At 42.7% G+C, this 288358-nt stretch overlaps 2 protein-coding genes across 2 annotated transcripts; both read right to left on the bottom strand.

Moving 5' to 3' along the window:
• Nucleotides 1–64919: 64919 nt before the first annotated feature.
• Nucleotides 64920–66915, bottom strand: NOG (noggin). The gene has a single exon (XM_022552602.2). The coding sequence runs from the start codon at nucleotides 66269–66271 to the stop codon at nucleotides 65573–65575; it is 699 nt and encodes a 232-aa protein (XP_022408310.1). The 5' UTR covers nucleotides 66272–66915; the 3' UTR covers nucleotides 64920–65572.
• A 70854-nt stretch (nucleotides 66916–137769) lies between these two features.
• On the bottom strand, nucleotides 137770–276374 carry ANKFN1 (ankyrin repeat and fibronectin type III domain containing 1). Its single transcript, XM_022552625.3, has 17 exons — nucleotides 276174–276374; nucleotides 273186–273396; nucleotides 259934–260128; nucleotides 258061–258174; nucleotides 207995–208092; nucleotides 204866–204956; nucleotides 199361–199468; nucleotides 192101–192200; nucleotides 191677–191809; nucleotides 191083–191199; nucleotides 182768–182983; nucleotides 173804–173970; nucleotides 171033–171183; nucleotides 169297–169465; nucleotides 159540–159706; nucleotides 152258–152471; nucleotides 137770–138576 (listed from the first exon to the last, which is right to left on the bottom strand). Exons 1-17 carry the CDS (start codon nucleotides 276357–276359, stop codon nucleotides 137780–137782), a joined length of 3234 nt encoding a protein of 1077 aa, XP_022408333.3. The 5' UTR covers nucleotides 276360–276374; the 3' UTR covers nucleotides 137770–137779.
• Nucleotides 276375–288358: the final 11984 nt, after the last annotated feature.

The raw sequence follows: 288358 nt of genomic DNA, 5'->3' as shown, positions 1-288358 counted from the left end.
GCACAACGCCCCAGTCGGGTCAGCCCTGAAGCATATTCTGAAATTAGGCCGAGGACTCACTTGATTTCACACCCGTGGGAACAACCCCCCGCCCCCCGCCCCATTGTATTTAGTGTTCCGGTGACACGTGGTGGGAATCGCAGGATACGAGGGACCTTGGCGTGGGCTCCTCGGGCCAGTGACTGACCTTCCCCATGCCCTGACTTTTCTCATCTGTAAAACGAGACTGCACATTCTCCCTCAGGGCTAGTCTGTGTAGAAAGCTCAGCCACATGCCTGGTGCATAGGAAGGTCTTTATTATGGGGACCCTCCAAGGATGACATAAAACGTAAGAGGGGGCAGTGCCTGACACAGTGCATGGCATCCTGCCTCTCCGCCCATCCTCTGTAGCAGCCCTCTTTCTGCCCAGTCCCCCCTCACACCCCCAGCCTCACATGCCGCACGCCTGGCCTTATGTTGCCTGCAGGTGGAATGCTGCCGCTCAGGGTCTGAGCCTGCCTGGGAAGGTACACTTTCGTAGGACACTATGGAGGCTAAATGGCCTGGCCTTCTAAGGCAGGAATGACGAATCCCTGATCACATAGGTGGGGAGCAGGGCTTCCAGCACACTCAGATCCTACCCCAGATCCACAAAACGTTCAACTGATAGACCAGTGAGTCTCAACTGGAGGTGATTTTGCCTCTCTCTCCCCTCCTCCCCTCCAGAGACATCTGGCAATGTCTGAAGATGTTTCGTTTTTGGTTGTCACAAACGGAAGGGTGCTACTAACATCTAGTGGGTAGAGGTCAGGCATGTGCTGAACATCCCACAGTGCACAGGGTTCCCCCTGCAACAAAGAATTATCTGGACCCAGATGTCAGTGGTGGCGAGGGTAAGAAACGCTGAGATAGACAAGAAGAGGGCACTCACCCGTAGATGTAGAAACTGCTGGAAGCCATTACAGGGCAACACGGGGCATGAGGAAAGACTGAGCATAAAGCAGGGGCATTTCTACTGGGAAAGGGCTGGGGGTGGCCAGGGGAGGCACTGAAGCAAAGGAGATACCGGAGTGAGTCTTGAGTTTTATAGGCTCTCCAGGCAGAGAAGGCGTGGGGTGTGGCCTGGAGGGACACCACTTCCACCTGGGCCAATAGCATCGGTTCCTGGGGAAGAGCTTCTTGTTAATGGCAATGATTGCCCCAAACACCCAGGCTGCTGATCAGGGCAGAAGCTTTGTTTGGCCGGGCGACTGTCTTCCCTGGATGGCATCGCTTTGGAAACTGGGGCCTTGTGGGTACAGCCGGAGTTAACTGATCATTGTTTGCTGTGGTTGTGACTCTGCCTGTGTGTGCCCCCTGTTGTTTTTTAAAATCCACTAGAGGGCATATCAATGCTAAGATCTTCTGGCAGGTTGGACAAATGACATGTGTGAACTTAGCCTGCTAAGGCTCCCGGCCCTGGGTGGCGAGGGGGACAAGGGGTCGGTGACGGAAAATGGGGTTATTGATTCCTGCCCCTCCTTATGCCCCCCCTCCCCTTGCCAAGTGATGACAGGAAGGTGATTTGTGAATTCATGGAGACAGCCAGCCGAGATTCTCCCAGTGATGACAGGCACTGTTCAGGAAGTTAAGCTGGGAGAAGGACAGACGGGAAGGCAGGGCCAGATTCCAGGGAAGGAATCCGACAATGGTTTGACCTTCTGGGAAGGGAGCCTCTTCCCTTCCCCACCCCCACCTCCCCAAGAACCAGCTTGCCACTGGGGCCTGGCCTGGTGCAGTTGGGTGGTCTTTACCCCGTGGACCCGGCAAAGCAGAGTGGCTGCTGAGCCTGCAGAGGTCTCCAGAAGCTCTAAGTGCAGGAGCCAAAGCACTTCTGAAAGCCATCACTGGGCATGGCTGGACCACCCCCGCCCCTTTTGTGTGCATACCAGCCTGCAGAGCCTGGGCAGAAAGGTGTGACTGACCCAGAAGCAGGCTAGGATGAGGGTGAACAGAATTATGTCGTGTTATCGTCTACCTGGGTGTTGTCTGGGTCGGGGCGAGTGGTGCGGGGAGCTGGGAGGGTGGGAGGCGGTGGGGAAAGGGTGGGGCAGTGAGTACCTGCCTTCAGGAGGGAATCATGGGGGTTCTGGGGCTTGGACAAGAGAAACCAACACCCCTCTGAAGGCAATAGATCTGGGCTGAGTCTGGAACAAAACTTGCTATTTTTAGTTTGGGTGATGGTCAGGCAGGGTATTTGAGGGACCCTTTGCCCTCGGGATCTGTCTTCAAAAGTAGTAGCCTCCTTCATCTTTATCCTACTGACACCATTCAGAGGGATCTAAACATTGGACCATATATTTGTCTATAAAGAGACCTGGGCCCAAAACCCAGCTCAGCCACTGGCTTGCTCTGTGACCTTGGGCAAGCCACTTAACCTCTCTGAGCTTCAGCATTCTCATCAATGTATCTCAAAGAACTATTGTGCAGATTAACTGACATAATGCATGAAAGTGCCCATCCCAGGACATAGTTCAAAGTAAGTGCCCAGTAAGGTTCATTCTTCCTATTAGCAATCTGGATTCTACACAGGGGTCACTTGGTCACCAGGAAAAAGGTAAGAGACAAAACCAGGCTCAAGGATGAGAGCAGAAGCAGCAACCAGCAAGATTGTCTTGGTGCCTAATAATAGCACTAGTACCAGTACTAGTACAGGTGGTGGTAGATGTTTATTGAAAACCCACCATTTTACATATTTTATTTCTTTTAATCCTTGACAGCTCACAAATGATAAAACTGAGTCTGAGAGAGGTTCAGCAAATTTCCCAAAGTCACACAGGCAAGGATTTTTACAGGGTATGTGTGTGTGTGTGTCTCCCAGATCTGCTTAAAATGACAAGTGACTACTGCTCCCGGTGTGCTGTACGAAACATAAATGAAGCCTGAGGAAAATCAGTAATACTGCTCTTGTCTTTATTTGAAATTTTGACATTCTGTTCATCATGGGTTTTTTCATTAATTTTGATTTTTTAAAATATTGCAGTCCATCCTGCTTATCTGACTGCGGCATGTTTGGGTGGCCCTGAGTTGGGGGCTCCACTCTCCCTCCAGGTCCCGTGGCACCGCTGTTTCACTTCAACACCTCTGGGCAGCAGGACTCTCAGAAATGCAGGGTAGAGCTGAGACCACTGTTCACTAAAAGAAACAAAAAGCTTCTCTGTCAATTTTGAAAGAGGTCTTTCCGGGTGGTCAGGGCCTACAGGCTAATGTGCACGATGGTGAAAGCTGCTGGCCGGTGTGGAGGTCCATTCCTGTCTGCAATCAGGCAATTGCATGTGGTGACCTCATAATCAGTAAATATGCATGTTTATCAGCTTAAGATGCTTCTATCTATAAGTCACCCACACTCATTATCAGGAAAAAAAGTGAAGAAATGAGAGACACTTATGTACTACTGGTGCAAATATATGTGGGTGTGACTACTTTGGAAAGCAATTTGGCAGTGTCTGTTAAAACTAAAGATATGCGTGCCCTTCGACCCAGTTAGTCCCCTCCCAGGTACCCATCCTAGAGAAAGGCTGGCCTGTGTGCACAGAGGCCGTTCAAGCATGTTCACTACAGCTGCAGAACACCCCATATGATGATATAAATTATGCTGTCTTCATACTACAGGAGAATTATGTAGCAGTGAAAAGGCATTAAGTTGGCCAAACGTGTTGAAAAATATCGAAAGTCAAAAATGAAAAGTTAAAAAAGAAAAAAGTCAAAAATCAAAAAAAGAAAAGGAAAATGACTTGAAAAAATGAACCCCCCAAAAGAAACAAACAAACAAAACCAACCAAAACCGGGGCAGAACAATACCTGCTATTTGGCTCATTCATGTGTTAAGACCAAGAATAGACCACAAACCCAAAGCAAAACTGTATTCCTTTACAAGTATGTAAATGCATAGAGTAGCCTGGAAGTATGATTCAGTGTGGTCACTCTGGGTAGGTAGAATACAATCAATGGGAAAAGGTTACAAGGGACTTTCCCTTTGACTCTGGTTTGGTTTTATAACAGGAAGGTAATAGTCATCTATTATATCTTTTTTAAATAATAATTTTTATTATTATTATTTTTTTTTCTGCGGTACGCAGGCCTCTCACTGCTGTGGCCTCTTCTGCTGCGGAGCAACAGGCTCCGGACGCACAGGCTCAGCGGCCATGGCTTATGGGCCCAGCCGCTCCGCGGCATGTGGGATCTTCCCAGACTGGGGCATGAACCCATGCCCCCTGCATCGGCAGGTGGACTCTTAACCACTGCGCATCCAGGGAAGCCCTAAGAAATAAATATTTTTTAGAGCAGTTTTAGGTTTACAACAAAACTGAGAGGAAGGTATAGAGATTTGCCATATACCCTCTGCCCACACACAAGCATAGCCTTCCCTCTGATCCCCCCACAATCAACATCACTCGTCAGAGTGGTACATTTTTCACCAAGGATGAATGTACACTGATACAACGTAATCACCAAAAGTCCATAGTTTATCTTAGTGTTTACTGTTGACTGTTGTACATTCTATGCTTTTGGACAAATGTATAATGACATCTGTTCAAACCCATCATCGTAATGTCATACAGAGTATGTTCACTGCCCTAAAAATCCTTTTTGCTCTATGTATTCATCTTTCTCCCCAACACCCCACCCCTGGGAACCACTGATCTTTTTACTGTCTCCATATTTTTACCTTTTCCAGAATGTCATATAGTTGGAATCATACAGTACGTAGTGTTTTCAGGTTGGCTTCTTTCAGTTAGTAATACGCATTTAAGTTTCTTCCATGTTTTTTCATGGGTTGACAGTTCATCTCTTTTTAGCGCTGAATAATATTCCTTTGTCTGGATGGGCCACAGCTTATTTAGCCATTGTTTTTTAAAGGAAGAAACAGTATAATTTATTTTCTTGGAAGTCCTTTCTGGATGTGACAGAGCAGATGGGATGGAGGGTACACTCTTTCTATTGTACAAAAACTCGGGCAGTCTGTGGTCAAACTGGCCACTGGGAGAGTCCGAGGGAGGCCATGGATTCTCTTTCCCTGTCTCCAGGAGCAGTAAGTCTGTTCTCTCAGGAAGAAGAGGATTGGTCTCTTCTGAGATCTGTAGATTGCAAATGACTCTGATGAGCAGCCTCTAAGCCTGTTACTAACTTCTCCCAGGTTGGAGCCACTCTAAACCTCTGATTTTCCCACTATACCATGTTGCCACCCTCTGCTGTTATTTAGAATTTTAGGCAAGAAAGCTCAGTTGTGGTAACAAACAAAGCCCCCAACCTCAGTGGCTTAATACTACCAAGATTTCTCTCCCATCCCCCCAACTTCCCAATGCGAGTCAAGTGAATCTTCAGGGTACTTCTCTCATGGCTGGTGACTCAGGGTCCAGGAGGTTCCTATCATGCCATTGTATAACTTCCGTGATCACTGAAGCCTAGAAAGAGCAAGCTGGAGGGCCACACCGGGACTTATATCACCAGGTTTGGAAATGGCATACATCATTTCCTGTCACATCCCATTGGTCAGAACTAGTCATGTGGCTTGAATCTAACTGCAAGGGAATCTGGGAAATGGGGGAGAGAAAACGGTTGTTTAGTAAGATTTTAATGTCTCTGTCGCAAAGGGAGAAAATGAAAAATATGAAATTAGAAAAAAATCAACGTTATCTCCGTAAAAGTAGCCAACATAGGAGGCTGTTCCGTTGCTCATGGACTCCTTGAAGGCAGGGATCCTCTTGTAAATCTTCACCTGCATTCCAGTCCTGTTGATTAAAAAAATGACAGGTATTTCCAGAGAGCCTTTACTTAATGTTAGCCAAATTGAGCTACTACGTTTACTCAAAACCTTTTTTGCAACATTTCTCTGGAAATTTCCCTCTCAGTCAACTTACAAATTACACAAGGAAATCAATTGCAGTTTTTCTTTTATCTTTGGCCCCTGTACCTCCATGTTAGATTTTTGAAAAGACTTCAAAGTAAGACAAACTGGCAATATTGGTCAAGACAAACTGAGCAAAGGCACCAATACTGCGAATGCAGAATGGGACGTCACTATAGATGACAGACATCCAAAAGATAATAAGAAAACACTCCCACGTCTCAATACACTCCCCCAAAGCCTCACCTGTTTTGTCTGTTTGTTCTAACCCAAAAAGCCATTACCCAGCTTGAGTGGTCATCTCATTCCCTACCAGACTGACCTGTAGCTATGCTTTTAAAAAATTAATTATATTGTCAAAAGAAGATATCATAGAGTTTAAAAGGGACATATAGCAGACTCTGAAGGCAGTCCCCAAGGAAGTATGGGACTTGATTATTTGATGTGTCATTGGAACATGGCCTCCTTAGGGTCCAAGTTTGAAAGATGACTGCTTTTGGAGGCTTAAGGATTCATAGGCTTGCTTAAAAAGTTACTGCTTCCTTTTAATCTTTGATTATACCTTGAACAGACTTGGGTTTAGCCCACTCCACTCCCTACCCTGATGACATGAATTTTTTGAAGCTGGATAGAGTTGAAGAGGGACTTAAATCCAAGAAGAGATGATTCTGAAGAAACGGTTTAGAAGTATCACTGTTCCAAAGGACAGTTCCAAAGATTTTACTTGCAGTAAAACCTGGGCCCTGATGAATACATGTGCCATTTTCCTTTAGAAGATGTCTTTCTTATGGAAACAGCCCATCAGGTCCTCCTGCCCCACTCTGGTTCAGGCCCTCTTACCTTAACAGTTTCATGACTGTGACACCCCCCTCGCTGCTGTCCTGTGTGTCCACTCCATCTTCAGACACCCCTACCAGATGAGTATTCCTCAAACTCCTCTCTGATCGTGTCACTCTTGGAGGAAAAAACCTTCAGGGGCTTTCTACTGTCTAACGATTCAAGTTCAAACGCCTCAGCTTAGCTTTCAAACCTGCTAAAATGGCCCCACCCTACCCAGCCAGTTTTATTTCCTTCTGCTTCCTGACACACACCCTTTTCTCCAGGCATGCCTGTCTCCTCCACATCCCATAAACATGCCATCCTTGTTTTGTTGTCTCTGTGCATTAGTCCATGTCACTCCTCAAGCATGGAATGCAGCCTCGGGTCCACGTCATAGGAATACTTGACTGGGTTCCTGGGGTGTCACTTCAAGTGTGTGTGTATATGTGTGAAAAGCAAATCCCACTTCCAGCGCTGGATGTTAAAGCTTCAGAAGTTTCTCTTGATTTGTGATGGTCTTTGATTGGCTGTGGGCCCAGTCTTTCGTTTTATATTTTTGTGCCTCTTAGTTGCTGCCAATCTATAAACCAGCACTTAAATCCATCAAGGAAGTTCCTTTAATAAAAGCATCATCTTTGATAGAAAGTGAGGAAGTGCTCTTGTATTTTAAAAATTTGTTGTTAAGCCTTGGATTATTGCCAACTGAGTTTTCTTAGAATGAGGCCTACTTGTATGTGTCAAACAGCTCCTTTCCAATTTGGGATTCCAGAGTGGTATATACCAAAGCCACCTTTAGGGCTTTATGTCACCACATCCTCAGAGATTTTCTCTTCTCGCTTAACCCCTATTGTGCTTCAGCCAACCCCTGTATACCTGGCATCCATCAGGGAGCTGACCAGATGAACTTACTAGGGTGTTTTGTTTTATCTTGACGAGAAAGGCTTATGTGACTGAACATTTTGGGACCGACAACTAGCCCTTGGACTAAGTCTTCTTGGCTATTGATTAAAAAAAGGTCATCTTGTCCTCCTAAAATGTTTTATTGGATGTGGAGAAAGAGGAGAGCAGTCTGGTGGAAGAGGATGTCCTAACTTGATGTGTGGACCATTCTCAGGACCAGTTCAGGGAGAGCTAGTGATACTCAGGCTTTTGGCTTGGTTCCCTCAGGGCAAGTTCCAGAATCTTCTGGGGATGGGAGCTGTAAGAAGAGGGAAGAAAATAAGAATGGCTCACTCTTCATGGAAGCAGTGGTTCAAAATAGCTCTGTCTTGTGACTTGGCATAAAATGTAATTGGGCTAAAAAGATACAGCCCCCAGACTTCCAGTCAGGTCCAGCATGAGTCTTCCCAGCTGAGGTCATAGACGTCTTGGGGAAGAGTCAGCTATCCCACTGTGCCCATTTTGCATTTCTGACTGAGAGAATCCGTGGGTAAAAGAAAATGATTAGATTTTTTATACCAGTCAGCTTGGGCAGATTTGTTATACAGCAGTGGTAACCGCAACAGAGAGCTACTTCTCTGAGGTGATCAGATAAGATTTGGTGGTTGCGGGTGGGGGGAAGGAGTGAGCTCTCTAGGGAATGAGACTGGCAGTTACAATGATATCAGAATTCTCTGAGCCCCAAATCATCCAGGCCCTACCTGTATGACCTGGAAACCTGGAGTTCAAGTGGGAATAGAAGAAAACGAGGGCAATTTGTGAGACCCCTCCGACCTCACTTGTTGGCCCACAGTGGGGCTTTGGATGAGGCTGCAGTTTCAACCATCTCCTTCATGGGTGAGAGCCAGGGAGAGTTTTCTGGCTTCATCACCCCAGTACCTTCTAGGCTAGAGACCTTATAACTACTGATTGTATCTATTATATTCAGGGTAGAGTTGAAGAGGTTTGCAGGCCTCTTTCCTTATTGCCAGCACAGCCAAGGGACTAAAACCTCCCTAAATATGCAAAACTTTGGCTGACACTTGTGATTCTCTCTGTGAAATTTGAAGTAGCTGATGCAGTGAGAGAAAAGAAATAGCTTCAGCTCACTCACGTGCCACTGATTTGAACACCACCAGCGATGCCTCTTTTTTTTTTTTTTTTTTTTTTTTGCGGTACTCGGGCCTCTTGCTGCTGTGGCCTCTCCCGTTGCGGAGCACAGGCTCCGGATGCGCAGGCTCAGCGGCCATGGCTCACGGGCCCAGTCGCTCCGCGGCATGTGGGATCTTCTCGAACCGGGTCACGAACCCGTGTCCCCTGCATCGGCAGGCGGACTCTCAACCACTGCGCCACCAGGGAAGCCCGTCATGCCTCATTTAGGCTGGGCACTTGCCTGTCGGGGAAGGGCTGGGGGTTCTGCAGGGTTAGGCCGGGTGTGGGGTGCAGTAAAAGCCAGTGCTCTTGGACTCCACTGACCTCTCAACTCTCCTCCTCAGTCAGCTCCGAATACATGACTTAGAGTGAAGCTGGGTGAGTGTCATGAGTGAGTGTCATCTTACCCCAAGTAAGATGTCACTGCTCTTGGAAGGCTAGGAAAAAGTGTTCCCGTTTTCAAGGGGCAGCTCAGGTACTGCTTCTCCCAGGTAGACTCTCCCGAGTCCTCCCCCCTCCCACCGGCCCCCTCTCCTCTTGCCTGCATTGCCTGTCTCACCTAGTGGACTGTGAACTCCTCAGGATGCTTTCTTTAATCTTTAGATCTCTGAGGCATACTTGGTTCTGAGCACGTCCGACTGAAGAAATGTTTGCTGAAAAAAAAAAGGATAAAGAAACATTGTCACAATGTGATGTATATCTTTCAAAAATATTCTCCTTATGTATCTTTTTTCTTTTTTGGGGGTAATTGCAATGATAGTAAACATACAATTTTGTATTGTGTCTTTTTTTTTTTCTTACCATAATTTCAGATGCATTTTCCCTGCTGTAACATAAATTCAAATCTTAGTAATAATAATAACTCCATTTATTGAGTATTCTGCTATGTGCCAGACGTGGTGTCAGGGGCTCTACACACAGTTTTTCATGTAATCTTCCCAATTTGCAAGGTGGTTGTTGTTTGCTCCATTTTAGAGATTCAGAAACTGAGGCTCAGAGAGCTTAAGCAGCTTGTCAAGAATTACCAGCTAATGGAGACTAGACTGATCCCTCTGATTTCAGTATTCATATTCTTGCTACTTTACCATGCCACTTTCCATCATTTTAAGTGACCTCACAATACTTACTCTTTTGTGTGGATAAATCATAATTTGCTTAACCATTTCCCTATTTTTTGTCATTTAGGACATTGATTAATTTTAGATATTATAAACAATTAATTTTAGATATTATAAACAATGAGGCAATGAACATCATTGTGCCAAAAGACTTCCCCCATTTTTGGATTATCACCTTGGAATAGAGTCCCAGAAGTGGAATTACTGGGTTAAAGGGTAGGACTGTGTTTATGGCTTTTGATACTTATTGCCAGATTGCTTTCCCAGAGGACTGTCCTATGCGTAACAGGTTCACTTTATAGGTATGCCCAGGGGAGTTACCGCGCTCCTCCAGGATGTCAGGATGCCCTCTAACCACTAGAGGGTGTGAAAGGATATTGCTTAAGTGACAGGAGCCTAGCCCCCCTCTAGGAAATCCCCAAATTTCCTTGAGGAGCTTTCAGAGTTGCATGGGAGGAAGGCGGGTGGGGGGATGCTTAATTATTTAGAAGCTCAGTGTTGTAACGAACTGACTTGCTTAGATTTGCATTGAAAGCGAGATGGTTGATGATCTGTACTCTGGGGGAGACAGCAGTAAACAGTGCCTCAGAGGCCTTGGGTTTGAGGTTGGCCATGCCACCTCTTGCTTGGAAACCTTGGGTGACTGACCCTCCCTTGTATATCTCTGTCTTTGAACTTGGAGCCTCAAATCTCAGCATCAATTAGACTGGCAGCAGCTCTGAGCTCCTCCAGTGGAGACCATGTGACATGTCCATCTTTGTAACATCCACAGTAGCCAACACTTAATAAGAGCACAGAAAATGGTGGCTGAACTGATAGAGGAAAAGAGGCCAGAGATCAAGAGTGGACATGGGGAGGAAGGCATGGAGTATGGCACTGGTTTCCAGTCCCCACAGATGGTTTACCGAAGGAGGGGTGTTGGCCGCTTAACTCCAAGATGTTGAAGATGGAAGGCTACTTAGAGATCATCTTGTCCACAAACATGGCCCAGACAGTTATGATGATGACAAGGTCCTCACCTCTTTCCCTTAGCCAACACTTACTAAGCACTTATAGTGTGCCAGGCTCTGTGCTAGGCATTGAGGATGGAAAAATAACTGTCTAGAGTGCTTGCGTTCAAAAAGTTTATATTGATACTTTGTACAGGGATATGAGACACCTGTATTTAACACTAAGCAAAACATGAGCCCTCTGCTCAGTGAAACTAAGAAAGGCACATTGAGAGAAAAAGGCTGGACTCAGATGTCCCTAGAGAAGCACTTTTTCAAACATGTCCCTTGGAGCATTCAGTTAGACATTTAATAGATGTTAACTAAAGAATGGTTTGGTAGTTGTATCAGTCAGTTATTACTGCACTAATGCTGAGTAACAAATCACCCCCAAACACAGTCACTAATAATAATATTGATTATGATTTATTTTGATTTTTAATTTTGCTCAGAGGCCTGTGGGGTAGCTGGTGGTGCCTCTGTTCCGTGAGTCTCTTATTCTTCAGGGATCAGGCAGCTATCAAGGGCATGGTTTTCTCATGATGATGGAAGAGCAAGAGGGCAGGCTTACCTGCATAAGCGTATTTCAAACCTTTTCCTCTATCATGTCCATTAACATCCCGTTGGCCAGACCAAGTCACATGGCCAAGATCAATGTAACTGAAGCAGAGAAATAAATATATTCTACCACTAGTGGCAGGAATTGCAAAGTCACAACAGAGCGTGGATACAGTGAAGAACTGGGAGCAATAATGCAATCTACCACAGCGGTCATATGAATTCAGGAAACGCTGGTGAAGCTGGTTTCTTCATTGCATGACTTCTCAGAGCCTTTATAGATGATTCAATTTAAAGCCTTCACTTGAAAAGAAGGAAACTTAAGCCCAGAGAGGAACGTAACTTGACCTGGATTTGCAAACGCTTAGTAGCAGCCCTGTAGTGAGACCCTGGACTTTATGACCGTTAGGCTAGGGCTCTTTCCCTAACCCCACCCTGCTAATGTGCCTTGGCTACACTGGGCTAAGCGGGCCAGAGGAAGCTGGTGAACGTGGGAGAGCTAAGCAGCTGCACATAAAGGAGGCTGAAGTGGTCCTCAAAGGACCCTGAGACTCGATCCTGAGCGCGGCAAGGAAGCCACAGTCAGACCTAGTCTTGAGGAAAACTCGAGTGGACAAAATTAAGAGCGTGTACTGTGGAGTCGAGCTATCTGTCTAGGTAACCTTGGTCAAGTTATTTAATAGCCTCTGTATGCCTCAGTTTCCTCATTTGTAAAACAGGGAAGGTAGATATGCCCACCTCGATAGGGTGGTTGAGCTAATACTTGTAAAGCGCTTAGAACAGGAGCGGGAATGTAGTAAGCGCTCAGTATAGGTTAGCTGTTATTATTATTTATTATGATTATCATTAATATGAGTTTTACATAGCCTATCTCCTCTACCATGAGTTTCCTTATTTCTGGGTTTTCCCACCCCACCAGTCTTCTTTCCAATACCCCATTCTTTTTTTTTTTTAATTGAAGTATAGTTGATTTACAATATTGCATTAGTTTCAGGTGTACAGCACAGTGGTTCAGATATGTGTATCTGATTCTCTTCTTCAGATTCTCGTCCATTATAAATTATTACAAAATACTGAGTATAGTTTCCTGTGCTATATAGTAAGTCCTTGTTGGTCATCTATTTTATATATAAAATATATATAATATATATTTATATATAATATATATACTATATATATTTTATGTATAGTAGTGTGCCTATGTTAATCCCAACCTCCTAATTTATCCCTCCCGCCACCCCCTTTCCCCTTTGGTAACCATAATTTTGTTTTCTCCCAATACCCCTTTCTTGGCATTAGTTGGTTAACAACTAGTCTCCACTAAGCTGCATCAGGATAACAACTATTATTTAATGTTAAAAAGGGGGGACTCCTTGGGGCTTCCCTGGTGGCGCAGAGGTTGAGAGTCCGCCTGCCGATGCAGGGGACACGGGTTTGTGCCCCGGTCCGGGAAGATCCCACGTGTCGCGGAGCGGCTGGGCCCGTGAGCCATGGCCGCTGAGCCTGCGTGTCCGGAGCCTGTACCCCGCAACGGGAGAGGCCACAGCAGTGAGAGGCCCGCGTACCGCAAAAAAAAAAAAAAAGTGGGGGGGGGGACCCTGGAACAGTTCAAGGTCCAAAGGAGTGGCAGGGAGTGGAGCTAGATTTTAGAAATGGGAGTCTTTTCTGATGCCGTATCAAATCTCACTCCCTGGTTGACCTATCTTGTCTCTTCAGATATATGGGTGGAAATGCGTTGAGTTTGACTAGGGTGAGTAATGCACCAAAATCTGTGGCTCTTAATCCTGGGTACAGATTAGATGCACCAAGGAAGATTAAAGCAACAGCAACAACAAAAACCCTGGTTCTTGACCCCACCCTGGACCAATTAAATCTAAATCTCTGGGGCGAGGCCTGGGTACTGGTATGATTTAAAAGCTCCCAGGGCGATTCTGACATACAGCGAGATTTGACAGCCACTGCCCTAAGGCATTGGATGGGCCCACTGAGACTTTGGAGTCAGATACAAGTGAACTTGCATCCTAGCCCTGCAATTCATTAGCTGTACGACATGGAGCAAGAAGCTTTATCTTTCTGAACTTCAGATTCCTTCTGCATTAAATGGGAATACTAATTGCTGTCTTGCAGAGATTCTATAAGAAGTCAGTGGAAACCCATGTGAGGCACCTCATGTAGCCGGCATATAGAATGGACTCACTGAGTACCTGTTAATCAGATGAATGACAGTCAGCGAGAGCAGTGCTGGAGAGCAGGGTGGGTGACATCTGATCCCAGGCCGGCCGTCTGCCTTCCCGGCTGTTTGTGGTGGCCGCCTTCTATGCTCTCAGGCCTCCATGAGAAGGACTGAGTGAGACCCGAGGGGAGGCTTGCTCCAGGGTTACTATGTCTATTGACTGATCAAAAACACCAGGTCTGGGGAAGAGCAAGGGGTGAAACCCAGCCTTTCTTCTGATCGCCTGAGACTTGTGCCCACAGGGCAGGGCCAGCCTAGGGGAGCCAACTTTTCTAATCAGTCGTGCCAGAGGGGGCGTCTTATCCTAAGTCACACAACCATGTTGTACAGGCTAGCTGTGGCCTTGCCGGCTCCCTCTGTGTCTGGGGACAACACTGCCAGGAGGAGTTCATGTTGGCTGCTCTGCCAACTTGCCATTCGAGCCCTGACAACAGCCGCCAATAGCTCATCTGGGCGGAAGGCGGGGATGCGGTAAGCAAGGATGGGGTAGCTATTTTGAGCAAAGGTGTCGGGCGCTGTCTACATGGTGGTCTAGTGGTTTCCTCCAGGTGGCAAGAGGCCTGCTTTCTGGCTGGGTTCAGGCTTAGCATGTGATAGCACTCATACTTTTGTTTATTAATAACAAGATATCTGATGAAGCTACTGGGTTTCTTCGGTCTCATAGCTTTCCATTCAAAGGTACATGGCTGGGAACAGAACATCAGGACAGACACTTTGAATCATGGTTATCTCAGCAGTTAAGAAACCTTTTAAAAAAACTCCTGCTACCTGCGACGCGTTCTCACTCCATCTCCCGCTTAGCGCCATCAGTCTAGAAGATTTTGTGGGTTTGACTCTTTGTAGTTTGTATTATGGAAACAATAGGTCCCCTGAATGTGTTCGGAGACACTGACATGTCCCGCTGGGGGTGTAGCTCAGACGAGACTCCTGGCATGACTCATGAAATCCTCCAGACCCGTGGGAGATAGACTTTGTCATGCCCCTTCCTCAGACAAAGGAGCCGAGGTGAGTAACATCTAGAGGAGGCAGCATCTAGATTCTAGCCCAGATTTTCTGAATTCAGTCCGTGGTCTTTCCATGTTTATAGGGAAAAAAGGGAATCAGTGTTAACAAATTAGTATAAAAATATAACAAACAGAATTTGAATTTTCAAAGTGCAGTTTCCCATCAGGAGGAGGTGAAAATTAAGATTTGCAAGCAGAAAGTCAAAATATATTTCTTAGCCAGGGTGACAATTTTATATGGGACTGAAATAGATACCTACCTTACTAAGTTGTCTAACAAGAGAAAGGTGTGAAAATGCTCTGTAAATCAAAGGGAAAGGCAAGTGGTTGTTATTTAGATCAGAGATACTTAAACTGGGGCTCACAGACCCTTGGGAAACCCATGCATGAGTAATTCACCACGTGAACTGCCTATATTTGCAACCAAAATTTTGTGTGTATGTACATACCTGATTTTCTCTAGCGAGAAAATGCATAGCTTTCATCAGCTTCTTAAAGAAGTGTGTGACTCAAAAAATGATTCAAAACCACTACTGTAGCCCAACCCTTTATGTCATTTGCCAGTAAGAAGAACAAAGTAATAATTTCAGGATCTGAAGTGCCCCCTACACCCTCTGCAAGTATCTTTCCATATCAAGGGAACCCAGGGAAGAGGTAAAAGAAAGTTTTCCAGGGGAAGGAAGATTAAGTAAAGATGATGCCCTCTCCCCGGTGGCCATAGGCCTTGGGATTCACCCTGGGGTTCACATATCCAGCTAGAGAGAGAGATGCATGAAGGCATCACTGCTCGAGTAGATGGCAGAAACACCATCCCCTTCAAAGTGATGAAGTGAGATTGCTCAGACAAATGCTTTCAAAGTCTTGAACCTGCGAGTTTTGCTCCGAGTTCAGGAAATAACAGGATATAAATCTGCCTGAATCATCTCAGCTCACGCAAATTCAGTGCCAGGCCACAGTGGTTCTGGCAACATCTTGTTCCTTTTGTGTAATGACTTTTGATGCTATGGATTTAGATGGATTAGGCCATTTAGGGGAAAGATGGGAATATTAATATACAAAATTGTTAAATGTCAAATAAAATCCCTTAATAATGTGTGTGTTTAAGATGGGTATGCAGGGACTTTGAAAACTCTTCTAGCACTAGCTCAAACATTTAAGAAATCCATTTTGCAAGTCCAAACAAATAACCCTCCACCAATTATGCTGTACCTGTGTGAGTCTGGTGGGTGATTCTGCACAGTCTCGGCTGGGAGTGAAGGCCTATTCTCTTACTGTTGTCAGTAGTACTGGCACAATTAATACTTCATCCAACTGGCTGAATGCTTAAATCCCACAGATAAGCGTATGGCTTGCAACCACGAATTGGTTTTCATATTTCCTGCAAATTAATTACCTAAGGGGTTGATTTTACTTGTTTTAAAGGCCAACGTTTGTGTAGATGATCTGGACAGTTCCTACCCTGAAGGCCGCTACATTGTGGTCTTGCCAATGATAGCCTGGGATTTGAAATCATTTGGGGGTGGGGGGAGGCAATAGACAGGTGTCACCTAAAAAATTGAAAGTTGTAATGAGAATGTAATAATTTATATCATATTATAATATTATATATTCTAACCAGTGTAGGCTGAAAACATGGCCATTCTTTCATTTATTGATTCAAAAATAATATGCTATCCTAAAGCTGGACAGGCATGTATATAGATCATCTGTGATTCAGTGTAGACCCTGGTAACTCCTCTGACAGAGACAGTAATGAAAATCTAGGGGACACAGAGGAGAAAATACAGTGTCTTATGGGGACAGTGGGAGGGAGTAGTCAGGGAAGGCATCTTGGAGGTGATAACATTTAAACTGGGCTGTGTTTGAGGTATAAAGTTTAAAAGTGACTTAATTCCAATCCTATAGTAGATGTTGGCTAAGTGTAATAATCTCATTATAAAAACCACAGAACTACGTCAGAAACCGTTTAGAAAACAGAAGAAGAAGTACCACTCACAGTTCCATGCCACCAATATAAATTTTGTTGGCATTTTGCTGCATTTCTTGCCAGCCTTTTTCCTTGGGTACAGTTTCTCCATAGCAGTTGTTGTTATAGTTGATATCGTATGTTATCGTAGTAAGCATACACACATTGTTAAAAAATGAATCATTAATTAGAAGCCTTTTTCCATGTTATCACAAGAATGGGCAGATTTAAACTAGGTGGAGATGGGGGAATAAGCATTCCTAGGGAAGGAGAGAGTAAAAGTTCCAGTAGTGGGAGGTGGCATGTTGTCAGGGAGTATCCATTGTGGCTGCACCTTAGATTTTTATGCAGGACCTGGAATGTTATCCTAAGGAGCTGGAGGTTTATCACGCTGGCGATGGAGAGAATTGCAGGTTCTGGGTGAGACAGTGACATAATTAGAGTTTGACCCCCTCTCTAGTGCTGGCTTTGGAAATTCTGGGATTCCCTGCGGCACTTGAGAATTTGGAGGTTTCTTGTGGAGATGAGTAAATAATTCATCCATCATTATATAGAACAAAATCATTAACTAGTACCTGAATGGAAATGTTAATGCATTTTAAAATACTGCTTGGTTTTAGCTGCAAGAGGACAGCCTGTCCATCATGAGACTTTATTTTAGAAGCTTCACACCTAATCATTTGATCTCAATGACCTGTCAGAACCTAACCCCTGCTTCTCCTTGCCAAGCTTGATCGTCCAGTTCATAGACGGCAAATAAGCTCCAACTTACCTGACATCTCCAGTAATTGGCTGCAATGTCCTAGGAACTGTGTTGAGAAGGACTGAGGGCACGTCTGGACATAGTAGGAAAGAGGCCAGCTGTGTGGGAGCAAGAAGCATTAGCGTGTATGTCATATATTTGCCAACCTTATTCTCCCTCAAATGTTCACTTAAGATGTCTTCTGTTTAATTTTAGTATGGCCCAAATTGATATAGTGCAGCCAAACAATTGGGGTCCAAAGAAAGAAGCAGATGGAAGAAAATTCCTATTAGTCAACGTCTCCATAAAGTAAAGGACTTGATCCATCAATCTATATCCATCCATCCATCCATCCATCCATCCATCCACTTATTCAAATCTTGATTCTGCATCTACAATGGGCCAGACAGTGTGCTAAGTTCTGGGGACAGAGAAGTGATTCTTGTCTCCAGAATTCAAAATCTAGTCAGGAAGCAACTGAAGAGATGGTAATTATAATACAGTATGTACCAAGCTAGGCAGAAGACTGAACACAGTGCCATGGCACAGAAGCAAAACCTACTGACCCCAACTGGGGCAGGAGAGGTGGTGGGGGCAGAGGTGGGCTGTGATTTTCTCATTAAACTCAGACCTCCATGAGGACAGGGGCCATGCATCTTAGTCATCATTGCATCCCCAGTACCTAACATAGTGCCTGGTACATAGTAGGTGTTCAGTAGATTTTTGTTAATGAATGAGGTATCCAAGGAGTAGAAGGAACCTCCAAAGGTCATCTGGTCCATCCACCTGCCTCTGGGCTGAGGCACCACCGAAATCATCCCAAGTGCTATTTCGGGCGTGGTTATTCTTAGCTGGCCTCTCTGACAACTGGAAAGAGTCAGAGAAGCAGCCTCTCCTCTGAGGCTTTAGTGCTACAGGCCTCATTCAGGAGGAGCTCTGTTTGGTGGAAACAAGAGCTGGGAAGAGAGAGAGGCAAGTGGGTCCCAAGCCTGAAGCTTGGCTGGAGGGAACTAAGGTGGGCAGTCTCCTCTTCCTGGGTCATCAGGAGGAGAAACTGAGAAGGTGGTCTTCAGGAGAGGCTTGGAGAGTTGGGAATTGAGGCTCCGGAAGGACTGGGGCATTGTTGGGGTCTTAGCCTGGGGACCTACCAAGGGGGAGGAGGAATTTTCATGGTCCTCCTTGGATTTCCCCCACTAGAAGCCTCTGTTAGGGCAGAGGTCTCTTGAAATGTGCAGACCCTCCTGTTTCCACGGGTTGACTCAGGCCCTACAAGCCCTGCCCCCACCTCTGCCAAAACCTTTGGTGAAAGAGGAGTTTGAGGCTGCAGCTCTTAAGGAGATCTTTTCTTCCAGGACCTGTTTTTTCCAGGGTATTTCACAGTGGCCGGGGAGTGTTGGGGCCTAACACAGTCAGGCTGTACCAGGAGCCAGAGCCCACAGTATTCTAATCTCATGGGGAGATAGGAAGAAATGATTAGTGCGCACTGAATAGCCCTGCTGTGAGCATTCTGAGCTGGACTGGTCCTGGGGCAAAATCAAGGGCAAGTTCTAATCTCATTTTCAGGTAGGGGAAGGGTAGAGAAGTGACATTCTGGGGCAGACTCTTGAAAAACAGGCGTAAACAGGGAACAATGGTACCATTCCTTTCTGACCTACTCGACCTGGTGCTTGATACAAAATGAGTGTGTGTGTGTTTGGCATGTATGTGTGTGAGTGTGTGTGTGTGAGAGAGAGAGAGAGACTAAGTATAACCTTGTGAACCCTCTTAGGAGGCTAATGCTTGCTCCCAAATCCCCCCTGCATAGGGATGGATTTGCCCCTTTTTTTCTTCTAAAAACCTGTGTTTTCTAAATGCAGTACAAAAAGTGGTTCAGTGGAGCCACCTCTGAGCTTCAGGGCCCCTTGATGGCTACCCAACTCCCACCCCTGTTCCCCTCTGTCCCACCCCCTGCCACCCAAAGGTCTTTAACTAAAAATAAAAGTTACAGAACAAGGCTGGGGAGACATCTTCTGACCCTGGGAGAGTAGGAGACAAAGGGCTGAAGGCTCATGGCCCGGGAGGGTGCAAGCGCAGAGACATTGTGCATTGGATCCGGCAAACATTACTGTACCTGACCATGTGCCTAGAATTGTGCCAGGACCTGTAGACACTACAGAGGGGGACGAGATGCTGTCTCTGCCCAGGAGGGTCTTCCAACACTGCTCACTTCACGTCTCTCTGCAGAAGGTCTTGCTTTAAAGACAAATCGGACACACCTGCTTGAATGATGATGTGAGCTAATATTCAGTACTTTCTTTATTGTGAGCCTGACAGCGTACACATGGTCAAAACCTCCCAGGTTGGCATCTCTGAAGATCTAACTGCTTCTCATCAAGCCCGCCCTTATCCGAGCTCCTCACAGAGGATGCCTGAACTTCCTGTGTCTGTCCCTTCTTTGCTCTTGAAACACACTGGATGTGTCCTGGCTTTGTCACTCACTGTCTCTGTGATGGTGGGAAAATCACTCTTTGGGCTCAGGTCCCCTCTTGGTACTAGGTTGAACCATATGAAACTGCTGGGGTTTCTTTAGGTGAAAAACGACTTAAAATAAGATGAAGGGGCTGATGTGAAAGTCCCTTCGATCGCTAACATTTTAGACTCCTTAGATTAAGCCCATTTTTTCCCTGACTCCATCCTCCACAAGCTGAGTTCACTACTACTCATCACTTAAACATCAGTGTGCCTGGCCTGGCTGCACAGCCGGCCCCTTAAGATGCACTTAACTGTCACAGAAGCTTTAAGGCAAGTCCCCCTCTGCGTTTTGTTTTCTGGATCCAAAGCTCTTTCACATTCCTCCTTTGTTGGATTACTTTTCGTCCTTCAGTGCCAGCTCCATGTCACCTGCTTTCAGGTACTTCTTCAGCTCTCTCAGTCAAACATAGTTTCTCCTTCCTTCAGGCTCCAAGAGCCTGTCTCATATTTTTTGTAACATTTTCTCTTCCTCAAAATGTAAACACGCTCATTGTAGAATATTTGGAGCTGGAAAAGATACAAAGAGGGAAATAAAAATCATGTGCCATCTGCCAACATCTAGTGTCAGCGTTTGATATGTTTCCCCCCAGTGTCCTTTTTATGTCTCTACTAAATTTATCTTTTTTCTAAACTGCCATAGCCCTTTATAGTAGGTAGTAGGTTGTATTTTTAAATAGACTTTACTTTTTGGAGCACTTTAAGGTTCACAGCAAAATTGAACAAAAGGTACAGAGGTTTTCTATATACCCCACACGTGCACAGCCTCCCCCATTCTCAACACCCTCACCAGAGTGTGGCGTACTTTGCACAACCGATGAACCCGCGCTGACCCACCATCATCATCCAGAGTCCACAGCTTGCCTTAAGGTTCACTCTTGGTGTGCGTTCCATGGGTTTGGTTGAAATGTGTAGTGACATGTGTCCGTCACTACATCTCATACAGAGTAGTTTCACTGCCCTAAAAATTCTCTGTTCCACCTGTTCTTCCCTTCCTCTTTCATAACCCTTGGCAACCACTGATCTTTTAAATGTCTCCGTAGTTTTGCCTTTTCAGAATGTCACAGTGCTGGAATCGTACAGTATATACCCTTCGCAGACTGGCTTCTTTCACTTAGTGATGTGCATTTACATTTCATCGATGTCTTTTCACGGCAGTAGATTACACGTTTGGCCCTAATTCCTTATCCCCTCCTGTATGTGTATCCTTTGTCCTGTGACTTTACAGTTTCTCCCACTAATGGGGGTGGAGTGTATCCCCTCCACCCCACCTTAACTTTGAGTTTGGCCATGTGACTTGCCTTGGCCAGTGGATTTTTATTGTTTGTTTACTCTATGATAATAACTTTATTATAATATTTATTTATGTTATTTTAAAAAATATATTTATTTATTTATTTTTGGCTGCACTGGGTCTTCATTGCTGCGCGCGGGCTTTCTCTAGTTGCGGTGGGCGGGGGCTACTCTTCGTTGTGGTGCACAGGCTTCTCATTGAGATGGCTTCTCTTTGTTGGGGAGCACGGGCTCTAGGTGCACGGACTTCAGTAGCTGTGGCACACGGGCTCAGTAGCTGTGGTTTACAGGCTCTAGAGTGCAGGCTCAGTAGTTGTGGCGCATGGGCTGAGTTGCTCCACGGCATGTGGGATCTTCCCGAAGCAGGGCTTGAACCCGTGTCCCCTGCATTGGCAGGCAGATTCTTAACCCCTGCACCACCAGGGAAGTCCTATAATCCTTATTTAGATGACTTATAATGATCCGCTTTACTAGCTGACTCACAGAGAGTATCTAGAGGGCGTTGAATGGATCTTATTCATCATCTCTTTTCCCTTAGAATCATTGTCACAGAGCAGCTGTTCAATAGGACGTCAGATAACCACATTTGTTATCCATGTGGATATAATAAATGATCCCTAAACTTAATGTTCAGAGCAACACACATTCATTATCTCACAGTTTCTGTGGAGCAAGCATCTGGGCGTGGCCTAGCTGAGTCTTCCGGCCCAGAACCTCTGATGCTGGGGCTACAGCTGGGGCTACTATCAACTCAAGGCTCGACAGGGGAAGGGTCTCCTTCCAGTCTCACTCAGGAGGCTGCTGGCAGGATTCAGTTCCTCCCAGGCTGTTGCACTGAGGGCCTCAGTTCCTCACTGGCTGATAGCCAGAGGCTGCCCTTCTCCATAAGGCAGTTTATAATATGGCAGCTGGCCTCCGTAAGAGCAAAGCAAGCAAAAGAGCTGAAGAGGGCTCACAGGATGGAAGCCAGGATCTTTTGTAACCTAATCTTAGAAGGGATATCCAGATCCTACCTGCTGAAGGAAGTTACTAGGTCCAGCCCACATTCAAGAGGAGGAAAGTATGAAATACTACTCAGCCATAAAAAAGAATGAAAGAATGCCATTTGTAGCAACAAGGATGGACCTAGAGATTATCATATTAAGTGAAGTGAGTCAGAAAGAGAAAGACAAATACCATGTGAAATCACTTATATGTGGAATCTAAAATATGACACAAATGAACCTATCTACAAAACAGAAACAGACTCACAGACACAGAGAACAGACTTGTGGTTGCCAAGAGGCAGGGGGGGTGGGGAAGGGAAGGATCTGGAGTTTGGGATTAACATATGCAAACTATTATATATAGGATGGATCAACAACAAGGTCTGGCTGTAGAGCACAGGGAACTATATCCAATATCCTGTGATAAACATATATCTATGTGTAACTGAATCACTTTGCTGTAAAGTAGGAATTAATACAACATCGTAAATCAATTATATTTGAATGAAATTAATTTTTAAAAAAGAGAAGGAAATTAGCCTAGGGAATGAGTTCTAGGAGGCAGGGACCCTTGGGAACCATCTTAGATGCTGCCTACTGCACTCTCAGAGGACAGAATCAGGGTTTACGTAACTCTGGAGAGCCCCGACACACACCTTATCATTTAATTATTTGACAGTGATAAGGAGAAATGGGAGCAGAATCAACCATCCGGATCATTCACATACTAGATACCTGGACTACGAAGAGATGACATACACAAAACAGCAAATTCTACAACACAGTGAATGAGGTCACGGGTTCTTCAAAGGGTTTCTGTGTATGTATAATTTTGTGTTTATGTACATTGGGGGCGTGGAGTAAAATGTATAGCTTTCAGCAGATCCTCTTAGGGTTCCCTGAACTCTAAAGAGTGACTACCCTCAAGAGCTGAAGTAAAGGATGGGTGAAGCTGGGTGGGGCGATGTCAAGACTAAGAGCTAGGCTGACAGCTCACTGGCATGTTGCTCTCATGTGATTCGGTTTTGTGTCAAAGGGACTTCATGCCCTGCCTGACCCAGAATGGTCAGTTCATCTCTGAAGGACAGGAGGTATTGGTTGGAATATTCCAACAAAGAAACATGTGATGTGTCAAGGAGCCTAAGTGAATTAGGAAATATGAGAAAAGAAGTTGCATTTGCCTGTATCCTTAAGGCGGGAGCAGGGGATGGGGCCCAGGGGCTCAGGGTTGAAATTAAGCAGGCAATGCTACAGGTGGCCCCTGGATAAATGCTCAGTCTCTTCAGCATGCCGGTGCTGTGGAGAGAGCTTTGGGTCAACTTAGGCAGACTGAGATTGCGATCCTGACTGGCCCCTTCCTAGCTAGAGGAGAGGTGACGTTGCATAATATTTAACTCACAGAGCTGATGAGAGATAATTTGCTTGTTTAAACCTCTACTTTGTTCACAGGGGATTCAAGGCAGCACTTGGAAAATAAAAAGGCATAAACACGAAAGCATCTACCACAGAGCCTAGCATTTCACCCACCCTCCCACCATTTACTCACCTGCCCATCCGTTAACCCATCCACAAGTCCAGCTGTTCACCACCCTTCTATCCATCCACCTATCCACCCTCCATCAGTTCATCCATCCATCCACCATTCACCCACCCATCTACACATCCAGCCACCTACGTATATAATCATACATCCAGCTACCCGCTGTCCGTCCCTCTACCAATCTATCCATCCATCCATAGTATGAATTGAGCACCTACAGTTTATCAGGCACTGTACTGGTTGGCTTGGTTGCCTTAGGCTCTGGGGGAACAAGACAGCTGTGGTCGCTATTCTCATAAAGCTTGCAATCAATCAAAAACAAAATAAACGTTTTTCCTTTTTCTTTTTCTCCTTCCCTCCCATCTGTCCTCTTCATCCCATTTTCTCTTCCTACCTCCTTTTCTTCTTCAGGTTCTGTTTGGGGGAAGAACTGACTCCATCATGAGTTTGGGAGACAGACTGGGACAAAGTTGTGGTGCGCCCAGTCTCCTATAGAGAGACCTTTGGCCGTGAGGAAGAGTGCAGTGGTCAGTTGCCCCAGTAAACCCTGTGTGATGAAAATTAACTGCTTGTTTGAACCACTGTGAGAGGATAAAAGGGTCCCTGAAATCCAGCACCAAGTCTCTCTATGCATCACTCCTGTGGGATTGGCCCGACCCATAGGTGGGGCAGGTAAACGCCCTCCCCATCTATTCTTTGATGCCTGGAAGGCCACCAAGTGAAGTGTGTTTCTTGAGCTTAAGGCTTTGATCCTGTGAAAATGAAAATCTCTGTGGGAAGGTCACAGTTTAAACTGGTGCTGGTTATTTACACTTGGTTGTGAATGAGTATCACTTCTTTTTTCATTGGAATTAAATCAACAGGTATTCATGAAGTCTGCCTGAGATCAGATTGGGGGTGGTAGACTGTCAGTGTGATGGCATATTTGGAGAGAGGCCTGGGTGAGGAACGAGGAGACACTGGTGATGATTCTTGCTGGGCCACGTTTGGGCTACTGAGACTTCCACTCCTCTGAGTGGGTACAGAAAGGGGGCCTTGAGGGCTGGCTTTATGGGCACGTGACCTGAGCGGATGCACAGGGCCCTATGCTTGGTTTAATGCTCTCCTGTGTCTGTCTTACGAAAAATAATTTTTGAACGTGGGGCCTAATATTTTCAGCTTGCACTGTGAGGGCAAACTAGAGAGTCGGTCTTGGTGGGGACGTGGGACCCAGGGAAGGAGACCCAAGGTCAAACACTGCTCAATGCAGAAGCCAGCCTCCAGCTGCCACTGCTCCCTCCTTCCCTGTCCGGCTCAGGACTTGCCTCCCTGAGAAAGGCATTTCTAAATATGCCCACCTGCCCGCATCACTCAACTCCTCCCCTAAAAGTCTGCAGACAACAGGCTCTGCTTGGCCAATCATTCGCTTGCTGATGGGCTCAGGGAGGAGTTGGCTGGATTCAAGTGCATGTACCCATTTCCCTGCCAGCACCTCGAGGCACCTCTCCCTTGCAACCTATGTCCCTGGCGTGGTGACTTTGGTCCTGAGTTAGAGTTCCGACCTCTCCTCTTACAATCCGTTTTCCTATGTCATAGGGCGGCAGGGTGCCCATCTCCCTCCCGCCTCCCTGGGTGGCAGTGAGGGCGGAGGGAGGGAGATGCGGGCTGGGAGGTACTGGGCACACAGTAGGCACCAACGAAATGGAAGGGTCTTCTGGACTCTCAGAGCCTCCTTCCTCACCCATAAAGAGGAGAAATCACCCCCATCTCTCTTTCGGGGGCCAGGCGCAAGGGCATCTCGACACATTATCAGCTAAAAATACCCGGACCCCCAGCAGCGCTCGCCCCTGGCCGCTCGGGAGCCACGCCCCGCCCGGCGGGAGTCGGTCTGCAGAGCAGCATCTCTGGGGCGATTGTGCCTTGCGAGTTTCTAGCGCCGTTGAGCCCTTTGAGGTTTGAGTTACATTTTCACTTGGCAGAGTCTAATTCTCTGATTCAAAGAGAAAAGCTGTCAGAGAGAGCAAGGGGGATGGGGGAGAGGATTGTGTTAAAAAAAGAAAAACAAAAAAACACAAAAAAACAAGGCTCCCACGGCTTCTCGGACTTGGAATGGAAGGGTTCTGTGGAGACCCGGGGCGGGGGGTGGGGGTGGGGTGGGGGTGGGATGCATGCAAATCAGAACCACATGCACAAGGCGTTCCTCCCGGCACACGTGGCTCCGGAATGAAGGCGCCAAGCCCTTAACATGCTGTCTTAGGACCGGCCAGGCTTGGGCTGGGGAGGAAGACGTGGAGCTTGCACCTGTGTCCTCTCGTCCTATCGTGGGTGAAAGGGGAGAAGATGGGAGCAGTGGCTAGTTCTATGGCTCTACTCTTGGACTCTGGAAGGTCTTGAGACCTTGAGACCTCCTGGATCAGTAGGCCACGGGAAGCTTTTTAGAGGTAGGGGAACATCTGGCAGCGCCAGGCAGTGGAAAGAGCACAAGCCTTAAATGTTAAAACTTTAAGCTTTAAACTTTAAAGTCAGGATGACTCTGGTTAGCTTCCTAGTTAAGTCCCTCACTAGCTGTGTGACTTTGGGTAAGTTACTTAAGCTCTCTGTGCCTGGAATTTCCTCATCCCAAATATTAAGGCCGTGACCCCTATCCCAACAGGCTTTGTGAAGATGCAACCAAATTTTGCATTTTCATTATTAATTTAATGTCTGATTGATTAGGTCCCATATGCTTCTTTTCTTTCCAGAAAGGATATGAGACAGCTCCCTAAAAGAGATGCAGTACATTAAAGAAATCACGACACAAAGAAATAAGAGTTGAACAGAAATATGAAGCTAGGGCAATGTTAGTCCACAAACCTGCACGGCATGGAGTCTTGCACAATTATTAAAATCGGTTACTAAATTTGTCTCTGAGCTTCTGCTTGGCCAAAGTAAAGCAGAAAACATCCTTTATAAGATTCGTGTTGTGTATTTTAAAAAAATGGTTTCTCAGGAGAGCAGCTTTCCTTGGCACTGAGGCCACAGTCATTTTTCCCAGGGGTCCTTAAAGGGGTCAGAGCTCGGGAATAAATGGGCAGTGGTTCTTTGTTGCATTGACTGTGCACAGAAGGCATGGGGGAGGAGTCCTGGTGCACAGTAGGCGCGCTTTCCAAGGGGCTGCACACGGTGTTTGGGGGAGATTGTCTCCTTGCAGGAGGACTGGGGATCTAGTGTCACTTTTTCTCCACTTCCTGTTACTGGTGGCTTGATTTCACCTCCTGCAACCCTGCCTCTCCCCTCTCCTTGCCAGGCTAAAGCCTTTGTGGGGACACCTCTCAGTTCCTCTTAGCTGGAGACGATGTAGACCTATTGGGCTGCTCTCAGGAAGCCCGAACTCTCCTCCTGGAACTCTGTATGCTTGGCTCAGTGACATCCAGCTCTCTGGGTTCTGTCCCAGGGAGGAAACGTGTGGGCACTGTCTAAGAACTCAAGCATCGCTCCCTCCTGCTTTCCTCTCTTTGTCTTTCCTTCCTGGGCGAATGAAAGGCAGAGTGAATGAAAGTTCCCCTTCTGATGGGAAAACTCACTCTGGCCCTGTAATGAGCTAGAATAATTGATTTGTGGATGAAAACCGAGGTTGTGGAATTGATGCTCAGTGTCAAAACAGTCCGGATCACTTCGGTACCAATTCATTGTCACTGGAAGGGAGCTGTTAGGCGGGCGTCTGGTGAGAAAGGGGCAAACTTGAGTGGAAACATGAAAAGATTTGATTGTGCTGAGTCTCCCCCGCATGGCGCTACCACGTTGGGATCTGGTTTCTGTGCTCCAGATCGAAGGTCCTGGCTAGTGTTTGCTTTCTTCCCTTTCTCGTGAGGGTAGAGACAACTTGGCAGTTGCCCCGTGGCAGCTACTGTTTGAATGTGGATACTAATTTAATCTGGAGTTCTGTTACTCTTTAAACAGTTAGGGGTTTGGCTGAGGTCTTTGTGTTCTTAGGATGCGATAGACAGTGAAAAATGGAATTGGAATGTTTTTTAACTCGTTTCAGAATGGAAAAGGATTCTCAGCCTCCTTCCCTCCAAATCTCCCTTCCCCCCCAATTCCCTGCTTCCATTTCTTTATCCTCTGACTAAAGCTTCTGATGAGAACGAAGAGCTATGGGGTGGAGGAGAGAGAATATATACTTTAGAATCAGATAGATCCACGGAGGGATGTTCAAATCCTGGCTCCTTCCCTGTGGGCCGTGCACATTCGGGTGGGAGCTTAAGAGCTCCATCTCCTTATCTGTGAAATGGGGCTATGGACACCTGCTCTTTAGAGCTGATATAAAGATTAACTGAGATACAGTGGGGTATGTAGAGCAGCCGCAAGAATACTATTATTATTTTATGAAAATGCCACTGACCTAAAGTAATATACTCCCAAAGCATTCGTGCAGAATTCTGAGTGGGTGTATTTCTTGTATGATGAATCTAGTTATTCCTTGGGTCTTTCGATCTTGAGGAGTTTGTTGCTAAGTAGAGAGGCAAAGGGGTTGGGCTGTGTCCTGTTGTCCAGAGAAAAGGCACAGAGAAGCCGAGGGCTGGAGAGGTTCTGTGGACCAAGGACCGCCATTTAATTCTTGCGTTTTATCCCTCCAACAACTCGAGGAGGTAGGGGGCATATTTTCCTTTGAAAGATGAGGAAACAAACTCATATTCTCTGAGCCGCTTGTCATAGGTCACACGGTGACACAGAGAGCGCAGTTCTAGTCTCACCGCCTCCAAATTTCCAGTTCTTTTGACTTGACTAAGATGCTGCCTCTGATGTTGACGGGAGGCGGGGGCCTCCACATCTCCACTAGGAGGCCCTTCCTTGGGACTCTCATTGTTTCATTGTTGGCTTATTTCCCAGATATTTATTAGGCATCTACTCTGTGCCGAACACCGTAGGGAGTAAGAAGGCAGAGACCCCATCCTCAGGAAGCTGACACTTCATCTAGAGAGACAGACAGATACGTAAACAATTTTTCAAAAAGAAGAATGAGGAGAGATTTGGGAAGGAGTATTGGGTGCTTCTCTTAGCTGTAATTGCACTGCCAAGCCCATGCATGGGACCATGCACATAGTAGGTGTGCATTAAATGTCATCTGAGTGAATACAATCTCTCTCCCCCATCGTCATTCCCCAAACACTCACTCTTGGCCTCCCTGGATTTAAGACACCATGTGTTCAGTGCATAGTCAGCCCTCGGATTGACAGTCCAGGAGCCTTGCTCCATAACAGAAGCCTTAGCTGTGGGAAGCAGAGAGGGTGGTTCACCCAAGAGAACAACAAGAACAACCAGGGCTACTAGCGGTTGAGATGACTCGGGACGCAGACAGATCTGCACATTCATTTCCTCCTCACGACTACTGACGATGTGGGTATTCTTACCGTGCCAATCTACAGATGAGGAAACCGAGGCACAGCGAGGTTGCCATCTACAACTCCTGGCACACAAGGGGGAAGGGAAGACTGACCTTAGGCCTGGCCCCAGGGAGGACCTGGTGATGCACGAACGCCTGCCTGTGGGCCCCCAGGTATCTGGGGTGGAGGGAGCTCTCATCAGCTTCAGGAAGGAGGGGAGGAGCAGGGAATTGCCCAGCATTCCCCAGGCTGGACCTGACACACCCCTCCTTCCATCTGCCTCAGGCCTGCCCACCCTTCCCACGTCACTCTGGCAGGTGAAGGTCTCAGAGTGTGACTGCTGAGACAAAGCAGGCTCCGAGGAGCCTCCCTGACTGAACCCACACTTCCTGAGCCCAAGGAGCATCCTGAGAATTGCCGGCAAGTTAACGGCCTCAGAGTGGTATGGCTATTCATTCTGCCAGGGAGAGATGTCTTCCTCTGTGTTTTCTCTGTTTCCTCTCCTAGTGATTCTTACACTCACCCATTCTTCTCTTCCTCTTTTGATTCCTCTGACTTTTCTATCTCCTTTTTCTTCTCTCCCTCCTTCACACGCTATTCCTCCTCCTTTACACACCCTCTGTTCTTTTTGCCTCCTTCTTCTCTTCTCATGGGTTTCAAGAGTTCTCTTTTATACACACACGTATACAAAACACATCCATGTAGGTGTATTATGTGATGTGTAAGATTACTTAACTGTGTATTATCTATGTGTGCATATAACACACATACGTATATAAAACCATTGTATTTGCGCTGCTGAATATGTCCTTCTGCTAAGAATGTAGGAGATTCATAAGGTCTGGGGTCAAAGTCTGGCCAGGGTCCCATTGGGAGGTTCAAGGATAGGCAGTAGAATGGGTGGGAAAATTACAACTCCACAGAAGCACAGGCTTTGAGTGTTAGAGATCACCTGGGCTAGTGTCTTCTTTCTGATGCTAAGTTGCTGTGTGACCCTGGAGAAATTACCTGCTTTCTCTGTTTCTTCTTCTTATGGAAGAAATACTATACAGAAGTGCAGTGATGCTCAAATAAGAGATGAGTGGCAGGAGAAATATAAATGGGTCATCATTGCCATTACAGGCTTTTATTCACCCACCCCGCCCCCGCTCCCACCCCACTTCTTGTTTGAGTTGTGTGTGAGGAGGTAGAGAGAGAAGAGAAGAAAAGGGGAGGGGAAGCTTCCTCTTCATAGAAAAGGAGAGTGGTTTTTCCATAATTCCGGTTGGATTGCTCACCCTCAATCTAAGGGAATACTTCTTAATTTTCTGTTTACTCATGCCCAGCTGAACGTTTGTCTAACTTTAGTAATTTGTATAATTTTTGAAAAACCTATTTTTCTTTTTTCTATGTATAATGTTATTTTGCAATATCCAGTATGCTTTCTCAAACTCCCCCTCCTTGAAATGTGGATGAGCCCCGGCCTTGGAAGGGTAGAGAATTTGTCCCAAATGGTTGTGTGACCTTGGATCAGCTGTTTACTTTTTCGGAGCCTCAATTTCCCTTCTGAGGGATGAGGGCCGACGACGCCTGCTTGGCACCTATAAGGCCTGTGGTGAGGAGATGACGTCCGCAGAATCAGCATCCTTCATCCCGACCCATGGGGCTCAAGTCAGGCCTGCAGCACAAGGCAGCAGTCCCCATGGTGGGAACAGTTTCTCTCTGGGGACTGTCTTCTGGAGATTTAGTGTCATATTTTTTCTCACCCTCAGGAAGCTGGCCAAACTCCAGGGTCGCCTATCATGAGCCGTCCTGTTTGCTTGCAGTTTGCAGAGCTGAGAGGGTAAAGGACAGGCTTTGACTATTCAATCAGTTGGGTGAGGGTGGGGAGCTGCTTTAGGCCAGAGATGTGGGCTTTTTCCTCCTTTAGGAATCAGGGATTCCTTACAGGATTCAGTGGAAGTGTGTGTTGGGGTGAGGGGGAATGTAATCCTTTTTGGGGTGACATATAGTGCCGGCCAGTTCTTGGTAGATGTCCTCCCATTTGATGTTCAGTCATGCTGTGTGGAGGCATGATTATCCCCATCTCACAGATGGGGCCACTGAGGCTCGGAGAGGGTACATAATTGTTCCTAGTCATGTGCCTAGCAGGATTTGCACCTATATCTGCGGCCTCTGAAGAACAGTGGGAATATGGGATGGAGGGAGGGATGTTTCCAGGATGTGACGGGACACATTTCTGAGGGTCTAAGGTTTCTTATCCCTGATTACCCATTTCCTTGAGCGGAATGAATTTGAGGAGCTGGCAACAACAGCAGCCTGACTCCTGCTTGCGTGCGTCCAGCATCCTGTGTGACCTGCTGTAGAGGGACTCAGCCGCTCCGGAGGGGGGTCTTCTCTCCCCAAGCTATGGATGACCATCCCTCCTAAGAATCACAGGTTTGGAGAAGTGGATTTTGTTCCTGCTGGTCTTCTCCCCCAACTTTCATGGGCCTTTATTCCTTGTTCTGGGACGTCCAGCATGATGGCCATAGGGTAGAGAGAATGAATACAAGAGGAGGGAGTGAAAAAGTGTGAACTTATAGAGGCTGACACATCTAGGCTTACATCTTGTTCTGCCACCTCCCATCTATGTGGCTTCAGGCAAAACATGGCACATCTTTGAGCCTCAGTTTACCCATCTGTAAAATGGGGATGACAAATCTCCTATGCGGTAAGATGAACCGAGGTGGGGGATGGAGGAAGAGCCCAGGATGGAGTGAGGCACAGAGGAGGAACTCAGAAGATGCCGGGTTTTTTTTTTTTTTTTGTGGGACAGAAGATGTATGCCCTAGGGACCCTTTAGTAAAGCAAAGTCCCACGCTTCCCTGCCCCCAGCTGTTCAGAGTAAATAGCAAGAGACATACATTTCATAAGCATGAAACTTCACTTGGAGAAAGAAAAAACAAGGAAGGGAGAAAGAAAGGAAGAAAGATAGATCTGTGGACAGTCATCAGCAGAGCGATGCTCGGAGCCATTCTCACCAAATGGCTTCTTGATGAAGAGATTAAGCCTCAGTTATAGATCACACCCAGAGGTGGCCAGAATGTTTCTCTGTCACCCCAGACTCCTCACTGTGCCCGAAGAGCGGTGGGACCCAGTTTTGATGAGGGGACTGGGTCCCTGGCCTTCCTGGTTGCTCTTCCTGGTTGCCCTTTTCCTAGGACAGGAAGAGCCGCCCGGCTGGGGCTCCCTGCCCGCTGTCTGCCGTCAAGGGACAGAGCCCACTGAGCATTCCAGAGCCGAAGAAACAGAAACTCTCCAGGTTCACAGCTGTGGAGAAACACTTACCCAGTTTGTTTTTAATCAAACTCCCCATGCTGACACTGGGTCTCCATTCAACCATTTAAAAAGTTCCACTAGCAAATAAACACTTAGCCAAATATTTGCCCTTATGTGTTTTCAGTAGTAAATACCAGCTATATTGCTCATCTCCATATAACACCCTGGCTGGGCCCGCCCCTGGTTGCTCTGGAGCCGAGTGTCCTCTCCAAGGATGGGTGGGAACCCCTTCCTGACCTCCCACCGCGGAGCCTGACAAAAGGCCCCTCTTACCCCAAAGGCCAAACCCGCTTAAGACCTCCACGTGGGATTTGTATTGACATGTACCTTAGCCCCAGGATGCAGAAATGCATTCTTGTTTCCCTCTCTTTTCCTTGGACGCTCAGCAGCCAGCCTGCGATCGCCAGCACATCTCTGAGGATCGGGTCAGGGTTTGCTGCCGCCTCTCACCCAGTCCTCTGACCCGAACGGACAGTGGGGGAGAGTTTAGGACCTGGGGGTGCAGAATGAGAATGAGAGTGAGGGGGCTTCAGCTTTCACAGGGACAGCAGGGTATTTGGGCACTCAAGTTACACAAAACACAATTCCATACAGACGCACACACATACACACAAACACACACCTTCCCACTCAGCAACCATGGCATGGGTTAGCATTCCTTGGTTGCTAGCAACAGATTCCTCTACTTGGAGGAAGTAAGGGGAACTTATAAGAGAAAAGGTTGAAAACCCAGGTTTGGAAAAGACAGTGCTCTCACTGGAAAGAATGTTCTACCATTTTCAGTCCCAGACACTGCTTATGAATCATGTTCCAGGGAGGAACCAGAGGAGGACAGGACACCTTCATTAACAGTCCCTCAAGGCTCAGTTGCATTGGTTTTCAACTTTTTTCACACCCCAACACACACGAAAAGTATTTGCAAGACATAATGGGGTGAAAGGATGAGGCTTCTCTAGGCTGTAAGTCACTGCTGGACACTGCTCATTTCCCGAACGGGCCTGGGGCCTCAACAACTCAGCAAGCTTGTGCCCATTCATAGCAAGTGTTGGGAAGCTCAGCTGTTTCCAAGAGGGAGAGGTAACTCCTCAAAATACAATCAGGATGCTGTCAACAATAGCACATGGCACAGAGACGGAGTACCATCTAACCGCCAACGTGCACTAAGGCTTCCATCATCGTCCGCGAAACGATTGGAGCTGCTCTCCTGCCTTGGCTGCTACCTCCGCTCCTCTCCATCTCATTCCGGCCACAGTATATTGACTTCCCACCTAATTCCCCTCTCAGTAAAGGGATAGCAAGCAAATGCATTTATATCTCTGCTCACACATCACAGATCTCTCCTTCAAAAGACCCAAAGCCTGCAGAGCCCAGGCTATGGGCCATTGGTTTTTTTCATTGGCACCTAGAACAGTACTCTACACACAAGTCATCTGCAAAACAGACCCCAGACTTAGCTGAACCCTATGCTCCAGACAAACCACTCCCATGGCCCCAGACACACTCTTCTGTTTACAGGTCTGCTTGGGTGCCCTTCTTCCTTTAGGATCTCTGCTAACGGAGACTCTTGATGTATACTTATAAAATAAATGATGAGAGAGGTCAGGTGGACTCTCCCCAAATAATAATCAGGTTGAAGCATCAGATAATCCAAAGGTGTTCATGGTATTCTTCGTTTTTCAAAGCTTGGCATCTGGATTCTCTTATGAAAATCCAGTCTTGATCCAGAGTGCCATATCCTTGGGCTGGAAAAACTATAATGCTGAGGGTTTCTGCCAATTGATAGCCCATGAGAAATAAAAGAAGACCTGCTCTGAGACGACCACGCACATCAATGAAGAAATGGGATTTGATTTACAAGACCTTTTGATGAAGTCTCAGGAAGTCTCAAGAAAAGAGAAAACTAACTTCTGAGGAGAGCTTACCTGTGCTAGGTAATTGCACTTGTTATCATTTCATTGCATCTTTTCATCTTTTCAGCAGACCTTTGAGGTAGATATTATAATTCCCACTATGCAGATGAAAATACTGAGGAGTGATTTAGAAATATACCTGGGTTTGTTTTTTAAATGACTGCTCTGAGGCAGAGCTGGGGCTCAAACTCAGGTGTTTTATGTTTCTGTTTTACCTCTGCAGCTCTTTGCCTGCCCTTTCTCTAGGATCAGTGATTTTTTTGAGCTATGATTTTTGATGCTAACTGGCACCAAAATTACGACATGCCACCAGACTTCTTGCAACACGGGAAAAAGACACTCCTATTTGGTTAAGCTGCTGTTACACGTGGCTGTGGTGATCCAATCCAATATTAGTGAAAATAGTGAATATATAATTATATAAATGCATATTTGCACTTAATAAAGGTAGCTATTATTAGGATAATATACAGATATACATTTTAAAAAACACTCAGTGTATGAAAATATGTATTTATTTATTTAAAATTTATTTATTTATTTTTGCTGTGTTGGGTCTTCTTTTATGTGCGTGGGCTTTCTCTAGTTGCGGCAAGCGGGGGCCACTCCTCATCACGGTGCGCGGGCCTCTCACTATTGCGGCTTCTCTTGTTGCGGAGCACAGGCTCCAGATGCGCAGGCTCAGTAACTGTGGCTCACGGGGCCAGTTGCTCTGCGGCATGTGGGATCTTCCCAGACCAGGGCTTGAACTCGTGTCCCCTGCATTGGCAGGCAGACTCTCAACCACTGCGCCACCAGGGAAGCCCCTGAAAATCTATATTTATTAATGGGATACATTGCTCGAAGATTTTTTAAAGGAAATTCTGCTTTGCTAATAACTCAATAATTCATGTGTTTCTATAGAAAAAAGAACTGGACACTACAAAAGGGTATAAAGTAGAAAATGAAGACTTCTTTCTGCCATCCCCTCAATACTTCTCTCCAAAGGTAACCTGTGTATGAGCCAAAAACTTTTTTCTACACAGACAGGTTGGGACTAGGGTGAGGCAAGGAAGTGCCTAGGGTGCAAAATGTAAGGCAGTGCTCACTTGCAGGTTTGTGCAGGTGCAGCGTGGATATGTCCACGAGCCTGGGGGTGGGAGGGGTGCCTCCTTACATTTTGCTCCCTATACACTTTGCTTGAATCCCCTCTCGTCCTGGCCCTGCTATGCACTGCATATGTTTATGTGGGTCTTTATATGGTTATTTAAAGAAAACTGGGACTTCCCTGGTGGTCCAGTGGTTGACTCCACACTTCCATTGCAGGGGGCACGGGTTCGATCCCTGGTTGGGGAAGATCCCCATGCTGTGTGGTGTGACCAAAAAACAAAAAAAAAGTGAAAAAAAACCACAAACAAAACTGAAATAAACTATTTTATTGTGGCTTTTTTTTTTTAACTCAACAGTGAATTAGGATCCATTTGTGTCCATTCCTATAAATTTAGTTCAAAGTTTTAACAGTTGTGTAGTGTTCTGTACTATGAATGAACCATAGTTGAGCCATTGCCCTACTGATGAACATTTACATTTTAATTTTGCTATCATGATGCGTCTTAGTCAATTTGGGCTCCTGTAACATAATACCATAGACTAGGGGCTTAAACAAAAATTTGCTTCCTCAGTTCTGGCGGCTGGGAAGTCCAAGATCAAGGTGCTGGCAGGTTTGGTTCTTGGTGAGGGCTGTCTTCCTGGTGGTAGACAGCCGTCTCCCTGGGTGCTCACATGGCTTTTCTCAGTGTGTGCTCATGGAGAGAGCAAACCCCTCTTGTCTCTTCCTTCTTTTATCAGGGCACTAATCCCATCACGAGAGCCCCACCCTCATGACCTCATATAAAACCTAATCACCTGCCGAAGGTCCTACCTTCAAATGCTGACACACTGGGGGTTTGGGTTTCAACAAATGAATTTAAGGGGACACAAACACAAACATTCAGTCCATAACAGAGCAGATGCTATGAAATAGATAACCTAGGGCATAGGTACTTGCAAGTATTTCTGGGTCATAGATTCCTAGAAGTAGAAATGCTGGGTAAAGGGGTATTTTACATTTTTGAAAGCTGTAACCAAAGCTCCCTTTGAAAGTTTGGCACCAGTTCATATTCCCATCAACAGTACAGAAGGATACAATGGTAGACAGTTCACATTAGAATTATCTGTGGGATTTTAAAAAATAGCCGGCTTTCTTGGTATTTACGATTTCTCCAATTAGATTCATGTGCCATTTTCCAGCAGTCAGTTGACTGACTAGATCCAGACGGGCTGGCTGAAGCGTGTGTGCTGCCTTCTGGGCCAGTCCTTTGCCTTGCTGCTGGGGAATTCCACTGGCAGTGGTCGCTCTAGCTTTTCCTACAGGCCTGAGGTGGGTCTGGGCTGGCAATGGGGAGCCAGGCACTCTGAAAGGCTTTCCCACGGGTCAGTATTTCATCCTTGCTCTCGAATCTCTCCAGAGATCAGTGCAGGATCATGCAAGTGCTGTGGGGCGTCAGGAGGTGACAGCTGTAGGGGGCGACTTCTTGGATACACAGGAGCTTGTGGAATCTTGATCTTTATATGTTGGAGACAAATAACTTGATGTGGAATAGTGCTCAGCCACCTTGGCAAAGAGGCAGAGTGCTGGACCTCATGACCCTTTGAGATTTTTGAAATCCTCCTCCCTGCAATTCTGGATGTCAATTCCTGTCCATCCACCTTCTAGATCAGGAGTTGGCACACTTGGCCTATGGCTCACATCTGGCCTGCAACCTCCTTTTGTAATAAAATTTATTGGACCACAGCCATGCTCATTTGCAGATTGTCTATGGCTGCTTTTGCAACTGTAGTAGTTGTGACAGATTGCATGGCCCACAAAATCTGAAATATTTATTATCTGGCCTTTTATAGACAAAGCATACCAACTTCTGCTCTAAATGTCTTTTGCATTTGTCCCCTCTTCTTCCTTATTAGTTCATCTCATCCTGCCTGGACGGCTACAGTAGCCACCAAGCTGGTCACCACTGGTGTGAGCTTTCTGAGGTGCAGATATAAGGGTGGCAGGTCTGCAAATGCTTCCATTTCTCCTGGTTGCCGGCGGTGTGAGTGGCTTGCCCCTTAAAGCCCTCTGATTCTGCAGGCTGTGTGCAGCCATCTCTCCACTTCACGTATTTGTGTGCCCCACGAATACTCCATAGTCAGTTACTTCATCTGGAACACGGAGCTAATAGCACCTTCCTGGTGTTTCAGTCCCTATGAACTACTGAGCTTCCCAGACATGCCGCTCACTGTCTCACCCTTTACCCTTGACCCACGCTGGTCCCTTTGCCCAGGGGTCCCTCCCCGTATCCCTGGTGAACTGCCATTTCTTCACTGATGCATTTTCAACTCTCTCATTAGCAAAGACCTTTACCCCTTCCTCTTTATTCCCAGTAAACTGCTCCAGGGCTGTCTCCCTCCACTGGAACACTTACCTGGCGTTATTGGTGATTACATGCATCTTTCCCTGTCTCTCTCACTGATCTGTGAACTCCAGCGTGCAAGGTTCCATCCTCCTCTGCCTCTAACAGGGCCTGGGCTGCACAGGTACTAAAGAAATGTTTGTTGAATGAATAAACATTAATATTGTTTGAGCCCTTGCTGTGTATCCATAGTATCTCAGAATCTTCACAGCGACCTTGTGGCATAGACAGTGTTATAGCCCCACTTTACGGACACGGCAACTAAGGGCATAGAGAAGCCACATGCCTGGTCTCAGAGCTCGCCAGGATCTAAACTAGGCAGCTAAGCTCCAGAGCGCATGCTCTAACTCCCGTGCTAATAGTGAGCAAGTGAATGAATGAATGAATTTGGTGAGATTCTGTGAACTGAAGGCAGAAAAGGTAAATGTTTTCTGAACTTATGAAACCCACTGGTAGGGTTTACAAAAGAAAAACACAAAGATTCCAGGAGACCTGGCAGGGATGGAGACTATGAAGGGATCAATAACCCACAGAGTTCAGGGAGAGTTTAATTTGAGTGAAAAATCAGACCATCCTGTGAATTCCTGGCAGTACTTGAAGAAGCTGAGGGGCCACAGGTAAACTAACAAGGCCTGTCCCTCTGCATGTAGGGAAAAGGGGAAAAAAGGCACCTACTGCAACATTTACGGCATGCCGTGCTTAACACTATGTCATCAAGTTTCATGTATGCTAGCTCACAGAACGAAAATTGCCCCCTGCCCACAAAAACTTTCTGACTCCATACATTTTCATTGACTAGCTATTATGTGCCAAGTCCTTGAAGTAGATGCCAAGGAAACAAAAATGAATGGAACTCTAGGGGTCTCCAGCCTAGCAGGGGAGACGGATGAATGTATAATTCTAGCAACGTGCTCAGTGCTATCAGAGAGATACAGCCAGGAATACAGAGGGGACATAACTCAGCCTGGAGACATGGAGGAAGACTTCTGGAGAGCAGTGACTGAACTGGGCTCTGAAGGATGAATAGAAGTGGACAAGGCAGGGAAGTGCTTCCAGACAGAAGGCAAGTCAGTGCCAAGGCGCAGAGACAAGAATGTCAGGGACTCTCTCTCTCATGTGAGCATACGACAAGGAGGTGGTCATCTGTAAGCCAGGGAGACAGCTCTCACCAGAGCCTGACAGTGCTGGCAGCCTGATCTGACACCCCCAGCCTCTCAAATTATGACATGGAAATTTCTGTTGTTTATTTCACCCAGTCTATGGTATTTATTGTAACAGCCTGGGCTAAGACAATAATTAAAAATAATAATAGCTAAAAAAAAAAAAAGGAATGTCAGGAACCTACCAACAATTTGCTGGGGAGGAATGGCAAGTGAGGTCGATCAGGGAGGGTCTCAAGAGGCATGCCGTGGAGACTGGCTTTCTCCTGTGAGGTGATGGAAATACAGCAAAAGGGTTTTTAAGCAGATGGTATTTTTAAAAAAATGAGATGGTGTTTGCACGACGGCATTGTGGAAGAAACAAAGCGAGGCACGGCTGGAGGCCGGGAAACTAGCGAGGAGGCTGTTACCTGGTCCAGGTGGGAGGTCATGCAGGTCTGAGCTAAGGACACAGGCAGGGGAGTTGAAAAGAGAACCAGAAAGCCAGGAAGTCTTGGCCTTGAAATGTTAAAATATGCACTAACCACCTATTTTTTGAAAAGCTTGGTTATTAAGATCTTCATCTGAGGAGGCTGCACACACACAGTACTGGTAGAGTGGCCCGTATCTGGGGGGTGCACACGCATATGCACACATATACACACACACTGCAGATAAATAGTGGGATAAAAGCATCCAACAAAAGGAACAAATACACATAACGACTACTAGTCTAGTCTAAAATAAGTGGGTGTGTTGTGTAGGATGGAAGTAGGCAGGGAAGGTAAGAGTTAAGGTATGGCTCTGGGAGGGGTGAGATGAATTAGTTATCTAATGCCGGGTAACAAATTACCCTCATAGTTAGTAGCTTAAAGCAGCAAGTATTTTTTTTAATTGAGGTATAGTTGATTTACAAGGTTTCAAGTATACAGCAAAGTGATTCAGTTTTGTGTATGTATGTGTATATATATATATATATATATATATATATATATTCTTTTTCAGATTCTTTTCCGTCATAAGAAAAGATATTGAATCTAGTTCACTGTGCTATACCGTTGGTCCTGTATATCTATTTTATATATGGTAGTGTTTTCTGTTAATCCCAAATTCCCAGTTTATCCCCTGCCCCCCCTTCCCCCTTTGGTAACCATGTTTGTTTTCTATGTCAAAGGAGCAAGTGTTTATTATCTCACAGTTTCCATGGGTCAGAATTTGGGAGTGGTTTGGCCGGGTGGTTTTAGCTCTGGATCGCTCCTGAGGTTGCAGCCGGGATGCGTGGGGCTTGAGTGGGGCTGGACCATCTGATTCTGAGATGTTGAACTCATCTGGCTTTTGGCAGAAGGCCCCAGCTCCTCACCACAAGAACCTCTCCGTAGGGTGGCTTGAGTGCCTTCATGACATGCAACTTGCTTCCCCCACGGGGAGTGAGCCAATAGAGCAACGTGGAAGCAGCAGTGTCTACCATGACTTTGCCCAGCCGTTGTTCCCACAGTGCCCTAGCGGTTATGCAGCTCTGCCCTACTCATGTGGGAGGGGGTTCTACAGGGTTGTGGGTGCAGGCGGGCAGGGTCATTGGGAGCCATCTTGGAGGCACAGATGGGCCTGGGGCTAACTGGGGGCAGAGTAAGTGTGGTGCGCAGGAAAGGGAGCAAGGCTTGGAGACAGAAGCTGATTGATGAATGGTCATCCTGCCTATATTCTGCCATGAGCCTTGTCTATGAGATGAGGCTCCACAGTCCAAATGCTGGTGGACAGTAGTGAAGGTCATTTGAGAGAAGGCTTATAAAATGCTTTTTGGTACCCACAGAGCACTATAGTAAGGTGCTGTGTAAAGTGACTGCACAAACGGAAGAAATCCTTCTGGATGGGAAGTTTAGACTTGATGAATCTAGGGGCACCTCACTGAAGACACTTCATCCTTTATTTCTGTGGCTGCAGAAATCCAATGAATACCATTTCTTTATCTGCTACTTCTACACTCCAGGAGAGGCACAGTCATAATTTCATTTCATTTTCTCAGTGATGCTGACAAGTGGGATCCATAAGCCACACTTTACAAGAAAGGAAAATGAGGCTCAGTGAGGTTAGAAAACTTGCCCGAAATCGAGGGAGCTGGGGATGCAAGCTCAGGCCTGCCTGACCCCGATGGGTGATAGTGAGGCAGATGAGAGATGGGCTCAGCAGGACCTGGGCTGCATCCCTGCTGTCCATATCTGGGACCTGGGACGTCGTCACGGTTGGGCTTTTGCAGGTTGGTGACAAGGGGAGGGGGAATGGGGAACAGCAGGGCCTCTCCTAGCTTACACATCCCCCCCAAACTCTTGGTCCTGAGCTGCTGAAGGGTCTTTGTGTGTGTGTGTGTGTGTGTGTGTGTGTGTGTGTGTGTGACCAGCCCGGCAGCTGCTGCCATCCCCAAGCTGGGGATTAGGGTGACGAGGCCCACAGGGCCCTCCGGAGCTGGCTGCAGGCCAGAGCCACACGGGGCTGGGGCTCCTGGGAGTTGGGCTCCTAGGCCGTTCTGAGAAAAGTATTTGCAGCGAGGCCGCTCCAGGTGCGAGGCCGGGCCATCAGTCCCCCACTCTTTGGAGCAGTGAGTTTATAAAGCAGCAATTAAATAAGAGCTCTGTAAGTGCTTCTGGGAACTGCCCTGAATGCATTTTCCAAACGTAAACAACAGGAGCTCCACTTGGCGCAGGGCACATGCAGAGCGGAGGGGCAGCCCTGCCGGCCAGAAGGGAGCCCTGTTTAGCCGGCGAGCCAGGCTCCGCGCCCCTGGCGTGCGCTCTGTGTAGGTGGCAAATCCAGTTGTCTTGCCTGCTTGGGTGGCATGGCAGCCTGCCTGGACAGGTCGCGGTGAGGGGATGGTGGCTGCGACTAGCTCCTCGCTGGGGAAGGCAGGAGATCACTGACTGTCCCAGAGATAGTGATAATGAGAGAGCAGAGTTAACAGCAGTGATGGCGTCTACCTACTGAGCACCTACTGTTTGCCAAGAGCCCACAAATTCATATTATTGGGAGGTTAGGCGACTTGTTAAAGGTGATGGCCTGTAAGGTGGAGGGGCCCAAATGACGGTCTTCAGCATCTCACATTTACCAGGCCTCGTGGTATGCCAGGTGCTGTTCTAAGAAGCAGATACTCTCATTACCCTGTTTTATGGGAGAGAAACTGAGGCAAGGAGAAGTGCTGAGACCCAGGCGGGCTGGCTCCAGAGCCCCTGCTCTGAACCCCTCACTGTGCTGCTTCAGAGCACTGGACCTGAACCCTGGTACCAGGTGCCCCTCCGTCTTCTCAGTTCAGGTTTGATTACTGTCAACGGTCTTTCCCAGCCCAAGGCATGACCCGCTCGGTCTGGTTCAGAGAATAGTGTCTGGCAACATCCTCCCCACCTGTTCCCCCGCCCCCGCAGTGGGCTATCCTGTGCTTCCTCCCAGCCCCCGTTGCTGGCGCCCCCAGCAGTATCCAGACGCCATGGGCCATGCTCGCTCTCTTCTAGCAACTTCATGCCTCCGCTCGTGCTGGCCCATCTTCCCGGGTGTTCTTTCCCCACTTGTCCATCTCACAAATACTGAGGTATGTTAAGTCACCAATGATGGGTCACTCACTCTTAGGAGTATTTCCTGAACATCCGCCCTCGCCCCCCCACCCCCCGCCACCATCCGGCTGAACGGGATGCCCTTCTCCGTGAATACCTCCGTAAGAATGCACGTCAAACTCATTCTTGTTGCTTTTCTAGCCTGTGTAGATATTGCTGAGTGGGTAGGTGGAGCCATTTTCCACAAAGGGTGGATACTCACTCACATCATGTCTGATCCTGGATTCCTGAAGGCTCCATCCTTGACTATTCCCATCCCATCAGAGCAGTGGGCTAGCAAGATGACTGATTTGAATGAGAACTGACTTCGGCTCTGCCATCAACTTGCTGTGTGACCTTAGCCAAGTCACTCCACTTGTCCAGGCTTCAGTATTCTCATCGGTAAAGTAGGAGCGACTATATCTTCCTGGCAGGGTTCTTTGGAGGGCTAAATAGAATACAGAAAGCAAAGGCGCCCAGCATGTGATGAGTGCTTAATAAATATTAGTTTCCCTCCCCTTTCCCCTTATCTGCAGAGACTGGGGATAATCGGGGTGGTACCATCGCAGCCCTTTGTAATGTTCATCTCTGCGGGTTTATGATTTTTCCTTCACTCCACCAAGCTGGGGGTCCCTGCTTTCTGCAGAAGACCCTGACCACAGTGGGGCTCCTTTCCCTGCTTCTCCCGGGGTGATGGAGCCCACTCCACCACCAACTTGTTGTCATGTCACAACTAAATGTAGCATTTCTTGAATGCTGTCTTCTCAGCACTCCCTCACCAGAGGATCCCATCATAAAAACCCCGTCAAGAATCTGGCCCCTGTTCATTCCTGAGCTGGGAGTCAGTGATTTCCCTGTCTCAGACTCTATCGAAGTTGCCAGTGATTAAGAAACTCATATATTTTCACACTCATTAAAAGAAACATGATGTTCACTTTTCCAAGAAAAGCCATCCTTGTTTGTAGACCCTGTAATATATTGGGAACGCCTCTTAATTGGCTTCTAGGACTCGGTGTCAGAAGTCAGACCCAAGTTTGTTTATTGACACAAGGAAAAAAATAAAACGTCGTATAATTAGTTGAGTGACTGACTCTAAATTCAGTAACTCCCATCGGTATGTGGCCTTGTCAGGGTTTAAGATTCCATTTTGGGTTATGAAAGAGGCCGGGTCCCAGGTAGTCCGGACGCGGGCCGCCCTGCATCATAGCTATTGTACAAATGGGCTCAGTGTGCTGTTTGTGTTAAGATGGAAAACTTTTACATGTTTGATTTTTATGCAAGTCAATTAACTTGTTTTTTATAACTGTAAGGGCTTGCTTTGCAAATAAGATTACTTACCACTATAAATTACAGGAACATAGGGGCCTATTCAGACAAAATGTTACACACCCCTAACCCGTGCACCAGGCTGCATGCAGGCCTTCTGCAGGGGGGCACAGCCAGCCGAGGCAAAGGGGGAGGTGCAGGAGGAGGGAGGGGTTATTTTGGTGCATTCTAAGGGGCCCTTCCAAGAGGGATGCAGGGGGAGTGGGAGGGCCGGGGGTGGGGACTAAGGAGTGAGCCAGAATACCCTTCTCTGTGCTGCTCCCGAAGCCCCAACTCTCCCAGGTTGCGCAGAGCTGGCCAAGGCCTTCCCTTACATGGCAACGGAGGAATCTCGTCGGAGGAGGGTGGTTTTTTTTTTTTGTTTTTTTTTTTTAATGTTTGCTTCTTGGTGACAGCACGTCCCCCTGAAGTTTGAAGTTTGGGGCAGGGCTAAGGCTGGGCTTTATCCTCACTGTCGTCTTGTCACCCTTCCTGCAACGACGGCCCCATGCCTCTCCCGGCACTCAGTGGGCAATCCCCTCCCACGAAAGAAATGGAGGGGCGAGGGCAGGGCAGAGGGAGGGGGGAGAGGAGCAGGCATTCCTGCAGGCTCAGCAGCGGTGAGGCGTGTGGAGGGGTCCAGGCAGGCGTGAGAACCAGGAGAGTCTTGTCTTCTGTGCGTGCGCCGTGGAAGGCACCGTGGTTCCCCACGTGAGGTGTTCCGGGAAGTGAGGTCGGACTCCTGGCTCTTAGATTCCTTGGTGAGCTTGGATGGGCTTCTTCCTGTTCTGGGTCTCAGGTGTTTTCTCACGTGTGACAGGGAAGCAGAAACCCCTGCTTGGCATACCTCCTAGCGGGGTGGTGGCACAGGTGATTCTAAACACAGGGCATTGTGCCCCCCAGCCCCGTGGACATTTGGCAACCCCTAGAGGCATTTTGATTACTACAGCCACGGGGTGGGTACTGGCATCTAGGGGTTAGAGGTCAGGAGTGCTGCCAGGTATCCTACAAGGCACAGGGCGGCTCCCACAACAAAGAACTGTGTGACCTAAAATGTTGAGAGTGTCGAGTTTGGAAAATTCTTGTGGAATTGCCCTGCTTCTCTGAGGCATGTGAGGGAAAAGGAGATCCTTTGGGGGGTGGTCCACCTTTGGGACAAGATTTGATTTACTGAGGAATCAATAGAGTATCTGGTCCCTCAGGAATACAGGGACAGGCCTTTGACAGAAACAACAACAAGATAATTTTCCAGGCACGAACAGGAGGTTGCAGTGGATTCAGTGCATGGGAATGCAAGTCACACTATGAGACCTCACAGCAATCTAAGGATGTAGCTAGGGAAATAACAATAGTGATAATAATCCTAAAGAGAATTAGGACGATCATATTCCTATTCTGCTGAGAAAGAAACTAGGGCTTAAAAATATGAAGTCACGGGGCTTCCCTGGTGGTGCAGTGGTTGAGAGTCCGCCTGCCAATGCAGGGGACGCGGGTTCGAGCCCCGGTCTGGGAGGATCCCGCATGCCGCGGAGCAACTGGGCCCGTGAGCCACAACTACTGAGCCTGCGCGTCTGGAACCTATGCTCTGCAGCAAGAGAGGCCGCGACAGTGAGAGGCCCACGCACCGCGATGAAGAGTGGCCCCCGCTCGCCGCAACTAGAGAAAGCCCTCACACAGAAACGAAGACCCAACACAGCCAAAATAAATAAATTAATTAATAACCTCCTACTCCCAACATCTTAGAAAAAAAAAGGTATATCTTAAAAAAAATATATATATATATATATATATATATATATATATATATATATGAAGTCACTTGTCTAAAATCACACAGCTAAACCTCCAAGTGCTGGACCCCTCTCACATACTTGGGGAAGGAATCAGGATGCATATGATATTCTCATGAAACAAAGTCAAATGTCATTGTCAAATGTCACTGTTGGGCTTGACTTCACTGCATTTACAAATACTTCCCAAAGGGAGGCCTTCCTTCTTTTTTTTTATTTTTTATTTTTATTTTTTTTGAGGCCTTCCTTCTTAACTGCACTCTCTTCCATACACCTTGAGTACTTTGTAGCCACTCTTTTTGGGTCATAGGTCATGGCCTCCATGTCTGTCACCTCTATTGAACTGGGGTCTCTTTGAGTGTAGGGACCATATCTTAATCATCTTGACAGGTCTCTTTGAGCTGCAGTTTCCTCTTCCAGAAAATAGGAACAATGGTTTCCACCTCACCAGGTAGACCTCCATTAAATGTTTGTGGAACACCTGGATGAAATAAGAATGCTGACTTCCTTTCAGGCCCAGTCTCCGCGCCCCACCCCTTCACCCTTCCTCCTCACTTGCTTGATGTCACCTTTGGGTGCCAAGTGTCAGAGAAAGCAAAAGATTTGTGGAGCGTGTGAAAAGCATCATTGCACTCTGAGGGTTTTATCTTATTTTTGAAAGGGTGGCTTATAGGAACTCAGTGGTATCAAGAGGGATTGGCCTTTGAGAATCCAATTTTCATGACAAATAGGAACCATAGTGGTAAGATTTCAACCTGCAAATAAATTTCTGCTCTGGCTCTTTGAATCACCCAAGAATCAAATGTCCCTAAAGAGATGAAAATTTAGGCAGCCGCTTGGCTAACCCACAGAACTGTGAGCGCCCGATATTTGCAGATGGCAAGACTCACACGTGGCCCAGTGTGCTCCCCCCCTGTGCCACTCACGATGCATGTCCACAGGATGGAAGCCTCGGGAAACTCACAGGACCTCTAGGCCTTTACTCTGTTCAAGTCAGAGTCTGATATCATTATGCAATTATGTCTAGTCTAGATGCTGTGTGGTTAGAACATATGATAAGAGCTTTGTTCTCCAAATCATTAGTGGTTTTGGGGACACACCACTCATTCCTTCATTCATTCTAGAAATGTTTTTAGGGTCTTCCGTACAAACAGCTGTGTGCTCATGGGCAAACTAACCTCTGTGAGCCTCAGTTTTCTCTTCTGTATAATAGGAATGATAAAACTCACGTCATAGGGTTAAATGCCCAGTTTCAGGCATATGGTAGCTACTCAGGAAATGATATTATTATTAGATTCTAGAAAGATGTGAATTTCACAGTATCAGTTAAGGCATAAAAGATATTTACATAAATTTATTCAGTGACGTACAAACAAGTGTTAACTGATGGCCCAGTGCATGTTGAGGACTCTAAATACAGCCCCTGCATCATCTTGGAAGGCTCCATAGAGGAGGTGAGACATAAGTCTCAAGTAGAGAACAGCCAAGATCTTAGAGCTTAGAATTAAGATTTAGTCAGTAAGGTGGTCAGTAAGTAAAGGTCGCTTTGCCTCCAGCCTGGTACAGTACAGTTACTGTTATTTTCTCTTTTTTTTTTTTTTTGTGGTACGTGGGCCTCTCACTGTTGTGGCCTCTCCCGTTGTGGAGCACAGGCTCCGGATGCGCAGGCCCAGCGGCCACGGCTCACGGACCCAGCCGCTCCGTGGCATGTGGGATCTTCCCGGACTGGGGCACGAACCCGTGTCCCCTGCATCGGCAGGCGGACTCTCAACCACTGCGCCACCAGGGAAGCCCTATTTTCTCATTTTTGAGTTGAAGAAACTAGAAGTAAATGAGCTGAAGAGTCGTATGCCCAAGAGTTAGATACTATCAATAAGTTCTTTTCACAAATGAGGAAACTGAGGCCTAGAGAAGATAACTCTCCCCCAGCGACGCATCATTAATCAGTGGTAGACCTCAAATGGGACTGCAGGTAGCCTGGCTCCAGAGACTAGGATTGTAAACTCTGGACTCAGTGGGATCAGAGGCTCAACTAGGTTTGGAGTCAGACCAACCTGGATTCTAATCTCTGCTCCAGTGCATACTATCTTGTGAACCTGGGAAAGGCACTTAACCTCCTGGGCTCTGGTTTCCTTATCTGGGAACTGGAAATGATGATGATATCCACCCTGTAGGACACTCATAGAATGATAAATACATATGCAAAGAGTTTTGCATAGTTCCTTAGACAGAGTAAATTATACCTCAGATTGTCATAGACTCTTAACGTTCACAAGAACTTTTGCAAACATGACTGCATGGAATTTGCTCAGATGCCCAATGAAGTATACAGGGGAGAGATTTTTATCTCCCTTCCGTGGATGAGAAGGTGAGCCTGAGAGGGAGAGAAGGTTAAAGGGAACTGTTTTAAATCCTCCCATTTATTTAACAAATAACAGCTAAGCAGCTCTTATATTCCAGCATCTCATTATCTTGAGGGGTATAAAGGATTGGCCCCATTTTTCTGGAGGAGGAACTGAGACTCAAAGAAACTATATAACTTACACATGGCTATAGAACCAATCATAAGCAGTACTGAGATTTAAACCAAGGTTTCGCGTGGACCCCAGGCACGCCCGTGGTAGAGTGATTTGCTGCTGGGTCACAAGGCAGAAAAGGGACAGCCAAGGAAGGCTCTCACCCTGGTCTTCCAGCTCCAGGTCTCCTCATTCACCTCAGTGTGTGGATTAGGGCTTCAAATAAGTTGGATTCCAAATTCTAAGCAAGCATTGGCTTATGCAAAAGGTTAAAAAGCCAGAACCCCAGAGACAGGAAGTATCACCTTCCTTGATTAAACATAGGAAATCTGCCCATTATGGATAAGATTTGCTGTCTACAGGAAACCTTCCCAGACATAAACTGATCCTATCTTCCAGCCAAAGTGATTTGGAGATGGCTTAACTAAAGAGATTTAAGAAGTAGACCCACCTCCAAGGTAATCAATGAAAGGGGATAACTGACTTTGGGAAGTGCAGTCTACCATGAAAGTCTGTGAGAATGATGGGTGTGGCTCTGTGCAACCAGAAGGTCTATATGGGCTCTGGAAAAGAGAGCGTGACCAGGAGCCAGAGGTATGGGGCAAGTCCGGGTTTCTCCGCTATCAGTTGAATCACTCAACTTCTGTGTGTAAGATGGGAATAACAATTTTGTTTTTTTTGCCAACACAGGATTATTTGAGACTCTAAAGACATAACGAATGATGAGACTGCATTGTGTAATATCTCTGACATTCTCTTCTTAGGGAAGAGTCATGGAGAACAGTAGAAAGAACTGGGGAGTAAAGGCATTTCTCTGTATCAGCAGCACAGCCCAGAGGAGAGAGGCACAACTTGGTCCTTCGAAAAGAGTAGTGGGTTCTGCTTGTGATGCGTTTCACCAGGTCCTGCCTTATAAACATGATGACGATGATATAGCACTTGGCTATCTATGACACACTTCCACGCATGGTTATTATTTTCAACTCCCTGAGTTGACCATGCTTACTTTCTGGCCTTTGTACGATGTTGTTACTGCTGCCTGGAATATCTCTCCCCTCTCTTTGCCAGACTAACTACTTATCCTTCAACATCAGTTCAGGTATCTAGTTCTCAGGGAAATAGTTCCTGACCCACTCTACTCTCAACTTGAGTGAAGAGCCTTTCTGAGTTTTCTGATCCCATCACTCATGTTGTAATTGCCTGTAATTTATCTGTATCTTCCCATCCTCATTCCATGACAGCTGGCGTTGACTCTTATTCATCTTTGGACTTCCAGAGCTGCTAGAACAAGGCTAGGCACATGGATAGTGCTGATGGATATTGCAGTATGAATGGATGAATGAATGAATGAATTTGACTTTTATGACAATTGCATCAGGAAGGTAGATAGGGCTGGAAGACACTGGACAGATGGCCCAACCCAGCTCTCCACCTCAGATGTAGGAACCAAAAAGCCCAAATTAAATACGAGTCCTGGAGGCACTCTGCCTATTAGTGGCAGAGCCACATTAGACACAGCCCTTTGACTGGTTCAAAACTGTTCTTTCTGTTTGTTCTGAGTCTGGTCTCCAAGCAACCTCAGGATGATGTTAGATATTAGGCACCTTGTTCTTGGGCTGGGAACACTCCAGACAGTAGTCAAGGTTATGTCATGGAAAGGACACTGAGGTTATCCTTGACTCCTCCCCTCTCCCCTTGACTCTCCATAGCCAATCGATCACCAAGACCTGTCAATTTTACCTCCCAAGAAGTTCTTGCATCAACTCTCTCCTCTCCATCCCTAATCTTTCTATGACAAAAGACTACTCAATCTCAAGCCCAGACATTGCCAAGTTTTACTAATTGAGCTCTTCTTCTGATCTACCCTCTACATGATAGACAGAACTCTTCAGTGGCTTCCAGTGAACGCTTCCATGATTTCACATGAGAGTCCCCTTCACATGAACCCTTCAATGGCTCCCAGTGGCCTTGGAGAGAGTCCAAATTCCTGAATGTGGACTCCAAGGCCCTCCACTGCATGGCCCCTGACTTCCACCAGAGTTTTAACTGCCCCATCATTCCCAGGCACACTCTATGTGAACTGTACTGTATAGAGTTCACCCCGAACTGTATAGAGTTCCCAGTTCATACCAAGCTATTTCAGATCCCCATGCCTGTGGTCATGTCATTCTCCCTGCCGGGAATGCCTCTTCTCTTTTTGCTTGATTCACTCATACTCATCCTTTGACTTGTTGAAACTCCTGTGCTGGACCAAGAGCTCAAACAGCAACATTTGCCCACCTCAAAGTCAGAAACCAGTCCTGCTGCATCTCTATAGCTCTAGCACCTGGCTTAGCAGGTACGTAGCAAAAGTATGTTGAATTAGACCGTACTAAGATTTAAGATAGAAGTTTTAATCCTATCCTCTTATTAGCTATGTGGTCTTGAGCATATCATTTCCCCTCTTTGGACCTCAGTAGATATATATTATGTAACTACCATGTGTAGACCTGATAAAAAGTTTAATTTCCTCCACTGTGTAATAGATCTAATCTTTAAGATCCCTTCAAATTCTAAATGATATGGTTGCCACATCATTTCCACAGGCATAATATTACCCCACTGTAATGCGAGATAGTATCTAAATGGTGGCTTGGGGTCAGGATCAGCTGTAGCATGATGGCCAAGAAATCAGACGAAGAGGTTGTAAATAACTGATTGGTGTTTTCTTAGAGACTCAGTTTCCTAGTCTGAAAAAATGGTGGTGATAAAAGGCCTACCTTGGGTTGATGGGAGGATGGAGTGAGATGCAGGGTAACTGTAGAGAATGGCTCTTAGTGACCTGTCTCACGTGATAGGGTATTGCACGAGCTGCGAGGTTCAGCATCTGATTGCTGGTACGCATTGCAATGTATGCATTCTGCGATTCCAGACTTACAAGGACTGGGCTCAAATTTTCCGTCCGGGGAACTCACCAGCCAGAAAGGCTGGAAAAATAGCTAGCTGCCCTTAGTCATAACATACCACAGGGGCTGAAGACCCCAATTAGCCTCTCCAGTGCCCATGCCTGGGGAAGGCTTGTCTGGCCCAGCCAGGGGCTTGGGTTCTTTCACTCTCTCCATCCTAGACAGGGGGTTGCTTTATTTGTTTGTTTTTAAAGTGGAGGTTCTCTAACCTCTTCCCCTTTGCCTCCTCCCTTGGGAAACTGTCCCATTGACTTTTGGGTGAGGCTAGCCCAGCCCTCCGAATGAGGGATCAAGAATGATCTTTTTTTTTTTTTTTTTTTTTTTTTTTTTTGCGGTACGCGGGCCTCTTACTGTTGTGGCCTCTCCCGTTGCGGAGCACAGGCTCCGGACGCGCAGGCTCGGCGGCCATGGCTCACGGGCCCAGCCGCTCCACGGCATGTGGGATCTTCCCAGACCGGGGCACGAACCCGTGTCCCCTGCATCGGCAGGCGGACTCTCAACCACTGCGCCACCAGGGAAGCCCCTCAAGAATGATCTTGATCAGTCTTGATCAGCGAGACAAGGGGATGGGAGAAACAGCAACTATGCCACCTCCTCATTGCTGCTGGGGTGTGTTGTCATGGATACCAAATGCAAGGAAGCAAAAGAAGCAGAAGAAAAACAAAAGCCACAGTATGTGTGTATGTATATGTCTGTGTGTGTGCATGTGAATGCTTGCACACTCCTGCAGGAGAGCTAGAGAAAAAGGGAAGGTGGTCATTTTCGAGGAGGTCTGACATTTTAACGACTGGGCTGAAATGGTCCAAGGTGGATTAACATTTCCATTCACTATATGAGGTGACCCCTACATGATGCTACATGGTCAGCACGGGCCCCAGAATCTTGGTTCCTGTCTTTCTTCTTCTCGTTCCTTGCCATTTGCCTCAATGCTATAGAATGCTCTTCTGAAGTGCCCACATATGGCAGGCCTGGTGCTAGGCTCCTACATTTCTTACTTGCTTTCCTCCTTGCTATAGCCCTGCAGGGTAGATTTTGCTACTCCTATTGTAGAGATGGGGGGAGTTAAGGAGGTTAACGGTGTAGGCTGTGAAGTCAGGACGTCTGAGTGAATCCCAGGTCTGCCTTTCCCTCGCTGTGTAGCCTTCCACTGCTGCTGTGGGTCCCAGTACTCTCGTCTGTAAGCAGTAGTACCAGCTCCTCACTTAGGGATGAGGATGCTTACTGCAGGGCGTGGCAAGTGCCCAATAAATGACCGCTGCTGGCACCGAGTTTTCTCAAGGACAAGCAGTGGGGAAGGAAAGAGTTTTCAATTCATTGTGACTGCACAGCACCTACCATGAATGGAGCAATAACATTACCACGGTTTAGCTCCTGTCGGGGTCGGAGAAGGACTGACAGGATTAGAGCTATGTTCTCCGAGCCGGTTGCCAATCCTGATCTCTCTCACTCTAAAACTTGACCTCTACCTGCTCATCACATTCACCTGACTCAGATGCTGGGCTGATTTTCCCAGCCTGGGGAGGGTTGTGCCTTTGGAAACATTCAGAGGAGTGGCAGTGGCTGGTCTCTGAGAGCCAGGCTGTACCTGGCAGGGAGGAAGGGGCTCATCCTGGAAACATCCCGGGCACTGTCCCTTCAGCACCTCCATCCCTCTCACACAGCTCCCAGGGCTTTGGAGACTTGAGGAGTGTCTCTCTGACATTGTGGGCTAATAGGTCTAGCTATTAACTAAATGCTTCATTCAGGAACACAGAAAAAAGATAATCACATTGAGTGTTTTTGAAAAATCTTGGGAGGATGGTAATCTGGCATATCATGGGTATCACTAGGTTCTAGTCCCAGCTCCAGAGCTAACCAGCTTGGTTACTTTGGGCAAGTCTCTGCACCTCTCTGGGCCTTGGTTTCCCAACCTCTAATGTGAGAGGGCTGGAACAATGACAGTCACTTTGCTCTAATGTCCCTTCTGCACTGGTCTTCTATGGCTCTGGACTCAATTTGCTCCTGGTTTAAATAGGCTGCAGTTCCTCACTGTTCCATCTTTTGTCAAGCCTGCTCCTCACAAGACAGCAGCATTGACACAAGAGTATCCCTACCTGGTGTTCACAGGCCTTTCCAGTGAGACACCAGTGATCTCTGGGTTATCTCTCCCTGCTTTCCTTCTCTGGGTGGGGACAGGCTGAGTGCTGTTTGGAGAAGCACACATTAATAACAGCAACTTGTGTTTGCTCAGGGTTTTAGAGCTTACAAAGGCATTAATATTATCAGTCACACAGCTGGGATGGGGTAAACAGCTTAGGTTCAACTTCAAAGTCTCTACTTTTTTTTTTTTTTCAAAGTCTCTACTTTTAACAACCCCACATTACTTATGTCTTCAAAAGATCTCCTTAAGTTGGAGTTGGAATTAACTGATGTTCATTAAACAAACCAACACATTCTGTTTGGATTTGATTTAAAAAGAAAAAACTGGAACCCCTTCTCATATCCAGTTACTCAGTTACTCATTCACCATATGTTTATCAAATGGTTAGTATGTGTCAAGCACTATTTTGGATAACATAGTTGGAAATTAGAGTCAAATACAGCAGCTGCCCTCAAAGGGCTTCGAAATCCGGAGGTAGCCACATATGGGTTCATCCCAACTTATAAGCGCTGGACTAATGTGGGGAGATGCAGTATGCAAGATTGGAAAGAGCATGGGTTTTGGAGTTTGAATCCTAGTTTTGAGTCATGGTTTTGCCACTAACTAATTAAGAGTCCGTGGGGAAATCACCAAATGTCTCTGAACCTATCAGTAGTGATATATCACTTAGGATCTCTGTTGGCGTTTAAATGATATAATGCACATAAAGTACCTAGGACAGTGTCTGTCACACATGGGCAGTTAATACCTATTTATGATTATTATTAATCGTTAGCACTGTGGGAGGGCAAAGTATGGTTTGACAATTCCACCCTGGCCAAGGACTGAGGAGGTACCATGTGGGCTGCGCCCTGAAGTATGAGTAGGTCTTTCCTAGGTGGAATCCTCTTTGCGGTGATGGGACAAGGGTGGGGCGGGACCGTTTCAGGTAGAGCAGATGGTGTAAGAAAAGTGTCAAAGGGCTGACAAGTTCAGGCAGCCATGAACAAGTTGGTGTGGCTGGCTGTTGGGGTTAGGGTAGAACAGAAAATGGAAGATTATAGTGGAAGGGAAATTGGGGTTGTAGACTGTAAAGGACCTTGGGAGCCATGCTAAGGAAGTTAGCCATGGTTCTATGGCTAAAGGGGAGACCCTGAAAGTTTGGAGTGTGTGCTAGGGAAATGGCAATGCAAGTGGCAATGCTGAAGATGGGACAAGGCTGGAGGTGGAGAAATTGACTATTAGGGTATTCAAAGGCAAAGACAAGAGATGACAAGGGCCTGAGCGATATATAACTCATGGTGAGGATGAAGATGAGAGGATGGGCAGAGAGGTAGCTCAAGAGGTGCTGGCGGATACTCTGTTAGCGAGGAGAGGATGCTCACAAGAGGTAGACCAGAGTTTTTCGTGTTGTTTTGACCATATACTTGGGTGAACGGTGGGGCCATTACTCAGGAATGAGAAAACTGAAAACTGATTAGAAGGTTTAGGAATAATGTTAGGATTCAGCTTTGAACCTGTATTTGATGTGGTGAAGTCCGGAAGGCAGTTGGCTCTGCAGGTATGGAGCTTAGGAGAGAAGTCTGGCCCAGGGCAGAGATCCGGGTGTTGGCCTTCCAGGTGTGGTAGCTCCCACTGTGGGAAGCCCAGGGTTTCCCCTCAGACAGTTCTATGCAGGGAGAAGAGGAGAGTTGACCAGAACTCTGGGGTGCATCAATCTCCAAGGGTCCAGCCAGAAAGAGGAATCACACTGAACATGTCCCCAGGAGTCCCAGTGGGTGGGAGCCGCAGCACAGGGCCTACCTATGGTGCTTGCTTTCTAAGGGAAGAAGGAAGACGCAGCAGAGCCCAGGCCCTTGGGCAACCAGCCTTGGAATGTGGTCTTTGGGGAAGCTGTCCAACCTTGGGGTGAGAGGCACTTGGGTCCACGGCTTAGTTCCCAGCAGCCCCGCACTCACGTCAGCATTTCTCCATTTGTCTTGGTCTCTAACCTGAGGTTTGACCTTGACCAGGTCACTTCACCTCTCTGGGCCTCAGCTTCCTCATTTCCGTGGTGGTGGTCACAGGTAGACAGACGCTCTTTAAGCTGATAGTACATGCTGACCCTTCTGGGGGCCTCGGCCCTACCTGGGTATGATTTTCTCTGTCCCTGAAATGAGGTAAGAGTGACATCAGTCAAAACTGTTTCTGGGAGCAAGTCACTTCTGGGTGACTCCTGCCAATAACTAGAAATGAGGAATTTCTAGAATTAAAACAAAGTAGGGCTAATTTACCTGGGCTGAATTCCTCTCTCTGTTCATGTGAAACAAATTCCCTGGTTTCCCAACTTCCCTTCATCCTGATTTAACCTTTCCTCTCAGCTTTGCCTTTGGTCACTGGTTTTCCTCCTCATTTACTCTTTGGCTTATAATTTATAAACAATAACAGTAAAAGCAACTGGCCCTAAATATACAGCCTTTTCATCAGTGGACAAAAAGAAGAATCCATTGGATTCTTTCTCCCCCAGGTGTGGACCTTGCAGAAATGAAGACCTGGGCAAGTAGCTTGTCACTGGCTCTGGGTGGTAGGGCATTCAGCTTTTGTCCTTACTCGGAGGGGCACTGCACAGGCCCTGGAATTGGGGAGAGGGAAGGAAACCACCATTAGCTGGGCTCCTACACCCCACATGGAGCTACACGTATGGAACACACTAGAACACCCTAACAACCTGGTAAGGTACATGTCATTATACCCATTTTAGACATGTGGAAACTAAATCTCAGGGAGGTCAAGCTAATAGCCATAGACCAAGATTCAAACCCAGGCTGGTCTCACTCCCAAGTCCAAGATTCCCTCTCCACCCCCACATCAAACTCCTTTCTCTGGTAGAAAGGTTTTTGCTTCCAGGGCACGTTATTGTACAGCTAAAAATTCTGGCTGTGCCCCCCTGTGTCCTTTGAAAGTGATGATGGATGTGAAAGTGGTTTTAAACTGTAAAGCATTAGGTCTGAGTTAGTCATTGTCTAATTTTATTATTCCCTGGGCAGGGAAAGATCAAGTTTTAACTGTCCAGCAGATAAGGTAATCTCTCCCATTTTTAAGGATTTCAGATATGGGGAAAGGTGACTCTTCCACCCACGCCTGAAGAGTCTTAGAATTTTCTCTATGGAATCACTCAATACTGTCTAGCTCCTGTTGGGAAAGCCGTTTTGGGGGGGTGGATTCCCTTTTACTGGGAGCATCCTTGATTTGCTAAGAGTTTATCTGGCAACTTAGCTATCCTTCCCCACATACTCCAGTGAGCAGGGACCTTGGACATCAGTAGCCTGGGAGTCGCCATAATCCCCAGAACTGATAGCATCATCTGAACAGCCCTGGCTCTCTGCTCTGTATCACACACTGGGACACATTCTTAAATTTTCCTTGGATCACTATTTAACTGGAGCTGAACTTTGAACTCCTAGTATCCTCAGAGTCCCAGATAGAACCAGGCTAATATCAGGAAGGTTATCAATTAATGTTTCTCAATTTATTCAGTGTGGTCATTCATCCTTATATATATATATAGATCCATATATATATATATATATATATATATATATATATATATATATATAGAGAGAGAGAGAGAGAGAGAGAGAGAGAGAGAGAGAGTCTGTATGGGCCCCAAACTGCACCAGTGCCCAGGAATACCATGGCGAGCAAAATGGCGGGAGGTGACAGTCTATTGGAAGAGACAGAGCATGCAAATAACTGCAGATTATAAATACTAATACAAGTTGTGACATATCCTATGAAGAAAAAGTCCTGAGAGCTGAGAGAGCATGGATAGAGGGACCTGACCTGCTTTCCGTAGGGATGGGATCTAAAGGACAGGGTGGCATTTAGGGGTCCTGGTGGCAGAGAAGGCATACCAGACTGAAGGTTTAGCATGTGCAAAGGTCCTGAAGCAGCAGCGAGCTCAGTGTGTGAGTGAACACACATGAGAGACTGGGTGGCTGGAACACAGAGGCAGGGGGAGAGGGCCCTCAGTCGGGTAAGGATTCTGGCCTTTATCCTCAGAGTGATGGGAAGCCATTGAGAAGTTTTAAGCAGGGGAGTGACAAGACCACATGTGTGTCTTAAGGTCACTTGGGCAACAGCGTGGAGAATGGATTGGAGCTGGGGCGAGCATAGAATCAGGGAGACTGGCTGGGATTATGAACTCAGAGAGCACTAAACCCCTCTGCTTCTCCCAGCAGCCCAGCAGAGAGCTGAGTGCTGTTTGGATCTTGGCTCCACCACCAGCTCGCTGTGCAATGTAGGGCGAATCACTTAAGCTTCCTGTTTTCCCCACATTTCCACATCTGTAAAATGGGGGAAGAACTATTTCCCTCGCTTGACTAATTTTTTTTTCCTTAATTGAATAAACTGAACACCAGTCGGGAATTCTTTACAACCTGGGCTGGGAAGAGGTTGCCAAGACCAGTCGCTGCAGGGCCTGTTTGACTTGGCAGCTGCAGACCACCTTATCTGCCTTACCCTTATTCCACAGACCTACTGCACAGTCTGCAGATGTGTGGTTGGTTTCCCAGTCCCAACTAGGGGGAAAGAGCAGCACCTGGATGTCCCGTTACTGATGGCACCAGCTACTCCTGCCACCATCAGGAACGAGCTCCGTGAGCATCTGTCCTTTCCCCAACTTCTGTGTGCTTCAGCCTTCCTATCAGTAAAACAAGCCTATGCACATTGATCCTTCCAGGCAATATTTGTGAAGCGCTGCTACCGGTCAGGGACTAGGCTCTGGGGACATTCAGAGAGACCTATTTCCTGCCCTTGGGGGCGTTCACGTCTCATTGCACATAAAATTATGGACATGAAAGTGCTTTTAAAATTCTAACACTGTTTATACTTAGAACAACTCTAAAGGGAGGGTTGAACTGGAAATATGGAGATTTTGCTTCTGGTGCTAGTTCTATTCCAAAGCAACTGGACCTGAAACAAGTCCATTGACCTTGAGTTGACAAGCCTGAGTTTCTTCAGTCAAATGAAGGAGTGAAATTTAAGGCCATCCCACTTTATATGTTGTAATTCTATCTATCCTTGAAATCTGAATCCCCTTCCCAAATTCTGTAGCTGATTTCCTTTAGGACTTCCTTTTTTTTCTTATTTCAAAGATTCAAAACTTGCTTCTGACTTTCAGTCTCCTCCTTCTATTGAATCCAGGAGCCTCAAATGCATAACGCCTACGGTGGTTCTGGCAGGGAGTATAATGAGTGAAGCATGCCGTAGGGAAAGGTGAGGACTGTGGCAAAGGAGAGGGGGCTTGTGCAATTTAAAGGGGAGAGCTTCTTCTCAGCTCCAACAAATTATTCTTTTATACAAAGAGGCAGGCTGGATCAAAGTTCCATTTTCCTTTAGAACAGCTCAGTTTTGTCCTTTTCTCTCCCTTCCCCCCTGATCACACTGTCCTCCAAAGATAGACAGTAGCAGTCTCTTATGTGGTCTTCCAGCCTGCAGTTTTACCTTTCTAATCTTCTTTTACACAAACCTAAGCCAGAAGGATCTTCCCACTTCATCCCTTGCTCAGGAACCTGCAATGGCTCCCTGTGGACCCCAAGTCAGTTCACTGCACTTTACCTAGGATTTACTGAACACTTACCAGGACAGGCATTGTACTGGATGCTGTGGAGACTAGAAGCATGAGTTACAATAAACAATTCTGTCACTTAAAAATCTCATGGACTGGGACAGGATTTAACGTTTGTGTTACTGACCTTAGAATCTGATGAAAACGACAGACTTTCCTCCCAGAAAAAAAAACATACGCATATACGTAACTGCAAATTATAAATACGAACTACAGACTGTGACACATCCTATGAAGAAAAAGTCCTGAGAGCCAAGAGAACATGGATAGAGGGACCTGACCTGCTTTCCAACCTGGACACCCATCTTCTAAGCACCACAAGTTAAGAACCCCCTTCCTCAAGAAAGTGCAGCGCTGAGGGCTAAGTGTGATGGAGAGAAGGGGGATGATTCATTCCAGCCAAGGAAGCCCTAATGGAGGAGACATGATGCCCCTTTGAAATCACACAGTCCTGGATTTGAGCTTCCACTCACCAGATGTGTGTCCTTGGGCCAGTTATTTAACCTCTCTGAGCCTCGATTTCCTCATCGGTATAATGGCAATAACGCTCCTCATTGCTCAATGAAGATGAATTAATCAACGTGAAACACCGGCTGGTAGCATCACTCAAGGAGTGCCAGCACCTTCTTTGCCCCTTGGCCTCTCCCAGGTTTGCCTGTGCTCCTTTCTTCATATCACTGTCAAATGCAAATACGTTTGGCTCTATCAGGCCACTTCTGTCTGCTGGGAAAAATCCTACTGCTCCCAAGCCGTGCTTGTTTATCCCCGCCCTCTTTCTTTTGCCCTGTCTCTACCATTCATTCACTTATTCATTCACTCACTCATCTTGATTATAGACTGAAATATTCTCCAGGCTTCTCAGATTCCTCTCTCTTCTGGACAAGCCTAGAACCTCCCTGTGTGTGTGTAGGGGAGGGGTGGGGGTAGGAGGAAGCTCTTCCACCTTAGATTCCTCTTCTGTGCATGGCCCCTTGCAGGCCTGAAACATCAGGGGTCTTTCTGACATCTCTCTCAGTCCCCACATCCAATCAGTCACCAAGTTCTCCTCAAGCTTCTGGCAAATGAGCTTTGTGTTAATTGGCATTGATATTTCTCAGGTTCAACTCTTATTGATTCTTTCTGGACCTCCCCAATTTCCTCCTTAATGAATTTCCCAGGAGCCGTTATCCCATTTCCAATCCATCCTGGACGCTGGCACCAAACTTAAATTGAAAATGACTGTACTGGGCTTCCCTGGTGGCGCAGTGGTTGAGAGTCTGCCTGCCGATGCAGGGGGCACGGGTTCGTGCCCCGGTCCGGGAGGATCCCACATGCCGCGGAGCGGCTGGGCCCGTGAGCCATGGCCGCTGAGCCTGCGCGTCCGGAGCCTGTGCTCTGCAACGGGAGAGGCCACAGCAGTGAGAGGCCCGCGTACCGCAAAAAAAAAAAAGAAAAAAAAAATGACCGTACTTTTTGATTTTTGTGTCTGGGGCATACAACACAGAGCCTAGCCTATAGAAGGTGATTGTGGTAGATTAAAGATGGCCCCTGATTCTCTGCTGTTGCTACCATTGAGGGGTGATGTCTAATTCCCTTCCCCTTGAGCCTGGGCTGGTCTTAGACACTTGCTTAACCAACAGACTACAGCAGCAACAAGGTCATGGGACTTCTGAGGCAATTTCATACGAAGTCTTGCAGCTTCCATCTCAATCTCTTGGAATGCCTTCTCTTAGAGTCATGGGCTGCCATGTAGGAAGTCCAACTATTCCGAAGCCACCAGGCTGTGAGAAGACCCAAGCCACATGGAGAAGCCACTTGTAGGAACCCTAGTCAACAGGTCAGCAGAGCTCCCAGCTGACAGCGAGGGGCTAGAAGCCATTTTGGGAGTGGATCTCCAGCACTCAGCTAACCCCATGAGTATCAGAGATGAACTGCCCGTCTGCGCCTTTCCCAGATTCCTGACCCACAGAATCATGAGCAAAATAAAATGGCTATTTGAAGATTGTTAGTTTTGGTGTAGCTTGTTGCATACCAGTAATAACCAGAACAGTGCTCAAAACCTTTCTGTTGAATGAATAAATAATTCCTTTGCAGTAGTGCACTAATGGTGTCCCTGCCCTATTCGAGAGCTCTTCATGGCTCCCTATTGTCTGAGCAATAACGTTTTGTGCCCTTAGTTGGCGTTCAAGGTCCTCCAGAATTCGTCTTCAGCCTGCTTTTCAGACCTTATTGCCCACTCTCACTTGGTGTGGATCCATCCTATACTAAAGTTTGTTCGAGCTGTGTCCCAAACACGCAGATACTTTTCCAACATCATGTCTTTGCTTATATAGACTGCTTTCTCCTCCTAAATGCCCTTTCCTTCCATAAACCCACCTCAGTAGGTCCACAGTCAATTTGTCCTTAGAGATGTGAGTCAGATGCCTCCTCTGGCTTCCCAGGCCAGCAGGGAGCCCTCCTCTTTCTGGCCCAGGTTTGTCTGCTGGTTTGTTTAACTCCTCTTTCAGCACTCACCCTGTTCTTCATTCCTTACCTCCTCTATTGCATTGTAAGCTCCTTGTGTTTGGGGAGGGGGTGAGGGAGAGAGGTCCTGGCACATAACAGGGTGCACAAAAATGTTCAGTGTGGCTTCCCAGGCATGAATCCCTACAGAGCTTGAGTTGAGACTGGACAGCACGTAATGTGGCACGTGGTGTCTCCCAAGCCGGGTGTACGTGTGGTTGAAGGGAGGAAGGGTATTTAGAAGAAACATAGGCTTTAGCATAAGCTCAGATTTTGAGCCATAACCATGCCGCTTACTGTGTGGCTTTGGGTGAAATGCTTAAACTCTCTGAGCTCCAGTTTCCTTATTTGGGAACTAGAGACTTTGGATGAGAATGTGTATAAACGTTCTCAGCGCTCGGCACATTGCAAGCCATTAATAATTGCTTGCTGAATAGATGCAACAGAATGGTTGATCAGCTTCCTGATGACCAGTTACAATTATGTCAATTTGGGAGAGAACTTTCCTTCAACCCCCCCCAATAAATAAATATTGAAAAAACAAACAAACAAAGAAAAAGAGAACAGTGAAGAGGCACAATGGAGACCAGTGTAATTTTCAGCAAGTTCCCACTGGGGTCTCAGTCTTCTCATCCGTAAATTGAGCGCTGGTCATTGGAATCTAAGCTCCCCTCCAGCTCTGACATTCCAAGAGCATTAAAGAAAAAGGATGAATCACCCCTTCAAAATACCAGTATGGGCTGGGCCCTCCCCCGGTCGTCCCCATCCAGCACAGCCAAGAGCTCTTAATACACAGCCAGCTTCCTCTTGCAGCTGCCACCAAACTTCAACCCCCTTTCCCAGGAGTCTCAGAAGCAAGACTGATAATGGACCCCTGGCCTTCTCCATCTCCACAGGGAACCAGATCCCATTCCCAGACTCTGGGGGCCAGAGGGTCCTCCCCTAAGGGGGCTGGCTTTCTGTGGACATTTGGCCTCAGTATGCTTGTGCATCAAGTGTCAGGATGCTGGAAGGGCAGAAGGAAGGAAAAAAGGGAAGAGCTGAAAAGAGAGGGTTGATGAGTGAATTCCTGCAGTCAGGGCAGGAGGGCTGGGGTGCTGGGAAACCTTGCCTTTCTCTTCCAGGATTTTGAAAAAGTTGATGTGTCTGTATCAGTAACGGTTATAAATCTCCATTCGGGGGACGCGTGGTCCCTCAGCAGCTGCGTAAGTTCATAGACTCAGGCTGTCAAAGCCTCAGAAGACACCAAGGTCAATTTTCCTCCTTACAGGAGATAGGCACTAGGTGACCGCAGAGGACAGTTTTCGTGCCTCTCTGCCCGGAGCTCTCTACTCCTTTCCGCGTTGATGCTATTATTAGTATTATCAACATTAATAATAAGGGAGACGCAACCGGCTGTGCATTAGTCACAATGTTCCAGGAGCCAGCACCTCCTTCGCTCTCTTGTGGGACTGGCTGGGTCCTGCTGGGTCTTCCCTCCGTGTCCGGAACGGCCCTTTGAGGCTGTCTGTCCGGTGGTCTGTCTATTGCCGGTCACGTCTGCAGCCCGGGTCCTCCTAGCTCCCGCGGGCTCCCGCTCTGAAAGCCGAGAAGCTCGCCGGCTGCGAGCGGGTTTTCCAAGTGGGCAGGGGTGGGGAGGAGGGGCGGGCGGGCGGGCGGGCCAGCGGGCGGAGGGAGGAGGGGGCGTCGCGGAGGGGAAGACCTCGCATTGTAATCCAGTGACACTGCCAACATGGGGGTGGGGGGCGCTGGCCTCGGCGCGCTCTCCGAGTTTTGGCTGCCCGCCCAGCTGGGAATAACTCTCTTCGCATAATTCGCGTGTTTACCAGGCATGAAAATTCTTGCTTTCGGCTCCCCCCACCCCCCGTAAGCCCCCTCCCCTTCCCCTCGCCCCACCACCTCCGCCCCTCGCAAGTGAAACTCTGTCTAAAAAAATATTGGCCCGCGGCACAGAAAGTTTTGCATAAATTCATAAGTGATGAATGGCTGATTTTAACGTTATTTGGGTATTTGTCAGAACTTAACAAATATACATGGGGACGGCGGTTCATAAACTTAAACATCTCAATATCCCCTTTCTTCTGGAAATAAATTACGTTTGTTTGCCCGGCTTGGAGTCTTAAGGTAGCCGACATTAGGAATATTTTAAAAGCCATCATCCATCGAGCATGTCTCCCAGGCGCCAGGAAGATTAAATGAAAGAATCATAAGATGGAGGTCTTTAACTTTTAATCCTTTTACAATGAAGCCTCAGATAGTCGCGGGGGCAGGGTGCCCTCTCTGGGGGGAATAATGCCGTTATTCCTCGGCTCTCAGTTAATGAATACCCTAACGTCTGTCCCACGGCTGACGGAGGCAGCGCCGGGGAGGGGGCTCCGGCTCCCGAGCCAGGCTATTGAAATGAGGAGCCACCGAGGCTGCGTCGGGAGGGAAGAAAGCGCCCGGCTGGAGGGACAGGGCGGGCGGGGCCGGGGGCATTGAGACTGCGCCGGGGACCCAGCGCAGGTTTGAAATAATTAGCATAGATTCCCCGGGACTCCGGACTGGGGGTGGGAGGGGTGGGAGGGGGGGAGGGACGCCGGGAGGGAGGCGCGGGGAGGTGGCAGGGGGGTGGGGAGGGAGCAAAGGAGAGCGACTTTGGAGTCCAAGATAAATAAAAGGAGCGCTGAGCAGTGTCAGGAAGCCGGCCCACGTGGAGCTGCGCGGACGGGCGCCACCGCGGACTGAGGCGGAGGGACGCACGCGAGTCAAGAGCTGGCCCCGAGAAGTTGGCTTTTTAAGGGGTGGGGTGGTGGTGAGGTCTTGCACATCCCTTTAAGGGGTAACACGTCTGTTGCTCCTATGTAACCCAAAGCTCAAAGATGCAGATTCTAATTTCTCCTCCCTCCCCCACCCCCAAGTGGAGTAAGTGTCTAGAGAGGGGGGGGGCACACCCGGTTCCCAACTGCAGATCCCAGTGGTGGCATTTTTCACCCAAATTCGGACTCCTCTGAAATCCTGACCCTCTGAGCCCTCCTTAGGTCCCAGGGGAGGAGGGAGGTGAGTGTCAAATCTCCCAGCTATCACCAGCAATTCTGGCTGAGGGCCTGGGATTTCGGGGGCAGGATCCCTGAGGTTGCGTTGATTCCAATGGATCGCCTCAGCTAGCACCACCACAGCTTCCGGGAGTGCAAAGGGTTAACGCGGGCTGGATATTGAGGTGGGGGGGGTGCGAGGCGAGAGGGGTGTCGGGATCTGGGTGGGCGCGCTCTGATCTCCCCCCCCATTCCTCGGGGGTCAAGTTTCAGCGGCACTCCGCCCCCAGGGTAGGTGTGAAAGACACGTGTCCCCATTGTGAAGGGCCTGTCAGGCAGGACAAAGCAGCCGCCCACCCTCCCCCCCGCCCCTCGGCCCAGCCTGGGGTCAGCTCCAGGGGGCCGGCTGGGTGTCGAGGTCACGATGGGCCCGAGCTTTGGTGACATAGGGAGAAAAAGCTGGGAGACTGGGCGGAGGCCACGTGATGCTCAAGTGAGGAGTTTGAGAATAGCTCCCCCCCCACCCCCTGCCCCAAGAAAAACTGAGCGGTCACTTCCATCACACCAGAAGACGGGATGAGCCCCTTCTCCCAACAGTCATAGTAAGCACAGCGGCACCCCAACCCGCCCCTCCCACCCCTCACCCCCCCATCAATCACCAACACAGAGAATCGCAGTGTCGAGCGCAGTCGATTTTAGTGGTTTTCTTTAATCCTGCTCTGCACTTCTTTCTCATTTACTACACGGGATATTATAAAGAATAAATAGCAGATACTCTTAATTTACAATGATTAGTCATTCCATTTGTTCTCTATATTTACAATAACTGTAAAATAACATTGAACTCTATAGCTTCTTCGAGGTCCAAGGAAAACCAAAACACTTTCCGAAGAATGGAAAATAGCTTTTTAAAAGTCCTTCTACAAAAGTTCTCCCCTCTCTTTGTACTTTAAGAAAAAATAACATTTCCCCCCTGCTTCGCCACGCGAAGGGCACTGGAATATAAATAGCAGGTTAACATTATTAGCAACAACCAGAATAAGTCTCTCTTTCCTCTGTTCTTTTTTTTTCCTTTTGCTTAAAAAATTTTTAAAAATACAGTAGAAGCCGGTAACTTTTAACGTATAATACTGACCTTTTAATAAGTAAATTAAAACTGGGACCGTATATACATACACATATACATTCCTACACAGTTAAACAGTGCATTACATGAACCAGAAAGCTAGGTCTCTGTAGCCGGAAAAAAAAAAAAAAGTTCATTGAATCCCCTCGCGAGAGGGTGGTGGAACTGGTTGGAGACGGTGCGGGGGGCGTCGGTGGGGATCGATCAAGTGTCCGGGTGCGGGCAGGGGGCCCTGAGTTCTAGCATGAGCACTTGCACTCGGAAATGATGGGGTACTGGATGGGAATCCAGCCGCAGCGCTGGGCCCCGCGCCGCTGACAGCGCCACCGCAGCACCGTGAGGTGCACGGACTTGGACGGCTTGCACACCATGCCCTCTGGCACGGAGCACGAGCGCTTGCTGAAGCAGCTGCCCACCTTCACGTAGCGCGGCCAAAAGCGGCTGCCCAGGTCGTTCCAGGCGTACAGCACCGGGCAAAAGGTCTGCGACCACAGCCACATCTGTAACTTCCTCCGCAGCTTCTTGCTCAGGCGCTGCTTCTTGCCCGGGGCCAAGCCCTCGGAGAACTCCAGCCCTTTGATCTCGCTCGGCATGGCCCCCGACGGCCGCTGCCGCAGCAGCTGGTCCAGCTCCGCCAGGTCCTCGGCGCCCCCGGCCGCCACCCCGCCCCCGCCGGGCCGGTCCTCGGGGGGAGAGGTGGCCATGAAGCCCGGGTCGTAGTGGCCCCCGAGCAGCGAGCGCAGCAGCGTCTCGTTCAGATCCTTCTCTTTGGGGTCAAAGATAGGGTCCGGGTGTTCGATGAGGTCCACCAGGGGCAGGTTGTCGCTGGGAGCCGGGCGGATGTGGAGATAGTGCTGGCCGCCGGCCGGTGCCGCCCGCAGCCCCAGGACCACCACCAGGGCGTAGAGGGTGACCCCCAGGCTGGGGCAGCGCTCCATGCCTCCGGCGCGCGCCCGGGGCTGCTGCTTCGTCCCGCGTCCCCGGAGGAGAGCACGCCGAACCCGCGGCGCCGCCGCGCTCCCCCGTCTCTCCGGAGGCGGCTCACCCGAGGCTGGGCAGGCGCAGGGCCGGCAGCATGAGTCGCCGGCAGAGCCCTTCGCACGGCGCCGGCTCCCACCGGGGCGGAAAAAACGCACACAAGTTGGCCGCAACTCCTCTCCCAGGTCTACTCGGGAAGGCGGCCGCGGCGGGGCATCCGAAATTACTCCAGGGCAACCGCGGGCGCTGGGGGCGCCGGCTGCTCGCTGCCTTCCCGGGCTGGCGGCGGCGCAGGGCGCGTGGACTGGTCGCTCTCCCCGCCTCCTCCTCTAGCTGCTCGTCGTCCGGCCGCTCTGTGCAGCGCCGCGGGCCGAGCCGGTCCTAGGGGCACTTCCCTCCGCCTGCTCGGGGCTCCGCGGCCGTCTCTGCCCGGCGGACTCCAGCGGCGGCGGCGGCGGCGGCGTCCGCGCACGTTGGCACCGGTTTGTCTGTCTCGCAGGGTCCAAGCCTTTAAATTTCCTGCACTTTCAGCTCCATCACCATGGAAACCACTGACTCTCTCGGCGTTGCCCCCTCCCCCTTCTTCCCCCCAAACAACAACCCCACCCCCCACTTCTCCACCCCCGAGGAGCCGGAGCCGCACAGGCTCCGGGGGAAGCCGCTTGCACTCGCTGCGGAGGCGGCGGCGGCGGCTTCGGCAGCGCCCGGGCTGTGCCCCGCCGGACCCAGATGCCCCGGGAAGCCGACAGTCCGGCTGCCCGCCGGAGCTCACAGGCGGCGGCGGCGGCGGCGGCGGCGGCAGCGGCGGTGGCGGCGGTGGCGCTTGGCAGGTCTCCGCGCAATTTTCTCTCTCCCCCACCACCCACCCCCCTTCTCCTCCTCCTGCAAAATGCACCGCCCCCCTCCTTTCTCCTGGGGCTCTAGGCGCCCCGCCAGGGCCAGTCCTGGGGAAAGCTCGCGGCGGCGCTGGAGCCGGGCTGGAGGGTGCAGGGCCAGTTTTGGGGGGTGCTCGAGGTGGGGCTGGGAGGATTCTCACTAGCTGGGTACTCTGCACCGGTAAGGGAGCTGCGGGGAGGTGCTGGAGGCTCGTTTCTTGGTGCAGTTCGGTGCAAGGAATTTCTCCATGTGCATGAAGCTTTTTCCCCGGGCGCGTCTCGCCTTCCTCTCTCCCAGGCTCGGTCTAAGTCCCCTGCCCCTCCCCCCAGCGCGCGCGCACACACAGACACACACAGACAGACACACACACACACCACACACACACACACACACACACACACTGCGCCGGAGGAGTCCGGGAGCCGCAGCGTTGCGCAGCGTGATGTAATTCCTAGGAAGCTGTTACCCGGGCCCACAAGGGGGGTCCGCTCCTCACCCTCCTCCTCCTCCTCCTAGGCCGGGTCTTGCACCCTGAGTGGCCGAGCTGCAGGGGCGCGTCCGGCTTGCCTGCGGCTCCCCTAGCCGGCCTGGCTCCGCGCAGCTGCCGCTCGGCTCCCTGGGGGCGGCGCGCCCTCTGCTGGCCTGCAGCAAGCCCTGCACCCTGCGCTGGCGGGGTGGCCCTGCGAGGTGGGTTTGTCTGCTGTCCAGTCTGTCCAGCTCAGTTTCTGCTCTTGTGTCCGTGTCACTGTGTATGTGTGTGTTCGTTCTTGTGTGCGTGTGGGTGCGTGCGCGCTGACGGGTCTGTTCTGGCTCTTCAAAGATGAACTGGCAGTAGGGGACCTGAGACCTGGCTGGGGTCCGTCAAGATAAAACTACGTTAACCTCGGACAAGTCACTTTTGTAGCACCACACACCTTACTTTCTGCATTAGTGACATAACTACATTACTCCTCCAGTTCTACCTTTCTGTGATTCTAAATAAACCTTCATGATGCTTTCTCTTCCAGAAGCAGTTTGTTCTTGATGGTAGATGGATATTGAAATGACACTTAAGGTTAATTTTCCTTTGGATGAAGAGCTGAATCCAAGCTTCAAAACTCAAACTCAGTTTCCTCTGTGGTGGATGTGATTGGAGTCTGGAAAATGCTGGAGAAGAGAGACTTGGTGTGGATGACTCAAGCATTCACAGCGTTCCACAGAGTGGAGTTAGGAGGTCTCGTTGTGACAGCCTAAATCACTCTAGTTTCTTTCCCCAAAGATCTGGTTTTTCCTTTCAACCTGTGCTCTCCCACCCCACCCCCACCCAACACACACAGAAATTTATCATCTGTCTAAGGAAGCAAACACACTTTGTTTCATGGCACAGTCTTTCTGCAAAACGCCAGCAATTGAGAGGGATGGCCAGTTTCAGCTGAAAACCTTTTCTTAAACTTTCGAGTCTAGACAATATCTAGAATTAGACAATTAAGGTAATACCTACAAGAAAATCTTGCTTTAATGAATATGGGAGATAAGAACAACCAATTGGTTGTTTGAATTGCACTGATTCTGAAATAATGTGGGCCTAGAACCCAGCACACAGTAGGCTCTTAAACAGTACTCCTTTCTTTTTGATATGCTTTAGGGGGCTTGGCGCTGGTTTATTTTCTTAGGAAGATTAAATGTTCCAGAGCAGTTCTGCCACTGCTGTGAATTAACTAAGAGAATAATTTTTCAGTAAAGAGTTCAAAAGGCTAAATTCTAGCCCACCTCTCCTGAGATGGTGGGTTCCACTTAGTGACATTCTCTTGTGCTGTTTTCTATTCCATCAATCTCCTCTCCTTTCCTTCAAATCACCTATTTTTGTTTGAAAACCAGATCCTTCAATCCTTTATTTAGGCGGGGTAGAATGAAAATAAACCATGTTAGACAATAGATTGGGTGACCTGTTTATAGAGTGTCCGCTGGGTGAACACCATGGGAGGGGGGAAATGCAAAGGAGAAAGAAGTCCCAATCGATTGCTACCATCCAAGACATTGCAGTTCAGTTAAAGTGTATATGGCAAATGTATGAAGAAAACATTAAAAGGGTGTGTAAAAAAAATCTATAAATTCCCCTAATAGCATGGACCAGTGTTTCACAACCATTTGAAAACCCATGCCCGCTTTTGGTAAATATTACAACTGCATGCTATCCTTTGAATGTTTGAAATTTTATAATACATTATGGTGACCCAAAAAAGTCAAAACCAGTATAATATAAGCTATACTCTGTTCAAACCACACTTACCCTTCTTCACTGTGGGGTTCTGAAATGCCCCTCTTGGGGAGCCTGCAGTCAGTCCCCCACTCCCTGCCACACTAGGGTAGCTCATACACTTAGGTACTGTGTGAATCTGTGGGAATGCTGTTTATCAGAGACTAAGCAGTACTAATACCTTAATGGTAGAACTGAGATTTAGCTGGGCTTGATGAAGAAAAAGGATATATTTATCTGAGTAGGGAGAGGAGGATATTTGAGTCTGCATAAAGAGGGGAAGCACACCATATCAGAGAACAGCCAAAAGATCTGGGGTGTGGGAAATGGGGGAGTAAATGTCATAAACAGGGAAGCTCAACACAAAGACAACCTTTGGACCAGGTGGATCTTGGTTGGAATTCTGGTCTTGCCACTCACCAGGTGGGCTACCCTCTCAACATAGGCATCTTAACTCCAAACTTTCATTTCCTCACTTGTAAAACGGGGATAACACACCCCCCTCAGAACTGTGTTATGCACAGGAGATAAAGGATGCTGTGCTTAGCACGGCACCCAGGGCAGAGTATATAGTGGGCAATAGACTTTCAACACATGTTAGTTCTTCCAGGAACTCCAACACCCTCAATTGGCCCACCATCTTTGATTTGAGCCAGAGGGGCTTGAAGGGGTTGCGATGCCTGTTGGAATCACCTCCAACACCTTTGGGCCTGCTTTCTGTCCGCTCGGCATGTGTAATTGAGCTATTCTCCGTAGCTGCTGGCGTTCAGGAGTTTAGGGGAGGGGGACTGAAATTTCTTGGGGGACTCAACAGGCAACCCATTTCAATGCTTCTGCCACTCTATTGATGAGGGAGCTTGACAAGTGGGACAAAGAGGGTGTATTTATTCAAAAGGAAGCTGCGGGGTGGGAGATGGGCCGAAGGAGGGATGGTTATCAGCTCAGCTCTCTGATCAGGTCCTCCCAGGGGCTGGGGTGAGATGGGGAGCAGTTGGATGTTAGTGGGGATTGGCCAGGGGCTCGGGCCTTGGCAGACTACGTGGGAAGAGTCTAGTGAACGAAGTGGCTCTAGGTCCATTCTTGGTTATCTGCATCCCAGGATTCCGTCCCCGCAAGGTACTCTGTCAAGGGAAACTGAAGCAGTTTTTTTTTTTTTTTGCGGTACGCGGGCCTCTCACTGTTGTGGCTTCTCCCGTTGCGGAGCACAGGCTCTGGACGCGCAGGCTCAGCGGCCACGGCTCACGGGCCCAGCCGCTCCGCGACATGTGGGATCTTCCCGGACCGGGGCACGAACCCGCGTCCCCTGCATCGGCAGGCGGACTCTCAACCACTGCGCCACCAGGGAAGCCCTGAAGCAGTCTTTTGAACCATGGCCTCGGCAACTCCAGGTGAAAGCAAGAGGACCTTATGCATCCTGAGGGCACTTATGCATCTTTTCTTATTTTCAGCTGATTCTCAGAACAATTCAACAATCTTGTTTTTTTGGCCCTGGAAGCATAGACCTGAGGCAGCTGTGGGTGACGTGCAAAGGACATGGGGCTTGACTTTGGAAAACCCGAAACCTAGCAGCTGTGTGACCTCGGGTGAGTCACTTTACCTCTCTGGGGCCCCGTGACACAGAGAGCTCAAGGGAGCACGAGGCACCACAAAGGAGAAGACACGACAGTGGCCATCTTTTAGGCCCCGGATCACCCCAGGCACATGAAAATTGTGTCACCCTCTGATTCTGACTGTCTCTTGGGTCCCATAAATGTCAAATTTGATGGACTTCCTCTCAATGAGACCCAAAATGGCATTTTTGGACTTGACCCAACTTAGCAAAGTGAGGAAAAGTCAGCCACAAGGCTTGTCACTTTCCTCTCCTGACTGTGGAAGGAATGGGAGAGCGGAGGCTTCTAGGGCAGGAGGGTGGTGGGCTCTCCATAGCCTGCAGGAGGCTGTGGGAAACCTGGCCGGTTCAGGACTCACAGCCAGGGTGGAGGCCAGTGCAGTTTCACCATAGGGTCTAAGTTTTTGAGTGTGATTTTTTTGGTGATGCGATTCCAGTTACAACAGTGAAGTTCTAACCAGCATAGGAAGCGGGGATAGAAGGGGAGAAAGGGGAGAATGGGAGGGAGATGACTCTAAATCGTGGGGCTGGGGTGGGGAAATGGGTAAATAAATGGGAAATACATTTCCAGGGATAGAGACAAAGCTAAAGGCCAAAGGAGGCAAGCGCTTTGCTCCAGCCCTGACAGCCCCTTCCCTTCCCCAGTCTGGTTCCCTCTCCGCCCGCTGCCCCCGCCCCGCCCGGCCGGCTCCACGCTGGGGAAGGGGAGCGACTCTGGAGCCCGGTGGCTCATTCATCTCCTGATAAACTGTTTATCTGAGTTTTAACGAGGGCGCCTCTCTTCCAGCCCTGGAGACAGAAGCCTCCTCATGTTTAGCCTGCCCTGGTGTGGGGGGCCTGGGGGTGGGTGGAGGCAACGCTGGCGGGCCCATCTTCTGCCCTTGCGTCGTTGCCAGCACGCGCTGCCTCGGCCTCGGCCTTCAGCTCTCCTGGCTTGACGTTGCCTTTCCTGGTCTGGGGTCTGGGTCTCTCTGGACTCGAGGTTCTCATCTGGAAAGGAAATCTTTTTATCATTTCTCTCCATTCACTCATGTGCGCGAGCACACACACACACACACCCACCCCCACACATACACACATACTCCCTCTCTAAACACATACATACATAAATACATACATTTAGAAATCAAGGGACTTCCCTGGGGGTCCAGTGGAAGACTCCCCTTTCCAATGCAGGGGGTGCGGGTTCAATCCCTGGTCGGGGAGCTAAGATCCCAGTACCTCGTGGCCAAAAAACCAAAACATAAAGCAGAAGCAGTATTGTAACAAATTCAGTAGAGACTTTAAAGAAAAGGTCCACATCAAAAAATCTTAAAAAAAAAAAAAAGTAAAAATCAAACCCAGCTTGGTTCTGCATTGTGGACTTTTACCATTTGTGACCCAATATTTCAAAAGGAAAGTGAATGGAATGCTACTGCTACAGCATGGGTAACGCAGGAAAGGATTCTCCAAAGTGATGGAGGGGCGGTTCTGTGAAAAGGCAGCTGTCATCAATAAGAGAAACAAGCTCTAATTGTTCTAGGACTTGCTTCCCACTTGCCACCATTCACCCTTATGGATTCACATGGGTGCACACTTTATAGACACTGATGCATCTCCCGATGAGCATACCTCCCCTACCACAACACATACAGGAATGGGGCATACAAACAGACCAGGGTGCACTCCCATGCACACCCCCGCCTTTGCCACCCAGGCCGGAAGGGCTCCTGGAGACAGTCCCCCTTAGCCACCTACAATGAGGAATTTACACACAGCCTCCCCCCCGCCCCATCAAACACACAAGCACCCATCTCAACTTAGGCTCACATTTCCCCCACATCCTCTTGTCCTGCTGCCTCAGATAGATGTTTATTGAGATAATATGGTCTAGCCTCCCTTATCCCCTCGAAGACTCAAGATAACAAGGAGACAGGAACTCAATGGAGTGAAAAATAAAGTGAAAACCTCCCCTATTTGAGTTGGGTGGGGTGTTCGCAGGCTCTGGCTACTGAATCCACCTAATACAACAGTCTCACATCTCTGAATTTTTTCCTAGCCCCTAACTCTGTCCCCTCACCAACCAAGTATTGGTGCAGACTTGGAATGAGTCTCCATGACCACCTACTGTCATCCATCGGTCTTATTCCTCCACCTATTCACCAGGCATGTACCCTGATTCCAGACACTCTCAAAGACTATTGGGGGTGGGAAAAGAAAAATAAACCCAAGATTACAAGTCAGGACGTCAACTGCCACGATAAAGCACAGAAATGTTGGGATGGGATGGAGGATCCAAAAAAACTCCTTAGGAAATTCAATGTCCAATGACAAATGGGAGGTCACAGTCTAGTGAGGAGGGGACAGTGGCTGGATGATACTTGGGGCAGTGGGGGGAGGGGAACACCATCCGAATGCTGTGACAAGTTGGCAATGCTAAGTGCTGGGGCTTGAGGACTAAAGGCTGGAAGACAAGGGGTTTATATAGTGAGCCATCAAGGGTCTTAAGCAGTTTCAAATCCAATTTGAATTTATACTTGAGTTTAGAAATATATGAAAGAAACTTTGGAAACCATATCAATATGATGAGTATAGGTCCTAAATATTTTAAGACAGCCCCTATTAAAAAACAAAACCAAAACTTTATTCTGATCGAAGTCGAGGCTGTTCAGCCCTAGAACCCTGGCTTTTAATCTCTATGCAGGGATTATTTTATGTGTAGGGGAAAATCCCTAAAAATATGCTTATAAATCATTCATTGTAATGATTACCTATAAAGAATTGGATAAGTTGGTGGGGTGAGGAGGGGAGAGAACCTTACTTTACGTTATTTGTATGTAAATCTGTTTAAAAAGAGAGAGAGCTGTCATAAAACATTTTTGTGTTAAGGAAAAGTCAATGAAAGATTAAAATCAGTGAATTTAGTGGCAACAACTTGCCCCAAAGTAACTATCAGGCATGAGTAAAGCTGGAAATGGCATTTAAAGTTCTACGTGTTGAAAAGAGTTTTGAAGCCAGCACCAGGCTGCCGGGCAGGGCTGACTCGTATTATTGGATGATCTTTGTTTCAGGTTTAGTTAAATGGTTCAGCGCTCATGTGCAATGGTGAGACGAGGGGGAAGCCCATTCGAGGAGCTTTTGTGTGCAGGGGTGAGTGTTTGTACGCATGCATGTAAGTATGTGATAGGCACTGTTTCATGACACTTTAATCTCCCGTCACGGGCGTCTACAGAGAAATCAGATTGCTTTCAAAATAAAGTGATATCCACGTCAAAACCTACCACCGGGCTGAAAAACAAAACAAAACTAAAATGCACCAAAGCCCAATCTCACGCTTGATCTAAACCCTACAGTCTGGAAAGTCTGGAATGAGTTTGGGGCGGGGGCTGGGTACTGGAAGTAAGTCACCTTAGTTGAGGGTTTGGAGGACAGGGTCCCCAAGTGACTAAATAAGAGGCTTTCTCTCCCAGTTGCCAGTCTTAGAAACAGGGCTATAAGTTTAACATGTGCCAGGAATTTACCATCTGCCTTACAAACATTTTCTTATCTACATCTTACAAGAGCTTCTGGAGTAGGGGCAATTAAATCCCCATTTTATAGATAGGGAAATTGAGGCCCAGAGAGGTGAGGGAGCTGCCGAAGGCCATATTCTTTGACTCCAGGATTATCTAAGGAGGTAGGGAGAGGATTCTTAGCTCAGAGCTGCAGGCCCAATGGGGCATCCGAAGGCATCCATCTTTGTTGGTCTGTTACTGGTCCCTTGGTCCGATCCATATCTGACTTACTTCAGAGGTCGTTGATACCAGCAGGCTAGGGAGATTTACTTTGGCCAGTGACTTTTGACAACCTGGTCAAGTTGGAGCGAGGGCTCATTTCATCCTCCCCTCCCCCACCCCACCCACAGTCCCACCCTCCATAATGGAGCATGACTGTAGTAAAACAAGGCTTTTGATCAAGCTTCCTCACATCACTTTCAAGACAAACAATGTCTCTGAAGCCCCCAACTGCTTTTATTTTTCTTATATCTAAGGTTTCACCTTAGGGTCTTTACCCAGCTTCATTGAAAAATGACCTCAATTAAGAAAAGAAAATCATGGCATTTCATTATTGTAATTCACAAAACATACCTATAGAATTGAAAGAGAGGCTTCAAAGTTATAAAAACAACCTTCGTAATTTTCTAAAAGGGGTTCCTACCTTCCCTCTAACCCATCAGGTGTCTCCCACATACCACAACGATTTTCCAATCTTTTCTTCGACATAATTAATTAAGAACATAAGCAAACATATTAATTAAAATACAAATAAAAGTAAATAAGACAGTGGCTAGTCTTTCACCAGCGTGGTTGGCGGATATACTCATGTTTCAACACAAGACTTTTCAAAGGTACGATTCATTATGTATAGGATTTTTAGAAAAAATTAGTTTTATAAATTATTTATAAACATATAAATTAAAAAAAAATTTTCCCATCCATGGTAGAGGGATGGATAAGGTTAGAGCCGAGTCCAATGTTTGGGCCCCTGGGTCTCCTCCCTACAAAATGATTCCAGTACACTACAGTTTCAGACAAGCATTTCTTTCCTCACACAAAGGCTTAACCATGTTAACTAGTTAATGTAAAGCTTGATTAAACTCGCAAAGATAATCCCTAAAATGCTGGGAGAAGGGCCCTTGAAGTGCCTGGAGGTGGCAGGGAGGGGGTGGGCTGGTAATGAGGCAAGGTTGTGGTTCAAACCTCATTTTCACTTTGCTGTGTTTCAAAAGTGAATTACTGCAGCGGTTCAGCAAAATACATTGAGACAAATGCAAAGCTGCCTTCCTCACATCCTGGAGGATTTGAGTCACCACAGATGAGCCTTTAAATGTAATAAGAGGCATCGTAATTATCATGCCACGGGGGTAAGAAAATCCTGGCAGATCACATTTTATAGAACTCTGCTTTTCTTTCAAGCCCCCAGCCCAGAAAGAGAGGCAGCTACATTCGAGACTAAATGTTTATGGCTTAGGCTGTTTCAACAGTATGAACGTTTACTTCTGAGGTAGTCCTATTGTTCCATGTGTGATTTCAATATGATTCTTCTAAATATTTTGACAGCTAGGCAAGCTTTGGGGCACTTGTCCTCTTCTAGGGACCACAGGGCCGTGACGACGGATTGTGGGGTGGGGGGTTGGTGAGGTCTCTGACTTGTCCCTGATAGCAACTCTTCTTCATCTCACAGCTATTAGGGTCCTAGGCGAGGCCCTCATCTCTCACCAAAGCTCCCCTAATTTCCCACAAAGAAGGAGGGCTTGCAAATAGTACTGGCCCGCCCAAGGCAAGAAGCTTTCTATGGAAGTGCACCGAAGTGCCCCTCTCATTTCTCCCAAAGTCTTGGCATTCTTGAAGGAGAAACAGGCTAAAATAACTCGTATATAGAAATGGAATTATTTACAATTGTCCAACGACCTCTAAGGATTCTCTTGGTGACTCTCAAGATAATGTTATGACATTGGATGCCTTTTCCATTCTGACCCTGATCTACCTTCTAGTTAGAGAACTCCTTGGAGATCTCTACACATAGCCTGCTCGGCCTCATCGTTATATGTTCTGTCTACTATCTCCCTCATTTGCAAAATCATTTTTTTAGATTCTGCTTAAGCGTTGCCTCCTCCATTCTCGATTCTTTCTGTGCAGAATGAGGTCCCTCCTCTCAGCTCCTATGCCATCTGGACCTTCTTCTAGGTTATGGATTACCAGATGGCATTCTAGGCAGTTGTCTGTCTTGACCACTAGTCTGCATGCTCTTTATGGGAGTTTATCTCTCTAATCCTGGTGCCTAGCGTTGTGTTTGATGTACAGTAGGTTCCTAGTGAATCAATGACTCCCTGAGCTGCTTAATTTCTTTTGGGGACAACAATGGATGCTGGTAGTGGTTGGAGGGAAACCATGGTGGGGAAAACTATGTCCATGTCTTTTTTTTTTTTAATGTAGTTTTTATTTATTTTATTTTTTATTATTTAAAAAAATTTTATTTTTGGCTGCTTTGGGTCTTCGTTGCTGTGCGTGGGCTTTCTCTAGTTGCGGCGAGCGGGGGCTACTCTTCGTTGCGGTGGGTGGGCTTCTCATTGTGGAGCACGGGCTCTAGAGCGCGCGGGCTTCAGTAGTTGTGGCGCACGGGCTTAGTTGCTCCGCGGCATGTGGGATCTTCCCGGACCAGGGATCAAACCCGTGTCCCCTGCATTGGCAGGCAGATTCTTAACCACTGCACCACCAGGGAAGTCCCTCATGTCTTAATTAATGCAGCAAATCCAGACAGCAATGGCTTATGTTTGATTATTTATTTATTTATTATTTATTTATCTATTTATTCAGCTGCACCGCTCAGCTCGCAGGATCTCAGTTCCCCGACCAGGGATTGAACCCTGGCTTGGCAGTGAAAGCACCGAATCCTAACCACTGGGCCACCAGAGAATTCCCTGTTTGATCTTTTCTTATAAACTAGGTCCCTCATAGGTATCTGGAAAATAAAAAGACCAAGTTGACCCAAATAGCTTCTTTATTATTTAACTGGTACACACCAATGACGCGCCCATGCTGAACTGGAGACAGCCTGATTGTTGTACCAACACCTTCAGCAGCCTGATTCCTCACAAATTAGCAGCTCAGTATCTTGAGGTCTGCTGTCTTTGGCAGCAGAAGCGAGTCAGGGCAGGGGAGGGGGTGAGGAGAGGTTGGCTCTATCCCAGGAAGCTGCATCTTGGGCTGGGGGTCGGGAGTAGTTGAGTGATGTGATCCCAGCTCATTCTGGGGAGGCACAGCTGCTGTGACATGTCAGGCTCAACTCAGTCCATGCCCTTGGGAAGGAAGATGGTGGAGTCCCCCACCCCCACCCCTGAGACCCCAGAACCCAGTCCTTCTGGGAACTATTTTCTCTCCCTTCTGCCTCTACTGCTCCAAGTCCCTGCTGTCTTCTTAGAGAGGTGGATTCAGAGGAGTTCCAAAAGGTTAGATGATCACTAATCTCTCTGAAGACTAGGCTCCCCTTGGTGTCTGATTCTTCTTTGTGTAGCCAAAGAGCTTTGCACACCATCTGGCTCAGTCAGCACTCGCCGGGGGTGGCTGGATCAATGGCTAGGTTCACTGTCAACACTGACGAGGTGCAATTCCCTAAACATCCTTTAGGTCCTCGAAGCTGTCATTCCATAGCCACAACTGTCCAGATAACCAGGTCAAAGGCGCCCCTCTGGGTATTCTTTTCCCAGCCTGAATGACACAGCCCAGTGCAAAAGTTTCTCAGGGGCAGCTCGGCATCACTCGGGTTCTGTCCACCTGGCACACAGGGCAACGCTTTGAAGAAGAAATGGATTAAGGTATTGGATTACAGTTTCTGTAGCCAGGCTCAGGGCCTGAGCTGAATGTCCTCCCCCAAGTAGGGTGACTTGGCAGAACAGTTCAGGCTTTCCTCCCTCCTTCCTCACTTTCCTCCAGTCTCCGTTGCTCTCTGGGTGAGGGGAAGAGGGGGAGTAGGGGGACCCTCACTCCCATAACTTAAATCCACATTTTTGTAAAGGGTAAATCTTATACTTCTGCACATGGTCTGTCCTACCTCGTGGCAGCATGAAGATGTGGGCAAGAACAGTCAGTGGGTGCTCTGAGTGAGTGACAGCAGGGCAGAGGCACAGCTCAACAAGAAAATTGATGTTAACCTCTTTCTTCTCTTCGGCTTTCTTACCAATTTCTGAGTTCTTGCTGTGTGCCTGGTACGGTGCATTATATTTGTTATATCATTTAGTCCTCAAAGCATCTCAGTTTATAAGCGAGGACACTAAAACTCAGGGAAGTCAAGTGACTTGACCAAGGTCACCCAAGTAGAAAGTGGCATAGCTGTGGTTTAACTCTGCCCAACCCCAAAGCATGTGGTCTATTCTTGATGGCCCTTTTTTTGTTTCATCTAGGATTCTGATTCTGGTGTTCCTTATACAACCAGTAAATATGGAAAGCGGTGGTCAAGAGAGACACAAAAATGGAATTCAAGGTGACTTACAAAATAGTAGTATAAATTATTAATGGATGCAAATATATGTGGTAAATCTTATAATGAGTGGGAATTATACACACCAACTTGGAGACAGTGGTTATCTTTGGGGAGAGAGAGAAGGAGGGTGACGCACTTGGTGGGTATTTATGTGTATTTATATTTCTTTAGAAAGAGAAAGAGAGCTATCAAAGCAAACACAAAACAGACACAAATCTCTGGCGTCCCAAACCACAATGAGATATCACTTCATACCCATTAGGATGGCTATTATATGTATATACGCATAATGAAAAGAAGTGTTGACATGGATGTGGAGAAACTGGAACCCTTGTGAACTGCTCGTGGGAATGTAAAATGATGCAGCTGCTATAGAAAACAGAATTGCAGTTCCTTAAAAAATTAAAAATAGAATTACCATAAGATCCAGCAGTTTCATCTCTGAGTATATATCCCAAAGAACTGAAAGCAGGGACAGCAACCCATATACACCCATGCTCATAGCACCATTATTCACAATAACCTAAAGGTGGAAATAATCCAAGTGTTCATCAACAGATGAATGGATAAGCAAAACGTGGTGTATACGTACAATGGAATATTACTCAGCCTTAAAAAGGAAGGAAATTCTGACATATGCTACAGCATGGATGAACCTTGAGGACATTATGCTAAATGAAATGTCAGTCACAGAAGGACAAATACTGTGTAATTCCACTTATATGAGGTGCCTAGAGTAATCAGATTCATAGAGACAGAAAGTAGAATGGTGGTTACCAAAGGGGAGGGGGAGGGGGAGGGGGAAGAGGGAGTTAAAGTTTAATCCATTTTTTTTTTTTTGCGGTACGCGGGCCTCTCACTGTTGTGGCCTCTCCTGTTCTGGAGCACAGGCTCCGGACGCGCAGGCTCAGTGGCCACGGCTCAAGGGCCCAGCCGCTCCGCGGCATGTGGGATCTTCCCGGACTGGGGCACGAACCCGCGTCCCCTGCATCGGCAGGAGGACTCTCAACCACTGCGCCACCAGGGAAGCCCGGGAGTTAAAGTTTAATGTGTACAGAGTTTCAGTTTGGGAAGAGGAAAAATGTTCTGGAGATGGATGACGGTGATGGTGGTACACAATGCTATTTAATGCCATTTACAAATGGCTAAAATGTGAATTTTACATTATGTGCATTTTATCACACACACACACACACACAGACACACACACACATCCTTGATGCCCAGCAAGGAGGGAGGAGTAGAACAGCTTCACAGTTCCCTGTCACATGCCATCCTTCTTTGGCTTGGTCCCCATCAGGGGACACCGGACACAGGGTGAAGTGAAGACTCCCCTCCCCTGGGCACTCCCAGCAGGCAGCCTTCCTGACTCAGGTAGGCCAGCAACTCTGGACACTCAGGCTCAGAGGAAGTTCATCTGAAAATAAAAGCAGTCCTTCAGGGGTCCCTATGGATTGAAAGACTCCCTTCCTCGTTGTCTCAGAGGCTGAAGCGTGACTGCTGCTAGCCCCCTGGGTATAGTAACAGCCCTGTCAGCCAAGGCAAATCTGCCCGACCTCAGAATCCCAAATTAGCACCTGGCCCTTAGATAGGGCAACTTTGGTTTAAAGTTTAAGTGAAACCTTGACAGTTCTACTGCCTTGAGGGGAGGCCGGGGGCTGCGCTCATAGGATGTTCTTTCTTCGGAGGAATGCGGTGGTGTGTACAGTGCGGTGTCTGCAGTCAATTCCTACAACTGCAATTAGGGCCTTTCAATGGAGGTGTCAGCCACATTCAAAGTCTGAGCCGTCTCAGCCATGAAATCCATAATGGGATAAAAGTGCCATTCCGGGACTGACAACTTCAAATGGAATTTGAAGTAATCTTTTATTTATTTACGGGGCCGTTTGAGTGGGGGCGGGGGCTATGAAAAATCCCACCTCCCTCCACTCCCTTTCCCCCAAAGGTTCCAAGGATAAAAATGAGGGTTGGGATTACATTTGGAGGGAAGCAAGGCTATGTTTAAATAGGCTTTGGAAAGTGTGGCTCCACGTCTGAGGCAGTCCGGAGCGACAGCTTCATCCAGCCCAGTCTGGGACATTCCAAAGAATCATACTGAGACCTTGTGCTAATTGGTTCCAATTTATCAGTTCCAGTGTCTCAGTGGACCGGGGCCGGGTCTTGATGCTCGATGATCTGCGGGGACAGCGACGCACTGGATCTACTGCAGGAGCCAACGGAGCCTTCCATACTTTGTCTGGTTTTCACTGATGGCGATGGCTGTTTAATTAATTCTCGAATACCTTCTTTTTAACCGAAGCTTACCCAAGCCATATGCCATTAGCTGCCTCTTGGTAGACCTTTCAGTAACTTCGGTTCATCTTATTTACACAAAAGCAGAGGCTTTTTGCGGTATTAAGGGAGCCGGGAGACCCCGGGGTGGGGGCGGGGGGGAGGATTTATTTGTAATTACAGCCGGGTTCTCGCTTAGTCCCATCCCACCGTTCTGCCCATTCACAGGCTCCGGCCAGGGCTGGCGCCAAGATCTCCAAGTTGCCCTGTGTTTATGTCATTGAGACGAGGACAATATTTCAGTGTGAAGCCAAGCCACAGGGATCCACTCTATAAAACCCTCACTAAAAATAGACGCTCCAACCCCTGCCCAGCCCCCTCCCCGCCTCCGCGACTCCCCAACGCCTGCCCCTAGCGCGGCAGCACCCAGCTCCATACGCTGGGAGACAGGCGTGCCAAATCGCGCAGCTCGGGGTGGCGGGGGGTGGGGGTGAGGGGCGTGAGCTCCTTTCTTTCCGAGGAGTTTTAATGCAGAATAAAAGGCGTCAATTAGCAGCCTTTAGAGCTGACAGGGCAATTAAAGCTAAATTGCAAGACAGAGGGAGAGCTGGAAGAAGAAGGAAGAGAGAGAGGGGGAGGGAGAGAGGAGAGAGATTTCCAATGTATTTTTGGTGGCAGCTGCATTTTTGAGAAGGGTGAGCCTCTCAAACTACAACTGGCTGTTTGGATATATTTTCACTTCTGAAGTGATATTTTCAGCGAACACTGATACTCCCCGTTTATTGCACTTTTCATGTTAGAACTGAGCCGCTTGGGAAAATGAAAACAAACACAAAGTGAAAGGATCTTGTCTTTACAAACTCTCCCAACCAGCCTGGGTCCCAACAAACACGTTCCTTTGCAGGCTGAATTAGATGCAGCATGAAATTGTGAGGGTAGACGGATGGGTGGGTGGAGCCACTGCACCAGTTAGCAGCTAATTTGCTCTTTGGGGATCCCAGAATTTAGAGTTGGTGACTCTGTCATAATGCCTTTGCACACTTTCTGTCATCAGCCCAGTCCCCCAAGGTTATAAAACTATTGGAAAATAGTCTTCTTTTGGTCTACTCGGGAGTGACCTTCCTGAAGGAACAGTCAGGCCTTGGTTTGGGATTTGGGAGCTCTGAGACTGTCTTATGCAGATAGGAGTTGGTAACAACGGTGATATTGATTTTGATTCACTGTTGCAACACACCAGTTCCAGGGAATGGATTCGAGGGGTGCTGTGCACCAGGATGGGCACAAGAGAGAAATACACCATAATCAGAGGAACAGTCAGCCTGGGGAAGCTAGAGCTCCTTCAACCCTTCACAGGCATCCTACCCTCCCCTGGCCCCCAACCCACGGAGGAAACAGTAACCACAGTTCCTGAGAGGATGCTCCCGAAGTCACCTTTGCTTTGCTGGACCTCACATCTCCCATCCTGTAACGACAATCCTTTTCTCTTTATCCTCCCTCACTCATTAAGAACTACCATTTCTACAGCACCTACCCTGCTCCCGGCATTGTGTTAAGGACTTGCCGGGCACTGAGTGCGAGGTAGGTGCTATTACTTTACGTGTTTTATGTAAGAGGAGATGAGGCTGAGAGAGATTCAGTAACTCATTCAAGGTCATCCTTCTGGTAAGCGGTGAAGCTGGGATTGGAACCAGATCTTAGTCTAAAGACTGTGCTCTTGTACTCACCTTGTACAGGGCCCCCATGCATCTCCAGGAAAACTTAACTTGGGATCGGTGTTCATTTGGTTGGGGCTGAACTTCGAAACCCCTGGAAAGGGGGACTTGCTGTCTTAGGGCACTGGTGATACTGCAAGGACACAGTTCCACATGCTTAGGAGCAGCAGTTTTGAGCTGAAGGGACATGAGAGTGACATTGAGTTGTTCGTGTCTGGAGCTAGGGTCCAGAGCTCCCGGATTTCTGAGAATCTATTCTCAGGAGCATAATGAGATTATATATTTTGAGACAATATCTAGCTCAAGCCTTGCCATTTTGACAGCTCAGGAGGGTGAGAGGCCAGAGAAGGTCACACAGCGAGTTATGGTGGGCAAAGTCAGAACAAGGATTACGGCCCTGCCCGGGACTATGTCTGCTAACAAGCAACATTTTCAAACACTGAATTTATAGGTCCACTTGCACTGCTTGATTGAAGCCCCTTAGGGGCTTTAATAGATATTATGAGTAAATGTGTAAAAGCAATTTAGGAGTGGTTACAGGTAGGCAAACACTTGATAATACTAATTACAGACTAGTCTTAGCTGCACTCACAAGTATTGGTATTTGGTCACAGTTTGGCCTCCTAATCTCAATTGCTTAAATCCAGTAAAGTTGCCTTCCTGTGTATCTCCTGAGCTCTTCTCTGTTCATTCCACATTCAGTAGTTTTTTTATAGAATGCCTAATATGAGCCAGGCACTGTCCTGGACTGTAAACAAAACAGACTAATTCTCCACCCCGCTCCCTGCTAATTGGCTTTGTAAGGCATTGCTATGCTGTATTGCTGTGTAATTGGGATTTGCTCTGGTGAGGTTTGGATGGTGAGAGGCCATCCATTTTGTTTGTTTTTTCTTATTTTCTTCTATTATGCCTAAATGAATGGCTCTTACCTTTAAATTTTTTAAATTAAAATTTACAAAATAATGCCTTGTGAACAATAAAATAATGAGAAGTATAAAAAGTAAAATCATGGAAGTGTCCTGCATCCCTCCCTAGAGGGGCCAGTGTTAATAGTTTGATGGTATATATTCTCCCCCTGTGGTATGTATGTATAATAGTTGTACAGTATATTATATAAACTCATACATACAAGTGGAGGGTACACAGCTGGGGCAATTCAGTCAGCGGGGCAGGATAATCATAATTTTAATTTTGTAATCTGCGCCGTTGGTATCTTTCATAGGCCTCTTAGGATATCATTAAGAGCAGAAACTTCAAAATCAAATTTTAATGATGTTCAGAAAAGAGGAGTCAAGGGCAGCAGCTCACAGCTCTCTCTCCTTGCCTTCCCTTGCCTGAAATCATAGGCCCCGGACAGCCTGGGCATCTATTTGAAGCCCAAGGGGTGGGCCTTGATCTGAGTTTTTTTTCCCCCTTTTGTCTGTTTTTGAAACAGAAGTGTTTGATCCTATTATTCATGTTATTTTCAACTTGCTTTATTTATTTAACAACGTGGATATACATCCATGACACTACAAGCAGAGTAGCTCATTATTTTTCATGGCTGCATGCTCTTCCATAGCATAGACATATCATGATTAAAAAAAAAAGTTGTACTAACAAGGAGCATTTTGGTTTTCTTCAGTTTTTGGTTTTTATAGGCAAAGTTACAATGGAACAGCTTTGATGCATGTCCTCTGCTCACTCACGTGAAAACTTCTTTCGGATAGATTCCTGGAGGTGAATTGTTGGCTTTGAGGGTATGTACATTTATGATTTTGATACTGCCAATTTTCCTTAAAAAATGTTTCAGTTTGTACGCCAACCAGAAGAGTGCCTTTGAGCCACCCGTATTACGATGGACATTTTTTGTTCTTTATGAAGCTAAGTGTAAGAGTTGACCAGTGACAGAGCTACCAGTGAGGGAGGAAAGCAAACCCCGACTGTCCTAAGGATTCAGCTCTTGTTAAGTCTCCCTTAAACAACCATGCCCAGCCAAAATTGGGCTGAGATGATAATGTTATACCTGGTGAGGTAGGAGATCACCCTTAAGGAGATGCTTCAAAAATGATACGTCAGAAAAAGGCCTTCGACAAGGAGCTTGCTTCAGGAGAAAGGGCACTAGACTGAGAAGGAGAGATTCGAAGATTGGCTCCCACCTGGTCTTTGCCACTTACTACCTGGATCACCTGGGGCAGGTCACTACCTAGAGTTCCAAGAACCCCAATTCCCCAACCTGCCAAGTGGGAGCACATCATATACTCTTCAAACTTCATGGGATTGCTGTGAATTTAACGTGCTCCGGTGAAGTATGAGAAAGTGTTTTGTAAAAGGTGTGTCATTTTGATAACTGCAGATTCAATGGATCTCTGATAGGGAAGACAACTGCTTCAGTCCAGATATGAGAGTGGCTTGGATAATGGTATTAAATGCCAACAGACTGAAGCCCTGGTATCTGAGTGTTCTGGATTCTTCTAGATCTTGGGTTGAGTTTGTTTGTTTTTTTTTTTTTTGCGGTACGCGGGCCTCTCACTGTCGTGGCCTCTCCCATTGTGGAGCACAGGCTCCGGACGCGCAGGCTCAGTGGCCATGGCTCACGGGCCCAGCCGCTCCGTGGCATGTGGGATCCTCCCAGACCGGGGCACGAAGCCGCGTCCCCTGCATCGGCAGGCGGACTCTCAACCACTGCGCCACCGGGGAAGCCCTGGGTTGAGTTTTTAAACCATGTTTCTTGGGGCTTCAGAGGAAGTTTTGAGGAATGTGCTGAGTAATGAGTTGTTTCTGGGGATGCTTTGTGATACAGCTGAGGAGAGGCTGACAGAATGGAGTGTAACTGCCAAGACGGTTAGGTTGACTTTTATGTTTGCTGGACTTAGCACATAGTAAGAGCTTAAGACATCTGGAGCATGAATCGTACTCACACTTAAAACCCCAGTATGAGTTTCATCTTTGACCTTGAGCTGGAGACCACATGCTAGCCCCTTACATTTTGCTCTCCGATTTAATGGATTGATGCATGCCATTGCCTACCACTGTACCTGACTTATGGGAGATGCACAGTCAATGGCTCCCATTTTGCTCCCTCTGCCCTTTATGTCTGAACTCTCCCTTCGTGGCACAGTTCGCGTTGATTACCCCTCCCCTCCCCCACTTTCTGTGTGTTTTTTGGCGTAATAATCATGTGTCATTGCAGCCAGACATAATTGTGTTCCAATTCCAACTTTGCCATGAACTTCGTTATATGATATCAGACAAAGTGCTTAACCTAGCTCAGCCTGCTTCCTCGCCTGTAGAAAAAAGAGAACACTAGCACGTGAAAAGATGCTCAACATGACTGATTATTAGAGAAATGCAGATCCAAACTACAATGAGGGATCACCTCACACCAGTCAGAACGGCCATCGTCAAAAAATCTACAAACAATAAATGCCGGAGAGGGTGTGGAGAAAAGGGAACCCTCCTGCACTGTTGGTGGCAATGTAAATTGGTGTAGACACTACGGAAAATAGTATGGAGTTTCCTTAAAAAACTAAAAATAGAGCTATCATATGATCCAGCAATCCCACTCCTGGGCATATAACCAGAGAAAACCATAATTCGAAAAGACACATGCACCCCAATGTTCATTGCAGCTCTATTTACAATAGCCAGGAGGACATGGAAGCAACCTAAGTGTCCATCAACAGATGAATGGATAAAGAAGATGTGATACATATTTACAATGGAATATTACTCAGCCATTAAAAAGAATAAAATAATGCCATTTGCAGCAACATGGATGGACCCAGAGAGTGTCATACTGAGTGAAGTAAGTCAGACAAAGACAAATATCGTGTGATACTGCTTATATGTGGAATCTAAAAAAAGGGTACAAATTAACTTATTTACAAAATAGAAATAGAGTCACAGATGTAGAAAACAAACTTATGGTTACCAAGGGGGAAGGGGGCGACATAAATTGGGAGATTGGGATTGACATACACACACTGCTATATATAAAATAGATAACTAATAAGGACCCACTGTATAGCACAGAAAACTCTACTCAATACTCTGTAATAACCTATATGGGAAAAGAATCCAAAAAAGAGTGGATATATGTATATCTATAACTGATTCTCTTTGCTGTACAGCAGAAACTAACACAAATCAACTATACTCCAATAAAAATTTTAAAAAAAGACAAGAAATGATAGTAACTGTCTCAGAACTCTTGTGAGGTTTAGATGAAATGATGGTGCAGGGTGCTATTCCAATGTTTATGACCCAACATGTTGAGGTGTTTTAGATCCAATTACCCTTCACATCATTTTAATTGAATGTTAATGACAACAACAACAAACATTTTGGTGTGTTCCAGCTTACAAACCCCTCGTACCACTTACTTTACTTCCATCCATTCTTATAAGATGTCATGAAACTGTGTCTCAGAGAGGTGAGGTAACTTCCCCAAAGTCCCACTGCTAGAAGTGGTGGAGCTACGTTTCTGCACCAGGCAGAATCCCTAAGACTAATTCCATCATGCTTTCCTGATCTGACTCCTATTCCAGCTTCAGAGGCCCATGGGCACTTGTCAAGTTTGGAAGCAAATAAAACCCATCACTGGGTTGGTGTGAGAAGACCTAGCCTCTTCACTGCCCTAATCCTACTGAGTTCTACCTGGATTCTTTCCTTGGAACCTTAGGAAGACCAGGGAGCTAGAAGGGTATGGGGCCCTTAAGTTAACAAGTCTCAAAAGAGTGAAGGCCAATCCCCGAGTGAGCCTCTTTTTGAAGTCTGTGGTGGTAGATGACCTCACGGGGGAGCAGGCCCCTGGGGAAGAATTAGGTTAAAGACAGCCAGACTAGGAATGACCTCTGGATGCTGGCCTCTCCCTTCTGGCCTCCATCCATCACTGCTCCTCTCTCCCCATGTCTCCAGTCTCCTGGGGGATGGCTGTCTCCTTTCTTTTTTCTTTAGCATCAGGGAAGATGACTCAAACACTGCCTTAGGGCACCAAAGGCATCCACAAATTGGTCCCAATCCCAGCTAATGAGGAAGGCAAGGGAGGAGACAGGCAGACTGTCATGTGGCTTGGGCCACAAGAGGAGAGGAGAAGGAGGCCGCCAGCTAGGCCCCTCTGACCCCACACAGCTCTAAGGCCCAAGGCCTCCTGCCCTGGGCCTGTGGGTCAGGCTTTTCTAAAATTTCTTCTATTCCAAGGTGGTAAATAAACCGTTCTCTCTCCAGCTTCCCTCCCTCCTTCTCACACATGCACTTTCTTTCATCAGATCAGACAGAATAGAGGAGAGGTTAAGAGCACATCTTTCTGAGTCCAAAAGATCTTAGTTTCCATTCCAGCTTGTCCACATAGAGCTGTGGGCCCCAGGATAAACTGCTTGACCTCTCTAAGCTTCAGTTTTCTCATCTGTGAAATGGACACAGTAACACTCATTTTGGAGAGCTGTGATGAGGAGGTGAGTTCAGACATGTGAACTGCCTGTAACCCAATCCTTCAGGAAGTGGTATCTTTGATTAATTTTAAAACCTCCTTCCCCTGACACCACCCCTGCCCCCCAACACACACAGATTAGAGCAGGCAACTATAGCACTGACACAAACCCAAGACCCATTTCTCAAATCATTCCCTTTCTTTTAAAATTGATCCTTATATGACTACTTGTAGCACAGGGACCCTGCCCTCCAAGGCTGAATTTCGACATTAGCATCACTGATTAAATGTGCAATGACAGCTGAATGGATAAAGAAGATGTGATATATATATATATATATATATATATATATATATATATATATATATTACTCAGCCATAAAAATGAATGAAATAGGGGCTTCCCTGATGGCACAGTGGTTAAGAATCTGTCTGCCAATGCAGGGGACACGGATTCAAGCCCCGGTCCGGGAAGATCCCACATGCCGCAGAGCAACTAAGCTCGTGCGCCACAACTACTGAGCCTGCATCTAGAGCCTGCGAGCCACAACCAGTGAGCCCGCATGCCACAACTACTGAAGCCCACGTACCTAGAGCCTGTGCTCTGCAACAAGAGAAGCCACCGCAATGAGAAGCCCGTGCACTGCAACGAAGAGTAGCCCCTGCTTGCCACAACTAGAGGAAGCTGGCACGCCACAACAAAGACCCAAAGCAGCCAAAATAAATAAATAAAAATAAATAAATTTATTTTAAAAAGAATGAAATAATGCCATTTGCAGCAACATGGATGGACCTAGAGATTATCATACTAAGTGAAGTAAGCCAAAGACAAGTGTCGTATGATATCACTTATATGCGGAATCTAAAAAAAAAAAGATACACGTGAAAGTATTTACAAAATCAGAAATAGATCCACAGACATTGAAGACAAAATTTATGGTTACCACAGGGGAAAAGGGATGAGGGATAAATAAGGAGTTTGGGATTAATATATACACACTACTATATATAAAATAGATAACCAATAAGAACCTACGGTATAGTATGGGGAACTATACTCAATATTTTGTAATAATCTCTAAGGGAAAAGAATCTGAAAAAGAATATATTTGTATGTATAGATGAGTCACCTTGCTGTACACCGGAAACTAACACAACACTGTAAGTCAACTACACTTCAATTAAAAAAAATAATAATTATCATCAAGAAAAACACAACCTCTTAAGATCAGATTGGCTCAGCCCATTCCCTCCAATGACATAGATGTGGGGGAGGGGAAATAAGTAGCCAACTAATGGGCAGGAGTGTTCTGAAATCCTTTCAGCTAACTCCTTTCCCCAGAACCCCGTAATCCCTCCTAATTTAAGGTGGTCTGCTTGGTTGATAAACTCAGCTCATTTCCCTTTTTTTTCACGCCTGGCTTGAAGTTGGAAATTATGTTGGTAAGACTCACGATGGTGGATGTTACTAATGTGCTTAATGGGCACTTAAGACAGTTTAAAGATCTGAGCCTTTGCACCGTGCTTTATCCCACCCTGGGGGTACATAATGGAGATGCTAACACAGTCTGTAAAGGGGAAAGAGCATCCCACTTCACAGGAAGGGGATGCTTTGATGACCTGTCTGCAGGAGGGGTGATGAAATCAGTTTCCCTAGTTTTCATACCCCTTTCAAAAGGCCAATTCTCCCAACACAATACATATATCCATGTCGTTTTAAATTTGGCATGAAAATGTCTCCTTTATTCCAGACTAGAGCCAGTGGAGTTAATGGGAAACACACATCTGGGCAGCTGTGCTCTTCCAAGTGAGGAGGTGAGCAATGGGGGGCAGGAGTGTGATGCGGGGATTAAAGGTAGTGGCTTCCAGGCTCCATCAACCAACAGGGATTCAAACCATCACACTGGAATTGCAAATTTTCAGAGCTATCTATGGCTCCCACCAGTGGCCATGGTTCCCTTCTTTTCCTCTGTGGAGGTGAAGTATGGGGCGGTAGGGGTGTCAGTTAACCTTTTGGTGGTCCTTAGTTCCTGGTCCCAGGCTATGGGGGTGGGGGGACTTTCTTTGTTTCTCTACTAAGTGAGTCCAAACGATTTCCTGGCTGGTCCCTCTTCTGCTGCGGACGTTCTCCATGCCTGGCCCTCTGCGTGAGTGCTGAGGGTGGGGCGTTTGGCACAGGGATAATGGGTAAGGGAAGGCTTTGAGCACACCCATGTCAAGCTTTCAGGATTCCCCATTCCTTTCCCTGCCCAGCTTTATGGTGTGTGAATTCAAATTTGGAATGAATTTGTATCTACGACAATGAGGCAGTGGCCCTGGTAGACAAGTGTATATCAATAGTGACTTTGTCTGTGAATGCCTAGGGTCCCAGAGGAGGGTTCCTCTACTTGAACTCATCCCATCATTATTTTAGCCTCAAGTTTTAGGCATACTTTTACCATACTATGGTTTGTGTATTATTGTTTTTAATTGCTCTTTAGGGCCGGATGTGTAACCTGAGGAACCCTGGGGCCTGTGAATTCCTTGGGATTGTCTGCAAAAAATGTGTCTGCCCGTGGCTTTCATCAGATTCTCAACGGGGCCTCAAAGGCTAATATTAGGGTTATCATACATCCTGATTTGCTTGGGACAGTTCCAGTTTACATCAGTTGTCCTGGTATAATTGGTAGTAGCAACTCTTTTCACTCATAAAAGTGTCTTGGTGTGGATGATAAATTACAGTTGATCCTCAGTATATGTAGATTCTGTATTTGCAAATTCACCTACTTGCTAAAATTTATCTGTAACTCCCAAATCAATACTTACGGCACTTTTGCAGTCATTTGTGGGCATACATAGCAGCAAAAGATTGAGTTGCCTGCTGTGCACGTTTCAGGGGAGGTTGAACAAGATGATACTTTGCCTTCTTTTTCAGCTCTCATAGTGTGTCCTTTCCATGGTCTGTTTAGTGCCACGTTTGGCATCTTGTCTTTTGTTGGTGATTCTGCTGTTTAAAATGGGCCCCAAGCATAGTGCTGAAGTGCTATTTCATGTTCCTAAGTGCAAGAAGGCTGTGATGTGCTGAACAGAAAAAAAATAACGTGTATTAAATAAGCCTCGTTTGGTTCTGAGTTATAGAGCTGTTGGGTGTGGCTCAGGACTAATGAGTCAACAATATATATTAAATAAAATGTATTTAAACAGAAACACATGTAAATGCATTGACTGATTGACAGAAAAGAGGCTCACAGGAATCTCACTGTGCATTTCCCCTAGGAGCTGGGGTTCGGTCTTCAATATTCAGGTGTCTTTATAGAACGTAACAACCGTGAATAATGAGGATCACCCTTGCTAAAATTCACTGTTTTACAGGAAGATAACCAGACTCAAAGTGAACCGACTTGGTTCTAAATCCCTGCCCTGCTTGTTACTAGCTATGAAACCTTGAGTCATCACTTCCCCTTGGCAGGCAGTTTTCAGTTTTCTCTCAGTAGGATGAGAATGGTGCTCTTGGGGTGCCCTTCCTCTTTGCCTTGAGTCAAGGAGCCTGTTACTTCCTTGGAGAAGCAGGCTGTCTACGGAAGGTAGCCCCAGATATCAGTTGTAGGTGCCTACCTGTGCCTGGGACATAGTGACCACTCTGTTGTGGACTCTTGTGATGTTAACTGGAGTGGGCCCCTCCTAGGGCCTCTTTGTTGGGGGAACTGGTCACCGCATGCTACAGTGGGATCCATCCCCTTCACCATGGCCTCCTTTCTTGGACCATCCACCAACCTGGAGAAGTTCTCAGTCCCCCAACAAACAGTCTTTCCATCCTGGGAACATCCTGGTCTGTTTTACAGGTACACTATAAAGCTGAGCGGGAGGCATCCAAGTGAGCCAGTAAAAACCAGCAAGACAAAGGGGTCGGAACTGTCACGTGCTGAGCGCCCAGAAACAGTTGGGCATTGTGCTGTGTACTTCCATCAATTACCCTATTTCCCATGACAACTATGCTCGTTAGATATTATGATGTCCGTTTAAAAACAGATGTGGAAACTGAAGCTAAAAGAGGTAAAACATCTGCCGAAAGACATTCAGTAAGTAGTTGTATGAACAATTCAAACTCAAGTCTTTCTTATTCCAAATCCCATCATTTTCACTTCCCTATGGTATTTTATAGTAAAGCCAGCTTTTGGAGGGTAGGGGCTTGCCTTCAAAAGCCCATGATCTCTGACTCCCCAGGGAACTTTGAGAGAGAGAAAGAGGATCCTATTGTATAATGCAAGACCCAAGGGTATCAGTAATTTCTCAGGAACCCTTGGTTCCAGTTGCCCGTCTGCAGAGTGCCATGCTAGGAGCGAGAGTAGACCTCCAAATGAGTCGTTTCCCACCCCCCACCCCGGTCCTGTGGGTTGCTGTCTGGTGAAGGTCACCCTCTTAGCCTTGCTTGCTTTATGCTGCTTTCGAGCACCCTTTTTCAGAACAGGAGCTCAGTTGCAACTCTCTCTTTTGCTTGGCCCCAGGACAAGTTTTCCACTGTCACCACCCTGTAGCCTCAGCTGGCACAGAAATTCCAAAATAAATGAACGTGTTGTAAATCGGGAGAAAATATTGTGTCCTTGTGGTGTTGATGTTGATTGCAGCTCAGCGGCTCAGGCAGCGATGACCACAGCTCAAGCTGCATATTTCTTTACCCAAACACACAGAGGGCCTAGCTCTGCAGACGCCTCCGTTCAGTGTGCACTTCAGCTTCTAGAAGGTGTGCCTGCAGGGCTGACAAAGTGCCGTTGATCCGCAGCCCCCAGCCAGGCCCGGAGCCCGGCCATCAAAGCCAGGCTGAGACCAGTCTTCAGCCTCGAAGCACTTGGGAACAGAGGGCTGACGATAATACTTTGGCAGGAGACGGCTCCCAAAGCAGCGTGCTGCTGGCCCTCAGAGTGGCCCCCGGGCCTGGGTTTGACTGGGGCTGGCACAACACAGCCTGTAGCTAACTGAGGCCCTGTGCTAAGAGGCTTCTTGGGCTGAGGGTGGGACCTGGGCTTGCTCGTCAGGGTCTGGCTGCAGGCTCTGAGGGGGGTTTGAAAGTTTGGCCACCCAGCGTCGTTTTGGTAGGGACATGAATAAGAGAGAAACAGAATCTCCTTTGAAGAGGGCTATGGGCAGGCAGAGGGAGAGAGTGATTTGTCACAAGGATTTTTTCCCCCTTAGCTCAAAGACTGGGCCTGAATTTTCCAGGGAGCAATGGGGATTCTTATGCAGGTCACTTTCCAGAGAGCTTTGGAGAAGACATCTGTTATTTTTTTTTTCTGTCTGTCCAGCAATCCCCCACCTCCACCTTTAAGATATTGCTCCCAGTTCCCAATTGTGGGAGTCGGTGGGACAGCCAATCACAGTCTCTCATGCCCCTGGATGCAGGGGTGGGGCATAGTCTTGATCTGCCAATCACAGAACTCCATTTTTCTGGCTGGAATGGACATTTGACATAAGGTAGACCCACCAGGATCCTTCTCTGGGACTTTTTTTCTTTCTCCCTGGGACTTTGGATCTGGAGAAGAAGGTCACTTGCCTTTTAGGTGAGGGAGCTAAAAGCATATGAATTGAAGATGGCTGCTGGGCATCTTCTTTACACTTTAGGAAAGACTGATTTGTAGAATACGTGAGAATGAGATCACACACAGAAAGTGTCAGTATCAAATGATGGTAAAGAGAGTGAGAAAGAAGATTCTGAGTATCACCCTCGAATTCCTGGATCTAGGTGTGCTTGGAGCCAGGTTCATCCTTCAATTTCCTGGTTAAATGGATCAATATAGTCTCCTTGTCCCTTCTTTTTTAATCCTAAACTAGTTTGAGTTGTTATTAAAGGAGCCTTGTCTAAAACAAAGTGGCTTGTGGCTCAGCCTTGGACAAATAGAAGTGTGTTTCTGAGCGGGAGCAGAGAGGGACCAGGGAAGGAATTGTGGCAATCATTTTATGAAAACCGTGCATCAGTCCCACGTCTATTCATTCCCATTCAGTTATTCCACATACAGTTATTGAAAGTCCACTACGCGCCATGTCTGCCTGGGCCAAGGCTGTGGCTATTAAAATGAATAAGGTGAAATCTCTGCCCTCAAGGAGTTCACAGTTTAGTTGGAAAAACAGAGTGGCAACGATGATGCAGTGGGATACAATACAGTGCTAGGATTAGAGTCCAATGTTAGGATGGAAGACCCGAGGCTCTGGGAACATGGAGGAAGCCCGCTATCCCAGGAGCCAAAGGAGATCAGGACAGACTTCCCAGACGAGGCAGCACAGGCAGTACGTAAGCTGCAGTGGATGCTGGTGGGATGGGAATGAGCAGTAGCTAATCTCTGGCCTGGAGCTCTTATTCCGGGGTTTGGGCTGAATGGACTGGGGATGAGGCCAGCACAGAAACCATGGTAACACATGACCAGGTGGTGAGGTGGTGGGGCCTAACTGATGACCAGTCAGGAGCTACAGACGTTCACAAGAGCTTCCAATATGCTTCTCAGGAGATGATCTTTCCAGGCCTGTCGCAATTCACCTGCTCACTCTGCATTCCTCCCCCACATTTACTCCATTCCTTTTGGCTACTGACTTTGCTATCGGCCTGCTCTTTCTAACCGTGGTTTTCAAATATTTTTGATCATGCCCCTTACCAGTAAAATGGTTTTGATGAGACACTGACAATATTTGTGATATTTACTTAGATATTTATAAATTATATATACACACACACACACATATATATAGCTGCTGTGCAAATATAATGTGTCATTAAGAGTATGTTCAGAAGTAGGAAATATAAAAGAATAAAAATCAAATTAGTAGTGTTTTAATTGTCTTGCTAACTGTACTAGCTAAATACACATTAACCAATGTGCCTTTGGCGTAAGGTTAATTGTAAATGAAGGTAGATTTATAGCCACTCATTTTGTGAATAGTCTTCTTAATAATTTGATTTTTTGACAATTTTCTTATCATATTTGATGATGCAACTGATGGAGAGCTTCTACTAGACAAAGGAAAAGTGAGAGGGTCACTTCCCATTTTCTCGTTGGTCACTTGTACTGTTGCTATCAGTATTGTCCTCCATTCACTTTCTTTGCAAGAATTCTTTTAAGCCATTTGTCCATTTTGTGAAGATGAGTTTGGATAAAATTAGGTAATTGTCACAGTCCAGTCAGGCTGCTATAACGAAACACTACACAGACTGGGTAACTCCTAAACAGTAGAAGTTATTTCACACAGTTCTGGAAGCTGGAAGTCTGAGATCAGGGCGGCAGCATGGTCAGCTTTTGGTGAAGGTTCTCATCCTGGTTGCAGATTGCTGACATTTTGCTGTGTCCTCATGTGACAGAAGGGAGGGGCAACCCTCTGGGGCCCCTTATATAAGGCCCCCAATTCTGCCCTCATGGCCTAATCACCTCCCAAAAGTCCTACCTCCAAATACCATCACACTGGGGTTTAGGATTTCAACATATGAATCTGGAGGACACAAACGTTCAGCCTATAGCAGTGACAGAAAACATTAGTCTACTTAACCAGACACATGTGAACTGTAACACACAGAGATGCTCTGAAATCAAGCAAACAAATGAGGACATCCTCACTGCCAGCCTCTATCCTGGGGGAATCCTGCTCAACCCTCAGTGCTGTTTGTGCTGTGACCTGCGGCATATGGAGCAAAGAAGACTGCAGTGCCAACCTAGATATTAAATAGTCATAAAACTTAATTAATTCATTCTTAAGAGAAAATAAATATGCGTTTAAATGCTAACATTTTTTTCCAGTCCTGGCGATCATTGTGTGTGTCTTCTGGAATGTTAAAGCCAACTTTGGAGACCATTTGTTTACATCATGGTGAGGTAGGTTAAAGGTGGCTGCAGATTCTTTGCTTCTTGAAAGCTAGATCATACGAAGCCTTGAAGCCTTGGGCTAGACCTCTCAGGATACTCTCTGTGGGAGCCCCGAGCAGTCATATTAGATGCTTGATTACCCTGCTACTGCTATGCCCAGCCTAGCCTTCCAGATACTCCTGCACAGGTGTTAGATGTGGGAGCGAAGCTGTCTTCTGTCTACCAGTGGAATACCACTGAGCTTCCTTTGTTGACATTACATGGAACAGAATGACCAGCCAGTTGTGCCTTGCCCAAATTCCTGAGACATAATCTGTGAGATAAAATAAATTGGTGTCGTTTTAAGACACTGCATTTGGGGGTTGTGTGCTATGAAGCAGTAGAGAACCTGAACACATGCCTTTTCAGCCAGATGCCTATGTAGAGTCTCTCTCGATGTTTAGTGATGAAAACTGCATTCTTAGCCTGATTTTTCTCCCTGAATATACCACCCAGTAGTGCTTATAGATTGTGACTGCTGTCTCTGGTGGAGACGGCATCACCAGCAAAACTCCCCATCTTCTCTGATTCACAGGCAGATAGGACCGTTCAAATTACTCATGCCTAAGGCTGGATCTGATCTGATCTTTCTCTGGGTCCGATTTTGCCCAGTTTTCTCAATCCTAGGGCTTGGCTTCCACCTCACGGTGCTGACCATCTGCAGAGATTTTTTTTAAAGTCCTCAGTTAGTGGACCCACTCCATCTTTTCTTATCAGTCCCCAGTCCTCTGGATCTTGCTCTTGCATTGATGGAATTCTCTAAAATTGATGGAATTCCAGCCTCACTTGGAATTTGGCCTTCAGTGCTTCTCTGTCCTACAGCCTCAAAGTTGCATTCTTATTTCCTCCCTCCAGAGTGACTTTCTTAGGCCTCTAACACTTGACTTAGATCTGGTTTGGGCCAAGGAAGTCACTCAAGACCAGTTCCTTGGATGTTGGTCCTTCCTTGAGGGACAGTCAACTTGTGCTCTTCAAGGAGTCCTTGCCAACTCCTCCTTCCCCAGGTTCCCTTTCTTCCTCCCCCAAAGCAAGTCTGGCTGGGCAGGCTTTACTTCCTCCCTGAAATGAAAACAAATTAAGACACTGTATCTGTTATCTACTGTCACAATGATGCGGTGTAAGAAACTACCCCAGGGCTTCCCTGGTGGCGCAGTGGTTGAGAGTCCACCTGCCGATGCAGGGGACACGGGTTCGTGCCCCAGTCCGGGAAGATCCCACATGCCACGGAGCGGCTGGGCCCTTGAGCCATGGCCGCTGAGCCTGCGCGTCCGGAGCCTGTGCTCCGCAACGGGAGAGGACACAACAGTGAGAGGCACGCGTACTGCAAAACAAAACAAAACAAAAAAAACAAACAAAAAAACTACCCCAAAGCACAGTGGCTTAAAAGAATAAATTGGGCTTGCCTGGTGGCACAGTGGTTAAGAATCCGCCTGTCAATGCAGGGGACACAGGTTCGAGCCCTGGTCCTGGAAGATTCCACATGCCGCGGAGCAACTAAGCCCATGCGCCACAACTAGTGAGCCTGCACTCTAGAGCCTGCGAGCCACAACTGCTGAGCCTGCGTGCCACAACTACTGAAGCTCGCGCGCCTAGACCCCGTGCTCTGCAACAAGAGAAGCCACCACAGTGAGAAGCCCATGCACCGCAACGAAGAGTAGCCCCCGTTCACTGCAACTAGAGAAGAGCCTGCGCGCAGCAGCGAAGATCCAACGCAGCCAAAAATAAATTAAAAAAAAAAAAGAAGAATAAATATTTATTGTTGCTCATGAATCTAGGCTTTACCAGATGGTTTTTGTGGTCTCAGCTGGGCTCACTCATGTTCTTCATGAGCTGTGAGTCTGCTAGGTGACTCCTCTGATCTTGCCTAAGCATTTTCATATGTTTGGGGGTTGGTGGGCTCTAGGCTGGTATAGGAAGCCTGGGCTGGAAGATTGGACTTTCAAAATAATCCTCCAGCAGGCTAACCCAATCATGTTGAGAGGCTATCACAGTTTCATGGTAATAGCAAAGAAGCAAGAAGAAGTAGAAACATTCAAGTGTTTGTTTTTTTTACAATTCTTCTTTCTCATTGGCCAAAGCAAACCACATGGCCAAGACCAGAATCATTGTGGGAGGAGACTATGAAGTTACAGGGCAAAAGATGGACAAAGAAAGGCCAATAACTGGTGAGTAATGAAGTCAATCCAACAGTAAGCTAAACTCTCTCTTCTATCAAACGCTTGCTGAAATCTCAGCTGGAACAACAGAAAGGCAGTCACTTGGTAGAAGTCACTTGGTAGTCATGAGGGGAATGAAGTTACTGGCAGAAACACAGTGCTGAAGCAGGGAGGAGCAATGAAGAAGTAGACTGATCATTCTCTCTCCCTGACCTCCAATCTCCTCTCAATGGCCAAACCCAACCTGAAGCCAGCCAGTGAAAGAGCCCAGAAGACACAAGCCATAGAAGTCAGTCTCCCTGAGAACAGAGCAGGGCAGAGGGTGGATCTGGGTGTGTGTGTCAAGCAGGTCGTTCTAAAACTTTAGCTGTACCACTGGGACAGAACTGAAAAACCAGTCTCATAATTCCAAGGTCAAGAACTTTTGATATGGGCTAGTTCCAAACTTAGCCATGCTCAATACCCTCCCTCCCTCTCTTAGTTTCTCCCTCCCTACATTGGTTAGGTTCTCTGAGATGTAGACGCTAAGATGATGGTGAGGAAAAAAAGGGGAAGGGGCCAAAGGAGGCTGGGAGAGCCATTAGACCATGATGCAAGTCTGACACCTGTGGAGAAAGGAAGAAACGCTGGATAGATAGAGTCTTAGATGGCACTGCAGTTCTAAAAATGATTCAGCCAGGTCAATGGGGAGTCCTTGAGCCAAAGTCCACATCAAAGGGGTCCTACATTCCATGGAACTGTGGCCTCAGCACCCTGGCCATGCTTACTCTTTGGCTGAGAGCAGTGGTGGGGTGTATGGTCTTGGTGCACGCTCAGAGATCGGCAGCTGGGCCCATCAGTTAATTATGCACTTGGGAGCAGGCGATCTGAGAAGCACGTTTCATGGCTTCTGCCCTCTTCCCTTCTTCCCTTCCCTCCCTTCCTTCTTTTCTTTTTTTCAGTTAAGATTTTTAAAGTGCTGTCTAAGTTTCAGACTTGGTGCCAGGTATTGGTGATACACAACGAATATGGCCAACATGATGTCTACTCTTATGGAGCTTAATTACTCATTCTGCTTTAGGATTTTTGGGTAGGGTTCTGTTGAAATAACTAAACTGAAATCACTCTTGAGTGGAAGGAGTGAGGCTTACCTAGCTCTATGCCCTCCCTCACCACTTCCTTATCCCACAGAGCCTGATCAGTTGCCTGGTACATCATTAAGATGACCATATTTACTAAATCCAAAACCATTCTTATTTGTGAATTTATTTGCAGAAAAAGTCATAAACAAGTGTGAAAGTTAAATCTTATTTCTTTTATAGTTGTAATAAATCCCCTTTCAAGAATTAGGGCAGGGCTTCCCTCGTGGCGCAGTGGTTGAGAGTCCGCCTGCCAAGGCAGGGGACACGGGTTCGTGCCCCGGTCTGGGAAGATCCCACATGCCACGGAGCGGCTGGGCCAGTGAGCCGTAGCCGCTGAGCCTGCGTGTCCGGAGCCTGTGCTCCGCAATGGGAGAGGCCACAGCAGTGAGAGGCCCACGTACCGCAAAAGAATAAATAAATAAAAAATAAAGAATTAGGGCAAATTCATGAAATTGGACTGATCCCAGGAAATCCAGGCTATATGTTAAATATACCCAAGCAGGTTGATTTAATCAGACTTGTTTGGGTGAAAAAACAGAGATTCATTCAAATTATTCTTAAGTTCGTCATAAGCTATCCAGTTGGCCTTGGGAGGATCAAGAACTCCAGCAGAGTGGCACGGACATATATACACTACCAAATATAAAATAGATAGCTAGTGGGAAGCAGCTGCATCGCACAGGGAGATCAGCTCGGTGCTTTGTGACCACCTAGATAGGAAGGGTGGGAGAGAGACGCAAGAGGGAGGGGTTATGGGGACATATGTATATATATAGCTGATTCACTTTGTTATAAAGCAGAAACTAACACACCACTGTAAAGCAATTATACTCCAATAAAGATGTTAAAAAAAAAAAAAAAAAAGAACTCCAGCATATTCTGGGCCACACAGAGACTGAAAGCGGAATTGTAAAGTCATTTGGAATCCTGGGTGGTTCCAGGAATGTTGGCCTCAAGAGTGTATGGATCGTGACTGCTGTGTTCCATCGTTTTCATGACTCATGTCTTCTTCATGGCTGCAGCCTGATTTCCTCAACCTCTGGCCTTTATATTTTCTTGACTTCCTAGTTTCTGACTCTCATAATTTCACCTTGTTTATGAAGCATCACGGTCTCACTGTTTTATTTCTGTCTCATGATCTTTTGTCTTCTGCTGCTAAGCGCTTTATTCTCCTGGTATTTCTCAGTTCAACTTTTAGAGAGAAAAATAAAATCTGGTTGGCCCAGGTCTTCTTTTATGACAGTCCATGCGTAATTGGTGCTGGACTGGGGACCTTTGTTTAGAAGTCCGGTTGTGGTCTAATCAACTTGGAGGGCTGGGTGGGTTTCATATGACTCCATGTACACTGCCTAAGGCTTTCTTTTCTCCTGGGGTAATTGGTATGCCAGTTTCCCTTAGGAGAGAACCATAACTTCTTTGCTGAAGATATAACATTTTAAAAGTCTTATTTTGGGACTTCCCTGGTGGAGCAGTGGTTAAGAATCCGCCTGCCGCTTCAGGGGACACGGGTTCGAGCCCTGGCCTGGGAAGATCCCACATGCCACGGAGCAACTATGCCCGTGTGCCACAACTACTGAGCCTGCATGCCACAACTACTGAAGTCGTGGACCTAGAGCCTGTGCTCCACAACAAGAGAAGCCACCGCAATGAGAAGCCTGAGCACTACAATGAAGAGTAGCCCCTGCTCGCGCAACTAGAGAAAGCCCGCGCACAGCAACAAAGACCAAACGCAGCCAAAAATAAATAAATAAATATTTTAAAAAAAGTCTTATTTTGGTTCTGTACCACAGTCATGGTGAATGAAATAATGTTATTATACACCTGCCATATCCCAGTCATTTTCATATAAACTAATCCACTCTTCCTGTTTCCTAGACTGATGGAGGAGGGATGGACATAATGTTGATCAAGTCTCCCCTACATGCCAAGAATTCTGCTAGATGTTCTGCATTCATTATTCCATTAAACGATGACAATAACCCTATAAGATTGGTACTGTCCATATTTTACGGATGGCAAAACTGAGACTCAGGGCGGCTAAGTAACTTGCCAGAAGTTGTAGAACTAGCAAGTACTTTTTATGTCCTTCCAGAGCTCCACTTTGCCTGGCTCGACAGCACTCAAAACATTCCCTTCTCTGCCCTCCGTGGCCTGACACCCAGGTTCCCTCAGGGTCCAGAGAACACGTGCTGCTTCTCTTTGTTCTTTACTTAGCTAAGAATCCCAGTGACCATATAGTTCATGAGGATAGTGACCCTGTGCTGTCTGTTCCCCTCTTCATGTTGTGTTGGTCCTCTACTATACAGCTACCTGGGTGGGTGGGTGATAAAATAATTTTGAATTAGAGGCTGTCAGAAGACCTGAGTTCAAGTCTCGGCTTTCCTACTAATGAGGTAGGTGACTTGAGGTCCGATTTTTCAGGTGACAGTTGAGAAGGATATTTAAGCTTCTTTCAGTCTCAATAGGCCACGCCCCCAAAGAAAGCCTGGGTTCTTTCTGCTTCTCTCCACTTCTGAGAGGTTTGACTCAGGATCCCAAAGCTCTGAAGACTCAGTCCTTACAGAAGGTCAAGGCTCTTTGCACAGCCCACTGCTGATAGGATTCACTATATGCAGTGTTTGGGAAATTGGAGGATGCTGGGCTGCAACTAAAAAAGGCTTGAATTTTGAGTAAATGCTACTTTCCATTTGATTTGGGGCCTTTCGTGTGGGAGGAATGTGAAATATAACTGAGTGGGAGAGAATAATTCTCCATAGTCTGAATTCATTTTCTCCAGCTGCTTCACAGGACCATGCTTTGGATTCCCCAGAGTCCCAGTTTCACACATACCATCCCAGCCTGCCTGGAGCCCCAGCCCAGGGATGCGGAAGTCAACCCAATGGGAAGTCCATTACCCCCACTTTCATTCATTAAATATGGAGTGCCACTGTATAGTTCTGGGTCCTAGGTTTACAATAGTGAGCAGAAACAGATGTGGTCCCTTCTTGCCATGGCTCACAAGCCGGAATGAAATATAATCAATAAACCATTGATAAGTATGTGATTCTAATTTCTTTCTTTTTTTTTTTTTTTAGCGATACGCGGGCCTCTCACTGTTGTGGCCTCTCCCGTTGCGGAGCACAGGCTCCAGACGCGCAGGCTCAGCGGCCATGGCTCACGGGCCCGGCCGCTCCGCGGCACGTGGGATCTTCCCGGACAGGGGCACGAACCCGTGTCCCTGCATCGGCAGGTGGACTCTCAACCACTGTGCCACCAGGGAAGCCCTCTAATTTCTTTTTTAAAATTTATTTTTATTGAGTTAACATTGGTTTATAACATTATGTAAGTTTCATGTATGCAACATTATGTTTCTACGTCTGTATACACTACAGTGTGCTCACCACCAAAAGTTTAGTTTCCATCTGTCATCACAGAAATCCCCTTTACTCATTTCGCACTCCCCCTACCCTTTCCCCTATGGTGACCACTACTCTGTTCTCTGTATCTACATGTTTGTTTTGCTTTGTTTTGGTTTGGTTTGTTCACTTACTTTGGGTTTTGTTTGTTTGTTTTTTATATTCCACGTATGAGCGATTCTAATTTCTCAGGCAACCCTTCTTTAGAAATCTCACAGAGAGTAAATCAAATTGGGCTAGTATTGTTTTACAATACTGCCTCTTAGCATTATGCATCACAACTGAGATCTCACTGTGAAAAACTCCTCCACGTAGCCAATGGGTTTATCGCAGTCAAATTCAGTTCTAATGAGACCTAGTGAATCACAGTCCCATCTTAGAAGCTGATGCTAAGGATGCAGCAGATATACTTTGATAATCTCCTGAGAAGCAGCAGGATATAGTTACATTTTCTTGGCTCTGTAGTCAACCAGGCCTGTGTTTAGATTCCCATTCCTCCACTTACTAGCTGTCTTACATGGGCAAGTTACTTATCCTCTTTCAGCATATATGTACCATTTATCAAATAGTCAGGATCATTGTGTAGCTTTACATGACATGTCAAATCAACATACTTGGTGCATAGTAGTAGGGTTCCTTAAATGTCAATCTCCAATCCTTTCTCTAAAGGGAACAAGTTAAGTGACAAGGTGACAAACAGCAGAAGGAGGAAACTATTATACAGATCGGTTTTTTTTTTTTTTTTTTTGCGGTACGTGGGCCTCTCACTGTTGTGGCCTCTCCCGTTGTGGAGCACAGGCTCCGGACGCGCAGGCTCAGCTGCCACAGCTCACGGGCCCAGCCGCTCCATGGCATGTGGGATCTTCCCGGACCGGGGCACGAGCCCGTGTCCCCTGCATCGGCAGGTGGACTCTCAACCACTGCGCCACCAGGGAAGCCCTATACAGATCGTTTTGAAGTAAGCTCCATTCAATGATTAGACAATTTTTGCACTTATTCTAATTATTCATTAAATACTTAATTAAGGGCTTACTATGTACCGGGGCTACTGGGTTGTGCTAGGTTATGGGTGTGCAGTGGTAAGCAAAACAAACATAGTCCTTGGTCCTATGAAGCTGTTTTAAAATTTTTCTTTGGCTTTGTTGTCTTCCTCCCCCCACCCCATCCTTCCTTCTTTCCCGCCTTCCTTCCTCTCTCTCAGTCTCTCTCTCTGTGTCTCTGTCTGTCTGTCTGTCTCTGTCTCTCTCCTTTCTTTTTTTCCCACCAGTGGGCTTTTCATGTGGGATCATGCTTTAGCGAGCATGATTAAGATGATGTTTGAAGTTGCATGGAAAGCAGTGAGTATAGAGACAGAAAATGAGGCAACAGAATGAGAAGGCAGTTTTTCTTTCCCTTCCCTTTTCTCTTGTATAATGAAGAGCCCATGATTAGAATACCACTGCCGTAGAGAGTGACTCTTACATAGAAAGGACCTAGAGAGAGTATTTGTCGTATAGGAGCATTAATCACAACCATGTGGGCCAACGGCCTGTCATGGAAATAATCCTGTTATTTACGTAGCTCTTTACAGCAGTGGGATGTACCATCCTGGAAGCTGGCCTGTATTTCTTTCTGCAAGGATGCAGGCCAGTGACTATTTACAAGTCTATATATTCCAGGGCTGCTCTAAACAACTGGTAACTGAGGTGATGATGGGGCAGGGGCTTTGCATAAATAGAAAAGCAAATGTATATTTGTCGGCACTGCTCTCTTCTCCTTTGTTTTATCCTCTTTCCAAAAATAAAGTGCATTGTTCCCCGGGAGTGGAATTTGAAGTGGCAGCTGTCTGCCTGGCTGACTCCTTCCCAAAGAACAGAGCCCAAGGAGGTAACCAGGGTTAACTTGAGTTTGTTCTGTCCTCTACCAACACCGGGATTCAAGCTGCCAGAATAGCTGCATTCGCAGAGTGTGGCAAGCTGAGCCCCAATGCCCACTGCTCACACAATTGCAAGTGACGCACGAGCCTCGTGGGTGCCTATGTCCTTGGGGTCCACACACGTGTTGCTCATTGGAAAGCTTGCCCCCAAATTGTGCCATTTATAAGGAATCATATAACACTACTCTGTCCTTCTCTCTCTCAACAGACAAATGTGGGCTGAAAATCACCTCACTTAGCCCAGGTCAACAACAATTCAAATGAGGTTTGGTTTTGACTGTGCTGTTGATCGTGAGCCTGTTAACCTGAGGGACCAGCCACATTTAGGAAGGTGGACACAGATGTTATCTGGCTTTAAGGAAAACTTAGGATTCGCTAGGTGACAGCTCTAAGGTTTGCCCAGGAGAGGGAACATTTTATTCAGAAAATTAGGTACATTATCCGAGTTTTCTGGAATTGAGTTAAATTGATATGACTCAATACAGCAAACACTGATTAAACCCTTTGGTGTAGTTAGTATACCAAGATGTCTGTGTAAGAAAATTTATCCTCTCTGCAAATGGCTGTTTAAGTATTTTATGCTAGCAGGGATATGATGGAGGGATAGAATGCGTGTGATCCCAGGAGCGTCAATCTTTAGTGCTAGGAGAAAAGTTCCCAAGAGATGGTATTACCGCTTGGGAGAAACTTTTCCCAGCCACGTTTTGCTAGCAGGCGTTAATTAAATGTCCTAGATGTGGGTTGCGGTAGAACAACCATCCATCCCATTTTAAAAATTGACTCTATACTAGGTTTTAGGGTGGATGGCAATATGTCTCTACCATAAAAAATGAGCATTTACTGGATTGAATGGCACAAAAGATATACAGTACGTGTCCTAATGCCCAGAACCCGTGAGTGTGACCTCATTTGGAGAAAGGGTCCTTGCATACGTAATTTGGTTAAGAATCTCAAGATCATTCTGGATTATCCGAGTGGGCCCTAAATCCAGTGACAAGTGTCCTTATAAGAGACACACCAGGAAGAGACACACAGAGAAGAGAAGAAGGCCGTATGAAGACGGAGGCAGAGATTAGATTAACGCAGCTGCAAACTAAGGAAGGAGTGTGGAGCCACCAGGAACTGGAAGCGGCAAGGGAGGATTCTCCTTTAGAGCCTTTGGAGGGAGCACGGCCCTGCCGACCCCTTGATTTTAGATTTCCAGCTTCCAGAACTGTGAAAGAACACATTTCTATTGTCTTAAGCCACCAAGTTGGTGGTAATTTGTTATGTCAGCCCTAGGAAATTAATACAGGGCATCAACGAGTCATTTTTTTCCTGGAAGTCCATATTTGGCTCTTTCTGAGGGCTTTGTAATTCATTCATTCACTCCCTCCACAAACACACAACTTGGGGCCTCTGTGTGCCGGGTACTGTTCTTGGTGCTGAGTGAATAAAGGCAGGTAAGACTCAGCTTGGCCCTTCAGGGAGCTCACCGATGCAAGCAAAGGAATAACTACCAACACGGTGAGAGGGACCCTCCAAGGTGTGCCCTGTGGGAGCACAGAGCGGAGTTGGGCGTCTCTGTGCTTGTGCAGGGAGATGAGAGGTTTACCAAAACAGAGACACATGCCCTGAGGTATGGATGTGCTCAAAACCAGGGGACATCTGCTTCCACAGAGAGCACTTCTGTGGGGTGAGCTACGATTTCTCTCCCCTAAACTTAGGCTCATTTAAAAAAAGGAAAGACTGTGGCTCATAATTTATGGGGGCCCGTGGGGAAGCATACAAAACGGTCCTTTCTTGGGTAAGCTGATGTATGTGGGGTTTATGTGCAGACTTCCCTCTGACATCTCTTGCCCTGGTTTTGAATCCTTTTGAGCTGGAGATGGTCAGGGTTGGTGGCGGATGAAGGAGGAGAACAGGGTGGAGTGAAGGAGGGGGCGTTCTGCCAGAGGAAGACATCCCCATCGAGAGGTGGGCCAGAGCTAGGCATGTAGTGAAATCTCCCAAAGACGCTGTTTTGTCTGTCAGACTTGTTCAAAGGCAGTCACTCGTTGATTCCCTTATGGAAAGCTGATTGACCCTCATGAGATGAGCAAGATGTTTCTGTGCTAGGGGTCAAGATGGAGTGGTACTTACAGGAGGGCAAGAAAGCTCTGAGGAGCTGATGAGTCGTATGGGGAACAAAGACTCTGACGAGCAGTGTGAGACCAGGCATGTTGAGCGTGCATGTGAACTGTATAGACAGACATGGAAATGCTATAGACCCTTACATTAGAAAGGGGAGGCCAGCGAGGCCAGCTTAGTTAGGAAAGTCTTTCTGGAGAATGAGTGGCTCAAGGTGGGCGCTGAAAGATGTGTAGGACTTAACCAGATGAGAGTAGATGGAGAGGTCTTCCTCTCTCCCTCCTTCCCTTCCTTAAGCCCCGGGTAGGAAGAAGGTAGTATGCCCAAATGTCTACTATCAAAAAGGATTGTCATCTGGGGGAGAAGGCGAACATGTGTTAGCTGGGATATCAAATTCTGGTAAGAAAAAAAAATCTTGGGAGACAAAAAAGTTACATAATTTTTAAAAAGAAACTGTAATTTGTGGCCAGATTGCATATCTGCTAAGGTGTTTGTCTGTGATCCTAAAGGTAGTGGAGAGCCATTGCTTCTTTTTTTCTTTTAAGGAGATAAAATCTATTTTCCATCCTAAAAGTAATAATGCTCATTACAGGAAGTAGAAGGACTATGGAAAAGAAGAAAAATAAATCACTTATAATCTCCCCTTAAAGAAATGATTACTGTCAGTATTTTTCTTGCATGTGATTTTTAAAATAGTTGTAGAAATCACATATATACTATTTTATATCCTGCTTTTTAATCTTACCATTATAACACAAGCATTTCCTGATGTTATTTCGGTCCTTCAGGAGCACGGTTTTTAATGCCCACATCTAGGAGATGTACATTAATTTACTTAATCTTTCCCTTATGGTTGAATATTTGATTTACTAGCATTTTTCATTATTATAAATCATGCTGGGATGAGTTTCTTCGTGTAATAGTCTTCTTCCATATTTATGATTATTTCCTTTGGCTACATCCCTAGATGGGGAATCACTGAATCAAAGGGCAGGAACATCTTTAAGGTTCTTTGAACATTCTGCCAAATTGCTTCCTTGGGGGTTGTTGAGCTTTGCAAGTACATGATGAAAGATGAGTCTCATAGCTGAGGACAGGCAGGGCTAGGCCAGAAGAGAAAGAGCATTCCTAACATTCTAGCAGAAAGAGACATTCCGGAGTCACTGAAGCCGCAGACCTGGTGATACGCTGTCCTGATATGAAATCGTTGCTGGTGGCCTTGCCATTTTTAGAGAGCCAGTTCTGAATTCTCCCCTACAAGGGTGGTAGTGCTCCAGACACACCAGCCCTTGTTTTTTGTTACTAGAGCACACCAATTTCGCTTCTACCACAGGGCCTTTGCATTTGCTGTGTTCCTCTCCTGAGAATGTTTTTCCCGCATAATTTGTCATGACTGGTACCTTCTCATCATGTATGTCTCAGTTCAAATGTCAAATGCTCAGAGAGGCCATCTCTAATGACCTGCTCTAAAGAAGCCAGACATCCTCTGCGCCAATCACTTCTATCAAGTTAATTTTATTCAAAGCATTTATTATTCCTGCCCAGTGTCAATGTTCAGTAGCTATCTGTGGAATGATTGAATGAAGTCATTCCCTCATTCATGTAATCTAGACATATTTTCCGAGTGCCACTTTAAAATATTCCCATTGCTCTGAACATAAAGACCAAACTGTATAACATAGCCTGTAGAAGGGTTTCTGGAACTGGTTCCCACCCGACCCCTCCCATCTTATCCTGACCCACATCCTGCCTTAGTCTCTGCACTTCAGCCATACTTTCTTTCTTTAAGTACTTGCATGTGCCATTCTTCTTACTGTCACAGGACCTTTGCACATGCTATTTCCTAAGCCTAGAACATACTTCTTGTCTTTACCATGTGAATCTCTCCTCATCTATAAGACTTCCTTGGAAACCTTTCCTGACTCCTCATACTAGGCCAAGTTCTTCTGCTATACACTCTTTGTGGGAGCTAGTCTCCAAAGATGGCCCCCAAAGACTCACACCTAGTAGCATTCATGCGTTTTGTAGTCCTCTCCCTTTGAATCTACTCTGGCCCTGTGACTCATTTTTTTGATTAGTGGGATGTGGCAGAAGTAACACTGTGCAGTTTCCGAGGCTGGGTCATAAGGAACGTTGCATCTTCCACCTGGGCCTCTGGGAGTACTTGCTCTAGGAGGGATACTACTCCCTCTCAGAATCCAGCTGCCATGCTGTGAGAAGCCCAGGCCACATGGAGAGGCTATATACAGGTGCTCTTGTCAAAAGCCCAGCTAATGCCCAGCTGAAAGCCGGCATCAGCTGACAATCATGTGAAAAAGCCATCCTGGATGTCCAGCCCAGGTGAGTCTTCTCATGAGCCCACCTCAGCTGCCATCTGCCTACAGCTGTATGAAAGACCCCAGGTCAGAACTACCTAGCTGAGCCCAGTCAGTCCACAGAACCGTGAGAGGCAAAAGTGAATATTTGTGTTAAGCCATCAGGTTTGGTGGTTGCTTGTCACATAGCAATGGATAACTGAAACACGCTTAGAGCATTATATTCCTTACAGCGTATGAGTCCTCTCTTTCACTGTAGTCATCACAGCTGTGGCTGCGGGTTTCTTGCCTGATTATTTAATTAATGACCTCTTCCTTAATAGCCTATAAACTTTATGAGGGCAAAGACGAGGTTGATCTTTGTTTATTTGTTTCATCTTGTTGGCTCACCGTTTGTAGTGGACAATTGTCACTTCGTGGACACCAAGAAATGTTTGGGGAACCTCCCATGGTGTGAGTTTCTGGGGAGGCAGGTTTTATCTCCGAGAAAGAGAGCTGGAAAGTCAATAGCCTCTGTATGTCACAGCATGTGCCCCGAGCTCAGCCAACTGGATGCTCCTGCTTGGGTGTTTGAATCTGGAGCTAGTCAGACAGAGAAGCAGCATGGGCTTAGGATTCATTCTAGTGGCCCTAGTAGTAGCATCTTCTGTCCAGCGGTGGCAGCTTGGACACCCTAACTGACTCTTCTGGGTACAGCTTTGGCTGTGCTTTGGCTGCCCGCTTCCCTTAGTCATGCCTGTCTATCTTACAAGTTGGTTCTCCAAACTCGCTGGTGATCCTCTGGGCTACTTGATACCCCTCCAGAAATTTCATTTCTAGGTAAGTTAGCTAGAGTTGCTTTTTGTTATGTACAATCAAGGACGTTATACCAGCAAGGTAACTAAGGCACGAAAGGCTTTTTTTTTTTTTTTTTTTTTTTTTGCGGTACGGGGGCCTCTCACTGTTGTGGCCTCTCCGGTTGCAGAGCACAGGCTCCAGACGCGCAGGCTCAGCGGCCATGGCACATGGGCCCAGCCGCTCCGCGGCATGTGGGATCCTCCCGGGTGGGGCACGAACCCGTGTCCCCTGCATCGGCAGGAGGACTCTCAACCACTGCGCCACCAGGGAAGCCCGGCACGAAAGGCATTTAATAAGTATTGTTAAAGGAACGAATGAGTGTGTGCCAGGGACCCAGGTGGACATCTGGGATCTCAGGATAAATAAATCTCTAATTCAGGGGAGTTTATATTTTCCTAAGTTACACCTAAACAAAGACAGCAATTAAAGGTTAGTGCTATAAGAATGATAGGCACAAAATTATGGGAATTAACTATAACTAGAAGAGGGGGAAGGGATCCCCTTGACTTATGTCAGTGACTATAATTAGATGAACAGTAAAGGTTTACTGATTGGTTGAACAGATGGGTAAAAGAATGTAATGTTGAAGTAAGGTATACCAAAAATCTTGTCAATTGTAAAGTTTTAACATTTGATTTCTGTATTAAATAGGACTACTTATGTTGCAAATATCAGAAAACTCCAGTCAAACTGGCTTAAGTAAAAAGACAATTGATTGGCTCATAGAAAAGGTCAGGGCATATAATAACTTCAGGGGTTCAAGCGCTATTATCAAGAACTTCTCTTTGATCTTATCTGCATCGGCTTCATTGTTAGGTTCTCCCGACATGATGGTTCCCAGGCATTCAAGGCTTTCCTGTCTCAGGTTCATGGTCAGAGGAAACAAACACTATTTCAAGAAACTATTTCTAGTTTTCAAGCAGAGCTCCTCGGGTTTGCATTGATTGGACAAGATTTGCCTAGCATGGCTAATACGTCGCTCTTTAAATCAATCACCTCTGGAGGGGAATCTCTACAATGCTTGCATTGGCCAGATCTGGTTCGTGGTCCTACCCCTGGAACTGGAGTAGAGGTCAGCTCTAATCACTCATGGTTAGGACCACGGCACTGGATGCAGACAGCTTGGATTTGTATATCTTGCTTCTGCCACTTAAGTGAAAAGTACACATTTGTCTCTATGTTAGCTGACACATCTCTGGAATGGGGATAATAACAGCCCCCTTTGTATAAGGATTAAATGAGTTAACGCATGTAAAATGCTTAGGCCAGTGCCTGGCGCACGGTGAGAGCTTAATGCACGTTTGTTATCATTCTTAGCTGTTACTGCAGGGACCAAGAATAGGGAAGGGATGGCTCCCAAAGGAAATTTAGGGAACCATTACCAGAAAAAGGTATGAATGAATGCTCCAAAGGCAAAAATAACAAACGTCCACTACACTTCATCCCGAAGTTCTCACCAATAAACCACTGGAGGTGAGAAGCCAATAAGGTCTTGGATGAAGCCAGCTGGGATTCACAGCTGCATCTTGGTGTCAGTCCTGTCCCCCAGGAGAAGTTCCAAAGCACAATCACGCCCACCTGATCAACACCCCAGCAGGGCTGAATGTCTCCCTGGCAATCAGTCCGCATTTTTCCAGGCTTTACCTTTGGGACAGTCTTAGAAAATCCATGCCCTGGTCAGCCTGACTGCATATTAAACCATTTCAGAATGTTGGAAGAGGAAGTCTGCTTGCTTAATGTGTAATTTAGCTGAAAGAACTGGAACAAGTTGCATTTTGGTATGTTCCTCATTTTGCAAATGAATGTTATTTTCGTAATGGTCCATAATGGCTCCCTCAGAGTTATTCTGGTCCGTCATACTAATGTGGATTGTGGTGCTTTAAATAAGATTTGACTTTTGACTCCTTAAGTGTGCATCATGATTCCTTGGATGCCCACACACCAAATCATCAGCCATTATTCTTCTTGTGAGTTGATATCTATTTCTTATTTTGCTACTTCCATGGGATGAACAAGAACATAAATAATACATCAACAAGCCCAAAGGTATGTCAATGGCTTGAAGTGACAAAGGGCTGGGTTTTTCTGTTTTTTGTTTTAACATCTTTATTGGAGTATAATTGCTTTACAATGGTGTGTTATTCCTGCTTTATAACAAAGTGAATCAGCTATACATATACATATATCCCCATATCTCCTCCCTCTTGCATCTCCCTCCCACTCTCCCTATCCCACCCCTCTAGGTGGACACAGCACCGAGCTGATCTCCCCGTGCTATGCGGCTGCTTCCCACTAGCTATCTATTTTACATTTGGTAGTGTATATATGTCCATGCCACTCTCTCACTTTGTCCCAGCTTACCCTTCCGCCTCCCCGTAAAGGACTGGTTTTTAAGTCCTTACAAAATTCTGGTTGAGGAGGCATAGTGTCCATATTGTCTAACTTTGTCTGAGGTCACTATGTCCCCAACATTCTCCACATCTCTCTGGAGACAGGCTAGAGAGATGGTTCAGACTTCCAATTTTCCCCAGTTCAGTTTGTTTCAGGATGGGGATGTTCATGCCATAAAACAACTGGGTAAGAAGGACACTCACAGGCAAGAATTCCTGGAGAGCACTTCTGGCAGAGAAGTGGTTTTGAGCTAGGTTCTTGGAAAGAAAACATAAGCCCTTTAAAATTTCTAATAGGAGTGCTGGAAAATCTGCAGACCCCTCTGTGCTGAGTCCAACTCAACTGCTTGGGGACACTTAGGCGTTGGCTGTGATAATCTATTGCTGTAAAGCTCCTGGGATGCACCTTTGCCTCTGCCCAAAACACAACAAGACTCAAGGCTTCCTTTGATCCCTTTGTGCAGTATACCATGAGTTCTAGGCCCACTTCTAGAAAGTAACTATTTGCTTCTCTGTCTCCCCAGTCCCCAGTCCTCCCTCCTTTCACTCTCCAGTGGATAATACATCCCCAAGACCCCTCCTAAATGACACATCTCACCATCTCCTGCCTGTCCTGGGGCCTCCCACCTCAGCCTCCTCTCTTAGGGCAACTACTTATTTTACATATTCTTAGGCGGATCCAATATCAGGTGTTACATGGCTTTGTTACAATTCATATCACAAAAGCTCCATGTCAATTATTGGTTTGGAATATATGATCACACAGTTCTCCCCTCATCAACCCTGTTACTGAACAGCCCTTAGTTGCTGTCCTGTGGGATAGTAGACAGAGTCTGGTCAGTGCACTCAAAGAGACTTGGGGTCCCATCTCAGCTTGACCATCTCACTGGCTGTGCAATTTGAGGCAAGTTAATTCACCTCTCTGAGCCTCAGTGTGCCCGTCTATAAAATGGGCACAATTATATATACACCAGAGGGCTTTTTATGAAAACTAAATGTGATCGTGTCGCTAACATACTGAGCACACAGTTTGGCACACAGCTGACTCTCAGGAAATAGTTGCACTTGTTATTTTAGAAATCGTTCTGGCGGACAGGAGGTCTTGTCTGTGGAGGACATTGGTGCCTATTCTTCTCCTCCTTCTCTGAGCTCTCCTGGACTCTCTCCTGTCTCCTCTCTTCCTTCTTTCTTCCTCAGCCTCTTGTCTCTTCCACCTTTTTCAATCCCACCCACAACTTTGAGAGGATGGAAGAAGATAGACTTGTTTATTTGGAGACTAAATTCAACATTGACCCTCAGAGAAAACAAGTCCTGCAATACGCTCTATTACCACATAAGCGCCACATTTAAACAAAGCCTTTTGGCCTGAGCTGAAAATTACCATCCCGCTGGGAGGCATAAACTGGAAGGGCTGCCTGTGTGAAAGAGGGACAGGCAGCAGCTGGCAGGGCTATGTCTCTGGGAAGGAGAAGCCGAGCTCCTTGCTTTATGCGTTGATTTCACTTGGAAAATTGCACTCCCCTTTTCCTTCCACAGACAGGAAAACAATAGCAATCTGTTAAAATGTGCGAGGGCAGGAAAGCAGCAACTCATAGATTAAAATCCATAAGAGCCCCAATCAGCTACCAGCTAGAAAATTCTGTTGGGGCTTCAGATGATATAGTCTGAAAACAGTATGTAGATATGATGGCAAAGAACTCCCCTATACCAAAAGAGCCAAAGAAAACAACAGACAACAGTGGAGCTGAGGAATTTCCCTTTGCCTGGCTAATGATATTAATGCCGATAAAAGCAGGCATTTATTGAGGACTTATTATGTACGAGGCACAGAGATGAGGGGAAGCTTTACATCCATGAATTCATTTAATCTTCACAGGAAGCCCATGAGGTAGATCCACCCTCCCTCCCTCCCTCTCTCCTCCCTCCCTCCCTCTCTCCTCCCTCCCTCCCTGTCTCCCTCCCTCCCTCCCTCCCTCCCTCCCTCCCTTCCTTCCTTCCTTCTTTCCTCTCTCTTTCTTTCTTTCTTTCTCTCTTTCTCTTTCCTTCTTTCCTTTCTTTCTCTGTGACTTTTTTTAGAATAGTTTTTGGTTCACAGTAGAATTAAGAAGAAGGTATAGAGATATCCCATATACCCCCTATTATCACACATACGTAGCCTCCCCCATTATCAATATCCCCCACCACAGTGGATAGATACTATTTTCATCCTCCTTTTTGCCGATGAGGAAGCCGAGGCTCAGAGAAGTTTAGTACCTTACCTAATGTCACTCTGTTGATGGTCTGTGCCCTAGCATTCTGGGTCCCCAACCGACACTCTTAATCCCCATCTTGCACTGCCTTATTCTGTTTGAGATGCACTTAGCTGATGACACGGAACAAACACAAGTGAAACCGCAAGGACCTCTCCAACAGACTTGCCACTGTGTTGCCTTGGGTGCATGCTGTCTTGTCATCCCCTGAGAGGCTATAGGATCCTTGAGGATCTTTCTATTTCAGTGTCTGCATGCTGTGTCTGGCACATAGAAGGGGCTCCAAAAAGGCTTGTTGAGCTGAGAACAGGTAGATGCTAAATTGGGCAATGCTGACTGTAAATGTGAGCTAGACATTCAGAGAAGATGGAGATCAGGGAGGGGTGGAGAGGCTTAAGAAAGGTCTTTGGCAGAGAAAGGAAATGACTTGTAGGTAGGCCTTGAAAATTTGAATAGAGAGAGGGCTGAAGAAAGGGTGCTCAGGGTGGGAAATCACATGGTAAAGCACACTAGAAGGAGGGAGAATGGTGTGGCAGGTGCTGATAGGGAGATCTGGTCGACCAGAGTGAGCGCTCGGACTTGATACAGCTGGCCGTCACCGGGGCTGGCAGAGGTCCTGGAGTTGAGGGGGGCCCATGGGCCGGGCAGTGCTTTCAGGAGCCTGGGGGGCCAGTATGGCCTAGTGGTTAAGCGCTTGGACTCTTGGAATCAAAGGCCAACTCGGCCATTTCCCAGTTGTGGGATTTTGTGCCAGTCACTGGGCATAGGGGCCTCTCAGGGTGCTGAGAGGTTTAAGTGAGATAATGTGTGGACAGTGCCTTATGTTGTCCCATAGTAAAGAGTGTCAACTGCCCTTATCTATCCGAAGCCTTGAGGCAGAAGATAGGCAGGGCTGGAGAGAGACTGAGGGAGGGGTGAGCTTGAAGGCTCTGGCAATCACAACAACAATAATAAATTCTGATACTTAGGGATTTTTACACTCTGGCTCCTGGTCACATAATAATCCAGGGAGGTGAGTGAGCGTCCTGTCAGGAGGGAGTGCCTGCTTTGGGTTCACACACACTCCGGTTTCGGGGGCTGATGGACTTTCCCCGACTATAACATGTTGATGTGGTTCAGGATGTGAAGGAGGAGGGGATTTTACTCGTGGAAACATCCCTGGGCTGTGAATTGAGGGGCATCGGGTAAGTGCCCTAACTTTCTTGTAACTCCTTCTGCCTTTTCAGAAACACACAAGACCCCGCCCTCCACCCCAACTTCTGGAGATTCTGCCGAAGCCAGCGCCCCTTTCCCTCTGTAGATGCCCATCTTTGTGTATCCCCAGTAAGTGGGAAGCATTGTGTCAAGCTTAACTTTCTGTAGTTTGTTTTGTATTTTGTTGCTATTTCCAAGCAAATTTATAATTTTTACATTTCTACGACTAGAAGGTAAGCTTGGTCACCATTTCAGCCTCATCACCTAGAATAGTGCCCACCACATAATAGGGGCTCAATGAGCATTTGTTGAATGAATGAATATACAGTTAACCCTTGAACAATGTGTAGTTAGGGGTGAAGACCCTCCATGTGGTTGAAAATCTGCATATAACTTATAGTCAGCCCTATGTGGTCACAGTTCCACATGCAACACAGATTCAACCAATCACAGTAGTGTTGTACCATAGTATTTACTATTGAAAGAAATCTGCATATAAGTGCAGCTCAAACCCATGTTGTTCAAGGGTCAACTGTACTTCAAATTACACACATATCCTTGGGAATGCCCCTGGCACGTGTCCAGAAAATAAACTTTTCGTCAACCTCACTTCCCACAGCCCCAGTTCAGCAGCTAGACTGTCCATTCTTTCCACTGTGTCCTGGGGTCTTCAGGATAGTTTATGAGTTTCTTTCTGAGTTTTGTAAGGGGTGCTGTATGGAGTAGGTGCTCAGTCAATGCTGAGAGTTTGATTTGTTGATCGGGCTTGTGTGTCTTTGTGTGCACGTGTGTGTGTGTGTGTGTGTGTGTGTGTGTGTACAGGTGGATACGGGTGTGGTTTCCTTGCAGGTCCCCCTTCCGTGGGGCTAGAGGATGTTTGCTGAAGTTAGTCAGAGTGGCTGGGACTCAGGACTCTTGGGTCCTCTTCCTATGATTCATAAGCATTTTGGAGAAGTCTGTGAGGCCCTTAAACTACAGTGAAAGCTTGTATTTAAAAAAAACAGGATGACTTCGCTCCTCACTCCCTTTTGTACATTTTTCCACTAGCACACAATCTCCTCCAGGAAATTTTAGATCTTTAACCATCTTTAGAACAAGTCATTTTACTAGTAGTATTTATTTTGACTATTTTTTTTCAGAAGCTGTCTACTAACTGGGCGTTTGTTCATAAACATTCATTCATTCATTCATTGTTTTGACTCTCTCTCTGCCCCTACTATGTGCCAGGCACTGGCTGGCACTACAGAGGTGAGATACATCTTTACCTCTGAGGAGCTCCTGGGGCTAGGAGACCAACAAGGGCCTGGGAACAGGGATCTGGTAGAGGTGTGTGTGGAGTAGGGGAGGGAGAAGGTCAGGGGGTCAGGGAAGATTTCTAGAGGAGAGTGGGCTCTGAATGTGACCTCGCAAGGTGGCAGGAGTCATGCTAAGCGCGTTGCAGACATTAGCTCATCCACTCATCACCTGTCTATGAGGTAAGCGCTATTATCCCTGTGTCTGTGTGACCTCGGATGAGTTACCCAACTTCTCCAAGTCTCAGTTTCCTCATCCGTAGAATGGGGTCTGTAAAACCTCAGAGAGTTATGGTGGGAATGACGTGTATAATAAGACACACAAGAACTCAGTAACATGCTAAGTTGGAGTTACTAGGTGGCTCATAAGTGTCACCTACTCTGACACAGTGAGGAGATGAGGCCTGGAGAGGATGAATAACTTGCCCGTTTCCATGGAGAGTGTCACAAGTAGGATTTAGATCCCGTGCACTTAAGTACAAGCCACACGGCCACGTATGTGTGGCAGGAGTTTGGAATGGGCTTGGAGAGTTTCTCCTGGGTGCAAAGGTGTATTATTGAAAGATTTTCAACACGGAGTGAAAATCACACTTCCTACTCTGTAACCTCATTCCCAGTAGCTAGGCTGGTTACCCGGTCAACCTCTAAAACAGACATGGTCACCATGTCCTTAGTTTCTAAACATGGTAGCTCTTGTTCCAAAGTCTCTCCTTTCTTTTGAATTATCAGGGAATTATTTAGATTGGAAACCATGAAGCTGGTAGAGGATCAAGGATTCTCACTATGGAGCTCCTGGCTGGCGAATAACAAAAGGAAGTCCCATAGGAGGAGTCGGGGAGGGAAAGAAAAGAGGAGAAAAGAAAAATAAAAGCGATCCATCTCTGACTCAGCACCACTGACTGAAACAATTTTTTGTCCTGTGTACAGAGTCACCACCCAGCTCTTCTAGGAGCCACCTCCCAGGGCAGTTCTAAGGAGGCCTGATAAAGATTTATGTCGTTTGTTTTCTTTCCCAGAGCCTTTGAAGATCAACAGAGGAGGTAATGTTTATGGCTGGTTGGTTAACCCTACAGTTCTCTGGGGTCTCCTTCTGCGACCCCCAGGCTGGTTCTCAAGGCAGGAGGCAGCAGGCCATGGCTGCCCCATCTGGGGAACTGGCCGTCTAAAGGCCAGGGTCGGAGAGAATTTCAGACCCAATAGCTCTGGAGGCTTTGCTTACCACAACGGCGTCATCACAGCTGAACGTCCCCACGCGGAAGAGAACCAGTTCATCCCACAGGGGAGTGAGCTCTAGAAAATCCGCGTCAAGAGGAAGAACCAGGTTGCGGGGGAGGGGCTCATGCTTGTAAGGTTGGGGCAAGCAAGACATGAATAGATCTGCTCTGAGATGGCTGATTCTGGTCAGGCGAAGGCAGAATTGTCCAGAGTTCTTTGTTGTGAGGGATGTTACAGGAAGATATGTATATATTTAAAAAATAAATGAATCTCTGCTTTATTTTTTTCAACTCTAATATTTTCCTGGCACTGCTAGTTAGAATTACTTGTCTGGGTGTCCTGAACTCCATTCCAGAACCCAACTGAAAACCGTGGATAGCTGGAGGGAAGCAGGCACCTTGGAGATCTGAAATGTGTGGTATGCCTTTCTGACCTCATTAAAAAAATGAATCCATTTATTTTTTTCACACGTTCTTCCACATCCTAGGATAGCTACTGAAAGAACATTGGAAAAACATGTCTTTTTTGGAGTTAGGTTGTGGAGGAGAGGGCTTCAGCTCTTTGATTCATCTGGGAAACTGTGGATTTCTAGCTCCATATCTGTCATTTCTGTTCAGGAACCCAGGAGCCAGCAGTGGATTCCTCCTCTGAGTAACGGTGGGATTCATTTGAAGAAGTGTTTATCTATGTATGGATTCACTGGTTCATTCTTTTAGTCAACAAACTGGCCATGAGCTACTCAATAAATTTGCAAATCACCTGTAAGACCTCTGCTGACCCATGACAGTCCTAGTAAGGGTGGTCATTTCCCACTTTATATGGATGAGGAAACTGACACACAGGGAGGTTGAATCATTGGACCACACAGCATTTCTGATTCTTTTCATTTTTCCAGGTTGTTTTCCCCAGAATCCATGGTGGGATGATCCTAAATGTGGAAGCCAGATAGACCTGAGTTCAAACCCTGTCTCTTCTTAGTTTGGGTGAGGCCTTGGGCAAGCTCAAGCCTCAGTTTATTCATCTGTAGAGTGGAGATCAAAGCAACAATAACACCTTTGCCAGGGTTGTAGTGAGAATGGAAGCAGACAAGGTGTTTCAGAGCCCTCTACAAATAGGTTCTCCATATGTAGTATGAATTTTGGCATTATTAGGCCAAAGTCATGATCCTTTGCTCCTGGGGCCTGAAAGGAGTCCTTCAAGTTCACAGAGGAGTCTAATTGGCCTTTCAAAGATGTAGATCCTGCCTTGGGTGCTATGTTCTCTGTGCTAGGCAGAGGTGGTCTTGAGAGCAGTCAGCTTCAGTTTCTCCACCAGGAGGTAGAAATATTTAACATAACAAGGTGACCTCATCAGGGGCGGACCAGATGCTATCATCCATAAACAGCCATTTATTCAAGTCAGGCAGGACCCACATGCCACAGGTAAGCTGGTGAAAGAGAGATTGAATTGTTCATGTCTGCAGGAGTGGAGGTTGAACAGAAAAGCAACACAACCCTTACTCATAACTTCCAATTGCTACGTGTGTGTGTGTGTGTGTGTGTGTGTGTGTATTTAAAGCAGGTTAAACAGGTTTTCCATGGAAAGGTGTGGAACAGACCCAAAGTAAGGCAATGATGAAATTTTCTTTTTCATAAAATCGTCTTCCTCCGCCCTGTCCCTAAACTCTCTCCCCATCTCAACCCACCGTGCCCCCGACCCCACCTTTCAGCAACCATCAGTCCTCCTGCTTCTCAGCCCTGAAGAAGCATGTAAGGCACAAATCAGGCTGATTGAACTGCATAAAGGCACTCTCTTGCCAAATGAGCAAAAATATTCCCACTTAAAAAGGTATATAAAATGTTTATGAAATGAGGGAGGAGATTCTGAAGTTATTGTAGGAGCTGGCACAAGGCAGTGCCAGACGTGTGTTAGAGCACCTCTGATGGATTTCACTGCAGTTGCCCTTTAAAATATGTAGACACGTTCCTGCTCCCGCGCTGGAAGGCGCCCCACGCCCCACCCCCAGGCCCAGCTGCACATGCACACAAGAGTCCATATATATATATATATATATATATATATATATATATGCACGCCTGCTCCGACCCAGGAATCCGGCAAAACACGGGGCTGTTCTTTATAGGCGGGAGCTTGTTGTTTTAGCCTGTTGTTTTCATTTCGGTGCACCTGCACCCCGTGCCTAAGCCCCCTGCCACACTGCCCTTGCCTCGGCCAACAACACAGGGATGTGTGTTTCTGAATAAGCCACACATTATTCAGTTTGGTTTCCTCAGGAATTTGGTAGGAAAACTGGATCCCAGTGAATTGGGCTTAATTGGATCCTTCAGGGTCCTGAGCATGTTTCACCTGCCTTGGGCTTGTTCTGTGGCCTCCCCTGTCCCCATCGATCCCCTCTTCTCCATCCCCCCAGGAGCTGCATGCGTTATGTGGCAGAGGGCTCTGTCCTGAGTGGGAGCAGGGCAGTGAGCTGGGTATGTGGGTAGAAAGGACAGCTTGGGCTGCCCGACATTCTGGTGGCTGAAGGGCGGGCAGAGAGGGTGGGCTCCAGGCTCCAGGCTGATGAAGATCTATTCCATGCATTTGACGTCCAGCCGCTACAGAATCCTATTTGCAAATGCTAAGTAACTTAGTCAATATGGTACAAATTATCAATGGCAGCAGGGGGAATGTTGACTGTGGCAACTTGGGCTTTGATTACAGATTACTGTGCTCTTGGTGCAATCCAGGGCCAGTGATGTCTTAAATCCAGTTTCCATTTGATGGGTCTCTAAATCATGGCAGAGATGGTATTGCAAAAACAAAGCAATGGCATCTTCCTGGTGGGGACAAGCCAATTTGGATCCAAATTAAGAACCAGAGGAAAATCTTCCTAGAGTTGCCTTGCCATAGTCTGAAGGGGACCTTACTCCCGTAGCCAGAGAGAGGAGTGAAGGTCTGGAAACCAATGGTGGCTGGTTAGAATATGAAGGATAAAGATGAAAAATGAAGAATTTGGGTTCTAAGCTCATCCTTAGGCACCCAGTGTAGACATCACCTTTACAGTATCCCTGCAAGGTGGTCATCCTCCTGGCTGAACATAGGGAACGCACTACTTCAACTTCAGGTGTTATCATTCATTACACTATTAGACAACTGTGATCATTGGATTTTTTTCCTGTTAAAATTAAATTGGTCTCCTTGCCAGATCCATCTTGGTTGTTATGTTAGTTATCTGTTGCTGCATAACAAATTCCTCCCAAATTTAGCAGCTTAAAGACAACAAACATCGACTATCTCACAGAGTTTCTGAGGGTCAAGAATTTAGGAGCAGTTCGGCTGCGTGGCTCTGGTTCAGAGTATTTCGTGAAGTTGCAGTCAAGACTGCAGTCAGGAGGTCAGGCAACTGAGTTTCTACTGGGGGTTGAAAGGTCTGCTCGCCAGGTGGCTCACTCCCATGGCTGTTGGCAGAAGGCCTCAATTCCTCATTGGGTAGGCCTCTCTGTAGTGCTGCTTGAGTGTCCTCATAGCATGGCAGCTGGCTTTCCCCAGAGCAAGTGATCTGAGAGAGAGCAAGGCAGAATCCACTATGCCTTTTCTGACCTACTCTTGGAAGTCACACATTGTCACTTCTGTCACATTCTATTAGTTAGAAGGGAGTCACTAAGTCCAGCCCACATTCAAGACGAGGGAATTTAGGCTCCACCTTTTGAAGGGAAGAGTACTGAAGAATTTGTGGATACAGTTTTAAACTACTACAGTCGTAATTCTCCTAAATGATATTATAGAATATAAGTCTTTTAAATTATTATGGTAGCCCTCCAGATATCTGACTGTAGTTATCATATATTAACACCTCTGGCTAAATATCCTCAATTCTTTTAACTATTCCATGCATGACTTGCTATACATCCCCCTACTGTTCTCATGTAATGTGCCAATGAAGCTGAAACATGGTCCCTTGAATTGGGCATAAGACTCAAAATGTGAATACAGAAGACTATGTAACTGTTAGAGTTCGTTAACTCGTGCTTAGTACAACGTTTGGCACGTAGCAGGTATTCAATTAATGTTTACTATTTTTTAGCAGATTTCTATACTTTTATTTAATTTGAGTTTGTTAAGTGAAATGAGATGTCTAACTCAATTTTTAAAAAATCCTTTGCCCAGCTACAATTCTCCCATACCATTCTTGGATTTTTCCGACCTAAACATGGAACTTTAATCCCTACTAAATGACATCTGCTGATCAAGATCGTTCCGAATTATGAGCCTGTCACTAGTATAAGCTATCTTGCCTAGATTTATGTGTTCCAAAAAAGTACATAGAAGTTATTGATTAAGTACTGCTTCTTCAGGCTACCGAGATTTCATCTGTGTATACTTGCTCTGCCACCAGGGCTCCTGATTTCCTATCTCTCCTTCTCACTGGGCTCTGCATGCAATCAGCACTCCAAAAATGGCAAACGACCCATAACTAACTTGTTCTAACGGCAGTTAAGTCCGAGCCATCCTCCACAGGTGTGGCTCTCTCTCAGGAAAGAACTCTAGAAAGGGAGATTCCACCACCTCCCACAGTCACCCATTTCCAGAGTTCACCATCTGGAGTTTAGGGAGAAAAGAGTGGGGAGAATAATTGGGGTGGAAAGCATTTATTCTTGGCCTTTTCCACAGGGGACTGAAGTCTTTGTTGGGTATGAGTGGGTGGAGGGAGAGGTGGAGGTGGCGAAGGTGGGCCTCAACTGAAGTCTTAACGTCCAGCAGAGGTGGCCATTTTGAAAACCAACGTAGAGAGTGAAGAGTGGCTGTGTTCCACACAGATGTCAGTGTCTGGGGCCAATTAAGAGAGTGCATTTGGATAAACCCAAAGATGTAAGGGCAGGAATCTGAGTTTTCTTTGGTCAAATCAGGCGTGGAAAAATTCTGGTCTTAGTTTATTTTTTATCTTGATCTGCTTTATTATTGTTTTAAATTATAGAAATAATATGTGCTTTTTTTACCGAGTCAGATAATTCAGAAGTGTGCAAAAATGTCAATATTCCCTCTGCTAGTCCAAACTCTGAAGTTACGATTTATGTTTCTTTGCATATTTATTTCTATGTATATATATATATATATATACATATATATATACATACACACACAACATGCATATGCATTAATAGGATTTTTAAAAATTACTTACAGCAGGCTGGGTCTTAAAATACATTTTACCCTCTTCCCCTCTTTCCCCTCCCTCCCCTCCTTCTTTTCTTTTTTCCTTCTCAACCCATCATGGATCTTTACAGGTCAATATAAATGACTCTTATTCATTATAATAGCACTATAGATGCAGCATAATTTGTCCAACTCTTCCTGTATATGTGGGCACTCAGGTTGTCTGTAGTTAGTTTTGCCACAACCAGCAAAGCTGCGATAAGCATCTTGTACAAATATTCTTAGCTACTGGTGCTTTTATCTGTATTGGATAGATTTCCCAAGGTGGGATTTTGGTTTTACTTGGTAGCATGTTTTACATTCTTTTATGCTGGTTATTGGTATAATAAACGATGTACTGTCCTCTCTCCCTTAAACCAAATCTCTAAGCTATTATTCTATTTTGTTTATGCAGTAGCCAATTTCTCAAAGTGGCAATGTGGCTGAAGGAAAATCCAGGAAAATGCATCTACTCACTGTTAGAGTCGGGCTGTCGGGTGGGCTAATGTATATGGACCCGGTTTTGAAGTTGGTCTATGTGTGTTGGTGAGTGTATGTGTAAATGTGTCTGTCTGTTGTGGTTTAAATGACTTAGCTGAAATGCAAGGAGTAAGCATATCTAAATATCATTTCATATTAAATAAAACAAATGGAGTGCAATACCGAAGTGTGATATAGTACAGAGAGCATAGGATTTAAAGTCAGAAGACCTGGGTCTGCATTTCTTGGTTCTCTACTTACTGGCTATATTCTCTTAGAGTCGATATCTTCATAAGAAAAATGGGCATCATCACAGTGACCACCTTACAGGTTGTGAGAATTAAAAGAGAGATCATATTGTTAGTCATTCAGCTCTCCACATGTGATTTAAATACAGTTAATGCAATCAAAACACTCCATGGGAAGATGCTTTCTTTTTAACACACAATGAACACATAAAGTCAGAAAGGGGCCACAAGGACCTTAAGAGTCTTCCAGAAACTCAGGAGGGCACATCCCAATGGCACCCAAAGACTAGAGGGGGGCTGGCTGGGTTGAGTGGAAGATATCAGAAGCTTACAATCAGGAGCGTATTTCAAAACAGTCATACACAAAAAGCTCCTCAAACATTTTCTGCATTTGAGGACCCAGACTTTACCTGGCTGACCAGGATTACTTTCTTTTGGAGATCTGTCTGGTTTTGATATTGGGTGTAAAGATTCTTTCTAATAGGTTAAAGCTGTAGGTTACAGTCCTGGACTAAGAAGCCAGGTATACTTCTCAGGTATTTTCTTCTTTCACTAAGGCACCAACTCAGTGATGTGCCTGGGACTGTCCTCGATCCTGGGCACATTAGATAGCCTTCCTCTCTCTCCTGGATCACTTGATCTGGGGGAAGCCAGGTACCATGCCAGGAGGACACTCAAGCAGCGCTATGGAGAGATACACCTGGTGAAGAACTGAGGCCTCCTACATCTTGACCTTTATTCCCTTTTCTTTTTAACATCTTTATTGGAGTATAATTGCTTTACATTGTTGTGTTAGTTTTTGCTGTATAACAAAGTGAATCAGCTATGTATATACTTATATCCCCATATCCCCTCTCTCTTGTGTCTCCCTCCCACCCTCCCTATCCCACACCTCTAGGTGGTCACAAAGCACCGAGCTGATCTCCCTGTGCGATGCGGCTGCTTCCCACTAGCTATCTATTTTACATTTGGTAGTGTATATATGTCCATGCCACTCTCTCACTTTGCCCCAGCTTACCCTTCCCCCTCGCCATGTCCTTAAGTCCATTCTCTACATCTGCGTCTTTATTCCTGTCCTGCCCCTAGTTTCTTCAGAACCATTTTTTTTTAGATTCCATATATATGTGTTAGCATACGGTATTGGTTTTTCTCTTTCTGACTTACTTCACTCTGTATGACAGACTCTAGGTCCATCCACCTCACTACAAATAACTCAATTTCGTTCCTTTTTATGGCTAAGTAACATTTCATTGTATATATGTGCCACATCTTCTTTATCCATTCATCTGTCGATGGACACTTAGGTTGCTTCTATGTCCTGGCTATTGTAAATAGACCTGCAATGAACATTGTGGTACATGACTCTTTTTGAGTTATGGTTTTCTCAGGTTCTATCCCCAGTAGTGGGATTGCTGTTGACCTTTATTCCTGAATGGCTAAAATTATGTAAAGAAGGGAAAATATGTCATGACCACAAAAGTTGCCCTCCATCCCTTACTCCCTGGGGGTTATTCTTGGTTCTTTAAGGCTGAGATTCTCAAACTTTGCTTTTATGGAATATTGATGTTCTATGAACTGGAACAAGGGGTCTTCCATTAAAATTGAATGAGCTGCTTTTCTCAAATATCAGAAAAGAAAAAATTAAAAAAGCAGTAGAAATTTATCAATTTTCAGTCCTCCATCCAAATATGACTTATCACTTTATCTCTTATCACTTATCTATAACCTTATGATTTTTAAATATACAATAAAATTATATTTTAAATTAAAATTTCTTATGTGAATATCATAGTATGCCATAAAGGGCTATTACTTCCAATGGGTTTCATGATATAGAATAAAGTTTAGGACCGTTTTCAAAGGATTATCTTAATGGAATGTTATATAGGGACCCTTTAGAAAGTTATAGGAAGGGGGATCATATGACCCAGTTTTCCAGGGACGGTCCCTGGTAAGCCAGTGTCCCAGGGTCAGTCCAGTTAGTGTCCACTCCCACTATCAGAAGTGTTCTGGTTTAGATGATAAATTATATTTTCATCCTAGTTATGGGGGAGGGTCTTCCAGAAACCCAGTAGGAGGGAATTTTTTGTTGCTGTTTTGGGCTAACTTTTGCTAAATATATGCCAGGCATTGGTTTGACCACATTTTACGTATTTTCTCAATTAACCCTTATGATCACTAGTAGGTGCTATTAGAGATAAAGAACCCAAGTCCCAGAGAGATTAAATAATTTGCCCACGTTCAGAAAGCTACTAAGTGGCAGAGTCAGGATTAGAACGCGCGTCTGGCGAACTCCAGAGCCTGTGCGCTTAACTGATGCATACTTGTCCTCATCCTCTGTATTAGCAAGTGGCCTGAGATGTCGGACTTAAGTCCCAGCTGCCTGAAATCCTTAAGAATTACAAGCAAGCAGATGAAACCTCAAGGGGCCAGTGGGGCTTCCTTCTGGGAGAGCTCTGTTCCTTGGGTAGGGAAAATGAGGTGTTTGTATTTATCTGATATTTCAGATAACCCCAGGGGATGCCCTGTCCATTCCTCATTAGTAGAACTGCCTGTTTACAGCCCGGCTGAGATTTTTTTTCCAAATTAAAGTATAACGAATTCGCTAAGACTTCATCCCACATAGTCCTGCCAGATGGGTGTTCTGGGGGCAGATAAAACGAAGAAGTATGAGTCCAGCGGCCTGCCCTAGGGTGAGAAGAGAAAAGAGCATATCTGTGTGTGTCCTAGCAGCCGGCAGCTCTCCCTCTGCTGTGGCCTGTTCTGGGCCTGTGGGCCAAAGGAGCCTTGGAATTGCTTTAGACCTGCCTCTGTGCCTTTAGCTGTCCGGGTAAAAACATCACCTCTCTGGAGGCCTGAGCTGGAGCACAGACCCACGTATTGTCTGGCCCCTGGCAGGCTGGTCTGTGGAGGGGACACTCTAAGAGCTCTATTTTAATCGTTTGGAGCTGGGCCAGGGTAGGGATTCAGCTGCCAGCACAGGCTTCCCACCCCCATGCTCTCGCCCCAGCCCCCATACAGCTACCCCCTCCTCCTGGTTTCATTTGCTCTGACCTCCCATCATGAGAGGTGCTGGTGTTCTTTTTTTCTCCCTTTCTCTTTTTTAAACTACCAGGGCTCTTTCATTGATCTGACCTCCCAAAGTGAGGCAGACCAGGGCTGCTCAGTGGGCTACTTGGGGCTCAGAGCTGGCATGGAGCCAGCCCTTGAATCCTGAGATTTACCTCCAGATGTGTGTGCTTCTGTGCTTGTGTGGACGGGTGTGTTTGTGTTGTGTGTGTGTGTGTTGCGGGGGGGGGGACCTGAGCGTGTTGGTGCGTCTATGTGTGTTTTTGTATCTCTGTGACTGTTCTCTCCACGTGAAAAAGATGTATGGGGTGGAAAATTGAGGGGAAGAGCAGATGGCAGGGATAGGCAAGGGTGGCTCTAGTCCATAAGTGCCCTCTTCTCCCTCTGCCAACAGTCCTTCCCCAGTTGTCTCTCTAGGTGGGTCTTCGTGTCCCTCCCCTGAGTCACTTGGGTCCGTTTCTGGGTAGGAATGAATGAGTCTTGTAGTGAGACAATGTGGCAGAGCCAGCATTGGGACTCCTTGAATTCTAAGCTCGGCCACTTGCTGGCTGTGGGATGTCAGGCACGTGATTCCCCTTTTTTGAGCCTCAGTTTCCCAATCTGTAAAATGTGGATGATAACACTACCAGCTTTCACAGAAACTAGATGTTTCAATGGCGCTCAAAACGTGGCCCGTAACGTTAGCTCCTTCCCTGCCTACCTAGCCTTTCCCAGGAATAAGCCCTAAGGCAGCAGCAGGGCTTGGCCCCCTCACCCCAGTGAAGAGGCCCCTAGCTGGGAAGGAGGGGCTGTGTCCTTCCTGAAAGAGTGGGAGGGGCAGAGGGTGTGGACCTCTTTCTCCCACCCGGAATCTCCCATCTTCTCTCACCCCCATCCTTCTGGCCTCTGCCAATGATGTGCATTTTCCCCTCTGCACCGGCCTCCCAAACTGACTCATTACCTCGACAGGGTAGCAACTTCCAAAACAAAACTTTTTCAACCAAGGAAAATATAACTATGGGGAGGAAAACATTTCAATATCAGGCCTCCTGGGACCCGAGGAAATGTACTGAATGTCTGTCAGGGAATGATGCTGTCCTGACTTCACGGACTTTGCTGAGCGCAGCGGGAGAACAATGGCTGGCACCTGGCTCTGGCCAAGCCAAAGGGCCCAAGTGAGGACCAAGCTCATGCTCAAGTTGCCCCAGACTTGAAAGAATCAAATGTGTGTCCAACATCGTGCCTCAAAGCAGGCCCCATTGTGGTAGCGCAAACATCCCACATAAAGGGGGCCTGTGCTCTGTCCCATGCCCATCCCTCCACTTCCCTTCCACCCCAAAGGAGATGCCTGCTGCAGGCTTGCTGTCTGGCAAAGGGCATGCTTGCTTCACTCCTGGATTCTGGGAAATGGCTAACGGAGTACATTCCACACTTAATAATAGTGCCCCCCAGAGTGGTGCAATGCCTTGACCCTTTCCAGGACACTCCAGGGAAGGGATGGTAGGACAGTGATTGGTCAGGATCTAAGAGAACAGCTGGTGGGTGACGTGGATGCCAAGTCAGGATGCCAGGGAAGGTCCAAGGGCTATTCCAGACCCCATCCACTGTGATTCCACAATGGTCTGGATGGCCAGGGAGAGGGGAACCGAAATAGGTGGAACTGTTTTCTGAGAGAGACTGGGGTCAGAGTGAGGCAGAGGGAGGAATTTGGTGGTGGTGGGGGTATTGGAAAAGGATGCTGAGCATGGATCTCTCAGTTATTTTCCTTCTCCACTCTCCTTTAGCTACAAGAGACTCAAGGTCATGTCTACTTATCTTCCACCACCTGCCCTCCCCCAGAGAGCAATGGCAGCACAAAAAATATCAACAAAACAGAAACGCTCTGAGAAGAATCCTGAGGCATCTCTGATATGTCCTCAATGTGAGTATTTTTGATTCATGAAATTTCAAAGCTGAAAAAGATCCCACGCATTTGATAGATATCTTCATCTGTAAGTTCAGAGAGGAAAAGTGTCTGGCTTGTAGTCACAGAGTGCCTGACTCTGAGCTAGAACATGGGCCTCCTGGGAAAGGGTCTGTGTGCTTTGCTGTCTGATTTAGCTTCATTTGTGGTCATTATCTGTGTGTATATAATGTCCCTTGTGTGTCTGTCTATGCAGGGTGTCTGTTCCAGAGAGAGAGAGAGCTTCCAGTGGCCAGTTCAGGCACTGTCCTTCCTTTCTCATAAGACCTAATTCAGTGGCATGTGGCATACTGGACAGTCAGGGGTCATGGACCCTAGATTTCACTTTATTGAGCCTCAAGCTCCTTATTTGCAAAACGGAGATCAAAATTCTTGCTCTGATCACCTCACAGGGCGGTTTGTCAAGTTCAAATAGGATGATGCTTGCGAAAGTATTTTATACACATATAGGAGATTGCAGTTATCAAAAGCTCGATGGGGAAAATGATGTGGGCAAAAGTGGCCTTTTGGGCACTGGGACAAGACTTTTGTAGGTTTTCTGCTTGCTCAGAGGGTGCAGCTGGGATGGGAGACCTGCATATATCCATCTCCGTGGTGCCCAATCACTGGACATGATGCTGGGCACTCAGATCTAACGGCAGGCTGTCTGGAAGCGCACCTTTCTCCCCAGGCCGTTTGCTTCCTTCAGGGGGCTGACCTTAATCAAAGCACTCTGGTGATGGTGTGTGGGGTGGGTGGTGGAGTTTTTCAGGAAATCCTAAAGAAATACATCCAAGGCAGCCTGAGTGGAGCTTCTTCTGAGTCATCATAGAGAGTCTCAGGCTGACAGGCATTTGGAAAGGTCCTTGAGTTCATTTCTTTGTGGAGAAGTTAAGCAAATTATGAGAATTAAGCTGATTTTCAGTGATCTCTTCATCAGCTTATCACCCATTTAACAGGTCTTTGCCAGGAGCTATGAAATGTGTTGGGGAGATGCTGACCAAAAAACAGGCAATTGCCAAGGGGGAGGGGGGTGGGGGAGGGATGGATTGGGAGTTTGGGACTAGCAGATGCAAACTATTATATATAGAATGGATAAACAACAGGTCCTGTTGTATAGCACAGGGAAGTATTTTCAATATCCTGTGATAAACCATAATGGAAAAAAAAAAAACCAAACAGGTAGTTGTTTTTGACTTAGAGCATCTGATCTAGCCTAGTGTACAGCTGGGGCCTAACTTCCTTTAGTCTGTATCTAATGCCAGTCCCTTCTGTGGCAAAATAACAATGCAGTGATTGACAGGGCAGGGATTATGACAGAACAAGATTATTATTATTATTATTACTACTATTAGTCGTAGTAGTATTGACAGAACAAGGAATTTTAGGCAGAGGTGAGCGTGCCATATGCTACCTGAAGAAGAAAGGCATTTTCACAGCCAAGGGATCATTGTAAAGATTTAACTTACCTGACAGATAATATTGGGCAAAAGAATTTCCTCCTGAGTGTTTTTCCCTGCCTTGTAGTCACTGTAAATCAATAAGAAACTCCTGGTTTAAGATTGCCTAATTCCCTAACATGATTTTCAAAAATTTTTATAGAGAAGAAGGAATTATTTCTTGCTGGCAGATGGAAATACTGCATATTACTTGGCATACCTTATCAAAAGGGCTACCCAGTCAGTAAAGGCACACTCCTTACCTTGAATTTGAAAGGCCTGCTTTTACTCCATTCTGTCCCTCCCCCAACACCTCCCCGGGAGTGTTCATAGAAGAAAGGGGATATTAAAGAGCAATGTCATCTGTTTGGTTTGAAAAAGAAGGTAAACTTTTATTTAAAGACAGAATTAGGAAAAGAAAGTAATGGTTTGCTTAGAAAGATGACAATTTACATAGGGAAAACAGCACATTTGGTCAGGACAACAAAACGGCCTTCTGAGGCTGTCAGGAAAGCCCACCACAAACACGCCAATAAGGAGCTGAATTTGTGTGTGTGTGTATTTAAAAGAATTCTGTAAAACAGCATAAGACAAATACGTGGTCCAAAGCAGCATATTTCCTGTTCTTGGGAATTCAGGAGAACCTTTGTGCAAGTTCCTGGGATGGAAGTAATCTCTTTGTAGTACTCTCAAACACAGAAGAAATCTCAAGTCTCAGCCAGAGGGAGTAGCGATAAGGGAGGAGCTTTGTGGGTGTGGAAATAAAGGCATAGAGAAATAGAGATAGGACAGCACATGCAGAAATGCACTGAAGACAATTAAACATGCACGCAGTGGAGAAGGGCAAAGGTTAAGATGTCTGAACTCCTGGGTGCAATTTGGTGAGAGTATTTGCCATGGTAGTCTGCTGCTGTATTTTCAATACTTGGCATTAACCAATTATGCAAGAGAAATAACTCAAATGCTATCGATCAGTTGAGGGCCAACTGGTCAGAATTTTCCAATAATTGTCAAAACAATGCCCTATAACTCTTTCAATAGTAACTCTTTCAGTGTTTCAGTGAGAAGATTTTAAAAACTCAGACTGAAAACTTGTCTTCATTGAGACTTAGAAAAAGCATCAGGTAAGCCAAATACTGACAATTCTATTAGTTTATTATTTAATTGACATTTCTCCACACTGAAGACAAGGGCTTGGAAATTGTCCTTTAAACAACAAAAGATCTTATGAAGAATCAAAAATATGTTTGACTTCTTCACCCTTGAACTAGATTTCAACAACATCAAGTTAGATCTAAAGTAAAATATATTAGTACTATTTAATGCCTATGAAACAAAGTCATTCCCTCTGACAGGTAAGATTTCTTCTGTTGACAATTTTTCTTTCAAATACAATTAGGCATGTAGGAAATTATCAAAAATACTTGCCGTTAGAAAAATTACCTTAATTCTTGTTAACCCCTGACCTCTTATAAATTGGTAGTCTCAAGAGGCATGCATTTTACCAGTGCTGTTTTTGATTGAGGGTATTGGCCATTTACAATGTCTGTTTAAAATGTTCAAAGAGTCTGCAAAAGTACATACTACAAAATACTATCGTTTCAAGATTGGAGGTCACATTTAACACACCACACATGATTCATCTGTACATTTACAGAGGTTTAAAGCACACGAAATTGTGCAGATAACATACCGAAGTCTAAACTTTTACATGCACTCAGTTGCATACATAGCAATGAGATACAATCAATTCTGAACAAATAACAACCAATAATCAGCCAAATTACCATGTACACATTAGGCAGGAAGCAATTAAACACTGCCTGATAGAATGTCAGTGAAATTACTTTTCCTATAAAACACCCCTACTCCCCCACCCCACACTTCTTTAAATTCTTTTTCCATCACAAACATTAAACTGATGCTGTGACCATATACGTGAGAATCCCCAAACGTCAGCCTTGTCACAGGGCAAGAAGCAACACAGCAACTCAAAGTGACTGAACACAACAATTTGCCAGTCTTGGCTTTTATAAATCAGCTACTGGATGGTGGTTACTGTGAAAGCATAATCGGACTTTCATGTCATGGAATGAAGGAAGAGGAACAAAGAGTATTAACTAATACCTTCTCAACATTTACCACTAAGTTAAATACTGGCTTTGCTAAAATAAAGAATGTATATATCTGGAGAGGAAAGACCCTAGGATAATATTTAAAACAAACAACAACAACCTCCTACTTCCTTTATCCAAACAGAATATTGTCACAGGTCCACCTGTCTGATTATTGAAGCAAAACCAGCTGTCCTTTTGAATAACAATTTTACAAATTCATTAGTAATGGAAATGGAAGAAATAATTAAAAAAAATATATAACTACTGTGTGCAGATGTGGTGGAAAAACCAGAGACCCGAAATATGGCAAAATCAGTGCTTCATAAACAGTCAATAGATTTTTCTAAAAATACTTTGTGCTAATGGCAAAGTTCAACACCTCAGAAAAACTCTGAATTAAGATCTTAGAATAAGTTTCCAAGCTGTACAACATAGTTTCAAATACACTACCCTTGTTGTTTGTAAGGCCGCATTGAAGTTTAGCTTAACAGTCATAAGCCATGTGTTTGAACATCTTATGAAAGGTGACCAGCAAAGAAACAGGTTTTTTCCTTATTCACCCTACTACCTGTGAAGAGGTATCATTGCTTTCCAAATAGCTCCTTTACAAATTTCCTTAAAGGTAAAAAAAAGGAAAAAAGTTCATATTTGCTTAATTGAATCATCTGGAAAAATATTTAGACTTTATAAAGTGACAATGTAGCACTTTCAATTCGCTAAGAGTGCTCTCTTGTTAATCTATAACTACCCTCTCTAATTCGTATGTTATAGTTCAATAAACAATATTAACAGATGCAAGTTCTCTGCTGTAGCTCTGCTACATGCAAAGTTGAGAGAGCCATAGAATAATGGCATCATCTTTCCAACAAGTATCAATTTTAAAGGGCCAGTGAATTCTGTGTGCTGTTGACATAACTAGGGGCCTGAGATGCACTGCAGATCCCTTAACAGCTTGAGTTGACAGTTCTCCAAGAGAAAGGGAGTACATCTTGGTTGGAGCGTGATGAACAAAAGAGGGCCAAGGAGTTGAGGTTTTCTGGTGTGCCTACTTGTCTAAAATTGTTGTCTTCGAGGGAAGAACTCAGCATTCATCAGGGTGCACGTTCGTGTGGCAGGATAACAATGAATGAGAGGCCAGTCCTCTTTCCCATTTGTCTGGCATGATCTCCTGGCAAGGATGGGGTAGGTGTTTGCCAGGTGGCTCCCGGACAAGGTCTTTTTAGGGGGGCCCAACCAAGCTTCAGTCAGTGCTTTTCATAAAGTGCTTTGGGATCCTTCAGGAGTGGGGGTTGGAGGAATATTATTACTAACTGGATTCAACTTTCAAATCAAATGCAACCATTTTCTCCAGTGTAATTATTGCTTTGAACATTAGTGAACGTTCTTAAAATGGAATGGTTCTTATCTTAAGTAACCACTTCTTAAAATACCCACTCCCTAGAGTGAATGTTTTTGATGACTGTCTCCCGAGTACCCTTGCGAAGGAAGAGGATGTGATAGCCTTGTAAATGGTTGCCGAGCATATACATTGATGAATTGCATTTTCCAGGCTATCCTCTTTTATGAATAGATAGCAAGAGTGAAATCAAAGATGCCTAGCCCAACATGCACTATGTTGGCCTGGCCGAGGCGACAGGCTCCTGCCTCTTCTAAGACATTGATAAGAAAATGTATGGTGATGACGGCTACACTCATAGCAGAATGTGAGCTCCTTGTGGCCCGGGAATCTGTTTCATACTTGATTCTTTTGTTCTCTGTGGGACTTGGAATAGAGACGGACATATGGGAGGACCTCAGTCAATGATATTTGAGGGTTTCACAAATGACGAGCTAATACAGGTGAGAATTAAGCATGTCAGAAACACGGTGGAAAAGAAGACCTGAAACACGAAAGTTTCCTCCAGAGGCTCCCCAGTTGGACTTAAAAAGAATGAAAGAAAAAAGTCCATCATATCCAAAACAAAAAAAAAACAAAGCCGATAAGACAAAGCAAAACAAACAAACAAAAACTCCTCAGATTTTGTAAAGTTTCTATAATGAGAAGACTGGACAAATGAATAAAGGACTGTGATTTAGAGAAAACAATTCTCTCTCACAAGAATGTTTTAATTTAAACTAGGCTCACAAGAAGTTGCAAAGTGGAGGTATGGGTAGAGGGAAACTTCTTGAACAAATAGCGAATTATTGAGGATATAGCTTTCCTCAATTCCACCTTTCTATAGGAATATCACTAGGAAAATGCATTTTCAAGTTGATTAAGTATGCCCACTGAAATCTAACGTTCATTACTCATTTCATGGGCACGCTTCTTTTTTCCTCATAGAAGGTGAAAAAATAACCCCATGTGCCTAATATAAATTAGTGGGTTTGAATTTAATGCCATTTTGCTTAATGAGTTATTATTTGGTCCAATGTGTCAAAACGTGCTGACCAAATGCAGGGTCAGAAGGATGGGTCAGTCTTTGCTTTTGCTGCCTGTCAAATGTCTTCCATCTAATTTAGTCACAGACTTCCTTCCTTGCCACCAGAAAGGTCATGATCAGGAAATCACTTGGTTTCTGAGTCCTTGACAATTTCAGCAACTCATCTCACAAACTCATTCAATATATATAACCTGTCTTATAATTAGAAGTAAGAAACTGAGTGGAGATGACTCTTATTTTCGTTTTTAAATGGGAGTCGTATGGTAAGTAATTTTAAATGCATTTCTCCTGATTAGGCTTTAAATTAATTACAATTAATTAATTAGCTTAGATATCTAGTATATGAAATTTGTAATTTCTGGCAACAGAGAGCTCTGTGATATTGGAAATCTGTTAGGTAAATGTTGAGAGAAGGATTTGAATTTGGAATTACCTGTAAACTAGGTAAGCAGCCTATAGAAAATCAAAAGTTGACTAGGTGTGTACCAATTCCCACTGGGACAGTCTGCTGTAAAGGGAATGGTTGTGGATTCTGACCCAGACTCTGAGACTAAAACCAGCTCTGTGACCTCGAGTAAGTCACTTTATCTCTCTGGGCCTTAACTGCTTCATCTGTGAATGCAAGGACTTAGACTAATTTTAGGTTCTCTTCTAGACTAATTTTAGGTTCTCTTCTAGTTCTAACACTCCATACATATAGAATTCACTCAGAACAGAAGAAAATTGCATTTTAAAATCCTCCCAGGCATGGAAAAGGAGCTGCAGTGATTCTGATCAAGATTCTTCGGCTGGAGTGGGGGGTCGGGGCGGGGGGTTGGTTATTGAGTATAAAATCTCTTAAAAAAATAAAGACTGAGCTCTGGGCTTTAGTTTTCTAATGACCATAGGCCATGGGCCAAATCTGTACCTTTCCACCAGGGTAATTATTTATGTTTAAATCAAATGTTTTAAAAATGGAAGGAATCGGAATAACATTGTGAACAGGGGACTTTGTGTGAACTCCCATGAGGAGGACTGGTAGAACTGTGAGGACAGAGGTAGGGCCATAAAGAGCAATATTTAACTAAAATGCCTGTGAAGCAGAAAAGGACCATTTAGAATATCAGTGAACTGAATGGGTCTTGGCTCCAGGAAAGGAGAGAAGGCTCATGCCTGTTCTGAATACGCAGTGTGATTGCTCTTTGATTTGGTTTCTCCTTTGTGAGAAAGCCAGGTGGGAGGCAGTGAGACCGAAGCAAGATTTTCAGGTGTCTTTGAGCATAGCCTTGGAACCACTGGCAAGGCCTTGTAAGGAAAGGTTTTCCCTGAGCTCAATGGGCCAACTGATCTAGGGGCAAAACTGACTTTGGAAGGGTGGATTGAAAAGGGGAAGGCAGAAACCGAAGCTCTGGACGGTCTGTCCCATGACCTGTTACGTGGGGGAGAGTAGATGTGCCTGTGTCACTGAGAAAACTCCATCCCTGCCTGGCCACATCTGAAGGGCACTTTCTTGCTCAGTCTGCAGCAGATCCACTATCATTCACAGAGACACAGCCCCCACCATGGCTTTACTTATTTTAGGATTGGAAAGGAAACACAATTTTGCACATGTCTCTCTCCCTCCCCTTATCTTGTGTGTAATCCAGGCTTTCACTTAACTCAGCCATCTCCTTGCACCCTGGAATAATACACGACCCATCTTCATGCTTGAATGGGAGCTGAGTGTACAGGAAGGGCTGCTTCCCGCCCTATTCTACCTTTGCAAGACAGAGCTAGAAGAGAAGCCTCCTCTACGTTTGTTTCTGGAGGTTTCCACACAGCACTAAGTGAAGAAAAGGCCTGTCCAAGGCCTACTTAACTAGATCAGTGCTGACCGATAAACTGGATTTGGTGAGCCGCTGAGAACGCTGCACTTTGGGACGACTTGGTTTAGCTGACGGGGAACCCAGGACAAGTCCACTGACCCTATCCCCTAGAGAGACAAACTGGGCTTCTTTCCCCAAACTCTTCTAAAGGTTTGGGATGGAGGGAAAAACAATGCTAATCTTATTTTCATCTATAGAATTCCTCCCTGTCAATCACAAATGCATGAAAGAGCCTAAGATCAGGAGTCAGATTACATAGCCAGCTGCAGAATTGAGGGTGGCTCTTTGGGTTGTCCTACCTCCGCCACAGGTGCCACCAATAGGATGGCATGTTTGAACCGTTGTGTCCAGGACTCCATGTTGACACAAAAGCTTTTCTACGCCCTTTATAGGCTGAACTGGGAATGACACTGGCAACTGTCGCCTCCACTCCAACTCTAAAAAAGAGGACCTTGAACCTGTAACCTTTGGGTTTTTAACATTCAAACCATTTAAAAATGGGTGGGGACACGGTGGGGTGGGGGCAGGCTGGGGGTGGGGTGATGGAAAATGCAGGGACGCACAGTGGAACTGTGGACAGCCAGTCGTGGGCCTCCCTAAAGCATGCTGCTGAGTATTTCCGACACAGGGGAGGGGGTCGGGCCCTCCGGGCTCATCTCTGGGCCCGTGAGGCTGGGCAGACCCGAGGGGCCTCCGGCGGGCGGGCTCAAGGATTCCCAAGGCTTGGCGTCCATCAGGGCCGCCGGGTAGGGCTCCACGTAGATGCGGCGCACCGCAGGCCTGGGAACCTGGAGGCTGCCCTTCCGCTCCTCTGGGAGGCTGGCGGCGTGGGCCAGAGCCAGGCCCCGCGGCCCTTCTTGGGCAGGTGCCAGCCGCTCAGCTTCCCCGGGCTCCTGGCCCAGGTCGCAGGCCCGGGACAGCTGCTGCGTGTACACGCCCTCGGACAGCGACAGCGACTGCGTCTCGCTGTGCATGCGCAGCCAACGGTAGTGGCGGCTGAAGCCGCCGTAGTGCGGGGACTTGGCCAGCTTCCCCTTTCCCAGGAAGCCCAGCGGCGGCCGCGCGCCCGGTGCTACTTTGGCGTGGTTCTTGGGCGCGGGGCCTGTGAGGGTCAGGCTGTGCAGGAGCTCGGTGCACGAGTGGTCGGCCTTGGGCCCCGGGCCGCGGCCCTGGGCGTCCTGGCGTGGCCCCGACGGAGGCTTCGTGTCGTGCACCTGCAGGACGTCGGGGGCGCTTCCGCTCAGGCCACTTCGGGCCTGCTGGGCGATGTCGTGCGATGACAGGTAGACCAGGTCCAGGTCTCGGGGGCTCAGGGCGTCACTGGAGTCGTAGTCGCTATCAGTGGGGAGGAAGACTTCGGAGCAGCCTTCTTCGTCAGAGCAGGGCTGTGAATCTGCAAAGCCAGAGACTGCTGTTAGAGACAAGAGAAACTCCTAGCCAGGGCTCAAGGAGGGTCCTGTGGTTGAGGCCCTCCCCCATCCCTCTTCCGTGCCTTGAAGGGCTTGCGCTTCGTTTAGTGGTCTGCTCTCATTTCTTGACATTTTAATAATTTTTGAACAAGGGGCCGCACTTTTTCATTCGGCGTAGGGCCCTGTAAGTTCTTAGCTAAAAGGGAAAGGAAGGAGAGGAACTCGGACAGGACCAACCACCCCTTGCAGCAGCAGAGGGGAACGTGCCCTCCTTCCCCACATCTGATTTTACTGTTCACTGGGCTTGTGGAGAGAGGATGAAACAGGAACAAAGCTGGATGTCATTCATTTATTTGTTCCCTACTTTTATTTCAGAGATGATTTTTACATTTAATAAAGTAGCAGGAACTTAAAAGGGGGAAGGAAGGAGAGGAGGCATTATGGTGGCGGAAGTCAGGGAAACCTGGTTTCAAATCCTAGTTGTCCTCCAGATTGCTCTGTGATCTTGGGAAAGTTACTTAACTTCTTTGAGCTTCAGTTTTTTTATCTGCAAAATGGGGATGACAGTAGACCTTCTTGCTTAGGGTGACTGTAAAAAAAAAAATAAATGGTTTATATGTATAAATACCACGTTGTCAGGTGTTTAAAACGAAAAAAAATTAAGGCCAAAGAAAAAAACAAAAGTAAAATCAGAGGTGAAAATCAGCCTCAAAGGGCATACTACACTAATCATACCGAGCCACAAGTTAGTTCTGTAGATATTTGTCATTTAATGCACTAGTTGTTTATATCTTTTTCCCAATCAGGTTGTACATTTCTGTAGGGCAAAGACTGCCTTAAAATCCTTTGAATTTCCCACAGAACTCAGTCCATAATAGGTACTTGGTAAATATATGCTCATTTTGAAAACATGAAAGTCCTCTTAAAAAGAACAAGAAATCTCTAAATTTGGGGCAATCCCATTCAAAAATCTCCATAGAATTTTCTTTTGCTTTTTTCTTTTTTAGTTTTTATTTGGTTGCACAGGGTCTTAGTTGTGGCAGGTGGGCTCCTTAGTTGTGGCATGCAAACTCTTAGTTGCGGCATACATGTGGGATCTAGTTACCTGACTAGGAATCGAACCCGGGCCTCCTGCATTGGGAACACGGAGTGTTATCTACTGTGCCACCAGGGAAGTCCCCTCCATAGGGTTTTTAAATGGAATTTAGAAAATTGATTTTTAAATTTATCTGGAAAAGAAAATTTGTGAGAATAGCTAACTTTTTTTAAGGTACAGTAGGGAGGAGCCTGATTTATGAGGTATCAAAACATATTATAGAGCTTTGGTAATTAAAACTTTGTAGTATTGGTGTACAGATGGACAGATGGAGCTGTAGAACAGAAATATAAAGTCCAGGAACAGTCTTAATTCAGTGTGATAATTGAACATGTGGTAAAGATAGCATTTCAAAGTAGGGGAGTGAATAGATTATTCAGTATATAGTGTTGGGACAATTGGTTATCCCTTTAGTAAATTATTAGAGAAAGTCCTGCCTCATCTCAAATATAAAAATAAATTCCATGTAGTTTAAATATAACAAGCAAACTGTACAAGTATTAGAAGACAGTATGTTTGTAATTTTGGGTAGGAAGGTCTTTCTAAGCAAGACAAAACCCCAGAAGTCAGAAAAGAAGTGACTGATAAATTTGACTACATTAAAGTTTAATACTTTGTAAAACAAATGATCACATAAACAAAGTAAAAAGGTAAGTGGTAGATTGGAAGAAAATAGTAATAACATGTATAACAAAAGATTAATACACAGGATGTATATAGATCTCCTGTAAATCAGTAAGAAGACAATCTGACAGGTAGAAGATAACCAACAATTCAAAGAATAATTAATACAAATGGCCAATAAGCATAATAAAGATATTCAACCTAGGTAGACTATAATTACTAATTAGGTAGTAATTTGGGAAATGCAAGTTGAAGCAAAAACAAGGCATTTTTTTGCCCATCAGATCTGCTGAAAATAAAAATGATAATCTCTTGTATTGGTGATGTGTGGGAAATCAGGAACCCTCATATAATGGTGGTGGGAATAGAAACTGGTCTGGCTCTTTGGATAGCAGCTTGGTAGAATATATTAAAAATGTGCATATCATTTGTCCCAGCAAGCCCTTTTTCAGATATCTATGTTTGAGAAATTGTCACTATGTGTACATGGAGGCATTTACAAATTGTTCACTGTAACATGATTTATAAAACTAGAAATAATCTTGTGGCTGAGACTACTGTGAAAGGAAGACTTAGAGACACAGAAGCATTAAGAAAAGAAAAATAGTTTAAGAAAAGAAAAATACTTTACTTGGCAAAGTTCTGCAAGGGAGTCCAAATTCAGTGCTGGCTTGCTGATGAAAAAATACAACAGGTATTTAAAGTAAAAACCCACAGGGTTACAAGGTTATAGTTAGTTGTGCATGGTGGAAAATCAGTATGGTGATTATCATAAGAATACTGTAAACTTAAGGGAAAAAAATTTTGTTAGGGAGTCAGTAATTTACACAAATGGGATTAAGGTTTCTTCTATTTTAGGGACTAGAACCAGATGTAATATATATATTTTTTGCTTGTTTGTTTATATCAGGGTCAGGGTATGAAGTGTTTCTTTTCCTTTTTTCTTTTTCCTGACTGTAGAAGATGACATTGCTTACTCATTGGCAGGGAAAGATTTCAGTTTTGTTCTCTCGCGGCTGGCTGCTACCCAATATCCATTATCCTTTTTTAGTTACAAAATCTTAAATTTTGTATGAGACAGCAGTGCATTCATGTAAAAGACCACGTTTTTTTCAGCTTCCTTTGCAGCTAGGCATGGTCACATAACTAAATGCTGGCCAGTGAGATAGAACTGAAAGTATGGTATGAAACTTTTGGAAGGCTGCATTAGAGGAGCTGGCTTAGCTGGGAGATAGGCCATTTTGCTTTTCCCCTTTCCTTCCAATTGCCTGTAACAAGATGTGTTGGCTGGGCTCACAAGGCAACCTTGGAAAAGGAAGCCATGTGCTAGGATGGTGGAGCTGAAAAGGGGGGCATGGTATCTGAAGACGATGGAGTCCACATACTGTTGCTGAATTGTCTACCTCTGGGCTTCTTTCACATAAGAGCGAAATAAAATATCTTGTGTTAATGACACCCTTATTTAGGTTTTTTGTAACAAGGGTCCAGACTTAATCCTAACTGATAACAAGCCTAAATGTTTATTATTAGGAGAATGGTTTAAAAATTTGGGCACATCCATACTATGGAATGTTATCCAGCAGCTACAAAGAATGAGATCAACCCTTATGTTGTTCTTTAAATAATGGCTATCAAAAAGGACTCCCTTTTTATTTTGGGGGTTTCTACTCATCTGTTCAAGGGTCTCCTCAAACAAAGCCTTCTTTAGGAAGCATCCCCCAACTGTCCCAGAAAGGATTGCCCACTTGTCTGCACTGCTGAAGTAGTTTTTCCTTCAATTATCCTTTGGCACTTAGCCTGTATAGGCTTGTATTATTAGTTATCTTTTTAAATGCAAATATAACATCCTGGTTTCCTGGTTGGACCAGAGCCCTCTTAGGGCAAAGATATTTAATTCATCCATTTATTCAACAATGAAGATTTTGTTTTGCTTCAGCTGCTGCTCTAAAAGAAACACTGTGTTTGGTGGCTGACTGAATATAAAATTAATAACAAAGGATCTGCTTCAGGGATTTTACTGTTTTAATGGAGGCAGGGGCATATATGCATCTATGAGACTGTGGAAGAACATACCTTTTATAAAAGAAATTTAGCAAATAAGATGCAGGTTTATAGGAAGGAGATCACATTTTATTGGGACAGGATTGATAAAGTACTCCATCATCTCTATTTTTTCTCTCCATTCATTCATCTCTATTTCTATCTATTTAATTTATTTCTTCACTTTCAAAAAGTGTTTTGAGGAAGCTTTTAATAATAAATATGCAAATGTTGATGAGAGGCTTAGAAACCAGAGAGGAAAATGAAACAATACAGGTAGTTCTGTTTGACTATAATATGGGAACAGGAATGGAATTTTGGGAAAATGAGGCTACAAAAGTAAGATGCCAGCAGTTTCACTCTTGGGAATTATCCTAGAAAAATAAAGTTTATTTTCATGCAGGAACTTGTATATGAATGTTCATAGCAGTTTTATTGGTATTAGCTCCAAACTGGAAACTACCCAAATATCCTTCAGTGGGTGCATGATACATCCATACAATGGAATAATACTCAACAAACAAAGAATTCCATTTATGCGACATTCATGAAATAATTATAGGGATGAAGTACCGATTTGTACCAGCCAGGGGCAAGGATGTGGGGAGGGGTGGTGGGTAAGGCTATAAAGGGGTAACAGAGCAAGTTTGGTGGTGACGGTACAATTGAGTATCTTGACTACGGTGGTGATTACCCAAGGCTGCACATGTGACAAATTACATAGAGCCTGACAAATTTCATACAAGCGAGACTGCATGCTTGTGTGCATGTGCACACACACACGTACATACACACATGCACAAGTGTATGTATGACTGGTGAAATCTGGATAAACTGTGCATTATACCGGGTTCTTGGTTTTGACATTGTATTGATATAAGAACTGTGTAAGATGTGAACACTGGGGAGAGGCTGGGGGAAGAGAACATGGGAATTCCTGTACATTTCTTTGCAACCTGCTGTTCTTGTAATTATTTTAAATAAATGGTTAAAAGAGGTTATTTAATTTTTTTAAAAGGTAGGGTGGAGCCAGAGGAGAGCAGTGAATGCCTAGATAAGGAGTTTGTACCTAATTTTGTCACCAGTGGGTAATTATCAGAGAATTTTGAAGAAGTAATTGACAAGATGAGAGCTGTGATTTAGGATAATTATGTAGCAGGTAGGATGTAAGAAGAACTGGATCAGGAGGAAACAGCAGGGAGGCCAGCTGGGAGGCTGTTGTCCAAGCTATGTTTCCTTTAAATATTTACATTTTTTAGGTTGTGGGGCTGAGCAAGAGTGGTGGTTACGTGGAAGAAAAGAGAAGTCCAGGAAGGTCATTCATTCAAAGATGTTTACTGAGCACCTATTTTGTGATAGACAGACATGGTCTCTGCTTTCAAGCAGCTCACAGAGGGAGGATTAGACAATAAGAATATACATAAGATTAACTTCAAAGAGTGTAAAGTTCTATGAATAAAATGAAACTGGACTTCAGCTAGAGAGTGACTTGGGAGGGAGGTTCTTTTAATAAGGTAGCCAGGGGAGGAGTCTCTGGAGTCTAGGTGAGACTTCAGTGACCAGAAGGAACCAGCTATGTGAACATTTTAGAGAGCAGTCTTCCAGACAACTTGGAGAAGGAAGTGCAAAGGCCCTGAAATGACTAATAGATTTCAGGCCTTGGTGCCTGGGAGATAGGAGTAGCATTAAACCAGGGGAGTTTAATTGCAACAGGGTTGGGCAGTGGAAGAGATGGTAAATTTAATTTGGGACAGGTTGAACTTAAGCAGTTGGCCAAAGCATCCTGGAGGGATGGAATGGGAATATGGTAGGGTAGCAAAGTTGAGGGAAGATGTTTGTGGGTAGAGAAGAAGGAACTGTTGGAAAGGGAACTGTTGAAGACATGAGTAGTACGTTGATGGAAATAACAAGGCGGGGTGATCACTTGGGAGCACAAGTGCTGTCATTGGTCCTTAGTGAAAAAGATGTAAGGACTCCTGGTTAGGGAAGAAGACAGGCATAGCTTTCCAAGTTAAAAGGAGAAAACTGGATAAAGGCTTGGGCTGAATGACTTTGAAATTCTTAAAACCAATTTTAGACAGTACTTTTCCCTATCTTTAGTGGGAAAAATTGGGAACTGCAAGTAATCGGGTGTCAGAGCTGTTGGCTGTTTTTGATGATGGCAGTGGTAGGTGCCATAGGGGTCATAAAAAAGAGAGGTTAACTGAAGGTTTGAAACTGGGCTGGAAATAAGATCCATGCAATTAATTGAAAATTGACTTTAGTTGAACTTTCTTCTCTATCTGATCACTGTTGTCTATTCAGCTATCCGTGTGTACTATTCGTTTACATCCGCAATAGTAATAACAATACTCGCTATTTACTTAGTACTTACTGTGGGCTAGCCATCATGCTAAGTGCTCTAGGTGCTTTATCTTACTTAATTTTTACACCAGTTCCCATTCTGCAGATAAGAATACTGAAGTCTAGGCTTATTAAAATTTCCAATTCATATAAGCTGATAAGTGGCAGAATAGGAACCTACACGCAGATTTGACTCACTCCAAAGACCTGCTCTACTGCCATGTACCTTAGAATTCCCATGGCTTTCTGTGGAAGCTTTCTGAGGGCTGGGACCTGGTTCATCTGATTCACTTTGCATGGCGCCCACACATAGCTATATTAAGCTCTTAGTAAGAGAAACACATTAGGTCTTGTATTAGTTTCCTGTGGCTATTGTAACAAATTACCACACACTCATGGCTTAAAACAACAGAAATTTATTCTCTCACAGCTTTGGAAGCCGAGAAAGTCTGAAATTAAGGTGTCAGCAGGGTTGCACTCCCTCTGGAGGCTCTAGGGGAGAATACTTTCTTGCATCTTACAGCTTCTGGTGGCTGTTGGCATTCCTTGGGCTGCATCACTCCAATCTCGGCTTCTGTCTTCACATGAACTCTCGTCTGTGTCTTATAAGGACACTTGTCGTTGGATTTAGGGCTCACCTGGGTAATCCAGGATGATCTCATTTCAGGACCCTGAATCACATCTGTGAAGACTCTTTTTCCACATAAGGTCACATTTGCAGGTTCTGAGGGTTAGGACATGAACGTGTCTTTTTAGTGGCCACCATCTAACCCACTAGAAGTCTGACAGTAAAAATGATACGTCTAGAAGCAACTGCTGAGGAGTTTGTGTCACTTTTTTCCTCTCTCCAGCCCATGTCAGATCAAATGCTCTGTAAGAACGGTTTGCACTTTGACCTCTCAGCGTACAAATAGTGAGCATTTGTTGGTTGTAGGGGAATAAGGAGTATATGAAGGTATGCTTTAAAGGGCTGACATTCTAATATTTCAGTGGAGCATCGTATTTTAAGACTCAGCCTCTCAGGAAGAGCCTGTGCTGATTTCCCCAGGTGGAGTTAGTTGCTCAGTTCTTTTGGTTCATAAAGCATTTTATTTATATCTCTGTTACTGCATTTATCAAGGTTTATTATAAATTATTCACTTGTATTTTTATCTCCCTCATTAACTGTGAACTCTAGAGGGCATGCACTATGTCTTGTTCATCTCTGCTTAGTAAATGTTGAAGAATCCAGTCAGTGAAGGAATGGGCTAAGGAAGGAGTCAAGCAAAGGGACATGCAAATCCTCTATTTCCCAGATCATCTGATCTGAGCATGGACATATGAACAGACCATGAGGACTAGAGTGTGAATTAATCATCACTGTATTATTAGCCTGTTGTACTGTATCTGGTACATACAAGGCTCTCAGTAAAGAATGCTGGGCTGAACTGAAACTGAAATGAATATTGAAATCTGAGCGCTTACAGAGCAAAGAGATTTGATTGCCTCTTAAAAACAATACTGAAAGCAGCCTGAAAAGATCTAATTTACTTAATCTGCCATAGAAATGTCTGAAAACAATCACCTAAATCATTTTGCTTTATTTTATTTTTTTCATTTTGCTTTATATTTGGTGGTACTTGACTTGAGTCAGCCCAGTTGTAGCAGCAAGAACAATTATCTTAAAACTAGACAAACCTGGGCTGAAGTCCTGTCTTGTTCCTTACTGTGTATATGATCTTGAGCCCATCACTTAGCCCCTCTGAACTTAGCCCCTTCATCTGTAGCATGTAGGTAATTATGTTACCTGTCTTCCATTGGTGCAATGAGAATTAAATTTGTTAAAAATACTTTAAGTGCCTTACAAACAGAAGGTGTTAATATTACTGAAATCCTTTCCACTTTTATTTTTTTATTCTTATTATGTTTGTTTTTATTCATTCATTTATTTATTTATTTATTTTTTGGCTGCATTGGGTCTTCGTTGCTGTGTGTGGGCTTTCTCTAGTTGCGACGAGCGGGGGCTACGCTTTGTTGCGGTGGCTTCTCTTGTTGCGGAGCACGGGCTTAAGGCACGCGGGCTCAGTAGTTGTGGCACGTGGGCTCTAGAGCGCAGGCTCAGTAGTTGTGGCACACGGGCTTAGTTGCTCTGCGGCATGTGGGATCTTCCTGGACCAGGGCTCGAACCTGTGTCCTCTGCGTTGGCAGGCGGATTCTTAACCACTGCACCACCAGGGAAGTACTCTTTCCACTTTTAAATAGAGAATAACTAGAAAGCATATCAAGAGGTGACTCATTAAAGTACAAACCAGTAATCAGAAAAACTTCAAGATTTTGCTGTGAGAATGGTGTTGGTAACAAAGGAGAACAGTAATCTCTTGAAGGGTGTCTTGTGTTAGTCCAGTACTGTATTTCTCATCCTAGATTTAGCACTGAATTTGTAAATGATGTGAATTCTTTACTGTAGCTCCCAGGAGCAAGGGAGATAGGAGATAAATCAAGAGAAGAGCTAGTTATAACTGTAGTAACCCAGGAAAGAGATGAAAAAGGGCTTGAGTATGGAGTGGTAAATATTATCTTGTAGGTTCAAAGACCTACACTTTGGAAACACTGCTCTAGTGGGAATCTAAATATTTGACTTTCATGGTGGTTGTATTATTTATTATAGGACTTAGTGGAACCGATTGCTTAGAGTGGGATACCCCTCCCAGAACAAGCTGGGAAAATCTCCAGGATGCCAGCCAGGGCACTGAGGAGAGTTTCCAGGGATTTAGGCCACTGCCACTCCCTCCCTTCCTGGAAAAGAATGCAAAGTGCAGCTTCCATCCCCAGATCCAGGCCATATGCTCCATTAAGCATTGTAGGCGCCTTGCCCAGTTGTTATTTTAATAAACCTGGTTGTGCTCCTCAATTTCCCTTAGAGGGCCCACTGGGCAGGCCAGCACTGGTAGAACCTTGCATTTCCCCTCTGGTTGACCCAAGAGCTGTTTGATGGAAGTTCTGCCCATAGTGTTAGTGCTGGCTTAGGAAGCTTGGCTTTCTTGCCATTGTAATGGGTGTTGCAACTCCTGGTCTCTGTGGATCAGGCCAACAACAGCAGAGTAGAATTGATGTGGATTTTGAGGGCTTTATGGGGAGATGACATTGCAGGAAAGAATAATTGATTTAAAGCCATTGCTTTTCTCTTAAAGGCAGGGGGCATGGCAGGATGGAAAGAAAGGAATAATAAGAAGTATTTGCCCTAAAAATCAATCTTCACATTTTTAATATATCACTGTCCGAATTGCTACTTTTTGTGTGTGTGCTTCACTGAATCTGTTTCTACTGTGTTTGAGTAGAATTTAAATAATTTAGATATAAAGAATTTAATAAACCTCTCATCAGGCCTTGGGTAGAACCTCAGGGGCTTGTTCGCCTTCTAATTTCCCATCTTCAGATTCCTGTTGATATTTTTTTATTTGATCTGTTTAGTTTATGCCATAGTGTTCTTAATCTTAACATCATCTGGGAAAAGCTTACCAGGAAGATTTACATTTGGAAGATCAGGATAATCCTCACATGCATCTGAAGGAAACAATGCCCCCCTCCCCCCTGTTGCCTCACCCATGTGTCACTAGGAGAAATAGCGGTGTTGGAAAAAGAAAATTGCTGCTGCCTGTGACTACTATACCCACAGAAAAGGAGTGGGAGAGAAAATACCCATGTGATGGACCAATCATTCCACCCCTGCCTTGCGCTGCCTTTTCTAGGAGCCAACTTTCCTCCTTGGGTCCTTGGGAGGTGCTTAATTTTAATTGACTCAGAGGAGTTCTACTTTGTGTTTGAAAACCACACAGAAATGGGAAGTAAGTTAAAGAGTTCCACTGCTCTCCCACCCTGTTTGTCCAACCACATACACACACAAACAAATCCAAGGTACTCAACAGCCTCAGAACAGAATCTTGGGCTGGTACCAGAGTCTAGGCTTGTGATAGGTTTTGTATTTCCAGCAGGCTTCTCAGAAGTTAAGTGACCCCTACTCACACAGAATGGAATTGTGTTGCAGACTTCGTCCTGTGAGCAACCAATGGGGATATACTTCTAAATTGGCTTTTTCCCTCTTCATAAATGGTTTCCAAACAATTAAAAATAGTCATACTAGTGGAGAGGACAGAGTATGCAGGAGCAGATTTCATTGCTCTGAAATGCTTTTGCTTTTGTGAGGGGATGCAGTGCTAAATGTTTCTCCCAGTTATCAACAGTTTCCCTGTCACTGGGTTCCATTTTTCATTTGCTGCCCTCCACGTCTTTGTGTTTCACAGCCCATGGAATCTTGGCTTCAGAGAAATAAATGGACCCAAGAGAGAGTTATATTTTAAGAAACAGAATGATGATCACTCACATTTTAAGTTAATAATAAAATCCGAGTGTAATTGGCCAGATCTTCCCAGCAGGGAGTGTGTGTAACCCGTCATCTGGCCAACGTGAGAATTTGGCACTTATGTGGCACAGGAGAGGCCACCCTCATACAGCCAGGGGGGACCCACTTAGGACCCTGTGGCCAAGAGAAGATTAAACACTGGGAAAGTTCTGTGAGTAGAGAGGGCAGACAAGGGCTGTGAAGTGGAAGCAGAATTGAAGAGTTGTTTGTAGAATTATGTGAATTGGGGAACAATAGAGGGTATATCTATCCTGCCTTTAAAAAATGCCCTTTCAAGCCTATACCTCTCCAGCTATTGCCCTCCCTCCTCCTCCTCTTTCACAGCCAAGATTTTGAAGAGTGTATCCTTGCTGATCCCATTTACTCCCCGATCTACTTCTATTCGGTTTCTATCTCCTTTCCTTCATAAACTGCTGTCATCAAGGTTACTGACGACTCCCTTGTTGAAAACAAAAAAAAAAAACAAAAAAATAGAAGCTTTTCAGTTTTATTTAACCTTTTACCATCATTTGATATGTTTTAATTTCTGTGACACTACTCTCTTGATTTTATCTTCTTCCTCTGGTTGTTACTTCTTAGTTTAAGAAGTCTCGCTGTTCTGTTCCACAGGGATCCTTCCATAGTCTCCTCTCTTACTCTACCTGATCTCTTTAGGAAATATCAAGCATTTTCATAGCTTCATCATTCATATGTCAACAATTATTAAATCTATATTATTAGTCCAGTTCTCTTTTCTGAGCTTCAGACCCCATACATCTTGTTTTTTTTTTTTTTAATGTTTCTTTTTGCATGGGATGTCCCAAAGCTAACCTAAATTCAACATGCCCATTCGCTCAAGCTTGTTTCTTCTCCTGTCTAACCTGTTTTTGGTAAATAGTATCATAATGTCCTGAGGCACTGTCTCCTCTGTTAATAAGCTTCCTAATTGATCTCCTGCTTCCAACATTGGTCTCTTCAAGCAACATACAGATTGGATTCTAAAGAAAATTCAGATTATATCAATCCTTGCTTAAAAGTTTTCAGTGGCTTTCCATCACAAGTAGAGTAAAATTCCAACTTCTTACCATGCCCTGCCTGATCTGGCCCTTGCCTTTCTCTGTACCCCCTCTCTTACCACTAGCCCCTTTGTTCACTCTGCTCCAATACTTTGGCTTTCTTTCCACCCTCACCCACCTCAGGGCCTTTTGCTGTTTTGTTGCTTGGAATATTCCAACTCCAGATCTTCGTATAACTGGATCCTTTTTTTGTGGCTGGTTCAAATGTAACCTTCACAGATAGGTCTCTGCTGTTCATCCTAGTGGATTCAGCGCTCTCCCTACCCACCCTGATTGCTGTTTTGTACTAGGCATTGGAATATTCACTATTTGAAATGATCTTGTTTATATTTTCATGTCAGCTCTGTGGGAGCACAGACTTTGCTTTGTTTATCATTATATCCCTGTTACCTTGAAGAGTGCCTGGAACATAGTGGGTAACCAATAAATGTTTTTTTAAATGAAAAAAAAAAAAAAAAAAAGGCAGTATCCTTAGATCCTGAGCGCAGCCAGACTGCTTGCCGTTCCCTGAACTACAGCACAGTTGCACATTCTGCTTCCTCTTCCTATAATGCTTTCGTCTTTCCTCTTTTTCAGCTCAACTCCTACTTATCTGTCAGTACTTGACTTTGTCACCTCTTCCAGGAAGCTCTCTTTGATCTTATGATTTCCTGGTTAACACCTTCATTAGACTCTGTAGCACCCTATGCATGTCCTCATTATAGCACATATGCAATTAGTATGAAATTGCTTGTTAATGTATCTGTCTCCCCTGTTAGATTAGCTTCTGGCAGGGATGGTATTTTATTCGTATCCCCAGCCCACTGGGAATCTATAAAAATCTACTTAATTATTTTGTTGAATTATTTGTTAAATCATAGAATCCTTTGGTAATGTAAATTAGCTGTCCCCCAAGTTCTTGCACTAGCCAAGTTTTGATTTTCAGACATTGATGTTTTAAAAATGTACATAACCTCACTTATAGAAAAGGTTCACGTCCCCACTGAAGTTTTCTGTAATAAGAATAACATTAAATGCTATACTTACGATTTATTGTCTACTATGTGCCATGAACCTCTGACATAGATTGTGTTATTCACAAATAACTTTTCAAGGTGTATATGTTATTATTCTCATTTTACATATACAGAAACTGAGACTTACACGTAGTAATCTGTTCAAGCGCATATAGCTAGCAAAAAAAAGCTGGAATTTGAATCCAGGTCTTTGATTTCTAAGCCCAAGCTCTTTCTGCTACGCCATGCTGCCCCCTATGGGACAAGTTCACATTTCAGAACTGTTTATTAAAAATATCAATTATTATCATTGTAAAGCTTATAAAATTTGAGCTTTTATAAGCTACAGAATCAGGAAAGTTGCTTTGAATACCATTTTTTTAATCAACTAGAAAAATGGCATTAGTTTTAACATGTTCTAGGCAAGAGCATTATATTGTCTGTGACTAGTATGCTTTCTCTCTGTTTATAAGCATAAGGGTGTTTTGTAGAAGTTCGTATTAACTCAACTATGTTTTTTCAGTTAGTATTTGCTATGTAAACTCCAATTGAATTCCCGAGAGTGGAGGTGACTTGCTAGGCCTCTCCTCCAGCTTGTCTGTAAGTTGTCTCCTGATTGTTGTATCCATGATGAGACCCGTCTACTTATTTGGTCTCAGGCTCAGGATTCTAGTGTATCCACGGTTTCTCTCTTTCCCAACTCTCACCCCAGGATATTGGTGCCATGTGGGTGGGAAGCTTGCCATGAACTTTACCCAGGCTAGGACCTACTTCCTGCCTTATTCCTGTCAGTCCCTCCCTATTTACTGGAGGCTGGGCCTGTTCTCTTTATTACCTGGTTTTGGTTAAATGCCTTTTGTATCTTGGAAGCTTGGACTAGAACTGGACTGAATCTTCCCCACCCCTAAATGGAGGTGATCTCAGGTCATTGCCCTAGCTTCCTACCCCTCCCCATTCTGATTTTGTTTCCTCTGTGCTTCTAGACTCTTAGCACTGAGCAGTGTTTCCTCCTGCTTGCTGGAACTCATGACTTAGCACAAAAGAACCTCATCAATGGAGATAGGACCAAGAATCTGGTGACTGAAATATAGAACTTTAGATCTTATTGCTTACCACTCACTGTCTTTCTTCTGTGCATCTCTGGGGATGGGGATGGTGATGGAAGACAGTCTATATGTGATGATGTAGAATTGATCTTCTTTAGGCTCTGCTCATCTGAGGGGTCTATCAGCTTAGTGATGGATAAGCCAGAAACTGGTTGTTTGTATCTTGCATAATGTAGAGCATCCATGATCCACCTCATTTCACGCCAAACTTCATCAATTTGCTTTGGGATAAAATGGTAAAAGACATTAATTATCAAACAGGTTTAAAAAGGTTTAAGCTTCCCTGAGAGTCCAAGACGATACATTTTCCACAGTATTGGTTTTGAGCAAGGGTAAAATATTTTCAACATAGGTTTGCTAAACCAGAAAACACCTCTTCTTTATAATCTCTTGTGTCTCGTGTGTTTTTACCTGAGAGGCTATTTCATTTAGTGCAAATAGTGGAAGACCTGGATTCCAGCTGGGACCCACAACTTACTGGTTCTGTAACAACCTTTGGCAAATTACTTGACCTTTTCCAGCCTCAGTTGCCTTATTTGTGAAATGTGGACAAGACATTTCCCCTTTTATACCTCACAGGATTGCTGTGATGACTGGGTGAAACGATATATTTGAAGGTCCTTTGTAAAACTGCAGGGTTCATTTCTCATACATATGAAGTGTTATTAATTCTGAGCATGTAATGAAATATTCCTCTTTAGGATATTATGGGGAAGGCATATGATAAAGTCTGAATTTCAGAACAGGTGAAGAAAGGAATGTAGTTTTCGTTCTATGTGAACTAGAGGAACAAAGCATCACTGGAATAAGCAGATTCTGGGACCTATTTTAATAGAAATAACTTTCATATATTAAACTTACTTTCTTACATATAAGTGCTTCTAAAGTACAAAACAGCTTAAACAGCGTATTCTTCCTAAGTAATTTAAACATCCTTGTAATTTTACAGTAGCCCATTTGATTTCTGGGTTACCAAAGTGATTTTAACATTTTCATTATAAAGTATAATAGTTGTTACTCAGTTGTAAAAGTCATTCATATTTTTGTGTCTATCTCTGTAGATGACACATATTCTCCCAGATCTTAATAGACACTGTCCGTAAACTTTCTGGTTATTCTGACTCTCTCCAAGGAGGTTGTTAATGACATTTTTTCATGGGACCCTGGAGCTTGTGATAGGCTTTGCATCTAATTTCACTGGGTGCTTTGAGCAAGCCGTTAACTTCTGACCCACTTACTCAACTGTAAAAAGAAGAGGTTGTACCGAATGTCTAAGTTTCCTTCCAGCTCTGACACTTTATGATTTATCTTTGAAGAAACTTTGGAAAGTTGGTGTCACTCAGTTTCCAGGTAGAAGGTGTTCACTGTATGAATACGACAAGGTTAAGGTCTCTCTGATTGTAGAAGGGAGTATCCAGTGTTCTATTTTATTTTCAAAATTCCTTTTTTAGGGCCTTAGTGTGTACTTAAAGAATACTCTTTAAAGAATCCACAAACCTGGTGCTCCCGACAAACACAGAGTCTGAAATTGTGAGAGTCTGTGGTGTTCAGAGTGACAGGCAAGCTTGAGTGAACTAGTGGATGGCACTGCATCGTTGGTAGCCATTTTCCCTTGCTTTCTAGTAATGTTCTGTAACGAGAGCATGAGATTGAGCTTCAGGCTTTGTTAAGGCAGTGAGCTGGGCTGAAGGTTCAGCAGTGGCAGGCCCATGAGGAGGCTCTGAACAATGTAAAGAGAGAAATCTGAAGTTCAGGGGGTAAGGCTAAAATGGAAGTCCAAGTCCAGACTTGGACAGATTTTCTTAATGGGATTGTTGCCTTCTTAGCTAGCTTTTATTGATCCTACCTCATGCAGCATACTCTCATCTCAAAGTTTAAGGCACTGCATGACTCTGGGCAACTGTTGGACGTCCTGCCAAGGGCAGGTACTGTGCTTTTGTACCTTTAACTTTTGGCTGTGTAAAGAATAGGTACTCAATAAATGATTATTCAGCGAATGAAGGTATGAATGAATGGTTATCTAATTCTTTAGATCTCTGCCCTCGAACAGAGTTATTACGAGGATTAAGTAAGATGATGTAGATTGAGTGCACCTTGTAAGCTGTACGTTGTCATAAAGTTTTCAGTTGTCACAGTGACAATCATGGTTATTGTAGTGGACGGAATGTGGCCTCCCGGAATACATGTCCACGTCCTAGTCCCTGGAATTTGTATTACCTTGTATGATAAAAGAGTAAATATTACATTGTATGGCAAAAGATGTGATTAAGGTTAAGGATTTTGACAGGAGGAGTTCATCCTGGATTATCTGGGTGGGCCTTAATTCCAATGACAAATGTCCTCATAAAGACATTCTTATGAGAGTGAGGCAGAGGGAGATGTGGCAGTCAGAAGAGAAGGAGGCAGTGTAACCACAGAAGCAGAGATTGAAGTGAGGTGGCCACAAGTCAAGGAGTGCCAACGGCCACCAGAAGCTGGAGGAAGCAGAGAACAGATTCTCCCACTCTCCAAAGGGAGTGTGACGCTGCCAACAGCTTGATTTTAGACTTCTGGGCTCCAGAACTGTGGGAGAATAAATTTCTGTTGTTTTAAGCTACCCCGTTTGTGGTAATTTATTACAGCAGCCCTAGGAAATGACTACAATTATTAACAATCTACTTGTTCTCTTCGGATGGATTGCTTTAGCCTTATTGCTGAGGATGGATAGCGAGAGTTAGCGTAGAAATTTAAAAAATTATGTGTAGAAACAATGGTTATTTCTTAACTTTTCTCAGTGATGAAGTGAAGAGGTGTTAACTGAAGAAAAATCAAAAACATAGGTACAGGGAAGCCTATGCACTGAGTTTAGCGGACTTAGCTAAGTAGCTCTAAAAGAAGTACAATTTTCACCCATTTTTACCTTATACCGTTGATCTAAAAATAACTGCCAACATAATCCCCCTGATTTTAATGTCCAAATTCAGCTTCTAAAGACTTGCTGACACGTTTTTTAAAAAGAAAGACCATGAACTTACTAGGTCTGTTGGTTAAAAGTTTTGCATCCATTTCTCACCCTGCCCTTTAAAAATTTTGGTTTTCATCCCCCAAATTACAGCCCTTTCTCTGTACTCAGGCGAGATAATATTTTTATTTAAATGTGAAGGTGATTGGTTTTCTCACAGCACAGTTACAAGGTGCTTGAGGGGATGATAGATTGGCTATATTTAATGAGCTGTGTTTCTATTACAGCTTAGGAGCATTTGAAGCATTACAGTATATAAATTACAGCCTAATTGCCCTTTAGGCTTTAGCAGCTCAGAATATGCCAAGTGCCAAGTCTCAACACTTTGACATTTCTGCTGCACGTGTTGTCTGTAAAGGCTGTGTACCTTATCTGTGATTTTCTACACCTCCCCTGGCCTAGCCCTTCCCCTTTCTGGCTGCACTCCTTGGCTTCTTTTCCTCACTGTATTTACATAGACTCCCTTGCTGTTTACATTGTTTGGTTTGTGTAGTGCCTTCAGCACTGTCTTAGATCTGGAATCCTACAAATGCTCTCACAGTTGGCGCTTGCCTCTGCAGATTATGGTGTGTGGTGAGCTGAGCTGTGAATGCCAGTGGGTGAATGGCTGCAGCTGGTTTTCATTCCGAGCAAGAGAGATTGAGAAGCCCAGTATAGATAAGGGGAGAGATGATATTGCATTAGCTCTGGCCAGTGAAGTTATCCATGTTGGATGGAGCAAGGCAGTCCACTGAAGGCTGTGGGTGCAAGGAGAAGGTCTGGTTTCAGCCTGGCCAAGAAGTGCTTTTCTGAACCCTTTGGGAATTGGCTTTTATCCAAGTCTGCGTTTACCTGGCTGGCTGGAGAGTATGTAGAGGCCGCTCTCAAGCTGCCTGCTTTGGGAGACCAGAGCAGGCTAGAACTTTAAAGAATACCTGGCCTGGCCTGCCTTTATCCATCCCACTTACTGGTGTGATGAAAGGGAAAGAGAAAAAGGCAGTGGAGCCCTAGACTAGGTGAAAGAGAGGAGTGAGAATAGTCATCTGGAAGTAAGAATGGAGCCAGAAACTCTTGGAGTAGTTTGAGACTGTGACAGACTGAAGAAAGTCAGCTTTCTTGTGTTGGAACATAGTGGATTCAGGGGAGCCTTAAGTGGAATAAAGCAGAAATAGAACTTAAGGTATGATTAGAGAAGTGCTTCTCTAAAAATAGCTATGGTTGTTAAAGAAGTCATGAAATGTTAGAGCCAACTAGGTGCTTAGGAAGGCATCTAGTCCAATTCTTTTATTTTATATATGAGGAAATTGAGGCCCCTGGATCAAATGAATTGTCCAGTACTCCAAGGTTTATCAGTAGAAGATTCAGGACTAAAAATGTATGCTAATTGTCTTCTAGTCATTATTCTTCTTACTCTGTTCCACTATTCCTTACATTGGGTTCACAAGAGAAGCCGATCTTTCATGTTCTCCTCATGCTTCATTCTTCCTTTTCCCGCCGCCTTCCCCCTGTCCGTGTTCTACTTTTACTGGCAGTAAAGTAAGTGATGTAAATGTTTTGAATTTTTAAATACTACGCTCTCAGGTCAAGAAAGCAAGTAAGTTCCTGAGAGGTTTGTTTTTTTCTTAGTGTAAGAGGTCACCTGAAATATCTCATTTAGGATGAGAGAAGTAGGATAGGATTTGTCTGCTCACGCTGCAAGCGTGTTACAGTATCTTCTTCCTGAGTACTTAATAAACCCACAATCTTGCATATCATGTTTTAAAGCATTTCCCCTCTTACTAATTAATAAATGAATGAATGTATAATTTATTGCATACTTATTATGTGCGGGCACTTTAGTGAATGCTTTACATGCATTACCTTGTTGAATTCTCTCAGTGACGCTGAGAGCTAGTACTATTATTATCATCATCCCTGTTTTACAGATGAGACTGAGATTTAGAGAACTTTATTTGCCCAAAGCTCACAGCATTTCCTCATCTTAGGTCCTCATTACTTGCCTGGAGAGTCGCAATAGCTTCGTATCTGGTCTCCCTGCCTTTAGTCTACTTCTCCTTAAATCTAGGAACGATATGTAAATTATTTTAGTAGCCAGTGAGAATGAGTACTTACCATAAACAACCAGCGTGGCCATACCCATGCGAATGGGAGGAATATCCTCCCCTGCGTGGATCTATCCTAAACATCTGTGAGAACCTATAACTGACTTTCTCTAAAACTTTGGCCAGGTCCCTATTGCCTGCAGAATCAAGTACAAATATCTTACCACGGCCTTTAACAAAGCCCTTGTGTGATCTGATCTCATTGCTACTTCCATTTTTACCTAATTTCTCACTACCGCCCTTTACTCAGTTTATGCCCCAGCTAATCTTGACTACTCATTCCCCAGATACGATTTTTCTGCTCTCTCTGCCTTATCTGTTTATTCTTTTTCTTTGCCTCTTAGTCTATTTCTCCTCATTACAGACTAACCCATCCCTATAGGCCCAGCTCAGGTATCAGTTACATCTTCTATGGCAGCTTTTTTATGCCCACAAATGTAGGTAAATTTTTACTTCCTTGTGTTGGCACAAAACTTTTTTTTTTTTTGTACCTCTCTTTTGGCACCTAACTCATTTTACAAATAGTATTTGTACACATTTCTTGTCTACCCTAATGCATTTTAAACTCTTTAAGGTCAGGGACCATGTGTAATTCAACTTTGTATCTCCCTTACAGTGCCTGACACCTGGGTGTCCAACAAATATTTATTAGATTGACCTGAATATATGTCAAAGTGATATTTATGGTGGGGCTATTGCTATTACAGAAGTCCACACTTATCCATGGTTTTGCTTTCTGCAGTTTCGGTAACCATTGGTCAACTGAGATCTGAGAATATTAAATGGAAAATTCCAGAAATAAATAATTCGTATGTTTTAAATTGCCACTGTTCTGAGAAGTGTGATGAAATCTCCTGTCATTCTGCGCCGTCCTGCCCAGGACGTGAATCATCCCTTTGTCCAGCGTATCCCTCCCATTAGTCACTTAGGAGCCACCTTGGTTGTCAGATTGTTGCCATATTGCAGTTCTTGTGTTCAGGTAACCCTTGTTTTACTTAATAACGGCCCCAAAGCACAAGACGTAGTGATGCTGGCAGTTTGGTTATGACAAAGAGAAGCCACAAAGTGCTTCCTTTAAGTGAAAAGGTGAAAGTTCTTGACTTAATAAGGAAAGAAAAAAAAATATGGTGAAGTTGCTAAGATCTGTGGTAAGAATGAATCTTCATTCCGTGAAATTGAAGGAAAAGAAATTCTTCGTAGTTTTGCTGTTGCACCTCAGACTGCAAAAGTTATGGGCACAGTGCATGATAAGTGCTTAGTTAAGGCGGAAGAGGCATTAAATTTGTACAATAAGATATTTTGAGAGAGAGAAAGAACATTCACATAGTTTTTATTACGGTATATGGTTATGATTGTCCTATTTTATTATTGTTAATCTCTTACGGTGCCTAATTTGTAAATTAAACTTTAGCATAGGTATGTACGTATAGGAAAATAATAGTGTATATAGGGTTAGATACTATCTGCGGTTTCAGGCATCCACTGGGGGTCTTGGGATATATCCCCTGAGGTTAAGAGGGGACTACTGTATATTCATTTAGTGAATTGGGTTACTACGGGCGTAAAGATCGTAAGATTCGTCCAAGGGATTTAGGGGCAATTTCAGACTAGATCCAAATTCTCTTGTTGACTAGTCAGTACCCCTTTCTCAAGACCCTAAGATGTCACCATAGGGCTTTTCCAGAAAAGACCATGGACAGGGAACACACTCTTTAACCTCTGTGGCTACACATTAAAGTGTCAGTTCTGCCAGAAAGAAGTCCAAAGAATGAGAAATCTTAGGTCCAGCTGAATTTGGGTTAACATAAACTGATGGGTCATTCTCTTCTCTTTTTCTCTGGGATATTGAATTAATTAATACAGTTTTTCCCTGTGTTGGAATTATCAGTGGGCTACTGGGTAAGAATAATATTCTGATCTCTACTTCTGGCAGTGATTTTTCTCTCCAGTATGGGAGACTACTGCTACCTACCACAGTGGCTGATACAGCTCTTATTAACACAGTGTTTTACCTGTAGCTTTTTCTTAAGGCTTTGTATAAAAACTCACATTTCCCTGAGCTCTGCATTTTAACCAAATCAACAGGCTGTTTGCACATGGTTGTCTTTAAATTAGCCCAGATTGCTGTTCTTTCTTATGCTTGGTTCTCATCCCCTCCACCACGTCCCTTCTTTCTCCCTTTTACCTCAGAAGAAACAAACTGTTACCTGAGTGAAATCTAAAACTTGCTGGTGTCTTTGTTTGGCAGCTGCAACCTCACTGTCTGAGATTGCTTCCCTCAGGGACTGTTGGGTATTCAGAGAATCCAGCTCCACAACAGCAGAAAGGCGGCAATACAGACTAATAAATTTCTCCCTGTAGCTGCAAAAATGAACTGGAAAATGGACAAGCAAAATAAAACATGTTAAGATCTGGTATCAAAATAGAGAAATTCATACCTCAGAGGAAACAAGCTGAATGAAAACATGATTTATTAATCCTATCAGTGGAAAATATTAGGCCATAAATAAATTATAAATGTGCTCTTAAGGGGCCAGTTGTCTGGCTTTAGTCATACAGTGTTCCCTTTTAAGGTTTACCAAGTCCTGGTAAGGTATGGGGAAGTGGAGTCGGCTAAAGCTGCAGTTTATGTTCAGCCCCTAAAGTTGGGCTACTACTGGGAGAATGAGTTTGCTTATCACTTTAAAGGAAAAAAAAAAGCAAGCAGCAATTTGAAACCTAGTTTTGACTGCCATGTCTGATTTCCAGTATGTATCTTGCATGTTCCTTTCCAAGGCCAGAAGTCCCAGAAGATACAAGGCATGCTTTTCTCAGCGTATGTTTTGTCTTTTGTCTGGCTGGGAAATGTCTGTAAAGACCTAGTATGATGAGTTTTGCTTCTTCTCCTGCCTCTCCACTCCTCAGCTCCTCTGGAAGGATGATGGAGCTAACGCTCGATAGATCATTTTTGTCTTCACCTTCCTCTCTTGAAAGATAATGGGCCAGAGGCCAAAGGAAACAGTCTAATCTTCATCTCTATCATGGAGGAGGGAGAGAGGAGTGTGGGACTCAGCCTGGTGCAGGCAACCTGAGGTGATCCGATTTTTCATACTTCTCTGACTGGCTCTGATCATATACCATAACTTCAGATTCCAGTAAGATGAGGAAAGCATCCCAATTCAGACTAGTGTCGTACCAGTCTCTTCCTGGCCATTGCTGAGTTTGGAGACTCACTCGCCAGGAACCTCACTTACTCTGTGTGCCTCTGACCTGCGTCAGTGTGTTTTGTGCTTTGGAAATAGGGCTGTAATAACTCAACAAATCTGTGGAATGGAAACATTTTTATTTTGGCTTCTTTGGTGAGGAATTCTAGGAAGAACATCTAACTACTGTCCTTGGGCCTCTTTGCTGCTGATTCCTGAGACCTAGACCTGGACATTTAGGGAAACTAAAACCACATACCTCAAAATGGGGCATCTGGTCATCTATACACCTTACTGAGGGAGCCCTACTTTAATGCACATTGAGAGATTTTGTGTACCCTACAATTCCCGTCTTACCACTGCCTGCTTCCTTACTTGATTTTCTCTCAGGATGAAACTCAGTTGAGTGTAAGGGTAACCTGCTCTGTTTGTGTTTCCTCCTATTGAAGTAGTAGAGAAGAATGGAGTGAGGTCTCCAGTGGCCCATCCTTATTCCAGCTGTGCACCATTTCAAGGCAGTGTTTCTGAATTCAAGTAGCTTTGGTTCTGGGTTTTTTCTTTCTCTCTGGTGTCAGATCCTTCCTTCTCACTTTCTCTGCTCTAACACTTCCTTGTCTGACAGAAGAACTGATCTCATTAAATGACAAACTATCGAGCTCTTCCCAAATGATGTACTTTTCATGCTTTTCCCTGGTTACAGACCTCTGTAGAGCTCCGTCTTGACTCAGGATAAAATCCAAACATCACTATAAAGCAAGCTCCTTGAGATCTAGGATTTTAATTTATCTTCAGTCATATCTTTTGTCATGCAACCACCCTCTATCCTCTGCCTGCATTGACCCTACACTGTGGTCAGGCTGAACCTACTACAGGCCCTTTTGTGCTTCCATGCTTGTCAACATACCATTTCCTTCTCCTCCAATACCCTTTTTTTTTAACCAGTACCTTCAGGTCAGATTCTTCTGATACTTGAAAATTTTAGTTTAAATAATCTTCTCCTCAGTGAAATCTTCATGGACACCTCTTTCCCTCCAGGCAGAATTAGTTTCTCTCTTTTGTGCTCCTAGACCACTTGTTTTCTAAATGTATCAGGACACTGTGTTTACTTGACTGCCTTGGTATTAGACTGCGATTTCTTTGAGGGCAAGAACCATGTCTCCTGTTAATTTTTATTTCCTCAAAACCTGGAACATTATAACTTCTCAGTTAATGTTTATTGACTGAATGAACAACAGCAAAATGTGCACCCTGATCTGAAGAGAGCAGACCCTTCCTCCAAAGTCTCCTCTTTCCCTCCATTCTCTTTTCTCAAGGTGCTTTTGCTTTTCCTGTTTCAAAAGGTGTACTTCAGGTCTGTGATATTTACCGGCCTCTCTACCGGAAAGAGTCACCATTACTTTTTAGCTTACTCTTGACCCTTGTAAGCTCCCTGAATGTGTCTTTATGCCTTTCAAGGAGGAATTATATCCTGTTTGCACTTGACAGATGTCCTCTCTTGGCTGGAGAGTGGAGAGAGTGAAGTGTCTCACAGTCTGCCTTTCCAAACCAAGTTGTAAAAAAAAAAAAAAAAAAAAAAAAATCAGCTTTTTTCCTTCTTTTAAAATATGACTGGGAAGATAGTGAGAGGCACTGAAGAATTTCTTTAAAGGAAATACTGTCGGCCCATCTGAATTCTAGAACGCCAGGGTGTCCACAACTTTCTCTTGTTGTGTCTCCTTGTGGTCAGAGCCTTGGATCAGTGGGTGGTCTCACAGTGCCCACACCACCCGTGCCACTCACCACAGTGAGCTATGAGGACCTTTCAACGACAAGGACAGGGCTTCACTTTCCCGCTCTAGTGGTTTTTATCCAGAGCCTTTAATGTTACTTTAACAAATGTTACTTTAACATAGTCTTTTGTGGTTTAGCAATGATACATTTGGTAGCCATCACTGAGAAGGGGAGGATAGACTGGAAGCTTCTAATTTTTTTCTAATGTGAATCACATGCATTTTACAGGCAAAATGGTATAAGGATACAAAAATGCATTATCCCAGACCACATGATTTGTTATTAATTTACAAACTAAGACTGATTTTCTGTGGTGTTTTCTCTCTCTTTTTTCTGTATAAAATTGTTGGCACCAACACTGGAAGTCAGATTAGGAGCATAGTAGAGTGGAAAGTACTCAGGGTTAGGTATCAGATGAAACTGGATTTGAATCATAGTTCTGCCACTTACTACCTTCATAATAATCGGCATATAACCCCTGGGAGCCTCCGTTTCCTCATATCTAAGACAGGGGTAATAATATCTACCTAGGATAAGACAACATAATAATAAACAGTAAAGTGCCCAGCACAGCATGTGGCACATGTCAGATATAAAAGAAATTTTTGTTCACATCCCTACCATGTCCCCCTGGGAAGAATGAGGCATTTAGTAGGTAGAGTATTAGAATGGGATTGAGATTAGAATATTCTTCCTAAAGATCTCTAACTCAATAAAGTCCTAATCGATCTGGGCCATGTAGCCTAGTTTGGAAGCTAAGGAACCGACAAGATTACCTCCTAGGGTCAGTTTAGTTCCATGATTCTTTGCACAGGTGTCAGAAGGAACCTGGGCATAAGATGCCTCTCTAAAGATTCCTGGTAGTGAATGAGTTGATGTTGGAATTCAGGAGTGGTATCCTAAATCATGAAAAATGGGCATTAGGAATGAGGGTTGAGACCGTGCCATTTCTTATAAGCCTGTGGCCTGGATTCCATTAGGCTCAATGCCTGGATATCCCACAGGCACCTCAAACAAAACTCATCATTTGTCAAACTGAACTAACTCGTCATCTCTCCCCTCCCCCCAAACCGGTTCCTCCCCTCTTACTTCCTGTTCTGGTAGATGGCAGCATTATCCATTTCAGCGCCCTATTCAGACTCTCTGGCTCCTCCATCTTGCTCTTCAACCACATTAAATCAGTCACAAAGTCCTATTGATTTTAACTTCTAAATTCCTCTTGCCCCTGCCTTCTCTTCTGTACCCCTGCCGTGGCAGTCTTGGTTTGGGTTCTTATCGTTGCCCACCTGGGCCAGTCTCTTAACTGTCTCATTGCCTCTAGTCTCAGTCCTTTTTTTGTTTTCCTGCAATCCATAGAGTTGCTAAAACCTAGTAAGACCATACTATTCCTTTTCTTAAAATCTTTTAATGACTCCTCTTTGCCTATAGGATAAAATCTAACCGCTTTAGGATGGCCTAGCCCTTTGTGATTTTTACTTTTTTTAATTTTAGTTGTATCTTCTGTCACTCTTCCTCAGGTGCCTGAAGCATCTTTCACAATGAACTACTAAGAGTGTACTTAATTGAGCTGCATTTTCCCACGTCTCCAAGCCTTCGTGCGTGCTATTCCTTCTGCTTAAAATGATTTTCCTTTTCTACCTTTTCTTTCCTTTTCTGAATGTTTATTTATACTTCAGGGTCTATCTCAAATATTATCTCTGTAAGAAAGGATTAGGTGTCTTTCCTCTGAAATTCAACAACCTACATCTTAACAGCAGGATCTTCATTGCATTGGGACTATTGGTGTAGATGTCTGTATCCTCCACTGGATTCTAGACTTCTGGTGGGCAGATTGTGTCCTATTAATGTCTGTATGTCCAGCCCCAGCACAATGCTTTGCATACAGTGGAAACTCAGTAAATATTTGTTGAATGAAGGATGCAGCCAAGCACTGAAGTATGAAATATATACCAGGCTGCAAACTGTTTCTAAAAAATTCCCCAGTTTCTTAATCTTGCTAGTCAAGTCAGTTGGAATCATAGAGCCAAGGAAATTGATAAAAGTCAACTTTCTTCTTCATAGGCCTGCTCTCAATTGTGACTGCCCACAGGGTCAGGGCAGGGTGACCTCCTCAGTGTAGGCTAGGCAAATCCTCAAGAGATCATATCACTGAACAGAGTTTCTAAGGGCTTTTCCTTTCATTTCTGGGAACAGCATAAACAGTGACCCTTGTTGTTCCCTAGGCACATACTTTATTACTGCAGAGGATTGCTATCCTGCTCCTATCCAAAGGATCGGGGAGTATCAGCTCTCACGCTGTGGAGGGGGAGTGGTCTGCAGTTGTACCACTTGGCCTCAGCTCAACCCTGCTCATAGAGGTCTCACAGCATCCTCCTGTATGATGGTCTCTCTCTTTCCCCAACAAGTAATCCTATGAAGGAACATCCTATGGGCCTTCCTCAGCCTAGTCTTTACTCCAGGAGGCAGAGGGCTAAGCTCCTTTATCATTTTGTCCTTGCTAGATCTAGTTTGTGCTGGAATAGGCACAGATACAGTTTCCCATAGCTGGTTAGCAAGTTATTTATGATTCACTCGGGCCACTGGCAGAAACATGGTCAGTGTGCCAAATCTCAAATCTTTTCGTTGTATAAGGGATGACTTATACAAGTCAGACTGAAATATAGTATAACACTTTATTCTGTTATAGGGTGTATATTCCCATACTTTGCACTTTTCAAGTTTTCTTAGAACTCTTATGTTGTTATTACAATTTTCTGAGTTCTGATTGAATTTTCAACAACATTCTCTTTCTCAGGAATGCTTAGTGTATCTATTGACCTTTTACTATGGACCTGTCTGTGGAATATAGAAGTCCCTACCTACCTACAAAAACAAGCAAAAATTGCTTAGGTCTTTCTTCGAGGGGCCTAGGCCCACTGTAGCAAGCTCTTAGGAGTTCCTATAGACGGTATTATGAAGTGCTTGCAGGAAGTAACTGATAATCTGCCTCTTTGGAAGCTCTGATTGCTTGGAAATAAGAGAGAGTTTATCATGGTTCTCACTAAGGCCCAGTAGTATTTAAAAAATTGTTGCTGGTGGTGCTAAAGTACAATAAGCGTAGTACTAGAGTATATTAATTTCCTGATACTGGCAATATTTCCTCCTGATCCCTAGAGAAGACTAATAGGGTTGTGTATGCCAGTGGAAACAAGCCCAATCAAGTGGTCTTTTCTGGAAACTTACATGGCCCTCGTTAATGAAGCGGGTCACCAACAATATGGTAACAACGGAGAACCAGTAGGGTAAGAAGTTATGTTTTACTCTAGGAAAAAACATCTTAAAGTCAGAAACTGTTGAGATCCAGGCTTTGATCTACAGCCTGGTTTTCATAGGTGAAGGATAGTACCCGATGGTCTTATACTGCTTTTAGTATTAAGAAGAGGTAAGACGGGTCAAAGAGGTAGACACTGTTGGATTCTATTACTTTGCTAACCACAACCCTAGTTTTCTAAATTCCTAAAACGTCTTTTTCTCTGTGTTCTAGGCAGTACTACTTCAAGTGTGGTCCGTGGATTGGCAGCTTCAGTATCAGCTGAAAGCTTGTTAGAAATGCCAATTCTCCAGCCCCTACTGACTCAGCATTTCTGGAGTGGGACTCCAAGAATCTATTTTAACAAGCTCTCTCAGTGTTTCTTATGTACATTAAAGTTTGAGAAGCACTGTTCTAGGGCATCATATCCTGAAGTATGTTTTCTGTGGGTTTTTAATAGGTGCCATGCCCAAAATGGTTCTAGTTGTTGTCATATGAATTTGGAAAATGTTGGGTTAAACAAAGTTAAGCTTTTTTTTTTTTTTTTTTTTTTTTTGTGGGGAGGACTGCCAGATTCTGCAGAGCTTTTAATATGTTACTTTACTACTCAAAAATCTCCATTGTATTTCCAACACACTTAAAGTAAAATCCAAAGCCCTTATCATGATCTGTGAAGCCGTGCATGATCTGGCCACTGCTGATCTTCTGATATCATTTCCTATCTTTGTTGCTCTTGCTTACTGCATTCCACCTACACTGACCTCTTAGCCAGGCACACTCTTACTGTAAGGCCTTTGCACTTGCTGTTTTCATTGCGCGGAAATCTTGCATCTCTGCTCAAATGTATCTTCTTCAGAGAGGCCTTTCCGGGTCATCCTATACAAAATTGTAGTTCCTGCCACTTCACTCCAGTCCTTTATCCTGATTTATTTTTCTTCGTAGCCCTGACTACTCTCTGACATTTACAATATTAATGTTTGTTGATTAGTTTACCATTTGTTTCCCCCACTGGACTGTTATTAGCACCATGAGGAGTTTGTTCATTGCTGATACTTCAATACCTGGAATGGTGCCTGGCACATAGTAGGTTACTTAAATATTTATTGATGAATTAGTGAACAAATGAGTGAAGAGGGGAAATTGTAGAATAGAGAGTAACAGCAGCAGGCTAAAGTGTGGTTGCCCAAGAATAGTGTGTGAGCCTCCCAGAAAGCAAGATAGAGAGGATACTTGCAGGGCTTGGTCCTCCAGGGTCTTGAGAGTCAAGTCACTATTATGACTGATACTAAATCATTGATCATTCCCATTCCCCACTGAGGCATGGGGAAATGAATCTCATGTATTTTTGCCTGTAATCATGGAACAGTAATGACCATTTCACACAGAGTGGACTCCCAGTTGGCTCTCCAGTGAAGTGTTTTCTTTAGTTCTTTTCTCTGTCATTTATCTATCCCTGGGAAATCATTCACTTTCATGGCTTCAGCTGTTATCAGTAGACATTGGCCAAATTTCTGTGTTTAGTACCCAGCTTCGTCTCCTGCATTTTTACTGCCAGTTGTATATGTCTACTTGGATGTTGAATTAGCACCTACAGACTCAAGATATTCAGAGCTAAAAGCATCATATTCTTCCCCAAAGCGTTTTCTTCTCTGATTTCCTTATGTCTGGTTAATGGCAGCGGTATCCTCACAGTCTTTGAAGCTAAAAACCAAGGGGGTATTCTAGAAGTCTCTAAACTTTGCCTTTTCTCATTCAAACAGTTGTCCAGTCTTGTCGATTACTTCCAGTGTTTCTTACATCTGTGTTTGTTTCCTTTTTTTGTTTTGTGTCTACCTTAACACTGGAATATAATAACCCCTGAACTATCTTCCCAACCCTGCTTTCAATCCATCTTAAACAGATTCCTCAGCCTGACTCTTAACAGTACTGCCCAGTATGGCTACAGCTTGTCCATACAGCTTTACGTCTACTGTTTCCTCAGTTCATTTCTCAGATGTAGCCAAACTGGACCACTTGTTCTTTTTTCTGATTCTTTCTGAGTTTTTCTATTCTTACGTCTTTGCTTATTCTGCTCTCCCTCTGACAAAAAAGCTTTCATTATCCATGTTTATTAGCATCCTGTCCATTCTTTAACACCCATATCAAATATCCCCTCTCCAAGACGGCTTTTTGATACCTTCTTTGAGAAAACGTGCTTTCATTTCTTTTTTCAGTATCACTTAACGTGTAAGATTTTGGCACATTATACGTCATTTAAAAATTAACTCGTGTTCTTATTTTACTCCTGCCATTGTACTAAAAAGCCCCTTGAGGGCAGAGCCTTAGTCCTAACTCATCTCTTAATCTCCACAGTGGGTACCTAATGTGCATGTAGCGACTTGAATTGAAATACCTTGACTCAAACTATGTTTTGTAATAGCTATATCATATAGATCATAGCTATATCATACATCAGTTATATCATAGACTAAAAATGTTCATTTGGAGGGGGAACTCATTAAATGGTCACATTCACATTCAGGCATTTTGGGAGTGGTATGGCCAATATTATTAATGATTTGACACAGAAAAGGTACAAGAAGGTTCAGTGATGGCCAGTGCCACACAGTAGAGGACCCAGTACTCTCAAGTCCCAGTCTGCAAGTCTGATTCAGGCTTCTCTTTATAACTCTCCCTTGCTCTGGAAATAGCAATCGCTGTTTATCAGCTTTGGGGCATGTAAACTGCTTGGAGCAAGGGAAACTGGGAGACTTCATCCATTTGTCCTCAAGAGATAAATTCAGATTCAGATGCCCAGGTCTCAGAATGAGACATCAGGCAGTTGCCTTGTCTGTTTCTAAATCTGGTGGCTGGGGAGCAATCCAAAGAGAGTCTGCCTCCATTCCACCCACCCCGTCACTCACCCTTCCACAAATCCTGCAATCCATTTGAACTGATGGAACTCCTGTTAATTGCCTCTTATTGGCCTGTTACAAAATGAAGCATGGGGAAGAGACAAAGCTTCCCTATTCACATTTTCAGTGGGCAGCAGGGGTCTCTGCAAAAATAGAGAACCTGGGGCCCAGGCTATTCATTTTTGAAAGTTAGGACAAGATCTTCCACCATTCAGAATCCCACATTATAATCACAATATTGCATCCCGGGAGACCCTGTCAACTTCTCAAATGGTCTGCTAGAAACTGAGTCTATTTAATAAATTAGCACTACTTATAGGCTTTTTTTCCCCTTTAAAGTGATACACACTTTACATTTTAATTTCAGTATTTTTTTTCCCATTTGGAGGAAAGAGGGGGCGGGAAGTGGGGGAAGAGAGAAGAAAGAAAGAAAGAAGGAAAGAAAAGAAAAGGAAAGAAAAGAAAAAAAAAGAAAAGAAGGGAGGAAGAAAGAGAAGGGGCAGTGCTTTTCATGAAAACATTAGTTCTTGTATTTATGTTTTAGGAAAGCAAAGGGGAGGCAAGAACTGCAGCCTGATAACTGAACTTTCTGTTTAGAAGTCCCTCCTCTCCATTGGGCCTTAGCTAGGTTTCAATAATTATTGCTCAGGCACATAGTTTTGGAGCTTTGCTTTCTCTCAGACTTGTACACAGTTCTAGGAAGGGTTGTTGCCAAAGCCGTCATGTGATTTATTGACCCTCCACTGGGACAAGGGGGAACAGATATAACTTTGTGATTTTATTATAAGGAGGCTGGGTTAATATTTCTAGGTGAAACAAGCTACTATACCAAGTTCAAACATCTGAAGAGGGAGGTTAAGAAACCCTGAGTGTGGGGTGTAAGGATTATTCTGTCCTGGGGCTGTACAGACGTCGTCTGAGGCAGGGAGCAGGAGAAGAAAGGACACATTGTGACCCATTTCCAACACCTCCTGTGTGTAGAGGCGGAAGTTCCTTGCCTGCAGAGGGACACGCGCGGAGGAAAAATAGGAGAGTTACAACATGGCACTTACATAAACAACACCAAACTGGCATAAAACATCTAACAAAATTACACAACTTCAAGCTTGGAATTTTTATACAACATAAATATTAGGGTTCAGTCCATTTAATAATGCTATATAAAATCAAGATTTAAGGCAGTAATGTTCCACATAAACTCTGAAAACAACATTTATGCTTCTTATAAAAGCAGAAAATGATTGCATTCTGTGGGCTTTTCAAAATGATGAATATAATTACATGAAGCAACAAAAATGGATTGAATTAAAAATCCACTAGTTTCAATTTAAGTTGGTTAAGGGGGGAAAATGTAGTTTCTGGCCAAGGACTGAGAAAATTTTACAAGTATCAAAAAAAAAAAAAAAAAAAAAGTATGTACTCTTAGGCAGTTAGGCAGCCTTCTCCCAACATGTATACGTAGCCCAAGAGTCACCAGTGAAATATGAGCTGCTTCAAACTTTCTAAGCCCAAGAAACCCTTTAATGGTATCTACTGTTGCAAGTTGAGCTGGTATTTTTTCTCCTCCTCCTGAGTACATGGCCACCCCCAGAATAATCCAGTTACTCCTCTAGTGTCTTTATAGCATCTTGTGCAATTTATTCTTCATCAGTGTTGGCTGTTTTGGACTAGGCTTGCAATATTGACTTGTAATCAGAGCAGTGCCCCAATGGAAGAACACTCTCAGACAGACTCTTGCCTCCATGGGTCAGAGGCCAATTCATAGTTGTCTTTCTGTTATTTAAAGAGAGCCAGTCACTCCTGTTAACAGTCTTCCTGTTTGCAGGCTAAACTTGGTGTATTTTCTGTGTGTATAGGAATAGTAGTGTGTGTGTGTGTTGAGTGGGGAGAGATGGTGAATGTAGGTCCAAAAAAAAAAAAAAATCCAACCTAATGCTACATGATGTTAGCTTACTAGACAGAACCTAATAAACATTTACTCTTCTCTTCTGTGCCTACAGGGTTTTTGTTTTTGTTTTTTTTTGAAGTTGCTTATTAGTGGAGGTAAGATTTGCACATCTTGATTTAGACAAGACAAGTGATTTTGACAGCAAATTTTCTGTTTGTGGAAAGATAGCATGGCATAACCTTGGCCACTGCTCTGGACTTAGACTACCAATAGTCTTCTGTTCGTAAGTAAATTATTTGCAAATCTAACCATACACTTATTTATTTACTTATTTGTTTATTTATTTATTCCCCTTGCTTCATGCTATCCTGAAGCTGAGACTTGATGTCTTTCAAGGTGGGTTAGGCAATTATTTTTCCTTGTTTGACCAAACCACAGTGAAGTGGGCTCTGGGAACTTTGGAAGACATCAATATGGAGGAGCTAGAGAAAAGGTACAGAAGTGCGGCCTGTGTTCGCTTATAGGCATCAAATTGAAAATGTGCATGTATGTGCAAAGTGGTATGTAAATAAATGAACAAAATATGTATACATATATTTTTTTACCTCTTGAGTTTTACCCCATAATGCAGTTTCCATGAGCCATAAAAAGAAGATAAAAATGGTAAAGACTGGTACCTGGTGTAGAGGTATATTGATCTGCTTAAGGAGAGCTTTCACTGCCATCTGGAGCTCGTAGAAGAACAATTGCACAGGGCAGTCAGAAGTATGATCCACACTTTCCATAGATTCAGAGCCAGAAAGCTTTTGGACCAATTCCCACTCCTCTCTGTATGTTGAGTCAAGTTAAAATTAGAAATATTACAAAAGTTCAGAACACAGCTCAGAACATTTTTACTGCATATGTCCAGAACCTGGATAACCAATTTTTGGTGGTTAAAACTTGATGCAATCCTTGAAATTTGAACTTTTTTGCCACCCAAATGGAGTTTAAAATGAACTCTTTCTAATTTAAGCTTATTTCACCTATCAAACCACATACACCTCAGAACAGCAGGTCTGATTTGTAATGACTCAGTCTTTGAGATTGGAGCTTTGAAATATTTTGTAATAATTTCCTGTCTTCATTTTTCTTTTCCTGAAGATCCCCTGTAAGTTCTAAGACCCTACATTTTACCACAGGGGCATCTGCTGGTTAATTCAGCAGTTGGGTAACCACAGGACTCTGGTCCAACTCAGGCAAGAAACCACATGGCACGTTTCAACCCTGGCCTGTTGTGATCGTGGGTACTATTTTGGTTTCCTTCCCCTTCCAAAAGCTTGAGAATCACAAACAGGAACAGCAGACAATTCCAATAAAAGGAACCAGGGGACACACATCACTGCTTCCATCCTCCTTTCAAACCAGTCATCTGTGTCTTTATTCTGCATGCTCTACAATCCTTCCTAGTGAACTTTTCCAAATGTCCTGCAGAAGGGAAGGGAAAAGAATGGTGGTGGGAGGAAAGCACATCTGGTTTGTCCCCCAAAAGCTGCTCTTTGAAAGGATCTTGAAAAGATCAAGGTAAAAGCCTCTTGGGCAACATTGTTTCCACAGGTATTTTAGCACAAATCTCTAAACACATTCAGTTGGCACATTTTCTAACTCTGCATGGAGCAGCAATGTGCTCTCAGGAGCAGGCTAGAGAGGAAAGGAAAGCCCTCCTGTTTTGGGTTGGAAAGAGAGGAGGTGCTAACATACGTTCCCACCCTCGTGAAAATCCTCTGAGGGCTCTCCCTGATGGGTTATACTCACTGGGGCTCCGAGCTATGAGCCAGAAAATGAAATTGATTGTGACATGAGCTTTTCATCAGAATACACTCTCTTTTAACCAGCTACCCTCTTAGAAAAGTTTCTGTTTTCATGATATCAGTTTCATTTCAATTCCCACACTGGAAAAGACTATGGAAAAATCTACCCTTTGTCTCAATAAGAGGAAAAAAAAAAAAAAGAAAATTAAATCCTGCTTCAATCTGGGCATACTGTTGGCCTCACAAATAATTGAAATCTTTGAGAACCTGCTTGGGAACTATATCTTTTCTTCCGTCACTGATACTGAACTAAATGAGGGGTTCTGACTAGCACGAGTATGCACAAAATCTAAAGAACCACATTGCTAAAATATTATCTGTAATCAAATTAGAAAATAAATTACCAGGAAGAATACCATGAAACATCTACCACTAATCAGTTTAGTCTTTAAGGATGAGGGAGATGGAACTGGCAGAGGGAAGGCTCCTGGAGTCTTTTGTAAAAATGAAACTTGGATCCTTGGCAAATGGAAATTAGTTGGTACAACCACTGAAAGATAGAGTCTAAACCTTTAAGGCACAAATCTAGAAAATGGATGAAAGTAACCATTGCAAAATCAACCCGCAAATGAGCCTCTTGGGAAGGACGGAGATAACTAATGCTGATTGTAGAAGTGGCCACCAGATGGCAGACTTAAGTCTAGGTGTAGTTGGTAAGTGGAAGAGAATATGGCAGCTAGCGAGTTCTCTGAAGAGACCGTCGTCATCGTCATCTCCTACATTGTCACCAAGTAGTACTTAATAAACATCGTGAGATACTCCGTTAGAAAGTTCTTCTCACTTTAGTGACCAAATTTTACATGACCAAATTAGAGTCTCCTTTGGTTAAGCAAATCTGTAGGTGCAGCTAGAGCCTGAGGATCTAAATTGTACACTGAAGCTTGACAAACTCTTTTTCAATTTCTTTTTCTTTTCTTGTCTGTTCTTTCTTTTCTTTTAGTTTTTGTGTTGAACACAGTTCAGTTCATTTTAGTAGACCTTCAGAGGTGTACTAGAGGGCTAGCGGTAAAGCTGAGTCAGATTACCAAGACTGGGCAACGTTTTCCAAAGTTAACGGTAATTCACCATAATGCCAAATCATAGAGCAATTTCCAGAAGGTCAGGCCTTGTTACTTCTTTTCTTCCCTAGAGAACCATAAAGAGTGTAGGAAACACACAAAGTCCTTAGGCCAGGGGGTTGGGGTGGGGGGAGTGAGGGTAGGGAGGGTCCTTTAAGGTTGAGGGGAGACCAGTTACTCTACTAGAACCCATTTACACAAGTGACTTTTTAGGTTGTGGAGAAAAGATATTGGAAATAGCAGTGCTGAAAGAAAAGGGCATCTGTTCATTAACCTGAATGTCAGTGGTTGCATAGAGGAAAGTGAAAGGATAGTGTCCCCTTTAAATGCGCCCACTCCTTCCAGCAATCAATACTACAAGCCCTCCTTATCCTAACGTTAAAACCGAGCTATGCCTTTGCCCCAGTGTGCTGGCCCCTGAGGACATCTCATCGTAGAAACTTCACTCAGAAGTAACATTTCAGTTTCCTTCTGGCACAGCAAACCCATCACGTAGCCATTGTTTCATCATGAGGAAAATCTAAACTCCTCACAACTTACTTGGAAACGTTATTGTTCTCTCGGATCTTCACATGGCAGAGAATGTTAGGCAACTTTTGGGTAACAAGAACTTTGATTTGATCCACAGAGCTACATAGCTTTAGGTAACCCAGATATAATCCAGGAGAGAGACGCTGATGACTCCTTTTGTGATAGGAGAGAATATCCTGTAGGATGAAAAACAAAACAAAAAACACATTAAAAGGCAATCTCTTTTCATTTCTTAGGTACACCGTGTCACGAATTAAAGGAGCTGTAGCTAAGTAATTAGTGAGAAACCTTGGATACCACCATGAATGTTGAGAATGTGTTGGTGGTACAGCCAGTCTTACCTTCAGGAGAATTAGCCTCCAAGTCAGGTACTCAGCCTTTAATATATTCTGCATGCTTATTTTCCTCAGATTTCTGTTCCACGAATAGGTGTGTGGGTTGTGATTGGGAATGGTCTGGTTGGTGGTGGAGGCAGATAGATACTAAAGAAAAATAGAATTCATGATTTCTGTCCTTGAAGGGTTTATTGTTTAGCTGGGGGAAAACAAATTGCAAGTGTAAAAACTGACAAAGCAGTATAGGAAGCCTCATTATTTCAGGATAATTGGTGTCAGGAAAAGGATCAAAATTTTATAGTAAGTAGAAAAAAAAGGATTTGATTGTTATCTTGAAAAATCAAACAAGCAATAGCAATAGATTTATTTATCTTAACATTCGAGTTATAATCACTGATTCTGAGAATGAAGAGAGAATCAAGTATTGATTCTTGGGTTAACATTTTAGACTAAATTGTATGATAGCTGAAATGCTGTTCCTCATGTTTGACTTTCACAATGTGATCATGAAGAGGATAATTTTTGCAAGAGTATTTGAAGGCTCCATATATTTTTTTTCCCCTTGCATTAAACAAATTTGATATTCAGGTCGTTCTCTTATAAAGTCCTTGTTCATTGTGTGGTCTTCAGTTGTTAGCTGGCCTACCATTGCTAGATTCTCAGTTGTCAGTACCTTTGCATGTGATTTGACTAGTCTCCATGTCATCCTCATCAGCTCCACAAAGTTCTGTACCTTTTACAAGATTTAAAAGTTTACCTTGGAGTAGATTTGCATGGAATTTGCATTGTATTGTCACATCACAATATTCCATAGGCAGCGGAGACGGAATAAAGTTGGTGCAATAGGAAGTGCCAGCCTAGTTAAGCACAGAGGGGTGTTTGAGTGGAGGTTTGTTTTCTCTGTGGTCAGTTTTCTAGTGAACTTTTAAGGTCGTGACTTTTGCTTCTCTATGTGACTGCAAGAACTCAGGTAATAAATACTTGGTAATACAGACACTCCCTCTCCTGTATATCAGTAGGTAAGACTTTTTATACATTTGGGCAGTGTAGGGGTGAAACAGAGTAGGAGTGATGACTCAGGAGACTGATTATAGGGGAAGGATTTCTATAGGCCACAGTTTAGCCTAGTTTTCAAAGGGGGTAAAAAAGAGGGAATCAACTCTACCACTAAATGTAGGGAAGGCAGAAGAGAAGAGAAAAAAACAAGTTTAAACTTACATAGAGTTCAGTATGGAACAGAAAGGTATGAGGTCTTCCTTGACAGTATACTCTGAAGAAATGACCCCTCCTCTGTAGAATTAACCATCTGTAACATCTAACATATGCTATTGTGTATTGTCTCCTTTGTCCTGTCCTTATCAAACATATTGAGTTCCAGGTACTATAGGAGACATTGGGGTTTCAGGTGAACCTTATATGATCCCTGCTTTTGACGAGGTCAAGAAAGACAGATGAGTAAAGGAATGATCACAATATACCGAAACCAGTTTATAATAGAGGCAATGTAGGCATACAGAGGAAGGAGTACTTAACTTATATTTTTCTTCTTTTATGTTCTTTTCTTGAACTAGACTATGAAATTAATGGCAGGGCCTTTTTTTTTTTTTTTTTTTTTTCCCAATTGCTTTGTCTCCTTAGTGCCCAGTACTGTTTCTATATATAATAAGTTTGCAACATGTGGAAATCAGGCCTTGTCCCTAAAACAGAATGTATGAGAATAGCAGAAGAGGGACAAAATAAGAATGGTCACAATTGGAAGGAAGACATAACTAGCATGTATAGGAAAGCAAAGACTAAATAACTTTTAAGATATTTGGCAAAGAAATAGACTAGAAAAATTTGACTTCACGATTAAGAAGGAGGGAATTCTTATTAATATAAGGAGATTGATAAGGCTGAATGTTTTCATCTTGTCTCTTCAGAACAGATTGCAGATAATTAGTTGACTAGAGGAAGTTCAGTCAAGGTGACATTTTGAGAAATGAACAGGTAATCAAAGAGAGAGAAACAGTTAATGAGAGAAGGAAAAATGCAAGTATTTAATCAGCAGAATTTGACGATATGCACCCTAGGGGTGCTTGCTGTACAAGCAGATGTGGCCACAAACCCACAGATCATTATTTCTGAGAAGTGATGGAGAACTGGAAAAGTCCCTAAAGGCTGGAAAAGGGCAAATATGCCTATCTTTGAAACAGGAAGGGGAGAAACACAGAATGACGCTAGTAATTAAAGACCACCAACTTATAGATCTTTGGGAAAAATGAGAACAAACCATCAGTCAATCAATTTGCAGTCACCTAGGAAACCCTGAGACACTAAATAGGAGTCAACATGGTTTTGTGATGGGCAGATCATACAGACAGCTATAATTCCTAACAGCAAAAGAACAAGATCCATAGACCAGGGAGTTGTCTCCAGTATGATCTGTTTCACTAGATAATCTGGGAAGAGTATCAGCAGAATCTTGACCGCATGACTTTACTAAGCTGAATATCAGGGTTGAAGATTTGTGGATGATGGGGATAGTATGGGAATAGTAGGACATATTGAGTGATGGCCCAGTAGAGACTGGTCCTGAGAGCCAGTCGGTTCATCATGTTTATTGATGTTCCAGACAAAGAAATGAAGAATGTGTGTATCAAATTTGTGGGTCCCAAATTTGGTGTGGTTTTGATTTTCTGGAAAATAGTAATAAAGCTCTGAATGACCTTATGCATTGGAAAAATAAGCCTATCATAATTAGGGTTGAAACGTAATAAGAAAATGTGCTTGTAAAGACCCAAACCCAAGAGTACAAATATAGAATGGGTATGAATATAAGAAAAAACATGTGGGGGTCAGAACTGACCACAAATAGAATGTGAGTTAGGAACATACTGTGGTTATGTAAAAAACAACACCATTCTGGGATGGAGTCATTCACTCTTCCATTCAATTTTTTTAAAGACTATTACTGAGCATCTACTATGTGTTTTCCTGCCTTTACATAGTCATTTAGCCTTCATTAGTCAGAATGTTTTTGGAGCCTGAGAAATGCATGGGAAGAGAAAGAAGCTGTCCTATTCACATAATCTGAGGTACATTAGAAAGGCCCCCTAAGCCAAATCAAATGGCTGTGGGTTTATATATTGTCTGATTTGACCTCTAACCTACATTTCCAGTCTCTACTTCCACTGCAGTCCTCTTGTGTCCCTTATCTCCAGCCAAAATGGATTGCTTTTTCCTTCCTCATACATAGCCTAATCTCTCTTCTTTGATTCTTCGTTCATTCATGAATTCACTCATTCTACCAGCTTTTATCGAGCACTTACTATGTATCAGGCATTATGCTGGGATGTTAGTGACATCAAGATGAATAGGACATGACCCTTCTTTTCATGGAACTCGTATTTCAGTTTGTGAGAGAGACAAACCCAGTATGATAAAGGTTGTGTAAGGTCCATTGTGGACTCAAGGGAGGGTGGGATCTCCTTTTCCAGCTTTTACCTTAATTTTTTGTACCATGCCCTCTATTTAATTTAATTCTCTGTTTAATTAATTCCTTCCTTCCTCCCTTCTTTCCTCTCTTCCTTTCTTCTTCCCTCCCCCTTTCCTTTCTTCTCCCTGCCCCCTGTCTTTCTCTCTTTCTTTTTTTCTCCACCTGGTAAACTTAACTTACCCTTCATGGCTAGGCCAAATGTCACCTCTTCTACAACGGCTTCCCTGATATTTCCAGGTAGAATTAATACTTGCTTTGTCTGTGTTTTCATAGTACACTGCTTGTGCTGCTAGCAGGTTCTGGTTTAATTCTGCCTTGTATTACCTTGATTTGTGTACAAGTCTGTCTCCCTCCCTTGACTGAACTTGAAAGGAAGGACCTTGAGTTATTCATTTGTTTTTCCTGTAGCACCTAGAAGAGTTCCTGGCACCTAGCTGGTGCGGAAAAAATGTTTATTAACTATGAAGTGAGAGGCCCAGAGGTACTGGGGGTCTGGGGCTGAACCTTTGGGAGAGAATATGTTGTGTTGGTGCAGTGACCAGGAAGGGTATACCCTTCTTCTCTTCATTGATCAGATATCCTAAGAGCTTGTTAGAGGAACAATGTGTAGTTGCTTTTCCAATAACTACAGGGCTTTTGTTTTGTTGGATAGGGTATGGAAGCTGAATTGTCCAGGGTTAGCAGAGGTCATAAAATGGTGGCCTGTGGCCCAAGATTATATAGGCTGCCAAGAAGGTAAATTTTCTGACTCATTTTCTAACTTTTAAAAATAAAGAGGTTTTATCCCAAACTCTGGACTTTCAACTTCTCTTTAAAAATTGAAAAATATTTCAACATTGGGACCACTTTCTTCCACTGCAATTAGTTGAGGCTGAATAGGGCTGTTCTTTAGATGAGACAAGGGCTCTTCAGATTACTATAGTCTTTGTTACTTCCACTTTTTTTTATATTGACATATAACTCACATACCATAAAATTCACTCTTTTAAAGTGTGAAATTCAGTGGTTTTTACTATAGTCACAAGGCTGTGCAACTATCACCACTACCTAATTTCAGATTATTTTCAACATTCCAAAAAGAAAACTCCCATTCGTTAGCTGTCATTCCCCAGTCCCTCCTCTTCCTGCCCCTGGAACCACTCATCTACTTTCTGTCTCTATGGCTTTGCCTGTACTGGATATTTAATTGTGTAGCATTTTGTGTCTGGCTTTTTTCACTTAGCATAATGTTTTCATCCGTATTAGCATGGATCAGTACTTCATTTATGGCTGAATAATATTCCATTATATGAATACATCACTTTTGTTTATCCATTCATCAGTTATTGGACATGTAGGTTGTTTCCACTCTTTGGCTACTGTGAATACTTCTGCCATGAACATTGGTGAACAAGTTTTGTGTGACCCCAATTGTTTCTTATATCCAGCCCAGTTGACTCATTTCCATTAATCTTCCTGATTCCAGTAGTTTTTGATCCCCACGTTAGGGGTTCCTTGGAGGTAGAGAGAGCAGGAATGTGCAGGGAAAAGCAGAAAAGGGCAGAAGAGATAGTAGGTCTTGGGCACCTCAGGTGTAAGAAGAAGATACTGGGTCCTTGTAGGTGACAAGAAATGCCTAAGGAGATCAAGGGAAGGAAAGCAGGGATGGGAGGGAGATGGAGGGCAAGCTTCACCACAGCTTGTCTAGGATCACACTTTTAAAAAGGATCTAGAGAAAAGGATGGGGAAGGTGTGTAAAGTAGCATGGCAGAATGGGAAGGGCACCAGGCTAGGAGTCAGAAGACTTGTGTCTTAGTCCCACAGGCTGCCTTTTTGGCTGATAGGACCTTGGTGAGTTACTTCCCTGAAATCCATAGCTTTATTTATGAATTGGACAGAAATTTCCCACTCAACCTCACTGGGTTTTCATGAGGGTCAAATGATATAGATGTGACAAAGTGTTATAAACTTGAAAGTGTAGTACAAATGTGAGAGATTAATCTTCAGAGAAAACTTTACCTGGAGGTTTCCAGTTATTGAAGTGACCCCTGAAGATTATGGTCAGAGAAACTCAGCACCTGAGAGGGGCCTTTCTGTTGGAAACACAGTTGACCCTTGAACAACATGGGTTTGTACTGTGTGAGTCCACTTATACCTGGATTTCAATAAATATACAAAAATATATGTGTGGAATATTGTGTACACTTGTGTTGTGCTAGACTTGTATTGAAGTGGATAACCTATCCTTACATAGGCAAAAGGTGAGTAGTATTTAATGTAAAATTAATAATGTTTTAGTTTTCTTACTGTTTTATAGCTTTTCTTTCAGAGAATTACATTACCATACGGTATGCCTGTCTCTTGTAATTGGAGAAACTGCCTATCAGGCTGTCATCACAGGTAAGTGGTTTTTTAAAAAAAGTAACAATGTTTCCAATACTGTATTATGAATGTGACTATAATACCGTATGCCATAAAAATTTTATGACCATTCATAAGCGTATATAGGCTACTGTGAAGCAATTGTATCAGTTACACTAGGCTACCATAAAGCAGTCATACTGCTGCTTCTTTATTATCAATGCATGAATTGTTATACCTCTAAATAAATATGAATTTCTTTTTCACATTATAATTTTGGGGCGTCAAAAGTTATATTTGGATTTACTACTGGGGGGGTGGTGTCAGCACCCTTAACCCCCATGTTGTTTGTTCAAGGGTCAACTGTACCCTCATTGCCAGTTAGTTTGCTCAGGGGGATTCTAACTTGTCTGTAATAACTCTCTTTTCCTTCCCAGGCAAGTGTGGGAAGGATTTCTCTCTCCCTTCCAGATATATGAGAGAGGCCTGTTATGAAGGTCTGGGACTTGAGAGGGTCAGGAATTTGAGCGGGTTAGACCCTGGAGGTTCCCTGGGGCCCTAAAGGATTAGTGCATTAGTTATGGGCCCAGATTTTGTTAAAGCCCTTATCTGTTTTGAAAACTCCATTGTGGATCATTTAGTCTTTATACAATTTTTCCTTAGTTCTTACGAAACGGTTGAAGAAGTAGTGAAATGACTGAGCCAGTACCTAGGGTCTCCTGGGAGAGTACAGATGAGAAGGAGGTGGACTGGGTGTGCCCTGGGGGAGAGCCTAGCATTGGTTGGATTTTTCTGAGTTGAGAAATAATAAAAATAACTAACATTTATAGAGCACTCACTTTGTGCTACTCTTCTAATGCTTTATGTATTTAACTCATTTACTCTTCATTAGAACCCAGTGAAGTAGGTTGTTTTGCAGAGAAGGAAATACAGGAGGTAAGAAATTAAGTAACTTGTTCTAGTCACATAACCAGAAAAGGTGGAGTCAGGAATCATACCCAGTCGGCCTGAGTCCAAAGTGGTGCCTCAGAATGTGGTGTGATGTAGCAGAAAGAAGCTCAAGCTTCCAATCAGAAGGCCTGGAGGTCATCACTCTTATGACCCTGAGAAAAAAGAGTGGTTTGTGGCCTGGAATTGTGGGAATTACCCAGTCTGCTTTGGCCAACCACCAAGACCTATCTCTATGTTGAATTGGTGGGGCTGCCTCCTGACATAATTAAATGTTAAGTCTAGGAGTAACTGAATACCGCCCTAATAGTTTTATTCCCCCATTTCCTCTCCAGTGTAAGACCTGTACGGGAAGGAGGGGAGAGAGAAAAAGTAGAAGGAGAAAAAAGGAGAGTAGGGGGTGGGTGGGAATGACATCAAGCAGGAATGTGCCAGTCAGCGGGGGTAAATTTTCCACTTGGATCTGTGTGGAAACCTGATCTTGCCTCTATTTTTGGTCTCCTTCTCTAACAACTTTTTGCCAGATTGGAATTTTTCTGCACCTGTAACACATTTTTAATGTAATAAGTCTAGGAGAAACCAGGTATTATATCATGCTGGGGCCTGTGCTGTGTTTCTAGGAGCAAAGGTAGCCCAGACTCCAATTTATCCCTATAGGGGATTAGTGTATTAGTCACCCTGTAAAAGCTCCATTTATTATGATTTTTTAAATGTTTCTTTTAGCACTTACTTATAAAAGGTGAAGAGGGGAACCACGAATGTGTCTGTGTTCCCTGCTCCCACCTACACACACACACACACACACACACACACACATACACACACACACACCCTCACCCTCTATAAATTTCATATGAACGCAAATTCCATGAAATCAAATCCAGAGGTATTGGCTTTGACCAATTAGCTTACCTTTGCTACACTGGACTTTTATCCTGGTCTGGGCCAGAGCAAGTAATAGAAAGGTGAGATTATTGTACTAGCCACCCCTCAGTGGGGAATGAAAGTACGTCAGCAGGCTGGTTACTTAGCTGTTTAGGGTGATCTGAGGGGTTACCAGGCCAAGGCTTGGGTTTGGCTTGTTTGTCTGAGATTGAGCCCTTTCTTCCCCATTACTCCAGATTGGCTGTCTTGTCGATATACGCCATTGGTTGTGTAGGCCTCAAGGTAGTTGTTTCTCCTAGCTTTGCCACCTAACTGGAGAGCTCTATAGAACTCATCCCCATCACTGGATTTAAAAGAAGGAAAAAGAAACAGCTTGAAGCCCATGTTTACATAAGAACATGTGAAGCTGTGTGGTGGCATGGAGAGAGTGCTAGACTCAGGAGCACAAGATATAGGTTTGTATCCTAGCTCTGCCATCCAGATTAAGAGACTGGATCTCAGCTCCTGATTTTTGAATTTTGGTGGCTATTTATTTCTCAGGTGACTCATCTTTTATTTCATCTCCCATCCCTCACTCATTAGAATCCTAACTCCTGCCTCCAAATGTGATATAATATAGCAGAAAGAAGCCTGCTTCCAATCAGAAGATCTGAGTTCAACTTTCAGCTCTGCCATTTTCTAGCTGTGTGTCTAGGGGCAAATCCAAGTTTGGTCGGGCCTTAAGCTGATACAATTTTTTGTGCTTTTCTTAAGGAAAGGAATACAAAATTATGAATGTGAAGTTTTTAGGGCCTTGGAAGGGACTTGTAGAAGTGACGAGCTGATTGATGCTTTTGAATCTTTCCTATGTGTGGAATACAAACAATGACATGCCTCCGGACCTCTTCATTCCATTACTGCATATGTAAGTGGCTCTTGATACATTTCACTAGAGCCTCAATAAGTGTGTTTGGAATTTTTATTAGGAAAATTGAAAAGACTACATACCTGGATGGTTATCAGTAAAATGTCTAAGGCTGTTGGCTCCTCAGGTGTTGAGAGAGACTTCCTCTGGCTTTGCAGCTTTGAGATCTGCATCCATTTGCCATTAAAAAATGAATAGAGCATCTCCACCTCTCTGATGGTGACTATGAGGATGTTTCCATGCCGGTCTTTAATGGGTTCATAGTAAACTCTTCCCAAATTGTGTGTCCCAAGTAAATTCTAGAAACAAACAGATTTCTGGTAGCTTAGATGATGTGCAAGCAAAGCAACATAACTGCAACAAAAGACACTGAATAATTATCTGATGTTTCTGAGAAGCTGTTTTTTGGTGGTTGTTGTTGAGCAGACTTAACCCTATAATAGAATATGTAGCATCATACAAATGTGCTTAACAGAAGCTCAAAGAGAATGTCTTCACCATAAGCCTGCAAAGATTATAGCAAGAGGCACAAAAATTATGTGTTTTTTTAAGCAAATTTAATATCTGTAAATATCTCTTACCCACATAGACACACCAGCACATAAACCTCGGTTACCAGCACTTGAAGAGAATCCCAGATGTTTTAAAGAAAAATGCCTGATATTTCAGGTATGCTACTTGTGGAGCTTTCAAGAGCTCTACAGTAAGCTGGTATGAAGTGGGCTTGTTTAAAATGAAGAAGTGAATTGACAACGTAGCACATTGTCCAGGTCCCCACATGACTGCACATTCCCTTCAAGATACTTTAATTGGGAGATTGGCCTGGTTTGACTTATCTGCATTTCAGAGAGTTCTGTTTATTTAAAATTTTGTTAAAATTGTTTGTGAGCTAGGTCAACAAGGTAGACAATACTTTTAGAAAGGTAAGAAGAGAAGGATGCCACATTAAATGTGAAGGGGCCCAGGTAGATGTTATTAAAATAAGCAGTTTTACAAATATGCAAGGATTGAAGATTTCTAACTTAGAGCACTGGATGAATACGATAAAATACCCTTTTGCTTTGAATATCTATAGGTTTTTAAAATAATTAATCATCTCAGAGCTCCTGGCTGTTATTTTTGTGAGCTCTCATAAGTGCTGACAAGATAACCTGTTAGCAGGAGTGCAAAACTAGAACTGGAATTTGTGAAAGTGATAAGGATGACCTAAAAATGAATGAGCCAGCTGATCAGTATTCACATTTACAAAAACAGTGGAATGTTCCTCATAGGTAGGGACTATGTCTTTTTTTTTCTTTTCTTAATTTGCAAGGACAGAACACATAAATAAGAAATTTCATACATAATTATAAAATTCATTTGGAAGGATTACTGTTTTTAAAAATGGCCTAACTACTCAATCAGATTATCCCTTTCTAACAATTAACTTCTAAATCATGGAGAAGTAATTGGATAAGGCTTTTAATCCAGCCCTGTGTAGTACTACAGTCTTATATAAAGCAGTTTGCTGCAAGGCAGTACTGGCCAATCAGCAATGGCATGCTGGTAAACTGGCCATCAAAAAAAAAAAAAAAAAAAAAAAAGGCTTGATATATAATATGCCAATTTCTGTGGTGTAAATACTCCCACAGTACCCTATTTCAAGCTACCAAAGGTTGTGACAACAGGCTTTGAAAATCTCTGAATACTTAACTGTTGGCTCTCCTAAGTGAGTACAAGTTGGCTCCAGCACATTACTGCTGTTAAGCCTTTAGTTATCCTGGTGTTGAGTTTCAGGTCTGGCTGCTGTTCATTAACACTTAGACTTCTAAAAAATGACCTACTCTTTCTGGCTCTGAGTTTCATCATCTAAAATTAAGGGTCCTTACAGCTCAGACATCCCTTATGCTAATCCTTACCTTATAGAATGATTGGTGGATTAAGTCAAGCAATGTATGAGAAAGTGTTTTGTAAACTTTCAAGCTTGATACAAGTAGGCAGGGTATGGGCTTTCTTTAGTGCTCCAACTGGAATTCCACCCTGGTTTATACTTACTCATTTTCAACACTCAGCCCAGGTTTCACCTTCTCTGGGAGGACTTTCTCAACTCTCACAGGTAGAATTTATCATCTCCTTTTTTGTCCCCTACTGCTTCGTGTACCAACTTGTATCTTAGCATGACTCTGACTTTCCTGTGTATTGATGTACATGTCATGAAATCATGGTTTTTTCATCTCTGTTTCTCTGGGTTCCTTGCACAGTGCCTGGTACATAGTAATAGCTCAAGAAATTTTTGTTGACTGAAGTAACATCATTAGGACACTGGAAAATTTGATTTGCTTTGGATCAAAGTGGGTGAGTGGACATTGAATGAGATGGTCATTTCATTTAGGCAGAGTTTATTATCAGTGATTCACTGTTAGTTTTGGATATGCTGACTAAACGAGAAGCACTAAAAGTCTTCCTGAAATTCTTTGTTGATAGCAAATTGGGTTGGATAGCTAGCTCTGGGCAGAGCCCAATTTAAAAGAGGAATATCTTTGTGAAAATAAGTTGCAACCACGTTCTAAGGGGGCAAATTTGGGGTTCTTTAGTGCCTAAAGGAAAAACATACCATGTTAATACCTGTCATGCTATGCAATCAAGATTAGGAGATCTGGGAACTCTGAGGATTCTACAAGGTAAAGAGAAGTAAAAGCCATCTGATGGCTCACAGGAATGCCTCTAGGTTATAACCACAACAAACCGCAGGGCTGTCAGTAAGCCCTGGACAGATGCACAATACTTAGGGAATGCCTCTAGGTTATAACCACAACAAACCACAGGGCTGTCAGTAAGCCCTGGACAGATGCACAATACTTAGGGACTTTCATTCAGTTTGGGGTGACATGGGAAGTTGAAGGAGGTCTGGTGTAGAGATATGAAGGCCTGGAAAAGAAGAGTAAAATTTCGGGGAAACCTTCTCCCCCCCTTGAAAAATGAAAGAGACATAGTATTCATGAATTGTTACCTGGCCTTAGCTCACTAACACTCGTTTCTAAAAGCTGTAGAGGAGGAAGCTAAAAAAAATGGTACAAATGAACTTATTTACAAAACAGAAATAGAGTCACAGATGTAGAAAACAAACTTATGGTTACCGGGGGGAAAGGGGAGGAGGGATAAATTGGGAGATTGGGATTGACACATACACACTACTATCTGTAAGATAGATAACTAATAAGGACCTGCCGTAGAGCACAGGGAACTCTACTCAGTACTCTATAATGACCTATATGGGAAAAGAATCTAAAAAAGAGGGGATAGATGTATATGTATAACTGATTCACTTTGCTGTACATCTGAAACTAACACAACATTGTAAATCAACTATATTCCAATAAAAAATAAAATAAAAGTAAGAGTTTGCAGAAAAAACATAAAATCTGTGGAGGAGGAAAGTTTAATATAACTCAATCTAGTTTCAAGTTATTCCTGTATTTTGAGGATAAGTAGTTCGGGTATTTCTCGGTGTAAGAGGAAGATACCCTTCTGCCTCTTGGGGCCTCTGCCATTTTCCTAAAAGTAGGAAAAACAGTGTGGGGTCCTGGCCACTTTAGGCTTTCTAATCTTATTATTAGTATTTTTTAATCCTAATGCTGGCAGATCCTTATCTCTCCTGCCTAGGTCATATTAATTCATACTTTACCTTCTTCCAAATAAAATGTAAGACCACGTCTCCTAGATAGGCTCCAAATGATACAGAATAGACTTTTACCTTTTCTTTTCTAACTATAATGTTTATAATTTGTTCTGTTTAAAATTTTTGTAAAATGAATGCACAATAAGGTGATGAAATATTGGAAAGAATACAGGCTTTGGAGTTATATAGATCAGGGTTTGTATCCAGGCTCTGCTACTTCCTATCTGTGCAACCTTGGGCAAGTTATTTTCCCTTTCTAGGCCTCAGTTTTATCCTGTGTTAAATGAATATCAATAATAGTACTTTCTCATTATGGTGTGGTGAAGATAAAATGAGATATAGTTTGGAAAGCACTTAGCAAAATGCCTGGCACTTACTCTGTTAGATAAATGAAAGTTGTTTCACGATTCTTATTTATGATCATGTATTAAAGAACCTTCGTATGTATAAAAGAGATAACTAACGAGAACCTACTGTATAGCTCAGGGAACTCTACTCAGTGCTCTGTGGTGACCTAAATGGGAAGGAAATCCAAAAAGAGGGGATATATGTATACGTGTAGCTGGTTCACTTTGCTGTACAGTAGAAACTAACACAACATGGTAAAGCAACTATACTCTAATAAAAATTAATTAAAAAAAAAACCTCCCTATAGAGCAGAAACTGGAAAATAAGGCGCAGGATGCACAGTGGTTTGTATGCACTTGATGAAGGTAAGTCAGGGTGCCGTGGAAACAGAGGAGAGGGAGAAAGATGGCAAGGAAGGCCTTTGTGTGCCATGATAAAATGTCTGCGCCACTCTTGAAAGAGTATGAGTCAGGGAATGACATGGTCAGCATCGTTTATTGGCTACTCTGGCAGGAGTGTGGAGAACAGGTTGGAGGGTGTTAAGACTGGAAGCAGGAGGATGACTTTGGAGGCTTTTGACATAACTGGAGTAATGAAGCAGTGGTAGTGATGCTGGAAAGGGGGGGAGAGTAAAATGAGATATACCGTAGGTAAAGCAATACGATTTATGTATGGCTGATGCCAATCAAGCTATTTAAGAATGCCATTTAACTTTTCTCAGAACATTGTAAGACGTGTTAGATTAGTAAAGAGACCTAAAATATTAAGTATAAATCTCCCCCAATTTATGTTTCTTCCTCTTCTGAAAAGTTTTTTCTGTGCCTTGTCACCCCCTGCCCTTCCCCCACTCCCCCCCCCCAAAAAAAGAGTGGCTTCAGTATTTCTAGACATTTTCATTCTAAAGGTCAGCAAGGAGTTTGGGCAATAGGTATTACAAAAAAAGATGAAAGTGACTCCTATTGTTTAGGCAGGTGGTGCTCTGACCTTTGATGGGCACTGAAAGGGGTAACTATTAAGTACTAGGAGGCACTGGTCACTGTGCAGGGCTGGAGAGCTCTCCAGGTGGTAACTATGGCATGAGGTACGTTTCTGTGATCCCTTTTCCCTTTGGTTAGATAGCGTACCCTCAAGTGTGATCTTAGGGGTACAGGGGTTGGACTGATAAATACATTTATTTATCCAGCCAGTACTTATGGATGCTCTGCCACATGCCACACATGGGGGATATAGTGGTAACCAAGGCAGATACATTCCCTGAGCTCAGGGACTCACAGTCCAAGTTGGTCAGTGACCAGATAACGATACAGATAATTAACTAATGGTATTATGATCACCATTCTGAATGAAGAATGCAAGGTGCTATGTGAGTGATTCACTTAATTGGGAGATCAGAGAAAGGCTCCCTGAGGAAGTATAAAAATGAAGCTGAGATCTGAAGGATATGTAGGAATTAGTGAGACAAAGAAGTAGAAGAGGATTCTGAGCAGAGGAAACAGCATTTAAGCTAGCAGAGGAGACTGAGAAAGACAGGCCAGGAAGTTGGAAAAATCTGGAAAGTATGGAGTCATGGAAGCCAAGGGATGTGGCAGTTTAAAAAAGGAGAGCAGGACCAAGTGTATCAAATGCTGCTGAGATGTCAGTTGCAAAGAGGATTTAAAAGTGTCAGTTGGATATAGTGAAACTGAAGTCATTGGCAGGGATGGATCCAGGTTTTGTAGGGGCCTGTACCACACAATTCTGGGGTCCTCTTTAAGATAAAGAATACAAAATTATAAATATGAAAATTAGGTATAAAAGTGAATTTAAAAAAAAAGTGAATATTTAGACTGAGAAAGAAAATCTCCCCCAATACTGGAGTATTTGGAATTTCTGATCCCCTTTCCCTCCTGGGTTTCTTTAGGCAGTTTATCACAAAGATTGTAACCCAACTTCCCCTCCCTGAGCACTGCACGACTCCCACACTCACGGGGTCATGCAAGTGAGGGGCCTTTCGGCTCAAGCTTTGCGAGCACCATCTGCCTCTGATTATTGGTGGCCTGAGAGAGCAGTTTGGTAGGCATGGTGGTCGCAAAAGTCAGGGAAAGAGCTTAGAACTAAATGAGAAGTGAGGAAGTAAATGCAAAAGGAGGATGTTGGCCACCCTTTCAAGAAGTTTGGTTCTAAAGAAGAGAAGAGAGATTGGTAGCTGAAGGAGGGAGTGAAGAACTGAGATCCAGAGCACATGTGAGGGATGAGCCTTTGGTAGGAGGAATGAGGCTTTATCTGTTGGAATTGGGGGGGGGAGGGAGGAAGAGAAAGTAGCATCAGTGCAAGGAGGCCTTTCAATTTGGCAGTGGAAAAAGAATTATTTCCCATTTATTTTCTTAACGAGTTATACAGTAAGGTGTCACCTGATGTGGGGATGGAGAATGTGGGGAAGGGGAAAGAGATGTGGTAGAATGGAGAAGGTTTTAAACAGTTGCCTCGTAATTTGGGAAAGTGAATTTAGTAGAGAAATGGAATGTGATCACAAGGTAACCTTACATGTGAGAATTGTAGTCATGAATTTAACATAAAACCAATCATACCTCACCCCCCCTTTTCAGTGATGCTTTTTCTGCAGCAGCGTGCAACTACTCTAGTGTAGACATGCTGGATTCATCCAGGCTTGGATTTTTTTCCAAATAGATAATATGGAGGGAGACAGTGGCCAGAAATTTAGAGGATTTTCAAGGGAGTGATTATGATGGGCTAAGTAATCTAAGCTAGACAAGGAAGAAAATGACCTCAGAAGTGACCTCAGAAGGGGGCTGATGCATTATGAAAAGTGATGGGGGTCAGTACCTTGGGGGGCCAAATCCAAGAGCTGTTGCAATGGAAGTAATAGTTGAGTAGGGCACACTGACCATCATGGCTTCCCTCTAGCCCCTCAGTGTTTAACTGCAATGGCTTGTGACAGCCTAACCCTTCTCATGTTACTGATATCAGATGAAGGTGTTCTAGGAAGCCTCTAATAAACATAAAATAAAGAGCCCCATTTGAAATTCTAAAGTTGTTCAGTCTGTGGTCTAAGCACGTCTGGGCTGTATGGTGGGCTAATGGGAGGGTCCATTAAGGACTCCTGGGAAAGAACTTTACTAAGGGACCAAGGAGCCTACTGGGAATGAAGTTTATCCTAAAGACAGAGGTGTTCTTGAGGGATAGTGGCTTGATCCAGCTCAAGCTGGTCAGTGATGAAAGGAAGAGGCTCTTTGAATTCAGCACAGAGATCGTGGCCCAGCTCCAAGAACTTCTTGAACTGAAGGAGAAGATTCTGTAATCAAGAGTGAGTTGAAATGGAGAGCATGGTTTTTTTAAATCTTACTGAGGACAAAAGGCAATATACCGCCTATGCAATGGAGTATAGAACAGGAGGTTTAAGGGTTACCTTTCAGAATTTATTATAATAGCAAGACAATAATTATTATTATTGCAAGGAGTCAAATTATTGCATGCGTCAAGAAATGAAATTTGTGTAATTGCAGGTGGGGGTGGAACTGTAGAAAATATTTTTGTTATTATGACTCTATTTTTATGCTTCGGCTGGTATGGCCTGGCCCAACACAGCTTATGTAGATTCCTGTTATGTGTATTTCTGGGGTTGATGTAACTGACAGCTTTGTAGGTAGATACCCATCACTGATCAAGGCTCATGATATCTTAAAGGCCCCAGTTCTATGTTGCAGATTTTTTTTGTGCTAAGAAGCACAAATTCAGATATCAAAACAAAACAAAAAACAATGAAAGGGAAACCCAGAAGAGACTGGATAGAATTCAACATCATTTCTAGGAGGGGCTCTGTAACCTACAAGGATTCTTGCAGGGCTTGGGGACCTGATCTGATTGGGTTAATAGTACAGAAGGATTAAATTCAGAATTAAAGGTAAGCTTTTAAGAAGTTTTGTTTTTTTTTTTTAATTATCAAAAATGTATGCAAATGCCTTTGCATCATCGATGCCATAAGCATCAAGCCAAGAAACTCCTTAAAATATCTGGGGGTCTCTTTCTCTATCTCCGTATACTCATAGATGCGCAGGATGCCAGAGCATCAAGAGGTCTTCAAGGGAGCTAGTCAACCTCTTATTTTGCAAGTGATGAAACTCAGACCCAGAAAGGAGAAATGAGTTGACCGATTAACATCAAATCCAGAATTCAAGTCTCTTTACTCCTTGTTCACACCTAGACTCTTCAGGTTAGACCCCTGTTCCTCCTTCCAGGAGACTGCCAGAAGCACAGGTTCCCTACAAAGGCAGGTGTGCAGCTCAAACTGTCCAAGAAGACTTCATATATCCTTTCCAGGTAGGGTTGGTAACTGAACTGCCGTGTTTTTTCTAAAATTTCCTTGGAGGTCTGGGTTGAAACCTGGCCCCTCACCTGTAACTGGGCTGTTGCTGCAAGCATCTTCTGCCGAGTTTGTAGTACTGTGGACGAGGACATCGAGATAGGTGTGCTTTGCCTCAACCACCTTATATCTTCCCACATACAAGACAGCTGCAAAAGAAGTCACAAAGTCATATCATCGTCCAAGCCAGCACATGATTTAGGTTGTGGCATCAAAGCAACGTAGGGAGAAGGAAACCTGACCCTTGATGTTTGTTCTCCAGTCCATTTTCAGATGCATGCGAAACAACTTTTTGATCTCTGTCCAATTGGAAAAAGATCTGAATGTTAATGAAACCATCAGATGCACATTTTAGTCTTTGCCAAATGATCCCATAACTCAGAATAGTGGAGACACAATCTGACAGGATGGAAGCTTCTTTGCTTTGAAAATGTAGTGTAGATACTATTTTGGCATTCTTAACGACATAGGGCAAATCAGGGCTGAAAGAGACCTTTGAGATAATTTACTCCCACCCCAACATTTTGATCACTGGAGACCCCTCAACCCCTCAACTAAAGTTTCAGAGATTTATGCACAGACTGTTGGTGCAAAGTGGGGAAGAATAAAATTAGAACTCAGGATACCTTTGTGAACCACAGAAAATCTTGTGCAATGGAACTGGTGTGAGAGTCATCTATTTCAGCAATCGGTATTTGATCTTCATTGGTGACTAACATATTGTCTTTGTAATAAAATATAACAGCTATGTAGAGTCCCCTAAAAAGAAAAAGCAAAATAAAAATTGTCCTCAATCATCTTCTCCTCCAAGCCTGGATCATGGAAAAAATATTTTTGGACATGATAAAAGATAATTTAAAATATACCTATGAGCATATTCTTAAATACCACAAATTTATTGGCTATCTTGTCCAAATTTTCAGAAGAAAAGTGAATTTTGTATTGTCTTAATAATAAAAAGAAGAAATTTCTACCAAGCTTCCACTCAGAACCAAAAGCAGCAGATTCCTGAGAAGCTAAGACTTCCTGGAAAAACTACATAGGACCCACCGTTTCAAGGTCTTCACAAACTTGTTTGAGGAATGGAATAGGTGTTTCAGGCTCCTAGAGACTGACTGCTTGCGGCCCGTGGTTTGTAATTTTGAACTTTCTGGAACACAGAAAAAAAAATACAGTGTAAATTCCACTGGAAGAACAACACTCTCAGTGCCTTCTTCCCACCTTTTTGCCTTTCTGTCTCCTGTCCCTTCAGTGTCACTTATACTCAGTTTCATGTAGGGATTCAGCTCATTCATTCCATCAAGATGCTTTTGTATCTTGAGATGTCAGTAGTTAATTAATGAACAGCTCCTCAAAACTGTTGGAAATGAGTAACATTTATAACTCCAGGTGAAGTCACTTAGGTGTTTTGTTTATATTCTCCTTATTTATTATGAGGTGGGATATGAAGAAACGAGATCAACTTTTGTCCCCAGCTCCCATTGCCTTTTAATAGTCACATACTTCTCAATGTTGGCAAAACTCTTCTTGTTAGTCTGCATATTCCATTAAAAATTTTTTTCATTATAAAATTAATATAGGCACATTGCAGGAAGTCTGGAGCATAGAAAAAAAGAACAAAATCCCACACATATCATCCTGCCACGTTAGTAGAACCACTGCTAGCATTCTGGGGTAGTTTTTTTCCAGTGTGTATGTTGGCTTACAAAAATAGTTGTAGGCATAGGTATGATTATCCTTGTTATTCGGAAGAAGAAACTGAGACAGAGAGGTTAAGTGGATTGTCCAAGATAAAGAAGGCAGTACCCAGAAAAACAAGCATTTGTTCACTGAATAAATATTTATTGGTACACGACTATATGTTAGGTTCTATGGTTACAGTGATGAACAACTCATCCATTGCTTCTGTTTAGCTCTGTTATTTACAACTGGAGCTCTCACTGATAAAAGTAGTAGATTTCCTGTAGCAGTCTTTGCATACTGTGCTCCCTAGAACTGAACTAGATGATCACTGATTTAATTCTCATATTAAATGTAATTAATGAAGGGAAGCTGAGGTTATTGGGGTCATCACCAAACTCCTGACAGACATGTTACTGGGGGTGAGAACGTGGTCCATATCACTGCTGTTAGACGTGGAAACCTGGGCGGATGGCCCATGGCTGAGGCCCAGTGTGGCTCTGCCCATGATCCTATAGGAGCAGTTGGGAATGAGCTGATTGACACAAGCATTCATGCCAGCTTCAAGCTTGTGTTGGTAATGGTTATTCCTGGCAGAACAAAGCAAAAGCATTTTTTTCTAACTTGAACATGTATTTTGCTGGTTATATTCTACTTGAAAATAATGCTGCTGGGACTTCTGATTAAAGGCAGCATATCGAACTTATTTATCACGTACTACTCTCTCCCAAAATCTTACTAAAAGCAGAGTAAAGAGATTTTAAAAAGAGGAAGTGACGTAAATCTGTCAAGACAAAGAGATGGAAAAGAGACAAAAGCACGTGAATTTTGGTAGCTAGAAAGCAGATGGACAGATGGATTTAGCAGACCTGAGAAAGCTGAGAAGTAACCTGACTCACCCATGGGCACTGTATACTGCTGGAAGAGTGGTGAATGTGGAGCTAAAATCAGGGTGTTTTGTTGAAATCTGTTTAAAAAGTAGTTAGACTTCTAAATATCCTCTCCTACTCTTTCCCCACTCTAGAAGAAAGCTAGTAGCATATTCTCTGGAAAGCATAAAAACAGAGATCTTTAGAGTGAAAGATATGGTGTATGGTTAAAAAATGGAGGGAGGGAGTGGTATGTATTCAAAACAGGTGGATTAAATGAAAGTTTCCATACAGAATATTTCCCCACTGGACTCTCGGAACAGTGGTACTCAGATTTATACTCTCCAGGCAGAACACTGGAAGAAGCATCTCTGGAGACTCTGATTAGCATAAGAGCACACCTAAAGATTCTGACATTGGCTTTACTGCTTTCCTAAAGATAAGGCCATGCCAGATCACCCTACAGTGATCTGTATAAGTAAGGAGCCCTATCCACGTGCTCAGAGCTTCCCAACAGCTATTGAGTTCTCTTCTCTTAAATCTGAGTACACATCCAAGGATCACTAGGCAGTTTGAAAAGCATGTAACAGAAAAAACACAGGCCAAAACTAAACAAAAGCAATTTAGAGGGGAGACCATGTTGAGAGAAGAAAACATAAAATGAAACAAAGCCAATCATTAATAGCCTGAGAGACAAGCAAAGACATTGCATCCTTGTAAAAAAGATAAAGGTCTGTAAGAGAAATATTCAGAGAACAATAGAGAACATTGGAAATTAAAAATATGTTATCAAAGTCTGAAAAACCAAATAGAAAATAAAATTGGGGAAATCTGCAAGAAAGCGGAGCAAAGAGACATGAGGATGGAAACTAGGAGGGGGGGTGGAAAACCTAAAGGGCTAGTCCATGAGGTTCAGTATCTGAATAAGAGTTCTCATAGGAGAGAGCAGAGCAAAAGGAGGGGAAGAAATAATTAAAAAAATAATTTAAGAAAATACCCCATACTTGAAGGCTATAAGTTTCTGTATTGAAAGAGCTTGCCAAATGTGCAGCACAACAGACAAAAATAGAGCCACATGAAGGTACATAACAGTGACATTTTAGAATACTGAAGGAAAAAAGCAAACTTAAAACCTTCCAGGGCAGGAAAAAGTAGATTTCATATAAAACTTCTGGAATCGGAATGGTATCAGACTTTTCAGCACTGAAAGCTTGAAGGCAATGAAGCAACACCTTCAAAATATGAAGGAAGATTATTTCAGTTGGGAATACTATACTTATCTACTTCTATACTTATTCTTATTTATCCTAAATAAATATTAAATAGAATAACTACACCTTAAGACAGTTAATGTATCCAAAACTTAGCTCCCAAGTGTCGTGACAGGAAGCTACTAGAGGAAAGGCTCCCACCAATGGCAGACAAACCCCAGAAAAAGGAAGAGATGGTAAACAAAAAAGAAGAAATCCAGTATTGGAGAGTGGCAAGAAGAGTCCCCAACGTGGTGGTGAAAGGAGATCCTAGGGTGCCAGTAAGTAACAGACATAGAGGCAGCCAGTAACCAGGCTAGATTGGAGCAGGTCAGAGGGCTCTATGAGAGGTTTCTTTAAGAAGATGCCATTTGAAACAATACTTATGTATCTGATTGTATTGAGAGAAAATTGATAGAACTGGAGAATAGCTTGGGGATTAATTGGTTATAACCACATGGAAAAATAAAAAAACACATAAAAGTTGATTATTATCTACAGAGGAAACAAGTTATCCAGGAAAGGAAAATAATCATAAAATTTATATGGTCATTATAATGTTAGCAATAAATATTGATCTTATTAAAATGACTGTATTAGGAGAATGAGGGAGTAGGAATTACATGTACGTATAAGAGGGTGGAGGGATAAAAAAGAAATAATCAACTTCCTTAGTGAGATAATAACTATATATATATTTAACATACAAATCATTTTAATGAAGGACCAATTCTACTTTGTATATTTTTTTAAAAATCAAGAATTAGCAATATAAGCTTGTTATTTAGAGATACGGAGAAAATATCAAAATAATTGAGCCTCTAGGGAATAGAAAATGGAGGATGGGAGAAATTGTTTTTTCGTTCATAATAAAGTTCTTCGTAGTGCTTTACTTATTTTAAGTAATTCAGTCCTCAGATGGCTGACAGGTTTATATAATTCTTGTCTGCATTTTACAGGTTAGCAAAGTGAGGTATAGAGAAGCTGGCAACTTGCTTAAGGTCATGCAAATTTGTAAATGTCTAGCCTGTATTTGAACCCACATAATCTGGCTTCAGAGTATAGTCACATATAACTTAAATAAAAATGAAAACTAAACTAAAAAAATTAGACTAAAAAAAAGAGAAAAATGAGAAATGCTACTACCAGTTGGGAAAGGGGCCCATGAAAATGTCCAATAGTTCAGGTCTCCTCCAGTTTGGGCACATGGTACAATACAATTGTACTTTTGGAGCTCTTGTGGTTGGGTTGGGGCCATGTGACCAGTTTTACCAATGAATTTTGAATGTAAATGATAAAGTCTTGTCCACATGACACCTTCAAGAGTCTCTTTTCCTTTTCCCATGGGTGCTGAAATATATTTCCAGAAAGAGGACCGTGACAAGACAGAAGGACAGCCAGCCCTCAGGCAACCAGAGGTAGACCTATAGCATGTGGGAGAAATAAATATTTGGGGGGTCATGTGGCTACTGCAGCATGATATAGCCTATCTTGACTGATGCAAGGTCTAAACTCACTTTTCTCCTAAGAACCACTGTGGCTTCTATTCTGTCTCTGCTTAGTTCAGGGCTCTGGAGTAATGGTTAGTTTTCTGGACTCGGAATGAAGCAGATCTTTAGCTTTTAAGTGCTTGGAGCATAGAGAGCTTATGTTATTCATACTGGTATGTCTCGCACCTAACACATAGGAGACAGTGTTTCAATTAATGTTTGCCAGTTGAAAAACTGGATGATAATTGAAATTCACTCCTGTAGGGGACTGCTTTAGTGAACACAGTTGACTTCTTTATAATTCATTATGTATGTCAGGACATCAACCCTGTGGACAATAAAGGCCACTCAACATCTCCATTGAATTTCCGTCCCAGTACTAAAGATGCGAATTAGCTGTGGCCAGTTTTTTAGCCAAAAATAGAGAAATTAATGTGGGTTTTGGTATCTCCCATGCAGGGCTTTGGTAGGAGAAGGGATGTTTTATTATTAGTTCTGCATTTAGAATATGCTGTGTATCTATTGAGTACTCCAGGCTCATTACAATGGAGTCAGTGATTATACTTTAATTCTAGGACATATAAAATGCTGAGGATGGAGAGCATCTCATTCTTCATTTGGAAGAACAATGAAAAAAAAAAAAAGCTAGAGTTTGCAAAGTGCCTACTCATGCCAGATGAGTTTAATACATTATCTAATTTAATTCTTGTAACAATCCTGAAAGATACATATTATTATGCTTGTTTTTTTCTGATAGGGAAGCTACGGCTCAGAGAAGTTAAATGTTTTTCTTAAGTACACACAGTAAGTGGGTGAACTGGGGTTTGAAATGATTGTTTTTTCTAATTATAAAATTTGTAAACCACGTAGTATCAATATAGTTTATTTTAAATAACAATTTTGTAGTTTTCTGTATGCAATACCTAATTATCCTTAATTTATCCTTTTAGATTTAGAGAGATTTATGTTGTATCATCTCGGAAGGTCATTTCTTTTATCCTGGCATATTATAGGTCAGTGTTCCCCAAAGTTTGTGGCTTGGAACACTAATTCTGTAAAAAATGTTTTACAGTGGCCAGGTAAGTTTGGAAAATGCTTGCTTAACCAAATTCAAAATTTCTTTTTATTAGAGTCTTTAATATTTTAATGTATATTTTACATTTCCAAGAGAAGGATATATAATGTAACAATTTCCAAATATACTTGACTAGAGACCCTTTTTCAGCTGAGCGTCTTATAGAACCACTCTTATGTGGAACACGCTTTGGGTACTGTTTAAATATACATTTCAATATAAAAATATTCCTCCCTTTTGGTAAGTTCTACCTTATGCCTTACTTAAATCTTTCTTGATACTGTGTGTATATTTACATCCCTGTGGGGTGAAAATAGGTACATGATAAAAGTTGGACGGAAACCATAGAAATAATTGGGCTGTCTAGACAATCATTTCTTGATTATTGGAATGTAATCCAGTAGTAATGGGGAGAACATCTAAATCCTCAGATAATATAAAAAATAATCCCTCATTCTCATGAGTAGTTTTAGCTTTCCCCCTCTGATAAAGACCAAACACAAAGTGGCTTATGAATTGCAGAGAATAATCTATCCAATTGCTTCATTATTTTAGCCTGCCATGCAGGAACTAATGGGCAGGGAAATGACGGAGAGGCAGAAGAAGAGAAAGGAGCCTAGAGAATGCCTGTCCTGGTTAAATGGGCCCTGGATAACTGAGAACTGAGTGTACTTTGGTCGGTGTGGAATGTTGAAGGCCCTAGTCTGGGTAAAGTTTTCCTAGAGATCCGAGAATGACATCCCACTTGGGTTTCCTTCTTAAGCCTCTTCCATGCATATTTACATCTCCTAATGAACCAGCCACTCATTAGAACATTCTTTTCTTGCAAACAGTTGCCCTCATTTCTAGCTATAGCCAACATTGCTGAAGGGCTCTGTTGTCATAGCTATACAGCAACTGGGAACAACTTTTTGCTAATGCTAAGTATGATTTCTTTATACCTAGTCAAAACTCATTTAGCATTTCTTAGTCTCAACCATAGATTATTAACCTAGCTGGTCCTGCAGTGCCCTGAATCTAGAGAGTACAATGCAGTTAGAGATGTGATGGGTGAAGGAGCATGGAAAATGAAACCTTTATGGAAATTTAATCCTCCAAATAAAACTAAGTGCCTGCTCCACGAATCATTACCCAGATCAGAAACCTGACCCTGTCCCATTTGAACAGCCCAAGTAGAAAATAATCTTTTTAAAGCTTCTCAGAGACTTTCTGGGTGTAGTTGGCTAGGTCTAGAGAACTTATGCTCTACTTCCTCTTGAGCAGTAGTATAGGGGAAGATTAAAATCCAGGGTGAGATTAAAATCCAGTGCCCTGTCCTGATGTAAGGGTGGGAGACAAAAACGAGGTGTGGCAGGAAGACTGGCTTGGAGACAGAAAACCTACGTTGGTATCTTGATTCTGTCTCTTCTTGGCATTGTGACCTTGGTCAAGTCACTTAGCCTCAGTGATAATTGCCAAAATGAGGATGAAAAAGAGATATTGGATGTGAATTGTATGTAAATTTTATAATAAATGTACACAGAAGTTTAATATTATTGTTGCTGTTATAATTGGTTGTGCTTCCTCAGGGATGTTCACAGAATTTTTGTTGCAGGTGAAAAGTCTGAGGGTGAATATCCCGAAGACTCAGCACACTGAGAAGTTTTGTGAAGGTACAATTTAAAGGGAAGGGAACTAATGGCAGCTGCAATTTTTCCTGTGCTTGTTTTCAAACTGTTCCTATGGAGTGAGGGTGCAAAAGAAAGAGGAAGGGAAAGAAGGGAGAGGGAAGTCTCTTCTGAAGGGTTAAAGTAAGATAGTGCTGTAAAGTGATTCCAGATGTACAAATATTAATATCTCTCTCCCTCCCTGATGAATGAGAAGGTATGACCCAGTTAGGAAACTGCTAAAATTACCGGCGCCACCGAGACCTCCGTCGATGGCCCAGCACAGATTTTTATCCTTACCCCGGCAACTATAATGCTGATGAAGGGCTCGGACCTGCTGCAGCAGACCTTCCAAAACTTCACTCTGTCCCTTGTGTCTAGGCGCTCTGTCGTCATAGTCTTTCCAGTCTATTGAACAAAAGAAACAAACAGAGTAAAATTTTCAAGTAGGCGAGGCCTCTTCCCTGCACTGCCTCGGGAGCTGAGTTTTGCTCATACTACCCACAGACTGTGTGGATGAGCACCCAGTACTTGCGCAACTAGCAGGCATTACCCAGGGTTTGGAAGCTGCCATTTTTCAGGCCCTGTGCAAAACAGCAATTGTGGTTGGTTTCTTGAGTTGGACAGTTTTAAGGCAAGAGAAAATGGTAATTGAAAGCCAAAAGAAAATAGAGAATTTGGGAGTCCAGTTTCCCCTCCCCCAGCTCCTTACCCTCCTTTTCAGCGCCTGTGTCCTTATCAGTTCCCCTGTCACCTCTCCACTCAGCACCCCAAGTCGCCACTGGATTTTCACAGTAGGAAAGAAAGGGGTGGGAATGTGCAGACTAGATGAAATCCACGGTCCCAATGCTTTTATTGTAGGTTTGACACTTTTGGCCAAATTGACATTTCTTTCCAAGGAAAGAGCCCATGTCAGATGCCAAGAAATGGAAATCTACATTTTGCTCTAATGAATGTCTGCTTTGGTTAGCTGGCACAGCAACTCCTGCACATACTCGGAGCCACCAACCACCCTGTCTGCTCAGTCTCTAAATATACAGTATTAGCTTACATGGCAAATTTAAATTGCAATACCCACTGAGATTTTTCTCCCCCTTCTATTTTCATTCCATTTGGCTATAATGATATCAAGAGTAATAACCCGTATGGGACTAATGTCAAGATTATAATTCTGCTGTCTCCAACTCTGGATTTTTTTTTCGGCAGGTCAGTCATTTCATAGTCCATCCCTATTCTCTTTCTCCTGGTTTTACTTTCTGGATCTTTCAAAAGCAACAACTTTAAGTGCTTCTTGGTTGAAATGCTTTCTCTAAAATTGCTAGACATTCTTTTCGAGAAAAGCCCGTTAGTTCACAAGTATATTTGAGGCTTAAATTCTAATCGAACAAGTTTCAAATTCCCTCCACCTAGAGTTATTTTAAAATATGGAGTCTCCCTTGTTTAGAAACTTAAGCAGATGCCATGACAGTTAAAGTTAGGTAAAAGCATTCCACATTGGTCCATCCAAGGCCAAGTAGTACAACATAGTTAGAAAGAATGCAGGTTCTGGAGTCAGATAAACCTGGGTTTGAGCCCTGGTTCTTCTGATTCCTAGCTCAGTGTCTGTAAAACAAATTACTTACACTGACAGGGCCTCTGCTCCATAGTATGAAAAAGGAGTATAGTATCTATCTTGCAGGATTTTTGTGAGGGTTAGATGAGAGGTATATTAGCTATCCAGTGCAATGTTATGTGGAAAGCCTTATGTAAACAATAACTTAAAAAGAAGGGAACTCATTGTTGGAAAGTTAACTTCCTGAGTGGTGAGTATGGAAACATCATTTCTTACCTTAGCAGATAATTCCCTTTGAAGAGGAAGGCCTCAGAGATTTTGTAATTCCTCCTCCTTCCCACCTTCCCCCATGCACCCTTCTTCATTTTACCTCTTAGAAGACTGAGGCCCAGAGATAACCATTCCAGTTCTAAATTTTTCAGCTTGGTGGTGATGGTGGCATAGCCAGGACTATAACACAGTCTCACGACCCTCCGTATAGTGCTCATTTCCTTATACCATGGACATGTTTTTGTTTTTGTTTTCTTTTGAGAAGGAGGGTCAGAGTTTGGTTGGAGTCTGTGTGGTGTGGCTTAGTTGTGGTCAACTCTGGAGACAGGGAATTGGCATAGGTGCTTTCTGTGGACTCTGTTCTTTGTTGGCAGAAACTGTGACTTAATTTCTCTTTGCTTCAGGTTTTTTCTCTGTAAGGTGAGCTTTTGAGTCTCTTTTTAGGTTATTTGTGGTTTCAAAGAAATACTGTAAGTAAAGCACCATTCTGGGCACATTGGAGATGCTCATTAAATGTTGGTGAGGCACTGTGACTAGAAGCATGATGGTGTTCACGTAGGATGGGCTAGGGAAGATCTTTTACTGGGAAATTTGGAAATGTTTGAGGGAACGAACTCCAAGTGGCCCTTGGACTATCTATAGTTTCCCTGGTATCTGGACACAGTGAGAATAAACATTGCTCTCATGTATTCCCAGAGGCCATTATGAGTTTGTTTCCTTAGTTGGATGAATGTATCTGAAGTACTCAGATAAGATGAGCAATGTTGTTGGCTTGAGTAAGACTCCTGGGGGACTGAATTACTATATGGCCCTGAACGTGCTAATACATTCTAATGAGTGTTAATACTGCCATCAATGCAGGGGGAGATGAAGTGGACCTGGCTCTTTCAGCTGAGGCCTATTACATCAGAGGTGAGCTTGAGCTGATGACTTTATGGTACATTAGAAAATTGCTAATGCTAAATTGCAGCCCGAGTGAGCACTGGACATGATGCCAAGGTTTTTGGAAAGAATGAGTCTTTCTCATAGATGTTTGGAAGGTTCTGATGACTACATAAAATAGGAGACTTTAGGGATGAGGGAGAAAATTGAAAATATATTAAGAAATCAGGAGCCTGACAGGAATAAACTTAGTGTGGTAGGAAAAGAGCAGATCATGCCACATAATACTGTTCACTGTTCTGGTAGTGAGACACTTCAATTGCAATGCAGTGCAGAGCTTACATTCACTGGTGATATCAGGGCTTTCCTGATCGTAACTCAGACAAGCCTGTCTGGGTCCTTTTCTCTTATTATGTACCATACCATATAACATAAGTCTATAAAAACACATTCAGGCCTTTTGTAAAAATATTTTAAAAAGTTTTATAGCCTACTGGAACATATTACCAAATCTCCAATTATTCTGTCATGTTAGAATACATTGTCTTCTAGTAAATATCTGAATACTGATGTATGTTACATCACAATGTCATACTCTGTTTATAAATAGAACCAGAGTGTTTTTATATTGTTCTTTCCAAGTGACATGGCATGTCTGCAGTGACTGTTTTGACATGTTTGGATTTCAGTTCTTTGCCAGATACCCCTACTAATCAAATGTGCTGTTTTAGAAAGTGTTGCCATTTGCTACGTTAATTACCAAGTAATAAGTAACTCTTCCCAGACCTGGACAACTGTTCTTTTCATTCTGGAGAGAGCTCTTCAAATGGGCTCTGAGGGAGAGTGTCTGAATAGAACTTGAAGTTTATAGAACTGGGACATCTGGTGTTTATAAGTAAATACATCATACAGATCAGAATTTGCATGGGGTCTGCGTTTGGAGTGGGTTTCCCTCTGACCCACCTTCAGGTCTAATTTTTTTTTTTTGCTGTTCTATCCCTTCTATCCCTCCATCTCCAAAAATACATACTCTTTTTACCCCCGTAGAATGAGATGGGTTCCCTAAGTATCTTAATCTTCCAATATTCCCCGTATGTGTTTCTGGTAAGTCTTCCGTAAGAAAGATGTCCAAGTAAGACTGGAATAGTAAAATCATCAAATGCTAGGGGACTTAGGAGTCTCAGAGATCCCTGGTGTTTGTGGTCCAAGGCTCTGTATGGCCTGATTTAGCTAGCTGAATCCACCAGAGGCAGTAGTCAGGAATGGTTGGCTGGCTTTTAGTCTGATTGTCTGCCTGATAGCAGGGCATTAGCTACCACAGCAGAGTCTTGACTAGTTCAGACTTGAATCCTGGCTCAGCCATGTTACCAAAGTTGTGACCCCAGGCAAGGCAACACCCTCTCTGAATCCTAATTTCCTTATTAATAGAGGAGGAGGACAGCATAGTGGTTAAGAGCAAGGAACATGGGGTTTGGACCTGACTTCAGTGCTGGCTAATTTTCTGTTGTTGGGCTGTATGTATGTGTGTATGTACCTCAACACTAATAGTTCCCTCATCAGTAAAATAATGAAAATCACCTCTCTTCATAACAAACCTTAACAGGCTTGTTATGAAGATTGAGTCAATCTGTGTAAGGTTCTTAGGTTAACAGGCAGCGTATAATGAGTTTTATAAATGCTAGCTCTGCTGTTGATGGTGATAGAGATGATAATGATGGTGCCTATCCACAAGATGGGAACAGTGACTGCTGTCAGGATTAAGTGAGGCCCTGAATGTGAAAGCCCATAATATACCACCTGATTCATGGCTTTTCCTGGGCAAAGGGTTATTATAATACTTGAAAAATACAAAAATATATAAAATAGGAAGCTAAAGAGCCCATAATCTCATAACCGAAATATCTGCTGTGAAATGTTAACAGTTATGTGCGGACACGCCCACCTAATTATAGTCAAACTCACAGTTTAAATGTTATATGAAAAAAATTATGACGTTTGTTTACATAAAACTCATAAGCATTTCTTCCATACAATGGATCATTTCTTAAAACACCGTTTTTAGGGGTTGCATTTTATTCTATAGTATGGATCTCTATATATCATACTTTATTTAACCGCAGAGTTAATATTGGATATTTGTTCTCCCCACCACACATGACATCTCACTATATCAGTACATTGGTGCAGTGCACATAGTTGTTCATGATCGTGTGTCTGCATCTGTTTCTTTAGGTTAGATTCTTAGATGTGTAATTATAGGGAAAAAGAAACGAATGTTCTTATAGCAGCTGATATAATACGGTACATTGTGTTCCACAAAGGATGGAGCAGTTTGCACTTTCACAAGAAGCGTATGATACCATTTTGAATGATCCCATTCGTGAAGATTTTTAAAATAAAATATAATTCAGAACAATAGGTTCATTATGCAGAAAACTCTATCATGTAGTATGTCTGGAGATGTTCTTCTTGTTAATTAAATTTTCTGGTTAATAGAGAATTGCCAAATACACCAGACATAAATTATTAAGTTTAAAATAATTAGAAGGGGCTTTGCTGGGTTTTTCAGCCACCATAATAAATATTATAGATTTCTGTTTGTGGCAGAGTGTATCAGAGTGCCTGTTAACAAGAAAGCTTTTCTTCTGACAGAATGTAAGTAAGATTTGCTAGACTTTTGGTGAAGAAGGGGAGGTGAGGTCTAAAATGGGCTGCGTGTACTCTGGGCCAGCCAGTCCTACTGTGCCATTTCGGTACATCTCCACAAAAGCCTGTGAAGGGTATGATCGGACCCATTCTACAGATGTTGAATTGAGACTCAGAGACTTTAAGTAAATTTTGAAAGTCACACAGCTAATAAAAGGTATAATGGGTATCAAATTCAGTCTTGCTGGTTCCAAATTCCCTCTTCTTTCATTCTACTGAGTTGCCTCCCAGGGGAACATTTCTGCAGAGGAATCATTCATTATGTGGCCAGATGCTACTCTGAGGACATCTTATTAGTCCCAAGCAGTGGGGAGAGGGAATGGCAATGGCATCCTGAGGATGGAATTGGAGTTGGAGTCTGGCCAGGCTTGAGAGAGTTCACAGCCACCACCTACTAGAAGGAGAGGCACATGCTGGTGTCGTGGTCTGAGCAGGTCCCCATCCTTTCATGTTATAAGCCGAGACTTGAACAAAATACTGTTGGCCCTGCAAAGTATCGAAATAGAGAGAATGATGCGTTGGGAATTTTATTTAGTCAGTTTTACCCTAGAAGCTTTATTCTGTGTCTGATGAACTTGTTCATCCCACTACCCATACTTTAACTTTCTAGCTTTTCTTGACTATTACGTTTTTACATGATAATAAACATATTTGGAGTGCCCTCTTAGTTTCTTTGTGCTTTCTTTTTTCAAAATTGGAATATCATAGTTGCTTTTCCTGACCTTCCCCAAACCATTATACACCAGTTTTTAAGTCAGAATAGTTCTTAAGGTTTTTAAGTTCTGTAAGGTTTACCAAAACCTGCAGTTTCTCACCCTTACCTCTTTTTCCTTATTTTCTCCTCCCCAGTGGCAACTACTATCACCTTCTTCTAGCTGATCAACTTGCTTTACAAGATCAACAAGTTGTAATGAACATCTTTTCAGATTAATAATTAGAGATCTGCTTCATTCTTTTAGTAGTTGTATAGTACTTCACTTTGGGTAAACACAGTCATTTATTTAACCAATCCCTCATTAGTGGACATTTAGATTGTTTCCACATTTTATGCTAAGTAAATAATGCTGCAATAAATATCCTTTACTCAGTTATTCAGACATTTTAAAAATTAATTCTTCGATGCTACTTCAGTTTTAAAACCATTATTAAAACAATGGTTTATAGGCTTTAATGTTTTATGACATTAAGAATTAAGGAGTTGTGGCTGTATGGAGGCTCCTCAAAAACATAAGAATAGAACTGCCATATGATCCAGCAATTCCGCTTCTGGGTATTTATCCAAAGAAAACAAAACACCAATTTGAAAAGATATATGCACCCCAATGTTCATAGAAGCATAATTTACAATAACCAAGGTATGGAAGCAAACGAAGTGTCCATTAACAGATGAATGGATAAAGAAGATGTGATTATACACACACACACACACACACACACACACACACACACACACAATGGATTATTACTCAGCCATAAAAAAGAGTGAAATTTTGCCACTTGCAACAACATGGGTGGGCCTGGAGGGTTATTATGCTTAGTGAAATAAGTCAGACAAAGACAAATACTGTATGATATCACTTATATGTGGAGTCTGAAAAATAAAACAAACAAACTAGGGAATGTAACAAAAAAGAAACAGACTCAGGATGTAGAGAACAAACTAGTGGTGACCAGAGGGGAGGGGCAAGATAGTAGAAGAGAATTAAGAGGTACAAACCACCAGGTAAAAAACAAATAAGATACAAGGATATAATGTATAATACAGGGAATATAGCCAATATTTTCTAATAACTTTAAGTGGAGTATAATCTATAAAAATATTGGATTACTACATTCTACACCCGAAACTAATATAGCATTATAAATAAATTATACTTCAATTCAAAAAAAAAGAATTAAGGAGTTGTTTTTTGTTTGCTTATAATATTTTAAAACGTTTTATGCTTTTATATTTTTGCTTTGAGGAATGTTTGTTTTCTGATGAACCCAAAGGGGTATTTTAGAAGTCAGCACCTGTTAAAGCACTGCTTGCAAAATTTGTAAAGTGGTGTTTGAAGTTAAAAAAAAATAGCAATCGTTGTAGAGCCTTTGCTAGGGATTTAATAGTAGTGGCCCTACCATATCATACACTTGATTTTTATAACATTAAAAATGGGTTTCTAGGTGCCTCAAGGCTATGGAGATTCTCTGAAGTGTAAATCTACTTGTAGGCTTTTATGTGGTTAGGACAGTGTCTGTGTTGCTCTCGTTGGATGACCAACTGCAAAAACTTAATCCCTGTAAAAAATTAGTTCAAATATTAGAGGACCTCTCTGTGGAGAGTTTTCCATTTTTATCACCATATCACTTTTTCTTTTAAGCGGCGGAAATTCCCTCGGGTTCTCTCTGCCCCTCTTCCATCATGTGAGCTATAGGGTTGGGAGTCAGATGACAATAGCATCTGTAGGGGCCACCCATTCAGGGGTTTGTTTGTTCTGCTAATCCACGGTTTTGGCCCCTGGTGTAGATGTGTAAGTAAGACTAAAAGTTAAGATCCTGTGATGGTGACCCAACCACCAAGAATTCTATTAGAATAAGCTGGTTCAAACTTGAAGAGGTGCAACCTAACACAGATTTTTAATTCTGGGCTTCAGGATTATGCTTTACAGATAACTGTTTTAATTGACTAACCTTTTAGAAAAACAAGAAAATTCTCCTTCTACCTCTCACATATGAAGGTCCTAAGATATTAATTATTTGAACTGGATAAAAAAGTACAGGCTTAATTTAAGTGTACTTAAAATCTTTTTCAGTTAAAAAGATTTTGATGATCCAGTTTTGTTGCATTTAATTGTTTGAGGAAATACAGGGTTTGTTCCAGTCTGGACTGATTCGTTAGGTGTTTTTATTTTCTGCATTTCATATGCTTATATGGTTTATAGTTCTATAAATAATTAACACTTAAGTTTAGATTGGTTAAACAAATAAGCACAGTCTGTTCCAGGTTTTCATTCACAGTTTAAATTGGTTCAGGTTACTGAGAAATGTAGTGCCACCATATATAGTTTCTTTTCTGTGAAAGCACACTTGGGCAGATTTTTTTTTTTTTTTTTTTTTTTTAATAAAGGGAAAAGGGTTTCTCTCAGGAAATTGTGTGACTCCAATTGATGACTGATCTCAACTGAGGCTGTGGGGATGAGGGTTGGATGAAGCTATTATTTTTACCATCAGACAGGGAGTCAAAATTGGATCTCATAGAGCCTTTGATCCCTCCCCAAAGATTAGACTGTGATCCAGAAAGCAGCAGCTTTCAAGGCTTGCATGAGGCCAGTCTTTTTCTGATCTCTGTAGAACATGGCAGCTTACAAAGTGGTTCATGCTGTCTGCTCACTCCTTTGTGGGGTTCAGATTATGGGTACCAGACACATCACGCTTAACGAGTGGCAGTTGTTGCCAGAGGACTGGGCGTTGGCTGTTGCTGGGATGTATGAACATCCCAGCACAAGCATCAGGGGTAGGGGAGTGGGAAGTCTAGTGGCGTTTACCATTGTAAGTCCTGTGATTGTGCATCTCAGGGTCTGCAGGTTTTCCATGATGATTTCTCCAGCCAAAGGACAAAAGTCTTTAGACATGCTCCATTCCACTGGATGGAAAGGGGAGGGGGGCAGAGGGGGAGGGAGGGAGGGAAAGAGAAAAAGAAAGAAAGAGAGAGAGAATAGTCATCTACCAAGAAGCATCATAGAAACTCTAGCATATAATCTCTCTCAAAAACAGTAAGTTTACCCTCTTTTCCCTGTATTGGCACATGTAACAATTCTCCTCGGCATAAGTCAGTTTCCAAGTTCACCATTATTTTTTAAAACAGAGGCGGGGAATAAAGTAATCATTCAACAGTGAATAATATACCTTAATGTGTATGTATGTATATATGTATATAGACACACGTGCGCAGGCACATTATGTATAAAAGTTCATTGTATATAGAAGATAAGTTATTTACTTCATGTACGAGGCGAAGGGCTCATTAGGATATTACCTTCCGTTTGTTCCCACGTCTGGCTTCTGTTTCACCATTTTGCTGAGAGTGCTACTTCGAGCTCCTAGGGGCATTCTCATCCCAAATGAAGAAGCCTTCTTTCATTTCCTTCCACATAATTTGACTCCTTTTCCTTCTGGAATCACCCTCTTCCTTTAGTGTGTCGTATGCTTCTCCCCTGGCTTTCATTCTCCTCCCTGATACTGCCTTCCAGGCTTTTTCATTAGGCTTCTTTTCAGCTGGAGGATTTGGGATTTGCGGCTGTTCTCTTTGGTGGTCCCCACACGCCTGACGTCCCCAAAGTGGGTGTTCATTCACAGTTAAATCTTAACAGCCAAATTGTAACACCCCATTTTACTGTGAGACACGCTCTTTCATAAGATTTTCCTCTGGTTGAAAAAACCGTGGTCGGGAGAGAGAAATTGTACATCATCGGTCAAAAGGGTCTTAAGTGACCGTTTACACACGGCAGGATTTGAGGCGATCCTAAATGAAGCAGGAGCTTCAGTCACATGGAAGACAAGGCCTGCATGTTTCTAAACCTCATGATGACAAGCTATAGGCCTTAAGATTTAAACTATATTCTCTATGACACTTAAATACTTCAAAATTAAGCCAAACCATCTCTAAATCCTGCTGTTCCCCTAGAGTCACACAATCCCTCTGTTCAGAGTTGCTGCCCCCGCATCCTCTGCTTCTCTGCATTATGCTCCTGGGAATCTAGCTTGCTATCCTCACTCTCTTGAAATTGCTCTCCTAAAATTCCTAGTGCTTTGATCATCCACAACAGCCTCTTCTTGGGAAATCCTGCCACTTTGGCCTCCCCCCGTTTTTTGCAACCTTCTTTCCCCTTGGTTTCGGTTGCACCCTGTCTTCTGCTTCTTCTACCTCCTGATTCCCTCTTTTCAGGCTCTCCCTGGTTCCTCCCTTTCTTTGTCCTTTGATGTGTTGTTTCTTGAGGGTTTGGCTCCTTTTTCATTCCACACGCTTGTCCCAGGTAGTGACCTTATCCACTTTTATGGCTCCAACAATGACTCTTGAAACTGTAATTCTAGGTTTAGCTTCTCTCTGGAGCTCTGACTTCTTTCTGTAAATTTCCACCTGAGTGTCCCCACTCCACTTGAGTGGAAGTACTCCGTTAAGTACTTTTCCTTACCGAAATATGTTTCTCCTCTTTTTTTCTTAATTTTAGCTCATTTAGCACTGCCACACATCCAGTCAACCAACCCCAAAACTCAGTGCATCCTGCTTCCTCTTTTTCCCCAATTCCTCACAACCAGTTGATTACTAAACCCAGTAGGTTCTATTTTTAAATGTCTCCCAGAAATTTCCCTCTCCCCCTCACACTGAAGCTATTCTAGAGCAGACCCTTATAATCCTGAGCATCAACTCTGCAACTGATTTTTTTGTATGCCTAACTGATAAACTCTAATTGATTTTTCTGTTCATCTCCTTATCCTTATATACAATCTTCTTACTATAGCCCGAATTCTAGTTTTAAAATGCAGATCTAATTGTTTAGTTTCTCCTCATAAAATCCTTTCATAGTGTCCAGTTGATTTCCAAAGTAAAATGAAACCCTAACAAGACATTCAAAGACCTTCATAATCTAGTCCCAGCCTTACTCTACTATCCTTATATCCTGCCATTTCCCAAAGCAAAGTCCTTGTTACCTGTTTATTATTCTGTGCATTTGTATGCCTCTGTCTTGTGTTCATCTTCCAACCTTTGCTTGTCAAAACCCTACTGATGCTCTAAATTCCTCAGGAATAATTGATTAAATACATCTTTTCTGTGTTCCCAAAGTCCTTAATTTATATAAAAACAAGATTTATTACACATATATTATGCTTCCTTTTCTTGTTAGATTGTGAGAAATTTGAGAATAAGAAAAGTGTTATTTCTTCCCTCTCTAGATCCACACTTGGATCTGTGTGCTTGGTGCACAGAAAATGCTTACTAAATATTGTACACATCAAATACATATATATTTGTTTTATTGTATGCATATACATATGTACACACACACATCCAGAATAGACTGCTTTTCCAACACGGAGATATTTTTCTTCCATGTGAATCTTCTCCTTCTCCAGACTCTTGCCCTTTGAAGCTCTTAGGCATATTGTAAAATCTAATTAGAATCAAATGATTAAGGTTGTATGTTTACTCTCAAATCAAGCCTATACCTTATTATAAATACATATTCTAAAACATATATATGTATGTATTTTAATATATGTGTTATATATATATAGGTATGTATGTATACTTCTTTCCCCAGATGTTTTATTATGCCCATGAGCTACTAGCTCTTGAAAAAGCCAAGTTTCTTAAGGTCAAATTAGAGAGGGTTTGTAATCAGAGAATAGTGTTGCATATTATTTTAAGCTAAAGAAAAAAGAGCAGTCGTTGAGGGAATTATCACAAGCAAAATGAAAATTAGTAGCACATGTGCAAGGACATCTAGAAAGAACAAAGAATATAGGAAAATTCTAGAAACAAAAATATCTTTGGTTGCCATTGAGACATGCATGGTTCACTGATGTGGTGAAGCCCCAAGCCCAAGACTGAGGATCAAGAGCTTCTGATTTCAGGCTAAGGATTCAGGGTACATCCCAAAAGAAGAGCTAGGGATTAGTGGGAACAAGACCAGATTATTTGAGAAATGATTAAAGAAAAGTTGCTCAAAGATGCAATCTTTAAAATTTCTGAAGAAACAACAATTTATTTTTGAATGAAAGCTGTCATGTTCTATTTTTTTTTTTTTTTTTTTGCGGTACGCGGGCCTCTCACTGCTGTGGCCTCTCGCGTTGCGGAGCACAGGCTCTGGACGCGCAGGCTCAGCGGCCATGGCTCACGGGCCCAGCCGTTCCGCGGCATGCGGGATCCTCCTGGACCGGGTCACGAGCCCGCCTGCATCGGCGGATGGACTGTCAACCACAGTGCCACCAGGGAAGCCCCTGTCATGTTCTATTGAAATAGTTCTACAAAGCATGTTTCAGGTGGAAAAGAGGGCCTGGCTTCTTGAAAAACAACAACAACAACAACAAAACAAATAGAAGCAGGTTTGTAGGGAGGAGTGTTCTTCTTTAGGAGTTAATAGAATGTTTTAACCATTTAAGTCTAATTAGATCTTATAATATGTGGAGGTTTCAAAGGGGGAAGGGTCTAGAGAAAGAGAAGATCTACATGGAAGGAAAAAAATTCTCCATGTTGGAATGGCCAGTCTATTCTGGGGCAACCTATAGTTTTTTCCCTCTGTGTACTTCCTTGGGTTGATGGACTCTTGACATAAAGAAAGGAGCTTCTGCTCACTTCTGGAAATAGAATGAGCTGGAATCACTTTGAGAGCCAACTGGGAATTCTAAGAAGGCAACTTAGCATGGTCTCTCTGGAAAGTTATGTGTAGGTGGTTTAAAGACTTAATATTAAAGCCATGAGAAAAATCACTTATAAGTCTGCTCTAAATCCCTGAAGGGTTGGAGCCATGTATATGAAGTTTAAAACTATATAAGACTTACAGTTTTAAGATAAAGATCAGGGCAACTGTTTCTACTTAGGTCTGGGAAATAGAAGCAGGGTTCAATCATGCAGTGGCTCATAGCAGTTGAACGTTAGTAAGAAAGGTACCAGACAAAACCTAGGTGTTAGTATTTCTTAAAAATTGGCTCTGGCTCAAACTGTGATTCACTCTATTTGTATCAAATAGCTATGAATATTTTAAATGTGAAGTTCTGTTATTTTAACAAATATTTCATTTTTATCTAAGCTTTAGAAACGTAGAGCAGTTGGGCAAGAGAGTTTCTACCTGAACCATCACCATTTTCCTGATGGCAGCTGTTATAAACCACAGACCAAGCTTAAGAAGAAAACAGAGCTCCAGGAGGTTTCCCCTCGTCATCTGAAGTCTATAATGTGAGGAGGAATGTCCCAGAGTCAGTGAGAAGAGTAGAAAGTTCATAACTGGAAGTGTTAGGGCGCACAAGCTGAGAACTTAGTCAAAGTGCAGGTAAATTTCAAGCCTCATGGTGTGGACTGTGTGATTAACAAACCCTGAAGAGTTATAGCACTCTTCAGTATAACTGCAGAGTGATAACACTCTTCAGGCCAGCTTTTTGAGAGGTGAAGACTGTGCAAAAGGAAAGGCATAAAGAGATAACGTTGCAGCAATATCTAATTTCTATTCAGTTGATTAAAAAAAGAAAAATCTAAAAACCGCTATTGTCCAGGTTGTCCCTCGAATCTCAAATGCCTCAAAGTCTAGAGTTATTTTATCCTCTTCACACACCAGGAGGACAGACTGTGAAAGTTATCCTCCTGCCTCTTGCCCAGGCCCTACCCAAGCTTTCCACTTGAGCCTCACTGGTCACTCGACCTCAGACCCGTTGCTTATGCTGTTTTCTCTTATAATATGCTCTCCTTCCTCAAAATCTTCTACCCCTTCATTCAAACCCCTGGTTCAAGGATCCTTCCTTTCCATAGCTTTTCTTGGCTTTCCAAGGGAAGCTCCTTTGCCAGCTTTCCCATAGTAATTTTAATATGTCTCTTACATTGTACTTGCTTTATTGTTTTGTATTTAAGAGATCTCTCTCCTCTTTAGTCTATAAGCTCTTTGAGAGCATGAACCAAGTTGTATTAATACCAGTTTCCAAAGCATCTGTCACAGCACCTAGCACAGTATAGGTGGCTCAGTTTATGTTGCGTGAATTGAATACTTGATTCATGACTTTGGAATGCTTGAAGAATAAGGTAGACAGAAATCTGATGCTGGTACTTAAAGAATAAGAAAACAGTGTTAGAAAAAATACAGTCAAAAGAGAACGGAAGTTGCTTGAGCTGCCCAGTAAGTAGTTAAGATGGAGATTAATTCCTGGCTTCCAGATTCCCAGCATCCCAGACTCCTCACTTGTCCATACTGCCTCTAAGGACCCAAAAAATAAAAGTTTATTTCCTGTTCCCTATCAGCACTTCTATGGAACCAAAACAGCATTTTTACTGGCCACACTCACCCTGGCGCCTTAGCTAATGAATGGAATTTGGCTCGACTGCCCAGCCCAGCACCAGAGCATTATGAAATCTTCCCCGATCCACCTAATTGTGCAGTTTCTAACCTTTCAGGCCAACCATAGCACAACAAGTAGAAAGAGGGAGAGAGGGATGTGCCGAGAAACCCAGAAAAAGATCAAATACGTCATTCCTAGAGATGAGAAGATGTGTCTTGCTGAAGCATGAACCCACTCAACACGTGTGGGTTTTAAATTGGGAAATGACGTGTGAAAACTCTGGATCTGGGAATTCTGTTTAGCTCTGGCAAAACACGAGGTTGGAGCCGCTTGCATTTTTTATTTTAAATTCCCTTGGTAGTTCTAGGAGTAGGGGCATGCATTACTTTCAAACAAGAATCTTTATTGTTTGCATAGCACACAGTCTTCCAGTTAATTAGAAAAACATTTTTTTTCCCAAATTAAATTTCCCTAGAACAACAATGATTTAAATTAAGGGCAAAAGCCTTTTTTTTTTTTTTTTTTTGGACACTAGTAAATCCTTCCTGCACCTACTACTTCTAGAAGATTAAAAGCACAGTTGGAATTGGAAGGCTATGTTCATTTATTTATTGTCAGTTTCTGCCATCTACAAAAGTAATATGCCCCTACCTATGTATATTGTGTATTGTCTTAGTTTTGCCTGCCATATTACAGAGCTACCTACAGATACAGACATGATGCAGAGATTCTAAATGTTCAGGTTTTTGAAAAGTACATAATACTACAAGTAGCAGCAAAAGAGTCAGCTCCACAGTCTGATCTATTTGCTTCTTTATTTATCTCCTAATGGCTCTCCTGTTATGGCTGAATTTATTCTTTCTCTTGATCGTCTTTGCTTTCTAAATAAACGATACTGTAATTTTTGTGATTCTTTCTACTGCTGAGAGTTCTTTCTCTTTTTCCAAGCTTGTCATGAAGTGTTTGTTGAAAGAATACCAGTCTTCTAGAGACCCAGCTGCTGCCAGCCTAATGTCTTCAGTGAGATTCACGGAGCTTCACCTTTGTGAAGACCAACTTTTTTGGTCTCTTAACCAGGGGTGACTTTAAACAAAAATTCCTTCGGTAATTTCTGCAATTTGGGGATGAGAAAGTCTGAATGATCTGCACTAGTGGAGTTATCGGAAGTATAGGTAATCCCCAAGCCCCAGATCATATAGAAATCACTTTTTTCTTTGCGTTTATAGGATCTCTTTCCTTAGTAGATTCACCTGCTAGTTTTCCTAGAACATTACGAGTTGGGAAGGTCTCAGATTTATCACAGAGTACAAAGTGCAAAATCCCCTCATCATGTCACATCTAAGATTAGGTGGCATAATAGGGCAGCTTTTAGGGGCAGCACAAAGTGGGAGAAGGAGAAAGCCAGAGCTTGGCTCCATCCACATTTAGATGGGATAAATCCAGCAGGTGCTGGAGTTGACCCATATGGCTCGCAAGAGCTGATTGTTAAAATTTTAGGAATTTTGCCAGCTGGTTGTTAAACACAGCCATTATTAAAAATTAAATTGTATAAACTTAAAGTTAACTAAGTTGTGTTAAAGAAAAAGACAGTAAATACTCAAAACTCATGACTCCCTAATTTACTGCATTTTACTAGTAATTATGCTCTTGAGATTATTGATACCTATTTTATCTGTAGGGTGGAAATAGCATATAATGATGTACTACTGCACTTACCTTCCCAGTCTGTTTAGTGACACCACATTGGTAGCTTGAAATTGGCCATGGTGGGAATATTTGCAGTATAGCAATGAGCAAATGCTATAAGACCAAGGCTTGATTTTTTATTTTGTGGACTGTCTAAACCAGGTATCGGCAAACTATAATTCCAAAAGCCAAATCCGACCCGAGGTCTGGCTTTTGCATTTCTAAAGGATTGTAAAAGCGCGTGCACATGCACACACGCACACGAAGAATATGTGACAGAGACCATATGTAGTCCACAAAGCCTAATGTATTTACTCTCTGGCCCTTTGCAGGAGAAATTTGCTGACCACTGGTCTAGACTTAAGAAAGTGAGGGAGAAAATGTTAATAATTCAGATTAAAGTTAGAAGTTTCTGTGGCTGTTACATTGCGTGTAGCACCAAACAATTGAGGAAATAGTCTTCCAGTACTCGAAAACTGTAACTTGATTCCACAAAGTATGTCATTGATGAGTCAAGTTATAAGTCTGTATTGTTTCATTTTTGTTTTAATTCCTTAAAGTAAATGAAAATATCAACCAACGTTTACATGGTAACTACACTCATTGCATGAAAATAAACAAAAGCATTTTGGGAGAATTGATAGGCTATGAGGAATTTATAAAAAAGTGTATGGTATATGTTGTTATTATTTGTAAATTGTGTGCTACATATCCTTTCTATTAGTAGAATTTATAGAAGACTTGTGTGTGTGTGTGTGTGTGTGTGTGTGTGTATGTGTGTGTACTTTTTTTCCCCAGAGATCCGGTTGTTCAACATTTACCATCATGCCATTGGATAAATGCTAGGTGGTTGCTCATATAGACTCAGAGTGGATGTATCCTGACTAGCAGGTTATAGTGTCCAAGGGGAGCAGATTTCTCAGATGTACCTTAGGTAACATTCTGTTACCAGGAGATGAAAATGAGGTACATAAGCCCCTTTAGGAGGCAAGAGTGGCACAGTGAGGGAATCTGGGGCAAAAGTTCATTTACTAAGCAGTCACCATCTGAGAGGTCTGTTCAGTGGCCAGGACCCAGGCACTAGGCAGTACAGGTGCTCAGACTCCCTGCATCAGTTCTTCTTGCCCAAGCCAGGGCTGACCCTGAAATTGGCACAGCATACAGCCTGTAGGGCAGGCATCTGTGGACTTGACTGCAACAAGGATGGCAGAGTCAGGGGCTGGCCAACAGAAACCTAACATCCAGTAGGTTTGGCAAACACCCCAGTCCACTGCTTCTGATGGCCTGAAAGAGCTCCATGCCTAAACAGAACAGTCTGGGCTTCCTTATTATTTTATTCTTTATTATATTTTATTATTACACATTATTATTATATTTTATTTCGTGATTATCTGGGTTTTATGAATGGACACTTTTAAGACACTGTGGACTGAAAATATGAACATTGGTTATTAATTCAGACAAACCTCTCACTTTTCCTTTTTCTTTTGAACACTGCCATATCTTTGAGTTATAAGATGTCCAGGTAAATTTTCACTTGTTTTAGATTACTTCTTAAGAGAAACTGTCCAGATAATTTTTGTTCATTAAAGAAGTATAAGCTTTTAAAAGGCTGCAATGGATAAAGTGGAACAATTGTGACAAAACCAAGTGACAATTAGAGATCTGAAGGCTGGGACTGCCGCCCCACACTCCTTCTCTGAGAATAGGCAGCATCTGAAATCTGTTCCATGGGGTAAGAGCTGCTCTGGAAAGCTTCTGGGATGCTGAGATTTTTTGTTTTTGTTTCATTTCCAGCAGCGTGATGCCCTTCTAGTCTGCAGGGAGAGAACTCTGACAAGCTATTTTACTTTCTAAAGGATACAAAGTAGGGCAGGATCTGTGTGATTTACACGCACAAGTCCAAGATATGTGATCAATTCGCAGCTTTCTGAATCCTGTTGAGTCCTCGTGGAAATAAAATAACCAGCCACAGGGGCAAAAGCAAAAACATTCCAACTTTTTTGCCAGATGACAACTTTCATTCAGAGAAAGTGACTCCGTTTGGCTTTGGGGATGGGGGTCATTTTCCTACCCATTTTTTTAAAAAAAATAGTGAGGTAACATTGGTTTACAACATTATATAGGTTTCATGTGTATAACGTTATGTTTCTACGTCTGTACACACTACAGTGTGCTCACCACCAAAAATTTAGTTTCCATCTGTCATCACACAGTTGACTCCTTTACCTGTTTTGCTCTCCCCCGCTCCCCCCGCTTCCTTCTGGGTAACCACTGTTCTCTTCTCCATATCTATGCATTTGTTTTTATTTAGTTTGTCTTGTTCATTTATTTTATTTAAAATTTTTTCATATTCCACATATGAGTGAAATCATACAATATTTGTCTTTCTCCATCTGACTTATTTCACTTAGCATAATGCCCTCAAAGTCCATCCGTGTTGTCGCAAATGGCAAGATTTCATCTTTTCTTATGGCTGAGTAGTATTCCATTTGTGTGTGTGTGTGTGTGTGTGTGTGTGTGTGTGTATACCACATCTTCATTCATCCATGAAGCACTTATGTGGGCACTTACGCTTGTTTCCAAATCTTAGCTGTTGTAAATTTACTATACCCACTTTTAACATCCCATTTTCCTCCTTATAACCTTAACTAATTAAACTCCTTAAGGAAAGGACTCATGCCATATTGATTTTTGGACACCCACCCCACTCTCTTGTAGAAGTATGGAGTATAGTCTCAAATAGAGTGGGTTTGACTTGAGTCAAATTGAATGGGTTTATATGTGGACATTGAAGAGTGAGGGACAGTCCTCAGAGTTCTATTTTTCTCCCTTGATCTACAAAATAAGGACTTCTTTGCTGGGCGTTTAACCTAATTTCTGAGGCTTGTTTTGCCCTACTCCCTGCATTTGCCCTGTGTTCCAGGAAAAGAAAACTAACACTTAATGAAAATTGACCAGGTTCTTTCACAGATAATTTTGTCATTTTGTTCTCACAATATTCCTGCAAGATAGGCTAAGTCATTCATTCAGTAATTCTACCAATTTAACAAGTGGCAGAACTGGGAATTAAAGCCAGGTCTGTGTGAACCCCAAACTCACTTATAACTTCTTATTGAGCCTGGGATAAAATCCTCAATCTGTATCCTGGCCTGCAAGGCCCTGGGTGACATGGGCCTTCTCCATCTTCTAGCTTCAGACTCATTGCACCCACAAGTTCTCTTTCTCTGATTTTTAGATCCTCAAACATGTCAGGCTTCTTCTCCACACATACTGTTTGTTTTGCGGGAAATGTTTTCTCCTTTCTGACTTTCGTAATTATCCCTCATTTTCCCTCAGGAATCAGTGTAAATGTCACTTCTGCACATAAGCCTTCTCGGATCTGAAGATAAAATTAACATCCCTGTTATGTATCTCAGAGATATAACACTGTCCCTTTGTAGCACAGTAACTACCTATCAGTGCAGTTATCTCTTCAATCTTACAAACTCTTTGAGGACAATTGCTGTGAATATATATTTCCTAATAGCTAGCATATGCCATAGCATATACTAGGCCAATAAATATTTATTGAATTGATATTAGATTATTGTCCAGCTAGGTTGTGGGGATATGGAGAGGCAAGTGGCATGGTCCCTGGCCTTAAGAAGCTTACACTTTAATATTATGGTCCACTTTTACAGATGAGGACAGGAGGTTCAGAGAGGTCAAGTGTATCTCAGACCAGAGTTCTTTCCTCATCACCATGCAAACTCTTAGGAAACAAGTTGTCTTTCCAGCCTGATGCCTCTCCCATCTCCTCTTGTTAAAACCTACTTGAACAAAGGCTCATGCTCCTTCAACCCCGGTCATTCTCCCTGATTCCCCAGAGTAATTTCATCTGTCATTTTTTCTGACATTAATACTCTCTATTTTGTATTATAATGACTCATGCAATGTATTTTCAACTCTACCTGCACAATATATTTCAAGTCTATTTCCTTTTAATTTTTTTAAACTCCATTATTATCACCCTCATCCAAGCTACCATCATTGCATATTGGAACTCCTAGGGCAGTTTCAGAGCTGAACTAGAAGGTCTCTCTGTCTCTGTGCATACCCACTTCCCCTGCCCCCAGTCTCCTGAAGCCAGAACAGGCTCTTCAAAACATAAATAATATCACAATACCTTCCTTCATTGAAACCTTGTAAGTGCACTTCTAATAAAATCCAAACACCTTAACATAGTCTACAACAGGGGTTGGCAAACAGAGACCCTGTGGGCCAGATCCAGCCTACCACCTGTTTTTGTATAGCCTATGAGCTAAGAATGGTTTTTGTACTGAAAAAAAATCAAAATATATTGTAAGTTGTGAAAATTATATGAAATTCATATTTCAGTGTCCATAAATAGATTTTATGGGAACACAACCCCACTCATTCTTTTATATATTGTCTCAATGGCAGATTTGAACAGTTGCAATAGAGACCATATGGCCTGCAAAGCCTAAAATATTTACTATCTGGTCCTTTATATGTAGACCCTAGTCTACAAGGAGTGGTGATCTGGCGCCTGCCTACTTCTTTGGAATCCCCTATCCTACTGTTCTACCCATTTTGCTTCATCTGCACTTTCTTTTTCTCTAACTTACTAAGTTATTTCTCCCAAGCTCATCTGCATCTCACTCTAATGCATCATCCTTCTTTATTTTTGGTACTTATCATTACCTGAAATTGTCTTGTTTATTTAAATTTACTTGTTTATTCAAGGAATATGAGCTTCGTGAGTTTGTCTGTTTTTTCCCCCACTGTATCCCCAGGCCTCGAAGAGGATGTGCATATTGTAGGCATTCAAAAAAACTGTGTTAAATGAGAATTTTTATCTTCCCCGTAGCTTTCTTCAGGGAAGGCACTGGGTCCGACTCATTTTTGCATCCCCTACAGTGGCCAACATTTCGTCCTGTGTGGAGTAATAATAGTTCCAAAAATAGCTGTTAACTGAATAAAATGCCAGACATTTACTTCCTCTTCCTCCTGAGTCAAAGTGAGAAACACTTGTTGTCAGCTGGACCCCAAGAAACAGTAAAATGTGTACAGCATCTTTTTCAGCTTATATCTATACTGCTTTGTTTGAGGGCACATTTTAGTGAGGGGCCACGAATCCCAGCATGTTCCTCACAGAACGTTAGCTATGGGTGCCTCAAGTGCCCCAACAAAGGGTATTTCTAGTTGATGCTGAGTTAGGCTCGGTGTTTTCTGATAATGGGAAAGAACTATTGGCAAAAGGTGTGGTTGGCAGTTTTTCCTATGAAAATAGCTCCAATTATTTTTCAAAAGGTTATATAGATTGCCTTTTAAAATACGGCATGTGTAAAATGTTGCAAAAAAATAAAAGGTAAAAAGAAAATCCTGAATTAGTTAAAAACAGATAATGGGGGCTTCCCTGGTGGCGCAGTGGTTGAGAGTCCGCCTGCCGATGCAGGGGACACGGATTCGTGCCCCGGTCTGGGAAGATCCCACATGCCGCGGAGCGGCTGGGCCCATGAGCCATGGCTACTGAGCCTGCGCGTCCGGAGCCTGTGCTCCGCAACGGGAGAGGCCACAACAGTGAGAGGCCTGTGTACCGCAAAAACAAACAAACAAACAAACAACAACAGGTAATGGTTTATATGAAGCTAGTGCTTAGTGATCTTTGGAGGATACTGGGAAAACATCTATTAATATTTATTGGGGTACTTTGGTCTACTTCTAAATATTTTACTTAATCCTCCTAACAGTCCTATATCATAGATAATACTTGTCTCATTTTACAAATGAGAGAACTGAGATTCAGAGCTTTTAAATAACTAGCTTAAGGCCACACAGCTTATCAGTGCAGAGTCTGGATTTGAACCCCTGTCTCTCTCGTCTTCCTCTCAAGCCCATATGAGGAGAAAGTGATAAATGGACTAACAGCCATGTTGAGGTCTTTTAAGCTAGAGAAAGCCCCAACTGTGAAGAGTCTGCAGAATTCATAATATTTGACTTCTACTGAGTGAACCTGCAGCAGGGGCTCCTGGTTGGCACCTCTGCCTCCTTTCCCCAAGGGCCAGAGTTGTCTCCAGTACTGTGGTTTCCTTGTTGTGGTTTCAGGGGGCACCGAGGATACTGAGTGGCGGCCACTGAGCAGAGCAGGGGACCGCACTGAGGCCGAGGGTCTGTGAGTCTCGTGAAGGTGTTCTGTATTTTGTGTCAGCTACGTGTAGCTGTGGTGGCCAAGATAAGTACTGATTAAAGAAAACAAAACAGCAAAAGTGTGAACAGTCACGGAAGACTCATAAATTGCTGGCATACACTTTGAGCCTGTTCTGTGTCATGTATGTAACCTCACTCGTGCCAGATATTCTTCCTTCACCCTCCTCCAGTAGCCAACTCTAGCCCTCCCCAGTCCTGAATAAGGCCCATGTCTTTTTTCACCCATTTCTCGCTCCTCTGGGTAGAGACACTTAAGCTGAGGTCAGAGGTAGGATGAACGGCCTGGGAACAAACCAACTCCAAAGCAGGAGCGGTCCCCCAGGATCCAGAGGAATTTGTGTGAGAATGAAATAAATAAGGAAAGGAAGACAGGAAGGGAGAAGAAGAACGAAAAGAGGGAAGGAAGGAAGAGAGAGATGAGCAGGAAGGGAGGAAGGAAGGAAGGAAGGAGGGAAGGAAGAAGGAAGGAAGCAAAGAAAAGGAAGAACGAGACCACCTTAGGTGCAGCTAGCCATAGTCCTCTTCCCTTTGTGTCTCACCAAGGGGAATGTGCTATTTGGGGCACTTCCCTTCAGTATTTGTTTTCACGTTCTACTGTAAATTACTCAACAAGGTGCCCTTATTGACCCTGAAAAATTCAGTCCTTAGATTTTCCCATCAAGGCAAGAATAAGCCTTTCAGAGCTTCTCGGGGAGACAGAGCCCTGTCCTCCAATCCCAGACTCAGCTGCTGCTTCTATGTGGATGATCAGACCAGCTGATGTTGAGGGCACAGACCTCAATATGCTGATATGGGGGTTCTTTGCTTGGGGTCCAGAAATCCCATATGGTCTTCAGTGTATTAAAGAAAACCCTTCATATTGTAAGCAACATACATGTATTTTTTTCCCCTCAGATCCCTCTGAAAGGTTACACATCACAGCGCACGATGTATATCCTAGCTGGAGCTATTTGAAGGGGCTAAGTACTTTTCTTGGAGGTAGTGCTGTAGTTATCTCTATTTTGTTTGTTGCCTTTGGCTTCAACATTTCTACTTATATGTGAAGTCTCTATATTTTCAACACTCGCAAAACATATTTGAATCAGTAGCTTGGACCTAAAATGTTTGTTGAGTGTTTTACAGCTCATTTGTTTAACTGGCAGATCCACCCATGCCTTTTATCTGGGTCCATAGGAGCAAATGGCACTTAGTAGGTTTCCAGTACAGATGTCTTCAATGAATGATTGCAATAATTTATTTAATAAAGAAGACTTTGTCACATTCACAGTTAAAAATGAAGAACAAGACTGCTAGTTTGCACATTCAAAAGAGGTTACTCACTTGTGGGAAGATGAAGCTCTCTAGATTTTGAAAAGTCTTTTATCTATTCTAAGATAACAAGGCAGGGCAGGAAAGTCAGTGGCAATATTTAAATCTTGATAGTAAGGTACTTGGCCCATAGACAGTGAGAGAAAGAATTATGTGGACTTACTGGAGGGATATATACATAATCGGATTTCAATAAATAAACATAGTTGAGTTTATTGAATTTTGTATCTATTTGTCCAACACCAAGTTAATTCCTGGCATGTCTGGGATAAGAAATCAAATTCAACTTTCAATCTAGTGCTGTTTGGCTGACTGACTTATCAGACTTTCAGTGCTGCCCTGTTAGGTACCAGATGATGTAAAGTGCTGAGGATGTGAATATGAATAAGCCTGATCCCAGCCCTCAAGACAATGGGGAACACAGACAAGTCAATATGAGGTTATAATGCAATAAGATAAGTGCTGTGATAGAGGCAGGCTTAGAGTGGGGGCACCCTCAACAGTCGGGGGCGAGGGTGATTAGGGATAACCTTCTGCACAAGCTGGATCTTGGCAGACTCTTGAAGGATGTGTAGGTCTGCCAAGGGAAGAGAATGGTTAAAGGCACTCCAGGCAGAAGTTTGTGGCTGTGCAAAGGCACAGAATTGTGCTGTGGTCAGGGAAAGGCAGGGAGATTATGGGGAACAGAAGAGGTGAATGGGATGGGGGTGTGGCTTTAGTCAGAGATGGGATTCCACAGGGAGGCAGGAGCTCATCGTGCTAACAAGTGTCAACATTATTCTGAAGGCATTTTGGAGCTATTGAAAGATTAAGCCATTGTATGATCACATTTGCATTTTAGAAAGATCACTGTTATAGCTTGTGGGAGAAAAACTGGAGAGAGGCAAGGCTGTAGTCAGGGAGACCAGAAAGATACTACTAGTGCTGTGATCCATGTGCGATGGGGTACCCGCTCAGGGCTGGCATTATCTTTGCCCTTTGTGAGGAGGAGGAAAGTGCCTGACTTCTTGTTAGCCACCACGAGATACCTTTTCCTATTCACTGAGGCATTTGTGAGCCAAATTTTTATGTAAACTCAAATATTTGGCATTTCAAGCTCTCATAGGAAATAGTGAATTCTGGAGTTCAACTTTTTTTTTTTTTTTTTAAACTAAGAGCTATTAGCAACGCTGTATACTTAAAAATTCCCAAATCAAATATCGTGGTCATATCAAAAACCATGCCCTCTCTCCAGGTGTATGTAACTGGTTTCAGCTTTACTCAAAGTTCAATTGCAAACAGTAATAAAAACATTGACATCTCTTTGCTCGTTCAGTACTTATGTAGCTGTCCCCATCTCATTTTTACACATGCAAAACCTCAAGAGTTGGTTGAATTTGAGGTGAGCTGAAATCTCCTTTGACAGTGGGTTTTTTGGAGGGTACTTTCATCCTTAAGTAGCTTTCAAAACAACACTCAGGTAGTGGCAAGAGATCAAAGAAATGCTTTGTTACCACAGGGGCTGCTGAAACTGTTATTTCCCCTGCAGAAGTTCTCCTTTGTGGAGAAGAAAGTAGATCAGACTTACTAGGGGCTCGAGCAAATACTCCTCTCTGCAAAAGCAGACCCAAGCCCAGTGAGATGTACATCTGTACTGTGGGTCCTCTGCAAAGAATCCAGGAGGGAGAACTGGGGGAAGAAGTAACAAAAGAAGGGGAAACTGTGGCTGCTAAGTCTACTTCTCGCCATGGGAATAACAATTTACAGCTCGAAAACGTTTTTTGATTGCAATACCTTCTTCCACATTTTTCTCATTTGATTTTCGCAACCACCCTGTTATGCATTTTTCTCATTTTAGAAGTGAGGTCACAGGCCCTGCAAGACTGAGTACACCGTCCAAGGCCACACACTGGGAATGAATGGGAGGGTTAGATTTCGAACCTGTGTCTGTCTGGTCTCAAAATCCAGTGCCTCTTTCCCTCATAGTTAAATGACACTTCAGCATGGACTGAGAGGTGAGGAAAACAGTAGCTGCAGAGAGGAAATCATAGAGGTACACAGGTTTGTGAGTTTTGATTTGGAGAAAGTCTGAGAAATGTTCCTTCTGAATCTTCAGTTAGCTGTCAGGTGAAGGTACAGTTCCATGGACCGGCTCTGTCCCACAATGAAGGGTAGGGTGTTGTTATGCCTTGTAACTCCAAGGGGTTCACCTGCTGGTGCACCCACCCATTCCTCTGCAGGATCGTGGAAAAACATGTGGCATCTAGATTGGGAAGGGCTGTGATACAAATTGTTTTCAAGTACAAAACTCTGGGACCAAATTCTCCTTATTGCTCAGGTTCTTCACCTTTAATAATGCTAATTACTACATTAAAATGACACTTTCCACTTTAAGAACACCTTCATGTATTCACATTTCCATATATGAGTACATAATTTTTTGAGCAGCTTTAAGATTGGAAGGCACTGAGCTGGGTGATGGGATATAAACACAAAATAAGACATCATCCTTGCCCTAGGACTCTCAGATCAATGGGCAGATGGATAAAGATACAGGCAATTATAGTAAGATGTGATCTTGCAGGTGAACAAAGTGTTGTTGAAGTTCCAAGGACCATCAAAGTTGGAAGAGGGGTTGGAATAAAGAAAGGCAATGTTTGGTCTGGGTTTTGAAGATCGAGTAGGATTTTACTGCCCAGAGAAGGGCATTGCAGGGGGAGAAACTGAGGGTTGAAAGAGTTGAGCATGATAAGGTAGAGGAGGGATGCTTTGCAGCAGAGGAAAGAAGGATGTGGGGGCTGAGGGATGGGCTGATATGTGAATCAATGCTGATATGGCATTGATTGCAATGCTGAGGGTTGTTTTTTTTTATCTCATGGGAGCCAGTGAAGGCTAATGAGCAGGGGAATGACATGATCAGTTCATATTTTAACTTGATGACCAGTGTTGGTATAAGGAGGGTAATGGGAGACATTTAAATCTCACTAGCTCTGCTGGGTTAATTCTTATTCTTAAATTTCAAGTAAGGGAGCTAATTCTTAAGAGTGTTTCATTCACTTTCAGATAGCTAGTAGGTGCAGGTATTACAACTCAGCTGGACAATTTCTGACTTCAGTTCTTATACAAACCAAACCACATGCCTGTGTGACACATGGCCCCAAAACTCTTTGTTTTCTGTAGGGCTTATGGTTTATAATGTTTGGGGTGTCTGCCCAGCTCATTCATTGCCAACATTGTGCACAGATAACTTAGATTTCCCACGAAGGTCTGGCATGCCTGAGAACAGTGACCTTTCTACACCATTCTTTTTTTTTTTTTCCTCACTTCAACTCAGTCACTAAGATGAATCTACTCAGAGTAATTGTTGGATGGTTGTTGACAAATGCTGGAATCACATCATCTGACTGCTGCCGCACAAACGCGCTGCTGCTTTCACCCTCCTAGGCCATGACCAGGACTTTGGGAACCTGGACAACTGCAGTTCTAGACCTGAAACATGGTCTCTCTCTTTGTGGAAAAGCTGGTGGAAGGCTCTTCTTGAAGTTCACCTTTGCATCACCAGATCTGCCATTGAGCTTCAGCAGTAAATGAAAGTCCAGGCAGAAACCAAAAATAATTACTCTGCTTTGGCTTTCTGCTTTATGGAATAGATTCTTTCATGTTTAATAGAAACTAAAAAACCTACTGGAGTTGGATCACAGCTGAATTTAAGTGTTTCCGGCTCACCACTCAATAATTTATTTGGAATCATTTTGAATGGTAAGGTCTCACATCAAGGTGTCCATCATCCCTATTTGTTTACAGATGTCCCACCATTTTTTATTTCTTTAAGCCTCAAAATAGAAAAGTAACAAGCATTTCACGATTCAGGGTTTTGATTTTTTAAAAAACATGTACAAACACTAGATATTGATTATTTAGTTACCTAAAAGTTTTAGTAGCACACAAAGAGAAGAAATACTTAAAAACGTGGGTGTGCGGGAGTGGGGGAGGTGTGGCTCAATGCTGCCTGGAACTGGAGAATGAAGAAGAGAAATTTTACTTACTTTAGCCCAAAAAAATAAGTAAAATATGTATCAAAAAATCTGGCATAAAATTCCACGGTCCAGTAATTTTACTGAAAACTAATTTGCAAGTCAAAAGCCAAGGACACCCAATAAAACATTTAATTGTTACAAATATAAGTGCCATGTATTAGCAAGATACAATCTCATCATGCTGCAAAGAAATTTACTTTTAAAATGTATTATTGTATATATGTCCATGCCACTCTCTCACTTTGTCACAGCTTACCCTTCACCCTCCGCGTATCCTCAAGTCCATTCTCTAGTAGGTCTGTGTCTTTATTCCCGTCTTACCCCTAGGTTCACTACCAAACAGTAAAACAGATAGCTAGTGGGAAGCAGCCGCATAGCACAGGGAGATCAGCTCAATGGTTTGTGACCACCTAGAGGGGTGGGATAGGGAGGGTGGGAGGGAGGGAGACGCAAGAGGGAAGAGATACGGGAACATATGTATATGTATAACTGATTCACTTTGTTATAAAGCAGAAACTAACACACCATTGTAAAGCAATTATACTCCAATAAAGATGTTAAAAAATAAATAAATAAAATGTATTATTTACCTGTAAATTATCTGACTAGTGTTAGGGGATAAGTGATTTTAAAATGATATATAAATTGTATTAAAAGGTTTCATTTTCAGAAGACATTGAAAATATCTGACTTTTCTAAGTGTAGCCATTATTTCACCTATTGAAAGGGATATAAAAATGCAGGTTTGAAAGTGGGAGATCTGATATCTTTCTTTTTTTAAAAAAAGTGACATCACACATGGAAAATATACAAACACGACAGAAAGTTGAATTCTCCCTTAACTTGCTTCCCGGAGGCAAAGCACTGATACCAGTTCTTGACTTTCCTTCTGGATATTTTTCCATATAGATAGAAATAGAAGATACACTCTGAAAAACCAGGCTGATGTTCTATTTTCTCATGAGTAAGATGACAGGGTGCCTGGCGAATTGGGTTGTTAAATGACATAATGATATGAAAGATACTTGACAAACTTTGGAACGGTCTGCAAATATTAACCAGTCGTGGGGTCCTTAACCTGAAGTTAATGGACCACTACGAAATCTAAGTCTTGGCTTCAGAGTGTCTATAAAAGTCCAGAAATTGTAGATAAACTATACTGGGTATATATGCATAAGTGCATTTTTTGGTTTGTTTTGTTCTGTGCTTCTCCTGGGTAGGCAAAGCCATTGTGTCCGTGAGCTTTTCTAAGGGAGAATGATACCAAAGTTGTTTAGAACCAGTATTCTAGAGCCTGAGTTCTGTTTTCTTGAGATTGTGGCCTATTCATTGAATGTGCGTCAAAGGAAGGAGGGGATGAAGACTGTGAACAGTTCAGAGTTGTCCTTGGGACCTTCTAACTTGCATTCTCTGGGTCTCTCCTGTTCATGCAGAGCAATGTCTATATAGTCCTCACTGAGTTATCTTGTTCCTCTAAATAAGCCTAGTCTCTTGCACCACTGTGCCAAGCTTCCAAATTACCACCCTGTCTTCTCCCATTATCAAAATTCTGAACCCAGCTGTCCCAGAAGAAAGTTAAACTTCTAATAAAAAATAAAAGACACATCTAATAATAAATTACTTTATATCAAAGTATGAATGATGGCTAATAGCATAAAGACATGCCCTGAGACTATTTTCACTTATGTATTTTGATCAATTATTTGATTTTTCCCCCCAAATGTTTCTATTTTTAGATAGGAAACCAGAAGATAAAACAGGGACTTCCCTGATGGTCCAGGGGTTAAGAGTTCACGCTTCCACTGCAAAGGGCACAGGTTCAGTCCCTGGTTGGGGAACTAAGATCCCACATGCTGTGTGGCACAGCCAAAAAATAAAAAATAAAATATTAGCTAGCAAAAAAAAAAAAAAAAGAGAGAGAAAAAGAAGATAAAACATAGGGCATTATTTCTACTACAGAGTTTCCAAACTTGTTTCCTCTACTGCAAACATAATGGGTTATGGGTTCTCATATATGCTGCACTCCCATTGATATATACAGGGTTGGGCCCAATTACATGCACCTTAGGTATAATTTCACATCGTTTGTACTCAAGACTCCAACTTCAGTATCATAATCATTATTTAAACTATTTACTAAATGTCTCACAGCTGAAAATCACAACACTCTTGTGATCCAGTAGGGAAGCTGAGACTATTCAAATAGTGGGGGCTTATTTTAATTTTTTGAATGGGAGCTGGAGCTGCTTTAAGATGGCAGGTTTTTCTGGTGCTTCTCAAATTATATTATATTTATTCATTCCCTCATTTATTTGCCATCCATTCATTCATCCAACCAGCTATCTATTTGTTCAGTCTAGATGTTGGGAGAAGGTGGAAGGGCATGCCATGCAGGGGGAACAGCATGTGCAAGGGCATGAAGGCATGAGATTGTATGATGAGCCCAAGGTAAGGTGAGCTGCTCCGTGGTTTCAGCTGTAGAATGCAAGATGGAAAGAGGTGGGAGATGCAGCTGGAAGGGAATGTTGGGGCCAGGTTGTGAAAAGATTGTCTGCATGTTAAGGAGTATGGACCCATGTCATCACCATTTAAAGCTGGTTATACTTAGAAACCACATGAAGAGCAAAGTCAGTCTCTTAAATTTGTTTCTTTTAAAGAGTCCTGGAGAGGGAGGGCCAGTGGGCTACTCCCATGCACCGACTGGAGATTCTGACCTGATGTCTTGGTTACCATGATCCCACCCTGGTTAGAAATGCAAGAATCTGAGGCTTACGTTGTGAACCTCTGATGCCAGCAGAAGTAGCAAGTGTCTAAGAACTCTCAGCATGTTACTCTAATCCCAGGGAGATCAGAATTGAACAAGCTCCTTTTGTTGAGAATTCTCAACTTCTGCAAACTCAAGAAATCTCACCTCAGTTCTACAAATTGCTCAGATTATGGGCTAGGTGCATTAACCCCTGAAGTTCCTAGCCTCGGCTTCAGACCTCTCTGTGGTTTCTGGTGAGATTTTTACTAGGGAAATGATATGCTATAGGGGAAATAATAGTGAATTGGGAGCAGGAATCTAGGATTCTTACTTTGGCTCTGCCGGATATTTTTGTGACGTTGAGCAAGTCTCTTCACCTTTCTGGGTCTCAGTTTCCTTAGTTTTAAAAGGATAGGTTGAACCAAATGATCTCTGCTTTTCTTTGGTTGTTAAATTCCAGGATCCTGGGGTTTTCTTTTATTATTTATGATACATATCTTATGTGGCTCTTAGTATTTTACTGTTTCGTTCTTGCGTTTTGGAGCTCACCACCATTTTAAGTAAAACTCTTTTCTAAAATTGATTTTCATATGTTTTTATATTTATACCTTTTTATTTTATCCTTTTTTATCACTCTGTTTTACTCTTCATGTTTTAAAACAAAGGGTCATCTCTTAAGACCATTTAAAAAATCCCAATTCTTTTGTTAACTTTTACTGGGTTTTGATTTTCAAGAATTAGACCATTTTAGCAAAAGATCCATAAGTCCAAATCTTTATCCTCTTATCTCAAAGAACATCCAACCAACAAAACACATTCCTTAGCTTTATTAATTCCTTACCAAATAACAAAGAATATACCACCCCAGTGTTAGGTAGATTGAACTGTTTAAATATGGAAGAATAAAATTATCGGAAAAGAAAGTAGGTATCATTTAAAATGATACCTTTATTTGGAAATCATGGGAAAGTTTTGGCAAACTATTTCTATTGGGTAGTTAAAACTATTCAAGTGAAAACCACTCAAGCAGAATTTGCAAGAAATTATATTCCCTCTCCCTGACTAACAAAGCAAAGTATATTCTGATTCAAGAAAACAGTCATGTAGGAAAGGTAAAGCCTACAGGACGTACTCTTTCTCCTTGTGGACAAAACTATCTTAAGACCTAACTTGTTGGAGAAAGAAAAGAACATGGACTTTGGAGAATTCTAATAGGTTCCTGGTTATAAGAAGGAGATGCCTCAGGGCAAAGAAAATGTCCTTTGGGGCTTCAGCTCTCAAAACTGGCCCGGCTTTTCTTCTGCTTAATAGTTATTGTGCTCTCAGTTATTTTAAGTTGTGTATTATTGAAATAACTGTGGATCCATTTTTATGACTTCCTAAAATAGGAAGGCAGAAACATTGCCTTCCTATTTTAGGAAGAAACTGAGGCCAGAGGGGTTAAGTACTTGCTCGAGGTCACACAGCTAACAAGTAGAGAAACTGGGAACGAATTCAGAAGAATGAGGAAGGGAATTGTGATTGCTTATGTTTAAAAAATAGTACCTGTTCTTCCTTTATTAAACTCATGTTTGAGGAAAAAAATAGGCATAACAAGAGTATTAAGGCCATGATTTAGTTATCCGGGGCTAACTTGCTGTAAGGAGGAAGAACAAGGTCATGAAGGCTATTTGAGTCTCTTTGAAAGAGATGCTGATGAACTTCTATAGAGTTTTCCTCATCATGGAACTGTTAGCTATAGGGATTTATTCACATGCCACTATGAACAGGCTTTTAAGTAAATGAGACTGTAAAATGAATTCTTTCCATAGAAACCTAAAATTTTAGGCATTCTCAAAAGAGTTTTATAATCATTAATTACGGAAGTCATACCATTCATTGACTTTTTCTATAGATTTGAAGAAAAGATTTATCTTTAAAATAAGGAACATAACATTGAGACAAATATAATCTGATTGCTGTCTTCCTCTACCACTAAGATAATACAAGAGAGTGTACCTGGCAGGTCCACATAAAAGGTCCCATCATTTCCACAGGTGTCTTTATCCTAATCCACTAGCAATTTATCCCTTTGCTACTTCATAATAGGAATCCAGGTTTAAACAGAATGTCTCAAAGAAAACAAATGGAGGAAATATAGTAAACAAATGTACATAGGGAGATAAAACTCCTGTAAACAGCTATGATAATTTTCAGAAAGACACCCAGAATATTATGATGGGCCAACTAATTGACCAATACAAGGAATTTAAGTATGTAGCTATTTAAGCTTAGTAAAATACTTTTCTAGAAAGTTCATATTGAAAATAGTTGTAGTAATTGCAGTCACTGAAGAAAGCATCCAGACATTTTGTTAAAATATGATTCTGAGATCATTCCAGTCTAACTTATTTTTGATATGGATGTATGGAGTTGAAATGATCTACAGAAAATATAGCCTAAAATGATTTGTCAAAGTGTTCTAAATTATTTTCTGCCTTACTTGTAGTCCTCTGATACTTTGACAGTTTGTGCTAGGAGTGGTTGAGATCCCCTTATTTCAAGCCTATGTTTCAGAAGCCATAATCAAATACAAAGAATCTGTTGATCATAAGTAAGCTCTGACCCGCTACAGAGCAATAGAAGCCTGTATATGTTTTAACATAAATGGAGGTCCAGTGTGATGTTATGAATATGCCTTTTGGAGAAATATGTATATCCTGACTTTATCACTTGCTACCTGTACAACTTGGGCAACTTCTTAATTTCCCTCATCTACAAAATGAAGAGAAGAATAGATCCTACCTCTTAAGACTGTTGAAAGGATTAAATGAGATAATACATAGAAAACATTTAGCTTGGCACATACTAAAAGCTCAATAAATATTTCCTACTATTAGTGCTACCACTTCTACTACATTTCTTCATAAGCCAATCTAAGGGATAGCACTTTGTTCAATATGCCCTATTTGGTAGACTGTTTTTATCATATACAAATTTTCTTTACTTGGGTAGAAAAATTAAACCCTTTCCAGATTCCATGTCCATGTTCAGGTTTGAAGGTAGATACTGTTAGACACCTTTAGCCCATCAGATATTTACTTTTGAAACCCTGAGCTGGAGGATCATCCACATTTCCTTCCCTGTTTTTCTCTTGCCATATTTATTTGGTCTCATGAGAGAAACTTCTTGGAGGTAGTTCAAATTAGCATCCATTACAGATTAATCTAGAAGAGGTTGACTATTTATTATCAGGTGGATACATGAACCTTGGCAGTTTCAGAAACCATAGCTAAAGTGATCTTATAAAGTTCCAGTTAAATCAACACAGTGATGTGCTAGGCTCATGATGACTTTCATGAAATTACCTCTGAAATGCTAAGTATTTTCCCACTCAGAACCTCATTCTAACTCTATAACTTATACCAAAGATAACACTGTACCTGCTCTTAGCCTTATAAGTCTTACAAAAGCCCTTGGCCAAAAGCAATAAAATTTGACCTGACCTAATCCTGGAGTCACAATGGATAATGTGTGTATTTTTCATTCAATAATTTAATGTGGAAATTAACTGCATGTGTCACATATTCCCCATCTTAAGTAGAGAGACTTTTATGGTTCTAATGTTACACAAAATTAAATATGTAAGCACTCTTGTCATTTAAGACTCTTCACTTTCCTGATAGCTTAAATAAGTACTACAAAAGACTCCTTTGGAGAATTTGTTATTTTATAACATGGAAAGCTGCTCCATGGATTTCACCCCCTATGGTCACAGAAATGATAGCAACATATTTTTTTCTTTCCCCTTAAAAGATTTGAAATCATTTTCCTACTCTGGCTTACTGTATTATTCTCTCATGACTGTAAGTACAGGAAAAACACTGGAAATTTATAGAAAAAATTTGTTCTCCTTCTTTAGGTGTACGCTTGCGCATTTTCTACTCCTGGGCATGGGAAGAAAAGTGTCTCTCTACCTCGCCCCTCTCTTTTTCCATAAAGGCTATCACTTCATGGTATCTTTTGTCTGATATGTCTTTTTCCATTGCCTCACCTTTTATCCTCTGTATCCCATGAACTTTATTTTTTCTTTTAATATTTTTAATTAAGTTTAATGTTTTGAATAGATCCACGTGGTTCAAAAACCAAAAGGTATAAACAGTGATACAGGGATAAGTCTCCCTCAATTCCTGGTCTGACATCTTGTCGGTTTCCAGACTTGCCCTTCATAGGTATACACTGTTCTTAGTGTCTTATGTATCCTTCCAGAGTTTCTTCATGCATACTCAAGCAAATAGGAATATAGATCCCCACCCCCTCCCCCATTTTACACAAAAGATAGCATATTATATGTATTCTTCTAAACTTTTTGTAAACTTAATTTTTCTTAGAGATTTTTCCATACAATACATAATGATTTCCACATGCTTTTAATAAATTACCATAATTTTTTTAACTAGTAATTTATTTAACTAGTTCTCTGTTGATAGATATTCTGTGTTTTACTCTTATAAACTGTATGTGATGTAATTTACTCTTTCAAACAATGATATGAATAATCTTGTACATATTTTATATTATACATCTTTAAGTGCATCTGTAGGATAAATACCCCTAATAAGGATTGCTAGGTTAAAAATTATTTGCATTTTTAATTTTGATAGATATTGCCAAACTGCCCTCTATAAGCGTCGTAAAAATTTTTCTTCCATCATCATTATATGAGAGTGACTATTAGATTAGAGCCTAATCAACAGTTTATGTTAAAACTTTTGGATTTTTGCCATTTGGAAAGGTGAAAAGTGATAGCTCAGGTCAGTTTTAAATTCCATTTCTTTAATAATGAGAGAAATTTAACTTCTTTTTATATGCTTAGGAGCCATCTGTGTTTCTCTATGAACTCTCCTTCTCTCATTTTTTCTTATAGACTTTAAAAGCTGTCTGTATGTTAGAAAGATGAGCCTGTGCCTATTGTATGAAGTTTTGTCTTTTTTATGTTGCTAAAAGTTCTTCCTGCTGAAGATATTTTTTTAATGAGGTTGAGTTTATTCTAGATTTTGAGTCATGGTTATAAAGGCTGTTCCTATTTTAGTTGTAAAGGATTTCTCTCATGTTTTCTTCTAGAACTTTCATGATTATATTTTATTTACATTGAAATCTCTGATCTCTTTATAATTTATCCTGGAATAAACTGTGAGACATTAATTCAATTACATTTTATTTTTCTATTCAATAACCCTCTTATTGAATTGTACATCTTTTCCCCACTGATTTGTGATACCACTTTTATCTTATTTTAAATTCCTGCATTTAGAGCTACTAATGGATTTTCCCTTCTAACCTATTATTATGCTCCACTATTTCATTGTTTAATTATTTTGGCTTTATAATGGGTTAGTATCATGACCTTTATGTTAACCTAATAATAATAATGACAGCATCATCTTACGTATATATAGCATGGTATCATTTACAAAGCATTTTTGCTTATATTACTTCATTTGTTTTGATTCTTATAACATCACACAGGGCAGCTGAGACAAGTACTTCTGTCCTTATTTTGAAGCCCAGAGGAGATGAACTGTTTTCCCAAGGTCACAAGCAAAGCTAGTAGGTGGAAGAGCGATGACTTTTCTTAAGTGTTGTCTCTGCCAGTTCATAGTACACCTCTCAGAATATTTCACATATTCCCTAAAGATTTCTCTACACCAGAGAGGTTGTTCATTCCCCTAGATTAACTCTGTGCTATAGAGTTCTAAGTCTTGCAGATCATCAGCTTTATCTAAACTTCTTTGGATTGAAAAAGGGACAAAATCATGAAAATCGTAGAATGTTAGAGCAGGAGGAGACCTGAGAGATCATAGACTATCCTGGTCATTTTATAAAAAGAGGAAACTGAAGCTCAGAGAAGCTGTGATCTCTGTGCCCAAGGTCATACAGTTTCTAAGAAGTCAGGGTCAAGTCAGAACTCAGAGATAGTCGTTTTCACTTGGTTTACTAATGAAGAGAAGGACAAAAATATTGTACGTACTTTACTGAAACTAATCATCTCCATGTTTTTAAGCACCTCCAGGACCAGAAATAAAAGGTGTGAGTTCATTCATTCATTCATTCAACAAATAATCATGTACCACCTGCCAAGCACTGTGCTTGTCATTGGGTTGATAATGGTGAACTAAAAATAGGCACAGTCCTTGCCTTCATGGAGAATATAGTCTAGTAAGAGAAACAGATATCAAGCAAATAATAAATGGATAAAGGTGTAATTACAAACTGGGAAAAGACTATAAGGGAAACTTACATGGTGCTCTGAAAGAATATAACAGGAAGACTTAATTATTTAGACTGTAGAGTCTGGAAAACACCCTGCTGTTCCCCCCACCCCCAAAACTGCCTTGCCACGTTGTCCTGAGGCATCTCTGTGGAGACCTAAGATTCCATGGATCAGTTTGAAAACCACTGAGCTAATCTTATTCCCTCATTTCTTCAGAGGAGAGAACTGTGGCTGAAAGAGGAGACATGACTTACCAAGGGATGTCACTTAGCTAGTTCGAGTAGAACCAGGACTAGAACAGCAGCCTCCTGACTTTTTGGTTAGTACCCCTCCTACTGTATAATGAATGACCTCTTAGTGCAGACTCGTGCTCTGCTACCAAAATTTGCAATGACACCATCCGTCATGGATCATGGACTCCCAGGAGACTGTGTTACTTTGACTTAAGTTATACCGTGCCATAATCAGCACACTGTAGAGAACAGGCAAATCAAGATTTGACAAACACTTGCCAATAAAGCTAGGTAGTTTTTATTTTATTTATTTATTTTTTGGCTGTGTTACACGGCTTGTGGGATTTTAGTTCCCCGACCAGGGATTGAACCCAGGCCCTCAGCAGTGAGAGTGCAGAGTCCTAACCACTGGACTGCCAGGCAATTCCTGGCTAGGTGGTTTTTAGAATGTAGTTTATCTCATTTTCCTTGAGTGGGATATCAGTTATTGTACTTAAGGGTGGGACGAATATCCCTAAACCAAATGCACATTTTTAGAATTTAAACCACTTTGTAGAATATCTTAAACCCTTCCTTTGTCAATGGACAACTCTTTTTTGGCAATCAGCAGTTTGACCTAAGTTCTCCTGACCAATTGTTTCACTCCATCAGTGTAGTCCTTAGCACAGACTTAATCAGAAGTAGAAGTGGTTGATCAGAATAGAAGAAATTTAACTCCATTTATTTAGATTTGGTTTCTGTGTGTGCCCTGTGCTCATCATTCATGGATGTGCTTCCATTTACCACCTGGGGCAGGGGGATTAGGCAGGGGTGATGGATTCTCAACTCATTTAGATGCTCTTTCTTGTAAATGAGAGCTCCTTCACTCATTATGCCTCCCCTCCTTTTCTTAATTTTATTTTTCTTTTCTTTGGGGATGGGGTAGAGTGGTAGAATAGGAGAGTTTTAATATTATTTCCCACATCCACATTTAGCTATTTACAACTGTGTGACTCAGAAGTGATAGAAAAATCAGGACTGATTTTAAAATGGAGGAAAAATTACCCTTTTTATAAAGGGTTAAAGAATGATTACTGTATTAGATTTTAATTTTGAAAAATCAAAATTTCTTTTGTAGATGTGTTTTTGTTTGCTAACTTTCATGGCTGCATTTGAACATAACTTGATGTTTTGAGAATTTTTATACATATGCAAACCCTTCTCTTAAATACATCCAATAATCTTTTAAAAAATGGAGGAAAAATTAGTAGAACTCTCCTTTTAAGAAATATTCCAAAGTGCAGGAAAGACTCTAAATACAGAGATGTTCATGACAGCAGCATTTATAATAGTGAAATAGTTGGAAGCAACTTGAATAGCCAACAATCAAGAAAATATAGATATATTCCATATAATGGTAAATATGGATGAAAACAGTGCTTCAGAGCAGAAGTTGTAACATGGGGATGTGAAGAGGAGAAGGCAGTACAGTATAGTCATTAAGAGTAGAGCCTCTGGGCTCGATGACTGAGGTTCAGCTGAACTCTGGCGTGGCCATAGGACCTTCAGCAAGTTCCTGTCTTTGCCTTAGGTTCCCCATTCATGAGGAGAGGATGATAATTATACTATTCCGTAGGGCTGTATGAGGTTTAGAAGAAGCAGTGCTTGTAAAGCCTTGACCCAATGCCTGGTACCTGGCTTGACAAATGTTCACCGTTATTATTAAATATATTATATCAGTTTTAATGGATATGTCAAGAAATACTGGACACTCCTTCAAGGAGTAGATTTCTTTGGGATGTAGGATTAAGGGTGAGTGATTTGTTTCTTCGTTTAAAATTTCTGTTCTTTGCAATGTTCTGTAATTATTATGCTTGATTTTCCTTTTGTCCTTCCACCCTCTTTTCACCCCAGAAGTTTTTTTTTTACCTTTACTGTGTTGCTCTGTGTTCCTCTGGGGGCTGACCTTTGTGCATACATCCCCCAGGGCCTTTTGCCCCACAGTTTCTAGTTGGGCTCATCCAGTGCCTCAATCTGGTGGTAGGTGTGCCCTTTCTCACAGCAACTCTTGACTGGTGTCCCCACTCCAGCTTTTCCCCTTACCCCTTCAGGAGTAGGGGTGATAACAGCTTCCCAATGTTGCTGGTCCTGCATGCTTTGCTATCTCTTGTTCATTTATGAGCCCTGATCAATCCTCTGTAAATAATCCCTTTCTTCAAAATTCAAGCTGAGTGTGTTTTCTGCTGGGACCCTGGATGGTACAAGGAGCATACATAATTTTTATAATTGGAAAATTTGTACGAAGGACCACCCCCGCCTCCCACCTCCCAAAAGGAAGCACTCTTCACGACGTGGAGAGGCCTCTCAGTTTCCAGACTTCAGGGTGATTATTTTTGTTTCATTTTTGAGCCCTCACATGAAATTAGGCTTTAGGCTAGAACACCTATTTCTTAGAAAAACACACTTTCTCCTGGAGAGAAATTCTAGAAAGCAGTCGCGGGCTATTGACAAACTATAATGCTGTAAAGGGTTCTGGCCAAAAAGGAATCAAGAGAAAATCTCCGTGGGGAGAAGGTGGCTCGGAAAGTGGCTCATCGTCTGTAGTGCCATCTGTGTGCCCAGTTGGGCAGTCACGGACAGAGCTGTGCCTTGAGTGGAGACCTGCCTCTGTGGCCACTGGAAACTCACCAGCCCCTGTGGCGTCTGGGCTCAGCAACTGCCAGGCTCCTAGGGGGTAAGTGATACAGTTTGTTCAGTCCGGGGGTGGGTATGGTGGTATGAGGCGGTGGTGGGGCTGGCTGACGGGGAAAGCGGGGCTCGGCACGTTACAGCGCACTGCTCCGCTGCTACATCTCGATTGACAGGCTGACTTTTCCTCAGGAGGAAGTGTGGGGGGGAATCTCACAGTTGCAGGGCAATAAAGAGCTGCCCGGTGAGCCTCCCTCTCCGCCAAGAGGCTTCGTGGCTCCAGAGTTCCAGAGGGGTGTGCGATGGGGAGGAGGGAGAAATAAGCTTCTGTACTCGATAGTGATGTGATCACCTTTGCAGAAAGTTTCCAGTGGCAAGCGTGTTGAAGACAGCGAGCTTAGGGGAGCCAGCATAGTACAGAAGAGTGAAACTGAAGGCAAGAGGAGGGGCTCTGAGAAGAGAACTATAAACTACTTATAAAGGACAGGGACGAAGGGGGAGGCTCAATAAAAGAGGGTGTTGGACAAAGCCAGTTAAAAACTCCAGCCTCAACACTTTGGTCAGTGGCAGGCCCTATTTTCCTTATACTGCGAACTGAATTCTTAGGTGAGTGAGCTTAATTTTCTACACTAACCTCTAAGCCCCATTATCAAGGGGACTGTGTTTATTGTGTTCATTGTGACAGTGAATTAATTGACTACCCCCCATAAAAATGTTGAGCCCTGTGCCAAGTTCTAGGAACACAGAGATAAACAAAAGTCCCTGTTCACATGAGGCTTACCGTCTGAAGGGAGGGATAGGTATCAAAAAACATGACCACACATTAACAACCTAGCTGCATATTAGAGCCATCTCATGGCTCTTGAAAAATATCTATGCTTGGGTTCCTACCCTGCAAAGACTCAGATTTGATTGGTCTTGGAATCGACCCTGGTATGGATCCTAAATGACTCTATTGTTCGGCTTAGTCTGAGAATTCCTGTTCTAAATACTCTCGGGGTTTCATGAAACATTATTCCCATGAAACATCCAATGATGCTCAAGTTGAATCTGGGAAATAATTTATTATATGTATTAGATATTAAAGACTGCAATAAGTTATGTAGTAAAGAAACCTATCTAAACTTAAAAATATATCACAGAAGTAAAGATGTTTGCAAGCCGAGACCACTACTTTGGAGGAAAGGTGAAAGACATGATAGAACTTATAATAGGCCTGATTTATATTAAATACTTGAAAATGCTTCCCTGAAGAAATTACTTATAATAGAGCCATGAACAATCAGTGGGCAATGGGAGAGCAATGTTCTAGGCAGAGGGATCATTGTTTTTTTAACTGAAGTATAGTTGATTTACAATGTTTTGCTAGTTTCTGGTGTACAGCAAAGCGATTCAGTTATATATTTATATATATATGTATATATATTCTTTTTCATATTCTTTTCCATTATGGTTTATCCCAGGAGATTGGATAGAGTTCCCTGTGCTGTACGGTAGGACCTTGTTACATTTAGACCTATTCTAAACGTAATAGTTTGCATCTACCAACCCCAAACTCCCAGTCCATCCCTCCCCCACCCCCCTCCCCCTTGGCAACCACAAGTCTGATGTCTGTGAGTCTGTTTCTGTTTCATAAATAAGTTCATTGTGTCATATTTTAGATTCCACATGTAAGTGATATCATATGGTATTTGTCTTTCTCTTAGTTCACTTCGTATGATAATTTCTAGGACCATCCATATTGCTGCAAATGGCATTATTTTGTTTTTTATGGTTGAGTAATATTCCATTGTATGTATATACGTGCGTGTGTGTATGTATGTATGTGTGTGTGTGTGTGTGTATATATATATATATATATATATATATTACATCTTCTTTATCCATTCATCTGTCGATGGGTCGATGGACATTTAGGTTGCTTCCATGTCTTGGTTATTGTAAATAGTGCTGCTGTGAACATTGGGATGCATGTATACTTTCGAATTAGTTTTCTCCAGATATTTGCCCAGGAGTGGTATTGCTGGATCATATGGCAACTCGATTTTTAGTTTTTTGAGGAACCTCCATACTGTTTTCCATAGTGGCTGCACCAATTTACATTCCCACCAACAGTGTAGGAGGGTTCCCTTTTCTGCACACCCTCTCCAGCATTTGTTTTTTGTACACTTTTTTTTTTTTAAGCAAAAAAGAAATTTATTGGAAGGATTTCTGGGACCTCACAAAATTGACAAGAAAGCTGAAGCACCAGACATGAAAAATGTGCAAGAGTGAAGAGGTCAGGCAGCTGAAAGCACAGCCGAGGTCAGGCCCCAGGAGCAGTATGAATGGGAAACCACTTGGCTCTGCTGCTACCGCCATAAAAATCTCCAACTGTTTCAGGTTCTTTGTGTCACCAGGTCAAGCTTCAAGTCCTAGGTGGGGGCATCCAGTTGACTAAACTTAAAACATTCCCACAGCCAGGGAGAAGGAAAGAGAAGACATCCTCTTTTTGGTTTTTTTTTTTTTAATGGGAAGTGGAGTCCTGCCATTCACTTAATTTGTGACTTATTTCAAGTAGCAGAAGTGTTCATATGCCAGATAATCCTCCTCCATTTTGGAATAGTAGACCAATTTCCACTTGGTAGTCAGGATCAATTATGCCAGCTAACACCATAATTCCCTCCTTTGCCTGTTGTTCCAGAGGCATGAGGAATCTGACGTTCTTGAGTGGCAGCTTTAACTTCCAGTTCAGTGGAATCATGGTTATATTACCTGGTGGAAACATTCTTCCTTCTAGAATTAAAACCACTACAAAAACTCCTCAAATCACAAAGGAAGCCAGCAGCATAGAAAGCAAAGAGGAAATGATCTGCTAATATTGGAGAGTCTCCTGCAGAGGTGGAGGGCAGCTGTGGCTCATTGTATGGACAGAGATACAGGCAGTGGCAGCCCTGGGAAGTTCTCGTTGGTGTGAGCCCTCTCAGAGGCCGCCATTTTCTTAAGACCGGGCCCCACCCCTATTTGTACATCTCACACCAGTCAGAATGACCATCATTAAAAAGTGTGCAAATAGGGGTGGGGCCCGGTCTTAAGAAAATGGCGGCCTCTGAGAGGGCTCACACCAATGAGATTTGCATTTCTATAATAACTAGTGATGTTGAACATCTTTTCATATGCCTGTTGGCCATCTGTATGTCTTCTTTGGATAAATGTCTATTTAGGTCTTCTGCCCATTTTTTGATTGGGTAGGTTTTTTTTGTTTGTTATTGAGTTGTATGAGCTGTTTGTATATTATGGATATTAATCCCTTGTTGGTTGCATCGTTTGCAAATATTTTCTCCCAGTCCATAGGTTATCTGTTCTTTTTTTTTTTTAATTTTATTTTTTATACAGCACGTTCATATTAGCTATCTATTTAATACATATTAGTGTATATATGTCAATCCCAATTTCCCAATTCATTGCACACCCCACCTCCCCTGCTTCCCCCCTTGGTGTCCATACGTTTGTCCTCTACATCTGTGTCTCTATTTCTGCCTTGCAAACTGGTTCCTCTGTACCATTTTTCTAGATTCCACATATATGCATTAATATTGGTTTTTCTCTTTATGATTTACTTCACTCTGTGTGACAGTCCCTAGGTCCATCCACGTCTCTACAAATAACTCAGTTTCGTTCCTTTTTATGGCTGAGTAATATTCCATTGTATATATGTACCACATCTTCTTTATCCATTTGTCTATTGATGGGCATTTAGGTTGCTTCCATGACCAGGCTGTTGTAAATAGTGCTGCAGTGAACATTGGGGTGCATGTGTCTTTTTGAATTATGGTTTTCTCTGGGTATATATATGCCCAGTAGTGGGATTGCTGTGTCATATGGTATTTCTATTTTTAGTTTTTTAAGGAATCTCCATACTGTTCTCCATAGTGGCTGTATCAATTTACATTCCCACCAGCAGTGCAAGAGGGTTCCCTTTACTCCACACCCTCTCCAGCATTTGTTGTTTGTAGATTTTCTGATGTTGCCCATTCTAATAGGTGTGATATGATACTTCATTGTAGTTTTGATTTGCATTTCTCTAATAATTAGTGATGTTGAGCAGCTTTTCATATGCCTCTTGGCCATCTATATGTCTTCTTTGGAGAAATGTCTATTTAGGTCTTCTGCCCATTTTTTATTGGTTATTTTTTTTAATATTGAGCTGCATGAGCTCAATATATATATTTATATATGTAAATATATAAATATTTATATATTTTGTAGATTAATCCTTTGTCCATTGGTTCATTTGCAAATATTTTCTTCCATTCTGAGGGTTGTCTTTTCATCTAGTTTATAGTTTCCTTTGCTGTGAAGTTTCATTAGGTCCCATTTGTTTATTTTTGTTTTTATTTCCATTACGCTAGAATGTGGGTCAAAAAAGATCTTGCTCTGATTTATGTCAAAGAGTGTTCTTCCTATGTTTTCCTCTAAGAGTTTTATAATGTCCGGTCTTAAAATTTAGGTCTTTAATCCATTTTGAGTTTATTTTTGTGTATGGTGTTAGGGAGTTTTCTAATTTCATTCTTTTGCATGTAGCTGCCCAGTTTTCCAGCACCACTTATTGAAGAGATTGTCTTTTCTCCATTGTATATCCCTGCCTCCTTTGTCATAGATTAGTTGACCATATGTGCATGGGTTTATCTCTGGGCTTTCTATCCTGTTCCATTGATCTATATTTCTGTTTTTGTGCCAGTACCATATTGTCTTGATTACTGTAGCTTTGTAGTATAGTCTGAAGTCAGGGGGTCTGATTCCTCCAGCTCAGTTTTTTTTTTCCCTCAAGATTGCTTTGGCTATTCGGAGTCTTTTGTGTCTCCATACAAATTATAAGAGTTTTTTGTCCTAGTTCTGTAAAAAATGCCAGGGATTGCATTGATAGGGATTGCATTGAATCTGTAGATTGCTTTGGGTAGTTTACTCATTTTCACAGTATTGATTCTTCCAATCCAAGAACATGGTATATCTCTCCATCTGTTTGTGTCATCTTTGATTTCTTTCATCAGCGTCTTATAGTTTTCTGACTACAGCTATTTTACCTCCTTAGGTAGGTTTACTCCTAGGTATTTTATTCTTTTTGTTGCAGTGGTGAATGGGATTGTTTCCTTAATTTCTCTTTCTGACCTTTCGTTGTTAGTGTATAGGAATGCAAGAGATCTCTGTGCATTAATTCTGTATCCTGCAACTTTACCAAATTCATTGATGAGCTCTAGCAGTTTTCTGGTGACATCTTTGGGATTCTCTATGTATAGTATCATGTCATCTGCAAACAGTGACAGTTTTACTTCTTCTTTTCCAATTTGTATTCCTTTTATTTCTTTTTCTTCTCTGATTGCCATGGGTAGGACTTCCAAAACTATGTTGAATCACAGTGGCAACAGTGGACATCCTTGTCTTGTTCCTGATCTTAGGGGAAATGCTTTCAGTTTTTCACCATTGAGAATGATGTTTGCTGTGGGTTTGTCATATGTGGCGTTTATTATGTTGAGGTAGGTTCTCTCTATGCCCACTTTCTGGAGAGTTTTAATCATAAATGGGTATTGAATTTTGTCAAAAGCCTTTTCTGCATCTATTGAGATGATCATATGGTTTTTATTCTTCAGTTTGTTAATATGGTGTATTACATTGATTGATTTGCATATATTGAAGAATCCTTGCATCCTTGTATAAATCCCACTTGATCATGGTGTATGATCCTTTTAATTTGTTGTTGGATTCTGTTTGCTAGTATTTTGTTGAGGATTTTTGCATATATGTTCATCAGTGATTTTGATCTATAATTTTCCTTTTTTTGTAATATCTTTGGTTTTGGTATCAGGGTGATGATGGCCTTGAAGAATGAGTTTGGGAGTGTTCCTTCCTGTGCAATTCTTTGGAAGAGTTTGAGAAGGATGGGTGTTAGCTTTTCTCTAAATGTTTGATATAATTCACCTGTGAAGCCATCTGGTCCTGGGCTTTTGTTTGTTGGAAGATTTTTAATCACAGTTTCAATTTCATTACTTGTGATTGGTCTGTTCATATTTTCTATTCCTGGTTCAGTCTTGGAAGGTTATACCTTTCTAAGAATTTGTCCTTTTCTCCAGGGTGTCCATTTTATTGGCATAGAGTTGCTTGTAGTAGTCTCTTAGGATGCTTTGTACTTCTGTGGTGTCCATTGTAACTTTTCCTTTTTCATTTCTAATTTTATTGATTTGAGTTCTCTCCCTCTTTTTCTTGATGAGTCTGGCCAAAGGTTAATCAATTTTATTTATCTTCTTAGAGAACCAGCTTTTAGTTTTTTTGATCTATGCTATTGTTTTCTTTGTTTCTATTTCATTTATTTCTGCTCTGATCTTGATGATTTCTTTCCTTCTACTCACTTTGGGTTTTGTTTGTTCTTCTTTCTCTAGTTCCTTTAGGTGTATGGCTAGATTATTTGAGATTTTTCTTGTTTCTTGAGATAGGATTGTATTGCTGTAAACTTCTCTCTTAGAACTGCTTTTGCTGCATCCCATACATTTTGGATCGTCGTGTTTTCATTGTCATTTGTGTCTAGGTATTTTTTGTTTTCCTCTTTGATTTCTTCATTGATTTCTTGGTTATTTTGTAAAGTATTGTTTAGACTCCCTGTGTTTGTGCTTTTTATAGGTTTTTTCCCTATAATTTGTTTCTAATCTCAAAGCGCTGTGGTCAGAAAAGGTGCTTGATATGATTTCAGTTTTCTTAAATTTACCGAGGCTTGACTTGTGACCCAAGATGTGGTCTATCCTGGAGAACATTCCGTGCACACTTGAGAAGAAAGTGTAATCTGCTGTTTTTGGATGGAATGTCCTATAAATATCAGTTAAATTTATCTGGTCTATTGTGGCATTTAAGGCTTGTGTTTCCTTATTAATTTTCTGTCTGGATGATCTGCACATTTGTGTAAGTGAGGTGTTAAAGTCCCCCACTGCTACTGTGTTACTGTCGATTTCCTATTTCATAGCTGTTAGCTTTTGCCTTATGTATTGTGGTGCTCCTATGTTGGGTGCATATATATTTATAATTGTTATACCTTCTTCTTGGATTGATCCCTTGATCATTATGTACTGTCCTTCCTTGTCTCTTGTAACATACTTTATTTTAAAGTCATTTTATCTGATATGAGTATTGCTACTCCAGCTTTCTTTTGATTCCCATTAGCATGGAATATCTTTTACCATCCCCACTCTTTCAGTCTGTATGTGTCCCTAGGTCTGCAGTGGGTCTCTTGTAGGTTGCATATATATTGGTCTTGTTTTTGTATCCATTCAGCAAGCCTGTGTCTTTCGCTTGGAGCATTTAATCCCTTCACATTTAAGGTAATTATCGATATGTATGTTCCTGTTACCATTTTCTTAATTGTTTTGGGTTTGTTTTTGTAGGTCCTTTTCTTCTTTTGTGTTTCCCACTTAGAGAAGTTCCTTTAGCATTTGTTGTACGGTTTTGGTGGTGCTGAATTCTCTTAGCTTTTGCTTGTCTGTAAAGCTTTTGATTTCTCCATCGAATCTGAATGAGATCCTTGCCGGGTAGAGCAGTATTGGTTACAAGTTCTTCCCTTTCATCACTTTAAATATATCATGCCACTCCCTTCTGGCTTGTAGAGTTTCTGCTGAGAAGTTAGCTGTTAACCTTATGTGAGTTCCCTTGAATGTTATTTGTCGTTTTTCCCTGTTGCTTTTAATAATTTGTCTTTAATTTTTGTCAGTTTGATTACTAAATGTCTTGGTGTGTTTCCCCTTGGGTTTATCCTTCCTGAGACTCTCTGTGCTTCCTGGACTTGGGTGGCTATTTCCTGGAAATTTTTGACAAAAATCTTTTCAAATATTTTCTCAGGTCCTTCCTCTCTCTCTTCTCCTTCTGGGACCCCTATAATGTGAATGTTTGTACATTTAATGTTGTCTCAGAGGTCTCTTAGGCTGTCTTCATTTCTTTTCATTCTTTTTTCTTTATTCTGTTCTGTGACAGTAAATTCCACCATTCTGTCTTCCAGGTTACTTATCCGTTCTTCTGCCTCAGGTATTGTGCTATTGATTCCTTCTAAGGTATTTTTCATTTCAGTTTTTGTATTGTTCATCTGTTTGTTTGTTCTTTAATTCTTCTAGGTGTTTGGTCTTTAATTCTTCTAGGTCTTTGTTAAACATTTCTTGCATTCTCTCGATCTTGGCCTCGATTCTTTTTCCAACGTCCTGGATCATCTTCACTATCATTATTCTGATTTCTTTTTCTGGAAGGTTGCCTATCTCCACTTCATTTAGCTTTTTTTCTGGGGTTTTATCTTGTTCCTTCATTTGGAACATAGTCCTCTGCCTTTTCATCTTGTCTATCTTTCTATGAATGTGGTTTTCGTTCCACAGGCTGCAGGGTTGTAGTACTTGTTGCTTCTGCTCTCTGCTCTCTGGTGGATGAGGCTTATCTGAAGGCTTGTGCAAGCTTCCTGATGGGAGGGACTGGTGGTGGGTAGAGCTGGGTTTTGCTCTGGTGGGCAGAGCTGAGTAAAACTTTAATCTGCTTGTCTGCTGATGGGTGGGGCTGAGTTCCTTCCCTGTTGGTTGTTTGGCTTGAGGTGTCCCAGCAGTGGAACCTACAGGCTCTTTGGTGGGGCTAATGGTGGACTCTGGGAGGGCTCATGCCAAGGAGTACTTCCCAGAACTTCTGCTGCCAGTGTCCTTGTGCCTGTAGTGAGCCACAGCCACCCCCACCTCTGCAGGAGACCCTCCCACACTAGCAGGTAGGTCTGGTTCCGTCTCCTACAGGGTCACTGCTCCTTCCCCTGGTACTTGGTACATGCACTACTTTGTGTATGCCCTCCAAGAGTGGAGTCTCTGTTTCCCCCAGACCTGTCAAAGTCCTGCAGTCAAATCCTGCTAGGCTTCAAAGTCTGATTCTCTGGGAATTCCTCCTCCTGTTGCGAGACCCCCAGGTTGGGAAGCCTGATGTGGGGCTCAGAACCTTCACTCCAGTGGGTGCACTTCTGTGGTGTAAGTGTTTTCCAGTTTGTGAGTAGCCCACCCAGCGGTTATGGGATTTGATTTTACAGTGATTACGCCCCTCCTACCATCTCATTGCAGTTCTCCTTTGTCTTTGCACATGGGGTATCTTTTTTGGAGAATTCCAGTGTCTTCCTGTCGATGATTGTTCAGCAGTTAGCTGTGATTCTGGTGCTCTCGCAAGAGGGAGTGAGCGCACGTCCTTCTGCTCCGCCATCTTGAACCAATCTCTTCTGGCCTCTTCTTCTATGCTGTTAATCTTTATGAGCCTACTGGAGGCTGGAGGAGAGAGTTCATTCCTTGGTTTCTCCAGCTTCTAGAGGCTGCTTGCATTCCTCTGCTTCTGTGTCCCTTCTTGGTGTCCGTTCATTTTGTTTTGGGTTTCCTTTGCCATGCAAAAGCTTATAAGTTTGATTAGGTCCCATTTGTTTATTTTTGCTTTTATTTCTATTGCGTTGGGAGACTGACCTAAGAAAACATTGGTACGATTTACGTCAGAGAATGTTCTGCCTGTGTTTTCTCAGAGTTTTATGGTGTCATGTCTTATATTTAAGTCTGTGAGCCATTTTCAGTTTTTTTAGGTGTATGGTGTGTGGGTGTACTCTAACTTCATTGATTCACATGTGGCTCTCCAGGTTTCCCAACACCACTTGCTGAAGAGACTGTGTTTTCTCCATTGTATATTTTTGCCTCCTTTTTCAAAGATTAATTAACTGTAAGTGTGTGGGTTTATTTCTGGGCTCTCTATTCAGTTCCATTGATCCATATGTCTGTTTTTGTGCCAGTACTATCCTGTTTTGAATACTGTAGCTTTGTAGTATTATCTGAAGTCTGGGAGGGTTATGCCTCCAGCTTTGTTCTTTTTCCTCAGAATTGCTTTGGCAATTCTGGATCTTTTATGGTTCCATATAAATTTTAGGATTATTTGTTCTAGTTCTGTGCAAAATGTCATGGGTAATTTGATAGGGATTGCATTAAATCTGTAGATTGCTTTATCAGTGTTTTATATTTCTCAGCATATAAGTCTTTCACCTTGGTAAGGTTTATTTCTAAGTATTTTTTAATGTGATTTTACTTTGTCTTTCTGTTATTTCATTGTTAATGTAAAGAAATGCAACAGAGTTCTGTATGTTAATCTTGTATCCTGCTACCTTGCTGAATTCGTTTATCAGTTCTAGTAGTTTTTGTGTGGAATCTTTAGGGTTTTCTATATATAATATCATATCGTCTTCATATAATGACAGTTTTACCTCTTCTTTTCCAATTTGGAAACCTTTATTTCTTTTTCTTGTCTGCTTGCTGTGGCTAGAACTTCCAATATTATGTTGAATAAAAGTGGTGAGAGTGGGCATCCTTGTTTTGTTCCAGATTTTCATGGGAAAGCTTTCAGCTTTTCACCATTGAGTATTATGTTGGCTGTGGGTTTGTCATGAATAACTTTTATTATGTTGAGATGTGTTCCCTCTTTACCCACTTTGATAAGAGTTATTATCATGAATGGATGTTGAATTTTTTTTTTTTGCAGCCCGCGGGCCTCTCACTGTTGCGGAGCACAGGCTCCGGACGTGCAGGCTCAGCGGCGATGGCTCACGGGCCGAGCCCTTCTTCCTGGACTGGGGCACAAACCCGTGTCCCCTGCATCGGCAGGCGGACTCTCAACCACTGCGCCACCAGGGAAGCCCGGATGTTGAATTTTATCAAATGCTTTTTCTGCATTTATTGAGATGATCATGTGGTTTTTGTCTTTTCTTTTGTTGGTGTGGTTTACCACATTGATTGATTTGCATATTTGGAACCATCCTTGTAACCCTGGAATGAATCCAACTTGACTGTGGTGTATGATCTTTAATTGTGTTGTTAGATTCAGTTTGCTAATATTTTGTTGAGAATTTTTGCATCTGTGTTCATCAAAGATATTGACTGTAATTTTCTTTTTTGGTATTTCCTTTTTCTGGTTTTGGTATCAGGGTGATAGTGGCTTCATAGAATGACTTTGGGGGTGTTCCCCCCTTTTCAATCTTTTGGAAGACTTTGAGAAGGATCAGTACAAGTTCTTCTTTGTATGTTTGGTAGAATTCCCCAGTGAAGCCATCTGGTCCTAGACTTGTTTGCAGGGAGTTGTTTTTGTTTTTTTAAACAGACCCTATTTCACTTCTAGTGATTGGTCTGTTCAAATTATCTGTTTCATATTGATTCAGTTTTGGTGGACTGTATGTTTGTAGAAACTTGTCCATTTCTTCTAGATTGTTCAATTAGTAGGCATATAATTGTTCATAGTATTCTCTTATTTTTTTTGTATTTCTGCAGTATCAGTTGCTATTTATCCTCTTTCATTTCTTTTTTTGTTTATTTGAGTTCTCTCTCTTTTCTTGATGAGACTGGCCAGAGGTTTGTTGATTATGTTTACCCTTTCAAAGAACCAGCTCTTAATTTTATTGATTGTTTTTCTATTTCTTTTAATCTCTATTTTATTTATTTCCTCTCTGATCTTTATTATTTCCTTCCTTCTGCTGACTTTAAGTTTTGCTTTTTCTAATTCTTTTAGGTGGTAGGTTGGGTTGTTTGTTTGAGATTTTTCTTGTTTTGTTGAGGAAGGTCTGAATTGCTATGAACTTTCCTCTAAGAACTGCTTTTGCTTCATCCCATAGATTTTGTATGGTTGTGTTTTCATTGTCATTTGTCTCAAGGTATTTTTAATTTTGCCTTTGATTTCATCACTGACCTATTGGTTTTTTAGTAGCATGTTGTTTAGTCTCCATGTAATCTTTGTTTCTCATTTCTCTTTTTGTGGTTGATTTATATTTTCATACTGTTATATCAGAAAAGATGCTTGAAATCACTTCTACCCTCTTAAAGTTGTTGAAGGGGTGTTTTGTGTCCTAGTACATGGTCAATACTAGAGAATGTTCCGTGTGCACTTGAAAAGAATGTATATTCTGGTTTTTTGGGGTGTAGTGTTCTGAAAATATCATAAGTCTTAACGGTTCTGTTACATCACTTAGGATATCTGTTGCCTTATTGATTTTCTGTCTGGAAGATCTGTCCATTGATATGAGTGGGGTGTTTAAGTCTCCTACTACTATTGTATTTGGCAAAGGGATCATCATGTGCAAAGAACATGCAGCGGGGGAAATGGTTTAAGATCAGAAAGAAGGCCAGTGCCGCTGGAATGTAGGAGGTGAAGGGAAAAAAGAAAAAGACAAGATTTCTGCCTTCAAGGAACTCCTCATACCTTAGAGAAAAATATTCCAAAAACTCCTTATTACTCTATGGATCTATGCTTTTCCAAATATAACAGGAAGAAGACATCAGTGTCAGGAATAACCCTTCACTAGCTGATATAAAAACCCAGTTTCATGTTTGTCCTTACCTAGCTTACATAATTTTTTGAAATAGCAGATATGCTTTCATAAGTTGTTGGCTTAGGCTAATGCTAGTATTAGGTCATGTTTACTGAGCATACAGCCTGGCTAAGAAAGAGAACTGACCTGGAGATTGAATCAAGATGCCAAACTGACACATGCCTGCCTACCCTTTTTCTCTCCAGATCTCTTAAAAGATAAACAAGGTATGTAAAAATATATCAATTATTTAGAAAACAAAAAAGTGAGCCATACATACCCATTTCTATCCTCCTCATTTCCTCCTTAATTTCTAGCAACCACTAATCTGTTCTTTACTTTTATAATTTTGTTATTTCAAGAGTATTATATAAATGGAATAATACACTGTGTAGCTTTTGAGGATTGGCTTTTTTACTCAGCATAATTCTCTGGAGATTCATCCAGGATGTTGAGTATATCAATAACTTTGTTCCTCTTTATTGCTGAGTAGTATTCAATGGCATGAAGGTACCACAGTTTGTTTAACCATTCACCTGTTGAAGGACATCGGAATTGTTACCAGTTTGGGGCTATTACAAATAAAGCTGCTGTAAACATTTGTGTACAGGTTTTTATATGAACACAAAACTTTCACTTTTATAGCATAAATGCCCAGTAGTGCAGTTGGTAAGATGTATGGTATTTTCATGTTTCGTTTTTTAAGAAATTGCCAAACTGTTTTTCAGAGTGCCTGTATCATTTTACATCCCCACCAGCAACGTATGGGTGATCCGATATCTCTGCATTCTGGCCATTTGGTGCTGTCACTATTCTAAAGTTTTTGGTACTGTGATATGCATGTAGTAATATTTCTTTGTGGTTTTAATGAGCCTTTCCCTAATGGAAACCTAATGAGTTATTATTATACAGTGGAACATGAGCAGAGAGTATTCTGAGAGGGAAAGTAAAAACTACTCTTGGGAAAATAGGTACCACCCTGAAAGGATCATTTGAAATGAATTTTGAATAAGATAATGGTAAGTAGGGTAAGAAAGAAAAAATATAATTAGAGATTAGAGGAAAATACGTAGGAAAGGAAATGTAATCAAAGTATACTACTTGAGTTTGCAATGTCAAAAACTTACACTCATAATAGTATAAGCATTGTTGCCTTAACTAAAAATAGAAATATAATTATATTGAGAGAATAAGAAAGTGTAGATGAGTGTGGTATTGTGAGAGAGTTAAATTCTTTTCTGTTATAATTCTAATTGCATACATAAGACCTGCAATTTCTAAATCAAAAAATAGCCATAGAAGCTTATTGATTAAAGTAGACAAGTAACTATGAGAAGTGGAGGAGTTAAAAAGCGGCTGGCTCTGAGGGGAAGAAGGATGGTAATAATGGAGCAAATAAGGGTTGTTTTTTCATTATAAATAAGCCTTTCAGTACAAATTTGCTTTTTAATACTATTCTTATAAGGATATATCACTTTGGACAAAAAAAAATATTAAAAGTGTATAGAAAGAGACTCTCAGAGTAAATAAATTTAACTCTATACTTTTTACAAGAGACAAATGTATTTCAAATGTCATGGAAAGGATGAAAATGAAAAGATAGAAAAGATAGGAGGCAAATGGAAGCATAGAAAGCAATGTTATTTACAAACAGAAACTGAGTCAAACAGCATTAAGCAAGACAAATAAAGCAGCTTCTCAGAGATCAAAGATTAAAGGGACAAGTACTTTAGAAAAAAACAGGGATTTAAATAACACACACACACATTCCCGCTTTATACCCAATGGCGTTTACACATTCTTTTCAAACACCAAGTATGGTACATATCCACGATTCATTGGTTAGCCACAGGTAAGAATTTAAAAAAATCTCAACAGGGTACAGTCCACATTTAAAATTTTTCTTATTGTAATATAATACAATTAGAAATTAACAATAAAACTATGGCAAAAGATATGGCCAGTTAGAAGTTTAAGATAACTCATCTAAAAACTTTGGTTAAAGTGGAAATGAAACAAATTGTAAATTATTTATAAATAAGTGATCATTATAGCAATGCATTTTAAACTTTTTGGGTATGGACAAAACAGTAATCAGGGAAAAATTATAGCCTTAAAATCCATGAATTAGAAACAAAAGTAAATAAAGAAGTAAATTAAGTTTTCAAAAAAAAAAAAAAAACTAGGAAAGAAGTAATAAAGTAAACCCACGGAAAGCAATAGGAATTGGCAAAGCTAAAGCCAAACATTAATAAAATAGAAAATAAGCAAGAAACACATTTTATGAATCAGAAAAATTAATTCTTCGAACAAACCAATAAAATAGACAAATGATCAACAATTCTAAAGAAAAGGGCACAAATACATGACTTTTGAGGTTCTAAAGGGTCTCTAACCACAGGGGAGATTTAAAAATTGTGTTCAACAGTATATCAATAATCATAATCCAAATGAAACGTCTGTAATTTGGTAAAAGATATCTACCAGAAGATTACAGTAGACATCATACTTAATAGTAAAATATTAGATGCATGTTGACAAAAGCAGGTAAGAGAGAAGAACACCTACTATCCCAGTTACTATACACAATATAACGGGAACTAGAATTCACATTGATTCTGGTTAATGAAGTGAGATCTGAAAAAGAATGCAAAGTATTAGAAAGGAAGGGACAAAATGATCCTTTCTTGAAGATGAAATGACAAAAAATATTCATGAGGTGCAGGACAATCTACTGGGGAAAAAAAGGCTGTTACTAAGAGAGTTCAGTAAAGCAGTCAACTAAAGATTGTTTTAAAATTATAATAGCTCTTCTACTGTCCCACAGTAGCCCATTAGAGAATATCTTGAAAAGAGAGTTCATTTATAATAGCCACAAAAACTGTAAAATATATCCAGCATGAAACTTTACAGGAAAGAAGACCAATAAATAAATAAAATTATTAAACTTTCCTGAATATGTAAAATTCAACTTTATTAGGAAGATATGTCATGGATGGGAAGTCTTTCCAAATTAATCTAGGAATATGATAGTATCTCAATAAGATTTAAAAAATTAAAGTTGACAAGCCAATTCTAAAATTCATTTTGAAGGGAACATATTACCACAGGGAGGGACTTGCTATACTAGATGTTAAAATATACTATGAAGTTATTATATGACATTAGCATGAGTATAGGCAGATCAGTGAGACAGAGTATATGAATACATAAACATTTCTACTTCCAGTTTACAATCCCAGAAAAAAATATTCTCACAGGTAAGAGACACATACTAGGATTGCAACATTATGTAATAGGAAAAAAATTGAAACCACCTATGTTCATCAGTGGGAGAATGATTAAATACATTATGGCATCTCTGTCTATGGAATAGCAATACTATACAGCTATTTAAAAGAATGAAGATCCAAACACACTGACATATGTATATTGTTGAACTGAAAAAAAATCTAGCTGTGTAACTAGACAAATAGTATGATATTTATATTAGAGCACACAAACAAAACTATACATCTGTGTGTATATACATATATGTGTACGTGCATCAAGAAAGGATTTGTAAGGGTATACATTAAACTCATAATAGAGATTAACTTGGTGATAGGGATGTGACCTTGGGGGAAGGGTAAATCTTGACTTTTTATTTTTCATTGGAGTATAGTTGATTTACAGTGTTGCATTGGTTTCAGGTGTACAGCAAACTGATTCAGTTATACATATATATATATCTATTCTTTTTCAGATTCTTTTCCCATTTAGGTTATTACAGAATATTGAGTAGAGTTCCCTCTGCTATGCAGTAGGTCCTTGTTTGATTATCTGTTTTATAAATAGTAGTGTGTATATGTTAGTCCCAAACTCCTAATTTATCCCTCCCCACCACTTTTCCCTACAAAGGCTTTAATAATTTTCTATTAAAGCCTTTGTAGGGAGGAATTAGGGTGGCAGTTTCTAATTTGTGAGGGAACAAGATGAGAAGAGAGGTGGGGAAGGGCATCATCCAAACCAGGGTGCTGCCCACATGCACTGGAACATCTACAGCAGTGTGACCACTTCAAGGCCTGCTTTTGAAAAAAGGCTAGAAAATAATTCATCCAGTAGATGGAAAATAGATGCTGCACTGCACCTGTTAAAGGATACCTTCCTATCCACTCCTAACCCTGCAAAGAGCAGTAAAATCACTTTTGAAAACGTTTTCTGCTTTGGGACTACTGGGAAATGACGTATCCTCTGCAAATGAGAGCTCCAGGTAGGCCACCCAAGGCAGCGAGGAGAAAATGTGGAATGAAGTTCTGGCAATTGTCCAAAGCATCAGTGTATCTGAGATAAGTCTAGTTTTGCTCTGTAAGCCATGAAGCCTGGTGGGATGGGACCAAAAGATGCAAGCATTCTTTGAGTCCAAGGAGGAAACACCTAGAAACAGACTAGCTCTCTTAGCTTCATTTCTCTGTTTTCAGGGAAGATGCAGGCAGAAAAGTCCAGGGGGTCTCACTCAAAACTGTTTTCTGGGTTTTAAGCTGAAATTTACACCTTTAATCTCCAAATTGTGATGGCAGCTGGCCTGGTGCATTGCCCTTGGGGCCTGAAGAAGGTGTATAAAGAGATGCTCTTTAAAATATTTCTGGATATCAACAAACTTTTTTTGAAAAAAGAAAACCCAAACCAAAACAAAACCCGACATGTTGATGAGTTGAGTGTAAATAAGAAGAAACAGAAGGATTCAGATTTTCTTTCAAAAACTGGCTTAAGCATGAAGGGGGAAAACATCCAGGTGTCAAAATAGGCTTGAGGTTTTGCTGAACCCAGAAGTTCTGGAGAACAGTATGAGACGTTTTTGCCAAACCCTAAATACTGCAGGGTTAAACCTTCCCTCTAACCCATTAGATAATTGCCATTTCATTCTGTATATTTCTTAATTGTTTCTTCTCTTTTAATGCAAACAAAATAGCCTTGTCTCAAGGTAATTTTGCTAATATTTTCATAATTAAATAATTACTTCGACCCTGAATTAAAAACTGTCCTGCTGTCTCTAGGTACAGTAGTCTGGCAGCTGTCTTAAATTTAAATAGCCCTTGAGAGCAGTCAGGTTAAGGACTCAATTTATAACCTTATAAATTAACAGAGGGAAACCTACTCCATAATGCAACAGACAATTCTATTTATAATGCTTAATTAAGCCCCTCCAGTCACTAACAAAACCCATTTGTGACTTTTCATTTCAACCTCCCCCAAATGCAAGTCTCCTGAGATGATATGTGTTAATATGGGAATGTTGATAGAATTTGCTGGCATTATGGTCAGGTATTATATACCTGATAGCCTGGATAAATTAGCTCCTGATAGCTCACTAATCAAATGTAAGAAAATGTCAAGTTGGGCAGCATTGATGAAACCCTTTAGCAAAGCCCTGGAGAGAGGTAGAAAGAAAGGAAAATGCCCATGTCTAATATTGCCTGCAAGCCCTTGCTCTGAATTTCAGAAAGTCTTGGCAACCAAGAGAAAGTATCAGAATTGTATTGAAGGATGGCTGTGGGCAGCCATTCTTGGTGGCTTCATTTATTTGCTATAAATGAAGGCAGCTTCAGGCTGCCTTCTCTTAGCTTAATACAGAAAACCCAAAGTGATAACCAATTCAATGCTGTTTTACCTAAGATATTACAGAGTGGAGTTATCTGGAAAATTCCAAGTAACTCAGAAAGCTACAGGGTGTGGGTAGACTAATGTTTGTAGACATAGGAGTGTCTCCTGGGAACAGGCCCTAGAAGGAGAAAGGAAGCACATATACTACTTGGACACTTTTGTGGCCCAAGGGAGTAGTAGGGACCTGAACATGTAGTAGGGACCTGAATATGGCCTGGCATCTTGGAATATGTGTGGAGAGTCTTATCAGGTTTTAGGACAGTTCAGGGTATTTCCATATGTAGAGTCAGCATAATGTGATACTTATGGCTCTGCTGCAAGTCTTTAGGCAAGTCCTTAATTTCATTGCTTCAGTTTTCTCATCTGCAAAATGGGAACCATACAGTACCTACCTTATAGGGTTGTTGTGAAGAATAAATAGAGTTAATACATATATAGGCTTTAAACAGTGCCTGGTGCATAGTAGGCACTATGTAAGCCTTGGCTGTTATCATCATAGCATCTCCATAAAATCTTTCTCCTGTGGGCTCTCTCCTTTCCCAGTGCTGCTATAGCGGCCAGGTCAGGCTGTTGTGACCTCTCTCCTGAATAGCTTCCTAATTCATTTCCTTATTCTAAATCCATATGTCTTCCAATACATCATACACAGTGTTTGCACTTAAATCTTTGAAAAGTCTACTTCTGATCTTGTCCCTGTCTTATTCAGTGGTCTGCAGAGTTCATCACATAAAGTCTAAATTCCTCATTCTACCCCTTCGTCCTAACCCTAGTTTCACTTTCTAATTACATTTCACTGCCTCTTCTCACGAACCCTCCCCTGGAGCCACTGCAAGCTCCCTTACTCTCTTCTACTTGTTCTGGCGTGTTTTTGCTTTTTATACCTGTGCTCACTGTTCTCTCCACTTGGCATTCACTTTCCTCCCAATATCTCCTGCTTCCCCTCCCAGCTGTCCTTGAAAACAAGGCCCGATTGCCACTGCTACCCTGGGGCCTTTCCGATTCTGTCATTTAACCATCCCTCTTTCTTTTCTGACCTCCAATGTTGTTGTTGTTTTAGTTCTCAACCCTAGTTACCTGCTATTACAGCTATTAATTTATATGCCCCCTATTTAGTATGTTCCATATCTTAGCCTCTAAGCCCTGTAAATCAAGGCTGATTCTTTAGCGTGTCCTACTCAGTCCTGTCCTGAACCGTATGCTATGCACAGAGCAGGCCCTCTGCAAACAGGAATGAAACATTAATACTAATATTAATTGGGTCTGTGACTTATTCTTAGTCACTTTATTGCTCTGTGTTTGACTGCCTATGGAAATATTTCAACTCCAAAAAGTAAATAGGATGAGAAAATACCATCAGCAGGAAAAACAAACATACAAAATGCACAATTGATCCCCAAACAATGGATTGTGTTTTAAGAAGGAGCAGTCACAAAAATATTTGGAATCCAGTACCTTTATATCTGGTTACTACAGCTGCGTTGACACTAAGAGGCTCGTGAAAGATGACAGTGAGTGATGTGCTGCTGGTTACCATGAGACAAGCATTGGTTGGCACCTCAGGGGCTCCTGGGACAGAAGGAGAAGCACAAGGATCTTAATATAGCAAATCCTTTTCAAACAACGTTCCTGCCTCTTCAAAGGGTACCCCGAAACACACACTATGGAAACATTTGTTTGTAGAGCCTAATAGATTTTGCTTTTGAACATTTTCATTAGAAGTCTCAATGGCCTTTATTCATTGCTATTGTGGTCTTATTTGAGCATTAGAACATCTTCTGAAGGGGTAAATAATACCAGTTAAGCCTTCTCAAATTATCTTAGAAACACAATAGGAGATTGGGCTGGACCAGTGGAGAGGAGGCCAGAAAGTGTTAGCAGGAACTGACATTGCAGATAGAGACTGTTACATTTCATAAACTACTTTCATGTAAATCATTTCGTTGGAGACTTTTTGCAAGCCTGTTGGGTAAAAAGAACGAGTAACAGCATCCCCACTTTTAGGATGAGGAAACTGCAGCCCAAAGAGGCCAAATTACTGGTTCAAGGACACAGTGAAGGCATAGCTAGGATGGAAGCCCATGGCTTCAGATGCCCAATTCTGGGCTCTTGCCAGAATGGAATGTTAACTTGCCTTGCTCTCAGACTGCTTCCAATTACATCAGGTACTATTTTTCTAAGAAACACTTCATGGGCAAATGTCATGTCCACTAACCTCAGGTTTTAAAGGACTTCTGATCACTCTAGGTACTTTTTAACACCCAGAAGATGTTTTGTAATTTAGAAAAAATTTTAAAAATGGCATCAAGCCTAAAAATGTGACTGATTCTAGTATTAATCTGTCCTAAAATGAGGTACCATAGTAAATACATTTATTGAAATAATTGCTGAATATCTTTTTTTAAAAACCGTGTATCAGCATTGCTAGAGATTGTTAATGTTAAAAGCAGCCTTTCATTAATGTTACTTAAGCTATTTGCTTCAAGAGAAAGGATTCGGCCTAGATTTGCTATTTAATGTACGATACTACAGAAAACAAGAATTTCCCTGCCTTTGGTGCTTATTTATATCACAAAGCAGAGGTGGATAATTCCCAACCTAATGAACCCAACTTTCCCTTATGTTTAAATTTTCAAGCCTAATTTTTAGTTTTTATTGTTTAAATAAGACCACCTCTTGGAATAAGAGTTTAATGTTTCACAAGTGTTCGGATTTTATATGAATTTTTATATAAGGGCGGCACTAAGCAGTACCTTCCAGTGCTAATGAGTATTATCCAGAAACAAGGCTTTTCTTAAACTAACAGAAAGAACTGGTAAAGAGAATGGAAGTGCAGACAGCAGCGTAATTCATGGGTTGATTGTCCTTCTCTGTTACCTGTATTAACTGAAGGTCAGTTTATATAAGCTGTATATAGTAGAGAGTTGAAAACAACTTAAACTGGAGCTTGAAGCAGAAACTGGACAAATAGGCAAACAAATGGTTTTCCACCTCCACCTCCACAAAATATAGGCACTTAGGGCATCAGACCATCCAAGTCATTAGGCATCAGGGTGTAGCGGGTGGAAAGTGCTAGATGAGTGTGACATGGTGGAGGGAAGCCAGCAGCACTAAAGCCTCATGGCTGTTGTCAGAGAACCTATCAGGAGCCCGAAAATCAAGCAAGACAAAAGATCCTTTTACAGCCTCCCAGAGCCCTTGCTCCACATAGGCTGACAACGGCCATCCATGACCCTGTAGAGCTGCAAAAAATCAGTATAAGAAGGCCTGGCTGTCTCAAACCAGGGTTCAGTCTAGTTAAATGTACAAGTCCTCTGCTTATACTCACTGGCATGTTCAAAGCCTGTTTTCATGCGTCTGTAGAGTCGGTACCTCCACTCCCAAGCTTTCAGTTGTTTCTCTTTCTCTGTGTTGTCCAGGCTGAATCTTTCATTCTCCACCTGAGCAGACAGTTCACTCACCCTCTCCTGGGCTTCCTGCACCAGGGTGTTGAGGTGCGTTGCTCGGCTTTCCAGGCTGACAACTGAAGGGAAAAAAATGGGGTGACTCCCTTTTCTTTCTGGGGAAATGCTACTTCGTTGGCAGGATATCTGAGAGTCTACTATGGGTTTTTAAAAATGCCTGGGGAAAGTGGAATCTATGTTCATATGATAAGGTCTAATTGGTGACACAACTAGTTGACAGTACACCTATCAGCTTAAGAGATTCCCATTGCCCTCTGGCCCAAATAACTGCCTAGCAGAGTTAATTAGAATTCCACTAGTACGAGGCCCATTTCTGTTTCACATTGCACACGTTTGTTTCCGTGATCTTCAGAGGGACAAACACTAAGGGGCAAAAGCTTTGTAGGACTAGGAAGGCCTTAAGAAAAGTCCATGAGGCAAGTTGCATTCTGCTGAAGAATATGTTTGTTTTTTTTGTTCTTGGTGTTTTTTGTTTGTTATATTCTTCCCAGTTCATAGAGATTTTTGTATGTGTGTCTTAGTGGTAATTTTGTTCTTGTTCATCAATTTACTTATTGCTAACAAAGTGTTCCACTATTGCTGCCCCAGTAGAGCTAGTGAGTCCTGATGGTTGGGTGACTTGGGTGTGATCAGACATTGAACCTTGATCAGTTTGATCTTTGATTGTGGTCTGATTGGAGGAACGGTCTCTGGAGATGCCCATGCCCAAGAGAGCAAGTTATACTGGCTCCTCTTGCAGAGAGAGGTTGTCAGGCTTGATATTTCTGTTTTATTCAGTGTGTGATAATCTTTATTTGATTCACATCATATTGTTTACCCAACCTTCCCTTGTGTGAGTGAACGTTCATGTCAATGATAGAACGTTTCAAATTCTTAGGTCAGGTTGGGAGTCTGCTTCTTGCTGTTTACTCGCGGCACTCATGCATGTGAGGGCCTGCCTAGTGGTCGCTTGGTCACTTCAGTGGAGCCCTTCCTGGTTGGTGACAGAGAAAGAAGACAGCCTTAGCATGGGCATGTGGTAGAGGATCATACAAATAATGAAACAGATCAGAGTCAAGTTCTGCGGCTCTGTCACCAACATGTGGTTGACATTCTGTATGACCAAAACAATATTTCCCCCGGTGGGTGGGAAAGAAATCCAACCATTTCATTCTTCTAATCCAGAGAGAAAATATTATGAAGATAATGCAAGTGAAAATTTGTTAGATATGTTTTGAAATGGAAATTAAGTGGTTATATAGGCATGTTTGCATTAATTATAGGAAACGAATACTAATTTATTATTGCCCCTGCTCACCATCAGTCTAAATTTATTTATAGATGAGGTCAATGAAAAATTAGTTGAGTCTTTTTCTTTCTTTCTTCTTTCTTTTTAAAGTTGCTCTTTAGAACACTCAGGACTGTGTTTTGCTGCAGATTTGTCATGGTTAATGAATGTTGCTATAGCAGTCAATCATGTACTCTAAATACTGTCACACTTTTTTTTTAAAGCCTCAGTCATGAGCCATGACAGAAAAATAAACAAACAAATATAAAGCTAAAAAACTCTTTCACTGAGCAGCTACACTATGCAGAATCCCTTGGGAAGGCTAAAGGAAGCCAGAATAAATGATAATATAAGTGCTGTGGATGTAGGGAAGCAATGATGGTGTATGAACATAGAGGTTCTGGAGAAAAGAAATACACATACACACACATGGGCGCATACTCCTGTGGAAAAATTGGCAATATTAGCAGCCTCAAGGCGCAATTTCCTGGAGCAGTGAGATTGACAAGTCAGTACTAAATGCTGTTAATTTAACTAACTTCAGATTAATGCTAGAGTCTGCTGTGACTGAAGCCCTCAAACACAGTCTCATTATAGCCTTGCTGGGAAGGTCCTAAATATAGGCATTGACAGTTTAAAACAAATTCGTATACATTTGTGTATTTTTAGACATAGGTTAGGCGTCAGAGTTTGTGTCACAGTTTTCAGGTTGATTAATTGACCCAGTAACTGCACCCTCTACACTCTCCCCCCCCTCCTTCTTCCACTACAAATTATGGGGAAAATGGGGGAATTGTCTTTGCTAAGTCATTCAGTGAGCTTTTTATTGAAAGCCTGATGTTTGAATTGCATGCATGCGTCAACACTTGGGTGATAGACACATGATTTATAAAAATAAATTTTTCTAATACTATGAAATCCCCCCTATTAATTTTTATATCCACAACAGTTATTACTGGTGTGAATTCCAGGTGGCATTTCAGATGGACAGCTTCCCTTGAGCTACGCTTGGCTCCCCCTGGAAATTTTTCCTGCTTTTCCTAGCACAAAACATTTTGTTTCTAGACTTTGCCTTTACTTCTAGACTGTAGACCTAATGCTATTTGCGTTGTAGTGGTAAAGGGATTCTGTATCTTTAAGAAAAGCATTCACCTCTTCATAGAATAACAAGGAAGATACACAGAATTTTATAGCCAAGTAAGTTTTCCAATCATTTAGATCCCTGTGCTTCTCAAAGTGAGATACCTAACATGCAGCATAGCATGGTAGTGGTGTTGATGGGGTGCAGTGGGCATCTCTGAAGCCTCAGAATAAATATGTGTGTCTTTCTGGAGCATCAAATTTTCGATGCAGATTTTGATGAAAGCAAATTATTTAGAAGTTAAAACAAACACTTCTATCATGGAGAAGAATGGAACATTTTCCTAAAAAATGAAGATAGAAAAAGAAAGTTTATAGATCTCTCGCTCTCTCTTTTTTTCCCCCAGGCTAAGTTCCCAGATGCCCCTGGGAGTATACCTACTCACTTGCTTCTGTTAGAAGTAATTCCATGCACGAGTTGGAGAGGCACTAACTGAGCCAATGGTTTCAAACCATTTCACCAAGCAAACCTTTTATTATTTTTATCCTATGGATTTTAAAATAGTTTAATAGAACACTCTCTTTTGAAGGATTTTCTTTACTGACTGCCAAATCAGCTGACTTAAAGTAATCATTTTTTTCCCTATTAATAGTGACCTATATAACTGCCAATAGAAGCATCTCTTCAGTATTAGATAATCAAACCTAACAAACTGGATTAATGTTTTAAGGAAAATCAAGTAAATATGATAATCATATTAGAATTTGTAACTTTATCTTGAGTAATGATGTGTTGCTTAAGTTTTTGACACCTTGGAAATTGTTTGGGGAGCCCCATTCCTATTTTTTCCACCCCAGAATGAGAACCTTTTCAACCCCCTTATTTTTAAAGGTAAAGAAACTGATACCCAGGGAGGTGGGGTGATGATCCAAGGTTTCCTTAAAAACCTTAAATTTAGTGAACTTCCTCTAAACCTAAATGGAACGCAAATTAACCTATTCTTTATGTATTGCAGTGTTCTAATTGCTATCTATTTGGCACTCGATTGGTGAACTCATTTTGGTTGGCTGTTTGGATATAGAAACTAGAAAGGTTAATGTCAATTTTGTGATTAATTTTCCTGCCCATCCACTTTCCTTTTCCTTGGGTCCATTCTCTTTTCACTTCTACCCTCTGGATATTTTGAGTCCAGAACTCCTGTATCTGTTTGCAAGGTTTGGTCTTTTCACTCTTACTGCAGTTGATCCCTTCTCCAGGCAAGCAGCTATCCCTCTGGGCAGCCATAGGCAGCACAATAGAGGGTCTGTGAGTGTGTGGTGAGCTGTCCGGCTGGGGCAAGACCACTTGGCGGCTCCTGAAATAGGCTCCGTGCTATTGTGGTGTTTAATTATCAACAGCATTTCTACCACCCAGTGTTTCTGAGTGGGCATTTGTTATAAGACCTGCCCAGCTAATTAACTACACGGTGGGAGTGGGGGGAGGGGCAGGAACTTGGTGTCCAAAGAATACAATTATGGCTACTGTTTAAATCCTCAGATAAATAATAATCAGAGCAAGTGGATTTTCTTCACCATCAGAATCTAACCTGTTGGACTTCCCTGGCGGTCCAGTGGTTGACTTCGCCTTACAAGGCAGGGGGTGCGGGTTCAGTCCCTGGACAGAGAGCTAAGATCCCACGTGCCTCATGGCCAAAAAACCAAAAACGTAAAACAGAAGCAATATCGTAACAAATTCAGTAGACTTTAAAAAATGGTCCACATAAAAAAAAAAACTTAAAAAAAAAAATCTAACCTACTGATTGCCAACTACTTACTATCCTTACATTTCTATATTTTGCCTTTGCCCTGCAATTGGTGAATTTGGGCCTAGTTGATAATTGCTTAAAGCTTGAAAAATATAATGAGGGTAAAATGTAAACTAATTTTAATTTTTAACTGAGGCTTTTAGGGAGCAATTCATTTGACTTGCTTAAAGAAATACCTTTGCCCATTACTAATGATATGCCATTTCGCAATGTAGCAACAACTTTTCTATTGTTATTGGCATTTTCCTTGTTTTCATTGATGAGAAATATGGGGCACCAAGACAATCATTTAACCTCAGTGTTAGAAGGATCCTTACAATCAGCCTTAAGTGCCTCTTCCTATAGTACCTTTGGCCCTGTATGATTTCCTTCATGAGGGGAAGTCACTGTTCACCAAGGCGGCCTTGTGATAATCTTACATAGAAGACTATCAATTAGTAGAGGTTTGTATTATTATTATTAAACCTATTAGTCTGTGTTATATTTTTAAGAGGCACACAAAAATAAATCAAATACTTGTTTTTATAAAATAGCTCTGTGTTCTTCCATACAAAAAAAAAAAAAATCTCTTGCCCCAGATAAAAATTTTCTGTTCTAGCTACCATCCAGAAATATATTATATACGAAGTCATGTCAATTTCAACCCTGTTATTTCAAAGGAGAAAACAAGGTCACTTAGGTATAACCCTTGATTATAAGCCAATATCCTCTGGGCAACCAAAAATAGCAGTTCATAATATTTATCTTTGCCGATCATAAATGACAACCTCCTAACAACCTCACAACTGACTTGTTTTCAGCTAGGAATGTCAAAAGAAATAATATGGAGGTATTTTAATAATTAAATGTTTTTTAATTCAAAAACTCAAAGCATAAGTTGCAGTTTACCTGTCTTGATAAGGTTCAAGGCTCAAAATTCACTTTGGTTTCACCTGGGCCTCAACCTGTTGTCTTATTTTCAGGTTTTCCCAAGGACTTTGAGAGTGTGGTTTCCGAAAGGTTTTAGTGATTTGGAGATTAAGTGTTTCATTTTAATTACTGTGAACTTTCTTCTCCTAGAACTCATTACACCCTGGACATAGGGCTCTGGAATGCCTTTCTCTGCTATTTTCAGCAGAATGTGGATTCACGAAGTCCATATTATACAGTTTAAGTTGTAATTGTTGCTCTTTAAGAAGCCAGAGCCATTGACATAGAAAGGGACTTGCTGCCCAGGTCTCCCCAGCTCCAGGGGGGCAAATGGACATTTTCTCTGAAACAAACACACAAAACACTTGAAGAAATTATTTAGAAAATCCAAAGCAGATTACCCAATGACATCATAGGGAGTTTAAGTATGAAATAAGATAGCTGTATCTTCTGCTGAGTTTTCGATGCTGTCCAATAGAAATACAGTGTGAGTCACATCACTTAAAATTGGCTAGTAGTGACATTAAGAAAGCAAAAAGAAATAGGTGAAATTAATTTGCGTAATATATTTTAATTAACAGATCCAAACATTATCATTTCAACATGCGATCAGTATAAAATTATTAATTAGATATTTTATATATTTTTTGGTACTTAAGTCTTGAAAATTCAGTGTAAGTTTTACATTTAAAACACATTTTAATTTGGACTGGACACATTTCAAGTACCAACAGTCATATGTCTATGTTAGTATAGTTTTAGGACATAAAATCCTACAAACTTCAAAAAGTGCCTATATTGGACGGTGTTTTCACAACAGCATACAACAGATGGGTAAGATATTTGAATTCTCCACAGAAAATCTTGGGTTTGTTTTATTTCGTTCTGCAAGTTATATTGGCTAACAATCTTTTTGACCATTTACAATGTGCCAGGGAAATGTTTTAAACCTATTACATTTAATTCTCAACCATCTTAGATAGGTAGTGGAGTAGCCAGCCTTCAAAAGGGCCCCTAGTGATCTCTGTCTCCTAGTTTTCACACCCTGTACCAGGGCAGATCTATGTTGGTCATCGAGATAACAAGATTCAGCAAAAATGATAATATATCACCTCTGATATTAGGTTATAAAAGAGACTGTTGCTTCCATCTTGGTTGGTCTCTTTGTCTTTCTTAAATCATTTGCTCTGGGAAGCCAACTGCCATGTTAAGGAACAGCCCTATGGAGAGGCCCATGCAGGAAGGGACACAGGTCTCACCAGCAGTCACTCTGAGTAAGCTTGGCAGTGGATCCTCTGGCTCAATCATGCCTTTAGAGGATAGCAATGGTTATGTTGGCAGAATTGAGGGACAGGAACCTCCATAGTGAGTGTGTGCATGTGCACATGTATGTGTTGGGTGGGCCAACAAAGGTATCTTTAAACTTTATATGTTTTAATTTTTGGCAAGGAGAATATATTCTGTGTTGCACGTATATTTAAAATTTAAAAATAAAAGGATGAAAAGACAGTTATCAGCTCTTGAAGAGCAAGTGACTGGAACTTAGGCTATGGCCACCTGATGTCTAAATAATTATTTGGAAACAAACAAAAAGAGATGAATTCACTTGATATTTACTAAAATCATTCCCTTCAAAATTAGTAATATATTCACACCCTTCAAAACAAGTGAAAGTAGGCTTGGCATTTATTCAGTTCAATTAAACACACATTTTTTGAGTGCCTTCTGTTTGCTGGGGATACAGGGACACATGAGACAAATTTTGCTCTTGTGGAGTTTACATTCTAACACAGGGGAGAGAGAAAATAAGGAAATCAAAACCTGGAGAAGAATATCATACAGTGTTTTCAGCGCTATGCAGAAGACTAAAAGTGATGTGATTAGAAAGTGACTTTAGACTTTGGATTTGGTGGCCAAAGAAAGACTCTCTTGAAGATGTGACATTTAAGGTGAAATGTTAAGAAGGAGTTAGACCGAGTAATGATCAAGATTAAAAGCACTTGATCATTTCAAGCATAGGGAATAGCAGTCCAAAGGCCTTCTAATAAGACAGTGAGGAGTGTTCAAGGAATGGAATGGAGGCTGGTGTATCACGGGTGAGGGGTGAGCAGTATGAGATGAGGTTTGAGAAGGAGCAAGTTTGTAAGTCAGGGTGAGGATTTTTACACCTATTTTAATGAAGCAGATAAAAATATCTGGGGACGCATTCTAGCAACCCGCCTAAGGCTTGTTCTTTACGTAGTCTTAATGGTTGCAAATCTTTGTCTTTTGAAGGTGGATTTGATTTCAGGAAACCTCTCTAAATCATCGGAAACCACGACTGGTGAACATGGAGGGTGATGACGCTGAGCAATGCTGTTTTGGAACAAAAATCAGATGTGACTCTAAGCAATGAGTCAGATTTTCTCATAAACTGGCTCTGAGGACAAATCCAAAAGCGTTTAGAGCAATGGCAGCACTGTTGGAGCAAGTGTGGGGTCTCCCAAGTGGACCCTCTTAAAGGATAACATTCGAGTGGATTGTAGACTTTCTGGTGTGTTTGTTTACATAAAGCCAGCCTCATTAGTTTATAGTCACACCTCTTAGACGTGCCCTGAACCAGTCCCAGCGCCAACACGGACCCTTGACTACTGCAGAAATAGTGGTGCATCCTGACCAGTCTGCCAAAATTGTAACATTGGTGTCTGCACCACACTCGGCTGACAGCTACTCTGCGATCATATTTTATGAAGTAACTGAACATAACTAATTCTGGGAGACATTTCCTAGTTCCACAGGCAGTATCCAAGGGAAAGTGAGAGAGAGGGGTTCACAAAGGATTGCAGAGAGAGAGAGGAAAGGGTCTAGAGAGAAGGGAGAATGCAGCTATAGGAAAGGGCAGAAAGACTAAAAATGAGGAGCGTTCTGCCATATTATTAATCGGTGTAGAAATAAAAACAGTTAGGCTACGTCTGCAACCAAATTTCAAAACAATGCCTGGAAAACACAATAATGGCAACAACAACAGGTTCCCCACAGTGTAACTTACTTGAAGACAGAGTTTTCTTCACACATTGTGTGTGTAAGTGCATGTATGTATGTGTGCATGTGCACTGTACACATAGTGTGTGTGTGTGTGTGTGTGTGTGTGTGTGTGTATGTGCTAAAATTCAATACCTGCAGTTCCCAGCAGTATTAGGCAGGACTTAAAATTCAACTGAAATTTCAACGGAAAATTTATCAGCACCTACGTATGTGCCAGGTATTGGGGTCAAAAGATGAGATAACATCCATGTGAGTGACCAGATTTGCACATGGTAGGTATCCAAAAAGAACTAGTTTCTTTACGGTTAATGTTTTTAGAGCCGAAATGATGCCAAATAGATAGCAGCCTCAGAAAGGCAAGGACCTCATTGATGATTCGGTGTATTCGTCCTGGAGACTGTTGAAGTGTGATTCGAGGGTGGAGGCAGGATATGAGTTAGAAAAAGGGAGGGGTTTATGACGAGGGACTTTCAGTTATGGAGCAAGTCTTTCTCAGCTGTTGTTCAACTGAGTATGAGTTATGGCAAATGGGATACTGAATGGATGAAAAAAATCAAAAGTATAGCCCCCAGGTATCCTGTAGTACCTTTGTACATTAACTTTCCTAGCGCTAGTCCTTTTAGATTCTGGGCCTGTTTCCTGAGCTTGGCACACGTATGTGGGATTCTAGTTCAGCAATGGCTAATGTTTTCTCCCAGAAGGAATGAATATTACTTTGTGCTGCTTACCTAAAGGTGGGAGGAACAGAAAAAAGTTGCCGAATAAAGATAGTAGATTCATCTAATGAGCAGGCTGAGGTTCTGTGTATATTTAAATTTGAGGCAGTGTGCAAATTTGGGTGGCCACTTCTGGAACTTTCCTTATGAATAAGGAAATGTACATGGTTGAATTTCAAGCCATGTTTATTCAGAACACCTTCATATAGCTCTTATGATTTCAGGGGCTAAAGCCCAGAAGACATGCCTGACCAGTGGCTTAGAAGGTAAATCCCTAAACGTATCTGTGTCTTTGTGATTCCTGTTACGAAAGGAGAGAATTACAGAGGACTTCCTTCTGAGTTACGTCAGGATCTTTGGTTGGCATAGTGAAAAGAGTATTGGGCTGTTTTCAGAAGGGAACACACAGGGGAAGGGAAGACAGAAAATTTACCCTATTAGAAATCCTGAAATATTTAACAGGCATTAGAAGAGGAGAGATGGAGAGTCAGGGAAGGAAGGGATTGAACATCTGCAGTGTGACAGTGAGTGTGCTAATGCTTTCCCACAAATACCAAAACAATACAGAAGATCTGGGTTCAAATCATGGGTCCACCACTTATTAGCTTTGGAGCACTGGCTGAATTATTTGTCTTTATTTCAGTTTCCTCGTTGATCAAAACGAGGAAACTAACTCTCATCTCACAAGCCAGTGGTCAGGGTCAAGTGAGATGACGCAAGCAAAAGCATTTTTGCAATGTGTAAAATACTCTAAGAACTTAAGACCTCATTCTTCTATCCTGCCTCTGCAGCTTCTGGGGATCAGTTTGCAGTGGGTGCTTGCTTATCTGGTTCTAGCTGGGAGACTCTGGTTTTTCTCATGGGCTGGCTCATACTCATGCACAGAAACAATTTGATTTCTCTGGTACTTGATACATAAAGTGAATTAAAAATCCCTGAAAACAGACTGTGTTCTTCTATCCTGCCTCTTTTCAACAGGAATGGCATCTCAGCTCATAGGACAGCACAAAGAAATACACCACAGGATTTTAGCAAAGGCACAAAGGGAAAGGTACGGGGGCCCAGTGGCCACAGCCTTCTCTATTAGTTATTTGGAAAGACAGTGAGTTTGCACAGCAGGATTCCAGGCATGGTATCTCACACACTTGGACTTGAATCCTTGACATCCCTATTCATTTGCTAGATGTGTGACCTTTGGTCAGTCACTTAACCTCTCAGAATCACGAATTCCTCTTCTTCAAGATGGAGTTAATAACATCATCCTGAAGGGCTAGTGTGAAAACTGGAGATAATGTATGTGGAGATTTCATAGGTTCTCAATCAATAGTCCTTTGCCATTTTTACACATGTGGGAGTCTATACATGATCCTATCTCTTTAACTTTTTGGGTGGCCAAGGTGACTTAGGTGTCATATTTCCTAGAAGCTAAAACCTGGGTTTCTCTCTCACTGTCCTTTACAAGTTTGTGATGGTAATGTGGTTACCATCCCACAGGGAATGAGAAAAACCAGGGATCTTTTGAATGAATTTGCTTTCGGTTTAACTAAATATTTAGTACTTGGGTTATTTTATGGAGATTTAATTATGCACAAGGGGGATTGGGGAGATTGGGAGTATTACTGGTTTCATGGAAAATGCAGAAATTCTTTGCAGCGTCTCAGGTAAGTAAGACTAATGTTTCATCCAGCTCAGTGCAGGCAACATCTGGATGAATGGTCTCCTTGTTCCTACAGAATGGGGCTCAGTCTGCATTCTCTATGTTCAGACCCCTTGATTCTCTCTCCGCCGCTCTCTCACTGCATCTTTAGGACAGACGTTATTGCAACATAAATTGGAAGGCAGCAAATAAACCTTTTTGATTTCTTCCATCCTTATTTGCCCATCCCTCCAAATCCTCCAATTCCACTAAAAAGAAGCAGCACTTTGATGATGGAGCTCTTATTGAAGAGCCCCAATGCTACTGAACCCAAGTCCTCATTCTTTTTGACATGGATGTGGTGAGTTTAGCATTTTTAAAATAAAGAGTTTTATGATACAAGGTTCTGCCTCTGTACCTAGTTTTTGGGTGGCAGGGGTTTATGAAATTTAGGAGCAGAGATGTGACCTCTAATTATATATTTGCTTGCTTCTCTTTCAGCCTTCTGGGTCTCACCACTTGGAAGTGAGTGAATCAGTATTAGTGAAACTAACAATTTGATGAGTTTACTTTTTTCTTTCAGGAAACATAAAAACTGTGGCTCAGAGCCATTGTGGTCATTGGGTCAGAGAGTTTGCACCTAAGGGAATATGAGTGCCTCCCTCAGAACGTTGTGTGAGGATTAAAGGAGTCAATACATGTAAAGTGCTCAGAATAGTGCCTGGCACAGGGCAAGGGCTATATGATTTTATCCCATCCACTCCTGGGCGGGGTCTATGACCTGAGAGCAGTTCCCTGTGGTAAGTACTATCAGCTCTACTTCAAAATACATCCAGAAAGAAGCCATTCACAAAAGACCACATACGATGTGATTCCGATTATATGAAATGTCCAGAAGAGGCAAATCTATAGAAACAGAAAGTAGATTCTTGGTTGCCCAAGGCTGGGAGGAGTGGAGAGGTTGGGGTGAGATCGCCGAAGGGTATGGGGTTTCTTTTGGGGTGATGAAAACGGTCTAAAATTGACTGTGGTGATGGTTGCACAAGTCTGTGCATATACTAAAAACCATTGAATTGTACACGATAAGTGAGTGAATTGTATGGCATGTGAATTATATCTCAATAAAGCCGTTAAAAAATACATTCAGAATTCCACCGCTGCTCACCATCAATGTCACCATCAATGTCACTACGGTGCTAGTCCAAGCAACTGGCATCTGTCTCCTGGACCATTAGAATAGCCTCCTAATTGGTTTTCACAGTTTCACAGTTGCCCTAACCACTGTGTATTCTCCACAGACGGCTGTAGTGATCTTTTATTTTTTTATTTTTATTTATTTATTTTTTTTGCGGTGCGCGGGCCTCTCACTGTTGTGGCCTCTCCCGTTGTGGAGCACAGGCTCCGGACGCGCAGGCCCAGCGGCCATGGCTCACGGGCCCAGCCGCTCTGCGGCATGTGGGATCTTCCCGGACCGGGACACGAACCCGGGTCCCCTGCATCGGCAGGCTGACTCTCAACCACTGCGCCACCAGGGAAGCCCTGTAGTGATCTTTTAAAATACAAAGCAGAATATGTCTTCTTTCCTCCCTCCCTCCCTCCTTCTGTCTTTCCCATGCCACGCAGCTTGTAGGATCTTAGTTCCCTGACCAAGGATTGAACCTGGGCCCCAGCAGTTACGGCACCGAGTCCTAACCACTGGACTGCCAGGGAAGTCCCCAGAATATGTCTTTCATCTGCTTAAACTGTTTCACTGTCTCCCCATCACACTTAAAATCAAAGTGAAACTTCTCACCTTGGCTAATCTGCTCCTGTATGATCTGGTCCCTGTGACTTGTCCCTCGGCCATCACTCTCCCCTATGTTCATTTTGCTTTAGCCACACTGGCCTTCTTGTTCTTCAGATATGGCAGTCTCATTCCTACTTGCCTCAGAACCTTTCTGTTTGCCATTCACTCTGCCTAAAATTTGACCCCATATCTTCTCATAGCTCATTCCTTGATATTGCCTAGGACTAGGCTCAAATGTCACTGCATTAGAGAGGCTTTTCTTGCCCAACTCTATTAAAATAGTCCCCACTCCATCAATCTCCACCCATTCATTCACTTTATTTTCTTCATAGTATTTATCACTATTTGAATTTATATATTAATTTATCTGTTTACTTGATTGTTGGAAATCTACTCCCCTAGTACGTAAGTTCTTTGAGCGTAGAGATTTTTGTCTTGCTCACCACTGCATTCCTAGTACTTGGAACATGCCCTTTCCTCATTGTTTGTTGAATGAATGAATGGAACCACCATATTGACTGTGGACAGAAAGACATTAACACACACATACTCATTCTCTTTTCTATCTCATTCTTTTTTCTATGTATATGCCCTGTGCTATAGCCTCACTTGGAGTCTTTCACATATCTTAAAACTTGCATTCAATTCTTACGAGGAAGTTCCTTTGAGGTTCCTTTTCAATAACATTCTGTGTATTCTATTTAGAACGTAACTTGATGCTTAGACTGATAAACGCTATCACTGTTTGCGTGAAAGTTCATGAAAACATGTAAAGGATTTCAGAGCCCATGCTTAGTCAACCATGCATTCTAAGGGCCAGCAATGGCTATTTCGGTGGCATAAAGCTGCGGTCTGGCCTTAATAGTACATGTTTTATTCTTGAGTTTACTTACAGTGTGGACTTTCTTGGGCCCCTGTTCTCAGAAGAATCCTAGCAATGGGCACATTGTTGGTCATGATGGCAATATCCAGAGGTGTCAGTCCCTCACTGTTAGGTGTGTTGAGATCTAGTTCTTCCGACGTGTACTGATACAGGAGGATCTGCACAGCATCCATGTCTTGCTGTTCAACTGCTTCAAACATGGCTTCATTGCCCTGGAAGTTCTGGAAAAGAATGAAGCAGGTTTGCACAATTTCACAGACCAGCTTGTCTTCATGGCCTAGCTGTTTTGAATTTTAGGGACTGCTTCAGTGACTGCATTCCCACTTATAAGTGGTATAACTGCTATTTATTCCAAGGTCTCCAAAGTAAACACTGTTGGACCCTCCCTCCATCTTTTTTAATGAACATTGAAAAGATCTGTACATTTAGATGCATTGAGACAATATAGTATACAGTCTATAGATAAGAGCAAACATCAGTTTTTCTCAAACCAGTCTTCTGTGGAACACTGTTCAGTAGGCCGTCATAAGGTGCTCTATGAAGAAAGTAGCATGTGGTCAAATGAATTTGGTAAACATTAGATTAAACCAAGTTACTGCATTATTTTATTGTAAGACCTCTCAAGCCCTTTAGGAATTTTAACATGCAATTATGACTCTCTAATAGGTGAGAAATATGACCTGTTTCAAATATGTTTTCACAGAACATATTTTTCGTTATATTTGTTTTAACTCTCCTGGAATAAGGTTCTACCAAACACAGTTTGGAAAACGCTGGCATGGATAACACAGCACAGGTAATTTAAATTATGACTTGCTTGGAATACACTTTCTCTGTTTCTCAAACTCATCCCCTCCCTTTCCGTCCCCGTGTTTTGACTGTTTCTCAGACTGTTACCAGATCATGGCAGTGACCTACCTGTTGCTAGTCTTAGTCTCCTCCATCCCTACTCCATATTGACACGAGTAGTCTTTCTAAAATTTACACTGCTACATGTCCCTTCCTTATTTACAAATCTCTAGTAGGTCCACACTGCCTGACTCCCTAACTCCTAGACTCCTTCATACTAACCTCTACACTTTCTCAACCCTGAGCCCCAGCCACTGAATACCTGGCATTTCTGAGACCTCAGGTGAGGGGCTCAAGAGGTGGTGTCCAGGGAAGGTTTCAGTGAATGGGTGGCAATTGCTTTAGGGCCTGAGAGGGCCAAAAGTTGAATATTCATAGGATACAAATCACCTATAGAAGAGAATAGCTAAAGACAGTATCTTTCCTTTGAAAAGTTCTTTCAGGGGATTAATAGTAAGCAAAGGAGAAAAGCTTTAGAATTCTCTCAAATACATATTTCTGTGGCTCATGGGATAAGAGCAACACATATACTATTCATACATTTATCTGGTATCTTCTTCAAGAGTTGCCAGGTGTTTAAACATGTTGAAATACCAATGGTCCTGAGCTAGCATAGGGGTTGCCTGATTAAAATGTGGAAGGTCTTCAGTAACCACATATTTAGGTAGGCAGGTTTTATTTTTAGTCTCATCAAAAATCAATTCTCCCATTCAAAGGCTACAGGTCGACATAGCTGAGTGCGTAACACATGAATGAAATTGGAGGAAAACACAAAGCTATTATGCAAATGCTTGTTTTGACAAAGGGGACCCAGGGGATAGAACTGTTTGATATGCAGCTCTCTTTGCTACATGGCAGTCTGCTGAACCGAAAAGTGTTTTGTCGACAATCTGCTAAGCTGAACAGCCTCTGATGCTTAGGCCGTAACTCAGCCACAACCAAGCCCTCCCAGAAGATGAGTTTGAAATGAGAAAACAAACTAGAAAACAAATGAGTGCAAAGTTAAAATGCTGCCCTGTCCAAACAACACCGTTGTGTATTTGTTTGTGATTCTTAGTATGTCTAATTTCTCATGTGCCATACTTGCTCTCACTCTTAAGTCATTTCCTTCGCCATGCTTTTGTTGGCAAACTCTAGTATGCTTCTATCTGGAAAGGCTAGGGCTCATTTCTGTTTTAAGCTCAAACAAATGGTGCCATTACCCCCTGCAGAAATACCCTTGCTGAGCATGATAATATTATGCCCTCAGCTTCTACTGAGGGGCAGTATAAGAAACTGCTATGTGAGAATGTTTATAACATCCCCAGTACTACTCTTTATCCTCCATTACATAATTCACTATGACATCTTATAGAAGCCAGAGGACTTAGCAACAGGAAGATATTCATTTGGTATACTTGCAGTTATTAGCTAATGGAATGCTATTACCAATTGTCCTTTCCCTTCTGCTTTGACTGACTAGGAACTCAGAGGTAAATGTAATGATAAATTTTAGGTACTGTATTTGCCTAGGTTTTTGGTATATCTATTTCTCTTTCCATCCCCACTATTTTCTTTTTCCAGTTTTTTTCCTTCCTTCCTCCCTCCAACCCTCCTCCCCTTCCTTCTTTCTTTCTTTTTCTCTTTCTTGCTCCCTTGCTGTCCCCCACAATCACCATCGCTATTGATTTATTTACCATTGTATAATACATTTGCATTTTTTTTTTGTTTTTGCCTGGATTCTGTCTTGAATGCCTTTGGAAAGCATATGGGGTATACATCACAAATAAGTAAATAAAATATTGTTCATTGTTCATTCAATATTTGAATGAACACTGGATTTGAATGAACACTGTATCTCTCAGAAAGCCTATTTAATCTCAAACTCCATATTTGTCAAGCTGCTATTTTGTGGGCTCTTTGGTCTATTAGAGAAAGAAAAACTAAGGGAAATAAAGGAAAAGAAATTAAGAAAAAGAAAGGGAAAATCTCACAGTCACTTAAACTTCGACTAACATATATATGTGCAGTTCCTACCTTACCTGACTTTCAACATTTATAAACTTGCAAACATCAGGTTCTGGAGTAAACGTGGATCATCGTAGTATCTCCTTAAATCCAAACACAACTGCACTAATCAAACCAAGATGAGAATAAAGAGTTTTATTACCACCGAAGTCTTTCTGAGACTCAGCCGGTCAGTTCTTGCTCTAAAAGAGGCTTCATCAAACGAAGAGTGGCTCCCTTTCAGTTTCTCAGAGAGGTTCCGGTACAGGCGTTTGGCAGCACTGGGAGATGATGGGGCGCTATGTTTTTTTGACTGAGAAAGATGTAAATTCTGCATTTGTTGGGTCATTTTCACACGGCAATTCCTAAGAGGAGAAAAATCTAATGTAATAATTTACACAACATAATTATAAGGTGACAAAAAATTTTATCATCCCCAGTAACCATCTGGAATCCTAATAAAATATTATAGCTGGAAGGGACCTTAGAGATCATCAGATCCAGCTTTTTCATGTTATAGATGAGAAAGCTGAAACCCAGGAAAGGGAAGCAGCTTGTTTATGGCCAAATAGCGAATTGGTGGCAAGAATGAAATGACAACATCCATTTACTATATAAACATATGCATTTACATACAAACATATATGACTTGAGCCTCTACGAAAAATCTTTTGATCTCTGTCCCACTGGGAGGAAGTATCTCAATTCTATAACCCAGGGAGTCTGTTCAATTATTCTTGGCTGTATATAATTGGAATTTTGCTACTTATACTCTAGATGCTGTCTTCTGTTGGGTGTATAAAAGAGTGTGGTTGTTTCCTGCAGATCCCCCTTCTCTCAAAAGTGTTAAACTGTGCCTGTTGTCCGAGATTTGTTGGACTATCGCAGTGCCCAGAGCTTTGGGGAATTTGTACTGATAGGCTCATCCCTGCTCACCCCAGATACTTCAGATAGTGTCCTCCAGGACACTTAGTACTGGCATCCTCCAAGTAGTATTTGACTGCTGTTCCACAAATCTCTAAACAGGTCCTCACCAACGTCATACCTGAGGTCAATTTCCAGGAGGTTAGCTATGGATTTCAAAGGCTGTCCATCATTATGTTGGGTATTGCTATTGAAATATTGATGCTACCAATGCTATTGCTGCCTAGCATGTGTGTATTGGATGAACAAATGTATGAATGAAATAATTGGCTAAGGCAGTTATGTGCAAGGTGTCTCCATCCCTGGTGCAGCCTCTGGTGCATTGGGCCCAGGTCTCTGGAGCATGCGGCTGCCTTCCCACCACCTGCCCTCAAATATCCAGTGGAGTCTTCCATTGGTAATGCTGCCATTGCCACTTGGCCGTGACCCTTAGGACATCTTCAGTCCTTGAATTTTTATAGCTTTATGGACTCTGATATAATACCATGTAGAATCTCTTTTATTGACCAAACTCTTCACAGCACTGACTTCAGTGATTCTCCAACTCCTACAGGATATAACCATATTCTTTAGCTTTACATACAAGTGCTTGCCTCTCTAGCTTCATCTGATACTGTACTTCTACATTATAGGTTTCAGTCTTTCTGATCTCCTTAGAGTTTCCTAAGTGGTTCAAACTCTTTGCTACCTCTGGGTCTTTGTATGCACTGCTCTGTATGTATTAAAATTCCATCTGTGCCTGCATCCCCTAGGAAACAATTGTTGATCCTTAAAGTCTATGCTCAAGTAGTTTCTGACACCCCAGGGCAAATTTGGGTATTTCCTTACTCATTCACTCAGTATGTGCTTGTTACAGTAAATACTTTATCACGTTACAACTGTTTGCTCGGCTTTCTGTCTCCCAGCTAGTCTATATGCTTCACAAGAGCAAGGACTGCTAAATATTACTTTTTATATCCCCAGTACCTAAAATGTGCCTGTCTCAGGGTAAAAGAAATATAACAGAGATTAAGATGTGAATCTCCTCTTCCACCTACTGAATATGGGATCTTGGGCAAGTTACGTAACATGTCTGCATCTCATTTTTCTAATTTTTGAAATAGAGAAAATAACAACAACTACATATTATGGTTGTGAGGATTTGATGAGATAATGAGTGTAAGTAGCTTAGAATGTAGGCAGACTTCTGACAGCTATCATATTTATTATAGAAGATACTCAGCAGATACTTCAGAGTAAATGAATGCACATTTGAGAGTCTATTACATATAATATAGTAAGGGTCTACCCAGAAAGCTCATTTCCTCTCATGCTTCTGAACTGGGTTCCATGTCCACTAGCACCAACTAACCTTGACTTCCTTGCACTTTAACAAATGGAGATCCATCTTCATTACATTGTTGAATGTCTTTAGGCACCTTTTAAGTCTTGCTTGTAATTTTCTCCAACACAGACTTCCTGGTGCCTTCTGAGGAGGTCAGACCTATTCACTATTAGTCATGTTCATCAGGCCCTACCCATTCTCAGCCAAACGGCCACATTTACATTTGGAAGGAGGATGTAAAGCACTGTCTGTAGTGTGTATGTACATGTGGGTATATTTTCATTAATTTTTAATAATCTTTTAATTTACACAAAAGCAGTAGGTGATTTGGCATCTTCCTCTTTCTGCCTACAAATCTTTTACCTATAATTCAATAGCAGCCATAGCACTTCCTCTATGTCTTAACCATTCCCACAGAAATTCCAGATTGATATGCAAGCTAGCTTACATGGGGATTGCCTTTACTTATTTACTTCTGCCTCCTGTCTCTAGCCTTTTCCTTCAGCATTAAGCCATCTGTCTTGTCTACATCATTATCATTCCCCAAATAACTCTACATTCTTTAGTATCTCCCACAGTGCCCTGGAGTCCAGTAAATAAATTCTTGTCGATTGATCAAATTCCAGTGACTTGCCCTCTAACTGATGACACCTACCCACACGGTCTCTTTTGTCTTTGCTCATCTCCTGTCTGTTCCCTTCACTCAAAATAGGTTGACTTTCTCTGTCTCTTTGACTTCCTTCTCATAGTACCCCAGCTGTCCCTTCCTTCCAGGCCATCCTTTAGCACGTTTCTGTTTTTCTAGATTTCATCTATCATTATATTTTCTTTTCCTTCTCTATATTTAAAATTTTGTCTGATGAGAGATACTGAGAAAGACAACTTTCTATTATCTGTTCTCATAAACATGCACACCCTTCCCAGCTAAATGTGCTCTTACATTTTTACCATGGAAAGGGAAAAGCGTTTGAGAAGCAGAGGAGCTTTGGCTCTGGAATTTGGCAGACCCAAGCTTGAACCATGATATTTTTATCTGTAATCTGTGTAACTTTGGGCACTTTAATAAAATTCTCTGAGTCTGTGTAGTATATAAAAAGGTTTATTACAGAGTTGTGAAGATTAAATGAATTAACAAAAGGTATGCATCCTGTTTGGTGCATAGTAGCCACTCAGTAACTAGCAGCAATTATTAAGGTTACTTCAAGTCTTCTTCCCAAACCAGAAACACCAAAGTACACTGTAATAATTTAAATAGTTTTGTTTGTTGTAAACATTGTTTTGAATCTGATTTTATGTACTTACTATACTTCATTTTTATTTTGATAAAAATATGTTTAGATATTTTAGTGTGTATGTTTACAGTAAGTTATGGTAAAACAGAAGTACCAAGTAGAGCTTCAGACTGTTAGAGGGAAGAGAGGAATAAAGATGTCTAAAAATACTTGAGAAATAAAAAGAAACAAAATTAGGAAACATAATAAATAGAAATATAAAATGAAGGAGTAGGGTTAAGACTGAATATGTGAGCACAATACATTCAGATGGTTTACTTTTCCTAATAAAAGATAAAACTCTCCAACTGAGATTTTTAAATGGCCATTTACAAGTGGTACCCCTAATTAAACATTTCACAGAAATATTAAAAACAAAAGAAAAGTATGACAGTGGGAATGGCAAAATAAGGACCTCTGAAAATCCTCTTCTACATAAAAGCAATGAGAACATCAGCAAAAATTGTCAGAATTAATTTTTCAGAACCCTGGAAATTAACCAAAGGTTTGAAGCAATCCAGGAAGTGTTTATTCAAGAAAAGTAACTGAATTTGGTAAGAATAGTAAGCTTTGTGGCATTTTTAACTTGCTTCATTCCCATATTCCTCAGCTCTGTGGTAGCCTTGAAGACTAAACAGCCTACATTCATAGTAAAAACCAGTAGCCTGGCAGCCACTGGATGGTGCAGAATAGTAATGGAGCGTCTTTAAAACCCCATTTTGAGAGAATCATCATTATTTGACACTTCTGGTGGTTCCCTGGAAGAGCTCACTCACAAGACTTCTTTTTTTTTTTTTTAATTTATTTGACTCTGAGTTCACCAAGTGCACATAACCTTTTCCTCTGGGGCATCTGTTGAAAACAAACATCAGCAATGGCTTAATATCACAGCTGCCTGAGGTGGTGGATAAGAATGGTAGCAAACAGTAGATAACCAAAAAGCGTAAAAGGAAAAGTTGAGGAATTAGATGTCCATAGAGGACTTTGAAAAGTTCTGACACATTCCTGGGGATCTAGCAGGTCACAGGCATGCCCAGAGCTGAGAGCATTCTCATAAAGTACCTGAGAAGGTCCTAAGCTCTCATCTCTGTCTGACTTTGAGGCTCTGTGCAAGCAGGATGTGAAGGCTAAGGCAGAGATGTCAACTGCCTGATGAGTCTTGAAGGTGTGCCCCAACATATACATAGAACCTCTTTGCCAAGATCAGTTCTAGGCCTTTAAGGAAATTTGTGTTCAGTCATTAGCTGACCACTGAGCTAACCAAGCAAAGACTTCAGTGGCCACATATGACAAGAATACAGACTTTACAGATATAGTTTTGTACTTTACAAATTCAGTTAGAGGACAATCTGATTTCTAGAGTTGCCACATTACATTATTTAAGATGCCTAGCTTTCAACAGAAAAAAATATGAGACATGTAAAGAAACAACAAAAAATTTTTCCATTCACAGGAAATAATGCAGTATATTAACATTGCCCTTGAAGAAGTCCAAATGTTGGGCTTATTAGACAAGGATTTTATTTTTTTTAATATCTATCTATATATTTATTTATTTTGGGTACAGTTGTTTTACAATGTTCAGTTACTTTCTACTGTGCAGCTAAGTGAAGCAGAGTTCCCTGTGCTGTACAGCAGGTTCTCATTAGTTATTTTATACATGTTAGTGTATATACGTCAATCCCAATCTCCCAGTTCATCCCACTTACCCCCTTTACCCCCTTGGTGTCCATACGTTTGTTCTCTACATCTGTGTCTCTATTTCTGCCTTGCAAACCAGTTCATCTGTACCATTTTTCTAGATTCCTCATATATGTGTTAATATATGATATTTGTTTTTCTCTTTCTGACTTACTTCACTGTGTATGACAGTCTCTATGTCCATCCATATCTCTACAGATGACCCAATTTTGTTCCTTTTTGTGGCTGAGTAATATTCCATTTAGACAAAGACTTTAAATTGTATATCTTAAATATGTTCAAAGAACTAATGGAATTCATGTCTAAAGAAATAAAGGAAATTATGAGAATGATGTCTCACCAAATAGAGAATATAAATACAAGGTAGAATTTATAAAAAAAAAAGCCAGAATCAAGTAGAAATTCTGGAGTTGAAAAGTACAATAACTGAAATGAAAAACTGACTGGAGGAACTCAATATCATATTTGAGCAGGCAGAAGAAAGAATCAGCAAACTTGAAGATAGGTCAATTGAAATCAGTTTTAGGAGAGCAAAATGGAAAAAAAAATGAAGAGAACCAGAGTCTTAGAGATCTGTGTGACACCATCAAATGTACCAACATATATATAATAGGCATTCCAGAAGGAGAAGGAGGAGGAGAAAGCATATTGAAAAAATAATGGCCAAAAACATCCCCAAATTGATGAAAAACATTAACCTACACATCCTAGAATCTCAGTGAACACCTAGTTGGATAAAATCAAAGAGATTCACACCTAGATACCTCATAATTAAACTGTCAAAAGCTAAAGACAAAGAGAAAATCTTGAAAACAACAAGCAAGAAATAACTCATTATGTACAAGGAATTCTCAAAATGATTTACAGCTGGTTTTTCACCAGAAAATGATAGAGGCCTGAAGGGAGTGGTTTTAAGCACAGTGTCAAAAGTAAGGACTCTGATACAAAAGTAAGGACTTTGATACAAGGCTGATCTACTTTTAGGTTTTGTTTTTTCTACTTATTAGAAAATTACTCAAATAATTTTATTAGATATAATTAGCTGTATGATATTTAGCAAAATATTAGCTTCAATTTCCTCATCTTAACAGTGGTCCCATCTCAATTTTAATAGTCATGTCTAAAGGGATATTAAAGTTTTAGATAATACATACCAATTGTTTAACGGAGTGCCTGAAATAAACAGATGTTCAATAAATATTTTTTGAACACCTATTTATTTTAGGCCTGCTGTTTCCAGGCAACAACTGGTCTGCTTTTTGATACTATAGATTAGGTTTCATTTTATGGAATTTCGTACAAGTGGAATCATCATCATTCACTTTTTTTTTTTTTAACCTGGATTCTTCTTCTTTATTTGAGGGTCAATTTTTAAAAATAAATTTTTAAATTTAAATTTAAAAAAATAAAAATAAAAAAAATAAATGCATTGGGTTTTGCCATGCACGGGCTTTCTCTAGTTGGGGCAAGTGGGAGCTACCCTTCATTTCGGTGCATGGGCTTCTCATTTCAGTGGATTCCCTTGTTGCGGAGCATGGGCTCTAGGCACCTGGGCTTCAGTAGTTGTGGCGCGCCTGCTCAGTAATTGTGGCTCGTGGGCTCAGTAGTTGTGGCTTGTGGGCTCTAGAGCACAGGCTCAATAGTTGCGGTGCAGAGGCTTAGTTTCTCCACGGCATGTGGGATCTTCCCGGATTAGGTATTGAACCCGTGTCCCCTGCACTGGCAGGTGGATTCTTAACCACTGTGCCACTAGGGGAGTCCCGAGGGTCAATTTTTTTTTTAATGGTAGCATTTCTTTTTTTTTAATTTTAATTTTTTAAAATTGAAGTATAGTTGATTTACAATGTTGTGTTAGTTTCAGGTGCACAGCAAAGTGATTCAGTTATATATAAGAATATGTATATTCTTTTTCAGATTTTTTTCTGTTACAGGTTATTACAAGGTATTGAATATAGTTCCCTGTGCTATACAGTAGGTCCTTGTTGTTTATCTATTTTATATACAAGTAAGTCCCCTACATACGAACAAGTTCCATTCCAAGAGTGCGTTCATAAGTCCAATTTGTTTATAAGTCCAACAAAGTTAGCCTAGGTACCCAACTAACACAATCGGCCATATAGTACTGTGCTGTAGTAGGTTTATAATACTTTTCACACAAATAATACATAAAAAACAAACACAAAAAACAAAACATTTTTAATCTTACAGTGCAGTACCTTGAAAGGTACAGTAGTATAGTACAACAGCTGGCATACAGTGGCTGGCATTGGGTGAACAGGCAAGAAGAGTTACTGACCGGAGGAGGGAGAGGAGGTGGGAGACGGTAGAGCTGAAGGATCATCAGCAATAGGGAATGGAGGGTAAGCTGCAGTTTCGCTCACACGTGACATTGATGGCATAGGTTCTGGTTCCTTGCTGGATTCAATTCTATCTACCCTCTTGAAAAAACGATCCAGTGATGTCTGGGTAGTAGCTCTTTTTTTCTCATCATAGATAATATGGTAGCACTGGATTGCATTCTGACCGGCTGCTGCAACCTTTGTGTACCATTCTGGGTTTGGGTCCTGTGCCTCAAAAACTAACAGTGCCTTCTTACGTAAAGAAAATCCCCTTGCCATTTCCTACATTGTGAATCTCTTCGGTTCTTCAGTTATTTCTTCTTCCTCTTGTCTCTCTTTGTCCTTTCTCTGGGCCTCCAACTCCATCAGGTCTTCATTAGTAAACTCCTTGTGTTGCACAGCAAAGAGTTCAATGAAATTGTCCTCTTGCAGCTCTAGCTTGAAATAAAGGTACTGTGCTACTGTACTCTGTACAGAACTGTACAGGAAAGTACACAAAAGCACAACCTCTTGTAGAGGATGCACGCACATGACAACGTACGCCAGACACATGAACTAACTTACGTGGTTGGACATAGTAATGCATGTTTGCATCTTTGAAAGTTTGCAACTTGAAGGTTCGCATGTAGGGGACTTACTGTACAGTAGTGTGTATGTGTTAATCCCAAACTCCTAATTTATCCCTCCCCCTCCTTTTCCCTTTGGTAACCATAAGTTTGTTTTCTATGTCTGTGAGTCTATTTCTGTTTTGTAAATAAGTTCATTTGTATGATTATTTAATATTCCCCATAAGTGATATCATATGATATTTGTCTTTCTCTGACTTACTTCACTTAATATGATAATGTCTAGGTCCATCCATGTTGCTGCAAATGGCATTATTTTACTCTTTTTTATGGTTGAGTAATATTCCACTGTGTGTGTGTGTGTGTGTGTGTGTGTGTGTGTGTGTGTAATATATATATATATATATATATATATATATATATATAAATCACATCTTTATCCATTCATCTTTTGATGGGCATTTAGGTTGCTTCCATGTCTTGACTATTGTAAATAATGCTGCTGTGAACATTGGGGTGCATGTATCTTTTTGGATTATGGTTTTCTCTGGATATATGCCCAGGAGTGGGATTGTATGTGAACTCTAGTTTTAGTTTTTTAAGGAGCCTCCATACTCTTCTCCGTAGTGGGTGTACCAGTTTACATTCCCACCAACAGTGTAGGAGGGTTCCTTTTTCTCCACACCCTATCCAGCATTTATTATTTGTAGACTTTTTGATGATGGCCATTCTGACTGGTGTGAGGTGATACTTTACTGTAGTTTAGATTTGCATTTCTCTAATAATTAACAATGCTGAGCATCTCTTCATGTGCCTGTTGGCCATCTATATTTTTACCTGGCTTCTTTAACTCAGCTTTATTATTTTGAGAGTCATCCATATTGTAATGTCTATTAGTAGTTCTTCACTTTTTATTGCTGAATAGTATTCCATTGTATGGGTGTACCACTATTGATCAATTTTAAGGTATTATTTTAGTAATAATAAAACTTTAATAAGACTCGGGATTTGCTCTAAAGAAAGAAAATATATATATTCTTCCATGAAAGACGATTAGGAGACCTGAGTTACAAAGAGCAGGGGACACAGATTGAAGGTGTGCTGGTCTCTGCAACATGGATACAGGACTAGACTTTAGGAGATAGTTAACCAGGCAGAGATTCTCTATGGGAAAGCTAATTTCTAGTTTTATGATTTTTCTTTTGCATCCTAATAATTTTTTTATCCCCAAATCTTTAATAAAAGTCATGTTAAATGTTATGGTCTGTCAAACCTTTAGGAAAGAAATTATACCAATCCTACATAAACCTCTTTAAAATTTGGGTTCATTTTTGAAGCCCTGGTACCAAAACCAGAAAAAAAGCCATCACAAGAAAAGAAAGCTATTGCCTGATGTCTCTCATGAACATAGAGGCAAAAAATGTCAACAAAATGTTAGCATATAAACTTCAGCAATATACAAAAAGGATAATACATCATGATCAAGCATGGTTTATTGCAGGAAAGCAAGTTAGTGTAACATTCAAGCATAATTTATTACATTAACAGAATAAAGGGGAAAAAACCATATGGTCCTCTTAATAAATGCAGATAAAGCAGCATTTGACAATATTCAACATCCCTTTATGATTAAAAACAGTTTCAGGAATATAAGGGAACTTCTTCAACCTGATAAAGAGAATCTGCAAAAACCTATAGCCAACATTATATTTAATGATTAAAGACCAAGTGCTTCCTCCTAGGATCAGAAACAATGCAAGAATGTCCACTCCTACCTTTTCTAGTGTTCTAGGCGTTCTTGCCAGTGAAGTAAGACAAGAAAGATAAAGGCATATAGATTGGAAAGAAAGAAGCAAGACAGTCTTCATTTGCAGATGACATGAAAGTTTTGTAGAATAATCTAATAAATCCTCAAAAATCTACACAGAACTAAATGCAGCAAAATATATGCAAGACCTGTACATTTAAAACTACATGACATTAATGAGTGAATTAAAGAAGACCTAAATAAATAGAGATATACCTTCTTTATGATCAGATCAGAAGAATTAGTATTGTTAAGGTGCCAATTCTTCCAAATTGAGCTATAGATTCAATTCAGTCTCAATCAAAATTCTAGCAGCCTTTCTTTCTTTCTCTTTCTTTTTCTTTCTCTCTCTTTCTTTCTCTCTTCCTTTTTCTCCCTTTCTCTATTTCTCTCTCTCTCTTTCTCTCTTTCTCCTTCCCTTCCTCCCCCTTCCTCCCTCCCTCCCTCCCGTTCCTTTCTTCCTTCCTCCCTCCCTCCCTCCCTCCTTTCTCTCTCTTTCTTTCTTTCTTTCTTTCTTTCTCTTTCTTTCTTTCTAGAAATTGATTGACAAGCTGTATGAAAATGGAAACAATCTAAAATAGTCAAAACAACTTTGAAAAAGAACAAAGTTGCTTACATGACCTGATTTCAAGACTTATAAAGCTACAATAATCAAGACATGGTACTGGTGTAAGGATAGCTATATAGATAAAGACAGTGGCATAAGGATAGACATATAAGTGAATGAAACAGAGTAGAGAGCCCAGAAATAGCCTGCACATATATTATCAATTGATTTTTGACAAAAGTGTCAAGGTAATTCAATAGAGAAAAAGAATTTTTTTCAACAAATAGTGCTGGAACAATGGGATATACATATGCCAGAAAGAAAAGAACCTCAACTCCTACTTCATATCATATGTAAAAATTAACTTAAAATGAAGTAGATCATAGAACTAACTACAAAAGCTAAAACTGTAAAACTTTTAGAAGAAAACATAGGAGAAAGTCTTTGTGAACTTGAATAAGACAATGATTTCTTAGAGGAGGCACAAAAAGCACAAACCATAAAATAAATTGAACTTCATGAAAATTAAAGACTTCTACTCTTTGACATATTATGGCCTGATCTCAGTTACACTTTTGGAGGACCTGTGAATATACCTGGAGCCAAGCTGTAAGGAAAGAGTGACAGTAGCCTGATCAATCCAGGTACAAAATGGCGAGAATAACCTGTGGAGAGTGGAGTCTCTTCAGATTTATTTCAAAACTACCTGTTCCCTGGGCTTTGGCCACTTGCTTAAATAGAGAGCTTTGGCTGTTGCCATCACCCTGTCTCTAAATGCCACCAGCTGTCTCAAGTGAAGGGTGGGTCCATCATGCTTGCTGTGACAGAGCTGCAACAGCTCTGACCCAACCAGACCCGTGGAGGGAGGCTTCAGCTTCACTCATGTCTACCTGGAAGGACTGGGTAATACTATCTGGAAATGGAAAAAACTGGACCAATGAGAGACAGGAGACTGGAAGTAGCCAGCAGATAATTTCCTCTCCATTCCTTCCCTGTGGACTGTTTTGAAGGCTTCTTGGAAGCAGTCGCAGGCAAACAAACAGCCATATGTGTTTTCTTATGATGCCTTGGCTAGTTCAGTTACAAACCATCTGTATTTGTTTTCCCTCCTTCCTTGACTCATTTCCCTTTTTTCCTTCACTCTTGATGCCCTGAGGTTATATCTCCCAATACCTAATAGAATATTTGCAATTGACTCTGCCTCAGGCTAAGACAAAATGTAATAACAATCCTATGAGAAAGTCAGTACTGTTATTACATCTTCATTTTACAAACAAGGAAACTGAGGCCCAGAGAGGTGATTAATTTGTACAAGATTCTACAGTCAGTAAATGGAGGAGGTAGCATTTGAACTCTGACTCCAAAGCTCGTGCTCTTAGCAACTCTGCCTGAGGGATTTTGGTCTGGCTGCCTGTCAGCTTCTTCCTAGACCTTGATTCTGAAGACAAGATCTTGCCCTCATTATGAGTCCCGGCATGTCCAGAGTCCCTGTCTCACAGGATCTTGGTTGTGGGGCTTTCTTACTGTATTTGTACTGTGAAAAATGATCTGAGCCAGTTTGGGTGAGGAGCCGTTTTAAGACAAAGCATATTAGAAACAGGAGCTCTAGCCATTCTTGACAACTGGGTAGACAGATACATTTAGTGAAGGGAACATTTCTGACTGGGACAAGGTTACTCTTCAGGCTGTGATGTGAACTAGGGACCTTCAGACTTCAACCTGCCTGTCACTAGATAGAAAAGAAAGTATGACACCCCCATTCTCCCCTGCTGTTAACACGACAGTTATGTCTTCGATTGCTAAAGGGTGGCCAATTCTATTACACTGATGATATATAACAGGGTGGAATCATCCTTTCTAGTTCCTGTG

This window comes from Delphinapterus leucas, chromosome 19 (assembly GCF_059928025.1).
Source record: "Delphinapterus leucas isolate spDelLeu-1000000601 "Yukka" chromosome 19, BTC_Dleu_Yukka2, whole genome shotgun sequence".
NCBI lineage: Eukaryota > Metazoa > Chordata > Mammalia > Artiodactyla > Monodontidae > Delphinapterus > Delphinapterus leucas.
This window is presented reverse-complemented; position numbering and strand designations above follow the sequence as displayed.

Excerpts from the sequence above, each read along its gene's own strand:
- ANKFN1 (XM_022552625.3), bottom strand. The coding sequence starts at position 276,359 with ATGACCCAACAAATGCAGAATTTACATCTTTCTCAGTCAAAAAAACAT. Across the intron at positions 182,984-191,082 it reads CAGCAACAGCCCAGTTACAG|AATTTACTTGGGACACACAA; the intron begins GTGAGGGGCCAG and ends GTTTGTTTCTAG. Across the intron at positions 169,466-171,032 it reads TCAATATACCTCTACACCAG|GCAAGGAACTTCCGCCTCTA; the intron begins GTACCAGTCTTT and ends GTCCCTCTGCAG.
- NOG (XM_022552602.2), bottom strand. The coding sequence starts at position 66,271 with ATGGAGCGCTGCCCCAGCCTGGGGGTCACCCTCTACGCCCTGGTGGTG.